Genomic DNA, 288,358 nt, shown 5'->3' on the forward strand with positions numbered 1-288,358 from the left:
ACACTGAATGACCCCTGAAATTTTTCAATATTGACCCAAAATTTTTCCCAGTTTCATGGTAAGACCTCCTTTTTGGGGCCTTCTTACTGAAATACCCCCTTTTTTTGGTGTCTAGGCTCTCACCGAAAGAACCCTAGCTTCGAACTGCTGTCCGCACATCCCTGTCACTTCCAAAGTCGAATGCCCCCCAGGTGTGCACCCCAGGTGTGCATGACCCGTATCTTCAGACAACTTACCTGGGACCGCCGTTCCTATTTTATTTGTTATGCTTAGTATGGAGATGTGTTCAGCTTCACCATGGTGGGACAAACCTTCACCTATCTCATTGGTCCTGATTCAAGTGCTCTCATGTTTAACAGTAAGAATGACCAACTCAATGCAGAGGAAGTGTATGCCAACTTGACAGTGCCTGTTTTTGGTAAAGGAGTGGCTTATGATGTACCCAATCCTGTAAGTCTAAATAATCAGTACATATTTCCTCAGGTGTAAAGGGGAGTAAAGAGGGATTTTAATCAACCATTTGAAGCAAGTATAATTGTCAAAGAATCCAAAATATTGTTTAGAAAGATTTCATATTTTTGTATTCATGGATTTTGAAACATGCATCAATGGTAAGTATCAATATGCAGAAATTTGTTGAATAATGGAATACTGGAACTAAGCATGATTTTGCAACTTGCTATGTTACATGTATGTCTGTTGCAATTTTTTTAGAAAATTCCACTATTACATTAAATTTTGCAATGTAAAGCAAGGATGAAATGTAATCAGTGATGCCATTCAGTGGAATGATGACATCACAATTTCAGCATCTTCATAACTTACTGGACTGTACCAAATTTTGTGAGGGGTGGCTAATTTTCAACAAAACATTTGATAAACAGATTTTAGCCTGCATCAATTTCAAGAGCCTTACACCTTGCCTACAGATCTGATTCTAGAAGTTCACATTCTATAAACTAAATGTATAATGAATGTGATACGTTTGTTCTCAATTATATTTGCTGGCAAGCCTTGGTTGAGGGCCTGTCAAAGATCTGTGTGTTAGGGCCAAATAGACCTTGTTTTGTTATGTTACTGAATCTTTCAGAGCTGCCCAAGGGCCAACCACAATTTGTCAGAGGGCTGGGTCTGGCCTGTGGGCTGCCTATTGAGAATCCCTGTTGTAATGCATTCATTCCACTTTGCTTGTTTCATTGACTGATTAAATTTGAATTTGTTTTGTTGATATCTAGGTGTTTTTAGAGCAGAAGAAGATTTTGAAGATGGGACTAAACATCTCTCAATTTAGGAAGCATGTTCCAATTATCATAGAAGAAACCCAGGAGTATTTCAAGAGATGGGGGGATAAAGGGGAGAGAGGTGAGAACTATACATGATCTGAATAAAGAGTTTGTCCTTAGTAAAATTTAAGTGGGAAGATCAGTGTCTGCTGATAACTGGTTTGTTGGAGTTTCAAAATAATTTTAAATTCTTTTCTGTAGTGTTAAACTGTATTCCTTTATGGGACATAAACATGTTTGCATAATAAATTGAACTTCCATTATCAAAGTTGGCGAGAATCAGTAAATTCATTTTTGCAAAAAGCATGAAATAGTTTTGGATAAATCTAGGTTGATTCTCCTAAAATCTCACACAACATCTAGATGAGAATCATGTGATTGTCATCGATTTACACAAATAACAGTGAATTTGAAAATCCCTATTTGCATCGCTAATAGATCGATAACTTAAAAATATGTGGTTGCTGCGGCTTCCCCCACCCCTTCACCATTTGTGTAGCTTTCAGCTTCAAGCGTTGCAGCCATTCTATACTGGGGGATACTCAAGCTTGGTTTGGGTAGGGGTATACTGCAGAGAATTTGAAAGTGGACCCATCAATATACCAAGTTTTCAAGAAATTTGGACCCATCGATATGTTACCCCAGTTTAGTATTAACGGATGTGTATAGGGTTTTATTGTAGTTGATGACCTGTGTGACAGTAAAACATTGACAGCAAGATTTAGTTGGTTGTACTCTTCATCAGTAGCTAGTATTTAATGATGTTAACCTAATCATATAATAACATGTTCAAATGCTTACTTAAATACAATTATCAAAATATTTATGTTCTTTTAAGGTTTCAAAATATATCTCTAAATAATCGTGATCATGAAACTAAATTAATTAAGTCTAATTAATTCCAAATGATATCATTAAATATGACAATAGTATTAATTATCAACTAATTGTTCAAAACATAACATATGCAAGTCAAGTAATTTAGGATGTTATAGTTAATTATGCATTCCAATTTCTGAATCAAAACAATCACTTGAATATGAAATTTGTATTAATTACTCATATTAATGCTAAATCCAAACATATATAAGCCAAAAGAAATCTTAATCATGATTGATAATTTATCAAAGGAATTTGTAAATTTAAGTATCTTAATCTTTGAAATATAACTACTAAATATTTATGCTTCTTGTTTACTTAATAATACTTAGTTTCTTATTTCTAATTTTATATAAAGTTATATTCACTATCTAGATATAATAATTAATATAATAGCATCAACTACTACTTGTATCTAATTATGGTCTTTCTACATGTATCCTGTTACTATGACATCATCACTGAATTTCTTATTTACAACAACATCACTTCCTTATGAGTTATTACCCTGCCACACTTTACACTAATATATAGAGAAGTTCCAAGCTAAAATCCAAATCTCTTATCATAACATGACAATTTAACAAAGGACTAAATTCCACTTTTTAACCATCTTCAAATAAACTACCTAGCCTTTTATTTGCAAATCTTATTGAATTAAGCATGGCCAAATGAGTTTCAGTAGAAAGTGAAGGTCTAATCACTATGCATAGTTGGGTGTTTTCCTATTGCTTAGATAACACTTATTAAGCCCAAATTGTGACTTTCTTACATAATCTGAACAAAAGTCCTAGATGGATCTCTGACTAGGAAGGACTTTTGGGTGCTAATTATTGCAATACTATTAACCTAATATTTCCTAACATGGCCTATATGTAATATAGGTAGGCCGTATATATACAAAATACATTACACTTATATATTTTGTAAGTGTCTAACATCTAAACTAAACAATACTCTTATCTTATCAAATTAATGATCAATCTACATCTAAACGCAAAACTGATAATATCTTTAAACTGATAACATACCTCTTAGGTGAGCGCAAGATCATCTCAGAACATAATTATATTCCATGTAGGCGGTAACAGAAGATCTTTGTCTTTAAATTTCATCTTTCTTCATAATGCCAAAATACCTTATCTTAAATCTTACCAAGATATGTCATCTAAAAATATAAAGTTACTGTTAACGAATATTAATAAAAGTTTAACAAATTAACATACCTGTGTGACAGTAAAACATTGACAGCAAGATTTAGTTGGTTGTACTCTTCATCAGTAGCTACATGTAGTATTTAATGATGTTAACCACTGATGCAGAGAACAACAAAAGAACTCTTGTGTCGAAGGTCACACAGGCTATACCAAAAAGTTTTATGGGGGTGGCTCTTTTCATGAGCAAATCAGGCTGTTACAGATATACCAAAATTGAAATCTTTTGGCCAAATTTAACACAAATTGTCTAAATGTGTACAACTTTCCCAAAAAATTTGTTGAAATTTCACAAATTTGGTTGCAAAATTGGGCTTTTTTCGAAAAAAAAAATAGAAATTTTTGTAAAAAGGATGCATCCATATACCAAAATTGGCCTAAAAAAAGGGGTCATTGATATACCAGAAATGCTACCCATGTTTGCAGCACATCCTGGTATGATCTGAGTACCCCTCGCCCTCCCCCCCCCCCGGTCTATACTCTCTCTTACATATGTTTGCCTTTCCATCTATGATCTGGCTATGTTGCTGAGATCGACTGAATTAAATGTGTTTTCCCTCATTTTTCTCCAGATCTGTTTGTTGCCCTGTCTGAGCTGATTATTTTAACTGCTAGCAGATGTTTACATGGTAAGTAATAAATATCGTCAGCCTTGCCTAAGTCATTTTTACATGTTTCTCATTTGCAATTTTGATTTTCTGAGCAATAAACCCATAATTAATGAAATTTCCAGCCGCATTTTTCATTTGTGGAATACGTCAAAAGAGATGTATTTTTTGTTTTGTTTTTAATTTTGTTGTTATATGGCTTTGTTCAATGTGCTAGTGGCGTTATTATTCAGCCTTTGCTGATTCACAAGTTGAAATTAAACTTGTATGTTAGACATCTAAGAATTGTAGATACAATATTTATCTTTGATTCACAAGAAAGACTCCTGCTTTTTATGTGCCATCTAGGTAAAGAGATTCGATCAATGTTGGATGAAAGAGTGGCACAGCTGTATGCTGATCTAGATGGTGGATTCACCCCTCTGGCATGGCTCTTCCCATCTTGGATCCCTTTCCCCAGTTTCCTTAAGCGAGACAGAGCTCATCTTGAAGTAAAGAAAATATTTTATAAGGTAAGATTTTTAAAGAATATTTAATCGCAGTATCAGCTTGATTTTAGATCATGATCTTGTGTGCTGTGGATGAACCTTTGAGCAAAAGCTTACATTGTGTCTTGCATCTAAAAACAATGATGATATGTTTTGCTTTTGTAATTGTAATTAAGCCATTGGAATCCATTGATCTCTGTTATTTCGATTATCAATCGTATGCTGAGAGGGACTAATTGCCCCCCTATCAGCTAGAAATACTGGGACAAAATTCACCAATATCTGTCATAAGATAGTGTGGCCTAATACTTAGGGTACTCACCATGAGGCCCCGGGTTCAATGTTATTTTCTGGGGTAGTGACTTGGGGAAAAATCTAGAATCTAATTGGCAACATATGTAGATTAAATTCAGTCTTCTGCTCTCCTCCATAATCCAATTTGCATTGGGTAAATGAGAGTAATCTGTCCTTCAGATGGGGACATTAAGCCAACAATCTCATGTACAGAGGGTCTTATACCTATACATGCATATCACAGTCAGTTTTGAAAAGAGTAGAGTGTTCATCCCTGGTTGTCCCAATCCATCCTGGCATGTTAATGGTGAGCACTTTTGCATTGCTATATGTGCACCCTTCTGTTGTTGCAGTAAAATATAAATAAAAGATGTGCATCTTTCCTTTGTTCTGTTTTAGACTAAAATTAACATTCATTAAAAGTGCAAATTAATGTTAACACGCTTCACATGCATTTGTTCTGACCTGGAAAAAGCATTCCGGGAGTGGGTCAGTGGGATGACTTTGTAATTTCCCCCTGGAAATTTTATCCAGTACAACACTAGTAGTCATTCTTTTTTCTTTTCTGTAGGTCATAAAACAAAGAAGAGATTCTCAAGAAGAAGCGGATGATATGCTGCAAATTCTGATTGATTCTAAGTATAAGTAAGCATGTTGCTCATATACTTAACCTATTGGATAAAATGTCATGCTACCAAAGCTAAATAAAACACAAATAGATCCATTCCAGAATCATGATTTGTGAAATGTGGTCAACCAAGGCAAAAAACATTGTTTATTTTGTCCATCTAGAGCTTCTACAGGAATTACCCGGCGCGAGTATTAGTGTTTACTTCTGAGCGGAACGTGGAGAATTGAAGAAAAGCTTGTTTTACTTAAATTATATTTACCTTCATTTAAATATTTATGACACTTTCATCAAAACAAATATTCAAACGATGATAATGTGTAATATAATAAACGTGAAATTTTAGTATTTTAAGAGTTTTTGTATATTTTAGACGTTCTATGACTTTTGTTTGCTGTGTAGAGGCTGAATTGCACATGCGTACTCTGACCATTGAGGCCAGTGACCCGTTAGTGATAGTCATGGGCAAATTGATATCGACATTTTTCTTACTGCTGATTGGTTATACACATTTTGGACTCTTCGATTAATTTAGGTAAAAGGGGTGTTTGAGGTTAATACGGTGTACCATTAGGGACATGCACACTTAAACATTAACCAATGATCCCAGAGAGCCGTGTGTACTTTTCCTCTGGTTTTTAGGAACAAAAAAAGTCAGCGGGCGCATATCTGTAGGATCGTTGGTTAATGAGATGTAGTCACTTTTTTGCACTTTACAACCTCTATCTTTTTAATCAAATACCCTAGAGAGTTGTGCGATGTCGAACTTTTCCTCTAGGCATTTCAGCGGCCGCGTACGATCATTGGTTAATGAGATATAGTCACTTATTGTACTTTGTGCACTTAACCCTCTATCTTTTTAGCCAAATATACCACAGAGTCGTATGATATGTCAAACTTTTCCTCTGGTCATAAGGAACAAAAAAGTCAGTGGTCGCATATCTGTAGGATCATTGGTTAATGAGATATAGTCACTTTTTTCTACTTTGTGCATTTAACCCTGTATCTTGTTAACCAAATATACCACAGAGTCGTGTGATATGTCAAACTTTTCCTCTGGTCAAAAGGAGCAAAAAAGTCAGTGGTCGCATATCTGTAGGATCATTGGTTAATGAGATATAGTCACTTTTTTCTACTTTGTGCATTTAACCCTCTATTTTGTTAATCAAATATACCACAGAGTCGTGCGATATGTCAAACTTTTCCTCTGGTCATAAGGAACAAAAAAGTCAGTGGTCGCGCATCTGTACGACCATTGGTTAATGAGATATAGTCACTTTTTTCTACTTTGTGCATTTAACCCTCTATCTTTTTAACCAAATATACCACAGAGTCGTGCGATATGTCAAACTTTTCCTCTGGTCATAAGGAACAAAAAAGTCAGTGGTCACATCTCTGTACGATCATTGGTTAATGAGATATAGTCACTTTTTTTCTACTTTGTGCATTTAACCCTCTATCTCGTTAACCAAATATACCACAGAGTCGTGCGATATGTCAAACTTTTCCTCTGGTCATAAGGAGCAAAAAAGTCAGTGGTCGCATATCTGTAGGATCATTGGTTTAATGAGATATAGTCACTTTTTTCTACTTTGTGCATTTAACCCTCTATCTTGTTAACCAAATATATCACAGAGTTGTGCGATATGTCAAACTTTTCCTCTGGTGATAAGGAACAAAAAAGTCAGTGGTCGCGCATCTGTACGATCATTGGTTAATGAGATATAGTTACTTTTTTGTACTTTGTGCACTTAACCCTCTATCTTTTTAACCAAATATCCCCGAGTCGTGCGATATGTCAAACTTTACCTCTGGTACGTGAAGACGGCCCGATTGGCGCGAGGTTCATATTGGTGCGTATGCACCAAGTATGTATCTTGTGCTTGTTACAATCCTTGCGCCCTTTATCCCATGCATTCAGGTATTCAAAGGCTTTTGTTTTCAGCGATGTTGATGGTAATTGTTCACTGATTGGTTCAAAGTGGAAAATACAAATTGGATGGTATCTTTGTCAAGTGACCGAATCAGCAAGAAAGGTTATGCACATTACCATTATGTAGTCCTACAATACTGGCCATAAGTGTTGGGACGGTTTGATAGGGTAATGTAAATAAGCCCCCCACTCCCCCGATCAATGTTGAATCCTACTTTTTTGGTCACACGCACCTAGTGGCACCCAACATTGATTGGTGGGGAAGGGGGAGGGTTGGGTGTTAGGAAAGGGTTTAAGCTTGACACCAAAGAAACCTCCACTTTATCATGTTAATAATAAGGCCATAATATAGTGTACGTTTTTCATAAGTGTCCCAACACATTTTGGCCATGGTTGCAGGTTTCTGATGGTATACAAATGTTAACATGTTTGGAGTAAGTGGGGGGATGAGGCTGTTGATCACGAAGCACTCCTATAACTGGGCATTATGTTATTCCAACATGAAAAGATAAAATAAAAGAAACATTCCAATGTTTGCTTAAATTTTATGATAATTTTGCATAAATTTCTCCTAGAAATGGTAAGCACCTTACTGATGAGGAGATAGCTGGTATGTGTATAGGACTACTACTAGCAGGACAACATACATCATCTACTACTAGTGCCTGGTTAGGATTCTTTCTAGCACAAAATAAACAATTACAGGTGAGAGTCAGTTATAAGTATCAAGAGGTCTGAATGAATTCTGATTTGTAATATTGCTATTCTTTATTATAAGTTGAACAAAGGTTTCTCTCTTTTTTCTCTTTTTTTTTCTTGCTTTGATATAGGTTGAGGTAAACTGTTTGATTGTTTTGTGAGTTTCACATTTCACCAGAGTCAGATTTACCTCAAGGCCAGATGGGCCCAGGCCCAAGGTCCAGGGTGCCCCAAAACAAGAAAAGGAAAGGGGGAAAATGTAGTGAAGCATTATTTTGAAATGAGAAATAAGTTACAATTAAGGGTGGGTGGGGTGATCACATGGGTACGGATAACAAGAGGGTCCTAAATATCAACCTGGCCTTGGCTCTGAAAACGGTAAACCCACCACTGCTTTTCATCTCAAATTGAATGAAAGTCAGAATAATTGGGAGGTAAATAAGTGCATATCAGTTTGCAGGGTATAGGCATGATGCAAATTTATGAATCAATTAATAGCCTTTTTTTCAACTCTAACATTGTATTTGCTTCAACTTGTAAAAATTCCAACTTGAGAAAATGGAATAGACAAAATTGGAATTACTGCTTGCGGTATCAGCACAAAATAACATTATTTGCCCATATAGTCTATGGTGGGTGTGCATTCATTAATTAATCTATTCTCCACTATGTTACATACGGAGGTCATTGATGAATATTGACATCCTGTGCCTCTTGTTTTAATCATCAATGAGCATTTTGATTTGGACACACATATACAGGGTTACGTTCAGATTTTTGACACATTCTTATTTTCTTTGGCAATTCTTCAAGTTTAGATGAAAATGTTGTGATTTCTGGTGTGTTTTATATTTTAACCACTTTGCTGTGTTTTATATTTCAGGAAAGCTGTTATGGAGAGCAACAGTGCATCTGTGGGGAAGACCCAGAACACATTATAGATTATGATGAGGTAACAATCTAATAATTATTGTGTGTACTTTCTTGTGATCTGTTATTTACCTATAATACGCCGTACTTAGGTAATATAATAGATCCCATAACAATGTTAAAATGCATATATTGGAAATGCCCATTGAAAAGATGCTGCCCTGAAGCCCGCCCTGAAGTCCCCTGTCTATATCTTCAGCAGAGTTGGGTGCCTGAGCTAGCGGTGTTTGTGCTCAAAATTAATAATATTGAGAAAAATGAAGCCCACATTCATATACGTGAGATCCCAAGGCTCAATGTAATGGGTTTTATATTCCCCGTGCTTTTCACTGGCAGGGAGGAAATAGTGAAAACCTTTGTTTTGACCTATTATTTGTCATTACTCAATAACTGCAATACACCTTGGTTCATTTCCTATAAGATCAGTGAATTGCTGTGCAGAAATAAATTGTATTATTTAATCAAAATAAAATAAACTGGAAAAATATGACCTGAAGGCTCCAACTTGCTTTAAGAGGTCACATATTTGTCATCCCTGGGGGGATGGTGATCTTGCTAGGGGGATGGTCCATACAATCATCCCTTCCAATGTTGACGCCAGTATGTGGGTTTCTGAACAAATTAACCTCATATTTGTCTATTTTAGCCCAATAGTGCCAATTTTTGTGTGCTTCACACAAATTTATTTCCCTTTTGCACCATATTTAATCAGCTTAGCTTCAATATGGCTTTGCGCGTATTTGTACCTTAGACTTATTCTGTCGCCAGAAGGTGCTGGATTCACTATACTTCAAGAAATTTTTTCCAACCCCATCCCCCAATGTCAAAAAGAAATCTATGCCACTGATTGTTGTAAAGATTTTGCTCCCATTTACAGAATCCTACATAATTGACCTGAAGCACAAACATTTAATGTTCATTACAGACTAAAGAGATGACTGTGTTAGACCGTTGTCTGAAGGAAACCCTACGCCTCCGTCCACCTATCATGACTATGATGAGAATGGCTAAAGTGCCACTGGTAAGTTTGCATTCAAACTAAACAATTTATGGCTGCTGTAGAGTTGTTAAGGTTATTAATTATTTTAAACTGTTGTGATTTGGTAGTTCACAGCATCTTACGAATGGTAGTGAGCTTTGGCAAAAATTGCATTGCTCAATTCATAGCGGCGTGTAGAAGAATTAAAATATCACAGATATACTTTTATAGGTGCTGCGGTTCTTGAGTTACGTTGTGAAGAGGGCTGAAACAACAACACTTTTGTAAAACGTACATAACTAATTAACAACAATAAATTAAGCAAGTTTGCAGAGTATACGATTTGTAGAATGAACTTTTGCAAAACATTCAAGGTGTTAATTTTCAATAATATATTGATCTAGATAATGAAAATTGATTTTTAGGTTGCTTCGACCAACAATACCTCGTCTACCCTTAATGGATGTAGGTATTTGATGTAACATTTACTAACATGTCTTCATTATTTATTATATTTCTATTATAAAATTTCCAGTGAATGTTTGATGATGTCAAATCATAACATGTTATCGATTTTAAACATCAAACATTCGTTAGAAGTTAAACATAAAGTTTTTCTACTGAAAATAGAATGTGAATAGATTAAATAACAAAGACAGGTTACATCAAATATTCTACATCGAATGCTTGCAGTCTGTAGCGGCCCTTATATAGAGTCACATACTATATTGTATTGCCAGTCATGGGGACCAAATGGTTCACCTCTGGCATTTTTCACAGCAGTATGATAGCACATATCTTGTTATCAGTAAAGTCCCATTTCACACAAAAAGATGACCAAGTATCCACTAAAAAACAAATGGAAAGATTTTAAAATAAAAAAGAGCTTTAGTCTGAAAGTATGTCAATCAGGAGAGATAAATGATGCCCTACACAATTCTGACTATCAATATTACAGTACAATGTACATGAACAATCTCAATTTGGACCAATATATGACCAGCTCTAACAAAACCTGGAACAAGTCACCAGACATGTTTTTGAGTAAGATGACATTCCCATAAAACAATCAAATTTTGGAATTTTTAATTTCATAGTATTTGACTGTAGGACTAAGTGGACTTTATTAAAAAGAGGTTTATTTAATCAATAAATAACAGTTGAAGTATTATAATCTCTATTTAATCCTATGTAAGGCAAGAAACTAACTGGCCCATTACTCAGAATAGCAATTTGGCAAAATATCTAGGTATCATTTACAAAATTATCCATATCTTGAAAAGTATTGATACTATTTATACAATTTTGGTATCATTTTAAAGCTTATTGTCTAGTGCTCACATTTTTATTCAAATCATGAAATGTCAAAAATACAACTTGTTTTGTTCCTGGTTTCGTCGGAGCGGGTCACATATGCATGTTTGACCAGGAAGCCCCACCCAACTTAGTATCTGTGTAAGGCCGAGTGGACAGTAGCTTGATTGACAGCATGGCCTGATCCAGTCGATACAAGTGTGACAACACACTCATCTTCGTCTTTTCCAGTTATTATAGGCATCTGATAGAGCTTGCTATAATCTTGATATCTCTACATGTAGCCATTAGAAAAATAGATAATCTCATGTATGGCAACATAGTGATTTTTGTCATAAAGCATATGCTAAGAAAGAGCTGTACATGTTCAATTACCTTTCTTTCATGTTTGTTTTAGAGCTACAAAGGCTACACCATTCCACCAGGACATCAAGTATGTGTGTCACCAACTGTTAACCAGTGCCTTGATGAGAAATGGTCACCAGACCCAAAGGCCTTCAATCCAGATAGGTAAGTGTGTGTGTCACCAACTGTTAACCAGTGCCTTGATGAGAAATGGTCACCAGACCCAAAGGCCTTCAATCCAGATAGGTAAGTGTGTGTGTCACCAACTGTTAACCAGTGCCTTGATGAGAAATGGTCACCAGACCCTAAGGCATTCAATCCAGATAGGTAAGATGGTCTTGGTGTGTCTGTGTGGGGAAGGCGGGTACATGTCATCACTTCTAAATGAGGGCAACCCTTTGTTCTCACACCACCAATCAAGACAAGACGTGGCATGCAGTGTGGGCATTTCTTTTTGCAGGCACCTTATATTCTTATATGAACTACAAGGCACCCTGTAAAAAGAAATACACTGCACTACATGCCTTATCTGGTGACTATCATATCGTAACAGCATATGGTTCAATCAAGATGAATGAATGTGTGCAAAGAGTAGGGCTAGTAAAATATCAAATTATAGTTGAAATTTCAATTGAATGAACACAGCCTGACATCGTGTGACGATTTTTTGTGTACACTGTGGAACTCGGAAGTGAATCCATCTATGCCAACGCACTGTGATTGGTTAGTATTGTATCCAAGATCATATGTTCGTGTTGTGGTTTGAAATATGCAATATACCATCGCGGTTGGATCGAGTACAGGTGTTGAAAGCTGTGTTCCTGCAATCGAAATTCCTACTATAGGCAAATGGATTTGTAAGTAGACTTGCCCTACAGGCAAGTGGAAATGTTAAAATACTGGGGGCATGGACGCAAGTAACAGTTTAGGGTACATCAATTTAAAATGATAAGCATTAGTGATGAAATATAGTAGAGTAATCTCAGCAAGGTTGCAACATATTTCTAATTTATGTTTGTCTTCGTCATTTGCAGGTTTCTAGATGAAAATGCTCACAACAGTGAAAAGTTCTCCTACATTCCATTTGGTGCAGGGCGCCACCGCTGTATTGGTGAAAATTTTGCTTACGTTCAAATCAAGACCATCTGGTCAGTATTACTAAGGACATTTGAATTTGACCTTGTGGATGGTCATTTTCCACCGGTCAACTATGCAACCATGATCCACACACCAACCAATCCCATCATAAGGTATCGACTGCGCCAAAAATCACAGTAACTTTTGACTACATTGTCAGGGAATAGATCACCTGTGATATTGTGTGTGTTGTGCAAATTGAATGTGATATAAATTATACTACACAATCATCTGTTTGTGTAGGAAATTACCAAAGAAATGTTATAATAAGTGCTCTTTGAAATGCAGTATTATTATATTCTGGAAAGACAGTAATGCAAATTATATCTTGTTTTCATTACATTTGGTTGTCATGTATTGTATAACTTAAATCCGCATCTATTGTGGAGTTTGATGTGCTGTGCCTGAATTAAATGAGCTGTAATTAAATCAAAAATATTAAATTTGAAACACTAGTAAAGATTAAAGATATCTTGATTATTTGTTTATGTGTTTCTTTGTATGTTTGTTGTAAATGTACAGTGTTTTGTTTATAATTGCAGAATATCGTCCACCCCTAACCTGAAACACTCTGATCTAATCCTAACATGATTTTGGGCTGACTACATTCTGCCATATGTAGATACCCAAATTAGTCTTGTAAATATAAGGAAGAAAGTAAGAATTGTTATCACCAGTATTAATGTAATGTTCATTTGAAACTATTCTGTTATAAATTGTACTGATAATTGTAACAAATTAGTGAAAGAGAATTTATATGTGAATTGAAATGCATATAAATTCAAGTAAGAAGTCAACCTACATGTATATAGTGCTTTTAGCCAGGAGTAATCAGTGATGTCCATAAATGGGTCTGCTTCAAACTGAACATTCACTCAAAGTGCACATGTACACATATAAGGATTTAAGGATGTACATAGCAGGGATACAGGCAAGTAACAGCTGCCTTGTAATGTCAAAAGCACTATTGTGTGCGGATACTTTAACGGGGTTATCATTTTCTTCAGGAGGGGGTCCCAAATATACTGGGGTCATAAATTTTTGGAAAGAAAAATAGGGGGGTCATAAAATGTTTGATGACCAAAATATAGGGAGTCACAAGATGACCACAGATAGTATGTTTATTTTATTCAAACAGACTGATTTCAATATAATTTTAGCCTGTTTAGAGGGTAAGGTGAAATAGGGGGGTCGCAATTTTATTGACGCCAACTTTTTGTAAATTTGGGACCCCCCTTCTGAAGAAAATGATCTTGATGTAGGCAATACTCACAGCACTGGTACACCTAAGACTAAGAGGCACACAAAGCAATTGCGGGGTAAGTTACGGCGTGCATACTTTCCTTGTATTCATACTTCATGTAAAATGTTTTTGCCACAAATGTGAGTACATTCCAACAATTTTGCCGAAAATATGCAAATTAATCAAATATTTTGCCTCAAATGATATTTCCGATCTATATTGTACATAACATAGCCCCTTCTTTGCAATGTACAGAGTGTAGTATTAGCACTTCATAAGGTAATTTGCTAAATATTGAACTGTATTACAAATTTCAGGGATGCCACAATATTTGTTTTCAGCCAAATGACCAAATTACAAACTTTCAAGGCTTTCATTCTTATGTATAGAATAAAATTAGCAAATTGTAACCTGACTCTCTGTATCCTTTTCTTATTCCTACCCTAATACCCTTCTACTCCAAGCTGTAAAAACATACTATGAAAACTAGGACATCTTCCATTTACGCGTGACAGTACACACACACAGGCTGCTCAACCACGTGTACCGAACACATGGCATGAAACATTCAACAATAAAGGCGCTTTATAAATGTTATACGATCTGGTCCATGGGGCCAAAGGAGGCATTTTTGAAAATTGAGTTACTGTCATTATAACATACATACAATAGGCCATCATTTACTAAAAACACCAAAGGTCTAGCATATGCCTATTTTCTTATGTATTTTATTGTTTTTTTACTCCATATTTTTACCTTTATCTTAGTTTCAAATTTGCAGCCTTTGGCCCCCATGAACCAGATCGTGTCGCAATAACAAATACTATGCTTTGTTGATTTAGGGATTCAATCATGTTTCACTGTTGTTCATCACCGATTAACAACGATGCGTCTGCGTGATTTACTTTGCGAGGGCTAATTTTGAGTCGGGTCTCTGGTAAAGTTTCTACTTGGATTCTATCAAGCAGGTGCAAACTTCATTTTTGTGAAGTATTTTTAAATAAAAAAACTTCTGACTGGACAACGAAATAAAACACTGTACACGTGTATTTGGGTACTATAATAATAATTTATAATACCAGGGACAAAAAATACAAAATTTATACAGTAAAACAATGGAATATGTCTATAAACCATTCAAGTTGAAAGATGTTTTACACAAAATATTTTGAATCATGATTTTACATAGCAGACTGGGAAGAAAAGCTTGGTTCTTTTTATCAAACAGTTCTTCAAATCAAACCTTAACAAAATGGCATACTCATCACTTGAATGGAAGGTCGTAAGTGTGTAGTAATAATCATTCAATCTGTAACATTGTTTTGAACCAACCAATGTTTTGCAGAGATATCCTACATCTCCACATCTTGCAAAATATTAAGATATCAAAAGAGAGACTGATTATTGATTGTGATACTTGAAAATAAATTATCAGTGAAGAAAAAAAGTACCGTAATAGTTTGAGTATAGTCCCAACCCCCATTTTTAGAAAAATTCCAGAAATGGTTAAAAAAATTTGGAAATATTTTGCCTAAAAAAGGGATGGGACTATACTCAGACGTCATTGCCAGCAGTAGACGAATGAAAACTGTATGGTTAGCACAAAGAAATATTCTTTTTTGAATAATTATTATAGAATTTTCCTTTGTAATGGCAGTTTAATTCAGTCTCCTCGGAGTGCAATCATCCACAACACTTGGACAAATTTAATTTCCAAACATACATTTCTACAAATAAAATCAAGATTCAAGTAATAACTAGAATTAAACAAAAGAACATTAATACAATTCCATCAACATATTAATTTACGTGTGGATGGAATACCAATTGTGGCACTTCGTCCACACTATTGAAACCAGCTAAATGAAACCCACACATCACCATTGTTGAAAACAGAATATAATTATGACTAAGGTCGTGTTCTCACTACAGACATGGGGTCTCGTACCTAGGTCCGAGTCCACATACAAGTGGACTCAGTCCACATTGATTTGGCATTCTCACTAACACCAAAATGCTGATGTAGGATCGACTCCACTTACCCGGATGTTATAATATCAATGCATGACGTCACAAATTCTGTTGCAATGCATGTTTTGAGCCGAACTCACAGCACAAAACTATCAATTTTGAAAGATCATTTTTTATTTCCAGGCCCCCTGATATATTTCTGCAATCTATGGATATGTTATTTTGTGATATGTATAATTTGGAAAGATCTGAAATAAAACGCTCTAAAAACTATTATTTTATATTAGGCCTATAGGTGTAAAATGAGAGAAATACATCGGGTTGTTATTTCTGATTTTGGTCAAGCACGCCGATTTACACACAACACAACCTCTAAATCACCATCAAAAATACTATTTTTAATTGGTAATTTTGACTCAGTCTAGCAAAATGTACACCTCAAAAACGAATATATTACACCTGAATAATATTCCTTTTGAAGTTCAAAGTCGTTTTGTTTAATTCTGAAACTGGATAAAATCTGTATCTTGCCGCGATGCCGTTGTTTTCACACTGCACGAGAACTGAAGCATGCTGCTCATCAAACTACGGCAAGCATCTCAAACGAACTTACGTGTATAGCCACTTTCCCCGAGCTTTTTCCACATAAAAATAAATTTTGTAAATTACTACATGAAATAAAGCCTGTAGAAATTTGTTCTATAATACCAGCTATGAATTTTTAAAGTTGAAAATGCATATGTTTAAATTTTATAATGGAAATTTTAAAATGTAGACTGTATATTGTATAGGCCTATAGTACAACGCCGGCCATCAAGGTCGTGCATAAAGCATTTCCGGTATAAGTGGATCGAGTCCACTTGTAAACACGTTCTCACTATGCTGTTTGCTACCACGTCCTTGGTACGAGACTACCTCAATGAGGTGGTCTCGATGCTATCCTGGATGTAGGATCGAGACCACTTATTTCGCGTTCTCACTATGCTTGGAAGTGGACTCGCTGTAGGATCGAGTCCACGTCCTGGTATCAAACAGGCATAGTGAGAACGCGCCCTAAGCTGAATATATTTTGACAGCTCACTCTTGTGGATTTGAAATTTGCTTGATAGCCTTTGTAAACCAACTAAAATGATGGAAAGCTTTGTTATTTAATGTTGCGTTATTACCAAATGAACTGAGCCCACCCTGATTATTAATGTGAAAATGGGAGGGGTGTATTTCCTATATATTATTTAAATTTTTGATTACTATTTACTACACATCTTTAGTTACAGGGATCTACGAGGACCAAAAAGTACACAATATGCGAGCCAAGAAGTATGCAATAAGGGCTAAAAAGTACACAATGAGGCCAAGAAGGACTGTACTTCTTGGCCTCATTATGTAACACAATGTGGGCTAAGAAGTACACAATGAGGGCTGCTTTTTGTAGACCTTATTGTAAATAGTTTTTGCAATCAACGTATTTGAGCCCATTAAACCTAGTTGTAATATATATTCTTTTTCCAACAATAGTGATGTTTCCCGCATCCCAGCACTTAAGGGGGTACTACATCCCTGCCCAATTTTGTGCGTATTTTTGCATTTTTCTCAAAAATTATAGCGCATTGGGGACAAGATATGCAAATTATAGGGGCAAGGACTACAACTACTGCACTGGAAATTTTATTTCAGCACAGACAACAGTTGTGGAGTTACAGTCAAAAATGAGGGAAACCAATATTTGATCAATAAATCAATAACTACTTGCCTTGAGTTGCTGAATTTTCAGTACAGTAGTTGTAGCCCTTGCCCCTATAATATACATATCTTACTTGTCACCAATATGCTATAATTTTTGAGAAAAATGCAAAAATAAGCACAAAATTGGCTAGGGGTGTAGTACCCCCTTAAATAGGGCATATATGCAAATCTGGAACTAAGTCAAGAGTTACAAAATTTGTTACATAAACCTCTGTTATGCAATACTAAAGATTTGAGCCAAGCCCCTGTATCCAGTAGAACTAGTCTATTTTAGTTATAAACATACATAAGAACTGAGAGATGAATCATTTAGGCTGTATAAAATTAATGTTTTGGTCCTCGTCCAGAGAATTTTCATGAATTGATGAGGTGTTTTTTAATTTTGTTTTATCGATGTAAAATTAGCATTGTTAATAGTGTTCGGTCCTTTCCAATTTGTTTTTCTTTTTTTGTGAGATTCTAAGGAATAAACACCCTAAAGTACCAAAAAATGACTTAGCAGTGATTCTTGTTCTATAACATTAATCTTATTTATCTATATTAAGTTTTTCTACAAGCATTCAAAAGTCTTGTTTTGAGGTGGGAGGGGATGAGAACTAAAACATTAATTTTATACGGCCTTATATCAAATGTTCATATATTTCTAGTCATTCTATCTGAATCTGTACAAAGCATTGCATCCCATTTACCAGCCTCAATCCAATTAACACTACCATCTACTTTGGCACACATTGAAAGTTGTACAGTTGAAGTAAGAACTTGGCAGGAAACTACAAAATTACTACTGTATACAAAGAATGGGACGGTTAGTCTTTCCCCAAGTCTCATATCCTCTTTAATTACTCCAATTGTGACACAATCAAGGGAAATGAGTTGGATGTCGCTAATATTGATTTTGAGATATTGGCAAAGAATGTGTTATAATTCTTTTGTTTTATATTGTTTTCAGCGATTGATAAATTTACCTAACTTCGCAAGGAAAAGTCATATCAACATGGAGTTTTCAGTTCTGAAAGCTCCAAATGTCCTCTTGGACACATTTTCAAAACTCATATTCGACCAGGGTCGACATGTGACTCGTTCCCCTTGATCATGTCACAATTTAGAACACAGTCAAAAAATTGGAGCAAATTTGCACGTTCTACTGAATTGTTTAAAAAGTGTAAACTCCAAAACAAGTTTTGTATGAATTACATGCAAGGAGAAATATAAATAGGCGAGACCTTCAATATGATTCATTATTGTGGACATTGTGCACCAGTCTAATTACTACTTCTAATATATGCAAAATATCTAATTCTCTTTCATGAGAGCAAACTTGGGTATGCACAGATATTTGCGTCGAGCGTACTACTCAAAGACCACACGCTTACAGCGCAAGCACATCTTTTGAGAATTGACCAATCAGTCTTTGGTAGTGCAATCGCGTTGTTCCACAAAAAATACGCTGACTCAACAGTACGCAGAAGGTACATCTTCTCATGATCGAGAATTGGATATTTTGCATCTGAAATATCTACTAGAAAATCAATATTTGAAAAACTGCTGATGCTAGAATGCATTACCTAGTTGCAGCAGGAGTAAATAAAAATGCAGATTCAGCTTCTTATGAATATGGTAAAATGAATCCTTTTGGGATGCGAACAAAAACTTAACCAGTGACCTGTCCATCCATATTTTTGAATGCGCAATCACAAACTTGGATGGCCTAAAACATGCCTTCGGCACCAGAACCAAACTTGTTAAATTTTTGGCTCGACTGTCGATGCTGCTTCAATGCTTGTAATTAATGAAATATCAGCTGCTGGTAAATTTGTATCGGGCAATATTATTACATGCACAGATTCATATGTAATCACAATTAACGATAGTCAATTAATTGATTTTATAAATTATAAGGTTCAAACAAGCCTCGATAGTCAATCAAAAGACCAAACTAATTTGGTTCTGCCTAAGCCATTCATAACCCTGATGAGATCAATTCATAGAATTTCCTTTAAAAAGTTTATATTTTGGTAAAATATATACTTTTTTTTTATAAGTCTCTAAATGTCTTTAAGAAGGCAATTTGTGATGCACAGTCACAACGTAATGAACAGTCACCATTTTCATTATTGCAAAATTTGCTACATAATTGTGCTTACTTAAATTTCAGATCGGAATGGTGATTGGGTCTGTGGACTGGCAGTTTTTGGATCCTGGCTTATACACTCTTGCATCACAATACTGATATATGTTGATGTCTTAGTATCAAAACTAAACTTTCACTGAAGCCTCTCAAGGGATATCAAACAGGATCTTAAAATCACAGTGAAAGTCACAGAAAGGGATAAAAACAAAAATTCTTCTTGTCATCCTAGGACACAATTTTGAAGTCCCACTGGTCATTTTGGGCACCCCTGTCACAAGCATGGGAACCCAACCATGACCCAAATGTACTTCCCCTGAGGTTGGGAGTACTTTATGCCACATTATTAACATCCCAGTTTTATTATTATTGTTTTCATGGTAGGCCTCAATCTTAGATACAAAACAGAACATGAAAAATCGGACCACACCTCTCTAATGTAAGTGTCAATTTGAAGCTTAAAAGTACCCACCTCAAGCCTTGACATATTATCGACATCAATTTGATGTCGATGATTGAGGTCATGCTTTTGTTGACCTCAATCATTGGAATCGAATCGACCTCGATAATATTCCGAGGCTTGAGGTGGTTAGTTTCAAGCTTCAAATTGACGCTTGCATAAGAATTACATATTGTCAGATACTACCAATGTAAAACAATATACAACTCAATATGAAAGTAACAAATAAAACAGTGTGACTACATAAGAGTTTGGCCCCAATACCAACTAGTGGATTAGTCTACATGTTCAAGAGGCACATATTTATTGAAAAGACTGATGAGGGATTTACTCTGTGCTCCTTTTCCATGTCTGTCCATTCCTAAGGTTCCTTGCTCATGTCTGTGAAACTGCAGAAATCGCAACTTTCTAAACTGGTATAATGACTGCCATGATTAAAATAAGACAACCCTGGTGATTTCAGCTGTGTACAATAAAAACTCACTAGTGCAGTCTTCATCAATACTGTCCTGTAATGCCAAATCTATTGGCTACACATGAGTTTACAACTATAAACCAAATCTCTCGGCTCTCTTCTGCTTCTTTGCCTGCAATGGAAAGGACAAAAAGAATCATTGTAAATCTTTGTAAAATAACACATAATGGTAATGCAAAGGAAGAAAAAGAAATGTCACAAAAGGAACACTATTGTGAACTGAGGTGAAAGACAGTATAATCATGTGTTTAATGCGTTTGAACAATAAAGGGAACTTATGCAAAAAAATAGCCAAGTGTTGATACAGATTTTACCGAGGGCGATTCCAGTTGGAAATTTTTTTCAAGTGTTATTTTAAAAGAGCAAATCACAGTACAGAATAATAGAAATCAATTTTAACAAGTGTGATTAAGAGAAAGTCACTAAAGCTGTATGGTGAGTAAGAGAGAACCTCAGAGAAGGGGCCCCTATGGGGTAGTGATGCCTTTGAAAATTTCATCAAGTGAGGAGGTATATATGCTTCGTTCCATCAGGTATCACTAGCAAACGCCTAGAGAAATTGTGTTCACAAGTTTGATTTATGCAAATGGGTTACCTAAATAAGCACCTCCACTAAGTCACATCACTACTATGCTTTTGTGAAATTCTGAGAAATCATGCTTGAATTAATAATTTTAAACCTGTTGGGAGTGAAATTGTACTAAATAATGCACACATACTGATGCATCTAATGTATAAGCCCCGCAGGGTAGAGTGCATTACATACACTAACATCTCATTACAAGTGCATTATTTTATGTAATATGCAGTTATTAACCTATTTCATACACACGAAAATGAACAAGTCCAAAAACACTACAGCTAGGATGTGGAGTGTGTGCCCGTGCATTATATATACAATCAATACACTCCTGGCATTTTTCTAACATTTGTTTAGATTCCCTATCTCACTCAGGTTTAATGCATTATTTTACTTACATCAGTATCCCCACCAGCTGTAACTGAGGTGGTTGTGGCAACTCCAAATCTTTCCTTTCTCTTTAGTAACCTGGCTTGTTGTTCACTCTGAAACATAATAAACAAGTAGATTAGCAAAATGTACCCAAAACAGACTGAAATTAAATAAAGTTGCAGAAAGAACTAAATTCAGTTTTAAAACTGAAAATTTTCAAATTTTCATGCCTACGGCATACACACACGACAAACAGAGCCCATTTCATAGTCCCTGTTCTGACTTAAAATTTGTTGGCGGTGACAATAATCATCTGAGCGACTGCACAACAAATATTATTTCACAGATACAGGACTTACATGTAGTAACATGGGCTTGTTGTTCTTCCTGTAACAAATAATCATCTGAGTGATCGTACATCAAATATTGTAACAGATCCTTGTTAGGCACACACCAAAAAGATTTCTAACTGCTTTCAGATATAATAAAAGTATGTTTTGAGCAAATACAACACACTGGACCGGCACAACATGAAGTTTTACCTTATCATTGCACCAGTCCAATATGTTGTATTTGCTTACAATTTTGATTGTTGGATCCAAGGGCCACATGACAGATGTCAAGTGTTTTCGAAGGCCACATAACATTTTAATCCCTTGTGTATCTTTTCCTTTCTTATTTGAGGTGGATTCTTGCTATTGCTCGTTTTACAATTATCATTTATTCACAAGCTCTACTCAAATAAATACCTTTTCAACTACTGGTGATACAGTAGCTCCAAATCTTTCAGCTCTCTTCTTTAGTTTATCTACATCACCAGCCTATAATTAATAACAAATACAATATGACCATCACATTTTAGAACAAAATAATGAAGACTCCCAGATGTAAAATCAACAAATTGCCAAACCTGGTTCCTATTCACAGGTGAAATTAACAAAACAACATTTCAAGTAAAACTTTAAGCTTTGTGCAGTGAACCATCGATCTCTACCAGGTTTGTACTGAAACATTGGTCAGCATAATTATAATACTCCAGTTACAGTGACTTGAGCAAGGAACCTTAGGAATGGTCAGACATGACAAAGGAGCACATAGTAAATCCCTCATCAGGGTAGTCGCATGTGACCTTCTGATCCATTGCAAAATTTAGAAAATCCAATAGGAAAATTGCTGAAAAACAGCTTGTGCCCCCAAATACACCAGGTGCCCCACATCATGGTCGGTGCCCCACATCATGGTCGGTGCCCCCCCCCAATATGATGACCTACGCTATAGCCACTGTCCAGTTAGGTTTATTCCCCACACCAAGCCTGTACATCACATTGAAAGATAGTAGGCCAGAGCATTGATGTTTGTGTTACCACTAGCGCCTGTACTCTGCGTCTGACATAGTCCAAACACAGCTTGATTGACGTACGCTGTATACTTGGAATGCCTCTTCCATCTGACAGCTCTGCAGTAAACATTACACTACAGAAGCGATTTGTCTGCCCAGGTTAGAAAATGTTGGTGCAGAAACAAGTCTCCAAGTATTTATACTTTATAGAACTGGGGTCCCAAGTACTGATTATTATGCTGTTGGAGATTTCAGCATTTCTGGATTTAGATATTTTTGCTGACATGGAACTTTCAAGTTGAAGTACTATGTCTGACAGAGCAGAAATATTTTATAGGCAGCACAGTCTTATTTTACAGCGCATCTCTAACACCACATCTCTGTGGGTTTTTTAGGTGCTGTTTATTTGTGTGTGTGTAACTGTTTGGCTCAGATTGTTACCAATTGTTTTGTTTCTTTGCATACTTACTGAGGCTCCTTGTGGTACTTGTGGTATACTTGATACAAGACCACCTGATTTGACTGCTGGTTTTGATGTCACTGTTGTGCCAAACCTAATTCATTAAAATAAATAGATAAAACAATAAAAAGTGAGAGAACGAGAGCACAAAAATAGCAACACATACAATTCATTACTATCACAACATACATGCAGTCAAATAACTTTTACAACAGAAAATTTGCAAATACATTGCAATTATCAGATGAAGTCCATCTATACATACTCCAAGTCCACCCTCCAACAAAATGGTTCTCTCTTTGTGCACATAGCCACATACATGTGATACAATAAAGTGATGTTAGATTTCGCAGTGGCAAATTTGAATCATTGCGTTTATGCGGTTGCATTGCCACCGTACGGACAAATCGCCCTTCTACGCAGGATTAGGTTAGTATGCGCAATTCAAATCTGCCACTGCAAAATCCACCATGAGAGGAGACACACAATACCCATCAAACTTGCACTCACTCACCTCTGTGCCCTGGCAGCTTTCTTTGCATCTTCTGTTAATGATGTTCCACTACTTGAAAACCTTTCTGCTCTTTGTTTCTTTCTCTGTCAAATATAATACCAATAAAACTTATGATCATCACAAGGTTGAAAAATATAGTATAAGATGAGCAATAAATGATCTGCTCTACTGCTTCTCCTGCATGAGTCTCATTGCAGCTTTCATAGATTAATAAATAGATTGGAAAATTGCATGCCTGTACCCTCTGAATATGCTTGATTTGGTTGGTGCTGGTAGTGTTCAAACCTAAAACCTTAATACAGTGTTGTCAGCATGTATGCACTCGCTTACTTTCCTTTATGCTCACACTGCTTTTTGTTTGCTAATGTATTGTACACTTTACCTGCCTTACTGTTGATTCCTGTGTGCAAAGTCCTAGCCATAACTCTTCCACAGTATGCCTGATTTAAACACCCCCCCCCAAGTTGTGATCATTAGAATTTTATCCAACTAATGTTTGCCTCACCTCCTGTTCTGTAAGTGGTTGTGTTACTGGTACGATAGCAGGTTTCTCTGTGTCCTGAGATTGTATTACTGGGGTAAGTTCGGGTGGACCTAAATCTGTAGATGACTTCTCTTCAACAGGTTCTTCCTCCTGTACATTGAGACAATACAATATATGTGAATGTAATACATTTAAATTGCAATGAAATTTTGTTCAATATTTACACAAGACATTGGTATAACCACCACCACATAGAGAGATGAGGGTTACATTTTGAGACCAGCATTGTAGTTAGGAGCTAGAATGAAGAGATCAGATATTGAGATTAGCATTCATGGCTGTTAGGTGGGTTAGGGAGCTTGAGAGAAGCGATTATTAGACCTAAAGAGTACCGACTAAAATTGTCGCATGTACAATACGCTATGGTAAATCTGTATTAATTTGTCGCTCATGAAGGAAAATATATTACATGCAATGTTTATCAGCTAAAGCCCAAAGGAACAGTAACTGACATCATTTAGCTTAAGTTACAAAGGTTTATGTATGTAGCATTTGAATGTATTTTTTGGCACATATTTCACTTTGAATAACACTGTGTATACTTTCACTTTGAACATCAACAACCAAACATTTGAACTGAAGTACGCTGGCAACATAGCAAGATAAACCGGAGGTACACTATTTTTCCCTCCATGAGCAACACACAAACATGGCAGAATATGTACTGTTTGGTTAACTACATTTATTGGATTCACCAAAAATGGTATCAGTCTTTTACCAATACATTAGCATGCACTGGCATTAGTGTCTCACAAAATGGCAATAGCTTATGAAATTTTCATTCCAGAAAACTAATAGAGCCACCAACATGGACTGTCCCATGGACTATTGATACTGGTATATATGTGATATGATCTGATCCAATCAAACCAAAGTTGGCAATATTAAATTGATATACATGTAGGCAATATAAGAAGCACAGAATAATAACAAAAAGTTCACAACTATGCAAGCAATTACACCAGGGACTACAACATCAGTAAGCTTGGGTACTGTGCAAGCAAATTAAAGTAAAAAAAAAAAAAAAAAGGTTTGTCTCAAAGCTCACAAGAAATTTAAAAAATTGAGCGATTTTTTTTTTTAATTTTTTTATTCCGACTTTTTTCATGGTATTTTGAGAAAAAGTCTGATTTTCGCCGATTTTTTCTGGAAAAACTAAAAAAAAAAAATTTTTGAAATAAAAAAAAATTTCGCATTTGTTTTTTGTCAAATCGTGGGATTTTACAAATGCGCGCGCAAGCTTTGAAACGAACCTTTTTTTTTTTGGCCTAATAGCTAGATGGTCAAAATGTCTGACTTTGGCCTGAGTAGATCAGATCTTGTAACATATACAGTAAATATTAATGTTTATCAGATTTTCTCCCATGCAAGATTGATCCAATTATGATGCAGGAATTCATGCAAGTTAGTAAAATATGGCATTCAATAAGTGTGACACATTTAATGCGCACCATGTCAAAATGTTACACAGGTAAATGCAATTGATTATCATTTGACAGTAGATTTAGAGGCAGTCATTTTTATCATAATTCCTGATTTTGGAACACACTCATACATGTGTAATCCAAAATGGGACAAAATATAGTAATAATAAAACAAAAACACAGATTGGAATTTTTAAGGTGGTACTACACCCCTTGATAAATTTTTGACTATTTTTGCATTTTTCTCAAAAACTAATAAAACACCGGTAACAAAAGTTATGTATCTTATAGGAGCAAGGAATCCAGTTACTACACTGGAATTTCAGTGACTCAAGGCAAGTAGTTATTGATTTATTGATCAAATATTGGTTTTCCCTCATTTTTTACTGTAACTCCACAACTGTTGTCTGTGCTGAAATATAATTTTCAGTGCAGTAGTTGTAGTCCTTGCCCCTATAATATACGTATCTTACTTGTTACCAATGCGCTGTAACTTTTGAGAAAAATGCAAAAATAGGCACAAAATTGGTCAGGGGTGTAGTACCACCTTAAAGTATATTTGTATATTTATTTCCCCATTTGCATGGTATTATATCAAGAACCAATGCTCAACATGTGAATGGATTGGAAGGAGTCATTTTCAGTTTTGTATGAGTTAAGCATGAGCTATTACTATCAAACTAACCTGCTAATACATTTGTAAAACAGGTAGATTTTGTACAAAAATACTGAATGCCACTTCAACTCATGCCATCTTCATTGAGCTGGTTGGCCCTATACTTTACCTTTAACTCTGGGCCTAGCAAGTCTGTGTCATCCTCAGCAGTAGTAACAATTGCCTCAAAGAATAAAATAACAACATCATCACCTATGGTATCTTCAATTTAATTAACAGAGGATTGGAATCAAGCCTTATATGGAAGCATAACATGGAGCAAATTAGCTGCTTTTTTGAGAAATCTAATCCATACATTCATTGTTTGCAGTACCACCACTGACAAATTGATCAATTGTATTGGCACTGTGACACACCTGGTTCAATACTGTTGTGAGCATAGCAATGGTGTAGATTTCTTTTTGACATTGGGGGATGACGTTGGAAAAAATTCTTGAAGTATAGTGAATCAAGCACCTTTTGGCGACAGAATAAGTTAATGGTACAAATCTTAATTTTGCCATATTGAAGCTAAATTGATGAAATAAGGTGCAACAGTTGAATAAATTCACGCAAAGCGCGCACAAATTTGCACTTTTGGGGCTAAAATGGCAAAATATGAGGTTAATTTGGTCAGAAACCCACATACAGGCGTCAACATTAGGGGGGTGATTGTATGGACCATCCCCATGGCAAAATATTAGGGGATTTATCATTGTAATATCTCACAATAGTTGATAGTGATATTAGTCAGGGCGCGCGCCGCCACGCAACGGCGGCACGCTTGTTGCTCCTCAATGATCGCGCGATAATGCGTTCGTGTAATACATGTGCGAGAACTAAGAACGCGATTAGGCGGCTTAGATGTTCGTGATGGTTTTGTTCATTTAAAACAACGGGGATGTCCTCACAAAAGTAACTTTATTTTTTTCTGAAAAAAGGCAGTTTTTCTCGCAAAAATTACATTAAAACTGAATAAGAATGAGAATAAAAGATAGGATTTTGTCTTTTGCCTATCCAATATCGTGTCATAATGGATGGGCTGGTCAATATTTTGAGTAGTGGATGCCGGCGCACTACGATCCAGCTATATAAGATGAGCCAGCTATATAAGATAAAATCCTATCTTTTATTCTCTAATTAATTAACTAATGAAATGTTGTTATTCATGTCTACTGAATAATTTTACATCACACAACAATTACGCTACATTTAAACAAAGGACTACGTACAATGTTAACTTTACATCACTCTGTCACAGGGCTTTCAACTTTATCAATATTGTTAATGATTTATGATTTATGTACTGACAGCTTGTAGTGATGTTGAATGGGTTAGTAATGAGGGGAACAAATTACAAACTTTAACAATGGTGAAATCAAACTATAGGTGGTTATCAAACCACAAGTCTTGCTTGCTTTTGTGATTAATGTGATTGGGTAACAATAAAAAGTAAAACAAGGGTGCTTCTCAAACCACAAAGCTGGACCCTGGAACTTTTTCAGTTTGTACTTTTTTTACTGACTAGAATCAGCTATGAAAGAGCCAGCTATATGAGAATTAGAGAGAGTTGTGCGTAAATTAATGCAAATTACTAACATAATTAGCATATTTTGCCCTGAAATATAATCAGGTGTGCAACCAGTAGATTTCCCTCCTTCCATTTGGTTTCACTACCATGTTATACTTCAATCAGATCTGGAGATTTGTCAACAAGGTTAAAATTATGAGCACTCAAACTAGTGACGAATTTCTTTTTGATGAATTTACATTTACGTGGGCAAGCTATAGTCCGTCTTGTCTCAAGTTGAGAGTAACGCCGTTGAATTTTGCAATGGCAGATTCGAATCCTGTGTGCTAGCCTAATCCCACAGGCATACACATTAAGTAGGATTATTTGTCCATACGTTGGCGACTCAACTGCGCACGAAAATACAATGATTTGAATCTGCCAGAGCAAAATCCAAGATGGCGTTAGGGCCTACTCTCAACTTGAGATGAGACACACAATCACACATAGCCTATTTACCTCTTCTTCTTGTTCTAGCAGACTATCCTCATCTTCTTTTGTTATTGGTACATTGGGTGCTCTGTTTTCTGATTCTGCTCCATCATCTCCTATTGATTACAAATTAGAAAATACACACTCATCCTTGTATCCTTGTCATGTAATACATTAAGATATAAAAGTACCACCCAATAGCCATCGCTCGGGAGTTGAATTTGTTAAAGGCTAGAGACATAGCTTATCAATCCATCGACTCTACACTCTGAAAATGGAAATAAAGAGCATGCTTGCTATTCGCTTTACTGCAATTTAAGCGCTTTAGAAAAAAAATACAACTTTTTAGTCTTCAATAACTAATTCATACAAAAGTTTTTCTTACCACTTTGCTCTATGTGCTCAGTGAGTCTATCTATCAACTCTTGTTTGTTGCCTTTGCTATTTAGTCCTCTTGTTGTCAACTCTTCTCTCAATTCAGTCACCTTCAAAAACAAAATTGTATTTATATTATACATTATATAGTATATACATCATTATAGATTCCTGTCATCTGATTGGTTAAATCACCGGTCATGGGGGGTTGTGTGAATGGGCATTGTACATGATTCCTTGTGCCCCCACCACTTCGGTATCTAAGGCCGACAATATCGTCCTCTCATCAGAAAGGGGGTAGTTTCGGGGGGTTTCGTGCCCAACTTATCAATAAATGGTTTTTGTTCTTTTTGCTCCATAGTTTTCGACATATGATGCACCAGCTGAAAGACAGTAACCAATCAGCAGGGTTGTACTTGCAGTGGGTGGCAGAGCCCACCACTCAGTTTTGGGAGCCCACGGCAACCACTCAGCTGCAATTTTAGCACTGGGGCCCACCACCCAGTACTAAAAATATCCTAGCTACATTAACTGCTACAACCTAGCCCGACACATAGATCATGGCCCTAGTTGTTCCTTCCTCACAATAGGGTCATGACCTCCGAGGTCCTCCGTACTATTGCACAACCGGGGCACATGGAGGAAGCTGCACTGAACTCAAGTCGCAGTTTCAAAGTTCACCCTGCATTCATAAAAGTACTCACATGTTCAGTTTTGTGATATAATCGTTAAAATATAACACTATGAAGACTTCCTGCATCTCTTTTCTTCATTAAATCTGCATTTCACAGCAAAAAAAATGAAATTTCTTTGCCACCATGTTATCGAGACATCAATTTTTGTTTCGGTGATGATCGCTACGGTCACAAATTTGGTCATTTTACAGTCTTCAAATGTACTCAAAATTTACACACATGCACAAATATGTTTTATTCAAGTCTTATCTTCACGTGAGGAACGGTAGGAAGTGATATTTTGTTAATAAAATTCGATAGGCCCAGGTCCAGGAGCTTCATCTTCGTACCGAGAAGGCCAGTGGAAATCGTATAGTGACGGAGGTGTGAGTACCTCGGGTTAGCTACAACCCTACCCATCAGATACCGACTAAAATAAGATGCTTATCTGATATTTTTATTTTTCTTATCTGATCAAGCCAGCCTAGGCTTGGGACATGGGCCGACATGTTATTTTCCGCTGTGCTCAGAAATTTCAATCATCACAACAAATTGTAAACAATTTGAATTTAACAAACCGTTTCCGAGTTTGATTGCATGATAGGTAACGCAATCCACAAACTGTATTTTAATTCTGACTTTTTAGGTCTGCGCTTCCATCCTGAGAAATGAAGGTCGAATTGAAGCCGTTTTGGTGCTTCATTTTTACACTATTTATATTATTGCTTTCAACAAAAGAAAGGGCCCGAACTCAATTTCCCCTGGATACGTGCCTGTTGATATTCTGCTCTCAGCTTCCATCATCCAAATCAAACTGAAGATACAATCAACATAATGCAACACAAGGCTGACATTAGTTATCAACACTGCACAGGTTTCCAGGCCATCATGCGCATGGACGGTGACAAAGCTTGCCTCAAAACGAATCAATTAAGTCCATATACATGCATGGCCCGATGGCTGACGCACCAGTAAAAAGGAAAAGAAGATTCAGTTGCCTCTGTACTGCTCTCTCTGTATTTGTGGCACAAATCTTCCAACATAAAAATTGCACGGAGCCCAATCAATCGGAATGTCAGCCTTGCGTTTAACCGTGTAATTCAATGGGAATCGCTCTTCGGTAAACTTAGTAGCTAATTTAATGCACAATTTCTTGCAAACGTTCAGCGTTGAAGTCGTCGATCTTTCTTGTGGGGTTAGAAAATATTCTCATATACCTAGACGTGCACCGGTAATGTCACCAACGTAGAGTACAAAATAAAATTTCATGATTATTTCTACTTGCCTTCAATTTCTTTACTGCCGCTACGTCCGCCATGTTTGCTTCACTTTTCTTGTAATGAGCATGCGCCGTGCAATCATTATAACATCATCCCCCATAGCCTCATCTCTAGAGAGCGGAGAATATATTTTGTAGGCTGTATGTATGTAGGCCCTATACAATTTTGGGGGAATGCCAGTTAAGGTTACACGAAGAAACGTATAAAAAACGTATAAAAGACGTATAAAGTTGTTCTCTAAAACCGCGTTTTCTCAGCAATCAAATATCGCAGTGAGTCAAATGTTGGTGCATGGATGTATCTTAAAGCCATATTATAACATTTGCTGTTGAGGACGCCCTCACTGATTTTTAAAATTCATTTTTTACACGATTATATTGTACTTTATTAAACCAATATACCCTGCAAAAATCAAGACTCTAGGTGCTGTAGTTTTGTCAAAATCCGAGATTTTGAATAAAACGCCGGAACCGGCGTCTTATTATTACGATGGAATTATTAGTCGAACGCATACACGATGTTCACAACACACAGTACGCACACGGCGTATGTGACGGTGATCTACACAACAAAGGGTCGTACCATAACATGACCGAAGGAGTGGTACGTATTGGCGACATACGCGCTGGTAGTAAATTCCAAATTTCTTTGCTTTGCCGTAGTTGTTAGGATCAAAAATAAAAGGGGATATATATCTGACAGTAAAACTAACATTTTATGTCAAAGAATTGCTAATCTATTTTGTTTGAAAATGTTATAATATTGCTTTAACATTATTTTTGTGTGTTTATACAAATTTTTAGAATCCGTTTGAAAATCCTTCGTTTAAATCATTTTTACGCACCATATTCACAAGATCAAAAACACGTTCCATGCAGTTTTTTTTCAAATATTCGCTCCGTATAAAACTACGCCGAGTGATTGTTTTCTCCTTTTTTGTATTGTACTACATTCATTCATTCATTCATTCATTCATTCATATTTTATTTCCATAAAAATCAAAGACATTACAAAAAAATATATAAAAACACGGTACATATGGAGGAAAAGGCTGGAAGACCAAAAAGGTCTGAAAGTTAGCCTTTCCCTGAAATCAAATGAAATTAACAAAATAAATCAACACTACATAACATAACCAAAAGACAACGGAAGGGGAGAGGGGGGTGCTCACGAAAAAGATTAATTATATTTAGAGATCAGTTTTGTTTTGAATTGATTACGGAAATGTTTAACAGATTTTGAAGCTTTCAGATTTTTATCTAAAGAATTCCAAAGAATGGGACCTCTTGTACGTATAGCATGATCAGAAAAGACTTTCTTATTTTTGGTTAGATTTAGGTCATTTACATATCGTGTCTTGTAGTTATGTATGTCAGAACGTTTGGTAAAATAATTATCAAATGAACAGGGCAGCTCATTTATAGAGTGCCTGTACATGAATGTACCTAATTCCAGTGTGTACATATCTTCAACTTTAATATGTTATAATTAGCCAACAATGGCACTGTGTGGTCTCTATAGTGAACGTTTGCCACAGTTCTAATAGCCCATTTTTGAATTTTTACAATTTTATTTAAGTAAGTTTTACATGTATTTCCCCATAAAAGTACTCCATAATTCAAATAAGGCAATATTAACGTACAATAAAGTGTAAATAAAATACGACTTGGAACAAAATGTTTCAATTTATTCATGACACCGACATTTCTTGAAATTGTTCTAGATACGCAATCTATGTGACATTTCCAAGTGAGACATTCGTCTATTAGTACACCAAGGAATTTAGTTTGATGCACTCTTTCTAAAGCCGTGTGATCTAGTGTGATTTGCAGGTCTTTATTCATCGATGTCATTTTGGGTGTGCCAAGTATCATGTAATTTGTTTTGGTAGCATTAATTGACAATTTATTAGCTTTAAACCAATTGCTTACTTCCTTTAACTCTTCATTAACAAGGTTTGTCTGGCGTTCTACGTTTTTATGGGAGTATAAAATGGTGGTATCGTCTGCAAAAGGACGAATTCAGTACTTTAGATGCATTAGTTATATCATTAACATAGAGTATAAATAGAAGTGGCCCCAGGATTGATCCTTGTGGAACACCACATATAATATCGTGTGATTCTGATTCATAAGAATTATAATAAACATATTGTTTTCTGTTACTTAGATAATTTCTGAACCATTCTAACACAATACCACGAAAGCCATAGTGTTCTAATTTATGTAAGAGTATGTTATGATCGATTGTATCAAAGGCTTTTGATAAGTCCAGAAATATTCCAATAGTTGTTTCGTTTCTTTCAACTGCTGCAGTAACTTTGTCTACCATTTGCTCTATAGCCATAAAGGTGGAATGTTTTGACCGAAAGCCAAATTGTTTGGGGTTAAGGATTTGCTTATTGTCAATGTAATCCGTACATCTGTTAAAAACCAACCTTTCAAGAATTTTTGAAAAACACGGTAGGAGAGAAACTGGACGATAGTTTGAGAATGCCTCGGCATCATCTTTTTTGTATAATGGTATGACTTTTGCTATTTTTAATTTATCAGGAACAATCCCAGTAGATATAGACAAATTAAATATCATATTAAGAGGTTTGGCAATTTCATTACACACTTTTTTAATGATTAGATTGCCAATATTGTCATGGCCTCCACCTTTGTTTATGTCGAATTTATCAATTATTTTTACAATATCGGATTCAACAATAGGCTTCATATACATATTACTGGTCTTGTTTTCATTGAGATAAGCGAAATATTGCTTTCCTGTGTTTTGGATATTTGATGCAAGCTTAGGGCCTACGTTTACGAAAAAGTCATTGAACTGATTTGATATTTCTTTAGGATTGGTAATAGAACTGCCATCTTCAGCTTTAAATTTGCTCTGTGCAGATTGTTTCTTTCCTCGTCCAATAATATTATTAATTGTTTTCCATGTTTGCTTCATATTATTTTTAGCATGCTCAAACTTGGTAAAGAAGTATTTGCGTTTTGATTTTCGAATAAGCATTTGCAACTTATTTTTATATGTTTTGAATATTTGAAATTGTTTGTCGTTTGGAGATTGAATGTATTGTTTATATAACATATTCTTTTTGTTAATACTTTTTAACAATCCCTTCGTAATCCATGGCGATATTGGTTCTTTTCTTCTATTACCAGTACATTTCTTTAACGGAATACATTCGTCGTAAAGCGTATTAAAGGTGTCAATGAATTTATTATAGTCATCATTTGCATCAATATTATCAAGAATTTCACCCCATTTAACGTCGGATAGTTTTGTTTTAAATTGATCAATATTCTTATTATTATGATTTCTTTTATATATAACGTCTTTCGTTTTACACTTTTGATTTTCTACTTCGAGGTTGGTTGATAAAGTAGTTGGAAAGTGGTCACTTATGTCAGTAATCATAATTGTTGATTTGATAATATTGTCATTATTTGTAAGGATATTATCAATAATTGTAGCAGTTGATTCTGTGATTCTTGTTGGTTTATAAATAGTAGGTATTAATGAATAGGAGTAAAGAAGTTCAAGGTAATCATGAGTAGGTCTGTCACTGTCTACTTTAAGTAAATCGATGTTAAAATCACCCATAATATAAATATGTTTTTTATCCAAAGTTAACTTCTTTAAAATAGGGTCAATGTCCGTAATGAAATTATCGATTGAAGTGTGTGCTCTGTATAATACTCCCACTAACACATTCTGACCAAAGAAATAATGTTGCCATGGGGAAGAACGAAAAACAGTACCGATTAAATTTTATTAGCCCGTTTTTGGGAACAATTTTCGAGAATCTTGTACCACAAAACACTGTTATGTTACATTATCGATATCTGGATTGTGGAACATTAATTTTGATTTCTAACTGCCTACATTATTTCTCAAAAGTATGTCGATTCCTTTACCATTTGAATTTCACTCCAAATTTAAGCTACTTTTGCAAAATTGAGGTTTTTCGCCATCGATACCTCCGACATTTACAGCGGTGATGAGATTGTTTATCATAAGAGCCTGGTATGAACTATTCCATAATAGTCAGTTTGAGATCAATCGATTTCACAGATCGCTCAGTAGCTCAATCGGTTAGCGCGCTGGACTCATGTTCGACTATATAATACTATAGTTTTGAGCTGGAAAACTTTGGTACGTGTTCGAGTCCCTATGTGGTCCATTACATCTATTTTATTTTATTTTTCTCTCACTTCTCACTTCTTTCTTTTTTCTTGTTCGTTTCTTTCTTTCTGACTGCAGCGATTGATTGTTTTTGCCCGGGTTTTTTCATTATATAATTCAGGATTTTTTAGGCTATTTTATTACTAGTCTAATAGGCGCGGCCTATGAATATATTTTTACAAATTAGATTAAGGGCTGGGGTATGAACGTTTGGACAGTATTTATTTTGGGACATTAGAGCACATCAGACATATCGAATTGCATTCTGAATACGAAGAATGTCATTCTGATATCAAATAATTTTGATTTTTGAAATTCGCAATTTAATACAAATTTTATGGCAAATCATTAAAAATTGATATTTTTGATATTTAACAGTACTTGAAGTAAACTTTATAAATCTGATGATTTATACTTAAAGTGTATGTAGGTGGGATGAAAAGCCGACGATCAATTGAAAATTTTGACCTTTCGTATTGAAGATATGGATTTTGTTTCCCAAAACACCCAAAAAAATTAGGTCTTTTTGGGAAAAAAATCCATATCTTCAATATGAAAGGTCAAAATTTTCAATTGACCGTCGGCTTTTCCTCCCTGCTACGTACACTTTAAGAATATATCATTAGATTTATATAATTTACTTCGAGGACTGTTATATATCAAAAATTTGAAAAATATCAAATTTTTATAATTTGTCATAAAATTTGTATTATATTGTGATTTTTAAAAATGAAAATTATTTGATATCAGAAAGACATGCTTCGTATTCAGAATGCAATTCGATAGGTCTGAGGTGCTCTCATGTCCCACAAAAAATACTGCCGAAACGCAATAAACGCTCATTTTGGATCCCTTAACAAAATATTGCTTGTTGGTTTTGTTACTGTTGTTGTAGTTATTGTTGTAGGCCTATTGCATAATCAGGGTATAAATAGGCATACTAGGCCAGGCCTAGTAGGCCTATTATAGCCTATAGAAGCATTGATTTATTTCACGACAGATATCATCCAGGATAATTTTAAAAATTGAAAATTTAGAAAATCCAAAGGAAAATTGCCGAAAACGGCTGCCCACAATAATAATAATAATCTTTCTTTATTGAGGGTAATTCCACTTCAGTGTCAAGCACTGCTTTCCAAGCAGGCCCTCATACAATTATAAATAATGTTAAGTACATAAATTGATAAACGGTAAATACACATGATAAATCAAAAGCATAATATTGGTTACATATGGCAAAGATTATACAAAATACAAACTTAAGTTAAGATGTCCTTATAAAAGTACAATTTATAAGGGAATAGAAATACAAGTTATTTAGCAGAAATATTTGTTTGCACTTTAAATTGATACAAAGACATATTATTAAATTCTTTGCGGATTTGAGGTGCAATTCCATTCCAAGTATTAACAGCTCTGACATGGAATGTACGCTGGCCTGAATTTGAGTTACATTTTGGTACAACCAAGGTGTTTGATGTATGATTTCTGGTAATATGCATATGACTATCATGAACAAATTCAAATTGGGATGATAGATAAGATGGCCCTATATTTCTTAAACACTTAAAAACTAAAATGAGAAGTTGATTTTGCCATCTATCATTTAGTTTTATCCACTTTAGTGCACTCATTAAGTTGCTTATTGGTGTTCTAATATCTGCAGATAAAATTGTCCTGGCTAGCTGATTTTGTAACACTTGCAGCCTTGTTTGAAATTCACTAGAAAAATTACTCCATACAGAACTTCCATAATCAAATTGAGGCATAACAAGTGCATTTGATAACATAACAATGGTTTGACGAGGCAGGAAGTATTTAACACGCCTAATGACACCAATTTTTTTAGAAACATTTTTACATAAATAATCTACATGAGCTGACCAAGAAAGTTTAGAATCAAGTTTTACTCCAAGATATTTAAACTCATGAACTCGTTCAATAATAAAACTACCCTCATATGTTAGATTAATATCATTAAACTTTTCAAGCATGTGGTTGGTACCAAAGATCATAAACTTGGTTTTATCAACATTTAAAGTAAGTTTGTTTGCATGAAACCAATTTGCTACACTGTGAAGACTTGACTCTAGTTTAGCTTGCAATTCCAAAACATTCTTTCCTTTACACATTAAACTTGTATCATCTGCATACATAATGGTTTTACAGTTAACAGCATTAGGCATACAATTTACAAAAACAATAAATAACAAAGGACCCAAGATTGATCCTTGCGGAATTCCAATATTTACATTTTCAAAATCAGATAAAGAAGAATTTACACTAACTGTTTGAGATCTTTCATACAAATATGATTTAAACCACAGAAGCTCTCTGCCTTGAACACCATATTTTTCAAGTTTTTTAAGTATTTCATGGTTGACCGTGTCAAAAGCTTTCTTTAAATCAATAAATATAACACCAGTAGCAAATCCACTATCCATGTTCTTAAGAATAAAATCTTCAACATTAAGTAAAGTTGTGGTAGTTGAATGGTTGGCACGGAAACCAGATTGATCTTCAGAGAGAAGACCTGCATTAGTCATAAACTTATACAATTGATCATGAATGGCCCTCTCAATAATTTTGGAAACAATTGGAAGAACAGAAATGGGCCTATAATTTCCAACATCAGTTTGTCACCTGATTTATAGATTGGTGTTACTTTTGCTTTTTTTTATTGATCATTCAAAATAGACTTACTTAAAGATATATTACAAATATATGCAAGACAATTTGAAATGTAAGGTCCAGCTAATTTGAGCAGCTTGACATTAAATTCATCTAGACCAGTTGATTTATCAATCTTCATATTGCGTATCTGATCAAAAACAAACTCAGGACTAGTTTCCTGGAATTTAAATGTAGATGATGAATTTCATTGTTGAGAGCAAATAGAATTACATGTACAATTTACATTTGCATTTGTATCAAATTTTTTTCCAAGTTCATTACCAATTGATGTAAAATACTTGTTAAATGTGTCTGCTGTATACTTAGCATTTGGAACATCATTATTAGAATTAATGTTAGGCACAGTGGATGATTTACTGCTTGGAATAATTTTCTTAATACTTTTCCACAGTTTTTTACTATCATTCATATTATTAACAACAGCTTCATTACAATAATTCTTTTTAAGATAATATCTCATATTGTTAACTTTATTCCTTAAAGTTTTTGCCATATCCCAATCAGCTGGATTGTTTGTTTTGTGTGCTTTATCAAAATAGAAGTCTCTATCTTTACTTAATCTTAGAAAATCACTATTGATCCATTCAGGAAGGTATCCTTTAATCCTTTTTTTCTCTAATAGGTGCAATCCCCCCCCCCCCCCCATCAGCCCATATGGTCCTATCATGGTCGCCCCTTCCCTACCCCTGCAACATATAGGATGACTCACGAGCCGCGGTTTGTCCGTGGCCCTAGTTCAGATTGATATACTATTGTACGCGTGAGTTCATTCTTTTCTGCACACAGTGTATTTTACCATGATTTTACCGGCTTTTATCTAACACACGCGTCGCGTCACGTCACGTCACGTCACGTCACGTCGCGTCACGTCGCGTCACGTCACGTCGCGTCACGTTGAAATGTTATCAAAAGTTCATAATAAATTATTAACTCCACAATTACCCTTATCTCCCTACGTGATAAATAGTCCGTGAAATAGTCCATGGAATTCCAGCTTTTCATCAATGCCGCAAAGCACAGCAAAGCTTCAAGGGCGCACACCACTAAATAATTGCCCCATTGAAATACGTGTAAAAACACCAGTTTTATTTGCTCGTTTTGAGGCCTTTTCGGCATCTTCTGAGAAATTTAAGGATAACCAGTCGATTGCAAATCGATGAAAGTTTAACATATGTTTCAATGTATGGGTAGTCTTCCGTCTCGTTTTCCCGGTAGGAGCCGCTAAACAGCGCCCTCACTGTTTTTGACATGCTCTCATGACTGTAAACCCGTTTCTGCCCATTTTTTAATACGCGGACCTATTTTCTCGATAATTATAAAAATGCGACTTTTTAGTGATTCAAATTCATGCACAGGCTTTACACTTTTATTTAAGCTATAATACGCTACTCTTTCTGATTATTAGTCCAAAGAGCAGCCCATTATACCTCAAAAACTTTCTGTATTTTACCGGAACTCAGTAGGGTTGCACAAATGGCGCATTGATTAGTGGTGTGCTCCCTCAAGGGTTTCTGATGTTCATAAAATTTAATTCTTTTATCTTTTTCTTGAAATATAAAATGTTTTAAGTAAAACGCTCGAAACAGAATTGCTCTGTGACATTCACTTCAAGAGAAATTCCCTTTCAAAGTTACATGGTGGATTCCGAAAATAGGCAAATTTCCAACATTTTGACCATTCATGCTTACTCTTCTATATTTGCATTAAATTCCAATTCTCTAGATAGTTTTTGACCTTCCATCTGATGAAATTCGGTTTTAAATGAGAGTAAATCACGTTTCACAATTGCATGGGTCTACTGTTAATGATTTATAACAATCACCCCCCCCCCATATAAAACCAGGATTTGGCAGCTTTAAAAGGCACGCACCGATTTGTCACCTTAAGCCCAAATTGCTTAAAATCCAAGAAATCTTGTTTTCACACAATTTGTGGCAATTTCTTGAACTTTGAAGGCCTCTGGGGAATAATCTTAGCGCGACTTGCATCTAAAACGCATTAAATATATTCACTAACATATAAACTATCTATTTAAATCGAAAAACTGCAATTTAATCAAAAGCCATTTCAATTTTGGCTGAATCTCTGAAAAGCACGGTTTTACTCCTAGGCCCTTCGAAGGGCGCACACCACTAAATAATTGCCCCATTGAAATACGTGTAAAAACACCAGTTTTATTTGCTCGTTTTGAGGCCTTTTCGGCATCTTCTGAGAAATTTAAGGATAACCAGTCGATTGCAAATCGATGAAAGTTTAACATATGTTTCAATGTATGGGTAGTCTTCCGTCTCGTTTTCCCGGTAGGAGCCGCTAAACAGCGCCCTCACTGTTTTTGACATGCTCTCATGACTGTAAACCCGTTTCTGCCCATTTTTTAATACGCGGACCTATTTTCTCGATAATTATAAAAATGCGACTTTTTTAGTGATTCAAATTCATGCACAGGCTTTACACTTTTATTTAAGCTATAATACGCTACTCTTTCTGATTATTAGTCCAAAGAGCAGCCCATTATACCTCAAAAACTTTCTGTATTTTACCGGAACTCAGTAGGGTTGCACAAATGGCGCATTGATTTAGTGGTGTGCTCCCTTCAAGGGTTTCTGATGTTCATAAAATTTAATTCTTTTATCTTTTTCTTGAAATATAAAATGTTTTAAGTAAAACGCTCGAAACAGAATTGCTCTGTGACATTCACTTCAAGAGAAATTCCCTTTCAAAGTTACATGGTGGATTCCGAAAATAGGCAAATTTCCAACATTTTGACCATTCATGCTTACTCTTCTATATTTGCATTAAATTCCAATTCTCTAGATAGTTTTTGTCTTTCTATCTGATGAAATTCGGTTTTAAATGAGAGTAAATCACGTTTCACAATTGCATGGGTCTACTGTTAATGATTTATAACAATCACCCCCCCGCCCATATAAAACCAAGATTTGGCAGCTTTAAAAGGCACGCACCGATTTGTCACCTTAAGCCCAAATTGCTTTAAATCCAAGAAATCTTGTTTTCACACAATTTGTGGCAATTTCTTGAACTTTGAAGGCCTCTGGGGGAATAATCTTAGCGCGACTTGCATCTAAAACGCATTAAATATATTCACTAACATATAAACTATCTATTTAAATCGAAAAAACTGCAATTTAATCAAAAGCCATTTCAATTTTGGCTGAATCTCTGAAAAGCACGGTTTTACTCCTAGGCCCTTCGAAGGGCGCACACCACTAAATAATTGCCCCATTGAAATACGTGTAAAAACACCAGTTTTATTTGCTCGTTTTGAGGCCTTTTCGGCATCTTCTGAGAAATTTAAGGATAACCAGTCGATTGCAAATCGATGAAAGTTTAACATATGTTTCAATGTATGGGTAGTCTTCCGTCTCGTTTTCCCGGTAGGAGCCGCTAAACAGCGCCCTCACTGTTTTTGACATGCTCTCATGACTGTAAACCCGTTTCTGCCCATTTTTTAATACGCGGACCTATTTTCTCGATAATTATAAAAATGCGACTTTTTAGTGATTCAAATTCATGCACAGGCTTTACACTTTTATTTAAGCTATAATACGCTACTCTTTCTGATTATTAGTCCAAAGAGCAGCCCATTATACCTCAAAAACTTTCTGTATTTTACCGGAACTCAGTAGGGTTGCACAAATGGCGCATTGATTTAGTGGTGTGCTCCCTCAATGAATAAAATAATCGGGATTGCTGGAACTACTTTTAAACCACAGCCCGTATCCTAGTTTAGTATAGCCTCTTTTGCAGGCGGTGCGTTTTCGCTTTTCTCAAACTATGAGTGTGATAAAAACACGAGTAGCCTGCGACGGAGGCTACGTACAGTGCGCACACCACTAAATAATGCTCCCACTGAAACACACGTGAAAATGGCCTATCAAAACAAAATAAGCTACCTCATTCGCGTGTTTCAGACTTATAAAACACGTTAGCCATTTTGCAGAATCTGTGAGGTATATGATGCGGTATTATTTGGTCTTCTTTGATGGCGGTGTAAATAGCTGGTCATATAATTCGCAGTAGGGGATATTTGCTCTCGTCTCGGTTGTCTTTTTGCTCCCTTTTTGCATTTGGCAACAAATGTTGCCAAATGCTTTCTTTCACCCGCATTTCTTTCTTCTGGCAACATTTCAAATCGCTATAACATCCACATACTAAGTTGGATTTTAACCAAACTTGGTCAGAATGACCACTGACCACTCCCATTTATGGTTTGTACCCCAATTTGACCTTTGACCTTGATTATATAGTTGAAAATGTGATTTAATACACAAAAAAATACTAAGGCTTCTAGACGATTAAGCCGATTTCCACCAAAATATTTTAGAAGAATCCCTACTCATGCTTCATATAGGATGTACACAAATAAGGGGTCAAAGGTCATTTTTTCTTCTTTCTGGCAACATTTCAAAATGAGTCTAGCACCCGTATACTACATCGGATTTTGACCAGGCTTGGTCACAATAATCACTGACCACCCCCATTAATGTTGTGTGACCATGACCCTAATTTGACCTTTGACCTACTCATCGTGGTTTAAAGCTGGTAGGACCTACATTTGTATAGGCCAAGTAAAATTAATAAGGAATATTTTTTCATACAAATACAAGTAAATATTTTGCCATAGAAAAAAGTCGTTTTTTAAATAAATGATCGTGTCTGGAAATTCATGGAAGGTAAAATCGCGAATCTGTTTGCCCTTTTACGTGCATTTCGATGGGGCTTATTTGGTGGTGTGCGGCCGTCAGCAATCGCCACGCCGATAATAGGTCTGTCACACTACGACGGACTGGATCAACGTACATCACCGAATACAAAAATATTTTATTCGGTGGAAAAATCACCAGTCCGGCAGAAGATTCGGTGGGATTTTGGGTCCGATTCCCGTTCGTCTCTCTATGCGTTGTGGCCGCTAATAATCCTGCAGGCGTCTTATATCCGATCGTTCAACGTCCGACAAATGACCGGATTTGGGGGTCCGATTCCCGTTCGTTTCTCTATGCGTTGTGGCCGCTAATAATCCTGCAGGCGTTTTATATTCGATCGTTCAACGTCCGACAAATGACCGGATTTGGGGGCCAACGTCCGACAAATGTCCGGATTTGGGGGTGCGATTCCCGTTCGTCCCTCTATGCGTTGTGGCCGTTAATAATCCTGCAGGCATTTTATATTCAATCGTTCAACGTCCGACAAATGACCGGCGAATCTGTGGCATGTGGCACCAACAGGGACGTCCACCCTATCAGAAAAGTGGGGGAGGAGAGTGTATTTGAGAGGGTTTTTAACCCCTTAGATGCAGTGACGTAGCAAGCACTTTTTCAGAGGGTGAACAAAATGGGGAAAGACAACTTTTAAGTGGAAAACTTTGACGAAAATGGTCAAATATTGGCTAATAAGTACAAAAGGGCTACAAATCTGATATATCAGGGCAACCAGCGTCCGGGGGCAATAGAGGTGAGAAACCTTTGGACAATGAAGGCCCAATTGAAGCCATTTGTCATTTTGGATCAATTTTAGCACTATTATTGGGTACTATTTTAGTTTGAAACAGCCGCAAATTGGTGAAACGAAAGCCTAATTGAAGCCATTGAAAAGTTTTCACCATTATTGTATAATATAAACACGTGGATGTCCATAGCAGAAGCAAAAAGGAAGACTTGTCCATTTTGTTCACCCTCTGAAAAAGTGCTTGCTACGTCACTGCATCTAAGGGGTTAAAAACCCTCTCAAACACCCTCTACTCCCCCACTTTTCTGATAGTGTGGACGTCCCTGTTGGTGCCACATGCCACGGATTCGCCGGTCATTTGTCGGACGTTGAACGATTGAATATAAAATGCCTGCATGAAGGTCCAATTGAAGCCATTTGCATGGGGACTGTAGGGCCTATTTACATTATTAGGCCTGGGCCTATTGTGTAAAAATTTAGTTTTAAAAATGGAAAATTTGGAAAATTGTTTTTGGTGCATCATTTTTACACTGTTATTGCCTTAAACAAAAACAAAGAAGGCCCGAACTGAATTTGCAAAATTTAAAATGTTACACTGATCCACTGACACTTAGATACAAGACTTCAGACTCGTAATTTCAGGTAAAGCATGCATGGATTGATATGTTAAAGTCAGTAATAGACCTAAGTCCTTCTTATATACTGATTTTGGTGACAAAATGTCACGGGCCCTACATATCGACGGGCCGGCAGTAATTTTCACAGGCTTTTGGGCCAAGGAACGACATTTAAGCACTGCCTATAATAATCACAGGCCTATACTTAGGCTTACTATATACTATCCTGGGCCTACTCAATAACATACAATTTAACCTTTTCCATGTTTTCTCTTCTTTTTTCTTTCTTGTCAATCACTAAAACTGATAGGAATTTGATATTGCGTCCTCTACCCTTCAGAAAGTGCCCCTCCCTCAATACTACTTACATGCATATTATAGGCCTACTAAATTACGTGCAATTTCACTTTTTCTCTTCTCTTCTCTCTTCAATTTTTTTCACTTTCTTTTCTTTTTTCTCTCCTTTCCCCATTTTTTCTACTTGTCAGTCGCTAAAGTACTGGGGGAAATATGATATTGCGTCACACACCCTTCAGAAAATCCCCCCCCCCATGATTGATGCACATGTTCGCCATAGGCCTACATCCGGCACAAGCGCCTGCGAAACCTTGCAAACACCTGCGGTATATAAACGAAAGAATAACGAACAACCCCTGCAGGGTATATATACAGAACTGTACGAACACACATCGGTTAACTTCCGAACATGTGTATTCGGCACACTCCGTTTCAAGTTTTGTGCATGCACAAAACTTGAAACGTATTGTCGACGGACTAAACAAACATCACCTAACACGAAACGCATTTGGCGGATAATAGCAGGACATATGAAGAACATAAAACGAACATTGACGAACACTAACGGATTTGCTAAAATACCATCCGTTTCTTATACGGAAGACCGATCCGGTGTAGTGTGACACTAACACGGTCTGGGTCAACGTACATCACCGAATGCAAAAATATGCTATCCGGTGGTGAAGGCCTCACAGGAACGTATTTGCAACGAACACGGGCCGAGTGCAACGAACAAAGAACGAACATGAACGAAAGGAGAGCGAACAAACTCCGGCAATATGCAGCACCATACAAACACACATCGGATAAATACCGAACATGTATATTCGGTACACTCCGTTTCAAGTTTTGTGCATGCCGACGGACTTAACGAACATCACCTAACACGAAACGCATTTGGCGGATGATAGCAGGACATAAAAAGAACATAAAACGATCATTGACGAACAACAACGGATTTACTAAAATACCATCCGTTTCTTGTACGGAAGACCTATTCGGTGTAGTGTGACAGAAGCATAACCATTTCACTGTGGGCCTGGGATAATGACGGGTTCGATGCGGAAACACCCCGGGAAAAACTAAACGAAATCGTGAACTGAATCCGTATGACTTGTTTGTAACTTTTAAGAAGATATCAACGTGACGTGACGTGACGCGACGCGACGTGACGTGACGTGACGTGACGTGACGCGACGCGTGTGTTAGACAAAAGCCATTTTACCCATACAAAAAATCATTCCGTACGGACCGTACCGTGCATGCACAGATCACAGACAGTGACGCAATCAACCGATCAGCAGTTGGAAAATCGTTAACCCAATGACGTCATCGCTGCATTTTCATTGATAAAATTCAGAATCGTTCAAAAACACGAGTTTTTAATTGCAAATATTTAATTTTTGTATTTATGAATGTCACTGTCTATCTCAAATTAACATCGTGTATTATCGTAGCGTTGAATGCGCTGAAGCTTGTGAGGCGGATCTTGTGCAAATTTGGCGGATCTTTTGTTTTTGTGACATTAAAAATCCATCTTTCGCATGGCCGCTGTGTGTGGGTGTGTGTGTGTGTGGGAACGGGGTTCAGCTATGCACGCGCTGCATGCATAAACACTACTGTCTGTTCAATTGGCTTAGATTCTTGTATTTTTAAGATATTTGAAAAAATAACAAATTTTGGTCAAAGTCATCAAAGAAAAGTGTTAGCACAGCCTTAGACCCAATGTGATTTTAACTTTTCAAATTCCAAAGTTCAATTTAAAACCCCATTTCTTTTCAATTTTGCCTCATTTTAGGCAGTTACTTGGGTCCACCAAAAGGGTTCGCGACCTTTTCACAAATCGAGTGGGACGGTCCATTCTCAACTTAGGGCATAGACCCTATCCAATTCAGCAATACAATATGTCCACCAATCTGTCCTGCCATTTCAATTGTTATACCGTTCCGGTTATTGGATAGGGTCTATAGGTGATGATGCATGGTCAACCTGTTTTTGTTGCACGAAATTATATGCGCGATTACGTTTTACGCATAACATTATGCTGAGCATTATCTTTTTCCTAAACAATGACATTAAAATTATGGATTTCATTCATATTTCAACTACTTTACAATGTAAATTGAGATTTGTTTAATACCATCATTTCTTTCCAAGAATATATATAAATACGCAAGGAATGTATTTATATAAGCTGGGCCTATTCTGGAAAACCTTTTTCGCCAGCCCATAGGGCTGGTACCTAATTCTGAGATGGGGTTTGTGTACACTAAAGATTAGCTAAGATTATAGCCTTCTTCTATTGGTATGAATTATTTTTTTAAATTCTCGTGGTGGAAATGTTTTTGATGTCTGCTAATTCGATTTGCAAGGAAAATAAAGTATGTTTTGCCGTTTCAACGAACGAAAACGATTGAGTATTGCCAAAGTTATGTTTGAATTAATTATGACTTAAAAAGTTATCATAGGTTAGGCCTACACATATAAACATAAACTTGTTCAGCAATCAGTATATCAAAACAATGACATGGTCAAAGCGGGGGAATGATCACGAGGTCATATCAGTGGACTACTGAGCATAGCATGATGTTTGGTTGCCTGGGAGTGCATAATTGATATGTTGATAACAGATCTAATAATGTTGTAGAATCAAATTCTTCATTATATGGACCACATTGAAGTCAAAGTAATTATCTATCCTATCCTGTATCGTTTTATGGATAAAATTGACTCAAAATGTTATTGATGATATTATTGCTATCTTTAATATCAGTTTTGTCTTTTCAACGGGAAAAATCCGATTGAAAATAAAGTTTTTAGGGGCTAGCTATAATATTGAACAATATATCCCATATTTTGACATGCACTTATAGAAAATAAATAAATTATTGTCTTACTTTATAAATTATAAATACTGTAAAATGACACATAACTAAAGTGAGGCCAATTTCTATCTTTTTTATTTGATTCATAAAATTACATTCAACAAAATGATTGAAGACTGAGAAAACATACAATGCAGACTATTACAGAATGGAGTAGGTTAGATGCCATGTCCATAGCTTTGCAGGAGTTTCGGACTAACAATCAACACATTCAAAAAATACAGTTTAAAAGTGAAGATTGTAGTGAATGATCAGTCCTTTATCATGTGCTTGCCACTATCTACTTTATAGTAAACTATACATTGCGAAATAATATAAAATTATTTTAAAATAAAAATGTGCATGTAAGTTTAGTTAACATAGCGAATTAACTAACAACTGCAGTGTATTTCTTGATTTTAATAATAAGCATGGGTAAAAAGCAGTAAAGACAAAAATACAGAACAATTTGGAGTAATGAATTAAAGAGTTGACAGGAGTTATAGGAGTTAATGTTTTTTGCTGTTTCAGTGTGCATGTTCTCACCATTGATGGTTTGGTGAACTGTCATGTAACATGGATGTAAGCGTGATCCTAAAAATGCCTTTCACGGTGACCCAAACTATTTACAAGACCTCTTCTGCATTGAGGCTGGCCTTCCCTTTAAAAGGGAATTTTTATCAGTTCATATTCACATTTTCATAACAACGTAATGTTTAAACAGTGGGGTTTCAACACAAATTAGAGCTACTGGCAAATGAGCTATTTAGCTGGACAATACTTATTGATGCGGATGGTGGAATAAATACTATCTCAGCGCATCTAATTATTATGACATTCGTCCCCATTGCACTAAATGGATTGATTCAAAAAAGTTTATGGTTCCCGACGTTCTACGGCTTTTTATAAAAAATATCGCGGGAAAAGACCAAAATTGAAAAGAAATGGGGTTTCAAATTGAATTTTGGAATTTGAAAAGTATAAATCACGTTGGGTCTAAGGCTGTGCTAACACTTTTCTTTGATGACTTTGACCACAGTGTTTTATTTTTTCAAATATCTTAAAAATACAAGAATCTAAGCTAATTGAACAGACAGTAGTAGTACTGCTGACTGTGTGTACCAATCGTAGCAGGGTGTAAAATATACAACAAAGTCAATGTTTAATCTCAAATACGTTATTGGGTAAATATAAGCATTTGAATAATTTAACAATAATTTTAATCTGAAAAATAAATGAACATGAAAGTTAATGAGTGATTTTACAACACATTTGACTGTTGGATAAATATGGGTGCTGCAGCTTTGGAGCTAAGGCAATATGGCGCATTACTTTGAAGTTGGTAATGGGTAAATTACACTGTGCTACATGGCTGTTTCCATTATTAACTTACGCCCCTCTGGAATCAAGCCTTGAAAATCAATTGTATTTAACCTTAAAGGAGTATTTCGTGATCCTATAATTAAAGACAGAGATAAAAACAATTTATCGCGTCTGATGTCACTGTCAATTACGATCCTTGATTGGTTTACACAGGTTAATCAGCGCGTAAAAGGAAGACCGATCTATCTGGTGCTGATCGGAGAAAAGGAATAGCAGCAAATGGCGAAAAAGTTCGTACTTTTCATACTGCAGTTACTGTCCGTTTTCCTATACACAATACACAGTGCTCTTTCCCATTGACGCGTGACCCTACAAATAGCCCTACGTTAACAGTATGGGGATATGACTAGTTAACGTCGCTGTGTGAAAAATAACCGGCCAATATTAAAAGTACTCTTCTAAAGTTCTAGAAAATATAGTTTTTAACATGTCCTAAATTTTTAGCTAATTTAGATGTTTGGAAATATTCGTACTTTGGTGTTTTAGTTAATGTTATAGGTAATAGTACATTGCCTAGTTAACGTCGCTGTGTGAAAAATAACCGGCCAATATTAAAAGTACTCTTCTAAAATTCTAGACAATATAGTTTTGTAACATGTCCTAAATTTTTAGCTAATTTAGGTCGGTTTGGAGAGGGTCGTACTTTTGTGTTTTAGGAAGGACATGTAAACGACAGATAACACCAAAAATATGACGAAATTATTTACAAACCGTGTTAAGTCAACAATCATTATGTTGCTCATTTTCAAGAATGCTGGTTTACAAAAAGCACGCCATTATCTGATTTCGTGAACAAAGCCACACATACCATTGTTTCCTTTCGTTTCCTTTATAATCGGTTACCCAACTGAAGCTATGAATACCAGCTTTATTGCGATATCGCACATGAAAACAGACACTTGTAGGCTACTTGTGCACAACCAGAGAAGATCCGATTTAATCAGTTGAGCTGTTTCAATGAGTGTTATCTTGGTTTAATAGCTTTTAATGGGGTTAAGTCCTGCAAAGGTCGAGATGAATTCTACTGTAGACATGACTGCATCATGTACAAGGCAAAAAGCCGCTTTTCTAGGCATTGTGGACATGGTGCCTTCACCAAAGAAAGTTTCCTACTATAAAGACCTAACTTTTGAGATGGTTTGCATATCGAAAGGTGCAAAATTAACAATAAGGCGCCCGGTTATAAATCCGCGTTCAGCAAGTCATCATTGTAAACAAACCGTGCTCGAGTTTGATTGACAGGTGACGTCAGACGCGATAAATTGTCTTTATCTTTGTCTTTCATTATAGCATCCTCTATTTATGTCATTTTCATTAGATATCCACGAAAAAACCTATTCCCAAAATTTCAGTTGATTCCGATTTTGCGTTCGCGAGTTATGCATGATTATGTGTATTACACTGCACCATAGACAATGCGTTGTAATTTCGTTCTGGTGCACCAGAACGAAATTCAAATTTCACGATATCTTTGCTAAACGAATTAATCTGCAAGAAATATTTTGTACATAAACATTACGTAGCCAGAGGTTTCCAGTGATATAAAAATCTCAACTTTTTTTGAGAAAAGTGGGGGGATGAGGCTGTGGATCACGAAATGCCCTTTTAAACATAACCTCCTGAATTTAGTTGGAACTAAACTAGCAATAAAAGTCAACTTTTAATATTTTAATATCAATCAATCAATCAAGCAGTCAACATGGTCGATCAACAAATGGGAGCCTGGGTGTTTTTGTTAAAGCAATATACCTTTTTTGACAATTTCGAGGACATCATCCACGTAGCGCTTCCAAAGCTTCGGCCTACAGCTGGGTGGTGCAGTAGCTATGGCCTGGACTTCCAACCATTCCATGAACAAATCGACAGCAATCGGGCTGAGGGGACTGCCCATGGCGGCGCCTTTTTTCTGCTGGTAGATGATGCCTTTGGAGGTGAAATATGTGGTTGTTAAAATAAATTCAACCAATTCCATGATGTTGTCAACTGTCAATCTTGTTCTAAGGTGAAGAGTACGATCTTGAGCCAATTTCTTCCTGATTATGTCCAGGGTCAATTCTATGGGTGTATTGGTGAAAAGCGAGACTACATCATGAGATATCAGAACTTCGTCATCATCAATTGTTATGTCCCGTAGATCCTCGGCCAACTGTTTGGAATTCAACACATGGTGGCTTGTGGTTCCAACCAGGGGACTAATAATGTCGGCAAGGGAACGAGACACGTTATAGCCGATGGAGCCTGTATAATCAATAAACACTATGAACAAGGACGAGGGGGCATACAAATTGGACAGAATCTATGACCAGATCATCTCACAACAGCAACCAACAAAAGTGGCGACGTCATCACAGCCACTTGGGTCTGCTGACATCTAGAAACACTTTTTACAGTCATTGCAGAGTGAACAAGGTTCCTGATAGGAACTGAAATATATCGAGTGAGTACTTCATTTTCTTGGATCTGTTACAATCTTAATAATTTAACTTGACTTTGAACGATCCTGATGAATCTCATCAATAATAAACAATTCTAGTCCTGCTTGCTGGAAGAACATTCCACTTTACTATGTCAACAAGTTTGGTTTGGGTATGAATGTGTTTAATTGTAATTGTAGCTTCAACCAAATCAACACTGTATGCAAGAATGTTATTGACACCTTTCCTGTTTTTTATAAAGCAGTATACAGACTTTTTATTGTACGTACAGTATTGTATGTACAATATGTACGTTATTTAATCTATTGCCATTCTATTTCCAGTAATGTTTAAGTTCTAACGAATGTTTGATGACGTAAAATCGATAATATATTTCTGCCAGATATTGTATGTAACATATTATCGATTTTTCGTCATCAAACATTCGTTAGAACTTAAACATTACTGAAATAGAATAATAGATAAATAACGTACATATCGTACATACAATATTGTACGTACAATACTCGGAGTCTGTATACGACTTAACAACATGTTTAAAGTCTGGTTCAATACTAAATGTACTTCAAATAAAGCTGACATATCTGATTACTACAATCAAATCATTTGGAAAAATGATGCTGTATATATAACTGCTAACAAGAAAACACTTTTCTATAGAGACTGCATTGAAGCTGGCTTTATTTTTATAAAAGATCTTTTTGATGATGATGGTTCAATCTACTCACTTGAGTATTTTAGGCAACGCATTCAGCGCACTGGCAACATTCTTTTTCAGTACTTCGCTCTTTGCAATGCTCTGCCGAATGATTGGAAGAATGCACCAATTCTAGACCAAATTAGGACTGAATCAATTGTCTTTAATGCAGTCCCTATAGAAGCCTGTTCTTCAAAGTTTTTTAGATATGCCATGGTTAATAAGACTTATGTTCCACCAATTTGTATGAACTATTGGTGTAGAAGATTCCCCAATTACAATTTTGATTGGGAAAAGATTTGGGGTTCAATACCATGTTGTACCAGTGAGGCCAGACTTATTTCACTTAATTGGAAAATTATTCATAACATTAATCCTACACAAGTTTTATTATGTAAAATGGGGAAAGAAGATACAAATTTGTGCAATTCCTGTAATGCTGTTGATCATCCAGAGCACTTCTTTTTTCATTGTAATAAGACCACTCCTATTTGGGAATTTGCTAACAGGGTTATTACACAAAGGCTTGGTAAGAACTTTAGGCTTTCTGTTGAAAATGTTTTATTTAGTTATCATAATGACATTACCAGTGATCGGTCAAAATATATCAATTATGTTATATGTGTTGGCAAAATGTGCATTGGCAAATTCAGATACGGGGATCATCCTTGTCTTCTGTTCCTCTTTAGGCAGGAACTTCGTATGAGAGGTTTGGTCTGCGATGACTTTAGCTATTTGATCGCAGATGAACAGTTACTTGGATGACTTCCGTGTCTGTTCTTGGCTCTGTCATTTTGCTTAAATTATTTGTTTGATTTTCTTATTATATACATGTATGTAAATTTGTTTTATAACATCTACTATTATATATGGATTATGTGCAGTGCAATAACTTTTGTTGTTATAATATTTATAGTGTATTTCATGTGAATAAAAGGCACTTTGCCTGACATACTATATGTCAAAAGAAAAAAAAAATTATATTTCTAATTAACTCTTTTTTATGACATTAGGGTTCCCCACTACACTTTGAAGTTGAAAAAGATTTTTTAAATAATTTTGTAAGGGTGTCCTAAGGGTTAGAAATAGCCCCGGGAAATAGCATGACCAAAGTTACCCCGCATTTGGGGCAACTTTGGTCGAGTATTACATTCCATGAAGAAAAAAAACCAGAAAAATTGATTTTCGCTGTATATGGGCAAGTTGTTGTTTTTTGTGACATTTGACCCCTTGTAAAATTAATCAAGCACACAACCTGGTTCACAAATATCGATTTTTATTTTTTCTGAAAAAATGTAAAAAAATGCTCATTTTTGGTCAAAAATCCTGATTTTTTCATAAATTTTGGGGAAATTGGACATGATCGACTATTATTTCTTCCAAATATATTTCTCAACAAATTAACACCAAATATGACTAAAAACAATATTGCTGTACGAAAATATGACCATTTCAAAAAATATATTTGACCGACCAAAGTTACCCCGCTGACCGAAGTTACCCCATTTTACGGTAATCCCTCCTTTATGAGGAGCACCATCCGAGTTAAGGATGTATAAAGACATTAAGTCTCTATATAAGTGTGAGTTACAAGTTAGTCTCATAGTCATAGATAGGCGTTTTTTTAGTCACAGATAAACACAGATAGGTGATAAAGCCAAATTCACACACTGAAGAGTGCAGTCAGCCAGTCAGCAATAATAATTGCAATCTCACTGCAATTTGTGGCACCAGTTCCGAATTCCTGGTGATAATGTTAAATGCAGAAACGTTTGTTATCTGCATTGAAGAATCGATTATACAATTTGGGCGAGATGCGAAGAATTATCCTTCAGTTTTGCCCAATTCTCCATGATCTTCTGTGATGACTCTTTACGGTGCCCATGACGGTGCCCTTTGGCATCTAGTGCATGCACTGAGTACACGTTGTGAGAAAGTGCTCCCTGTTTTCGACACCATTCACACAGTCTGCCAGGCCTGCCCCGCCCCCCCTCTAAAAAAAAAAAAAAAAAAAAGAGGAAAAGAGAGAAGAAAGAGAAAGGGAAAAAAAGAAGAAAAAGGGAAGAGAAAACGTACGGTACTTGACTAGACCCATGCGTAAATAGGCCTGTGATTATTTTAGGCATTGTTGAAGGCGGGTCCTCCTTTTTTCATGTTTGCAATTGGATTGAGCCATCACATGATTATAATAGGCTTTAATGATTGGTAAGGTCAATACAATTGTAGTGATGAGGCTGACCATATAGAAAAAATACAATGGGTATTTTCAAAGAGCCAATTCACTGCCAACTGATGAAACTTGGATGTTCTTCTTGAGCATGATAAAGAAATCAGTAACCTCCATGCTTCATAGAATTTGAATTTGAATACATGATATAGTAATGCTTGCGCATCTTTTCTGTCAATAAGGGAAACCCTAATAATGGCATCTTATCAAGGCCTTATCTGCATCATCAGGAATAATTGATATGATAGTGATATTGATTTGAAACCTTTCTTGTTGGTGAGTTATTATAAGTTTCATTAAATACACCATGGGTGTGATAGGCCTAGACTTCTGCACACCTTTAATAAAGGTCCAGTAGGCCTATAGAAGCTTATAGATATCATTATTTTGTGCCTGAAATCACTTATTTATTGCAAGATCAGTTTAGACATGGCATAGTAGGTTAGATCAGGGTCTATGATATGGTTAGATATGAAAATTGAAAGTTAGAACAAATTCCTTGTTGGATAATATTTTTGCCTAAAGATCAACAGACAATAAGTCTGTTTGATGTTAAACACTACTGTTTATTATCTGATATAATACATAGTAAATAAGTTAAAGTTGATTCAGTTAAAGCCATATTATAACATTTGCTGAGGAAGACGCCCTCACTGAATTTTTCAAATTCCTTTTTTTTCACACGATTAAATTGTACTTTATTAAACCAATATACCCTGCAAAAATCAAGACTCTAGGTGCTGTCAAAATCCGAGATTTTGAATAAAACGCCGGATTCGGCGCTTTATTATTACAATGGAATTATTAGTCGAACGCATACACGATGTTCATAACACACAGTACGTACACGGCGTGCGGGACGGTGATATACACAACAAAGGGTCGTACCACAACATGACCGAAGGAGTGGTACGTATTGGCGACATGTGCGCCGGTAGTAAATTCCAATTTTCTTTGCTTTGCCGTAGTTGTTCGGCTCAACATACTGCAGTTACTGTCCGTTTTCCTATACACAATACACAGTGCTCTCACCATTGACGCGTGACCTCTACAAATGATGTATGTTGGAAGAATGGGCACTTGCCTAGTTAACATCACTGTGTGAAAAATAACCAGCCAATATTTAACTTATTCTCAAACTTCTAGCAAATATATTTCTCTAACATGACCTAAAATTACAGCTAGGTTAGATGTTCAGAAATAGTCGCACTTTTGTAAAATATGAGTGAGGGCAAGGCATAGCTAGCCAACTCCCCGTGTTAATTGAATGGAGATTTGACCGAAAATATTGGTATCGGACCGCTCACTTCTGAAGGATGCCACAAAAAAACGGTACAAGCTACATTTAAACTATTCTCTGGCAATCATCATGATGAGTTTCTTATATAGTATGCCGAAATTGGGTACTGTAGGTGATTGACAAAGGGTCGCACTTTTGTGTTTTAGGAAGGATATGTAAACGACAGATAACACCAAAAATATGAAGAAATTATTTCCAAACCGTGTTAAGTCAAAAATCATTATGTTGCTCATTTTCAAGAATGCTGGTTAACAAAAAGCAGGCCATTGTCTCATTTCGTGAACAAAGGTCCACTACCATTGTTTCCTTGCGTTTCCTTTATAATCGGTTACCCAACTGAAGCTGTATTATATCAGCTCATTGCTATATCGCACATATAAAACAGACACATGTGCACAGCCAGAGGAGATCCGATTTAATCAGTTGAGCTGTTTCAATGAGTGTTATCTTGGTTTAATAGCTTTTAATGGGGTTTAAGTCCTGCAAAGGTCGACGTGAATTCTACTGTAGACATGACTGCATCATGAAAATAAAAGGGGATATATCTGACAGTAAAAGCTAACATTTTATGGCAAAGAAATGCTAATCTATTTTGTTTGAAAATGTTATAATATGGCTTTAAGGTTAAGGTAGACTCGGTATTGTTGGTCGAAGCTTGCAAAAAATATTGATTTTATTATCTAAATCAATATATTATTGAAATTTGTAAAAGTTGTGGAGAGTTTGTTTGTTTGTTTGTTTGTTTGTTTAAACGGTCGCTCCGTGTGGAGACACACTTGGGTTCTGATGGGACCAGGCTCAAACAAAATGAAAACAAAAACAAAGTATGCTGGCCTGTATGGAAAGAGAAGTGAGAAACAGATTTGAAGACAAAGAACAAGGAAAAGAAGGCCACTCCCAACAATCAAGTTAACAATTTTAATGTCATGCAGCCTTTGGGTCAAGAGAAAGGAAGTGGATATAAACTATTCATTTTGATAACATTGTCGATTCAAAGTGATAATATCTCATCAAAACGAATAGCTACCATGGTTACGGGATCAAAAATGAGCAGTGATTCTTTTCAAACTAGAGCGGTTATCGCACCAAAGCTGAACCATGAGGATCTGCAGCCCGATCTGCAGTAGGCATACTATAGCTGTCACCCATTAGGTCATACCTTCTTGGGATTTTGAGATATAGATAATTATGAAAAGGACCCAAATATGAATATTGACCAGCTGCAGCGGCGTAGCGTGGCCGCTCCTACCCGCGGGGGGGGGGCTACAGAAAGGGTAAATTTTGCCGCCCTTGCAGAAATAGCCCGAAAAGGTTGACGGTCCAATTTTTCCCCAGCCAGGATGGCGCTCGAGAATCTAAAAAGTGGGTGGTGGGGATGGGGGTATACAACTAGAAGTGCATGTCTCACCCCACCCCCATATCACACCCCTCCTCAAGCGATGGCCCTGCATGCCGGCGACCAAAAGGTATAGTTTCACTCGTTGCACAACTTTTTTAAACCTTTTTATTGTACTTTAAATATTGTATGTACAATATGTACGTTATTTAATCTATTGCCATTCTATTTCCAGCAATGTTTAAGTTCTAACGAATGTTTGATGACGTAAAATCGATAATATATTTCTACTAGATATTACATGTAACATATTATCGATTTTTCGTCATCAAACATTCGTTAGAACTTAAACATTACTGGAAATGGAATGGCAATAGATTAAATAACGTACATATTGTACATACAATATTGTACGTACAATACTCGGAGTCTGTGGAGCGCTTAAGTAACTAAATTATAAGCTAGTACCATTTCATGGTTGAGCAAACATTTGGTAAAGGCGGTTAATTTCAAGTTGATTTGAAGTGTCGGATATCAAAAGAGTAAATTATTATGTTTTAAGTTACATAATGGTTAGACTCGACTACAAAATTTTCTGATTTTCTATCAGGCCTACTCTTTTACAAGTAGACTGATTTATTAATCGACACAAAAAGTATCGAATTTTGACTTTGTCATACAGTAGCAATCAACCCCGCACAGTGTCTTCGACCCTATATCTTCATGGCAGGAATCGCCATGGTAGGTTAAATCCACAGCCACGATTAGCCATTTGGTTCAAACCTTTAAAGCTCTTTTAAACTAATAATTAGTCGAGGGACATAACTAAGGCTACTCACAATAGCCGGGTAATCGATCTTGGTTGTGCGTGATTAAGCTTGTATACCCCATTGAGGTCAATGGTCATCGACTTTTATACTGCCTACAGTGAGTGCAGCTGTACTACACGCTGCACGCTGTAGTCCATAACAGGACCAACGCAATATAAAATGGTCAAATTTTGAGTTCAAAGCGCACGGCCAATTTTCAAAGCGCATTCTAGCGACTATCATATCTGTTCAACACGTATTTCCAAGTTTATGAGACCAAATCTGGTTTCTTGAGAAAAAAATCATGACGGGAGATATTCATCATTTTCTAACCCGGTATCAGAAGATTTTCGTCTGATATCAAAATCGTGCATAGCAATTCACGTGTATCGATCCCGTGTATTCATTTTAGTGTCCCTTCTGCACCAAATAATTATTAGCCAGGCGGTGTCGGTGTGCCCCGCCCCAGAAAAACCCCAGAAAATTGGATAAAATAATGTTTTACGTGACCTTTGGCCTCAAAATAATTATGTAGGGGTCACTTGATATTGTTCCCCCTCCCCTCCCTTTTGAAAAAGTGTCACTGGGTCATGAGCACGATGAATGCGTTTGTAACGGTTATGGAGGGGTCACTTTGAGCACGATGAATGCGTTTGTAACATGTGTGTAGAACTGGGATGCACGCCGACCATGGGAGGAGGGGGGGAATTTCGGGGGGGTCAACAAATTTGCTCGTGCTGCAAAAAATGGATTGAAATGTTCATAATTTGGAGTTTTTACCAGGTGGGGGGGACTCAGGGGGGGGGGCAAGAGTTCTGAGTTTTGAATAAAGCGCAGGAACCGTCATTTTGTTATTATGATGATGGAAATATTAGTCAAACGTGTACCCAATATTCACAATACGTACATGGCGTGCGGGACCAGTATACACATCGTTCCGTTGAAGGAGGGACACACATAGGCCTACTAGGCAACATCAGCGCTGGCAAATTTTTCTTTGTTTTACCTCATCAGCTGTTAGCTGTTGTTCGGCTCACAATTAAAGGGGGGGGGGGGATATCTGACAGTAAAAGCTAACATTTTATGGAAAAGAAATACTACCGGTATAATCTATTTTTCATGGAATTACAATAAGGCTTTAGCCTTATGTTTCATTTCTAAAATACCGGTACACAACTTCTTCTTCTTCTTCCTTGCCCGGGGGGCACTCAACTTTAGAAGTGATGGGTATGTGCCCCGGGGTATGTGCCTACCGGGTGTCGCGAAGTAGGGGCCTATCGGGTACAAAACGTTATTTAAAAAAAAAAAAAGGGGTCATTGTACAGGCAAAATAAAAAAGGGGGTCATTGGGTATAATATTTTGACAAAAAGGGGGTCATTGGGTATAAGATTTCAAAAAGGGGTTATCGGATAGAATATTTTGAAAAAATGGAGCAAAATGCTTGTTCTTGTTCCGAATTTTCCAACTTGAAATAAGAGAATTATTTTGAAAGTTTCTGCATTATTTTGTGGCATTTTGATGATGCTATTCCAGAAAATAAAGGGGGTCACTGGGTAGCCGCAACCAAAAAAAGGGGTCATTGGGTAGCCGCAACCAAAAAATGGGGGTCATTGGGTACTGGGTAGCTTCACCTAAACAAAGTGGGGTCATCGGGTATGAATTTAAAGGGGGTCGGGTATCAGTGGCGTACCGTGGCCGCCCCAACCCCGGGGGGCTGAAGAAAATTCAATTTTGCTGCCCCTTCCCCAACAGCCCGAAAAGGTTGACCCAAATTTTTTTTTCGGTTTTTGAAAAAGTGAAGAGCAAAAAAAAAAGAAGATTTTAGGCACTAGCGCCCTAAAGCAACACATTTTGAGGTAGGCCTACCATTTTTTTCTTTACTAATTCTTTTTGCCGCCCCTTCGTTTTTGCCACCCCTGTTTTTGCCGCCCCTTCTTCTTCCGCCGCCCCTTTGTTTTGGCCGCCCCTACTTTAACCCCGGGGCTCATCCCCCAAAGCCCCCCCCAACTTGATATGCGCATGGGTATAGTCGACTTCAAAAGAGGGGGCCTATTGACAGGCACATACCGTCACTTCCAAAGTATTTTTTACTCTGGAACTTACAATTTTAATATCTTTTTGACCAATTATTTAAAAATCAAATGAATTATTTCATGGAAGTAGCTGGAAGTGTTTGTAGCCAAAAATTATCCCGGAAAATTATGCAATGGATGGGGGATTTTAACAACCCTGTTTTTATGGAAATGATGAGCCAATTGGTAAATAAACTGGCAACCTAACTTAGGCAGACGACGTCCGATGATTCAAGGGAGGACACCACGGTGCAGAGAAATCGAGGAAATTATTACCAATTTTGGACCTTTTTAATCGTAAGGAAAGTGCAGTGAAGAAAGCAGAAGAGACTCAAGATGTAAGTATTTTCATTAAAAGTGAATGACATATGTGTAAACCCCATAGATTGGTGACATGCTATGTAGAACTGATGGACCCATTCAGGATAATTCGGCTGCCGGATGGATGGTACGGTTGTTCTGCAGCTTCCTGTTTACATTTCAATAACATTTGCATTGCTCATAGTACACATACATTGTACAATTTACCCACTCTTTCTATAGTGATGCACGTTTTCATAATACAATTGTTAGCCTATGTTCAAAACCTGATAATCAGGTTTAAACTTTGGGCTGGCCTTGGGTCAGTTGGGTGGCCGGGATTTATGCACAGTTTCCCACCACGCGTTTGAATGGGAATTGGATCGCGTATACGTGCGCGACGTCAAGCGTGTGCATTGGACCATGTGCAAAATAATACGCGCTGGACGGCTAGCAGTACGCTTAATTTGTAAAAAGGAAATCTCAATCTGAATACCCCGGTAATACTAATACTTTTACGAGTTTCCCAAATTGGGACCCATGGCCATGGGCATGGCATGCTTGCTGAGCATATTTCTCCAATATTTTGAGAAGTTGACATCGAGTGTTCTAATTCTATATTTTTTGGCAGTATTGTCTCTTGCCAATAGTATGTTTAAAGAACGTTATTTTGTGTTTTTGATCGCAAAGATCGGCTATATTCCCGATTCGAATTCTGAACCCTTCGCAAGGGTGCAGAATTCGGCAGAACTTTGATGATGGGGCTGTGGATTTACCCGATGTTCACGTAATATAAGTTACAAAAACGAAAACTGTCGCATTCTCCTGTGAGATTCGATGAAAGTGCAAAATGTGACCACTTTAAACTTCAACGCCATTATTTCAATGTTCATTTTCTCGGTAAAATGACGATTTAGGTACACGATAACTCAATAAATACATCATCTATAGGTAAGCAAATATGATCATCGTAAAAAGCATGATCAACTCAAGAAACGGTTTTCTCATTTTTTTATATTTTGGTCTATTTCCGATTTTGGGCATCATTTTGTGCAAATAGGCGTTTTTGAATTTTAAAAAGTTCATTTTGATGCCTTATATGGTCAATATCTCAAAAAATAAGGCCAATATCAAAAAAATAAAAAAAACGGTTTTGGAATGGAGCCTCAAGATTGAGCTAAAAACAAAATAAAATATTTTGGAAAGAGTGTTTTTTGTTATGATGTACCTAACAAATATTGCCAAAAACTCACTTTTTGTGATTTCCTTCAAAATTGTTGTTTTTTACCCCAAATCTGTATTTATATTAAGATTTATTGATGTCTTGCCTTCATAAAATGTATACTTTTATATGTTTTTGCTTGAATAATTACAAAGTTATTGCACTTTTACTACATGCATGTCTGAGAGTACACAGCCACCTTAAATGTGAACAATGCAAATTATATCTGAAAAACTACTGTTGTACTTTTGTAGGTGTACCGTATAATAAACAATTCAATTCCTAACTGTACTTTTTTGGCGTACAAATGTTGTTTTTGTCATGAAACTGATTCTCATCTGTGTTCAGCGAAACACTAAGGGGCTGTGCAATAATTATGAGCACCGGGGGTAAAATTCAAATGGCTCGCCAAAAATGGCTTGGCCCCCCCCTCTCTTCTTGCCAAAAATCTTTGCCCCCCCCCCTTGAACATGCCAAATTTTTGGATCCCAATTTGCAAACCTTAAATGTGTGTTGCGAGCGCAGCGAGCAGGAAAATTTGCATATATGTTTAAGCGTTTCCGTACTGTTCCTAAGCCTTTTAGAGCGTTTTATTAAAAGGTGCCCCATGAATGCGTGCAAAAATCGCTTGCCCCCTCTCGGCTTGCCAAAATTGCTTGCACCCCTTTCGCTCGCCAAAAACTTTCTTGCCCCCCAATTTTACCCTCCCCAGGGCTCATAATTATTGCACATCCCCTAAAGCCTACTCTTCTTTGCTCAATTATTATGCATGATTAATGACGTCACTCATTAATATGTAATCGATGTAAAGAATAAACTACCATACATCACAACATGTCATCAGACATTTTCATTATATCTATGAGTTTTGGCAGGGGTTTGGCGGGGATATTGTGTACATTGCGCTGGATCACATGCATCAAATGGAATTTTATCTTGCGATATGGTTTATGGGTTTGGCGATTTTTTTTTAAACTGCAATTATTATTTCATCCAATAAAAATATAATGTAAGTTGAAATAAGCTTTTTATTTTTAAAATCCCATGCTTTATATCATTCCACGCTTTTTACCAACAAAGTTTAAACCCCCACACTTTTATAGATTTACCCAATTTCAAAGCAGCACGCTTTAAAAAGTGTGGACTGCACACTATGAATATGGTTTGCTATATGTATCATACATGTATGTATGTACTGTACTTCTTTTATCGTGGTATGAAAAAAAGTTCCACACCTGGATCATAAAATTACAGATAAAACACATAATTTCTCTGTTTTGATTTTTGAGACAAGAACTAACTCATTTTAGGCTGAAAACTGTTTTCTTTTGAGTACGGTATTGATTATTCCTTGTAAATCATCAGTTTTATTGAGGTTTGTTGTAATTTTTTGTTTCCATGAAAGTGGTACCGGTAGTCGGTACCAGATAAAGGTAAAAAAATCACATTTTGGGCCAGTTATTAAAAGTTATTAATTAAGGTAATCATTACCAGTGAAAAAACAACCAATCAAAAATCCATCATGGAGGACCAGGATTTCTCCCCCCCCCCCCACCCATAATTAAATCGGCCAAGCCAGTGCTGCTTAGATACACGTGCACGCATCACGCAGTAATATGCAAACCCGAATTTGTGTCCGTGCACTGAATCAATTCATGAAACTCAGATCAAAGTTGAAAATACACGTCCTGTATTCCAGAAGATGTCATTATTGATGAAGGGCGTACAATGTAACTCCAAAGAAAACATCTTTAGATATCTGGTACTGCAGTTAGTGTAAGTTGTGTACACATTTTGGTATGTTTTGGCCCATCTGGCTGTGACAAAACAAAAGTGTAAATTAAGTTTTGTATTACAATTTGCTAACATAGAGTAGAAAAATGAAAACATACATAATGAACTATACTACTTTAATTTATACCTATTCCATGCAAAGTACCATTTTAGTAAGTTAAAATCTTTAATTTAAAGTGCATCACCATTCATTGGAAGGACACACATTTTGTCACAGACGAACTCTTTCATTTCGGGGGTCTATTTTAAATATGACAATCTCTTTATGCTCAATCTTTGCAAGCAACAAACATTGAACTTATACATAAAATAAAAGATGCCTTCAATTCTTTTTCATTGTTTGATCTTGATTCACTTCTGATAATGGTACTTTTTTGGAATATTGGTCCTCAACCATTTTGGGACAATTTCAGGGGGGGGGGGGTCTATTTTAAATGCTCAATCTTTGCAAAGCTACTACCTACTACCGTGTCTCTAGCACTAGCAGTTCACTTTAATTGTTGCTTGATTCACATACGGTACTGAAAATGATACTGTGATAGGCTACTATTGGTGGGCATGTCTACCCCCCTTATACAAATCAAATGACTGACAAGAGGACCATGGGGGCAATGTTATCTACCGTATTAATTCCATTTTAAACTGCTCATGCCCTATAAGCACCCACCCACCCAGCGACTTTATAAGCAAATGTGATAATTAAATGCTCATCTAATTCTGTCAAAAATTAAAGTGTGCACTAAAAGTTATATGACGCTATTTCATAAATGCTGTAAACCAATAACCACCAGCAAATGCCTTTGAAAGAACAAGTTTGATGTGATTCTGACTTTAAAATTGTATTTTATTTGCTGGCAGCCGCCATTGGTAAACAAACCTGTTAACCTGGACATATTTTGACACCATTTTTTGTGAGGGCACTAATTTTGAGTACCTGGTACCTAAATACTATGTTGATGGATGAATTTAACAATGTAAAAAATAAGCACCCACCCAAAATGACTTCATTAAGGGTCCATGGCAGTTAATGGAACAAATACTGTCCATGCAATACAGGTACAGTGTAATTATTTTTTTTACAGAATACCTGCTGTACATTTTGTGATCACTTAAACATTCCTTAAATTTGTGACATGTTCACTTCAAATCTAACTTTAATTTTTAAATACCTGAAGGGTGTCTGCCACTGTCTGGTAATCAAAATTTATGAAGGGCCCTCTAATTTCCACCTGTAAGATTCTCCGCTCGCTCCCGCTCCACTGACGGTGACCTCCATCCCTCCATTGTCATGATTGTCAGTAAGTGCCACTGGATTTATTAGTTTATTACATGTATGTATGATCATGGAAGTAAGAGTAGATGTAGATGTAGGTTGCATTTTATAAGAGAATTGAAAAAAAAAAAAGTGCAACAATTTGCATAGTTGGGCAGGCAATTGAAATTGATGTATAGATTTAGCCTTTTCATCATCAGCTGGAAATCTGTTGTTTTCATTCTGAAATTGATTATCATTTTGACAATGACAGAGTAACTGAGGCATGCTTCAAATTGAAGGTTCTATTTATAAGAGCATACTGTTTGAAATGGGGAAAAGGGTTGTCATTATTTACTTACATTCCACTTTTACATAACATTACTAGAAGACATCAAGTAATTCAAGATAAATCATATTGACTGACATGACAACAAAATGGCTGGAACCACTGACGACTCCTTTTAAAAGCCACGTCAAGCCAAAGGCGTTTATTTATCTAACCATCTCTTTGACCCAAAGATCACTTGAACTGATGTGTCAAAAAAGAAAACAAATCAACAACAACAGACCCTGCTGTGCATTGGCTACTTGGGAAATGCAATTTAAGTCCGATACATGTATCCCTAAAAAAACAAAATATAGCAGTCAGTCAGGTAGGCAGGCAGGCAGGCAGACACTTGAGCTGTTTGTAATAATTCAAGCCAAGATGAGCGATATCTAGCGAGAGAGATCTCATCTTACTCATTTAACACTGTCATGAGGTGGGCTAAATAATTATGGAGGTAGAGAATGGTGAGTTTCAGTGACAATCATTGAGTGATATTACATGTATTTGATATGAGTGAGTTTATTTGACATGTCGGCGTGGAACTGCATTTGGAAAAATCACTCACATTGTACATTTGTACACAATTTGGCAAAATTACTTGCATATATTTGTACACAATCACTAAATCGGTCACTTTGCATTTTAAATGGTGTAGGCCTACATGTATGTGGTGTGTATGCTTTGTGGGGTTGGCATGAGGCTTGGATAACCCATGGGCAAATTTAACACATTGTATCAAACCACAGACCCTGTGATAAAACCCAGAATATTAGTAGTAATAAGCAAGCAATTCATTTTCAAAACAAATCATTTATTTCTTCAAATAGTATTAAGCAAACCATTCATTTCTTCAAATACATAGTGTAGCCTACATACATGTATCACATTATCTCAGTGTTGAACACCTTATCCATCACCCGTTGCTTTCCAAGCCCCAATTCTAATTACACTGGGTATGAATCACAACTCATTTCTTAACACAACCCATTTTTCCCTAAACCATTCCAATTCTTTACTCTATGCATCTTCCCCATCCATCCTGTGTGCTCCTCCTCAGCCCTATCTGGCCTGAAGAAGTAAGAGGACATGCTTGGCATATTGATCATGAACCAGCCATCCTTCACAACTATCTGCCCGAGGGAAACCAGCTCACAGTAACTCCAGATATGGTGACCTTTGCCTCCCCCTACAGCTAGGTGAATATACACACAGCATTTATTGTACTGAAGCTATGCATGGGGTAGCATCTGCTGATATTAATGCCAAAATATTCAGAAATATTTGATTTGCAAATATTGTCATCAAAATACAGCTCAGTAGAGCGGGACCTTTTGTGCATACATTTCTGATAGCTACTTGCATTGAGCCATTTTATGTTGGCCAAATAGTTTTTATGCATAGAAAGAATTGTATTTTTTACATAGATGCCATGGAAATCAGCAGATCATGTCCTTGAATTTCCATGCAAATCGTTTGTTTGGCATTTAAAAATATATGCAGAATTGCACCCCTTTGCAAAAAATTAATGAACAATTGAATGCATTTTATAAAGCTACTTGATAAAGATACAATTGATGAAATAAATTTAGAAATAATTACAATCTTTGAATTTGATTAGCTATCAGAAATTCATCTGCTAAATCAAAACAAACAGGTCATATATTTCAGAAATCCAAATGTTGATATTTTTCATCAATATTTTATCCAATTACGCATCCTGACACCATACGCTTGTGAGCACAGTAATTAACTTCATCCAATTTTTGTCTCTTCAATGAGCACATTAGTCTTATTCAATTTTTGAATTAACCTGTGCATTGTTGTATGCTACAAGTACCTGATCCATTATTCAAGGTTCAAGGAGCTTCAAGGTACTGGTAAATTATTTAGCATGCCATGTTTTCGTCTAAATTTAATGATATTTACTTGGAAAATAGCAAGTTTTTGCATATGTATTGTGAAAAGGGTTTGTCATTAAATTTGTGCAGAAGATTTTCATCCTTGTCTCTCCCTCTCTGTTTTGTTTGTTTATTTTTAAGTGTTTGCTCTCCCTTTTCTTTCTCTCATCTTTCTCTTGTTCATATTATCATTGTAGCTTTATTTGTTTGTTATTGCGCAAGCTTTCCGAATTCCGAGTTACAGTAAAGATGTGGGTTTAATAATAAATTGGAGATTAATTAAATTGAATATTATTTCAAACATATTGAAGCCAATTGACAGTTGGTGCTGTATATAGCATCATGCCCAAGATTGCAGAGAGATGAGAGGATGATTTCAATGCATGAATAAGCATTCCAATAGTTCAATGTGATTCCATGCTTCACCACTGATGACAACATTGACTGATCAGTGCATGCCAGGATAAACCGGCAAAGCAAGACATAGCTTCCGGACATTTCGCCCTTTTGATAATTGCTATGCTTATGTCAAAGATATTGGAAGGGTTTACTGTATGATGGTAGGGCAAGGCATCCATTGGTTCAACAATCATTGGTGATCAATTCTCATATGGTTGTAGGGAATTGGTGCGACCCAGACAATGTACATGCTATCGATTCTTAAAGCAGGCATCAAATTTTAAATAAAATTTCCAACATGATGTAGGATTCAAGCAATGTTAGAAAAATAATGTTAGTTTTATAATAAATTTGCAACCTGTATATGTGAAACGGAAAACATCTTATATGAATTCACCACAGTGGTTTAGCCAGGTTTTTTGAACGGGGTGGGAGGGGGGCAGGGTTTTCTTTATAATGCTTTTTTAAAAAAAAGTGTTTTTTTTTTATCCCTTTAGCTACCCACTTTACCCCTCAAATACTCTATGTATGATAAACATCATGAAAGATCATTTTGATAAAAAAATTTTAGAAATGGTGTTTTTTTATCCCTTCAGGAAAAAGCTTTAAAAAGAAAATCATGATTGGGGCACAAACTTGTTAATGTGTTGACAGAAATATTTTTGCCGACGTAAGTTGTGAAATTGCTAACCCAATTTTTTTTGGCTTGTGCGCCTAAAGAATCTAAAAAGTGGGGGTGCGGGCCAAAAATTTCAAACAAATTTCAATGTACGTTTTATACAATTTTATACATTTTATACAATTACTATCCTTCTAAGTTCTAACATATTCAGGTAGATTCAGGGGGCAACATAATATATACTTTGTTTCTTCACATGCACATATGCAGTCCACATGCAATTATTGTATTGTCAATGTTAACCCAAATTTGTTTTCGCTTTGCCAACGCCGATCGTGTACCGATGGCCTATGTACTGATGGCTATGATGTGGGGGACACCGCCCCCTGGCTTTGCCACTGATTCACCATGGATATTATGAATCCTTGTTGTAAGGATTTATCATTTGTAATAAATACATGCCATTATATTAAGTTATGTATCAGGATAATGCGACTGGGGGTGGTGTTGTTTGTGTACGTGTTTGCCATCAGTCGCAGTATGAAAACACACCTCCCAAATAGACAGTCCTTGGTTCCAAACTCATGCAATATAATGTTCATTTGTCACCTTTTACAAGTGGGTCCATGGTTGCCACCATTGCATGTAAATGAACGTTTGCTATAAAAGTGTAAAAAATGACCTAAAATATCCTTGATTCCTGGGTACAGCGATTGAAAACCGAGGCACTCAGTCGGGTCAGTCCTTATTTATGCAATTCGAAGATATGAATTTATTATGACTGGCCTTGTTGTTTGTTTTGTATCAGGTTCATTATCCTGAGCGATGCAGAAAGATAGCATTTCCATACATTGTACATGTAATATAGCTTGTTAGCTGACTTGAATACTTAATAGCTGTCATATTGTTTACATATGTGAGGATGACACCATGTATAAAGTACTATAACAAATAAAATGGTGGGGGAACATGCATTTGTCTTTAAAACGGAATGTTTAAATACTGAACACTAGTGTTCACTCTGAGGTGTTGAGGCACTATGTTGCTAATCATGCTAATAGTGCAAGAGAACTTGCCATGCAATTGGGGGAAAATGACCTACAATGTATTTTTGGGACATTTATAATTATTACACAGCCCCTGAGTGAATGTGTCTTTAAAGCTTATGTGAATTCTTTGCAACTTTTCTTTTTTGAATTGACAAAATATGGGAATATATAAAAACAGGGAAAATCTGTTCCAACTGACCAGCGGGGAACCAAGAGGATAGATCCAAAAGGATACAGTGTCACACTAGCAATGGATAAAATTAAAAACAGTGAAATATGACACAACATCCAATTGGGGAGTAACACAAAACATATTCAAACAAAGTTAAAAACCTGACATTTCGAAATGACAATACGTTTCTTTTTCAAGGGATAAAATAAGAGACCTGCTCTCAATATAATGGAGGCCAGTGAGAGCAGGTCTTTTTTGCACCCCTTTTGCAACAGTGGAGAGCTGGTCTCCACTATATTGAAACAGGTCTCTTATTTTATCTCTAAAAGTTTTGTCTTTTCAAAACGTCAGGTTTTTAACTTTGTTTATGTTTTGTGTTTCTCCCCCATTGGATGTGGTTTCATATTTTCCCTGTTTTTAAAAATATGGGAATAGTCATCACCATTCCTCAAAAATGAAGTAATAACAAAAATATGTGCACATATTGTGTTATTGGAAAAATAATTTAAAGTAAACCTGCTAGTTGAGATATATGTGGAGTGAAGTTTATGAAAGTACCAGGTTTGATATTGTTCTATACCATCCACATGCAGATTTTAGGAAAAGGAAAGAGGAAGGAAGTACAGGTTCCCATTGCGCTCTGTTTAATCTCTGCACTCGTATATCAATATTGGTCATCAGGTATCAAGAAGCTGACAAAATCTGTTCATTGGGCTACCAATATCACCTCCAAAATATTTGGCACTAACTCGGTAATGTAACCAAAATGGGAGTACATAATGTGTGAAAAAATGAATAAAATATCCATCCAAAATTAACATTAAGGCCTGTATTTTGAATGAATGGCTCTGAAAGTCTAAAGCAAAACTTTGAGCGAAAAGTAACAAGTACTTGTCAGTTGGAATGTGGTATTTTCACAAAAGCATTCTTTGATTAGGATTTTTTTTGCAGGTCTTCTATTTCAAATAGCACATGTGACATGATCAAGAGAAATGAGTCACATGTCGGCAATTTTCAATTAGAAGTTTTTTACATCATTTTCTGGTAGTTTTCGAATGCTATATTTTGATGCAATTGCAAACCCCATCAAAACCAGACAACTGGTTACTGAGTGAGCAATTTATCAATGGCTGAAAACAGCATAAAACAAAAGAATTTGAACACTGTTTTTGCCAATATCTCAAAAACAAAAAGCAACATCTAACTCATTCCCCTTGATCATGTCACACATCTTTTGTATCTGAACAGAATTGTGAAAATAGTGGATGGTACATTATTAGGATAGAAAGCAAAGGTTTATAGAATTTATAGACAGTGCAAGTTTTTAGAGGCCTGTTCTGTAACACCATGCATACATGATACTACATAGTTTCATACATGGATGTAGTAATGTTGAACTACATTTGTACATGCTTCAGCACCCTCTACATACAGACCCTAGAAACTAGGGTCTGTGCTCTAAATGTATGCAGGCAACAAATGAAAAAGTGATTCAGTTCAAAAATATACACTCTTGTTTGTATCTAGATACAATTTTGTAAATATTTTGAATTTCTGAATTTAACTTTAAGGTGGTACTACACCCCTGGCCAATTTTGTGCTTATTTTTTGCATTTTTCTCAAAAATCATAGAGTGTTGGTGACAAGTAAGATATATGTAGGCCTACATTATAGGGGCAAGGACTACAACTACTGCACTGAAAATTCAGCAAGTCAAGGCAAGTAGTTATTGATTTATTGCTCAATTATTGGTTTTCCCTCATTTTTGACTGTAACTCCACAACTGTTGTCTGTGCTGAAATAAAATTGCCAGTGCAGTAGTTGTAGTCCTTGCCCCTATAATCTTTTTCTAGGGTCTGTGAATATACATATCTTACTTGTCACCAATACGCTATAATTTTTGAGAAAATTGCAAAAATAAGCATAAAATTTGCCAGGGGTGTAGTACCACCTTGAGAATAACAATTTTACACCCTTTCTATTCTATTACCACAAAATAGTGCAATTTAAAGAGAAAATATCACTTTTTTGCCCAAATAATTTAGGTTGTTTACTTCAAGGTGGACCGTGTATGATGTGTAAGTGACAGTGCGTATCGCGGAAATATTGTGTGTGTAACTAAGCATATGCTATGCATAGAATGTGTTATGACGCTTGACCCATTATTGCGACCCATCATTTTGAACAATGGGTCATGGTGGGTAATAGAATAAAACATGAGACTCCTCGACTCTAAAACAACAAGAAACTGTAAGAACTACATTTGCCCTTTTGGGAAACCCTGATGGAGGGAATTGAATGTAACAGGAATGTATTTGTTTTATGGTAAAACTGTCCATTATCGTGCTCAATTTCAGGCTTTGAATGTGTGCACGTATTCTGGGCTGATAATAGCTGTGAATGCAGTATAAATAGTACACCCGCAGGAGAGGCTTAGAAATGAGATGATTTGTGTGGGATTAAAGTACATGTGAGATGAATGGTTTAGTTTTATCTGCAGATGGTAGTGAATAGGGATTCCCACTGTTTTTCTTTCACAATTGTGGATAATAATAGGTACAATTGATTATGTTTCATGTTTACTCGAGAGGGGGAAAGGAAGAAAAAAAAGTGTACCATATATTGTGGTGATAATACATGTAGTTGAGACGAAGATGAAATGTTGTAAAGCTGCCCATAAAAGGAACACATCTTCTACAATGCAGGTAATCCTGTTATATTTCATGTTATTTTATCTGAGCGCACAAGTGCTCTTTGTAAAACCTTCAAAATTTTCCATTTATTCTGTACATCATTTCAAAATACTGGATTTCTATCTGTAGATCTATAGATCCATGCCGAACAGGTCCCAAAAGGCATTAAATTGAAGATAGCAGTATAGCATGTCACAGTGGTCAATGATTTGTGAAGAATTGCTTTTATTTCACACTTTACTGTTAGTCGGAAATATGGATGGTAAATCGTGGTATAACTATAAGTGGTTGTTTACACACATATTGATGGATTTGAAGGAAGAAAACCTTGAAAAAACTAACAGTTCCTTTAGTTGCTGTAATGCATTGGATGGATAGCAATGCTGTTTTCATGTATAAATTTGTCTGTATTTGAATGAAATAAAAATATGATCCATATGTTTACTTCAGTCTGTGTTAGAAGGTCAAAATGATGAGTTTTTTGTTTATCAAGGCGGAAGGCCAACACTACATGTGATGCATCATGTTGCACAAATATTTTAGTATATAATTATAAATTTGTAAAAGAAATAATTTGTAGAGTAGATACTCCAGAGGTGTATTCAACATGTAGCTATCTTCAGTAGATAACAACTCTGACTTATTAAACTCCATCTTTCATGGTGCAGCTCTACTTGTCATCTCATAATCCAATTTCATCTTCATCTTGTGATTCATTTTGAGGAGAGTTGAATCAATAGCAGGTTTAAGAACATGTTGATGTTATTATATTGTGCATGCACAATTTGTAAACTCTGAGATGTAAAGTTTCACTGTTACGCATTTGGCAAAACAGGGCATATTATTAAAAATCAGTCAATTTATTCTCATAGAAATACAAATAATGATACATAATTAAATATGATGCAACAATAAAATACATATAAAGTAGATTTAGTAGAACAAACTGGCAGTATAAAATCTAGGACACAGAGCTACCGAGATATCTGTCAATATAAAATAAAATATAATAAAAAAAGGTTAAGTAATTATAGCAATTGTAATCATCTTATATTGACAGGGTCAGTCAGTATCACTCATCTCACTAAGGAAAAAAGAGATGATGTTGAATGACAAGTTATTGAATTGGTATTGGCATCTACCATGTTGTTTACATCAGCACTCAGCTGAACTAAACTTGCCACCTTGTGATACACACAATTCTAATATATAATTGTGGTAATTCTTTGATAATTATGACATCTATTCTACTTTACATGCATACATAAGACCCAAAGTGACACTAAATAATATTGTTAATGTTGACTTCATCTTTGTATTCTGCAGTTTACTTGCGTAATTACCACACATTATAGAAAGAGAGCATTCATGTGCATGAGATGTAACCAATGGCTCCTCATCACCAGTCTGTAGTGCATGCTTGATTGGCTTTCTCTTGATCGTATTTCCATCTGTGATCTTTGAAAACCAAGCAAGCAAACCGTGAATTTATGTTGCAAGTCTTGTCTGGCTGGTGGTAATCTCAATTTAGCTTTGATAGTCATTGGATCTTTCTTAGCTTTTCTGATGAAAATTTAATTTATTTATCGCAAAGTTGAATTAGGATTTGGCCCAAGCTTATGAGTATGCCACAAATTGTCAGGTTTGGCACATAGAGCATTAAATACAGACAATGCTGTAAGCCCATACATGCAATAAGCCTGCTCAGTGACATTTTGACACACGTCACATGGAGCAAGAAAGTGGAGGGCTACTAATTTTAAAAGAATAATTAAGGGATCTAAAATGAGCGTTTATTGCGTTTCGACAGTATTTTTTGTGCGACATGAGAGCACCTCAGACCTAGATCGAATTGCATTCTGAATACTGAAGCATGTCTTTCTGATATCAAATAATTTTCATTTTTGAAAATCACAATATAATACAAATTTTATGACAAATTATAAAAATTTGATATTTTTCAAATTTTGATATATAACAGTCCTCGAAGTTAATTACATAAATCTAATGATATATTCTTAAAGTGTATGTAGCAGGGAGGAAAAGCCAACGGTCAATTGAAAATTTTGACCTTTCATGTTGAAGATATGGATTTTTTCCCCGAAACCCCTTAAAATATTTTGTCTTTCTGTGGGGGAAAAACATATCTTCAATACGAAAGGTCAAAATTTTCAAATGATGGTCGGCTTTTCATCCCACCTACATACACTTTAAGTATAAATCATCAGATTTATTAAGTTTACTTCAAGTACTGTTAAATATCAAAAATATCAATTTTTAATGATTTGCCATAAAATGTGTATTAAATTGTGAATTTCAAAAAATCAAAATTATTTGATATCAGAATGACATTCTTCGTATTCAGAATGCAATTCGATATGTCTGATGTGCTCTAATGTCCCAAAATAAATACCGTCCAAACGTTCATACCCCAGCCCTTAAGTTTGGACTATTATATGGGTGTACAGTAACATGTTAACCCCGGCACATTAACTTCCAATGATCAAGTAACCCTAACGCCCTCGCTGCTTTTTGGCGAGGGGGAAGGAAAGAAGGAAGGAAGAAAAGAAGAAGAGAAAACTTTTTTCTCAGAAAACTTTTTTTCTCAGGTGCGGTTTTGAACCACCGACCCCTCGGGTGTGAGACACATGCACATGCCTACCATGCCACAGGGGTGTAGCCAGGGTCTTAGCTAGAAATTGAGAGTTGCCTGTCATTTGAATAAAATTGCCTGTCCTAATTTGACCTTTAAAATATTTACCAGATGTCTATAGCCCATTGTGGGTTCAAAGAGTTCAAATATGTGTTGATATGGCCTTGTTCTACAAATTGGGTCTACTAAAATAGTCAATTAGCTTCTCAAAACATACAATTTATAATATAGCATCTGTCAAAGGCATTAATTTTGCCCGTCCCAGGAGCAAACTCCCCGTCTAAAATGACGGCCAGACGGGTGGCTAGCTAAGACCCTGGGTGTAGCTTGTGGTGTAGCTTGCCCTGCCAAGCTTTCCGCAACCATATTGTTCGGCGAGGGTTCACATCATTATGCAATCACATCACATGGGAAACCTGCCTGTGCCTATGTTTTGTGAACTGTGGTTTTGTGATGCTTAGTACGGTTAGGGTGGGATGAAAGGAAGGTTGTGAGGGGAGTATTAGAATAAGATATATATTTTTATGTAGCCTATGAGCTCTACTATTTGTCACAAAAATATCTGTTGCAGATTTGGATGAAAGAAGTGTTGAATGAACCTCCTTTCTATTTCACTGTTGTGTACTGTGATACATGTATGGTAATATCTCAAGGAATAGATTGAGCTAACTTGACTGCTTGACCATTCACTTCATGGATTTAATCTGACTTCACAAACTTGAACATTTTCAAGGTAAAATCTTTCCCTCAGTGTTTTCCCTGCACATTTAAATTAATTCCATCGATATAAAATCATTATAAAACCAGACTTTTGTATTCGGATCTGAATTGAATTGATAATATTTTTTATTGTCAATGTAACCTGCATTGCATAGTGATTACTGCTTGCATGAATTTAACAATGTTTTGTTCTTTCCATAATAACTAAAATAAGGCAATATTTTTGCAGTCTGTTTTCTTCTCTTATATTAAATGAAAGATGCTCATTTGTAATGTCTTTTTGCTGCAGGTCTTGTGACTGTATGCCCCGAAGTAATCTGCCAAATGTTTGATTTGAGTAGAAAATTAATTCCAGACAAATATTTTGGAGAAGAGCTTTGTAGAAATTTTGAACAAATGTGAAAATATGCAACTAATGTGATAGCAAAATCACAGCAGTGTAAGCAGGTGCAATGTATTATTTAGTGCCAGGAAATTAACTAGAGTGCTTTGGCTAAACTTAGGTTTTAGATGCCTGGAGAATTCAAGACATTGCTAACATTTAAATAGAGCCATCATCTATAATTGATTCATCACAAATAGTGACACTTATGGTGTTCTCAACAGAGATGTGTGGCATATATGGGTCTATCTATGATCAGTGTTGTTGAATTTTGGTAAACAGGTAAATGTGACTCATCTATCCTTCAATCAGTGTGTTTCTCACTGGTAAATAATGTTCTCAAGACAGATCCAAATAAGTAAAATTAGGTACTCACTAGAAATATTTCGATTCCTATCAGGAATCTTGTTCACTCTGGTAGTGGTGAGTGGTAGTGTTTCTAGATCTTATCGGCAAACTTTGTGACTGGTCTTGATGACGTCACATGGGTTGCTTGCCGATTGATGATCTGATCGTAGATCCGATCGAGTCTGTACGCCCCCTCGTCCTTGTTCATGGTGGTGTTGCCTCTGCTTCGTATCCAAATTGCCTCTTTGAGCCAGCGAGTTGTTTTGTTGGCTTCTTGGTCGATGACTTTGGCCTCCTCCCACCCAATTACGTGATTGTTTGTGGCTGTATGTTCTGCTATGGCCGATTTGTAAGAAGCATGGTTTTGCAACATCCCTGAAACCACATGCCACCATCCGCAAAGCACTCGTGCACCCTAAAGATAAACGAGACCCCCTCCAGACAGCCGAAGCAGTCTACGAAATACCATGCAAGAGCTGTCCAAAAACTTACATAGGGGAAACTGGCCGCTTATTGTCAACCAGGTTGAAAGAACACAAGACCGAATCTGAAAAAGCCGGTGAAAAAACATTCACCAGAGCACAGAGAAAAGCGTCCGCCACAGAAACTTACAAATCGGCCATAGCAGAACATACAGCCACAAACAATCACGTAATTGGGTGGGAGGAGGCCAAAGTCATCGACCAAGAAGCCAACAAAACAAAACGACTCGATCGGATCTACGATCAGATCATCAATCGGCAAGCAACCCATGTGACGTCATCAAGACCAGTCACAAAGTTTGCCGATAAGATCTAGAAACACTACCACTCACCACTACCAGAGTGAACAAGATTCCTGATAGGAATCGAAATATTTCTAGTGAGTACCTAATTTTACTTATTTGGATCTGTCTTGAGAACATTATTTACCAGTGACTTTTATGAACGATCCTGATGAATTTGTTCACAGTGTGTTTCTTCTAATTAATTTGGGGGTAATGTGAGGAATATACGGTAACAGCCTCAGTAGAAACAGACCGGGTGAAGGTGAATGCAGGGTGATGCGAGTGAATCTCACCATCAAACCATCAAGCAGTTTTTGAGGTGGTGAATACGCGGTAACATTCTCAGCAGAAACTGTTCGGATGAAAATTTAGTGGGTGACACAGGCAGTTAGCTTCACTAAAATACTGCTAAAATCCGACTTTGAAAGTCATGAAATATATTTCTGGCCTTCCGCATTCCCCACTAAATACAAGAGTAGTGAATCTTTACCCTGCATTTACAGCCCAGTATAAACTACCTGATGAAGGTGAGAGGATTTAAATGCGGGTGAAGGTGAAAGCGTGGTAATGCGAGGTGCTCAGTAACACACTCAATGTTTATGTTGAACACCTCGCATCGCCACACTTTTATTCCCCCATATTCTGGATGTGTGTCGCTATCAACTGGTTGTTTCTACTGCTCTGCAAATGGCAGGTAACAATTTACTCCCTTCGCATTTAGTGGGGGCCTGAAAGATGCGTTAGGTCAGGTTTGAGACACATCATGATTATACATGCACTGTACCGTAGTTAAGTGACTTTCAGTGTACCAATACCATACCCAGTTGTCGCCTTGTACTGTTGTACTACAAATGTTGCCCTGTATCGCCCAGTCACCCACTATTGGTGGTTGGTGGAAAGATTACCCCAGAGATTACCCAGCATCACCATCTTCATCTGTTTCTTCTGGGACCCTTTGGTGTATTTGTTTCTTTGTTTAAAACACGGTTTGGACCTTAAGGGCTAGCTAAATAACTTGCTACACCTCAGCAATAGCATCACTAGTTAATCCCGTGATCAATAAGCATGGGCATCGCCAGTGTTTTCCATATCGCGCATCGTGGTCAAAAACATAACGACATCGGCTGTATCGCGATATTGTTGAAGCTTCCTTGGGTTTCAAAACAAGTTGAGCACGCAAAATTGACTGTCGAAAATTGCTAAATATTGAGACTATTGCAATGAAATTACTTACGGTAGGGCATGAAAGTATGCTTTTACACATTATTTCAGATTCTAACAAATTTACTTAGATATACAGTCAAATTAATTTATTTTTTGCTTCAAAACTTGCGATCACCAGGGATGTAAGTTTTCAGACTTTTGCCTGAATTCAGGGTTTTTTTGTTGTCCAGATTTAAAACGCATCTTTTTTTAATTTTCAGACCATTGTAGGTACATTTTCACACAGTTTTTCAGGCTTATTCAGGCTTTTTGCCCAAAGTGGACTTGCATCCCTGAATCACACCGTATGTAAGTCGACATGTTGAATTTGTCGCGCAATTAAAATGTATTACTGGGAGATAATTTCAGTCACCATGTTGAATGTAGGCATGTAGGCGATATTGAAAATTATATCCGATATCATCGTAAGGTGCGATAACGACCCATTCTTAATTGGTCAATACAAACTACAAATACACAATCATATTTGCTTCTGCCTTCTGTCAGTGTTAAGGAAAAATTTAAGACATGTGGATAGGTTTCCAACTTTAGTGAATGCCAGCACAGACCTTGGGCACAGACCCTAGATGTGGATACAAGTTACAGTTGATGTAAAGTCAAGGGACACCGGGCACAATTTCCTGAATTTCCGTAAGTGGCAATGGCTTTACCAGCCCCCTAAAGTATTTGACCAGGACAAGAAATGTGCAAAAATGTACAATGTCTGAGTCCTAAAAAAAGGCAAAATTATGCAACTTAGGGATGAAAATATCATGAAATAATCCTGTACAAACAAGTATGAACAGCAAAATTACACAATAAATAAAAATATTGTGCACTACTAAAACTGACTTTAATACTGGTCATCTATTTTCTTAAAGATCTGCACTTCATCGTGTTTATTCTCAGGCCATGATAAATGACATATAATACTTGATTATAATGGAAGGCCCTGGCCAGCAGCTTTCCTTTCACATTATTAAATCTATAAGCAGAAGTGAACTTCACATTATCATCAAACTGTAACCGATAGATACCACACTAAGTATGGAGTCATGTTTGAGAATGATAACATGAATTAGGAATATGCTCATAAAAGTAAAAACTGACAATCCAAAAGAACAGATTATTTTAAAATAAAAAACTGAAAACTGAAATTCAATGTTTAAGTGCAATCCTAACTGTTTGTATCATCTTAAAATCATAACATCTCTTTTAAAATTTAAACATTTGACAATTATTAAAAGGATAAAATGAGTGTACTGTGAAAATTTGACAATTATTAAAATTAATTTTGCATGGCACTCTCACAACATGTTTGACAATTTAGCATTAATTTTGTCTATTTCATCTAGCACATATTATAAATGCATGGAAAACCAATGCATGTATAATAATGTGATAGATGAAGAGGTAAACATTAGTTAGTGGTTTCCATATTAAAGATAACAAACTGTAATTTTTTGGTAATTTTTTCCCAATTTTTTCAAATTAACTGTGAATGATCCTAAGCACTTCAAAATACGTCTAGTGGTTCTCCAAAGTCAACAAAAACTTTGACATGTTTTTTTTTTAAATGTTTTTTTTTCTTCTGAATTTTTAACTTTGTATTGTGCATCATATCTGTGTCCTATCAGTCACGTAGGCCTTGTTATAAAGCCAAAAAATCGCTTCAACGAATGATCGTTATGTACAAACGTATAGGAAACTGCATTTTTAAAAGCACATTTTCTATGTGAAGGAAGCATATTTTTCAAACTTGTAAAAACAGGTCCCAGAATGTTTTTTTGCACATTTTTTCAAAGGTTGCAGTCATCAAATATGTGTTGAAATTGTTGCCAGATATGGAGTATAAATCCCTCCTCAAATGCAAACCTTCAGAATAGGTCTAGAGGTTCTCTAAAGTTGCCAAAAACTTTGAAAAAAGTAAGAAAAAATTGATTTAAAAAAAAAAAAATTTCACCTTTGTATTGTGCATCATATCAATGTCCTATCAGTCACGTAGGCCTTGTTATAAAGCCAAAAAATTGCTTCAACGAATGATCGTTATGTACAAAAGTATAGGAAACTGCATTTTTAAAAGCACATTTTCTGTGTGAAGGAAGCATATTTTTCAAACTTAAAAAAACAGGTCCCAGAATGTTTTTTCACATTTTTTTCAAAGGTTGTAGTCATCAAATATGTGTTGAAATTGTTGCTAGATATGGAGAATCTGTGAAAGAGCTTATTATGGGGGCCCCTGCCCCGTCAGAGGCGATACTACGGGCACTTCGCACCCTACGTTCGCCATGTACTCTGTTTTCTAGGTTTTCAATGTTGGCAGGTATGCAATCTAGTATAGTTTAATTGCGACTGATACAAAAAAAATGGTAGGGCTTCCATAATTACACTTAATTAACATTCCAAAATGATAGGCCCCTTTCATCAATTATTAGGACACATATGTGCCAGAACAAATCTTTGACTTTCATCATTATATCCTGCTTCAGCTAATTTTTTTTTGCACCCCATCTTTGTTATAAATCATTAAAAATACAGGTGTTTTTTCCTGAATTGATTGAATATTGCAATTTAAAATTAATTTTGAATGAGGTATAAAATAATGTTGTGCTCAAACAAAGGCCCTTTTAAAATATTTTTTAGAATCAACTTGTGCCATAAGGTCTTAAAATCTTATAATCAAGAAAAATAGTTTGAATTATTATTGATAAATTCATCAAAAGACAGATCTTGCCAGCTTAAAATTTGAAGATAGGTCCCCGGGATAGGTCAGAAGTGTTGTCTTATGACCATAGAAAGAGGTTACTAGTTTGCTGATTGCTGATACATATCACTGTGTGTGCCATACAGACACGCTGTATGTGGGTTATATTGAAAGATCTACAGAAGTAGAGCTAATCTTGCCATCACAGAAATTGAAAATCCTCAATTTGTGTGTATTTTTAGGGATTTATTATGTCATCACGGAGCACGATAAAACCTACTTGAGGTCCTTAAATTGATTGCAAGAGTGATATGCCGTGTAGAGTAGTTGTGTGACAGCAATAATAGTGCTGAATTATGCATAATGTTTCCTCACTTGTTACGGTGTGACTTTACAAGGCGCTTATCCTGTTCAATGATACCGTGCGCACATTCATTATAAAAATTACGGAAGCTAAAGAAAGATACATAAAATTGTGTTACGAGTAGTCTATTGAATTATTAGTGTTAGGTGGGTTTGTGATCAATGGGCATTTGTACAAGAGTGATAAAGGAGACTAAAGCTGCAAGTTCAATGCTGGTCAAGTTTCCAAATCTACATAATACTAGTACCTTTCTACGTACATGTACATAGTCATTCAAAAAGATAGGATGTGTAATAGAGTACCATATGATATTGAATTACTGTAGGTAATTTCACTAAGTGTAATTTTTTGCACCGTGCCACTGCCCCAGTGTTGAACTACTTCGCTTGTTTTTAAATTTTAGTTTTCTTACATAGACCTAATAATAATATTACATAACAGAACTTTTTATTTATTAACATTTTATTTATTAGCATTCAGCCCAAAAATCATTACAATAAATGTTCTGTAAAAATTTCCACTTTGACAACTCAGTGTTAGGTCAGTTTCTGATCAATGAACAAAATATTTCAGAAGAAAGGGGACAACAGTTTCAAGTTCATATCTGGTCAAGATGCTAAATAGTAGGGGGCTTGGGGGATTTGATCCATTCATGCTTATTGTGTTATTGGTATGTAGCACAGCATCTGCTAATGAAATGAAATTGTGTCAAATAAAATGGCATAAATTGACTGATTGTCCTCTAGCATGCATTCATCTACCAGATCTATTATTATTATTATATCATTTATATCAGCTCCAAAGGGGATTTCTCTATATACTAGCTCAGCATATAAAATTACACAAGGTGCTATCTATTGTGATGATGTATGTAGATCTCAGTGTCAGTGTTTTATTTGGCAAGTGAAGTTGGCACAAGGTGAAAATTTGACCCTTATTGAAGAATGAATTCCCAACTATGCAGAAGGTCTAAACATCATCTACATGGAGGAATGTCTTCTGTTTTCTCACAACTCAATTTCTCAAATATTTTGTGGCATTGAATATTCCTTGTATTTAATTTATAAAGATCTATCTAAATTTCGTAGTTTAGAAGAGATACAGTAAAACCTCATTATAACGAAATCTGATACAAGAAAAACCCTGTTATAAAGAAGTATTTTTCCAGAACCAAGATACAAAATTCTTTTGTTATTTATTGTTTTTACAACCCTGATATAACGAAATTTGGATATAAGGCCAAGGAAAGTCGATTTTAAGTTTCCCGTCACCTGCCCTCACTTCATTTTCTGACCCTCACTTGAATTCATTATTGTGATTTTCCAAAAAATACCAATGAAAACTGGTTATATTTGCACAAAAAAATATGAATATCCCTTTATTTTTTGTGGAAATATCAAAATCAAAACATACAATTTGCTGTCAACCTTGCAGACTGTTTGTAATATACTTTTGAATCTCATTTGGGCTAAACATCCATCTTCAAGTGAGTGAGCGGCAAAATAACAACACATTTTACATGCATGTTGGTCATATAATGAAAGGCAGACAAACAATGAATAATGAATAATGAAAAAGTTACCGCACTTGTTTTCAGAAATTATGTGACGGGAAACTCAAAATTGACTGTTAGGGGCCTAAAGAACTAATTTCTCTGTCCCTGACAACTTGGTTATAATGAGTTTCCACTGTATAAAAATAAGTTAAGGTTAAATACAATTGATTTTCAAGGCTTGATTCCAGAGGGGCGTAAGTTAATAATGGAAACAGCCATGCAGAAAAGAATGAACTCACGCGTGAACTCACGAATGAACTCACGCTCACGCGTACAATAGTGCATCAATCTGAACTAGGGCCACGGACAAACCGCGGGTCGTGAGTCATCCTATATGTTGCAGGGATAGGGAGGGGCGACCATGATAGGACCATATGGGCTGATTGGGGGGTGATTGTGGGCAGCTGTTTTCAGCAATTTTCCTTTGGATTTTCTAAATGTTCAATTTTTAAAATCATCCTGGATGAAATCTGTCGTGAAATAAATCAATGCTTTTATAGGCTATAGGCCTATTAGGCCTATTTATACCCTGATTATGCAATATATAGGCCTACAACAATAACTACAATAACAAAAACAACAACCAATATTTTGTTATCACTAATTTGTAAAAATAGGGCCTATATTCATAGGCCGTGCCTATTAGACTAGTATAGGCCTAAAAATTCCTACACGTACCAAAGTTTCCCAGCTCAAAACTATAGCATTATATAGTCCAGCGTGAGTCCAACGCGCTAACCGATTGAGCTACTGAGAGACATATAGAAATGATTGATCTCAAACTGACTATTATGGAATAGTGTATAACAGGCACTTATGATAAACAAGCTCAATACCGCTGTAAATGTCGGAGGTATCGATGGCGAAAAACCTCGCTTTTTGCAAAAGTAGCTTAAATTTGGAGTGAAATTCAAATGGTAAAGTAAGCGACAGACATTTGAGAAATAATGTAGGCAGTTAGAAATCCAAATTAAGGTTCCACAATCCAGATATCGATAATGTAACATAACAGTGTTTTGTGGTACAAGATTCTCGAAAATTGTTCCCAAAAACGGGCTAATAAAATTTAATCGGTACTGGATTTGGTTCTTCCCCATGGCAACATTATATCTTTGGTCGATTTGTAGTACAATACATAAAAGGAGAAAACAATCACTCGACGTGGTTTTATACGGAGCGAACATTTGAAAAATACTGCATGGAACACGTTTTTGATCTTGTGAACATGGTGCGTAAAAATGATTTAAACGAAGGATTTTCAAACAGATTCTAAAAATTTGTATAAACACACAAAAATAATGTAAAGATACATCCATGCACCAACATTTGACTCACTGCGATATTTGATTGCTGAGAAAACGCGGTTTTAGAGAACAACTTTATACGCTTTTATACGTTTTTTATCGTTTCTTCGTGTAACCTTAATTTTAAACAACACCTTAACCAAGCTTAAAAGCTTAAAAGCTTGACAGCCTTTTGGTATGAATGGCTTACTAAAAGAAAGAACAATATTAATCCATGATCAGTATACATAATTTATTTGTTATCGATGAATATTTTTGTTTCAAATTCATGTGTGACACATTGCTACATTCATTTAGATCAAATTTAAATCTCCCTTTTCTTTAATATTAAGTTCAGTCACCCTGTTCAATTCAATGCAAAGTAAATTTGCTTTGCTGATTAGTTTTGGAAATGTTTTAATATTTGAAAGTGTTGAATTTATTTTAGATATTAGGTATGAGTAGTGAGTATTATAATGTCAAGGAAGTGTTTACACAAGAGTTGATAAATGAATCTCTCTCTTGAGTCTCTTTCACTTTTGATGTGATATAATGCAGTGATTTTTGACCCTCGTATACATTATGTGTATGGTACATGGTGTGCCTATGGCAGCAAATGCAAAATGGTGATCCAAAAATTCCAACAAGAAATTTTATTCCCTCGCTCTCTTTTAGTTGTACAACTTAAATTTATGTCTGGACTTACAATTGTTGTAAAACATCTAGGCCTATGTATTTCAGTATTTGGCTCAAAATGTCCCCAGTAAGGTAGTCAAAAATCAGTCCAGGACAAGCGTGTGTGGTGTCAAATGCATGTTGGGGGATGGGGGTGCAGTGTATGGGGTTGCATTTGTAAAACACCGGCAAACAAGGACAGGACACACAAATGTGAAATATCTTTAATTGTGGAGGAAATGTGGACATGTGTATTCTTGAGGTTCTTTTCGGAGGTATAAACTTAATATATGAGTTGAGATATGTTTGCTAGCTGTGTCTTGTGTGTAATGGGGGCAAAGTATACTTACAGTACTACATCACAGTTTGATTTATATTGCCAACAAGATTAAGCCCAAGTATTCTAAAAACGAATCAATGCAAATGCAGCTGCATTTATCTAAATTTGAATATGTTTGAGAAAAATTATAATTCTGATTTTCGAAAGAATATAATAAATTATCTAGTATGAACCATTTGCATAAATATTCATGAGATTTTCAGCACAGTCTTATCCCCAGTGCTTCATAATATAATCATGATTATTTGATTGCTTTCAATAAAAAGTTTTATTTTCATAATTTCATAAAACACTTGATCAATATTTTATAAACATTAATGTGCATATTTAACAAAATAAATTAACCCCCTTCCTCCAAAAGTGGCATTTGAATGTATGAAATAGGTTGACAAACTTGATTGGATTTGTACAAATTATGCAAGCTTCCTGTGATTTATGCACATGTATGTTTTTATAAAATGTAAAATCCTACTCATGTAAATATAAAACCAGGCTTAATGGCTTACAATATTGCATTAAGTGTTTCACTGAAATCATTGAGTTTCATGCCAGATATCTTTACCTTTCCTGTCTGTAATAAATTATCCAATGATCTCAGCATTGCTTGTTAACTGGGACATTTCAGTACAAATTAAGGAAATATAGTAATTGAATTTGCCAAGGAGCTATAAGCTTAATACCGGGATATATTTCAAGTGTCCCATTGCGCTAAAATTTCAGCTTCAAGTTCCCAATATTAAAGTATAGATGTACGTGCTATAACGTGCATCCGTGTTCACATTTTGTTCTGCTGAAGGAGATGAAAAATATTGAGTTGAGGAAAAGATTCCTGCAGGTATTCTTACTTGAATTTATGGCAAATTTCTCCAAAATCTTGTTTAAAGCATTTTAATTATTGTTCATAGGTAACAGATTTTTATGTTTGACTGTCTTAGTTATTGTCAAACTATTAACTATTAAGTATTTTTGCCATATATTTATCTTTTTGTATATTTGCTTTCAATATTTGTGCATGCATATCATTAATCATGTTGTGGTGCCACTTAGTTTGACCAAATGATGTGAATGAAAACATTGATCAACGTTTGGATGCAATAATTGAAGAGCTTTGTTGCAAAACTCCTTACATTATCCACTTCAGCAATTTGAGAACACATCAAAAAATCATCAAAAAAGCCACGGATAAAAGGGAGTTTTCAACAAAAGCAGTTTTGGTGGGATGCTCTTCCTACCCAAGCATCCCAAAAAAACTGCTTTTGTTGCAAACCCCCATATATCAGTACTTTTTTGATGTGTTCTCAAAGTTGTTCAATTGGATGGAAGCTACAACTCAAGAGCTGTAAGAAACTCCAATCAACTATGTATGCTTATGAATTTCTCAATTTTTTAAATTGTTGGCCCCTCACATAATTATGTGGGGATTATGTTATCAACCAAATAGATGCCTCTATTTTGTTTGCCTGCCTGTTAGCCTGGTTGTTTGGCTGTCTGGGCACTAGCAAAACCATTAATACACTCTCCAGCTTAAACACATGGCTGAAGTAGAGAAATTACATATATTTATGTAAAATGTCTTATTTTGTCTTTAACCCTAACACCCATAAATACCACAAAATACCACAAGGATAACCACTGTGCATGCATCGCACATGATGCCATGACGCTATCACCGTAAGTCCTATATGCCCACGGAATCGCTGGACAAGGGAAACCCCATGGCTACCGGTCGGTGAAGGCACACGTGGAGTCTAAGGTTTCTCGGGGCACCAAGTGACTTTATATAAATTATATTCTGTCCTTTTCCGTTACTTCTTTAACTTCTGATAGCAAAGAACAGTGTTCAGTGTTAGGGTCAGCTAACATGTATTTTCTTAGATTGAGGCCTATGTTAACCCTAGGTAACACCCATAAATACCACAAAATACTAGGATAACCACTGCACATGCATGCATCGCACTAGATGCCATGAAGCAACAATCACCATAAGTCCTATATGACCATGGAATAGCTGGCCGGGTCAGCGAAACTCCCGGGGGCACCAAATGACTACTGTTAATCTTCTGTCCTTTTTTGTTTTTCTTTAACGTCTGATAGCAAAAAATGGTGTACAGTGTTAGGGTTAATACACAGCTTTCGGCTTAACCACTAGCAGGCTATGATAGCACATATTTATGACACCAACGAAGGGACCAACAATGAATTTTAATGGTTTTTAACTTTACCCTCAGCTGAATGAGTAAATCCAGATACACAGACAAGAAGAAATTTAATAAGGCCAAAAAAAAAATTGTTTGTTTGTCCTCCACAGCTTTGAAAGAGGACGTCTGGGTAGGCTTTTTTTTTTTTTTTTTTTTTCGGTTTGGCATATTTCTGGACCTTGCTAGAGCTAAATGCTACAATCATTCATGGTGACTTAAAAACATTTTGTTTCTTTAATATGCAGTTAAAGTTATAATTTGTGTTCATGTCATAGTCTTTTAATGATTTGGTGGCCTTTTTATTTTCAACCATGAAAGATCTTAGCATTTAGCTCTAGCTAGGTCCAGAGATACTCCAAATCTGGAAAAAACAAATTGAATTTTACTTATTTTTTATTTTAAAAAAAAATTGAAAAAAAAAATATTGGTCAGGCCTTCATCTGAGGAGCGGGCGGTGGAGGACAAACATACAACTTTTTTTTTTGGCCTAATGAGCAAAACATAACCTCTACAAGATTTTTATTTGAATTTTATTTAAAAAACACAAATCTTCATCCCTATAATTGCAAGTTAGGTTTTGAAGGGGTTGAGTCATCTAACATGAAGTGCATGGGCAGCATGTTTAAGTACAAATTCAGATTGTCCATACCGTTGTGGAATGCGTGAGGTGCAAGAAATTACACCAATTGTTCACTTCAGTTGCAACATTCATTAAATCGCTAACTGTAATTTTTTCTGGATGATCCACTTGAACTTTTCAAGGTCTCTTCAACACTTCCTCCAAGGCATATTGTATAAAGTCATCAAGAGCATGGAATCCTTACTCAAGAGTATTGTTTGCCACTCACTACATTTAATTTTCTCTCATCGTTGGTTTTCACCCCAAAGGATTCTTACTATATATAGGGCCCCATGTGTACCATGCATTCAGGTTAAGACAATATTAGTGTATGGTTAGTTTTGAAATTGTGTTTGACAGATTTTATTGTGATGTTATTTTCATGATAAATGGCAATTGTAAACGGTGTTTCGTGTGCACTGTGCAGGACATGGTTTGTTTGTTTTTGTCAATTTAGAAGGAAATGAGAATAAGTTATCCTTAATCTGCCTGATTAGGATATAAAACAGTAATGTAAGGAATAAACATGCCAATTAGAGTTGTAATTTTATGAAATTAACCATCAGTGCTGGGAAATAACAAGTAATGTCAAATAAACAAACAAACATGCCAAAAACACCTTCAGTGAACATTTATGCATTTGTGGGTTGGAAAAGATGGATAATTTTCAGTTTTTGTGTGGAATTCTTTAAATGGCTCAAATGGTGATCCTTATGCTGGGTCAGTATCAATCATAGATTACTGTATTTATAATATGGCACATTTGATGAATTCTTGCAAATAATATACAATATACAGGTGTGAAGCACATCATACTTTTGTGACAATTCTCTGTTTTTACATACATTGTGATAGAATTTTGTTTCCCTTTCCAAAATGTCCCTTTATTAACTTATTGTTTAGCGTGCTCAAAAATATGTGAGAATCTCTTTATTTTCTTGCAAATCGGTTTACGAGAATCTCTGCGAGAATAGATTCTCGGATTATCCTCCAATGTCTGAACCTGCTTGATGCAAACAACTTATGATTACTGGTCTCACTTATAGTATATTTGTTTGTTTGTATGTTTGTTTTATTTTATTTATTATACTAGCACATATTAATATGGAAGTGATATATATTGCAGTTCAGATAAAATACATCAAAATTAAAAAAAAATATTAAGGGAAACACAATTAAAGGTCCAGTGATTGGCTGGAGCAAATAGGTGCATAGAACCTCTAAAACTGCCCAACCAGCAAAAGGGAAGGGGAAATTAATTTGAAAAAAAAACCCAACAATATATTGTAGAATGTTGGAAGATTTCCTCAAATTTATTGAGCAAATTTCTTCATTTTTTGACAAACCACCTGTTCTGGTAATTCTTGTACTGCAAAAATATCTCCCACATTGGATTTGTGACTTCCCCACACTACACAAAACGTGTAGCACAATATTCAGTATTGATCAGTTTTAGTAAATTGTTTTCTCATGAGTACCGACTGTTGCATAGTGGCAGCAGCGGCAAACAACAAAATGTTTTTTTATGAAGTTTGACATTTGAGATGCAATCAAGCAAAATGGGCCATTTTTTCAAGCAAAATTAATTTTCATTTTTCTTGCCCATTAATAACAGGCTACAATACAATGTGTTCAAAATAAGAGCAGTGACTTATGGCTGGTTTACAAGATGAGATACAGGTTTAATTAATTTCAATGAAATAGGAAAACAATAAAATCTTACAGCCATATCTCATAGTCAATTTTAGCGGCAAACTACTCGCATCCCATTTTGTCTCAGCCTAAATCCATCTCATTAGTTATTCATAGATTCTGCAATGCATGGAGGGATCTTATGCAAGTCTGCATTTATTCAAGATTTAGTGCGGCAATAGCCAAGAAGCTAGCAAGGCTGTCTGCAAGTGATGATACAGTGGCGGGCGGGAGGCAAGTGTGAGAGATAGATTCATCTAATTACCATCAGCGCTAGCTGCTCAAGCTACTGCATAGACGGCTCTGCTTCTGTGATGAGTCAATGAGTGAGCCCTCAAGCTAACATTCAGCTTGCAGATACACATAGAGATGAATGAGGGTGGTAGTGGTAAGGGAGGAACTTCTGCCTTAATTAATTGATATTTTTCCTGATAAAAATTACCCATAATTCTTTTCATTTTGCTATCATTTGTATGGTACATTATAGAGTATGGTACACAATTGTTACAATTTGGGAATCCGGTGGGCAAGTAAATAACTGTTTCCTTGTATATATCTGTTGAAATCGCATAGGCTATTTATTTTGGTTTTTTTGAATACAATAATTTGAAAATAAATTGTCAAAATTATTTTAAGAAAAATAAATGGTTCTATAAGGTGAAAAATCTTCAGAGAAACAAAAACATGAAAATGACGAACAAGCAAAAAAGCAATTAATTCTGTGAATCTGGAAAAGCTTGGCAAAAAAGATGGGTTTTATGCTGGCATTTAAATTGAGTTACAAACAGTGGAGTAGCAAAAGCATTCATTTTTGAGTAATATTTCAGAGGATGATCGAAGGGAAGGGATCAGGAAGGTTGAATAGTACAAAGCATAGATGACCATTGACCGGTATGGTGATAATTTACATTTTTTTTGCCAGATTAACTTTCTACACCAAATTTCACTTCTGAAAAAGTTCTTTTGATGCTGTATGGTATAACATTTGAAAGAGATGAATTACCACTGAGCTGTATACATATTGCATATTAAAAACAAAGGAGATAGATTAACCTCCAAGCTATATCTATTGTTATGCAATACGCCTATTACCTCATGGAAAGGAATTGCATTTAAATTGACTTACAACAGCAGAGAAACCCAGGATCCACGTATTGTTATGTGACTGGTATTAAATGAACAAATTTTAATCTTTACCCAGAGCAGCCAGCGCACATAAACGTTGAAAAAAAGTGCATATGGCCGGATCGAACCAGTGACCTTCGTATTACAGTATTACAAGCATGATGCTCTGCCAATCGAGCCACAGAGGCACCCGGGGTACTCAAGTTTGGTTTTGGTAGGGACGTGTCGCTGAGAATTTGAAAGTGGACCCATAAATATACCAATTTTTCAAGAAATTTGGACCCATTGATATACCAAAAGTCAAAATTTTCGGCCGAATTGAACCCAAATTGTCTTAGTTTTTACAAATTTTACCCAAATTTTCCCAAAATTTTGGGAAAATTTTGAAAATTTTGGCTAGATTAGGGAAAAATTGGGCTATTGATTGGGTCATTGATATACCAAGAGGCTGAAAATGCTACCCATATTTGCGGCACGTCCCCGTATGGTCATTTGTACTGAGTACCCCCCCGGAGAGGCACACTGGAGAAGAGCGGAAGATTTAAAAATCTATCAGGTCCAAATGGTGTTCAAAGGTATATGTGACTGGTATTGTAAATAAAACAATATATATTTGTCTGCATTTTGTTTAGGAGTGAGCCATCTATTGACAAGCATGAAACTAACATTGTGATATGCTGTGAGCCATCTTGTGACCAACATTCACACATCAGTGGTAGTTAAAGTGAGAGACAGGAGAGGGTGTTTCTCATTTGCATCAATGTGTTTGTCATTTAGGTGTGTCTCACCTGGTTATTGTTTTAGAATGATTTTGTTAAATACAATTTTGAGAATGCTTCTAACATTCTTTAGGATATAAGAAACATCATACTCAATAATGTGTTACAATCATCACCCTAACCACACTTTTTTCCTGTTATCAATTACCGTTGAGGTAAGGTGAAGGCTCTACTGTCTTTATGGTTAACTATATTGACAAATTTTCTGAATAGCAACTGATTTTCATTAGGCATTGAAGCAGGCCTTGTGTTTTAGATTTTTCCAGGTGAGCTGTCAATCGCTCCCCTTAAAGGTATTATGGAGAGCCATTCAAACCACTCGCCTGAAATTTTTAAGGAGAGTGATGGAGCTGTTATTGGGAGTTGTGGGCGAGCTAGGAGAGTTGATCTACATTTAAAATGCCTGATAAAGGACACCTATTGCAAAAAGTGTAATTTTGAATTGGATCTATCACTAGACTACTACTACTAAACTTCTAATATGTTTTAATGATATTTAGTCACAATTTATGAATAAACTTCTACAAAACTATTGGGTGAAGTCATAAAAACAGCTCCCCTGATTGCATTTAAGGGGAGTGATGGCCCTAAAATGAGCAAATGGAACGAAAAAAAAAAATTAACAAATCTGTTAAAATGTTAAAAAATTTGTTTCCCAAAATGCAAAATCTGTAAAAAAAATGTGCAAAAAGAAAATCTGTATCCCTGTATGATGATTTTATCCCAAAAACTCGCTGCTCACTTCACTTGCTATTCGGAGGGGCATCATGGTTTACGAAAGGGGCTAAGTTCTATCATGGATGAACTTTTGATTTTTTTCATTTTGCTAGTGCTGAGACAGACATTTTTATTGAACACACTGTATTCAGGTGTCTCATTTGTTGTGATTTCCACCAAAACCATCTAGTTCAAAATATGCAACTTCCTCGGAACCAACCAGTTGGATGCACAATAACAAGTGTATACAAATGTGACTTTGCATTGACAAGATAGTACAGAAGTTACTATTAAAACAAAATGATGACCCACTTAGCATAACCTTATAAATTCTAACAATTAACTTTACGGATACCAAAAGTCTTCCGGGTGAAAGCTACTGGAATACCAACATGCAACATAGTGATATTTCTATGAAATGAATGAGGTATTCATGTGGTTAATCTAATGGTTGAGATCGTCAGTTAATTGCAGGACTATCATCACTAACAAGTATTTACCTAAAGGTGCTCTTGCTATAAATAGGGTTGTTTGGTTGTAATTTGTCTGGGTCATTGGGCCATATGATGGGTCTCATGTCAAAATCAATACCTGATGACGACCCACATTTAAAGGTAAGTAATCAGATTTATTTGTATTGTGTTTTGTACCTCACATTGAGGCCAAAACCAAAATAAGCAAATTCCCAGGTCGTGCGCGTATATGTGATGGTTAATGCATAAAAGGAACCGATTATAGTTTGACATTATTATTTTTACTTTCTATTAATTGAAAGTTTATAATAACTGAAGGGTCAACGTGTCTTTCTTGTTGAACCTGTGGACAATTGTCACATTTCAAATTTCTGAAGGAGGAACATTGAACAGTATTATACTTCACATTTGAGGTGTAGAGAATTGATCAAATAAAATGCATCCCATTGGAACATCTTGAACACATCATGCAAACATGTTTGAAATGCACAATGTAAACTGTGCTACATGAACATTGAGTTGTCAGTTCCTGTACAATATTAAATGTCAATAGGTAAAAGATCATAATGATAGTACAAGTTCATAATTAATGTACACCAGTTACCTGTGACATGTATGTTATGAGGAGGATGTACTGTGCTCATGGACAGGTATGTGCACTGTCTGTCAATTAGCATTTTACATAATAATAGTTCAATTAATCCATAGACCATTCTATGATTAATCAGACTCAACACATAGATGGATTTATGATTAATTGTACTATCTAATTTGTGTGCATTAAACTGCTTTGTTGGAGGGTGTGGGTGTGGGTGTGTAAAGTGAAGTGGTGAGAAACACTTATTTTCTAATTATTGCTGAACCATGAAATGGTATCAGCCTATATGAGTGAATGTTACTAGCTTACTTACTAGCTTACTTACTAGCTTACTGACTAACCATTTGGTCTGAAATGGACATATCTCTAAATGCCACGAAGGTATGACCCCATGAGTGGTGTCATATGAAAGAGGAAAACATAAAGAATATAAAAAAATATTTCCAAACGTCAGAGGTCATCCAGGGGTCACAGGGGTCAAAAAAGGTCATTTTAACCGAAAATGCTCCGATTGAGCTTAAATTTAAATGCAATGATCCTTATGACATTCTAAACATGTTTAAAACATTTAACAATTTATTTAAGGTCATTAAGGGGTCATAAAGGGGTCAAAGGTCAAGGTTTCCAAAATGCTCCAATTGAGCTGAAATTTAAATGCAATGATCCTTAGGACATTGTAAACATTTAAAAAATATTTTAAAATTCATTTAAGGTCATTAAGGGGCAATAAAGGGGTCAAAGGTCAAGTTTTTCAAAATGCTCCAATTGAGCTGAAATTTATATGCAATGATCCTTAGGACATTGTAAACATTTAAAAAATATTTTAAAATTCATTTAAGGTCATTAAGGGGCAATAAAGGGGTCAAAGGTCAAGTTTTTCAAAATGCTCCAATTGAGCTGAAATTTATATGCAATGATCCTTATGACATTCTAAACATGTTTAAAATATTTTAAAATTCATTTAAGGTCATTAAGGGGCAATAAAGGGGTCAAATGTCAAGTTTTCAAAATGCTTCAATTCAGCTGCAATTTAAATGCAATACTGCCGAAGCCACATGGTTCAGCTATGGTGCGGTTATCGCTCTAGTTTTGTTCATGTTTTAAATATCACTCTATGGGTACTATGATTCTTCAAAGATATTGTTTAAAAATAACAATCAAATATTTTTTCATAATGCAATAAGCTTGAGATAATTAATTTGAAATAATATGAATACTGCAAATTATCATTTCCTAATATGTATCATATCCAACATCTCTAGCAACAGATTTCATATTATTTACCAGGCAAGAAACTGTCATTCTGTACACACACAAATTATTCTATAAATATTGCATTATGTAAGGGTCTTGCTTGATGTAGAACCGGTAATTGACCAGACAGAGAGTACACATTTTAAATCCGATGTGATATTCATGATATTCGTTTGTAAATTATTCTGTCACATTTAATTCATGTACTCTCACATCTGCTCATCCAAATGCAATAGTTATAAAGTATTGTAAGTCATATTGAGAATGAAATCAATCATAGGGGATCCATAGGGAAGGGTGCTTGCTGTAGTCAGTAGTGCTCAGTCTTATCAGTGGAGGGGCCTACAGAGATTGAAGTGGGTAGTGGTACTCAAGCCTTGAAATAAGCAGACTGGAACCAGGAGCAATTTGTTTTGAACATTGCTCCTGGTTCACTGGGATTTTACAAGAACCAGGAGCAATTTCTGAAGAAACAGGAACAATTTTCAATATTACCGTAACCACTCGGGTATAAGCCCACTCCCCTAGATGGCGGATTTCACTTCAAAAATGGGGGTGGGCTTATAACCGGGGAAGGGCGAGTGCTTGAATTTAATAATAAGAACAATCACCCCCATTTGTATATGCCTAATGTACTAGTAATTTCTATCATCTATGTCAATTTCTTAAAATTATAAGTGTGAAATGTTGATTATCAAGTGATTTTTTTTATATTTGTTCTTAAATATAAGAGCAAAGCATTGATTTGATTTAAGAACTTGGCCAAAATTTAGTACTGGGCTTATACCTGAGTGCACCCTTGTTCCCAGAATGTTTTGAAAAATAGGGGGCGGGCTTATAGCCGAAGGTGGGCTTATACCCGGGTGGTTACGGTAAATCCTTTTCTGCTTATATACAATACAGCATACCAGCACAACTGCATCAAGTGTAAAACTGTAAGCAGGAGCAATTTATTTTAGAAAATTGCTCCTGGTTCATGTGAATTTTACAAGGACCAGGAGCAATTGGTGGCTTTACGAGGGTAAATTTGCTCCCCGCGCCCGCTTATTTCAAGGCTTGGTGGCACTTGAGTGGATTAAAAGAGTAATAATATTAAGAAGGGGAGTAAAGAAACTTTGGCTGAAGCAGGACTTGAACCAACGACCTGGATTCCGAGTCCAGTGCTCAATCGTCAGCTCTCCAGCCATACAACATATGATGGTTAGCAGTCAAGTTAGCTCAATCGTTACGCCGTTCGACTATGGTGCGGGTTCGAACCCTGACGGTGCCTAGTATGCTCTTGTGGAAAATTGAAACTCCCCTGGACAAGGAACTTACTGCTAATTGTCTCGTTGTAACCCGTACAAAACTCGGGGAGCTGATCCTGGTTGCGATGGTTATTTGTGGAATGTATAGGGTGTGCGCTCTTGAAGCATCAAAGTCCCTGATTTGTTGTTAAATGGTTTATGGAATGATGTGGGGCTGTAGTGGTCAGCAACAACCTGTAAAGTGTGCTGAGGCTTGTGGATCAACATCTAGGCGCACTATAAATCACTGCGCTAAATTAAATGGTCATCTCATTTACCAAAATCTTTGCTTGGCTGCTTTAGAATCCATCTGTTTAAGCAGGGATATGAGACATATCCCTGGTTCAACTTCATGTTTATTATATTTTTTTATGTACTGGTTTCTATTTTAAAATAGGGAAATGTTCTCCAGTATTAAAAGTTAACAAACATTGGTTGTGATTATTTTTAGATACAACTTCATGTTTAGAATAGGAAGTGAGAGTTGTTTGAAAGAGTTGTGATGTACATGAAGTATGAAATAGTATTTGTCAAAGACTATGATCGAGGGGTGAACGAGGAAGTTGCGAATGGAGCACCGAAGGCACAACATTTTAAAGTTGGAATTCACATAGAAATGTGTGCGGGTGTCTGAGACACTTTTTTTTTTGGCCTTAGTTATTCCCTGTTTTTTCATGCTATACGAAAAAATATCACTGGTTTGCGGCCGTATCATATGAGGCTGTATGCTTTTACAGTTTTCACAGTCATGTGACTACTACGAAGGCCATGTAAATTAGCATGCCATTGCCAATGCCCGACGTACAGTTAGCACATGACACAATTAGTAATTACTGTCTCTTTCGCGATCAACACAATTTACAACAATGCGAGTATGCAGACCAGCTGATTGCTGATGCTGATAATAAGCTGATTAAAATTAATGATACCATAAAATTATATTAATATATAAAACCGATGAAATGTTGATATTCATATATCTACTGAAAGATAAGGATCTATGTTTTGGGCTTGAATCACTGTCAAATTGACAAGTTTAGGCGTTTCCATAAAGTGTGTCATATTTGTGCAGCAAGCATAGGTAATGCAATATCATCTTTGGTGACCAAAACTATGGAATAAATTGTGTCATATAATAAATATCATTGTATAGGAATTTGGACTCTACTCAGACTAGCTCCGTAATCATATCATTGGTATGCATTACATGAAATAAGTTGAATAGAGTTGAGATACTAATATTAAATAGTAAGTTGAAACTGGTGTGAAATGACCACTAAATAGTAATTGTTTGTAATCCATAACTTCATACATATTTGCATATTTACTCATAGGCATAAAACAGGAAGGTCTTGCCGAAATTATGTATGTTTTAAAGAATAAATGAAAACAATTATGAATGTCCTATTCAGAATAGGACATTGATAATTGTTTTCATTTCAGACATTGATTTAAATTGATTAGGTATGTTATTATTATTATCATTAAATGCTTAATAGAAGCACTTTGCATAAAATTGATTTCGAAGTAGAACATACAATTATGAATAAGTGCACTTGTCGCAAATTATTCAGTCAACAATTATTGTGGTCAGTGGCTCAGTTACACATGAGTACTTATGACCTTATTTTCCTGTGGTTTAGCCACTTTACAAGAGGACAATACATGTCTGATTCAAGCCAGTGATTCCCTTTACATTATTTGTACTAGAAATGAATACAACTGAAATATGGAATGCCTGGAATTTATGTGATTTTTGTATTGATAAGTATGCACCCGTGCATATAGACAGAACTGCCATGATTTTAGATCATAGATGGATCTGTAAAATGTTCAGCAATACCTTTCCTGAATTTTATTTTAGCCCTACTTTCCTTCCACATTGATGGATGATTGGACATGTCTAATTTTATTTTAATTTTCATATTTTTAGCCAATACAACAGGATCCAACTGGGGGGTTTCCTTGCTACAGTGATTTATGATTCCATTTTAATTTTCACTCTACCAAAAATTTCACAAGGAAAACATATCTTGTGGCTTGAGGCAGGATGTTGTCAAATAACAATGTTTTTATGTACAAATGTGATTATGTAAATTGATATTTCACATGATACCGGGCATGACACCAATTGTTCTTAAGTTCATTTTAAAGACCTTTTATTAGTCTAACCTATATTTATTAAAGGTCATTAGCATGGCTTCCAATGTTTAATAGGTGATCTGTGTGAGTAGGTGAATACATAAATAAATTGTATTCAAGAGGAAAAAAGATTTAGATCAATATAAACAAAAGGATTCATTCAAAAATTACTGATACGATAGTAATTTTTCTGGTACAGTGAAGGATGCATGTCAGTACATATTTTTTTAATTTTATTACAATTTTATGATATCTATGCATCCTGTTACAAAATTGATTAAAAATGCATTGTGGTATTGAATAACAATATCAAACATGTTCAGTGATGAGACATTCAGTTTATTTGTGATGATTTCTTGTGCAGGTATTTGTGTGTCAACACAAAAAATAAACACAGTAAAATATGTTTCCCCAAGCCAGCATTAGTCACCAATACAGATCCTGTAATCACCCCCAACTAGCATACACCAGGACACAGATGACCAAGCATGCGAAAAGACTAGTCTTAGCCATAGTATCACATGTAATAACAAACCATTCAGCCTTTATTGTAGCCAAGTATGCATGGAGACTAAGCAGAAAGCATTTGCCAGCTGAGAGTGAAAGCCTGTCATGATGATTGGCGAACCAAAACTGTGGGTCATTTGCTGTTATTACTAGTGAGCTACCGCCACCATTCAGGAGTAGTAGCACACTCAACGAACACACAAACACAAGCAGCGTGCATGGAATATTACTATAAGACATGATGCTAGCTGATACTGCTATGATCCTACACAGATATTCATCTTCTTACTAATCTGAAGCAACCATCAGTACATGGATTTGTAACTATACACTAGTCAGGAAGATAATATTAATCTTGGAATTATCATATTGTGGACATTATCATTGCATTAATTCATCTGTATAATCAGCATTGTTTGTACACCACCTGGGGTTGTGTCTTGCCGCATCCATCCATCTACCCATCTATTGGCTGATGCTGGTACTCATAATATGACAAGCTACTGAAGCGGGAATGATATTTATGAAGCAGATTATTATGTAATTATAGACCATTTTACTGAGCTGACAATACTGGATTTATAATATTACTGTTATACTTGCAAGCTGGAGCATTTGTGATATTCATTATAAACGTGATATTGGTGAGTGATTAATATACCTTTCTCCTGTTTCATTATTTATATGAACAAAATATATGCATTCTTGTTATAGAGTGGTAAATTAATAACGTTATAATTATGTTCTCTGTATAGGCTGATACTGTGGTCTGGTAGACTGTTGTTGACTTAACATGAAAGACAGTCATTCATCGCATCTCACTATGGAACCTTATTACAATAGCATTGTGTATTTAAGCAGCCTTTTACAGATGCTAGATTGAGGTGGTAAACCACAAAAAACACCCTGGCATTTTGCTTTTGAACAAAACATGCATTCAGTCAGTCTACCATCTACAAGAGCTGCTGCTATTGCTAATTTGTTAAATCACCAAAACAGAAAATCACTTCATGTTATCCAAATAAGCATGATATTTAATTGGCAAGATTCAAATGATTGAGGAGTCATTAGTAATCAGCACTTTCTGCATAAAATTTGTCACAGCCCCCTTTTTTAGGGTCAGGATATTCGAATCTGAAGAACTGTAAGTTTCCTGTAAATTTATGTTTCAGGGGGGCAAGTACCTCTGAACAGTGAAGGATGTATCAAACTTGACAAACTGCTTGATGAATTTTAAATCTTTTAAAAGGCTATTCCTTCATGGTGAAATGCTATATTGATTATATTCTGCGGAAGATTGTGATTTTGCATACAAGACTACCTTTATACGAATTGTTCCAAAACATTAGATAGAATTATTATTTATACCAATTTACAAAGCATATTAGGGACCTAACCAGCCTGTTCTGTTGACATATTTCATTATTTGAGGGGCAAAGCTTAGTTAAGGTAATTTTGTCTGTAAAGCTTGCATCCCAATAAATATTTTGCATGATACAATGGCAATAATATATGCCCCTTTTCTGCTTTTCTGACTTAGTGTGAATCCATAATTTGATCTCAGCAGAAACTTAATTTGAGCATCCAGTCAGGCTAGTTGTCTACCTAAGATAGCCACCATGCATTCTAGGCAAAGCAATGTCCATTAGTTGTCTTGGACAGAGGAAGCAGATAGGTTTATTAAATATAGGCTAGGTGAGTGCTTGTCAATATCATGGCACATGAGCTCACATGTTAGACATTATTTTGTGTTCATTTATTTCAGTTATAGACAACTTGGTTAGGTTATCAGGGTTAAATAGTTTGAGGAAACTGTAGCACTTTCAGGCAGTCTGATGATATAGAACACAATAAGGTGATTAAAAACCTTAATACATTGATAAACGCAAATTATTGATATTGAACATTGATACAAATATTATGAGTAGACCCAGGTACATACATGCGCTGATTGCTCACCAATAAGTGGATACAATAAAAAAAGTAGTTTGCCATTCAATGACAATCAGGTCGTATATTGTTCCTTTATTTGCAGTCTTGTAAATGAATAAATTTGGTTTATTTTTATGTTAATGTTTTACGTAGGAGGTTTGCAGCTAGAAGAAAAAAAATAGCCTAGTGCACTCAGTAATTACACAAAGGCCTTACAATTACATGCAGTAATTTTAGAAAGGTTTTTTTATATTTTAATTAACGCTCAGTACATAACTTTGCCATGATAGAATGTATCACAAGCAACTCTGGTTTTACCCTTTGTGTGTATGAAAGTGTTCAGCAAAGTACATAGGATCAAAAGAACAAGTTAGTAATGCAAAGTGGCAAGTCTTACTATTTTGCAATTTGCAAAGTTGATATTTTGAATCAAAACTTGGACAGACAGATTGTTGCAGACATGCACCCTGACTTTAGAAACTAGTTGGAAGAAAAGTTCAATTTGTTGAACAAATTGTTCTTGCTTACAACATCCATCACTGTATGGATAAATTATGCACTCCTGGTGTATATAAGGTGACTCTAGACAAGAAGCAAATAATTGAAAGTTGTTGATGGATCTTAGTGTTGTAAGCAACTAAGAATCATTGGTAAAAGTTCTAAATTTGACTGTGACTGATTGTAATGAAATGCAGAAATGAAAACTTTTAAATCACATTGGAGTGAATATACTTTTAATAGCATGAACCATTTTGTCACAGGTGATTGACAGATTGCAACAAAGTTGTGAACATTTTATTCAAAAACTGTTATTAAAGTGCCCTTGTTTAATTTCAAGATCGGCATCTCCGGACCAATGGTATCAAAACCTCTGGACTTTGTGATATTTTGATAACCTAAGCAGGAAAACCTTCCACCCCTTTAAATAATGACATACAGTAAGACATAGTTTTGTTTCTTTTACAACCTTTCAGACCAGGATTTACTGCAACCCAAACACTTCAAACAACAGCATAATTTGGTTGAATGCCTTTTCTCCCTGGATATATTCATAAGCTTACAGGCATTTAGCTGACTTTCTTTTATTGGTTTGAGTATCAAAAGTAGGAATGTAAAACAGGAGAAAAGGTAGCCAAAGTGGTAAAATCCTATGAAATAATAAAATTGCATTATGTATCAGAGTGTGTATGGATGAAAGCACACAAACAGCAATTATAATGATATGAAAGCAGTGCAGAATCAAGAGTGATATAGTAAAGAAATTTATATGCATAATGCCAGTTGTGTCACAAAATGGAACTGTATGAATTGGCATTTGTTACAATACAATTGAAGAAAATGATTATTTGCATATTGATATTCAGAGCTAGTCCGATGGCCAATGTTTCATAATGTGAGATATTTTAATGATTTTGAACAGAACGGAGGACGGAGGTGCACTTCAATATGAATTAATATATGTAAAGCTGAAATTTAAAAGGGCTTTTATTAATATTAATATTAAAGTGAGATAAATATGAGGGCTTTGGGTGAGAGTGAGACATGGACCTTTGGACCTGATTTATGGGAATATCAGGCACACAAGTCAATAACAGCACCACAGTCCACAGAAGCCCAGAGTTTATGCTTTGTGTATCTGCATTGAAGTACCACCCTTGAAAATGATTATACTTTTGCAGTTAACATTTAAATTTACAACTTTATCCTATTTTAAATAACCAGCATTTTGATGTTTTTGTACTAAGTTAAAAACATACAGTACAAAACACAAGTATCATATATACCAGAAAGCAATGCAATAGATGGGGAGTTATTTTTATATCATAGTAGTAGTATTTTGACATAGCCCAGGTGTGGAGTTGTCTGCAAACATTGCAGCTGTGAAATTGCTGCAGGAACACAGACATACTACAGGAGGCAGGAAAATGCCTAGTCTCCGCTAGTCATGATTGTAAGATATGTCAGGATGCGGCCTGCTAGCGGAGTAGCTTCATGCTAGGGCCTGCTGCATGGTTTACTATGGTTTCACTTGTGCAATAAATCTGATCTGAACTAGTATTATAATTCAAACCTATTTAAAATTGATTATTATAAAGTCAACATTTGCAGATGTAAAAAAAATTACGTTGAGGTGAGCACTCTGTTGACCAAACCGTGATGATGGAGTTTGCCATTTGGTTTAAATGTATATCATTTGATTCAGATTGTCAAAATCAAATCCACTATGATCTGAATTGACAGCATTCTGTGGATAGGCTGTAGTTATCATATTATTCCATGACCATGTTTGTTTGCCTTGTATGTATGTATGTATGTGTTGTAGCAGATACAGTATAGAGTAGTACAAAAAACGGCAAATCTTTTCCTAATATAGCCTTATCATTCAAGACCAGACTAAATATTGTCAAGCATAGTACTTATTTTAATACCATTTAATTAGACTTCATACAAATGAAATGTTAAATTTTACATAATTTATTAAACATTGGACCTATCGTAATATGTAACAGCATGGATGAGGTTAAGTAAGTTCCATCAACTGACAGCTTTTACTTTTAAAAATTGAATGGCATGTTCTGCCTCTGGTTGATGGAAATTAATGGCTCAGTCAATGTTGAGAAGAAAACAAATTAAGCATACGCATATCAAATCATGGATGAAAGGGAGGAGTGGTGGAAACAAGCCCGTCCAAGCTCTCGAGTGTCAACATTGTGAATTTTGATACTACAACATTGTGTGAATGAATATTCAGTATAAAATTATCTGAATTATGTAAATGTACACAAAAATTGAAAATTAAATCATATGCAATAAAAATTGCATCTTCTTGAATGTCACAATATCTACTAATATCAAAAATGCTAAATAAGCAGTACTTAAAGTAAGTTGAATGTAGCTAAATTTAATTTCAAGACCAAAATAATGTTATCTTGGAGCTCCATTTTGAACAATACTAATTTACAAGATACTTTTACATTTCAAATATAAGGGCATTGTGTTCTTCTTAATTAATTAAAGCTTAATAATGACTTTCAAAAGATGGATATGGTCGCGTGTCATGAATTGGTCATCTTTTGTGTAACATAATGTAAAATGAGGAAAATATCACCAATTGTGATTCACTTCAACACAACTTTTAATAAATACATTTTAGACCATTATAAGTATATATTTCTGGAAAGCTTATATTACAAGGATGCCAAATCAACAAAATATAACATCATAATACAGGGTGGGTAAGAAATATACAGGGTGGAACATCAACAAAATTAGTATCTTTCTTGTCACAGTGAACCCCATATTTTTCTTTTCTGAAAGCTATGTAGCTCAAAATAAATATGGATTCAGAAAGACATTTCATGGGCCCATCAAACAAATTAGGAAGAAAGAGTTTGGTATCCCTTGTGTTAAACATACAGGGTGGTCAAAAATTGTAAAATAATTTTACAATTTTTATGACATTTATCAATCAAAACTTTTTTCCTCCATTTCTGGCACTAAAACTAATAGCATAATTGAATTCCTCATCAAATTTCCTTAAAAATATGTGTACTTTTGAATAAGCAGGATGATTCGGGCCAAAGATAGGCCATTCAGAAATGTCAGAGCATTACGTGTACACTTTGTACAGTAACATATAGGAAAAACTGTCTTAATTAGCATTTAATTAGGCAATTAATTAGTTACATCTTTTGTTAAAGTTGATCTACTATGAGGTAGATCTACAATCCAGGATGATATATGTGCAATTTGTGGTCCATGCTAGTTGTACTTTTTAAGATACAAAGGTTTGAAGTTTGCCATATTTTCACAATTTTGTGTACAACTCTATGGGGCTCCCCGCCCCAGCTCCCCGCCTGCTCCCCATTGACAAATCTTACATATTGAAGTATAAATCTCAAAGTAGTTGTCCAATTGACTTGGGGTTTTTTGTATTTGATAAAGAACATAATTAGCTACAAAATGACACCAAACTTTCCACAATAGGTACTATACTTTTAGAATAAACCAAACTTGAAGTGTGAAGAAAGCATTTTCATGTTACGGCTCCTCCATTTTTGGGTGACCTATTTGTGACATGCGACCATATATATTATCTAATGTTGGTTAGAGGGCTTGTCATAATTAACAAAAATTCAATTAACCAGAAAACATTCACTAGAATAATGAGATTGCTAAACAATCTTTTTGTTAAAAATACGGAGGGCAATGCATGAATGTATGTAAGGTCATGCTTAAGCTTACATTGATTGAGATTCAATTTTGAATGAAGACACATAATACTGTTGAGGCAGTACTTCATCTTCAGTATGAATCTGATCTTATATAGCTTGTCAAAACATGTCAAATTTGTTTTAGCTCCAGGAAGAATAGATACACTGAACAAAATAGCATCATAATGACTTGCTTTGACTGAAGTCAATGCCGTGATCGCATTTGATTAAAAATCCCAAATTTATTGATTGATGTATTGTGGCGTTCAATACGACAGCCAGTAATGTTAGCGCACAAAGTCAGGTACTGTAACACATGTAGGTAGGTACCACAGAGAGCGTGATCGCTGAATGCTAACTTTCTTAGGGATAATGTGCCCGTGATAATGTGTTGCATGATTAATGACATTACATGTACTTGTTAACCTATTTACATATGACAAAAACATGAACAATTTATTAATTTTTCTATTTTCAGTTATATACCTTGCAGCATCGCACTTTAATTCATTAATCAGTATGTTGTTAATATTCTACATTTAAATGCTAAAAGTGCCAGTACTTTGCTGTTTGAACCTTTCTCAGATTTGAGGCTGTAGAGCGCAGATTTAAAGTCAAAAGTTAATCTGATTAGTAGCAAAATAACTCAAAATTATATAAAAATCATGTTTGTGGTTAGCCCTAAGGGGCAGGTAGATGAAAGTTTGTGATAACCTGTGTTATGAATAGCTATTTGTACCTCAGTCACCGTGAAAGAATGCGCATAGTTGTGATTATTAGCAACCAGTTTATGCAGAATTAAAAGGCAGGTTTTTATGTTTTTTGTTTATTTGAGATATTTATGCTTGAATGGCAATGAATGCATATGCTATGTATTGCGGCAACATGCACAGCAAAACATTTTCATGACGCCTCATAACGAGGTTCACCCTACCAGCAAAAATATGGAAAAAATACCACCAAACAAGAACATTTTTACATGAAAAAATACCATATTTGAGAAAAAAGCATGATCTGTGATTTGAAATCCTTTTTCATCTTTCGATCTACTGTCAGACATTGCAGAAATATCATGAATTTTCATGCGATTTATATCTTTCAGTACATTATTGATATTTAAATTGATGCATTATTTATGTTAGTGCATGGTATTTACATGTAATTTTCCATTATTAATTTTTTATTTGATAATCTTTATCAAAAATGAGAAGATTGGTCTAGAATAAAAGTAGATTTGTTTTTATACTAGAGTGAAGAAACATGTTGAATCTTTTGCAATTGAAATGCAAAATTTCTCTTCAGCTATTAGTGGGAGTTTTATGTTGATATTTCTCCGGAATAAGATATTTGCAAATCTGCAGTGACCCAGTTTTTATCCACTGCTGGTAAATTTGTGAATTCTATCCAAATTGATTATCAAATTTAAATATAGAGGTCAAAATCCCCATGTTTGAAAAGAATTGATATTAGCACAGCCCAGGTAGGAATGGCATCAATATCAAATTCTTTTCCATTACCATAAAATATCTATTACAAGGATGTGTTTGATTGGTACATAGCACCGCCTGTGTAGTATCAGGTATTCCACAATAAATAAAACCTAGAGTAGAATAAATTAATTTTTACATAACCAGGGAAATAACTCAATACATACATGTATGTATAATGTATTGTAATTTGTAGGCGGCAATATTTCTGAGGAGCTCAGGAGGCTTGGGGCATAACATAACCAAAATGGACTAATTTTGCAGTAATTTTTCTTTGTTTTGCAGCCTTAATATGACCCTTGCCGCATGAATGCAGATTTTGTTTTACCTGGTTAGGAAACAGACCTGTCTGATGATGATCATCATTTCTTGCACCAAAGTCATGGTTGCTATTTCCCGCTTTCAAGGATGGATTAAATATCCATGTAGTGATATCAAAATTCATTTTAATCTTTTGATCATAAGATAATGGTTGTTGAAAATAGATGTAAAGTAAGAGGTTTCCATAGACTTTGTTGATGGTCTGTGACCTAAGTGCATCATCTGATATCATCATTGTATACCTTGGAGTGGTCATTTTGTGGTCTCTGATGATATATATATTGCTGATCATTTGCTCAGATACAGAATATTATAAAATTATATCATGCAGTCAGTGGATGTTATGTATTTATTTTGCGATCTCAATGAGATTATAACGTGAGTACAATTCCTCTTCGCCAAAACTTGGAAATTTAAAGTAATCAGAGCAGATATTGTTTTTATGGAATAATCATGATAATTCTTGCTGTAGTTGATCCTAAACATAACTGTGAGCTAAGCTTGATTCTTCATCACAAAAGAAAAACCAGAGCATTGTCTTCCACATGGAGGACATAACCGCGGAGGAAACATATGAAACAGAGAAACAGAATTTGAAATTGTACAGTGTGGGCCAAAAACAACTTTACCCAATTTCAGAGGGTGGTTGCTCGAATTGTAGAAATACCAATTCATGGTATTGTTACATATTCTAAATATATATCTTTCTAAAAGTATGTGATGAAGAAATGAAAGCAAAAGAAGCTAAATTAACAAAATGGTGCTAGTTTTACGTCCGAGGGTCAAAAATCACTTTGTCCACACGTAATTCAATGGGATGTGTCCGATTGCTAAGAATAAGGCATACATATGCGTTAGGCATACATGTAATTGGTAAACACGTTTGGCTTGTCTTTGAAAAGTGATGATTGTTTTACAAGCATGAAAGAAATACAATCGATTTAAATCCCCATTTACTTGTCATGTACTCGAACTTCACTCCTGTCATCGACCAACAATTAGCATAAAAATTACACAATTACAAAGGTTTCATCTGGCGCAATTTTTGAATTTTAAAAAGGCCTTCGTGCATTTGGTTACTGCGTGGCTTACTTTTAAATAGGTTTGCAAGGTGTCAGTCAAGATAAGGCAATTCACAACACAAGAGAGGACTTTTATGGCAGAGGTATACTTAAGAACAGAAAGCTTTTTGGAAGTGCAGCGTCAATTTCGGATGCGTGTCCCGAACGTAAAAGTCCCGCCGAAACCTACCCCTACATACGAACAACTTTCACAACCTCGGTGGTGAATAGATGTAAAGCACAGAGCGGACGTCCAAGAACTGACCGTTCAGCTGCAAATATTGCAGCGGTTCAAAGGGAACTTGCAGCTAATCCCAGAGTCAGTTGTCGACGCAACAATTTGTCGAACATACCACGAACGCAATGTGCAATAACTTCAAACTTACTGGTAGATAACATTTCGTAATGACAAAAAATGATGTCTGAGGTTACAATTGCTTTGCGCATATTTAAAGAGCATTGTTTTTATATCTTTGCAGCATGAAAGCTGCATATCATGACGAAATATCGTAGCTTGACATTTAAATTATTTATGTTTGATTTATTTGCTTGTGTTATATAAAATTGCTGAAAAATTTGCTTATACTGAGTGGTTCTCATTCTCTATCGGACTCGCAAGTGATGCGACGCGCAGCTAGTAGACCTTCGCGTGGACAAAGTTAATTTTGACCCTTTGATTTAAAACTAGCGTCACGCTTTTAATTTAATACATTTTGCATAGTTTTTTCACCAAATACTTTTAAGAAGATGTTCTTTACGAATATGTGAAAACAATTTAAAGCAGACTTTTCAATTTTGAGATATGAACCTTTTAAATTGGGTAAAGTTGTTTTTGGCCCACCCTGTATAACATAAGTATTGATGTCATCTGACAGCTCAGATATACTCATGAATCTTGTTTGTATATTTCTCACTAGTATAATGTGCATAGATCTACATATACCTTGGAAAACAAAACGTTAATATCAAATAATGTTGGCTCCATTTGATGATCAATGATTCCCAGTCAGTGTTTGCATTTTCAATAACGCATGCATAAAACACAGTGATATGAAGCCCTGGATATTTAAATTTCCCATTTATCTGTCCTGTCACGCTCAGGTACGTGTACAACTGACCATAAGGAAAATGGCCAAAGCTGTTTGATGCTGGACTCGTGTGGGACCAAGCATAATTAAGCCATCTAATGTCCATTTTGTATTCAACGCTATTGTATAATCTTTTCAGGTTAATATTAGAAGTCAAGTGTAAGCTTAATTAATCATACAGTGACCATGTGGAAGGTGACTGTGGGGTTGACTCGTACTTTTCAGTATTGGCTCTGTGATGATTGTATTCTAAGTAAGTGATTTGTCAAAAGCTTTGCAATTTCCTCAGGATATGGATTTGTACTTGGCAAAATATTGTAACCCCCAATTGACTTCTTAATGGCAGAATACAAGTAGCTTGTGCCTAAAGTTATATAGATGTTATTGAATGCAAATCATGGACGTTTTTTACTTCCAAGTGATTGGCAGTGTAGTTTGTTATTCAGTAATTTTTGGAAATTATGTTTTCAAAGCATGGTAGTTAAGAAATTTATTGTGACTGATATTGAAAATATACAATATAAAATAAGTAAGTAAATAAACATATAAATAAAATCAATAAACGTATATGTTCAAAATTTAAAGAATTATATGGAACCTTTTTATCAATAGTTGGTGAGTCAAGATTTAATTTGAAGATACAAATTTCAATTAATGCAGAGGGGCTAAGGAGTCATTACTTGGTAATTAAATTCAAGTTTGCAGTTAAGATCGAATGATGTTCAGGTCTGGCTCATGTCTGAGAGGAGTGTCATTACCAGAGAATTTATTTACAAGCCATATAAACCACAGGGGAAACCCACAATATTGGTGAGTCACTCACAGGTGAATTAACCAATGATGCCTAGAAAACTGGTCTGATACACACCATTTAACTCAGACCACTCAATACAATCATGTGTTCCCTGATCAATCACTTAGAACTCAGTCATAGACTGATAAAAGTTAAAAACTGATTTTTACAGTCTCTAATAATTATCAGAGACAAAAAGCTTTATAATTTTATATCCTACTAGTCCAGTAAGTAAATGTCTATATAATTGATCCTAGCGGCCGATGACATGATTTCACAATTTGCATAAATGTTTGGTGTGACTTCATTATTTGACACACAGCTGATGCAAATGTGCATCATGTGTGTGAGTAATATTTTTCTGAATTGAATGTATCTCAATAAAATGCTAACTAAATTTGCATGAATGCTACTTATGCTAGCTAGTGTATTAGCATAGCTGGGCAAAACAGACTTGGAAAAAAGCTTTGCAAGCTCAAAAATCATTTAAAACATGAACTAGTTTTGTGCAATTTATATTTTAGTTCAATTAATTTTGTTTTTAGAATAACAGTTTTACGCCTGTACTTGTAGTTGAAAAAATATGCATACAAAGGAAGAAAACATAGCACACTCTCAGAATGTACACTTTATTCTATACACCCACAATATCCATGCGCGGTTTTATGATAATAGTCGGTTAAAAATACTAATAAGTTAAAAAATTGTCAAAAGTGTGGTTTGTGAACTTGTATCATAGATACTAAAGGTTCTGGGTGTCAATATTATTGACACCCAGAACCTTTAGTATCTATGATACAAGTTCACAAACCACACTTTTGACAATTTTTTAACTTATTAGTATTTGACTCAATATATAGTTGCCCATACCAAAGTATTGTTGCACCAGTTATTGAAAGGTAAACAACTATGACAGCATATTGTTTGCTGCTAGCTGTGGTTTAGTTTTTCACTTTCTCAAGTTCAATCATCATGATTCGATAGATCCCGGAAATGGTAAAATAAACTGTTACTCACTCCGAGTCTTAATTAATATAATTAGTGGTGAATATGTTTGATTTCAAAGATTCTTCTGTTATCAACATAAGAAAATAATTATGTACAAAGTATCTTGTTCAGTTTTAAATCAGATAATTGTGTTTATGCTTATTGCTATTCATAGAAAATTGGGGGTGCCATTTCAATGAAGTGAGGTGCATGGCGACTAAGATATATTAAATTTTGATGTCACCATTAAATTGCTTCATAAATGACATAATGCAAATTTAAAATTTTGTCAAATAATTCAACATGTGTAATGTGTTACCAAACAATATTTTCTCATTCTAAATCCGTTAGAGTGAGAGAAAAAACTCTCCCAGTGCAAGAACTGTTTTTGATTTTATGATTAACATTTGAAATACACCATACAGTGTCGTGGGCATGACCTGGGCTGTAGGCTGTAGCCACATTGACTAATATTGCAAAGATGGCCTATGTTGTCTGTGAAATATTACAATTTAAGTGTTTTGGGGCCAACTGATCAGCCATTGGATTGCGTTATTTTCAGCATGTATCACCAATGCTTAATGTTATCATTTCTTACCCTGCTATCACTGCCAGACTTACACATTCTTGTGTACTCAAACTCTGACATTGCACTTTTCAAATGCTCTAAAAACAACATCCCTCATATGCCATATTGCTATATTTGCTCTAACATGCTCTTCACCAGTTTAAAATAACATGACATTTATAAGCTCAATTATTAGGTGGTTAAATATGGGCTGGTGTGGGTGGATGCTAATCTTACAATTGCTGAAATTGACACCAATTATAGCAAAAATCACTGCACTCAGTCATTCAAAGTGGTTGCTTCGTTACACCTGCCCCCTATGGGTGACTCATATTTTTAGAGTAATTATTTCGGTAAATTTAACCCATTTTTTGAAGTGTTTACAGACAGAGATAGAACAGGAAAGTGTCTGGGTGAATATTGGATGAATATTTTAACCAATGGGAAAAAATGGGGTGTTTACGTAAAAAGAATGACGTGTATGTGACTGAAGACTTGTGATTTTCATCTTAATCTGATTGAAGAAATGCCCTATGTGAATATAAAACTAGTGACTTCAGTGAGATAATGTTAGAATTCAATTCAAATATCCATAAATCATAGATATATCTTTTTAACTCTAGGTGTGGTTTAACCTTTTGATAAAAGAAAGCTTCACCCATGTAGGATAAAAGCTTTCTATATCAGGAAGCAAAGTTTGCACACAATCTGCATGGCAAAGATTGAGTCAATTTCAGGAAATGTAGTTTTTGTCGTCATTGTTTAGTGAATAACACAAATTGAATTAAATTTTAAAATGTTTTTCCCATATGGGTTTATAACCACATGGTATTAAATATAAAAGCAAGGAAAGTTTTGCTTGGGGCTGTACCTGCCAGATTGCTATGTTACTCATACAAAAAGCTAGGAGAGTAGAAAATTGTCTGAATATAAAAATATGATATTTATGTTGTATACAATTTTTCTTACGATCAATGTTAAAACTGCAGTTTTTGTTCATACATAATGTACTGGATATATTTTTCTATTTATCCTATGCATGTAGGAAGCAAATATAATTTGATTTGAATTTTTCCTATGCTGTGTATGTGCTTTATGTGTATGTGCAGGCAAGATCACATTTTGATTGTGGCAGCATTTTTTATGAGCCGAAAATGGCATTTATTTATGGTTTTATTTGGTTTATTTATATTTTTATATGATAATACAATAAAAGTAAGCATATAACCGTTACTCTAATCTGCAATATGATCTACATGCAAGCAAGAGCAAATGCACACAAACCTAATCGGGGTGTAATGTAGCAGAAATAATGCCCGCAAATGTGCCATAAATTGCAAATGGGATGCAGCACCATATCAGATGCTCATGTATGGTATTGGTATATTCCAATTATCAAAAGCAGCAATTTTTAATTTTTGGTCATTCATGTATGAAAAGGAGGGCAAATCTTGATCATGACCTGGGAACTTTAGCTAGCATGCTGGCCTCGGGAGACTTTGAGGGGATGGGAGTCATCCAAATATCCTATGACTTAGTATTGATTTTTGGAGCTTCATATTATATGAATTTTCATCAATGTTAGCATGAAGTAATTTAGTTCTATCATTCTGGTGTAAACTATTTATAATAAAAAAAACCCAAATGCAGATTTTGGTAATTATCAAATATTGGTTGTCAGCTCAGTCAGAATTGTCATAAAAATGGTTAAACCTTGATGTGTATTTGATGTGCACCTGTACGTGTGCTGAGGCTTGTGGATCAACGTCTAGGCGTTGTGCCTGTGTGTAGCACACTTATAAATCACTGTGCTTTTTTTTTACATTTCTGATACAAATATTTCCTCAACAGTAGGTTTTTTTAATATTTGTGAACCACAAAATTTGGTTTCAAGTAACATTATGTTCATACTAACAGTGTTGTACAATAGACAAGATGTTAAATAGTGTTCTACTACTCCAGTTCTATGGATGACATTTATCTAAAGATTGTAAATGAAATGGCATTTACGTACACTGGCTTGCCAAGGATACTTCAATCAGGGAATTGTGGCAACAAAATTGCTCTCAAATCACATGCAACATGTTTTCTTTCAGTGTCATAGAAGACTTTTGTATACATATTCAAAACATGTAGACACAATTGAAATTGTGCTACAGGCAGCTGCCAATACTATACACTGCACATATAAATTAATATCATACACATCATGTAATCGGGATGGTATATTTATGTTTAAATTTGTGAAGAGAACATATGTTTACTTTGCAAGTGTATGGGCCTGATAATACTAGTGTTTTAAATGTCAAATTGGAGTGTTTGACAATGAGTGACAATGGGACTAGCTCTCCATGCAGACAATCACTCATAAAGCTAGTAAATCTTGTTTTCATACAACACTCTTCTTTTTTTCTAAAAATGTGAGAAAGCTAACAGAGAAAAGCGAGCAAAACACACATTTCATTAAGATTCCTATGTGGGCGTTATTTTCATTTGAAATCTACTGTAGTTATTCTATTTGAAGGAAATTATTAGTCCCTGCAACCCAAAAGAAAGCTTTAAATAGTAGTTCATATTCTTAAATTCTTCCCTGTAGCCTCAAGGAAGAACAGACGATTAATTGTGTTTTCAATTGATTGAGTGTCCCAGATTAAATATGAAATAAAACAAAATAACAAGCAAACAAGCAAGAAAACAAACAAACAAAATGAGAATTTGTTGTCATCATGCAAGTAAGATTCTATTTGGTATTTCATCTCATTGCTGTTGAAATTTTGTTATTTGAGGTCAATGTCACTTCAAAATGAAACAGTTAACCCTTGTATGATTTGCAAAACCACATTTGGTCAAATTGCAATAATGATACTTTATTTGAAATAATCATCTGTTGAGTTTTGCATTAATGCTATCTTCAGTAGACAGCAATATTTCAAAAAGGTTATATATTTAATCATAATGTAGTTGATCAGGCCATGAATTAAAAAAGAAATCCCAAATGTGTGCTATTTGTTGAACCTAATACCTGCTTGCTTGTAAATGAATCTAAATGGATAATATTCAAGGTGCACTATCTTGATGATTGATATCCCAGATAGAAGATTGCAATAAAACATGTTACAGGGTATCATTTCAAGCGGTGGTCAATTCTCTTTATGTCAGTCTGCTTTTTCAAATGTAGACAATCGGACAGCAAGCGATGTATAATAGGGCTTAAATTTCAAACATAAACATATTTAAAGGTAGAAGAGTTATTTTTAAATTTATCTTATCATTGGCCTACATATAATTTTATGTTAACTACCGACTTATCGGTCTATAGCAGAAAGAATAAACAAGATTACTTGAAATCTTTTATTTTTACAACTTTTCCTTCAAGTTAACACCTTATTTTTGCTTTCTAGGTTATCATGATGAGTAGTTGAATGAGGCAAATACTTTATTCTCACATGCCTGTATCTACTTCAATTCCAAGTCATGTTAGAAGTGAGAGGAGTGTTTAAACATTGGTGACATTTACAAAGCCACATCAGAATTGGAAATAATTTATTCTTGAGGAAAAGACATGATGGCTTTTATCGAGTTACCTTTCAAATATTTGAAAGCACCTGCTAGATATGTGAGCAATAAGGAATAATTCCTCCCCCAAATTTCAAACAAAAGAGCCCCTCCCCCAGTGAAAAATATTTTGCTAATGGCAAACTACACAAGAGGGCTGCAAACTACACAAGAGGGCTACTTTGGTAGAATCTGTTCATAGTCTTCTAAATCAAAAAGTATTTTTAGCCCTGTTTGACAGTACATACCAAGGAGGAGCCACATCTTCCTTTTTTTTTACTGTGGGTGGATAGCATTGTAATTTGGTATCCTCAGACCTGCCTGTCAAAGGTATAAATAGTTAGCAGAGATGGTCAAAGTGATGGTATTATACTGATGGACAATGGTCAAGTGTCACTGACCGCTCTACTGCTTGACCTCATCAGACCTTGCCAGAGGTTTGATGTCCAATTTGTCTCAGGACAAATTGGATTTGAAATCTGCCTTGTAACTACAATGAAATATTGCTGAAGTTATCTACAAACCTGTCATGATGGTAGTTTGTTTTGCTAAAAAAAACTTGGCTTTGAAAAGGGCAGGTCATTTGGTTCTTCAAGTGAATTCCTCTGTTGTTTACATTAACAAAATATTTCATGAATTTTGTGGAATTTATTCAGATTTTTAGCAGTAGGTCACAAAATGTCTCATCTTATATAAGTGCTTTTGGAAGCAATTTACATTGATGCCTTTTGCGTTTTATATTTCTTTTCATTCCATCAGTACAAGCTGGTGGAAAGGGCATCCTGGCCGCTGACTGACTCTTCATATTTCATATGTTCAATATGATGGGGATGATGATACCCTAGGATTATAAATCTTACCAACTTTGTGTCACTTATATTTGTCTATAAATTACTTTGTCATATCTGGGAAGGCATCTACAGAATGCCATACATGTAATTCCTTTTATCCAATGGTGCCAACAAGCCAAATACAATGATTCAATGATAAAATTTCAGGAAAACTGTACTTTCCAAGATTATGTGTAGTAAAATGTTTTCAGCAATTGTTATGGTCTTTGATGTACAGTATATGTAATGCTTACAGGGTATATTAGAAGCTAAATTTAATAGCTAACCTTTGCAACTTTTGTTTATTTTTGTGTACCTTTATAGGAGTGACCAAGGAGATAACAGCAGCGAGCACTCAGGAGATATGGATGCTGAATTAGACAGTGATCAAGAGCAAGATTTGGACAAGATACTGGGATCATGGCTAGGAGAATTAGAAAATATGACACAGGTAAATATATGCAATTCAAAAAGAGGGAAAATTAGATTTAAAAATGTTTTGAACCCAGGACCAGGAGATCTCTAGACCTGCACTCTAACAAACCAAGCTTTCAAGTAATCTAGAGAAGCCTCATACTAAGGCCCATGGTTCAAAATTGAGGCACATGAGTGTTCCTCCTTTTGGCATATTGTTTCTTTTTCACCTTAATTTGCTCCTGTTTTTTGCACTTTATCTCTACAAACGATTTATGAGCTTTTGAAATTTAAGCCTTGTTTAGCTTTTTGTGGGCAGAACTTTTTATTATGCGTGGGCATTCATCCCTGGAAATTATATTTTTTCTACTTCTTTATTGACAAGGAGAAATGAGTGGTTCAAGTTTCAAGTCTCACAAGAAAGCTTCCTATTGTCAATAACTCCTGTGTGACTGACTGACCATAGATGTTTTATTGCATGCAAATTTTTTTCCTATGTCATCTTGCTGTTTTAAAAGCAGTCAGTCAAAGTGTTCTGTATAAAGCATGAAAAGTTCCCAGTCACATTTGGAATGACGTAGTCCAATGTTGTTGTTGGTTATTATGAAAGAGAACATAAGGACCGTAAATTGGAAGTTGTTGAATGACTTGGATTGGTAATTCTTTGACACCAAGATCGAAAGATGCAATGATGATAAACGTAGCAGGAAACTTGGTTTCACCTGATGAGTGAAATAAAGAAAATGCACTGATATATACATGTTTTGGTTTGACAGCAAGATATACTACTGCACTCACATCATTTGAAGTTAAATGTGTCAATACTGAACAAGTAAAGTGCCTAAAACGACAGATGCAGGTGAATTTTTCGAGTCATTTAATCCGGAAAGGGGAAACCAAGATTGATCTGGGTGCTTATTGTTTGACACCTTTTCAATAGAGTTTGTCAAATTTTGATTTTGATGAAGTGTGTGAGTATGACTTCCACCTCCGTGCCTCCATGTTGCTATGTCAGTGACTATACCTGAGAATATGCTTCCTTTTAGATGAAAAACGATTTTGATAACCGTTAAAGACAACTCTTAGTTAGTTCATGTTAATTGTTGACTATGTTTCTGTTTATAAGCAATATAAAGCACTGTTTAATAGGCTCTTCTTAAGTTGCTATCTATAAAGTGTTAAACGATCAAGCAATATAATGCGCACTTACAGAGAAGTGTACAAGAGTCGTGGGCGTGTGTTGAATTAATAATATTGTCAAATAACGTAGCTTTTCTAGTGGGTTGTCATGGGATAGTCAGAGTGCTTCATGGTCATCACAAATCAGCAAATCCACTTGACCCCTTACAAGTGATGCGAGCGAAGTATGTTGCTTGCTGTCATCTAAAGTTGGTCAACCAGTTACCTTGTTGATAGGACTTCCTTCCTTTACTCTAGTTTACATATTTGTAACATGGATATTTATGTTGAGCTAATGTATCAAACAAAGCAACAGGGGCTAGTACAGCTTTCATTAGCGATGTAACCTTTGCTTTCTGGCGAAAGTTCTCTGCGACAGTTGCACTGTATTTTTAATTGAAAGAGTGGTATCTAGTGTTTCTTTGTAAGCAGGAGCCAACATTCTTTACCTGGTACGTGTAGGAATGACATCTGCACAACTTGATTAGCTTACAATTGGTCTAGCATTCATTCTGTTACTCATTAAGCATGTTATTATTGTAATTTATCCATCACATATTCAGAGTGGTAGCATACAGAATGTTTTCATGCACATTATTTGAGGTTTTAGTTTGAGGCAGAAGATGCTGTGCTATGTGCCAGTCATAACATTACCAATAGTGAGTGACAAATTATTGTTAAGTTCATTATCCAGAATGGTTCCAGAGTTAACATACATGTATTTCAAGTTGTGATATATTATTATTAACCTCTGTTTATCCATTGTTTTTGTTTTTATATAGAATTTAGACAGTGGAAGTGGCATGGAGGGTTTGTCGGTAACATCACCCCCACCTATGCCATCATATAACAACCTTGACAACTTCAGGTTTACACTCAATACTTTAGAAGGTAAGATGATAGGAGCATGCCAATGAGTGCTAAATGTCCTGTAATTCCCAAGTCAAATGCATGTGACATTATAACTATGAACACCAATGACAGTGACTCGGAGGCATCCGTGAGACATCAAGGGAAATGTAGCCGGTGAGATTCTTTCCGGAAGATGGTTTTGTGATCAGGTTTGTAGAAAGTTGTGGATTGTGCACACAGCACCTCTGAATCTATGTATACTACACTTGCAACAATTAGCATGTTTCTACCAAGGCATATTTTCTGGAAAAAATAAGAATTGTTTAGTAAAGAAACCACTGCTTGCTTAGTAAAAGCCAGTATTTAGTCCTGCTTTTTGTGAGCATTTTTATGGCTAATTTTCTGCTGGCATCTTCTGTAGCAGCTAAAAAGGAAGAGTAAAAGTTGTGAATAAAGTTTATCACTTGAGTGGAAAATTCAAGACCAAGAACCGAGTATGGCTGGGAACAACCAAAAACATGATGTCTGCTGCCGCAGGAAAATGCCCAGGAAAGATGTGGGACTTTATATTGGACTTATCTTCTTAGAAACATGCTGAATTTGAGTAGTTTGTGATTCTCACACACATCCAGATCTGACTGAGCCTACTATATTAATCTTGATGCAGAGGTGTTGTGTGGATAGTCTGCATCATCTAAGTACTTTAAGTGAAAGATCTCAGGACATATCTCAGGTGTGTAAACCAAGAGTGAACCAGCAACTAAGGCATATGGTATTCACTAGGGCAGCGAAGACATCCAGAGATCATTTACTTCCAGGTATAAGTCTTGTTATACTTTGTTTCTCCTTGAGTTTGGTAATGACATAGGTGTGTATTTGGCGCTGGATGCAAAATCAAATCGTCTGCTAAGCTAGTTTCGCAGAACGTGCATACATGTACGTACAAGGTTTCTTGTTGGCACGCTTGCAGCACAACCATGTAAAAGCACTGATGTCACTACCACACTCAAAGTTAAGAGAAGTGTAGATTTGTGGCTTCAGCAAAAAGCTTAAAAGAATCTTTATGCAAGCTTTTGAAGAAAGTTCCTCAATTATGGTTTTATTTCTTCAAATTGCCTGTAAGCACTTCTTCTTGGCAGTAGGTGCATGCAGAATCTTGCCCATCATCAGAAGGAACTGTTCCGGTTATGTGTGCATTTTACCATGCATATGAAATGGGAAATGCTGATAGCAGGTGAGTGTTGGTGTTCAAGTATATGTAGGTACCTTAATCAAATTGATCCGTTTCTTCTGAAATAGGAAGTTGGTTTCCATCATCCTGCTAATCACCACTCCAAATAATGCCCCAAGTATTATGCAAATTTCATATGAAAACAAAATGAAAATCATTTGTTTCACAGCAATATGTAATCCAATCTGATCCAAACAAGCCAAAGTCGGCAAGTTTGAAATTATAGATAGTGTCATCATCAAAGTTAAATCCTACCAACTTTACAAAACTTGGTTGTAAAGTTATGAGGTAAATGCCAAGTTTCAAAATATTTTCATTGCTTTATGGCACCTTATATTTGGCTGTATCGCAATTTCACTTGCCACTTTTGTACTGATTGGATCAGTTTGCATCCATTTTAAACGTTAGATGTAATTGTTGAGATGGCAAATATTATTGCACCCCTAATCCAAATCATAGTTTACACACACCATGTGGAGCACACTCTACATTTCATGACAAAAGTTGCTCAATACTACTTACCTGAGTTAATTTCTTGTCAGTTTGTCGAAATGAAAACTGACTAGTAGCTTTTACCATCACAAGTATGTATACTCAGAGGAAACGACTCCCAAACTACCTGCTACTAAAACATCTTATCTCTTTAACAAAATCTGTAGATTTCTTGTCCCTCAAGAAATGAATACTTGTAAACTATTATATTCATGACAAGGACACAGGAATAGAGCTAAAGATGCTGGTGGGTTTCCAGGTTTTGTGAGATTGTGAAAATCAATTTTCAAATGAAGAATAACATTTGTAACAGGGGATTTGTGTCCCGTTTGCTTGCAGCATTGTAACAATATTGGTGGCTATTGAAATGTAACCATATTGTTTGATATTGGTAAAAATGTGTATCAATCTTTCATCACATTCCCAAACACATGTGGCATCAATATTGAAATAGGAAAACAAGATACACAACTTCAATTAAAAAACAAGAATTAATTTCGATTTTAATGAAAACAATCAAATTTAGTTACCAAATTTAAACTGTGATACAAACATTTGTGAAATGTGATTTATTTGGTGGGAATTTCCTGTGAAATTTTCAAGAACATTGACTACTTATAAACTGTTTGAAGCTGCCATTTAAGTCAACAAAATTGAAGCCATTACAAAAATAAATTGATATAGACAAGATAATAGCCGATAAGATGAATAAAATCACAGTGAGGATTCATGCATTAGCAGGAGATTCCTTCATGCAAGGACAGAATGTCATATAATGTAGCTCCTTTTTAAACATTTAGGTAGGTAGCACTGTAAAGATGTCAAGATTGGAGGTAGTGGTCATTGAGATGGGCCATTCCAATTGAAATCCATACACCCCATATGGAAGATATGATGTTAATCTCCATCACAGGGAGTGTGAATTTCAAATGAAGTTACTAAAGGGGTAACTCCATTTGAAATCTGCACCCCTGTGTGGGAAATTAAGGTCATGTCTTCCATAAGGGGTGATGGATTTAAATTGGAATAGCCTAATGATATAGATCACCTAACAAATTATTACAGAAGTCAAAGTATGATTTGAAATATCCAATATGTTTTGGATTCTATAACCTCAGCAATCTCAAAAATCATTCAGTGCAGTCATTGCACATACAGCTTTGTTGAACTAGCATGTCAATATGTTATGTAGGTGACCCGAAGTGTGACTCCCCAGCAATCTTCAGCTAAGATTACCCTCTTGAGAATTGGTTCCGCCGCATCTTTTGTCACTAAAGGAAGGATTTGCGTCGGGTTTTCGATTACAAAATCTGATTCGTGAGAAGCACAAGCCATAATCAAGTGTTTGCTGCAATGTTCAGGAGGCCTGTGTGTTTGTATAAAAGGAAATACAAAGTCAGTGAAAGCTGTATGTTTCTATATATTTTCATTGAAAAAGTATTATTATTTGATTGAAGAGATTTTGTAAATGGTATCGAAAGAAATTTAGCTTCATATGCATTTTTTAAATACTTGAGTCCCTGAAAAATATTGCTAAAGAATTTATGTGAAAGTAATGTTTAATGTACAATGTAAGAGATTTGTTGTAAATTATTACTTGGAATCAAATAAATCCATATCTAGTTTTACGACAAATTATGTCAGTTTCATCAGCCATATTTGATACAAGTAGGAATAGCAGCATACATATTGCAAGTAGGGCTGCAAGGATACCAATTACAGCATATGAAATAGTTTATCAAGTACCCTATAGATGACAGGCATTAACCAGCATTAGCCATACATAACTAGAGGCAATGCATTGCCATACATTTATTAGTAATATAGACATATTCAAGTATTACTATATAGGCTGTACTAAATATAGCTATGAGATTTTTAAGTTTCCCACTCAGTCGGCTAACTATAAACATAAAACCAATTTTTGACAGAGAAGACAGTGTTCCTCATTACTTAAAAATCAATGAGACTTTGAAATCAGATGTGTAGGGTGTACTTTAAAATCATAGTGTATTTCCTTAACTTCCTTTTCAATTAAGAACTTCTATATGTGGATTGCATAAATCCTTCATATGTAAATAACTAGGCTTTGCTATTGGGGCATGTTAGCCAAGTTAGGTATTCAACCCATTTATTCTTTAAAAATATATGTCGATAAAAATAGCCAAATGATCAGATTTATCTATTGAACTAGTCTGCAGTCATTTTTATTATGACATTATGGTTTTTTGTGTGTCTTGTCACTTTGGATTCAGATGTGTGTGTCTCCATATTTGTAGGTCAACGGTATGTTTCATACACTTTTCTCTCAGTATGGGAAAATTGTATAATGTGATATAGAACTCAAATGTATGAATATAAAGTGTTGGTCCCCAACCAAGTAGCCAGGCTGTACTAGAGTTTTAGAATACTCACAAAGTCACAACAATAGTGTCCTCGTTTCAGGGTTTTTTTTTAATGTCTAAATTAATGAGCAGCAACTTTCACAAAGTTGGATGGAAAAACGCTGCGGTAAAAATATCTGAAAGGGCTCACCAAAGTCTAGATTTAAGAGGTACCAATCCACTTGTTACTTGAAAGCTGTGTTTTCCTACATGGAGACCCAAGACTTATTTACATAGATGAATCCAAAACTAGGACATCCATTGACCATACTGTATGAATACTGATGCTCCATATTGTTGATGCATTGTCTAGGATGTCATAGGATTGACCAAAGGCCACATTACTATATGATTAAATAAATGCTGTGGGCAGGCCAGGCTGATTCAATCTAAACTAGGTCACTCCATCCCTCATACTATTTACAAGTGTTTCACATTAATGTCGTCTTTTAAGGGATGCTTACATTGCAACTGAGCCATGTAAGCTTTCCTTGCAAGTTTTGCATCAGGAATGTAGATTGTGTATTTATTTAGCAAAGCAAGATGTCTTTTTTCTTTCAATGATAGAAACTAGAACAGATTCTTGTTTTATTGCCCATTGACAAGTGTACATGTCTATTTCTGTGTATCAAGGAGATTCTGTTTTGCATTATTCAGCAATACAGATTACAAAGTTCACATTGAATGTCACATGACATCACTCAGTGAAATGCCAGCCAGTAATGTATTATGGGAAATCTGGTGACATCATCAACATATCAATTCCTTCAATCTGGACCAAGGCAGTGGATACTTTTTAATAATTCAACCAATCATCTTGATTGTCAATTTTGGTTGTCTATAATATACTGAACATAAAGCCAGTAATCTCTTGTACATAGACACATGGTATTGTAATATTAGCAGTAGAAGGCATTAACGGTTGCTATGTGAATGCTATATTACTTAAGCTGCCTGGTTTCTTTGCTAATTAAAGTGAATTAAATTGGATTTGATTGGAAACAGTTGAGGTGTTCTATAAATTGCAAATTAGGTCAGGACTAAATATAATGACTTGAGGCTTATATGAAGTGGTTTCATGATACAAGGTACTAGAGTACTAGACTGTACGTTGCGTTGCTTTGAGTTTGGACGTAACATCAAAATGGGTCTCTAATGTGAGAGAGCATTCCAATTATGGCACCTCTACACACGTTCAAGCGTATTATGCGGTAATTCTGAGAACGGTGCGTCCATTTCAAGGCTACTCTAACCTAAAACACACAGTGACATAACGTCCAAACTCGAAGCTACATGAGGTATTCATATATCTAGAGTTACAGTACTTGATACAGAACTCTGCTTAAGATTACTTATAGTTAACATTTATTTGAAATGGAGGTTAGTTCATTAATCATTCTTGTTGTTTGAAAATGGATTATCTTCTGAATGTGGGTTAATCCGAAAGATGTATGGGTAAACGGCATGTGCATACATTTTTTAAAGCAATCAGAGCCTTTGTTGAAGCATTCCAATCAATGTTTGCACAAATTGTTTTGAAAATTAAGCCTACAGTAAAACCTGCATTTGCAGTTTTTCCTGATAAAATGCGTGCCTCTAAACTCAGGTTCATACTACTTTCTAAAAAACAAACGAAAACAACATTCCATAGCATAAAAAGTGGCTAATGGAGAATCAAACAGATGAGGACACAAAACATGTCATATATCAATAAATGATACAAGAGGATACCTTGAATATACGAACAACTGGACAGAAAAAGAGCAAGGTATATCAACCTGATGTGGGGAAACAAGTTAAATACAGTATTTAACAGTATGCAGAGGGAACAAAAAACAACAAATGTAGCCACAGAAGTAGGTTAAGTTTGATAGCCAAAAATAACCAATTTCAAGGCCAACGACAAAATATAAAATCAAACAGCGAAAACTACATAGTGTAGTTAAAAAACGAATTCAAGTCTAAAACTGAAAGCAAGTTTTTTTGATATCAAACCTTTTATCAGAAAGCAATTACTGATTTATATTACATTCTCCTTCAACATACTCATTGTTTATCAAGTGACTTGTGAAATAAAATTCCAACCATATTCTTTCCAAAGTTGGTTTGGTTTATGTTTTTCTGCATGTATGCCATCAACAGTGTTAGTGCCACTCAACTTGCGCTTTGTAATCAGCCATAGCTCAAACATTCATGTGGAAGAAGATATAAATGGAAAGAAGAAAAACAAGAAATGGGCTTATGTTGGGATAGCAGCAAAACCTCATCTTGGGAAATTAGACCAGGAATGGATCAATGACAGACAGGTGATGGATAAGACTGGAGACTTGACTTTCTTATGGGTTCACAGGCAATTTGTTGCCTGTTAAATGAGGTATGGATGGTGCACATCTTTAGGGAAATTATTGGTCTGTATTGGAATGATGAGGCTAACAAGGTGCATGTGTTGCAGCTAGGGAATCATGTAGAATGTAACCATGTAACAGGTTCTTCGCAAGTGCCTTGTAAGATAAGAATTCAGAAATGTTACATCGTCACCCATTTATGCAGTGCAGTATAAGGAATAGCTGCACATGCAAAGCTTGTGAAAAGTAGGAGTATAATAAGAAAAATATTCTTGCCTTGATAAAGATCCTGCTAGGATCGAAAGCTCAGGCCCCTAAACTTTGAAATTTTACTTAAACAGGCTATTTTTGTGGATAAGCAGTTTACAACAGCTCACCTTTTAACGAAGAAAAATATTTAGTTTGAAAGTTACGTAAAAAATGTTAAAAGGTCAGACAGACAGAAGTATGTTTCTTTAATGTGGTGTTGATTTCCCTTTTATTTAACCAAATAGGATTGAATAGTAGAGCATTTACTCATCATCTTAGCGAATAGTGGAGCATTTACTTATCATCTTAGTGCATCTTTTATGAAGGAGAAAAAATGATACCTCTAGATTTGGTTATGCATCCATCAAACTTCCATTTTAAGTTAGTGCTGTATAACCTCTTTGCTCAATGTTTTCATGAAAAAGTCCTGTTAATACCAAAGCCATATGCTCAACTGTTTTGCTGTTAATAGGCGTGTTCAGGTGGTCACAGAATTCTTGAGGATCGGCGTACTCGAGAATCCAGATTCCAAAGTCAATCCCCAATCCCTGCGTGTCCACAGGACTCTATTGAAGAATATGATTAAACCAAGTCATAGGTTAAGCTCAGCATTCAAGAATCGCAAAATGGCTTGTTCACATGGTAGTTGCACTGGAGGACCACTTTGAGAATCACTCAGGGAATTGTGAAATCCCCTAAATTTCTTGGGGATAAATTTTGGGCACAAATTTAGGGATTGGAATCCTTGTGAGAGTTCACACAACTGATTTTCAATTTTTACTTGAGAACTACATTGCTCAAGCAAAAAGCCCTTTGTAGATGTGTTTTGTATGGTAAAAATCAAGGGGAAAATCTGTCTGCAAACATTAGGTTTGCTTAGAATCACAAAATCAGATAATTGTTAAATAATCCATGGTGGAACGTTGCATCTATTAAATTATTTTCTCAGGATTCACTATATGAACAGCATCTACCAACATATCATAAATAGCGATAAATGATGCCCAGTAGCGTGTTAAAACCATACTCTCCTACATATTCCTATGTGGGTCACTGACATGAGTGTTGAGATATGAGAGTGTGTATTATATGCGTCTGGTGCATCTCATATGGTTCACTTACTCCCAACATCTGTCTGATGTAGTCTGATGTAGCGAACATGACAATGTTACATGCAGTGGTTGATGTGTGGGATGAAAAGTAGATTGAGGTTCTTTGAGGTTTTTTGGGTTAAGCACATCAAGATGTACTTGTTCCATATGATTTCTAGAACAGCGTTATATTTTACATTTGAAACAAACTCGCATCCTACATGCATGGAAAAATGTTCAACATATTATAAAATGATAAACGATTCATTATTTAAAGGGGGGTAACCCTATTGGTTTTGGATATGGATTGTCTTTAAAATTACATAATAATATCAAATATCGCCCCTTTATGCTGCTTTGTGAAAAACGAGAGCATTTTCGGCGTAAATGTGAATAAATAGCCAAATTTGCAATCCAATACCTTGGTATACGTGAATTGCATTCTGGGTAGGCAAGCAACAACAACCATTTCCGTTCGTATGACGAATTTAATGCTGACATGCTGTACAATCAATGCCCGGCCCGTATTGAACGAAACATATTTGTTTTTTTCGTACCGTTTCAGAAAAAAAGGAAACAAAATATATTTCCCCTTGCAATATGTACATTTCAAATGAATATAAAAAAGTTTGGGTTAAAATGGAGAGGAAAAAACATTCCGACACGGATTTTGAACCGGTTACCTCTTAGGTAGAAACATGAAGCGCGCTAACCGACTGAGCTAATCGCCCACTGCCTCCATCATGGAAATTTTATAATTAAATACGGCACACCGTCTAGACGCGTCTCCTCAGCAGTTAGTGTGGTTCACTTTTTTCACAGAATGTGTATGACGCGAAAGCAAAGTAGCTGTTGAGGCGACTGATATTACGAGCTATTTCGTTCATAATTCCCGGCCCAGAAATCAAAGTATTTACCATTGTTTACAAACTGGTATACCTGTAAAAGCCGCTGTGTTTCATGATTTCTCCGGAAATACATCGACTTGGAGCGCCAAATTTCAGGATAGTAATGAGAAAAATAGTATCTATTATGTGATACCAAAACCTCATCAACAATGAAAAAATCGGGGATGATGCTGTCGATCGGGTTACGGACCTTTAAACTGAAATCAGAAATGCATATGCTTTAATGTGGCTAATGTTTTGACATCTGTATTATGATGCACATGGCATTAAGTTGCCAAATAACCTTTTTGCAGAACCTCTATGCAAGGATTTAAAATGTAAAAGTGAGCTAATGACACTCCTCGTATTTATGAAAGAAAGAAATGGAACAATTTGAAGAGCTACCAAAAGTCAAGACTTCTGGATTTGGGTGCTACACTATGTGAAAAAAGAGATGAATTTTCTGGATATTGCTGAAGTAATTATATTTTATTTTGTGTATGGTAGTATTGACTGGCATGTTAGAAATATAGTGAGCTACATAAAAAGGTTTGCCATGAATTCAATTTTCAAATGGAACTCGCCTCTTACACAAACAATAAGTTGAATTTTGAAAGGTTTTTGGTTATCTCAACATGGTTACAGAGACTTGTTTCGCAGGAAAAATGTGTTTGTCACTTAAATTGATACATTAGCTATTACAGGAAAGAAACAATGCGTCCTTGAACAAGAACTCATTACGCCTTGTACGTGAGTGAAGTTATTTTGGTAAAACAGGTAGATTTGATCAAATGTCTGCATTGATGCATGGACAAATTACGAAAGGGTGGTTGAACATGTCCACAGATTTGATTGCGATTGCACTTATTGCAGTTAATTTGTAAGTCTGTGAAATACAGATATGTAATGACATTTTGTGTGATATTGTGTTTCAGTCGTGAAATTATTATATTCATTAGAGTCACTTATGTCAGAGCAAAATATGTGTCTTTAAATTCAAAATCTTATGATTTATCTTTGTATTAACTCTGACAGAAAGACAATTTGACTAAATTGATCATGCCGAATGAGTCGTGTGTTGCTAAAATGAATTTTTGAGATCATTAATTGCCCCAAAAAGTGTTCCAATTTCTTTTGTGTATATGTAATTCATATTGTGTAATTCATATGATTGTTTCTACACCACACTTATCTTCTTTCAGAACCAGAAGTTATTTTCAATGGAATTTTTAGCATCATGTCACCTGTTTGGGCAATAATATTAAAAACATGAAAAATTATTTTGTTTGACAAATGGTTCGCTTTGCTTACCCATGTCACCTTTTACTGTTCATGAGTATAGTGTAATTACAATTATCACAACCCATGCAAGTAATTTGTAAACTAGGTCCTTGTTCATCTATGCAGCTAATGAAAACTTGAAAGGGCTAAAAGAAGAGGCTCAATCTTTGATTTTTTTTGCGATTTGAAAATTCACATTCACCCAGAATTATATTTAAATGCTGAATATATAGTAAAATGCTAAAATTGATATCATTTAAATCTTACAAACTATTGAAGCAAAGCAGTGATCAAAATTAATGCCCACATAAGATAGATGGTGTGAATATTTATAAATATAAATTATTGCAGTGTTCATATCTTCTAATTACAGAGCGTAATAATTTTGCTTGTGTTGGATAAGGGGCCCTTGAGGAATAACTTCAAATGGACCATCTAGTCAAGTTGCGCCTGATTATAATTTTGTATTGACAAAACAAACAAGGTGTGCAGTTTTCGTTTTATATTATATCGCAAAACTTGTTTATGATTTTATAACTATTATTATTGCAGGCTAAAGCTGACCCTCTCTGGTGGAGGTGTGAATTGGAAGAAATTGTTAAATTTGGTTCTTATGTAAAAAAAGGTTTTTAAAAATGGCCATATTACGATTAAGAAATGTAAAAAAATTTTAGTTTAGTTTTTGAGAACTCTTAGAAGAGGCATATAAAGCATGAAATAGTCATGTGAATGAAGAAAATAAGAAGGCATATAGATTTTGTGAAAATTTCATGCCACAAAACGGGACCATGCAAATCAAAACCTGGAACAAGTCACCAGATTTACTGGGAACTAGGATAATCCATATTCAATCTTGTAGGTATCATTTACAAAATTATTCATATCTTGAAACAATCATGAAACACTCATGAAATATCAAAAATCCAACTTGTTTATGGTTTTTTCAGAGTGGATCACAAATGTGCTTCCCATTGAAATTGCAAACATATTGCTGAGACAATAATTATTGTGTTTTATAGTGTGCCATATGATGCAACAATTTACAACAATCATTTTCAAATTGATGTATTTGATGCAAACTGACATTTACATTTATGTGCATTTATCTTTTTCATCTATATATGACTGAGAAACATCATTTCTTCTTTGTGATTGCAGTTTTATCATTTAATTTTTGTGATCTGTCATCCAGTGAATTCTGAATTACATTTAATCCTTTCTTGACAGATTCCATCTTTAAAAAAATAAGTGCTCTTTCATTTTATTTTGATCACAATTTTTGCACAAAAGAAGTAAAATGCTGGTGATCAATCAATTTCAATTTCTCAAAAAAGCAATTTGAAGTCTTATTTTGATATCCAAATTAATGTACGGTATTACACTGAAGAGAATTAAATCTGTGCTTAAATATCGCATCATGGGGATGTTATCTGATAGTAATGCAATCTTAAATTAAATAGATGAATGTGATGTGTAAAAATAAATCACGATATTGTGAAACGTATTGCTCAATCTATCTTTTTGATTTGAAATCACAAGGGTTTTGGTTATGATGGAGTGTAAACAATTCATAAGCTAGATTGAGAAGAGAACCGAGGGAACAACATCTAGCTATACTCCTGCTCCTCCTCATCAAGTTTATGTACTATTGTCTTCAGGGATAGCATCCCCAACGTAGGGATTTCAAGAACCTGTCTTTGCATGAACAGAGGAGTTGAATTAAGAAGAAAGCTTAAATGTCCCTAGGTATATGGATGGGAGCTATACAACATATGGTGAAGTCTTTGGCGGAGTGTTTCTTTGTTGTTGACAAGGTAGACGTAATGAGATTGTGTGTGCATCAAGAAATAGTTTCTTGGTCAGAGATGTTACAATATTAGCTTAGTCAAAACAACCTCATAATTTGGGATGGATTTTGAAGTAAGGTAGAATAAACAGTGTCTACACTACTAAAAACAGGTTTCTTTACCTATGTCAAAATTGTGTTTTACAATTTGTCCTGATAGCAAGGATTACATCATTTCATTTAACCAGGGGTGTTTTATTTGAATTCTTGCTAGGGCATTGCAAATTGAGCCAAAATATATTTCCATATGGAGACAGCTTTTGACAAATTCATGGACGGTGATGCAGAAGGATTTATTCTGGTGGTACCTTCATTGTAAATGTATCAAAAATGCATTTGTCTATTAAACACCAGTGAAAATGATTAATTACCAACTACTACAAAGATATATACCACATCAATTTCTGAACAGACATGTTTGCATTCTAAACACCAGGAGAGAACTAAGTCCAGAAGACTGAGGAAAGTTATCTTGGGGAAAACAAAGAGGAGTACATACGGAATATTGTGGTAGACAGAGGCCAATAATCTCCTCCCTCAGATAAAACATACAGTAATCATGAAGTGTGCAGAAGACTTTGATTTGTTCATGTATTCTTCTTTCATGTTTTCTTGTTTCTTTGGGACATAACTGTAGGTATTCAGTGGAAACTTTATCCACCTGCCAGTTTGCTTATGGCTGTGACTTCTTGAATGTTTGAAGGGATTTCCTATATCAACTGCACTGTATAATGTTGTCAATTTAGTTGTCATTGCCTATGGTGGTATCAGTGCATGAACACTGTGAAAACAGTGCAGGTGATTCTAAACAAACCGAATCTGTTGTGAACCATCAAGCACCTCACAGTCAAGTTTGGAAGCATTGCCTTATAGCATAGGAAGCTATCTTTCAGATATCAATTACTGAGTAGTGTTGCTAGGTACATAACCTCATATGCTGACTAACATAGCATTACCTATACAACATTGTACAGGTTATTGTACAAATTATTATAAAATGAAAGATATTTATTATATCTGTTCTAAATGCCTGATTGAACAGAATCATCTGATCATAATTTATCCTGATCATAATTGCCTCATAAAAGCAAAATTTCCGCAAGTTCCTATAAAAATTAATATGGTTTCTGGCACTGACTGCAACTTAGGTATAACATGCTACTTTAATGTTAGATGCAGTTTATTCCTAAATGTAGTTCACACCTTTTTAACATTCGAGACATGGCAATTCATTTATTCATTAGAATATATCATATTAGAATCATCTTATCAATGATCATAATTTATCCTGATCATAAATTGCCTCATAAAAGCAAAATTTCCGCATGTTCCTATAAAAATTAATATGGTTTCTGGCACTGACTGCAACTTGGGTATAACATGCTACTTTAATGTTAGATGTAGTTCATTCCTTAATGTAGTTCACACCTTTTTAACATTCGAGACATGGCAATTCATTTATTCATTACAATATATCATGTTAGAATCATCTTATCAATGATCATAGTTTATCCTGATCATAAATTTCTCATAAAACTAGCAAAATTTCTGCATGTTCCTATAAAAATTAATATGGTTTCTGGCACTGACTGCAACTTAGTAAAACATGCTACTTTAATGTTAGATGCAGTTTATTCCTTAATGTAGTTCACACCTTTTTAACATTCGAGACATGGCAATTCATTTATTCATTAGAATATAGAATACTATCGGGCACTGCAATCTTATAACACTGTTAACAGATCTGAGGTACATTCAGCAGAATATTGCAGCTACTTTTTCAATGCATGTGTTCAATTAATACACAGCCAATTACATTGAATGTGAACATGACAATCTGTAACAGCTGGATGATATCAGTTAATGCAGTCATTGTGTATCATTAATATTAGATAACTTGTAATGGATTTAACTAATCAAAATTTCTTTCCATTGCTCATCTAGACAGTGATTTTATGCCCGGATTCATGTAGCTTTTGTTCATTGTCTTATAGTTGATAGTGTAGCCATTTGTAATTTCTGACACAATGCATGAATACCAACTATGTAGTATTACTTAATTAAATTGATATCTAACATTAATTACTGTACACTATTCAGACAAAAGGGATATTATATAAGTATGAGCTTCTTTTATGCCAGGGCTATATGAGCAACTCATATTTTAGTTTACTTATTTCATTTTGGAATGGAAGTTGCTTTTTTCTTGACGTTACTCATCCTAATTAGTATTACACCCTGATGAGCAATTATGAAGATAATGCCCAAAAAATAAAATAAAAAGTACAACATAAGGCCAGCCAGCCTTTGGATATTGCATTTTGTATCTGAAGTCTTCATTGTTGAAAGCTCAATTGAGCAAAATGAAATGGGGTCAAGAGGAATACCTGAGGGCTCTTGAGTGGATTCCAGTACATCTATGGGTATGACAATGATCCCAACACAATGCAGAGATGCTATCCCTCCCTGATTCTCAGGGAGGCTCCCTGAAATAAATGATTTTTTTGTGCATTCCTACAAACAAATTCAATAACCTCTCTGATTCCCTGATTGCTGAATGTAAATGTTGGCATCTCTGACAAGATAGATTTCAATTACACATAATAATTTTAAGATATCAGGGCCAGGATAATGGTTCTGGTTTATACAATCCTAAAATTGAAAGCAGAAAATTAATGAAATAGCAATTTTAATTTCATCCATTTTATTATCTTAAAATTTACCTATAGGTAGAGATTTTGAATGCTAACACTTGATTTTTATTAAAGACAAAATGACTCAAGACTAAGACGTGCTCATCAGCCCATAGAAGATGTCCGTGCCAGCACAACACTGACCGTTCGTGATTGTTCATTTTGTTTTATAATCGCTGAATGGCTCAAGTTCCTTGATGTTCCTTGCCAGTTCTTGCTTATTATTCACGGGTTTTAGGCTGGCTACTGGTCTTACACTTCAAAGACCACAGAGGCAATTGCCCTCTAGCTTTTAAGATATGACTTAATTCTAAGAATATTATGCTTCCAAAGTCTACTTGTTATTGATGCTATGAAAAACTATTAAAAATTAAATGTTCATTACCTGTCAGTGTGAAAATGTGTGCTATTTTTGGTACAAAATTACAATATTGGTTATCGGGGATATAGTAAGCTATGCTCCGGTTTTAAAATCTGCATGAAAAAAAGTGTTAGGTAAACACAAAATTTGATTAAAATGCAATCATGTGAATCAAATATGTGGCGTCACTTTTGAAAGGGTATGTTTAAAAATGTGAGTAATCAATTAGTCCGACAATAATGTCTGTTATCTGAAAAAAATTGCTCTAAATTTTTAAGTAGATTTCAAAGTCACAAGCCTGCAGTTACGTGTATTCACAGTGGAAATATTTATTGAATGTATTGAAGATGGTGTTTTTACAGGCATTTATTAGAAAATGTTTGAGAGGGGTTGGACATGCCTATGGTCAAGGTAAAGTACAGCTGTTTTGCAGAAATCTAATTTGAAGCTTAGCCAGAGTGAACAAATTGCATAATTTGTGCCTCATAATTTTGACTCAGATCGAGCAAGTCTTCAAGCAAAATAATTTTATTTTTTAAATTTTTCTCATGAATTCTTGCACATCTAGCAGGTTTTAGTATGCTGAACTTCACTCATTCAGAACATATACGTAAAGAGTTAGCGACCCTCATGAATCCTCCATTCCTTATGACTCACCTCTTATACCAATTGACCCACCTTGCTATACCTCTTGAGGGTGTATGTCATTGAGTGGTATCTTCTCTCAGGAGATACCACCAGAGCCAGGTCACATGTTGAGGCATCAAGAGATGGAGAATCAATAACCATATAGGATATAGGTATGAAAAAGTCTCATATGACAAGATATATAAGACACAAATCAATATATGGAAGGAATCAGTGTGGTTGTGTAAATTGAGATGATGAGATGGTAGCACAGGTAAATATCAGAGATCAGGGGTTTCAATTACGAGTGATGTTATGTAATAATCAAAGGTAGACAGATGTAGTGTGCATCTCTCTTTCAAATACCTTTGGGACTAGTCTCCTTATATTTGGTATGGTTTGTGCTTTTTGTATAGCAAATCTGTTATCATCGCAGTGTAAACTGCTACACCAGGTAGAGAGAGAGAGGCAAACCAGAGCATCCATCCCATCTTTTTTGGGGGAAACACCCCTGATATTTAGTATACCCTATGTAACCCACTACATCCCTACACAGTAAGCCTGTTATCATCCCACTGATCCAAGTACCTATTCAGGGATAAAAATCTTCAGGAAATTTTGCTTCTATCTTCCCTGTACAAAGTATAGGGAAATACACATTTTCAGAAAATGTTAAAGCAGTTTCAGGAAATTACATCAGTGCTTGTTATTGAAAGAGACCAATTTTAATGATGCCATCAAAATATGCACAACAAAGTGGTATAAATTTACAGTAATAAAAATTAGAACGTCATCGGGAACGTCATACTATCCTTTAATAGTGAAATGGCAGAAACCAGGTGCAGCGTAGGATCTTAATGATCTTACTTAACTCTATATTTAGCTAATAGATGGTCACTTATTCATTATTGATAATATGTTATAGCTGTCTCTCCTACACATACAATACATCAGTGTGTGGGAGTGTGGGGATCAGGTGTAGTGTATCTCTCTGCTAGTTTACTTATACATTATATTAATGCAAGAAACATGAGCCATAATCATTGATATTTCATTAACTGGAAACTGATATGTTTTCATCATACATTGAAGAAGATTTAATTTGATAAACAAAAATAGTTTACTCTTCCTTTTTAATAATCCAACCTCGATACCATATTTTCCATCCCAATTCCCATATAATAAATACTCCACCATTTTTCCAACCAAAATGTTTCATAAATGCTGTCTTAACACCACAGAGTACCAGTATTTTCAAGTATGCGACCGCTGATTTTACGATATGCAACTGGGCATTAATTAGAGAGAATACGGAATATAGATATGTCTAAATGTAGTAAAATAGTCTTATAATGTGATCTTTGTGAGTAAACTAGACCAATGTCAGACATTGGAAAATGTTTGGGCATTACAGCAATATCCATAGCAAAAGGAGTAAAATTACTTGTCAGTTAGATAGATATTGTTAACATTTACAACATGATAACATGTTACATAGGCTGCATAGTATGGAAAAACATGCAAGGTAAGTAATGTGGGAGCACACTGCACATTACCAGAACTCAATTCAAAACACCATATTAAATGTAGGCCTACACTGTACATGTATCTACATGTGATGTACTCTTCCAGACACTGTACCGCTCTTATCAAAATAAATAAATAAATAAATTTTGGATTTATAAAGCGCCTTTCTCCAGATCTTAGAGGACTCAAAGCGCTGTAATTTCGCTGCAATGGTGAATCATCACAATCAGGTTGCTGCCGAACTGCGCACACCTATCCGCATTTAGATTGTAACATCCACATAAACTAGAACAGTTTTATTTGTCACAAAATTGAAAATTCACCAAAACATTCTGTTGTCAAGCAAATTTATAGCACATGAAAGAAGATACCAAGAATGTGTTCTCGAAAAAATCTGTATTTCACACCCATATTGTGGCCTCTACAATTTCCCGGAATAATGACAAGTGGAGTGCTGTATATTTATTTATATCAAGTAATTAGTTTTTCTATTGGCAGGTTTTGCAATTATTAAACTTATCAAGTAATTTGTAAATTGAAAACAGATATCATGCATACAGTCGTAGATAGCCACTGATGCATACATATCCCTAACGACAACCATCTATACAGGAAGTATATCTGCCTGCATGCCCAGAGTAGGTTTTGCCATCTAATGTACAAGGGATGGTCTTTTCTTTGTACATGTGATTGTTGATGATGGTCTATCATACACTATATGTTTTAGAGGGGGGTTCAAATACATGGCATTGCTATACATATTTTTCACATCAATTTTGTCCATGCCAAGAAGTAATTTTTAAGTCCAGCGTAAATCCTCATCATCAATCCAAACAAACCCAATCTTCTGAGTCAATATATTATTTATCCCTCTTGAATACAGTGTATTTGTATTAAAGGTCATCTCATATGATGCATCACTATGGTAGCATACCTTCACACTCTAGGTGGTATTAAACCAGTAAATAAAATGACTTGGTTATTATCAATCAACATTAAATCACGCCACTTTTCATCCGTTTTAGAAATGTTTGTAATATTTTGCTTATGAATAATATATTTTGTTTGCTTGTTTTTGATGGCAATAAAGGCAGTTTGTACAGATCTTGATTTCTGGATGCAGCAAACAATTAACGCCCACAAAAAATTGTGGCATTGGTTGTTACCCGTCTAGAAGGCATTGGTTGTTACCAGCGTGGAAGCGACAGTTTCCCGCAGCTGGACGAGAAATTATGATGGTTAGATTAAGTTGATTGATGTCATTTATATCGATGTGTTTTGTGTCGGGTCAATGCGTGTCCTATACCGTCAACTCATTTGCAACAGTGTTACATACTGCATACCAGTCTAACAACTTTGTCACTTTTCATTTTACAGAAATACACATACACACACCCACTCTACATACCCGCATGAACACCCCCACAGGCACCCCCACATTTAATGTACTTGAGCATACACATTTGTATAGCTTTTAGGTGATGACTATTAGCAAACAGTAATGCCCTTACATTGTCTTTGGCTATAACACAATACGTTCTTGATATTGAAATTCTGTAAACACATCGCCATCTACAGAGAATATCACTGGGAGCAAATTAAGCCCAAATTCTCTGAAGCAAGTTCTCTGAAGAGTTATTGTTAAATGGGAAAGCCAACACATTCCCTTTCTTAGCGTTGCAAATTATGTGGACAAATTCAATTTACACATACTTTGATTGGCCTGTTGAGAAATGGTAGTGGAGGTAGCCTTATGCCATGTTGTAACAATTCAACTAATATTATCCTGGAGAAATTAGAGCAGATGAATATTGATGCCATGTGGGTTTAGTTATCCATACAGTGCTGAACTTTGACATTTTATAAGTATTGAAAGTCAAGACTATAGGTTCAAAGTTTAGATGTCATGTAAATGTTCATAATACTCATCTTATATAAGAATTGTATCTTGTGCACATGAGTATTGTGTGTTTCCTTATGAAAATGAAGTACCTAATTACATAACAAAAAACAGACACTAATTACTGGAAATATTCATTTGATAGTGAATGGCTTAGAATGTGATACAAAAATGTTTATCGAGAGCAATATATTCTAAGCTAAGCCATACTTTTTATTTCATTTTTATCATACAGACAATGTGGTAAAATTTAGTAAAATGAATTAAACTTAACTGATTATGCGAGTACAAAGCCGATGAGCACAGACTCGCACATCATGCGAATCTGTTATATTTTATCACTCAGCAGGCTTATAATTATGAATAATAATAAAGGAGATTATAGATCAACTAAATAAAACAAACAAAAAACAAACCAGAAGTTTTTGAAGCACAATCTGAGCAGAAAGAAGTTTTATGCTCCATCATAATGAAGTATATTATTAGTATGCATTATTATCATTTATATTAGGCCAAGTAAAATAAAATACAAGTTTCTCGTCCCGCCTCGCCTCCTTTTTGGCAGCCGCCTTTTTGTTTACTATTTACTATTAAAAAAAATTCAAAAAAAAAAAAAAAAAAAAAAAAAAAATAGATTTTTTTTTTTTTTTTTTTAAATTTAAAAAAAAAGTTTTTAACTGTTATTGCTACCCTTGCACAAACTCTAACCCACCCCAAACCTTACTACATGTATACAAACCCACCCAAGCCCAACTAGCCAAACACCCTTGCCCCAACCCCCAAAAGGGAATTATGGGTGAAATTGATTTCACCCCAAAATCGGACCTATATTTAGCTTTTAAACTTAGTAAATGCATGAATATATTAATAGTTTCAAATACTTTATTTAGCCTCATCTCATCAAAATGGCTATTTTTATGGCTAATTTATAGGAAGGAGAAACCTTTCACATAATTTTGGAAATTAAAAAAAAAATTCTAAAATTCTAAAAATACCCAAAAAATACAAAAAAGTGCAAAAGCTTTTTTCTTCTGGGTAAGAATTTTTTTTCTTACGTGCAACAGCTTTTTTTCTTGCAGGTTAGAAATTTGATAAATAGGCCCATGCATGCATTTTGTATATGATGACCTATTTATCAAACGTGCAATTTCCAAAATAATGTGAAAGGTTTCTCTTTTATTTTGTTAGCGATAAAAATAACAATTTCGATGAATTGAGGCAAAATAAAGTAATTAAAACGTTAACACATTCATGCATTTTAAAACATTAAATATAGGTCTGATTTTCAGGTGAAATCAATTTCTCCCCTAATTCCATTTTTGGGGTAAGGACGAGGGTTTTGCATTAGGTTAAAGGTTAGTTTGGCGTGGGTGGGTCACCGTGGGTGGGTGTATATTTGGGAGTGGGTTAGAGTTTGTGGGAAATCATTAAAAATTTTTTTTTTTAATGTTCGGTATCGGTTTCGGTATTGATTTCAAACCGATATAAACCAGGAAATTGGTTATATTGAATATGCCTATTGTCAAGCTGAACAAATGTACATTTTCACTGTTTCTGAATAATTTTGAAACATGCTTAGCAAGTGGACTAAAAATGATACAAATCATTTGTTTTGTCATACATTGCATCAGTATACTCAAAAAGCACAATATCGATGATTAAATATACATTGAACAGCTATATTTAGCATGGCGGCCATCTTAGAAAAAATAGCAAAAAATTGAAAAATAGTAAATAGTAAAGCCCTGCCTCCTCCTTTTTTGAAAAAGTCCGGACGAGAAACTTGTTTCTTTTTTTACTTGGCCTTATGCAACAGCAACAACACTTTTGTCTGTCGGCTTTGTCGCACCAATTGAAGTCAAAGGCAACAAAGATGCTACGGTAATATGATACACTGTAGCATTAGAATCAATACCTAGCATTGATAACTGCAAGCCGATATTGCATGCCATGTAGCGATTATCTATAAACTCATTCCCTATATGGCTAAAATGTTGAACAGAATAAATTAGTTTGGATTATGTCATTCCTTCATCCTGGTTTCATGACATATTATTTCATCATAAAGACAAATGCTATCAAAAAACAGCAGTATTTTTATTAAAAAATTAAAAAAAAAGGAATTAATTAAATTTAAAGATATGTAGCTTGGTTCGCAACATTTACACTTTTGGTGAGTTATTATAAGAAGACTGTTTCAAAAGGAATGCATTTGTTTCCCCTTCTTGCCCCCCATCATTGACACTGTTCAAATTTGTGTGTCTCAGCACACATTCCTGGAAAATGAATCTGTGATGAACACTTGTGGACAGCTAGATGCTACAACTTATTACTCCACATGTAGATAGCTAGATTGTATACCTGCATTAAAGGTCTGTAGATTGCAAGTATGTAACTTGGGGGAAGTGTATCAATTAGGCTTACAGATTTACTTTACTTGTCAGATTATTCTACTTTCGTTGAATAGATTTATTTAAGGTTTTCTGCTTACAGTATACATATTTCCATTTCGCTTGACAAAACCAAGTGAATTTTTACTCACTACAATATTTTGTCATTCACATCGGAGGACTTCATCAGGTATGACTGATGATCATCTGATCCACTTTCCTGGGAAACTGGTTTCCGGTACTGTTTAGTCTCTTTTCCAGTCTTTAAAAGAGGATTGTAAATGTGGCTTAGAAAATATGTTCCCTCTTCTCTGTTTATGGACTTGTTCCCTCTTCATATTTCCTTAAAAAAAGGACTAAGAAGCACTGGAAACTAGTTTCCTGGGAAAGTGGATCAGATGACCATATCAGTCATATCTGATGAAGTCCTCCAATGTGAAGGACAAAATATTGTAGTGAATAGAATTCACTTGTTAAGCAAAATGGAAATATATTATTATTCTAGTTTGTTTTAACATGCAGTTTGAGTTGCTTTAAAAAACATAAAAGATGAAGAGTGACAGGCTATAAACGTGATTTTCTTTCGAATTTGTCTTCTTCCTGAGTTGATTCAAGTGTTGATCAGCCTTGTTAGTGTATTCACTCTAACATAATATAAACCTTAACTACAGACTGTTCCAACTTAATCATAGAACGTCAAATTTTGTTGTACGGTAATTGTGCCGCAGTTATCACATGGATACTTTACGCAAAAGGATGAGAAACATGCTTGTCTGTACTGTTTAGTAAGATATTGTGAGACTACACCCACTTACTTTATGTGAGCATAAACAAGACTAGTGACGTCGTCGTCGTCGGTAAAGTGAAGCATTAACTAAAGTAGGTTTATGTGTTTGACAACTTTAAGCTTTTATGGATCCGAGACACATTTTGAAGATACTATGTTCTAATTCAGGGGATTTATCTATCATGAACACTGCATTTCATAAAATATTGAACATGGAGCAATAAGTTTTATTTTGAGCATGGCAGACATTTCAGTGTGAAGTGTAGTCTAAAATGTGAAAGTTGCATCAATTTTTTATGCAATGTTCACTTCTTCAGATACAACTCATTATATAAAAATGAACAAGATATGGAAAGTATCATCGAGATAGGTTTGACATTTGTGTAGAGTGTTCAAGTCCTAAGTTTAAAAGAAAATTTAGATTTTGCCAACTTGTAGCCTAACCATGTGTGATGCTTACAAGGAAGTAGCTAGCAGTGAGCATTTGCCGCTGGGCACAGATGGCACATTTAATAGTCTACTTGTGTTTAGACTATATTGACTGAGGGAGCGACTGCGATGGGATATTTCAAGTTGGAATGATTTTAGATGCCTACCTGTCTTCCTCTGTATAGTATGATACCTCTCACATGTACAAGGGAGCAAGAACATATGCCAAACTGCTCATTGAGGACACACATGTAAACAAAGGTGTGTGCATTCCATTTGCATTTGAAGGTGTGTGGGTGAACACATCCACCACACACCCACCCCACACACAAAATACACAAACTGATGACAGTGAGGGAAGTCATACAAGAAGAAAGAAATGTCAGAAATAAGTGATCTACAAACTAAATCATTTGATATTTCACATATTTAATTGTCAAAATCACTGCAAAATATCAACAATTTTTATAAAAAATTTCAAGAAGTAAATTGCTTGTTCCTGTGAATTACCTCTGGCTGCAATTTTTGTGGCAATTTAATTTTGGCGAATCTAAAAATGTATCTTAAATTCTAAATTTACTAGCAATGTACAATGCAAACCAAGATCCAATATTTTTAGGTTTTTCCAGGAATTCAAGCCTAATTTTTCCATTTGCTCAAAAATCTAATGTTATTTTGCTATGTATTTTTCATTTGACTTGAGATGTGTAGAATGATGATCTTATTATTACACTACATCCGATTGCCTTACATTGCTGCAGGACCAATATCTTCCTTCTGTCTTCCAGTCACTGAACAAACATCAATTACAGCTCCAAGAAAATTTCCAACAGAAAATTGCAATTTATTTTTAAACCAAGCAAGCCACACAGTGTACACGGTAAACAAAATTGTCCAATGCAATTGCAGTCATTGTAATTACTTTAAAAAGTTTACCAATTTGAGCTTATAGCATGTCAGTCACTTCATTTGCAAATGTATTAGGAAGATAAATTCATTTGTTTGTTGTATTTCAAGATTTCTGAGGAACAGTGTTGCCACAATGCATTTTTCCCACCCAATTGGGCTGCTTTCTTAAAATTAGGCAATTTTGCTTAAGGAAAGGTTACTGAATGTTGTCATAGCTACCGTATGAGGGGTTTGTGGCTAGTTTGATTAGTTAGGAAACACAAATTTGCAAGATAATTTGTTGTTGCTGGCAGAGTTTTGTCCTATCTGCTGGTGTATTGAGCATTGCTTGTGGTTTACTTGCCTCAGCTCCAGTGCGTAATTTGTTGTTGCTGGCAGAGTTTTGTCCTATCTGCTGGTGTATTGAGCATTGCTTGTGGTTTACTTGCCTCAGCTCCAGTGCGTGAAGTCCTGTGTTCAATCCTTGGTGGTGTGTATTGCTTGATTTATACTTATTTACCCCACAAAGCAAAGAATTTATCACAGGATTTTGTTCAAACCAAAGTATTCCATGAAGAAATCATTCTCTTCATCAAAAACTTACCTTGCCAGTGAATTATTGCTGTGGTGAATGTATGGAATGATGGATGTTTGTGTGTGTTTTGTCTTGATCACAGAGGACAATTCTAGCACAAGGTCTTGCAGCAAGAGTGGATTGAGCATTATGATGCAGTTTGCACAGCAACTTTCCCAATTAAAAATATGCAAAACTGTCAAAAATTGTGGATATTAATAATTAAAAGATGGTTGCACTGTTTTCCAAAGCCGGAGAGGCACTAAATATAGAATGCAAATTTGCGGCATGTCTTAATAATAAAATTTAGTCACGACATCCTTAGCCTTGACATCAATTTGTTGTTGAAAATTACCTGTTGTCCTTATTGATCTAAATAAGATTGCTCTCAATGCATTTTGTGCCCCTTTAATTTTGTAGGACAGTGTTGTTATAAAACTGAGGAGTATTAGCAACTTATTTTGGTTGTATTATGGGATGCATGTAGCAAATGAAAAGAGAAAATGTCAGGGTTCTCAAGTTCCATCAAATATCAGTTGTATTCTATATCTTTTGGCAACTGCTTTAGGGTCTGTTATACAAGAAAATAAAACAATATGAAATTGCTCGGCTAGGTGGAAAATGTGATATTGGCAGTGGATGGAGACGCTGATGAGATTGATACACAATTTAAAACCTCTGAACATGAATTTTGTATTTCTTGTGAAATGTGAAACTGTTTGCAGGGAAAAAACCTTGCATCTGAGGGAATATTGTATTCAGCTATAGATAATAGAAATGATTGAATGTCTGATAAGATTACGTCTGTATAATGCCAGATAAAGTTTTGTATGCGACATATTTTGCTTAGCAACCAGTCCTGTGCAGAAACGGTCTTGGGTCCTGTTGGCACTTGAAATATAAATATATATATTACCCTAAATAGGCTTACAATCCCTGGAAGCCTTTCAAAGAAAAGAAAGAAATGAAGATAATTAAGGGAAAATATCCACTTGCAAGAAAATAATCAAAGGAATAATGTTGTCTCGTTCTTTTGGAGAGAACATTTGTATATATATGCATTGTTATTATCATTTAAAACAAAAATTGGAAATTTCTTTCACAAATTTACCAATTCCAATTTTATTTAGCAAAGAACAAAAAGGTTCACAAACTGGGGCCCTTTTTTCACACATCAACTTAAAAATAAGTTTAACAGTCCCAACAGAGAATATTTGCTGAAATTGACATAGCTTGTACATTTCCTTATGTATTATTTGAATCAATTTCCCAGAACCAAGCCTATCTTTTCACTGTCATTGTTTTTGTAAACTTATAAATTGTGTGGATGAACTGTGCACAAAGCAGGAGAATTTACTGTGATATAATAGCTGGTACTGAATTCATTAGTGGAAGCTTTTGTTTTGTAATTCATTTATAGTAAGACAGGTGAATTAATAGGTGCATTAAGTCAATTCCTTCTAGTCAAATTGGTTACATGAATGAATTTGTGGAGACAAATTATACCGACTATAGCATTAAACATTGAAATGGAATTTGTTTTGAAGCCGTTACTTGCCAAAATTTATTTTGTTCTATCCTATTAGAGTGCATATTGATTATCAAACAGCTTATAATACTATAGTTTAGGCGTACTTTTTAAAAACAAAAAAAGATAAAGACAAAATGATCTATACAGAAAGTATAACCTCTAAGAGGAAACATAGCAACATTTGTAGGAAAAAGAGGAACATTAATGCTTCCATTTAGATTTAAATGTTGACATTCAAATCTAGATCCACAAATATTATTAACAAATTTGGTCTAAATTTGCCATATTAATAAAAAAACAAATTAAAGTTTTTGTCAAAGTCCGAGTATCTGATTTAAAAGCAGTAAAATATTATTAAATATATGATAGATAATTTGGCAGCTGTACTATGGCTCGCTATTCCCCTCCAGAAATAAGCACATTATGTGATGAAGTTAGCAGGCATCACAGAGCAATGCTTCCTATAGAAGAAGAAAATTTGCACACTTAGTGTGAGCAAAGTGACCCCTAGTCAGGCTGCAACACAAAAGTGCTTTTTAGATGCAGATACATGGCACGTTCCTTGAAGGTATCAGAACCATTAGGAGAATTTTCATTGCAACTTTAAATGCCAGTGAAATAAAGCTACCTTTGAAAGCATTGTAGGTTTGTGTCATTGGTAACAATAGATCCATAATAGAAATCTGTCCATGAAGATGAATTGTACCAATTTGACATTAAATTTGGATGATGATGAAGATGACAATGTCAGTGCTCCTCAGTAGCGTAGCCAGGATTTTAGTTTGAAGGGGAAAAGCCAAATTTTCGTCCCCGTTTGTCAAGTTTTTGTCTCCTCTTTAGTCATTTTAAGACCATTTTACTCTTCACCATCCCCATTTTATCCCTGAAAATTTTCTGTGGAGGGGGAGTTTGCCCCCTGGCTACGCCACTGGTGCTCCTCCTCCTCCTCCTCCTCCTCCTCCTCCTCCTCCTCCTCCTCCTCCTCCTCTCCAATTTTAAAAATAATATTATGATACAGACAATTATGATGTCTTGTAGACAATTCTCCTCAGTATCCTGGACACATTTCTCCTTTTCCCGCTCCTGAGATAAGATGTAAAGGCAAGATGTACACAGATACATAAAAACAAATCAGATAGGATCTAGTCATTCAGAAACAGGTAAGTACCACAAGTCAATTCTATTTAAGCTGAAATATACAACTTTATCCAGGTAAGTGAAAGCATTGAGCCAATACATCAGAGGGGGTAAGCAACATTCTTGCATGTTAGAAGAGAACCACTGTAAATCATCATGTTTGTAATGTTAACCTTTCTCTTTCAGCTTTTTGACATAATTGAATTGTTTTTTGGTGAAAACCAATAAGATCAACATTTGCTTAATAAATGTTAATATTGACATGCAGCTGCCATTGACCTTCACACAGGATTTTGTTTTCACTGAGCAGTGCTTTTCATCTTTGTTTAAATATTTAATTAACATTTCATTCTTTAAATTTAGTTTTAATTTAATTTTATTATTTGCCACATTTGTTTTACAGCAATATTGCTTGTACAGTTTGTTTTGTTATACCTATTTTCATCTTTTACAAACCTTTTAATTGAAATTAATTATCACATTGAAAATGTTTTAGTTGAAATTAAGTTACAAACTATGTAAAATATCTTGCCTATCATGCATTACTAATTTGAAATCAACATTTTAACATTTATTGATTTCTGTATTTTTGTTTTTGTTTTAAATGCATTCATTCTAACACATCATATTTTTGTTTTCTTCCTTTTGTTTTTTAGATCCATCCAATTCAAGCCTTGTTGACGGTACGGTAAACTATGTGTTGACATGTTGTGTTTATGTATCTTGTCTTGTTTTTGTCTTGTGCATAGTGCAGGGGGTGGATCCTGGATAGTCAGTTCGGGGCAAAGAGACTATAATTGGCTAAAATGGGCTGATATTACATGATTTTAGGGGTGTCCTGTGTGCCCATTCTGGATCTGCTCCTGTAGTGTGTATTCTATCAAGGACACAAGCGGAGGGGTGGTGGGGACCAGCTCTTTGATATAGAGGAAAGCATCCTAAATCAGCTCTTATTGGATCATGTCCCCCCTTCAACAAGGGCTATTTTGTCCTGGGAAAAGGCCAATTCAAAGGACCACATGCCCCTTTCTACTTCATCTTTCAAGGACAAATACTCCTAGAGCATTTTGATCTTGACTTTTAAAGAGAGAAAAGAGAAACGAGGGCTTACTATTTACCATTTCCAAATGTTACCTGATCTATATGTCATATTTCTTTCAAAGAGTCATAATACTTTCTGTATCAGTGGAGGGGCCTTACTTTCTAAAAGATGTCTACAATTAAAGCTACTTCAAATGAAATAAAAAAAGCAAATCAGCTAACATCATTTCCCCAAAAGAGATGAGATATAAGAAGCATTTAATATATTAAATTTGGCTTAAATGGATTTGCTTTTGGGCTGATTAAAAAGAGCAGAAAATGTCTTTATTCTCGCAAAAGACTTGAAAAGGTTATTGTGTGTTTTTATATTGCCTTTGGTCAAGATGAGAGAAAGAGTTTGTGAAGAGGATATTCATAATGCCAGACAGGGTCAGATACTTAGCTAGGTATCCAGTTACTGTCTCATTGCAAAATTAAAGGTAACCAGTCCCGAGTCAGACACACACATAAGGCAACAGGCAATTATTGTTGTGTGAAGGTAATCATATTAATTTAGGTGCTCATTAGCACTTCACACTTCAGAATGATACAATGAATGAACTTTGCCTATTAGTGAATAATGAAAAGCGACTGCCTCTTGTGAGGTTTCACACTAAATCAAAAGTCATTACAGATGAGGCCTTTGTATTCAATGTGTCCTCATTGTGCCGGCCTTTGTATTCAATGTGTCCTCATTGTGCCGGCCTTTGTATTCAATGTGTCCTCATTGTGCCGGCCTTTGTATTCAATGTGTCCTCATTGTGCCGGCCTTTGTATTCAATGTGTCCTCATTGTGCCGGCCTTTGTATTCAATGTGTCCTCATTGTGCCGGCCTTTGTATTCAATGTGTCCTCATTGTGCTGTTCATAATTATTGCTTTTCATGATATCTTTGTGTAGATTAATATACAATATTTTATTTTTATGTCACTTTTCCTCTTACAATTTTAGGTTTCAATAATGCACTTTGTAATATCTATTTACACATTGCACGGTTCCGCCATTTGTGAGGAGAGCCTCAATCTGGCAGCACATGAATGGAAATGAAACCAGTCATAAAACATTGTGTAAAGTTATAAAATTCTCCCTTTCATGTCTATTGCCAGTTGAGGCTCTTTTAGCATATGGCGGAAACATGCAATGGAACGATAGAGGAACTATTGCTTTGATACCAAAAATGGTCCGAAGTAGTTAACCTTTTCCATCAAAGAATGTTGCATAAACTGGATGTTGATGCAATTCCTATATTAACACCTACATTGAACTGAGAAAAAGTTACTGGGGACATATTTACTGAATCTCATTATTACTAATTAGTCATGAATCTCACTGCTGCATGTAGCTGTTGAATATCATGATATGTTACTTACTTGCTGTACTTGTTGTGCTGTGTTTCAACTTAACCCAGAGAAAGTGCTCATAAATGTATTAATTGCAATGAAATGGGATGATTAATAACATCACATATGCACAGAGCTGGCATCTGTACACTTTCTTCTTCAACATAACTATTGAAAATAGACTTGAAAATAACAGACATGTTGTTACTAATTTAAATGCAAATCCACACAAAACACATATTGTACAGCTTTCTTTCTTATTTCAAGTATGGGGATATTGATATAGTGAGAATGCGATCAACTAAATTGACAAAAGTATAATTCTTGGCCTCCTAACCCAATATTTTGACCTTGATCTATTGTTTCCTTGAAAATAATAATCAAGTGATCTTATTGATTTTCATTGCACTTTAATTTTACCCAAGCATTTTTTAATCATACAATGTAGACTACACCGTATACCAGAGAAGTTCGGCGCTTTAATACCAATGTGTGTGCCTTTTTATCACATAAAAAACCCAGTACAAACCAGGGTCAAACAATCATATTGGCTTCTTCAGCGAATGAGTTGCCTAAATTTTATGACATGATTTGGTCAGTCAATCAGAACCTTCAGTGTTTACTCAGTATGTACTACGATAGTAAACAAAGTGTCAAAATTCTGTGATTTCCAAAGAGCCTGTAAAGGACTTGAAACTGACTTTATAATTATGTAATGAAAACTTATAAAGCAAAAACGGAATAAAATAAGCCATTTTAAAATACACACAAAACTAATTGGTATCCAAAAATAGAAAACATTATTATTGATTTGAATGCAAGTGAGAATGTTGTTGTGTTTACATTATTATAAAAGGAGGATCATTATATACCATTTGCTTGTTATAAAGGTAAAGCTTACCTTTATCATTGTTATGTCTTTATGTCTAATCATACCTACTGCAGCATCATATGATCCGTATGGTGGATCAGCCAGTGGCAGTGATCTTTGGTGTGATCCATTCATATTTGGTGGTGATCTTGTTTTACAAGGTATTTGATGATTGCCAAATGTATATGGGGTTGCCACATGGGACCTGTTTTCCTCAGAATTTGGGCTGCTTTATAGTTATCCTTCATGTACTGTGCTAAAATGGGCTACATATGATAATGCAAGTGCTTCTAAGGTTGAACAGTTGGAGAGTCCCTATTAAAAGTCTGATCTAATTAAATAGAAAATGTTTTAGTGAGCTCACAATAATTAATTTGCTACTCTGTCCAACAGCATGAAGTGGAAATTTTTCAATTCCATGCTCTTTCACCCATTAGGTGATTTTGTTACCAGCTTGAATTATTAAAGTGCCCAAGTTTTAGGACTTTTGCTATTCTATTTTCTTTTTTCCTTTTCTGGAAGATAGATACCCTTGATTTGGGGCTCCCTTTCAACTTTGGCATGAAAAATCTGTGGCAACCCTTAACGTACATAGCCAGGTCTGTGGAATGCTGATGTACTGTACTAGACATTTATAGTACTGATTATATAGATGCATTTAGTGCATTATGTTCTATCTTTTATGTTCTTTGTGCATGTAGCTTATAATTATTACAATAATGGGACTGCATGATAAAGAAATTTGATTAATGTCTTTTGTATGATAATGAATCGGTTATTGAATATCGGTATGTAGAATTCATGTTTAGGTGGTGGTATTGTGAAGGGTACTGTACAAATGCAAATTTTGTAGCTTTGTTTAATTTTATGTCTTTCTACACATCTTTTTAGCTAATGCAGATATGTGCAAAGTTTAATTTTGTCCATGACATGAAGCCAGAAAATGAAATTCAGACACTATTTCAGCATCTCTGCACACTAGTAATAGGCAATTATTTATCATCAACTTGTAGTTTTAGAATTACAAGAAACAGTGTAAATTGGGTTTTCTTTGTGGAATTTAACTGATGAGACTCTTTTAGGGGAAAACTGTTGGAATGATTGCCAAGTCAGTATGATAAATATATAGTGTCACACCAGATAACAAGGAGATTCAGTGTGAGTAGTATGTGCTTTGTAAATCTTCCATGAGATATTTGGATCCATCTTGTTTTCTACTTCCAGTTGCTAAGTAAATCAACATCATAGGCCTACACCCTAAAATTTCTAATTTTTTTGACACATCCAAGTTAGTTCACAAAATGGAAACTATGAAACTATTGTGGATATGCAAGTCAACATTGAACCATTGCTCCACTGAAGTACATGGTGTAACTTTTGATGTATTAATTGTCAGCCAATCTTGCTGAATGCTTGAAAAAAGTCAATATCCTTGCTTCAATGTCACCACAAAGAAAGCACATAATATTGGGAGGAAAGAAACCAACTAGAAAACATAACTACAAAACAAATTCAGTCGTCATTCGTCACTCAGAAACATTGTCATGTATGTTGTTGTGATTGCCAATGAAATACTTGTACCCCCTTCATTGCTCCCTTGATATCACATCATAGGTGAGGGGTAAGAGAGGTAGGTACCCTTATACAGGTGCAGGTGTGTAATGGATCACTTGGAAGGCCCAAATGTATTATACATTACCTCATCATGTACTTGTACAATGATTGTATATGATGCGTGTCACTTTGCTGTGGGTCTGAAATACTGATGTAGTGAGTTAATCAGTGAGTTGATGTGAATTTGGGGATTGTTGTCAGATGTAGGCTGAAATGCTTGTCTTTCTCTGCAAAATGTCTGGTAAAGCTTCCCACTACGTAATAAATATACCACTAGAAAGATCTTTTTTTAAAGAAAGCCTTTTGTTTCCATTTCAACATCAAGCAATGACAATGACCGAATAACAAGCTATAACACACCATTTCTAAAAAAAGAACAATTCTATTTTCACAATAAAACCCATTTAATTTCATGATACAGTATACTGTATAAGTGGACATTTTCACACACATAATTTATCGAGATTTGTTGATTTTTGAACCATTGTGTTTGTTTTAAATCATTATTATGAACTTCCACAAAATAAACATTTTTGCTAGCAAAGAAGTGCACAAAAATTAATATAGCGCAGACATTTCCACTTCAACAGTATGTAAAGCTCAAATCAAAAAGTAATATCAAAGCAATGTATCTTTAACAACTTATCTCAAAAGCCTCTTAAATACAACTGACTTTATATCGGGAACTCATGGATTATTTAATTTATAATGCTGCTAGAATTTGGCAGCCTCAAATCTAGAAGTATGAAGGCTAAAATGAAATGAAATGATCTAATATGAAACCTAATTCCGATGCCGATCCAAGTTGAAAACAATGCACATTCCTAGCTATGATTCACATCTCTCATGTTTACATGCCGCAACTTTTTACCTCCAGCAAGTACATTTCCTCAAATTGCAATAAATTGTGAAAGAGGACGGTTTTGGCTCGTCTCCAAGCCGGCCGTGAACATCTCGGATTAGACAGCAGGAAATTAACCATATGTATGGCTCTTGAATGCGTAATCCACGAGTAGAATCGTTGTCCCGGTTTTTATTTACAAGATTAATGTGCACTCACCCCAGAGACAATGACCCCAATTAAGACATTTTTGATGTGTGATAGTAATGAGCAATTTGATTCGTGTTGGTAATCACAGGGTCTAGTGATGTGATAACATATGTGATATTTACTCTCTGAGTCGCACCAACGTAATAAACCAAAAAACAAGTCTTGTTTCATGCGCCTATAAAATAACAAGTGATGCAAGCTTTTCTTGTTTACAACAATTTTGATCATGCTTGATTTTACTTTCCTTGCCCTGAAGGTAACTTGAATTATTTTTCTAGCAAATTTTTCATAAAACCAATTATATGAAAGATGTTTGCCCTGCATACAGAGTCTTTTCATAAACGTATATGGAAGATGTTACGATGAAGCTGTGATCAATATCCTCATGTATAGAGGTCCAAGTTATAGCACCTATGAACCTCCAACACCAAAGAATTGACTATAGAATACTTTGCCAATATTTTTTACGCATGTCCATATCGGGTATCAGTCAAATCAAAATCGTGAAAGTAAAGTTCAACATAATAGTTACAATCAAGTTGTTTTGATATTGAGTTCAGAGGGATATCGCTTGCCAATGCCATATTATAATCAATATCTTGCAATATTATATATTGATTGGTGCGTAGATGCAGATATGAAAACTTGTTTGGAAATTTCATTTTATAAGCATCACAAAGTCATATTATATTGAGGGATTGGTAGTATAGGATGTGTGGAGAGTTGATATTATGAAGTGGCATTAGGGAAGGAGAGGAAATGAGTTAGGATTGGGGAGAGATATTCTGCCATATTGTGAGTCCTATTTGTGTGTTTATGTGAGCCTTTCTAGATTTAGTTGGAGTTATTTGGTGTACTCGGAAGATTTGAAAGTTGCTGTTGGAAGAGAAATCACTTTGTGGCACATTTTCTTCTATTTTTCCTACAGCTCGACACACTCAGTTTTTATCAAGTTTACTCATAATTATAGGTATCTTTCAGGCATGAGAATTTTCAGTTTAAAAACTGAATTCAGTTTTTTTTATAGTTAAAATTTCCGTAAATTTTATTTAATTTCAGCCCGCTTTTGGTACTTTTTGCCCAATTTCACGCACATTTTCAGTTTTTTCAGTTATTTTTAGGAAGGTGCAGTCTCATGCCTGATCTTTTGGTCATGGATTCAAACCCTCGATTTGTGAATCATTACTTTTTTGTATATATGCACTACTTCTCAAACAAAATCAATTATTAATTATGTATGTAGCAAGCCTTTAAAAAAGGGGGATGCCCCCCACTCAGAATTCTTGCCACCTAAGATGTTCCCAGTCAAGACCCCAAATCACGACTTTTCGCAGCAATTTTGTGCAAAATTTTTTGTATTTTGCTCCCTCCCTTGAAATTCGATTTGCTCACCTGGTGCCCCTCTCCCCAAATATTTCTGGTGCAGCTACTGTTTTCATGTAATTTTGATGATTTTGACCCTTGTATGTCTCATGTAGTCAAATGTTATATTTAGAATGTAAAATGAGGAGATCTGTATTTTCGTTAATTTTTGGTGGGACATAGTCGAGTGCAGCTGTGACTCAGCTGTTATATGGAAACAGGTTCCATGTAAGCTTTACACATTATAATACAATCATAACATTAATCTGCATACTTGATAGCTAGATATGCGCAGCCATGCATACATACAGACTCAGGCATTTATTCATATATGAATTACCCACTGGTTATCTAATTAATGATAGGCCATTATCTTACCCCTCCCCATAATTAAAGATGGTTGGAATGCTGCAATGTCATTTGGCTTTCTGCGATGTGTGTGCTATAATACAGTATGTTGTCGTAAATGTTGAGCAGATGGAACCGTTGTAGCAGCCCAGTGTAGCAATATTTATACATGGGTTTAATTCAGGTTTAATTTGCATTTATAATGTAGAACTGGGGTTGATTTCAGGGGTTATCTCCGTCTACTTTAAATGATGAACATACATGCAATATATGCATTATGTTCAAAACTGTGTTTATTTGGGGTTGTTCATGTAGAACTGAATCAAAAGACCAAAATACAATATCCAAACCTTACAAATCATGATCATTTGGACTGGCTATAACCCTGAACACAAAGAAGTTGTTTGTTTTGGTCGGGATTTGAACCCGAAACTCCTCACATGCCAAGCACTAGGTCGGTGACCGGTAGCCATGGGTGTTTCGCATGCCTGGCCAATAAAATTGCGCAGTGCGTATATTTTGTAGTACCTGGGAGTGTTAGGGTTAATGAGTAACAATCTCTGATTAATATGTACATTTGTGTAGATCGTTACATAAGAGAAAGTACATTAGACCTTTCAAAGATTAGTTACTAATTGTATTTGTTTACTCCTTTTGTTTAAGACTAGAAAATGTTTCCTTTGAGAAATAACCCATTAACACAGAGAAAATGTTGAAATGGGGTATGATTCTCAAGAGGTACTTAATTGGGCAAATAGTCATATTGATTAAAATAGCATGCGAAAGCAGAAGACAATCAGAGAAATTAGAAAAAAGGCAATTGAAACAAAGGAAGTTGGCTTGTGTTTCTGGTTTGGGGACCATGCTGTTAAGGGTGATTTCATTTTCAATTCCATGTTCTTGTGGGTGTAATTCCATGTGAATAGTTGTAAATAGTGTGGTGTTTTTTCCTGGCTTGTCAGTTTTTATTAGTGTTCAGGATATATGTAGTTTTCTACACTTCCCCTTTCATAATATATACACCATTCTCTCATTAGTCTTTGGAACACTTGTATATAATAATTGTTGTCAAGCTCAAGTCTGCGGTGACACACAACTTTTGTATGTTTCATCTATTTAAGAAAGAGGAAATCTTTTGCGGTTTCAGAATGACAAATGAAAAAGGATGAAAGTAATTTGGGGATTTTTTTAATTTCTTGAATCACTCCTTGAGCCATACAGTCTTCTCTTATAACATACCAGAAACTTTTGATTTATTTTTTGTGAAGTTTATGAAGCTAAATATAGTTAAGAATAATAGATAAACAAAGCAGTATAGAGAGATATATGGAAATGAAGCATTACCTTTGTTAATTTTACAACGCCCCATATGGCTTTACTTATCAGTCTTCATTGCATGCTTACACTTCACAACATGGGTGTGGTTGTCTTGTATAGAAAGAGTACGCCTCGCAGATGTTTTTTGTAACTCTTTGTGGTTATATATAGAATTGGTATGTTTGTTGTATTTAATGACTTTTATATTTTGCCGACATCAAGAATATCCTTTTCGGAAATATTCTTGTTTGGGCAAGAATATAAACCATCTTGATAGACTTGATAATGTGGTACAGATTGTGATGTGGCTAATAGTATATGACAACTTACAGGTGCTTGCTAATTATATTCCATCTTGCCTGAGATTTCTCAAGATGCAAGGGTAAGAAAGGGGAACAATTCAGCGGGAAATCAGTAAGGGCAGTAAACTGTAAAGGTGAAAAGTTATTAGTCATACTGGGGAAGGGAGCAGCATGGCACACTGGTTAAGGTCTTTGCCTTTGGTGCGAGAGGTCCTGGGTTCAATTCCCCATAGGACCCCCCCCCCCCCCCAAAAAATTTTCCACCCTCCCCGTGGTTCATCTGGTAATGGCGTGGCAGGTGATCCATAATAAAAAAAAAGACCTTGTTACAATCGGTTCTGATCTGGGTAATGCCGTATTGTCGGCTACACTTGCCTGTCCTATAAAAATACCCCGACCAGCTATTACTGCGACCCCCTTCACCAGGTCACTTGTGTCTGGCCAAAGTTTCGGCAGTGTTATCTCCTAGATTAAATTTTTAATAGCATTTTAGTAACTTGCTTAAATTTACAAATATTAGTCCTCAGTGTCAAAATCTGTCCAATTATATATTTCTTGGGACTTTCTTGTCGTCCCAGATGATACTATTGAACAATAAATAAGCAACATCAGTATAATTATGGCACAGTGAAGAATTTGAAGTTTCTAAATTAAAAAATGCTTGAGCAATTTGCAAGCTATCAACAATAAATTTTGCATTACGTATTGCTCAAATCAAGTGTGACTGTATGGTGTATACAGGAACTGCAGAGGAGTAGGTGAAGAATTCAATTTAATAAATGACAACAACATAGATATATTGCATTCATTTGTCACACTGCTTTGCTGCATGAAGCAAATGGAATCCATTCCATAAGCAGATACAGGCTTATTTTGACCCAATTATGGTGTTCTTCTTCTTTAGAGCCTGCATAGAGAGTATCCTCTTATATGGAAGTGAGACCTGGACAATGAAGAAAGATCTTCAGGACCGTCTTGATGGTACCTACACCCGGCTGTTGATGAGGGTTCGAAATATATCCTGGCGTGAACATAAAACCAAAGCAGAGATCTATGATGGTGTTCCACATGTGTCCTCCATCGTTGCTCAACGGCCAGCCAGATTTGCAGGCCACTGCTACCGTGCAAAAGACCAAATAATTTCAGATGTCATCTGTATGAGGCTTCCACGAACATGTAGAGGAAGAAGACCATTCAACTACATCGACTGTGTGGCAAGGGACGTCAATCAAGAAATTAATGACCTCCCAAATCTGATGGCTGATAGAGATTCCTGGAAAAGAATTGTAAACTCTTTCTCGGATGCGTCCGCAAGATAGATAGATGTTGTGCCTGACAACTTGGTAATAACTTAATGGACATACAATTTTCATGGTCACTCAGTCCAATTGCTACATCCCATTTGAAGAAAGGCATTAAATAGACGAGAGCTGATGAGGTTGTTTGTGAAGATAAATGACAACACAAGTCAATAACAATTATTCATTTTGTGATGTTTTTGCTGCCGGCGTCATAGTTGTTCATCTTTTATGTGAGGCACTCAGAGAATCTGTGTTGTTTTACTTGCCTATCAGCTTTGATTTCCAGAGTTGTTTCATTCTTCTTTGTCTTCATTAATACTTAAAATTAATATTTTGCATCACATTTTGAATTCTCTTTCTGGTTTGATTCAAAACTTATCAAAGATTTAAATACAGAAAACAAGTAGGGCCAAAGGGCTCATTTGTAGTACCCAGGATACTACGAGGTTACCTTTGAATTTACCATTTTGATACATCCCAAAATTATTTTCAGACAAAACAGAAACATCCTTATTAATGCCAGCGCTTTCAAAACATTAGAATGCATGTTTAAAACAATTCATCTACTTGGCATTGTGCATGCATTCATTATGTGACATAGTTTAGAGAATATGCAAACTTGAACATGAGCACCAGTGTTGATGACATAGCTTCATTTCATTTGCAAAGAATTAGGAGAATAACCCAAAATGCTGTATTGAAAAGATGGCAATGTCAGCTAGCCAATTTCTACCCAGCCAGGAGGCAATGTAGAATGACATGATAGACTGGATCCATGTATAATCACACCCTGGCACCTTCCTACCTCCATTTAGCAAATGAGTTGATCTACTCAAACATTTGGGGATGGGGAAAATTCTTGAGGTGTTGACATAGTTGAGATTTTATAACCAAAATTTCAATGAATATGTTACATATTCTGTCCTGTTAAGTTAAAAGATACGATTTTGAAATTAAGCTACTTATCGATGGACTGAAAGGAACAGGGTTTTTAGAAAGCAGGATTTGAACTGGTGTCCTTGAACATTGAACATGAGTCTTATTTGTAACAATGATCTGTTTGACAAGCTTTTTAATGAAGTCAAAATTAAGACCAAAAAGTCCATTCAAAAACGCACAAATATTTGTCAATCCTGTAGTATCTAACTAAATCACTAATACAAAAGTTGGATATTGATATGTAGACATTATGTTTGTTGTTCTAAATCATGATTATAGCAAAATATTGACTACAAGGTACAATAATCGCATCGAGTCTCCTCCAGACATTCATACAAAATGCTTAATTGAAGTTTTGCCGAAGCGGGCACGCTATATCAATTTTGTGTCTTTATATTGAGGCACAATTTCCTCCAAGTTTTCCCTTTTCAACCCCTTGACTAATCAATGAATAAGAATAAGTAGTGAGAAATAGCATGGCCTTATGGTTAGCATTGATTGTGTGGAGGCAAAAATGGGGTTCACAGAGATGCAGTTTATAATTGTAAGAGGACTGAAACCAGGGGAAAATGTGCCTCATTAGTTTTTGATGAAAAAAATTACCACATGTATTTCACAAGATTGCAAATGCTAAAAACTATTTTAATCCAGGCAGGAAAGATTAAATTTCAATAATGAACAACAATATATTTTATTCTCTGTTAATACGATAAAGTTCATTTAACTGGAATAATGTGATGCAGTAGGCAGTGTTTTATTCATCTTGGCGAGCATGGTAAAGACAATATTTATGTTTGCGCATGGCTCCAAACATGAATTTTGATTTTGATGATGAACCTAAGCGGTAAACTGTGTCAAATATGTAAAGGAATGTTTCAAAATTGATCAATCTCTGCCAAACTGCATTTAGTTCTTGATTAATATGTGTAAAAATAACTTTGTACTTCTGGGAAAAGATATGAATCCATGCTAATAATATGCGAAACCTGTATCACCCCAACCCCTTATTGGCTCCTGAAGCAATGCCGGGGCAGTACTCGTATACAGGGTTAATATAGAAAAAGGAGATCAAGATTTTCAAGACAAATTGTTTCTACTAGCTATGTTGCAATTTGTTATGGTTCTTCCCTATTACAGCAAATGTAGTTTTAAACATTACCAGGGGATCAATAGGAGCAGGGATATTAGGCACTTTATTTGCTTGCTGCAATCCTATAATCGTAATGTTCTTGTGGTGAAGCTACTGGTTACTAGCTTGATACGAATATTTTGGGGGCCATATGGGTTGGTGGTAATTGGATGGCACATAGTAGGTACAGTGGTTGATATTTGCTTGGGAATTGGATGAGATGAAAGGATGGCATGCGACATGATGAAGTCAAATGAGTTGCTTGTTGAGCCAGATCTAATTTCAGTTTTTGTCTCGCCTGAACTTTGTTCAGGATGGGACTTAGTAATCACTATTTCTGTCTGTCCGTCCGTCCGTCCGTCCGTCCGTGTGGATGTGTGTACGTGTGTGTGTGTGGATGTATGTGTGTCCGTCCGGAGCTGTATCTGGGGAACCGTAAGACTTACGGCGACGCTACTTGGTGGGAGGAAGGGTATCCAAGTTTGCTCCGTAACCGTATGTTTTCGGTGAAAAATATGCAAATTAACATAGCTAATTTGCATAATTTATGCAAAAATCAGCGCAAATTGATAGCGGAGTTTGTGGACAGACTATCTCAAGATCCGTCGGGCGCATGGTAACGAAACCTGGTGGCAGCTATGATACACATCTGCTGATCACCTGATTAGTTTTTCGGCGAAAAGTATGCGCATTTAGTTGTTAATTTGCATAATTTATGCGGAACGATTCTACAAATATGGTTGGAAATCTGAAGAAATCCGCCTTATGGAGCTGTATCTGGGGATTCGTAAGATCCTAAGCCCTATGATGATGAAACGTGGTAGGGGTAGTATGACCAGAGGATCTCAACCCGATTCGATTTTCAGCGCAAAATATGGTAATTAAGTACCTAATTTGCATAATTTATGCATAAAATGCAAAAACCTATTTTCTCGGAGACTAGGGGTCGCACGTTCTCCAAACTTGGTGGGTGGGTGCATCTTCACCTCAGACAGAACAAGTTTGTATTGGTTAGTGCGTCAAGGTCACCCGAGGTCATCCAGGGGTCATCTGAGGTCAAATGACTAAAAACTGTAGTATGGGCACGAAACTTGGTGGGTACGGTCAACATAACGTGGTAGGGGTAGTATGACCAGAGGATCTCAACCCGATTTGATTTTCAGCGCAAAATATGGTAATTAAGTACCTCGGTTGCATAATTTATGCGTATTTGATGCGTATCAAGCAAAAAACCCTTGTGAACAGCTTATCTGGAGATCCGTATGGGGTACAGTGACGTAACTTAGTGAGGAGTAGTGGGGCCAGAGGTTCTTGACCTGATTAGATTTTGAGCGTAAAATATGGTAATTAAGTACCTAATTTGCATAATATATGCGTAATAAGCAAAATACCTTATGAACAGATTATCTGGAGATCCGTATGGGGTACAGTGGCGTTACTTGGTGGGGAGTTATGGCCAGTGGTACTCGACCTGATTAGATTTTCAGCGCAACATACTTTATCCAATTTCGTGAGGTCAAAGGTCACATACAAGGTCAAAGGTCAACTGAGGTCACCAAATCTTTTAATAACTAATTTTCAACTGTGCATCACATATCCAACTAACAGCTTGATCGATCATGTAATTAAGGAAATATGACGACTTTAAGATAGTCGCTTTCCATGTAAAGTATAGCAAAGTAGCACTTTCAATGAGTGATAACTCGTAAAGGAAGCATCTTTCTGTTTTGATTTATTTCATGAAATAGTTCTTTGGTATTGCCAAATTTGATTTTTCAGTGCAACATACTTTATCCAATTTCGTGAGGTCAAAGGTCACATACAAGGTCAAAGGTCAACTGAGGTCACCAAATCTTTTAATAACTAACTTTCAACTGTGCATCACATATCCAAATAACAGCTTGATCGGTCATGTAATTAACGAAATATGACGACTTTAAGATAGTCGCTTTCCATGTAAAGTATAGCAAAGTAGCACTTTCAATGAGTGATAACTCGTAAAGGAAGCATCTTTTTGTTTTGATTTATTACTTTGATGAAATAGTTGTTTGGTTTTGCCAAATTTTTGGAAGGTCATTACGGGGTCATCCGGGGTCATCTGAGGTCAAGTTATTAAAAACTGTCGTATGGGCATGAAACTTGATGGGTACAGTCAACATTTCAAGCCAAATTTTGGAAGTTCATTTTGGGGTCACCAGGGGTCATCTGAGGTCAAATTATTAAAACTGTCGTCTGGGCATGAAACTTGGTGGGTACAGTCAACATTTAAAGCCACATTTTTGGAAGGTCATTTTGGGGTCACCAGGGGTCATCTGAGGTCAAATTAGTGAAAACTGTCGTATGGGCATGAAACTTGGTGGGTACAGTCAACATTTAAAGCCAAATTTTTGAAGGTCATTTTGAGGTTACCAGGGGTCATCTGAGGTCAAATTAGTAAAAACTGTCGGATGGGCATTAAACTTAGTGGGTACACAGTCAACATTTAAAGTCAAATTTTTGGAAGGTCATTTTGGGGTCACCAGGGGTCATCTGAGGTCAAATTAGTAAAAACTGTCGTATGGGCATGAAACTTGGTGGGTACAGTCAATATTTAAAACCAAATATTTGGAAGGTGATTTCGAGTCACCAGGGGTCAACTGAGGTGAAATTAGTGAAAACTGTCGTATGGGCATGAAACTTGGTGGGTACAGTCAACATTTATAGCCAAATTTTTGGAAGGTCATTTCGAGGCCACCAGTGGTCATCTGAGGTCAAATTAGTAAAAACTTCATTATGGGCATGAAACTTAGCACGAGGGGTACAGTCAACATTTAGAGCCAAAATTTTAGAAGGTCATTTCAGGGCCACCTGGGGTCATCTGAGGTCATATTAGTAAAAACTGTTGCATGGGCATGAAACTTGGTGGGTACAGTACAGTTACCATCAGCCAGATAATCGTGCCCAGCCAATAACCGCCAAATTCATTTACCTCTCTACCAACAGTTATCGCAAAAGCAGGCGGTCACAAAAGCAGGCGGTCACAAAAGCAGGCGGTCACAAAAGCAGGCGGTCACAAAAGCAGGCGGTCACAAAAGCAGGCGGTCACAAAAGCAGGCGGTCACAAAAGCAGGCGAGACTCGTGGTTCGAGAACCGCCTTGTTTACTTGACAATGTTGAAAATCCAATCCAAATTGAAGTGATTGTTCACAAGATATGTATGACTATGCTCATATTGCAGCACACACAATAGAATATAACTGATTTGAACACTTCCATTAGCTTCAACTCTGAATTAATTTGAGCAACAAATGACTATTTGATTAATTTGATTAATAAAGGCTCATATTTCAAAGTTTCAACAGTTTGTGCTGGTCTTCTAAGTACTTGTTTCATAATTTACTATATGAAATATGTGGAATTGTGAAGAAGAACATTTTCACATTAATTGAAATCTACTACCAAGTTTAATTGTGTCTTTGTTTAACAAAATGAGTGATTATACTGATAGAAGTAAGTTAGATATTTCACAAAGCAGAACATTTATTACATAAATTTTGTCTGGATGTCTGTGCCTCACTAATCTGAATGTTACAGAGTTACACTGTGAGGAAATGCTTTTATCTTGTCAATAAAGCATTGTATTGTACCTATGCTGTATGTTAAAAGATACTATGATTTGATTTGTTTTAGGGAGAGCTTTTGAGTTGACTTCTTGATGTCCTCATGTCTGACTTAAGCTTACAGGGTATTCTTAACGTTTTAAAGTGACACTATCTTTACTTGATTCTCTCTGCATGTTACAGAATTGCTGCATGTACCCTTCACCTTGAATTGTTAATACATGCAAGCAGAAAGCATGTTACAAGTACTTGTACAAATTACCTTTGAAATTCAAAGCTTCTATGCTGGGCATCCAACCATCCTTAATTAGTATCTTTAGTTAGTACTGAAGCATTGCTGATGTCTTATAGCGTGTTTCTACTGAGCAAACGGTTGCGGGTAAATTCGGGGTGATGCAAGGAATACACAGTAACGGCCCCAGCAGAAACAGATTGGGTGAAGGTGAATACGCAGTGATGCAAGTGAATCTGTCAACCACCTTTTGAAGTGGTTAATACTGTTGAATACGCGGTAATGTTCACAGTAGAAACAGTTCGGGTGATGATTTTGCGGGTGACACCGGAAGTTAGCCTACTACAATACAGTGCGAGCATTCAAAATCTGACCTTAAAGATCACAAAACTATTTTCTGGACATCCGCTTTCCCCACTAAATGCGTGGGTAGTGAATTGTTACCTTGTATTTACAGGGCAGTAGAAACGACCCGATGAAGGCGAGAGGATTAAAATGCGGGTGAAGGTGAAAGCGAGGTAATGCAAGGTGCTCAGTATAAACACGCTGTTAGTCTCATGAGGACTTGGGATGAGCAAGCTCTATTTGGAGAGTATATTAAAGGCATGGGATAATTGTATTCCGGGTTTCATAGAACGATTCAATTAACAGAAGTGTCAATAGATCATAAAATATTAAATATGATATAAAATTAGGTCTCCAGGATTTGATAGATGTTTTCAATGTCATGTAACTTATATTAGGACTTGATTCTTGACCCCAAAAAAATTTGAGATTAATTGATTTATTGATATCGTTTTTTACCCCCAGAAATCTGTCATCATATCAATATGGATCAGATTACTGTGTGGAAATAGGAATTAAAGTTGATCAAGAAATCTTAATATGGTGTTCAGTGATGACCGCAACAAGGATATTGATCGCAAAGGCTTCCTGATGGTCAGCCATGGGATTGCCGCCAACACTTTCCTTTAGCCTAAAATGCCATTCAGGCTAATTGTCATGACAACTTATTACATGTTCATAGTCGTCCCAAATAATTGAAATACTGGAGCTATATGTATGGAAAGGAAATTTTACTGAAGTTTCAATCATGCAAGAACTTTTTAAGAAGGCTAGTCCTATTGTGTGATGCATTGTGTTTTCTACCTTACATTGAGGCCCATACCCAAATATTCTTATTCCAAGTTTTGAGTTAAATTGTTTTTTGTGGTTTGGATTCTAGAGTGTATTGAACTGGCCCAATGAACAGCGGACAACTTCTAGATGCAACCACTGAACTAGCATGTTTTTGTTCATACCACCTTCAAGCCTAAAATTTCACTGGGATTATGAGAAAATCATGAGCTTTCACATGATACCTAAATTTCTATTTAAGCTCAGTGAAAATTAGATTTGCTGCTCAAGAATTTGCAGTTATGTATTACAATTAATCAATTGGGGGAATTTTTAGCCAAAATTGGACCAATTTGGCACACCCAGTTTCCAGAGAGTGTAAACACTTGGGGAGGGGGGCAAGGGTTTGCAATCTTGGTAAGTGGAAGCTTTTATGTGGCCAATATGCCATCAAATCATCTTCCAAATGGCTATCCAGACAACAGTGAGCAAGCAAATGAATTTTTGAATAATGGGGAGCAAAAGGTGTTTTTATGTAACATGCCTTCACTTCTACTTTTTACTTCTTAAGTTATACATTGATACTCGGTATATTCATCCAGAGGATGTAGAGCCAAGGGGTGGTGCAACATATTGTTGGCACCTTAATAAAATAATTACATCATCACCTTAATGAAATAATTGCCAAAGTCTACAAATTGGTCAACTGTCTACCTATTTTTTGTAAAACCCCAAAATATTTGTGATGATATTTCAATTTATTTTAAATATTATTGACTAATCACTGTGTCATTGTAGGTTTGTTTTAGGAGCTCAACAGAACAATTAAATAAACTGACAATGTTGATGAACAGGTGATGTGTTAGGTTACGAAGAAATTGGAATAAGTCACAAAGGTAAAAAAAAACCTGCAGTAGTTTACCAAATGTCCTTCTCGAAATAGGCCACAAAGTCATGATAGTGCAGTAGTTTGCCAAATGACCTAATTGAAGGCAAATGAATTATGTGATAGGAAATGTACAAATTTGTGATGGTCATCTTGACTTGGCCGCAATTAGCATTGGGCAGCCTACATGCTTCCTATTTATCAGCATTCTAACTGACCTCAATCTTGGCTATGATTGTAGTTTGCTGAATTGATTCATTTTGACAAATGATTGTTGTGCACTTATCAAGTCAACTAATTAGGACAATTAGTTTTCAAGGCAGTTTAGATAATTTGGTTAGCTAATTAAGATTCTTCAATGTTTGAGATGTACATCTTGAAGGTTGCCGTACTAGGACTATAGATAATAAACTAGGGATTCTCAGTAAGCAGGCATAACCTTCCACGTTAAAAGAGAGGAATGGAGAGATTCTGAGATTCTCAACCAATATAAAGTGGTTAATTCTCTTTTATTTTGAAAAAACAATTGTTCAAATTTGGCCTTTTACATGCATGCTTGGAACTGAAACTATATATTATATCCACATTGCACATTCATGTACATCAGGTATGAGGATGTCCGAATGTGTGTATGTATACACCCCCTTTTACATACAAACTACAATGTCATCAAACTAATAAGAATTTGAAATTTCTTGGAGAAGAGTTCAAATTAAATACAATTACTGTATATCACTCATCAAGATTGCATCGCTGAAACAAAGGAAGCATTCAATTAACAGCATAGCCATGGTTAGCTCAATTTTTTCCGGTTAGCTTTCAAAGGGACTGCTTTAAGGCATACTGATTACTCTTTCCGCATACTCAATTCTTTCTACGGATATCTTGCGTTTGTTTGTTTTAAAAGCACAAAAGCATGTCTGTGCATCCCGCTTGTTTGTTATCATTGGGCAATTTTCTCTAAATTGTGAAATGTACAATCTTAGAATGAAAGTACAAATTCAAAAATGTTGAGGCTATTTTTGAGGAATAAATAATGAGTATTACAGTTTGTAGAATTTTTTAGCTAAAATAAGTGATATGTCGACACAGCCATAATGTATAGCTGATGCAATGAAGATAGAGTTAGTACTGCAACTTGCATGTATCCGTGTTTAATTCCCATCCCGATATACCAGTTTGACATTTTATCATATTCTCTTTGATTTCCTGTCTCTTCCTTACTCATCCATCACACATTCTAAATGCTCATAAAATTTTAATTTTGTTCTTTATGTGGTTTATATAACACATATATACAGTGTATCACATAAAATTACCTAATCTGAATCCATTCCATTTATGTTTGTGCACAGGATATCAGTTTATGAATATGAGAATGGGTACAAGTTTTCAACTGTGGGCAAAATTTTACTGATTTACTCATTTTTTGAGTGGAAACATTTTAATTAGACTTGTCAGGTAATTCAAACCCTCTCCAAAATGCTGCTCTTAATCAGCAGCCTATTTAAACATGAAAACTAAATCTATTTGGTATTGTAAAACTCAGCAATTAAGTATTGTTTTTAACTTCTCAATCATAGCCAGACTAATGTGAAAAGGTGTTTCTTGTCTGTTTCACTTCATTTTTGTTTTCACTAATATGCTTTGACTCACGCTATTGAAATCTTAATAGCAAAGAGAAGCCACGTCTGGCCAGAGTCATTGCTCAGTTTTGCTATTCATTAAGAGAACACGATACATGCAGATGAAACAGTAGCGGCCATCAGCTGTAATCGTTGGTGTACCGATCACATTTCATAGAAGATAATTAATCTGGAGCTAGCTAGGTGTTGTGAGAGTCCAACCAAATCTAAATAGAGAGGAGAGTCTATGCCTGTAGCTAATGCGTATACATACCTGCAGTGTTGTAATGCTCTGTCATTGTATACACACGTATGTTACAAACTGTCTCATAGAAAATTGTAGCAAGTCGAAATTGATGCAGGAATTGAAAGCTTGGACTGCTATTGAAATCTTACATATTTTCTGTGTATAGACAGTTGTTGTTTTGGGAATCGCAACATCTCTTTTGAAGTTGAACAAACAAGAGGGCCAAAAACAGCGATACATAGTAGTACTGGAAGTTTACTGAATAGGCTATGTTGGTCAAACCATCTATAAAAAGAAGATAAGACTGAACCCCTTTAAATGTGGATGCCTATTTATACTTTCTTGCTATGCTATGAAGATGTTAGTGTATATATTTGGTTACTTTCACATAGACTTAAAAAATTCATCTCAAAAAAATCACAGACTTTTGTTTAAAGTGCCCACAAGTATTGCACTGATGTATATCCATCTCAACAGATGCTTAAAGTACTACAAAATGTAATGTGGAGTCCATTTATAGCAGCTACAATCCAAAGGAGTATGCAAAGAGTCCGAATCCCATATAGGTCTGTGAGAAATCTGCCATATGGGATTGTTGTGTTGGGGACAAAAATAGTGTATACCTGACATTTGCTGGGCTTGAGTGTCACTGTTTGTGCAGGTAGCATCTCACACAGTGCATTGCACCAGAGACTGTGTAATACGGTTCCTGATTGCACAAAGATCGCAAACAAGTACTCTTGAAATTAAAGTTTGCCAGTCACATAAGCAAATTAAACAGAAGTGTTATATTCCCCTCCATAAGCAACATTCAATATGGGGAAGTCCTGGTTTAACAGCTATGGTAATTCCAGAACTATGAGGACATGGATACAGGGAAGGTAACATTTCAGATATAAGAGGAGTAAACAATGTTTAAGATAGGGTGTGGACTGAGAGTGGAAATCAAACCGGGCCGCAGTCAGTATCAACCATACCATGTTCCATTTATTGAGCAGTGATAACATTGAGATCTTGTCAGTACATCTCTGTCATTACAAAGCAATTCCTTTTCATGAGACGGCATAGTAAAATGGCTGGGAGTGTTTTCTTTCCTACATTGATTTGCACTCTCCTGTATGCCTCATTCATGACAGTTTCCTCATGTAACTCTTGAGTAGGGAGGCAAGTACCATAGAGAAGGGTTTTTCATGCTAGTTTATTTACTACAGGGTGTCCCAGAATGATCTGTACCGGGAAAGATGGAATTTTTTAGGTATGAAGGGCATGTTGAATGGTCATATTGTCTTGCATTTTTAGTTCTACATATATTTAGCTTTCTCAGATTTTTTAGATTTTAAAAATTTGACGTTTCTAGTAGAAGTTATAGAAGATTGCGTAAAAATGGTGAATTCTAAGTTTTGACAACGCAACCTATTTTGAAAATCTGTAACATTACTAACCGTTCAGCACAAAGTTATTTGGAAAAAGTTATGCAGGTATTGTAGTTGTGCCCTGTTCATATTTCCACTAAATAGCCGATATCTATCTATTATTTATGACGTTACGAAGCAATCATCATATGGAATTAAGGATTTGTGGCCTAATCCCATTCTCTCTTTAGCGGTAGTTTTAAATATAGTTAATGTGGTGTGAGGTCCATGTCATTTGAAATGCTTGCAGAGATCAAACTGGTTGTGGTACAGAAAAGACGGCTCCTCAATTTACTGTACAGTAGCGTGGATTTCTTTCAAAAACTTACTGGCAAACCGGCAGCTATGTTGAGACGCAAAGAAGATTCATTAGACGATAGTGTATAAGGTAAAGAAGTTTGACGAGCACGGAATTGTCAGGAATCGGCAGAGTGAAGCTTCAGGTGCTCGTAAGACTGTAAGAACTAGAGCGAACATTGCAGCTGTCCGGCAAGCTTTAAGGCGTGACCCCAACAGTAGTTGTCGTCGTCGAAATGCTGTGCCAAACATCCCACGTTCTTCATTTAATCGTATCGTGCCATTTTTCAAAGGTATGCGAGTCGTTTTTCATCGATTTTACATTATTGCATGGCACGCCAAAACAAATAAAGGTAGCGTGCTGAAATTAACAGAATAAGTAGGAGACATGTCCAACATTATAATGCTGGTATCAAAAATAGATACACTGCCCGTCTTCTATTTTTAGTTATTTTTGCAAACACGGTACAAATCATTCTGGGACACCCTGTATATGAAATGGGGATAAGCATTTCTGTGAGGTCCACTTTATATTTATGCTGTACAAAACACAATTCACAGCAACTTTCTTTAAAAAAAATTTGGTGACAAGAAAAATGCTTTTATATTATAGATCATAACACAATCTTTTTGCCATAGTTTAATTTTGCCAATCGTTACGAAAATAAACAAAATATAAGCGCTTGTGAAAATAAATAGCTTACCTGTACATGATCTTGTTCATGTAAATGTCATTCTCTCTGTATACACCGTCCCATAGCTAAAAGGTAAAGCTTACTGAAAGCAGTAAGTATATGCACAAAGATATTATCCTATTCTTTTGAAATATGAAAAGGTTGACCTTTTGTTGGATTTTCTATATAAAGAATGGCATAATGGGCCACATTTTGTGACATTTTACAAATGACTAAAACAGGCTTATCAGTTGAGTTTGACTGTTGACTCATGTAAACAAGTAGTGATGTTATGCTGTGTTATTTTTACTGTTAACATTGAATGGTTCTCCTAACCATACCCAAACATGAAAATTATGTCAAGAATTCACCTAGAACTAGAAATGTGCTCTAATCATGCTAATGTGCATGATATTCTTATGGTTTTAAAGATGGAAGTCTGGGACTTTTTGAAAGTCAATAATTAAGATGAAGAAAAACACTGAACATCTGTAAAACAGGAATCATGATGATGACCATAAAATATCAATTTGTGGAATCAAAATCTGCAGTATTTTGAAGGATTTCTTTGAAACAAGCAATGCTCTGCATGGGAAAGACATCATTTGTGCTTTGTATTGTAGGTGATTTAGTCCTTTCCCATTAGCAGTTAGCCTATTCTTATCATAAATTTGCTAGATTAGTTTAGTCAACAGAAAAGAAATGTGTGCCAGATGCCACACACCTTTCCTGCAGAATTTCTTTTCGCCAGCCCATTCGGGGCTGGTACCTGTTTCAGGTTTGGGGTCAGTTTACTCAAGAGATTATATTTTAGTGGTATTGGAATGATTTTTTTTTTTACTTTTTGTGGTTAAATTTTTTTAAAATATTTTAATTCGATTTGTTAGGAAAAGTAAGTATGTTTTGCCGTTTCAACGTACTAAAACGAGTGAGTATTACCAAAGTTATGTTTGAACTAATTAATTATGACTTTAAAAGTTTAAAGGCCTAAATGTAACAATAATAGTTAATATATATAGCATCATATGGTCAGCAGAAGAAAATCTGACATCACCTATGATGTCATATCAGTGTCCTTGACCGGGGTCCTTACTCCTTGACCACTGAACAGCGTGATATCATGTTGATAACAGATCTATAGAATCAAAATCTTCATCATATCCCTGGATCATATCACAGATTCTCAACAATCTGTGATCATATGGACCAATTGATGTGAAAGTAGTTATCTATCATATCCTGTGTCGTTTTATGGATAAAAATGACTCAAAATGTTATTGATGAAATGGTTGCTATCATACACATCAGTTTTGTCTTTTCAACGGAAAAAATCCGATGCAAAATAAAGTTTTTAGGGCCTAGCTATAATATGGGCATAATTTATGCATATAGTATTGAACAATGTACCCCATTTGACATGCACTTATAGATAAATAAATTGTCTTACTTTATTAATTTAATAACTTCTTTATTATAAATAAAATGACACATAACTATTTGATTCATAAAATTACATTCAACAAAATGATTGAAGAGAAAACACACAAGGCACTAGGCAGACTGTTATAGAACGGAGTATGTAAGATGCCATGTCCATAGCTTCATGAGGAGTTTCCGACTAGCAATCAACATGATCAGCACATTCAGAAAAACACAGTTTAAGAGTGAAGATTGTAGTGAGTAACCAGTCCTTTATAAATGTGCTGGCCACTATCTATTATAATATAGTAGGCTTAAACTATACATTGCGAATTAATTAAGTTATTTTAAAATAAAATGTACATGTAAGTTAACTCAAACCGGCAGTGTATATATCGAAAGCAGTGAAATCGGACATTCCTAAGCGAAGATATTGAGTTAAAGTAAGTTCTGGTATTACAAAATTGGAAATTGAGATATCGTGGGTAAAAAGCTGAAAAGACTAAAACAACAACAACAACAACAACAACAACAACAAAAAACAAACAGACCAGAACAATTTGGAGTACATGTAATGAATTAAAAGAGTTGACATGAGATTAGGAATTAATGTTTTCTGCTGTTTCAGTGTGCATGTTCTCATCGTTGATGGTTTGGTGGACTGTCATGTAGATGTAAGCGTGATCCTAAAAATGCCTTTCACATTGACCAAAACTAATTACAAGACCTCTTCTACATTGAGGCTGGCTTTCCCTTTTAAAGGGAATTTTTATTCATTCTTCAACAATTTACTCCATAAGCTGTATTCAGTATGCTGCTGCCTTAGATTTTTCTATCTAAATGCCAATTAGTAAAATAAAAAATAAGATAGTATTAATATATATGTAGCTTGAATGACCCCAGTCGAAAGTAGTGCATAACATTTTGTTGTTGCAAACCAACCTAGTTCATCTCCATAGTTCATCTTCTGCCATCAGCAAACTAAAAATCCATATGATAAAAGTATGTACCCCGGTAATGTAAATTGCCGCTAGGTTCACTAGCGACCTGCTTATTGCCACAAGGATTTCAATTTTACCATGTAATGTTGCCCATATTCTATATCATGTATATTTAGATTCCTTAACTTGTAGTCCATCTAGCTTAGAATGTATGTATCATTTCCTGGATCAGTGGTTTAGGCATTATCTAGGTTTCTTAAGAGAAGGATGAAACAAGGAAACTGTTTTCACATAGAGTCAACATAACATGAACTGATCTACATTATGCTGAAGAGTACTTCAAGTCATCAGTAGACAAGTAGGTCTAACCACTTGGATGTGATTTAGCAATACAATTTTGTTTGCCTCCCAAATTAATGTATATTCTCTATTTCTTTTTTTGAAAACCGTATGAAAATGAGGCTAATGGTCCTTGTGATATAGATACTGACATAGTTAAAACATATTGTATTTGATTAAATATTTGAACATTCCAGATGGATGAGAGTATACACAGTGTTACTTCTATATTTATACATTGAATAGAATGAAATGTAAATGCCTCAAGAGTGGCCCACTAGTGTGATTGATAATAATTGAGCAATAAAATGATATATAATATGAAAGTGTGTATAATTTGTTAACATGCGGTACAAATTTGTCCCCAATTAAAAAGACTGCAGTTGGCTGGTTCTTACCGATTAGTGACACACGCTGACCTCCACTCATTTCAGGTGAGGGGAACAGGTTAGACTCTACAATCTGTTTGAATTCCCACCATTTCAAATCACAGCAAATATCATTTAAGCATAAACTTTTTTTATGTTTTACAAAAGTGTGTTATCATTCTGCAGCTAACCAATATCTCCCGCTTTCATACAAGTTGTGCTTAAAGTTCAAAGTTAAGACCACTTTTAAAATGAGTGGGAGCTTTCTTTTTTGAGGGGTTTACGTAAAATCATACACTTCCTATACATTTATATCTTAAAATCAAATTTACCTGTAAGTGTCTCATTTGCTTTATTTCAAATACAAAGTGGGCCACTAATAAATGTATGGCATGCTAGATAACATGAATTATGTGATATATACACCTGGAGAAGATCTTGAAAATCAATAGGAAAAGTAGAATTTGAAAAATAAAATATGATAAAAGTTACACCCACTCATATTTGTTGATTATATAGGTTTAATTCATTTCTTATAGTCACAGGATATGGAAAATTTTCAAAATTAAACAAGAATACTCTTAATTATTGCTGCTTGCAAAAGTGTTGCCATGGTAATATTGACAATTTTGTGTGTGTTCAAATGTCACATGGAAATGAAATATTACCTTCAAATGTGTTTCTTTATGTGGCAGATACAAGCTTATTGAACCTGTTTTATTCATTTTTAATATCATTTTACTGTTTATGAAAAATATTATGATAATTTATTGACTGGGGATATTAAAGTAGGAAGAGAGTGGGCAAGGGAGAGAAATAAATTGTATGTACATAAGTGCCGCCCAGACTTACCAAAATGTGGGCTTGGAACTGTGTTTTTAGGACATAAGATGGGATCTCCAGAACTGTTGGGACTTTCTGTTTTCTTTTCTTTTCCTTTTTCTTTGCCTCTTTTTTGCAAACAGTTCCAAACATATCTTGAAAATATTGTGCTTTTGGCTCAAATTTTAAGCTAATGTGGAGGTTAATGTAGCTTAAAGTCTCTGGGCTTCAAATGGTGGATGTCTGGAACAGCGAAAAAGTTCCAGAATGGACCAAGAGCTTGAAAAGGTCGGCCTTGAGGGTGGTACTTACCTGTAGTATAAGTTATACAGAGTACACCACCCTCCACCTGAGGGATAGGACAGAAGAAACGCAAGTGGTGGCATGCTATCCTATTTCAATTCACTAGACTATCCACAAAAAAGATGTCCTAGAAATGAATCTAATACGGTTACCAAATAATTCATGTGATTGTGCTGCCGAGTTATGTAAACCTTGTGGCTTACTCTTATATTCAGCTTTACTTTAACTATTGAGAAATTGTCATACAATGGTATCGTTCTAATTAAACTCTGCCTGGATTTGGATTGTCTGGTTTCAGTGTAATAAATGGTAAATGATGAATAGCAAGAGAGGAGATATAGAAATGATCCAGAAGGGTGTTTGCAGCACACCCGCTTGTTACAATTGCCTATCTATGAGTAATGCAGTTTCTATGACAAATTTCATAGAAATAAGGATTCAGTTACACTTTCTTTGTATGCTAGTATTTTAATACGAAATGTGTAAAAATTTACCTGCAGTGAGCAACTTGACTTGAAAAAAGAATTGGTACAAATAGGTTTGAAATTGTAGAATCAAATTTGTTTTTGTAACTTTTTGGTGCAAGTAAAGGAAGTGATAAAAATACATTTCAAGATATTCTACAGGGATAACACTTAAAAGCACTTTAAGCAAATAAAATTGTGGTCTGTTGAATTCATTTTTACTTTTCAACCATGACAAATTTAACCATACCATTACTATTTATACATTTATATGAATCGAACAAAGTCATAAATGCATAGTCACAATTCAATTTGGTGATCTTCAGAGAGAAAGTCACAGCCCACAGCACTATTTCATAAAACAAAAAAAGAATTGTCAAAAATGCCATATTATCTGTTAGCAAGTAATATCCTATATCTAAGACATATGAATGACACTAAGCAAGTAAAATGCTTTATTAAAGCTTAGCAATGCCAAGTGGGACATGTGTAATGTCAATGATAGGGCACTTTTCCATCCTAAATTAAATAGAGCGGATCAGAGATAGTGAATGGCACACAGCAGTCACTGAGGTGCATACATCACTTCTCTCCTTTGATCTGTAATATTAATAGTTCATACACAAAATGTCACTGTAATATGCTACTGATGAATGTCATATCCTCACTCCCTAGCTGTCTGTCAAAAAGGTTCTGACTAGAAGTTGTATAACTTAGGGTTACAATGTATTTCGGCTTCAGTTGCTTGAATTTGTCCAGACAACTTAGAGGAAATATATCAGGATTGGATGGGAGCAGTATTTTTTCAGGATGTGAGGGTGGTAGAGGGTTAGATGAGTGGAGTGGGGAGCAAGGAACAAACTTTTTGTAGAAAACAAATGTCCTTGTAGGCCATAATTAAACAAATTGTGCTCCGAGATGTTTTGGAGTAATATAGAAAGGCTTTCATGACGAGAATCCATGCAAAGTATTTTAAGCAACTGGCTGGGTTATAACACTTTCAGACATGTAAGTTGTCAGGATTTTGTTAGAAATGACTCCGACTTCATCAGCATTACAGCTACTTCCTTGATGATAAAAGCTTAACAACTTTGTGATGGTAAACCAGAAATAAGGATGGAATCATATAATATGGCATCCACTCACAACAAAACTCCTGTTAAAGGTTAACCCTCTTGGACTGATGTTGTTTACGGGTGGATGCAATCCATGCTATTAGATTTAATGTGCATAAAGCATTTTAGCTGTAGGGCATTTTGATGTTCACTCATTTATGATGTATTTGTCAACCAAAGGAAGTGTCCATTAGATACTCACGTAATCTGTTATAATGGAACACCATAGACGCATTACAGAAAATGAAGAGTCAACAAACAGATGATGGTTCCTGCTTCATATGTTCAGTGTATTTATCAAATAACAGTGTCCCTGTTTGTATGATATGTATGTATGGTTAATTTGGACTGACTTTTTAAATCATTTGATTATAGTAAAAATATAATCATCCATATAGATGTATTATACATTTTGAAAGAATTTGTTAAATTTTCTGTTTGAAATTTAAAAAAAAGTGTCTTTTTCAAAAACACTAAACACTGACTATCGGCAAAGCACAATAATAATGGCAGGCACAACAACAACTACTACTGCAGAGGATATCTGGAGCTTCTTAGAAGGCCATTTATTAGTGTTTCTTTATGTGAAATTGAAGCTAAATGCACTTCCAAGCCAGTGGCGTTTTGCTTTCAATTCTATCCGTCTATTGAGCTTGGTTGTATAGAAAGGCTACTATTCAGGTGATATCAATGCATTCATGAATCTTGCCAACAAGATACATTATGTACGTACATGAATGAATGATATGTGCAATCACACACACCCATACATGAAGCCTTGGTTTTGTATTAGCCAGCCATAGCCAGTCAACTTGTCAGTATTCCTGACTACATCGCTTACTTATCAGTTAAAGGCACAAGAAACGTCAAGTAAAATTGATAAAATCTATGGTCAAGGCTGTCCATTTGCAATAGGATAAAGTCAGGAACATCCGGAAAACAGCTTCCTTGATGATTATATGTCAAAGTGCTGTGAGTGGTATTCATTAGTCGAAAGGCATTATTAAAAGGACATGATATTTCATACAAATATGCCTTACCTACCTCCATATTTGTAAAGTGTATATATTCTCAGTACCAAGAAAAATAATTACAATTTTGTACCAAACATGAGTATAAAATTTCATGAAACTCCTCTACCCACGGGATATTTGCTACATATCAAATCTGTGTCTAATATTTCTTTCCACATGATAATAATATGATACACAAATTATTGAAATTTTAAAGATACACAATGTCCAACAACTGACAATGTCCAACAACTGCAACAAAAATAGAGATGTTTGACTTTGTAGAAATGTATGATTTACAACTGTTTAAAAGTTGCCTGGATGTTGCTATGACAAAACTGTTAACTTGTCTCAGACAATATGATTTAATGGATGGATACAAATAGCATTCATGCCATGATTTCACCATCAATAATGTGCACTAGGTTTGTCGGCACTTTCACATTTTATCTTGCTTGAGTGAAATACTGTGACAGTTGGTTCATTCTAGATTCAATTTACTCATAAGTTCAATATGTGAGACGAATGTATGATGAATTTATTCTGTATCATATGAGTTATAAGTTGTGTTAGTGATGATGTTGTCCAAATGTGACAATTTGAACATATTACTGTCTACTGTAGATAGCACATAACTTGTCTAGTATGGTAGATTTAACAACCCATGCAAACTTTGTCATGAAATAAAGACAATATTGTTCAAATTCAAGCAAAGATGATTGATAGTGCTTTGAATCTCATAAAGGAGAAGTCAGCAAAATTTGAATATATTGCTATCTACTGTAGATAGTATATTTATAGTACATTCTTAAACACTTGAGAACATTCCTGCAATCTTATTGGTTCTTACCCGTGTGATATGACACGATATCACACGGGTCAGCGTGTGTGCATCAACGCGATACGCGTGCTCGCTATTTGAACCAATCGGAGACGCATAGCAACAACGGGACTGATCAATTTTAAGCCCTAGGTAAAATGTAGGATTTAATTTGATTAAAATTTGTAATACTTATGATATTTCTATTTGAATTGAAGTGTTTAAGAATGAGAAAAAAGGGTGACATCATTATTTTTGACGTAAAACAACTCGGCTTCGCCTTGTTGTTTTACTTAAAATAATGATGTCGCCCGTGTTATATGAGACGATAGATGCACTCCAGTGGCTAAAACCAATACCTTTATTCTCTAAGTATAGTGGTGTCTAAATTTTGTTAACAACTGATGCAAACCGATGTCATGAAATAAAGTCAAATTATTGTTCAACTTCAAGCAAAGATGATTGACAGTGATTTAAATCTCCTAGAGGAGAATTCAGCACAATCTTGTATATCAGTTGTATGCTATCTACTGTAGATAGCACATAATTTGTCTTGTAGCACGGTAGATTTAAAGTGATGTCTAATTTTGTTAACAACTGATGCAAACCTTGTCATGAAATAAGACAAATTATTGTTCAAATTCAAGTTAAGATGATTGACAGTGCTTTGAATCTTCTTGAGGAGAAGTCATCTACTGTAGACATGGTAGATAGCACATTACTTGTCTAGTATGGTTTATAGATGTAATACCCGCTCACCCAGCACATACGGATGAGGAACGGGTGGGTTCGTTGTCTCAATACCTGAATGTTTTGATTTATGAACAATTGACAACAATAGGCACAATACACATGATTTAGGTCTCTAAATAATATTATTCAACATAGACATGACAATCAACATTATATTAATGGTAAACAAAATACAAAAAAAACATTATTCTGATGATCAGAAAATACATGATGAAAACACAGTGTCAATAATAGTATCCGCGAATTGATAACTTAGATCACAACTCCCTCTCAGACTATTTCTGGATAGTCATGTGTCGACGCTGTTAGTAACTGGATGCAGGAGCCACAGTTCCCAAACGCGAAATGACTGGGATTGCAATTCATTCGTGCCAACGCGAAGATAATCATTGAGAATAGAACATGTGGAAGACGAAGACAAAAAAAACAAGTCACGCGAGTGTCCGTCACTGATTCCATGGATGTCAGGAAGACAACTGCGGACGATGCTACAAACACAATATGTTGCAAAGAAATGATGTTCCATACAAATAGGTTAGGGTGGTCTGGGGGACCACTCACAAAATAAACAGGGGGATCTCAACATGGTCGCTGCACTTCAGAGACATCCATCATGGGCTCCGGGCCCTCATGGCCATGGCAAGACACACACATGTTGATACCGGCACAACTGTAAATAATACCCAAACTGCATGTAGATTCATCACCTCGGCCATACCTGTGTGTAGCAAGCACACAATATACAAATAAACAAACTAAGTAGCCATCTTCATGTACTTGGTGCCAGGGATGTTACTCAAATTAGTACAAGTACATACAACTAAAACAATTTAGAAACCAATTTTATATACATACTAACAACATTGAATTTCCTACTTCTAAGTTCTAACTAACTACAACGGTTTCGCTTCGATACAATATAAACCTATCATGATATTTATCTACCAAAGACTAAATTGTTTATTTATCACATGCTCAATCATTGAGTCAATGGTACAGTGACAATTAATTATCAAGTTCGTAGGTAATTGCTAAATCATTTAATTATCGGTTCCAGATCCTAGCTCTGAAAATGCTATAAAGAGATCAGGAAAGTAGATCAACTTCTTCATTACTAAAGTTACAGTGTTAAAGTCAACATGTTTTAGAGCATCATTAAATTAATTAAATCATAATGATCGAACATACAATCCGAATCTACAATCCATACATTTACAGTTATCGTAGTCAACATAAAAGTAAATAATATCAAAGCTTACCTGTGTGTAGCAAGCACACAATATACAAATAAACAAACTAAGTAGCCATCTTCATGTACTTGGTGCCAGGGATGTTACTGAAGATTTTGCAGTTATCTCCCCTATTTATGTGGTCCTCAAGTACAATGACTTGCATGTAGGTTTACTTGGAATTGTGACATCATCAACAACACAAGCAAGCTATTATACACCCTTTTAATACAATTTACTACATGACGTAGATATAAGAAACAGTAGACCTTGAAGGGTCACTGGTTAAGAAAGAGTTCAAATGGATTATGCTCATATTTGGCAAGACCTTAATTCATATTTAAACACATCATCATGGTTAATGATTTTACACAATAATTATTTACCATGATGGAATGTGTGACATCATTACATGTCTCAGAAATCGTGGAGGACATAAGGTGGGCTATACCAAGAAGTGTATTCTTCTGAAACAATAACATCATCTGAGGGATGATGAATCAACAGGTTACTACATCTAAAAAGTGCAAACTCATCTGTGCAACTCTTATGTATCTCAATATACATATTTTTAGGTAGTAATATTCTCAAATCAGAAGAAACACAAAATCCTATGTTTTTGAAAGTCTTTTGTGACTTTCAAGAAAAATCGAAAATTTAACCCAAAATTGGGGTGGGTTACATAGATTTCAAGTACTGTTTAATTTTGATAACAACGGATGCAACCTTTGTCATGAAATAAAATACAATTGTTCAAATTCAAGCAATCTCCAAGATCAGAATTCAACACAATTTGAACAGATTGCTATCTACTGTAGATAGCACATAACTTGTCTAGTAATTTTGATAACAACCGATGCAACCGTTGTCATGAAATAAAGAATCTCCTAAGGAAACATAGGCACAATCTTGTATTTTAATTGTATGCTATCTACTGTAGATAGCAATTGTCAATTTCTGAAAGTACTTCTTTTCTGCAATTATACATTTGACACTCACTGTCTACAGTAGATAGCAAATAGTATTTAACTTGCTGAGAAGGCATTGGTTCATATGTGACACTGTTTTGCCCGCATACAAACACATCTGATAGTAATAATGTGCTATTTATATCAACTGTAAATGGCGTTTTATTTCATAACTTACCTGACAGGAAGTTGTATGTCATAAAATGTCAGCAGTATAGAGGTGACAGTTCCATGGTCAAATTAATACACCTGTTGAAGTAATTACATGCTATTTTCTGTAGATAGCAATTTAGTGGCATAGCTAATGTGCATACAGGTAGAACAATGGTTCATCAATCTCAATGTACAGATGGTATTGTTGATCACCTGCATCTCTCCAGGGGGTTGCATCCTGGATGTTTAGACTTTTATATAATTCTATGTGAGGAATGGATATATTAATTGCTTCACAATACAAACCAAATTCATAAAACGAGAGAGACGTGGTGAATGTATATTATTGAGGGAAAAGTGTGGTGATGCATTTCAGACGGTCTTTTTTAGTTGACAGGCTGAGCAAGGCCTATGATAGCGACATGTTGATAAACACAAACACACAACTACACACCATCACCCCATATGCACATCCACACCATCTCAATTTTGTTTCTTATTGCATTATTGTATTTTTCATATTGTTGTATGCTGCGCTGTGGTCTAAATGAAATGGTGCATTATAAATGCCTAATGTATGTAATACACATATACACACCCAGTGAATCAAACATTAATAATGAGGCCGGTCGAGTGCAGATCCGTCGGAATACGGAATAAATGCTAACCTCATCGTGACATCATCCAAGCAGCAAAGTTCATTTCCCATTAAAAAAGCGTTATCCGACGGATCTACAGTCGACTATTCTGTAATAATATATTATTCTGATTTTGTTCTGCTATAGAAATTAGATTCCAAAGAGTTATAAAACAATGTTGTATACATCAGCATTAATATGTTCCTTGATCTACATCTAGGAGGCTTTCACTTTTCAAATAATTCCTTCAATTTGATTCCTATTTTAATTGTCCCACAAGTTCAGAAAAATTATTGATCATAGTAGCTTGCCAATATAAGACAAGACATGGAACAAGGATAAAACTACTCGGGGAATAAGCACCTTCAAATTTGGCCATAGAGAATATGGGTTATTCCTTCAATATGGCCATTCATATCAACCAAGGATCAACACAGTCCACTCAAATATCTAAGGGTTATAGTGAATTGTCTTAGCTGGTGACAAGTAATGTCTTGTTTCATGTAAACATGTCCTACTTGTGAAATTCAATACATATTTGACACATGTAATCCATATCAAATCACAGACTGGTACAATAATTACATTTCTACTTGCTGGGACATGTGGCGTGTCAGCTCACTCACATTCTGCATGTTTTTGAGGTGTTTTTCTTATTTATTTATTTATTTTTAAGAAGCTGTTATCCAGGTTAGTTAGTTCTCTAAGCTAAATTCCTCAGGCTCTCCACAGCTGTCAAAATCTCTCGTTTAGCCTGTGATTTGGCACAATAACCTAAATATCATACAAAATGTAGCAACATGATGGGAAAGGAGAGGTGAATGGAGTCTCAAAAGTAGACTATTTAATGATTGCAAAGCCTTAACCAGGCATTTAGGCTCGTTGTTTGAAAACCCCTCTTAGCCAAACTATTTGCTTGTAAACGACAAAACTGTAGAAAATAATCATTACTTGTAAAGGGAAAGTAGTATTTATGGAGATTTTATTCTAACTTTGATAACATGAGCTGTAGCAAGATGGATAAGAAGCATAAACAAATACATACTAGATATAGCATTTTGAGTTGCTCAATACATACTTGATTCGTGAGAAGCATGCATTGCCTGTACTTATACCATTTTCATATATCGATCACATTATGATAACTAGTTTGAAGGCATGGCATATCTAGCATGGGATCACTGAGTACTAATGATCATGTCATGTTTGCATACTCATGAGACTTAAGATTTGACATAAGAGCATGAACTGGATTGATTTGAAAATCCAAATGTTTGCATAAAAGTAAACCATATTTTCGTAGCATAATTTGTTGATACTGAGCACGCATGCTGTGATGCAGTGCTGTACTATATCCAATCCATCCATATCCATACTGCTTGTTTTCATTTTGTCTCCTCAGATGACAGCTTTGCAACTCAGAATACTTGTGCTATTCCTAGTAGTAGTTGTGCTAAAGAAGAAGGTAAATAAAAAGCCATATGCATGCTACGGTTACTAGCAGCTTGCAGGGGATCAACCATAGGAGATTAGAAAGTCAACCAACGCTTGGCAGGCAAAAAATAGATTTCATTGATTTTTGCAAATTTCTAGATGTTCAATGTCAATATAATATTAACTACTTACCTACCAGAGAAAAATACTGTGCATTAACAAGTTACAAGTTTACCCAACCAGTTGTTAACGTAAGAACACAGAATGACTAAGAAAAGACACTTTAGCTTCAGGCATCAAAAATCTAGTGAATTCTTGACTTAGTTTTGAAGGGATTTCGTCTGATTAATGATTGACAAAACTTGACATGGAATGAATCGCCCCCAGAAAACTGTACCGAACAAGCTTTGGATGTTCAGTTTAATTAAAGTCATTCAACAACTATGCGAAAGCTAGTTTGAAATAAGGGTAAACTTGTAGACTTACAATGATAGATCCCTACCAAGGCTCCTTAATCATTCATCAAATACCTCAAGATCATGTTCAATTTTGTTCCCATCCTACTTGTGTTCATTTAATACCTCCCCAATTTCTTTCCCCACTATATTTGATATCTTTTAACCTTTTCTACCATTTTTTTAAACCTCAACAGATGCATTTGTATTTCATATTTTTATTCTCATGCTCCATGCTGTGCATTCGTATTCATTTTCCTTTTTAATTAATTACTAATATTTCTTTATTTCACAGGTCTACATGTTAAATTTCATCCTGCAGAAAATATCCGAACCCATTGTTTCTAGAAATGTTAGGAAATCCCTGTCACCTTATGTGTGAAGTATGATGTAAAAAAACCCCATAGATCCACATGTATTGTAGTGTGTGCAAATGTACAGTCATAATGATTATTGCACACATATCAAAGAATCATAGATAGAGCTCAACAACTGCAGGCCGCAACAAATGAATGACATCCTATTTCCAGCTGGACTTTGGGCTGGTTTGGTGCCAATTAGACCATACTTGTTGTGTACACACTGCCAACTTTGTGGGCACTTGCACTTTGCTTTTTGGAACAACTAGGGAACTGTGCCAGTTCTAGAAAGATTCATTAAGCTCAGATCAAGATTCATTTTTTGATGCAAACTGTCTGTATCGCCCTTTTCACTATAATTATCCATACCATTGCAAGGGAACACATTTGAGATCAAGACATTCCATTTTGGACATGAAAAGCAAAGATTAAAGAATCTAGATTGGATTATCCTGTGCATGCCTAGCGTGCGTTGATGCCAGTACAGTGTTCGAACATTGCAATCTGGCTCACCTAGACCGTACAACTTGTTAGCATGCACATGCTTGCTTACTTTCAGTTTGCTAACGTATTACCACACTTATGCTTGAAAAATATGGGCCAGGTGTATGGGAAATAGAGCAAACCTATTCTATGCGACCTCAATAGACAGTAGGTGTAAAAGTGGTTAGATCTTTAAGACATTAACATCTGAGCCGTATGATCCAACAAACCAACATGGAACCCTGTACTTCAAATTTACAGAGTACATGAGAATATGTATACATGATATTCTAGTATGCACCTGTTGTCCAAAAGAGCTATGCATCATCAATGAACTTACTATTCTTGGAAATAAGGATACACAAATTGTGATAAATTGTTGTGGATAATATTGTTTTAAAGAAAACAGCATAAAGAAAGGATGTATACCAATTGAAAGACCCATAAAAACAATTTACTGTAGGCAATTTAGTCTTGAACATGGCTTATTGTCAGGAAGTATAATCTTGCATACAATGGTCCAACATAATTTCATCACGCATGCCCAATCATATATTCCCAATTGTGTTCACAGATAAGATGTGAAGATGGTACTGCTGCTACATAATGCATGACCTCACCTCTTTCCATGTTTAACATTAACTTACCACCACAAACCCAGGGTTTCAATGATCATTAACATAATGCATTTTAAATATTCTAATTAACCGTTACTTACATATTTGTTTTATGTTAATTTGATGTTTATTGTTTTAATCAACCATTGGTTTACTCATGCAGTTATCAGGTTTATAATTGTCAAAGGTTAACCAAAGTATGCTTACATTCATGTTTTCAGAACTCGATTTTTAACACAAATTTAACACAATAGATATTTTCCAAGAACATTTTCATACCTGTAAGCGCATGTCAATGTCCCATTTAAACATGTAACTAATATGAGTAATTTAGGATGAATTCGAGACATTCTAATTTCATATTCACATTCTCATCATATATCTATATTCTAGTCAATATGGCTTTCTGTGGTTTAGTATAATCAAAACAATGCAATCTGTCTTAAGAAACATGGTCTTCTTTTGGTACACCCTACCATGTCCATTTCTCAGTGAATCACATTCACTCACGTTGTGTAAATCAAATGTCAGGGTAGGGCGCAAACGTATATGATGTTAAGTTGTATATTAGTTCTCAGTGGTAGTGTCAGGGATGAGTTTTGGGGAGGGAGAACTTTCTTTGTTGGCTTACTTTGTTTTGGTAAAAAAATGCAAAATTTGACACAGATTTCTACATTTGTATTGTTTCTGAAATTATGTTTGCACATACAACAATTTTGTTCTGCCACTGCAATTTTGAAATAACAATGTGTAATACATGTCTTTGTTTTCTACTGATTTCTATCACTCCCTTCAACATGTAGAAATAGGTTTTTTTCTGCAAGTTTTGAAGCAACATGGTAATTATATCTTAGAGTGGAGCTTAAAGTTGCCCTACAAAAATCTAGGCCATGGCATGTGTGACGTTACTCTTAGTTTAAGCAGTATTAGCACTTGGAACAATTCCACAATTATTCAAAGAACCATTTACCACTGGTTAACACAAGAGCTTATTACTTGATTAATTTGTTCATGTAATTAAGCTAATTACCAAGAAATTGGGGTGAATAAACGACGACTCAGAAATCTCAGTATAACCAATACGGGAAAAGCAATCACAGAAGTTTTAATTGGGGTCTTACTTTTTGCACCTGCAATTTCATATTTTCATCTCGACAACTGTCTTGTTCAGGTGGTGCAGCTATACACCCAGAAGAAATTATAACTTGTTTGGCTTATTGGCAAAAAAAATGAGACTCAACATCGTGTGTACTGATATAGAATGGCATGTACGCAGTTGAGCGCAGGACTTCGGTAGGCCCTCGTTGAGTAATTCATGACTGACATGAACTTACATGAATTTATGCTCGGTTGTGACTTTATTGATGCATGCATGTATTAAGTTTGTTGTACTCCTTAATTTCTACTGGTTTTTTTTCTGTTTTTGTTTCAAAGCAGAAAGAGGCAATGCTAATAGGAACTTAATCGAAAAAAATAAAAATAAACATAAAACCTAAGTTTACTTGGCTTTATGACGGTTTTGTTTAAAAAATGAACTAGAGATTGTTTAGGGCTCATATTGAAATACCCTACCACGCTTTCACACAGAAAGAAGGCAGGATTCCCCTCGCTAAGCACGCGCCTCAGGAAAGCTCGGTCATAAAACGGATGGATTATATGCATCAGTGATACACCCTGCCTTTTGAAGTGGTCTGGTGACAAGGATTATAATAAAAGTTTATCAAAGACTGGCAATTTTATTGATTGTTGAACTAATTGAACTAATCGGCTCATCGCACAACCCAGGAAAGCGCGCTCCTAATTTAAGTGGCTAATTGCAGTGTTATAATCACACAGGATTTTAACAAAAGAAGGCTAGCACAGGAAAGCTGCAGGATGGCGCACACCTTCCTGTGTAAGGGAATTTCAATATGAGCCCTTACTGAGCAGACTTATTAGATGAGAATGAAACTACAATATGTGATGCGATCAAGCAAAATCAGGATTCTTATAGGATAGTAAAGAACATTTAAAACACTGCATTTTGCAGAAAACTAAAGAGTTTCCAAAACAGGAGGAAACAAAAGGAAATATTTCCTTTGTTTGGCTATATCTCAAAATCAATATTTCCGAGTTCGGACTGATTTTGCTTGATCACATCACATCACATATATACATATCACATAGAATTGTTCACAAAGAGATGGGTGACCTATCAAACATATTATGATACAAATACTCCATTGAGAAGTGCTGCAAGCCTTTGTGAATATTTAGTTATATTGTAGATATCTAGGCTCTGTGTATCACGACAAGTCTGTTTCCTCTAATTTGGAGATGTTCAAAATTTTGATCACGGTAGATTGCTCGTAGCATGCTGGGTAGAGCAATGCTGAAACTGTTGAAATGGAGAGTAAGTTTGCATTTATATGGTTGCTTTAGACAGTTTTGCAATTCTTACGTTTTGAAGTGTCGGTGATGTGTTAGTTTTAAAACAAGCTGGGAGCTCTATCAACTAAAAGTAAAACCTGTTTGCACTCTTTCTCGCTATAGCAGAATTTAACATTCATTCTGTGATATAGCTTGTTTGTGTACTGTAGTTTGAACATTTAAAAATAGCAGCATTGAACATACATTGAAAAGGACTTTTTAGGGAAAGTGTGAGAGCAACTGTACTCACTACAGAAGGAAAGTATTGCAAAGGACAAAATGGAAGGTAGTGGTAAAAGAGTCCAGTAGGATCAGATCAAGCTGTTTTATCTCAAAGATATGTGTGTGATGTGTGGTTATTTACCTATGTATTATGTTAATTACATCAACAATATTTGCTTGCATCAACAACCTATATTCTTATAATATCAACCTTCGGAGTGGGACAAATAGATCTGCATATCCATGTGACTTCAATATTTAAAATGTGCGGTGATTGACTATGCACTCGCATTGAGTTGGGTCACACCAGTTAAATGTTATTTATTTTTACCAAGTCAGTGTGATTATATTAATATTGAATGGCTCATTTGCTTGTGATAGAGGAATATATTACCCTCAATTTTGATTTTGAATTTGATTTGATCAATCCATTCAATATGGTTATTTTATCACATACTGGCTAGCTCTGGTTATTTATCATGTAAACAAATTCTTTATTCTCATCAATTCTAAACATAGCTGACAACTCTATGAATGTTAGCATGAATTATGTGTGAAGTCCATGGAGGTAAATTTATTTAGAAGTTCACATGGTAAGTTGAATAGGAAAAACAGAATAGAACATTGGCAAGACAAATCTAACTAGAGGTAGAATCAAATTGGGGCAGGCAGTACGTGATTTCATAGATATCCGCTTCTCCTCATGAGTTCTCTCAAACTTAACTTCCTATAAATTCAAAGCCGGAATATGAAGACCAAAAAGCTGTTATGACCATATTAAATAATTCCTATAATATGCATGTTTTGTATCTAAAAAGCAAATTACACCTTCAAAAATTGGTCATATTGTACCATACATTATTTTAGGAATATTGATGTTTTGTGGATAAAGTTAAACATTTTGCGCCACAAAATTTTTTATGTTGTTAGCATTCCCATTTACACAAAATTACAACACTGCAGACATAATTTGTTTATATCGGCTCCCTATGGTCGCACCATGTTACACCATTGGAGGAAATTCCAATCATTAAAATTTTGACATATGACAGCATGCCAAGAAATTCAAGTAATATGTGCAGTATGCATATCTGATGTTTGGCATGCTGACCTAAATCCTAGAAAGCATTTTCTTTCTTTTAAAAAAATTTTCATTGAAAAAGAAAAAGTTCAGTCAAACCTCAAAATACAGTTGTCCTATCTGGTAGAAAATTGCTGGGCATGGCATCATGTGCAATCAAAAATGCCTGTCTATAATGTTTTTAATGGCCTATTTAAGCATTAGTCCTTGTGTTTACGTATCAAGCGTGTGCATAGGACCTTGTGCAAAATAATTCACGCTGGATGGTTAGCAGTACGCTTAATTTGTGAACGGAACTCTGCAAATTTGTTTAAATGTATGGTGTTATCCTGATCTGTCATCCTTAAGTTTGGGTTAGAACTATATGCAAGTCTGTGGATTTGGCGCTGTTTATTATAGCATAACAAGGAAGTGGGGTCTTGATTGACACATTCGCTCGATCGAGCTGCGTAGCATCGCATGACCCAGGCGTCATGAATACTACAGTGCTCCTTGGTATTGGAACTCATTTCTAGGGGTGCTTATTAATGTACACTTTGTCATTTCCATACAGAAACAATGTTGTTATTCGGGATATAGGAAGTGTGTGGAGCAAATGTCTCAGTCATTGCAGTTCAGATGATTTCCCTGTAATTTAAGTCATTATTTTTGCCCAATTTCATGCTAAAAGTGTAAGACAGAGCCCTTAGAAGTTGGAAAAATTCACAGTGGGTGCTATAACTAGGTTGAAATCGAATATGGTAATTATTTTCGATGTACACAAATTTCCACCAATGATATTGGATTAACAGTTCCTGAGATATGAGTATACCTTTGTTGCGGAAAACAATGAAATGCAAAAGATACCACAAATGCAATATAAATTTGAACAGGTTTTTTTTGCCTTTTCTTCAAAACTTACTGATGTGTAACCCAATTGACAGCCTTGTCCCCATTTTCCTGCTTCAAAACTGAGATTTTGGTATCAGAAGAAAGCTCACATTGTCTTATTTCTCCAGTAAAATTTAATGCCTGCGATATGTTTTGGTTAGATGATATGAACAAAAATGTGGTGAATTGTGGTAACCACACTGGAAGTGCATGTACTATCCTATGGGGCATTACTATACACATCTTTGCTTGTCATATTAAAATCGCAAACTAAAAATTTGGAAACATTATTGTTTTAAGGGTAGAGCTACAGAACATAAAAAGATTGGACCATGCCCCTTTACAATAGTGTGAAGATTTTGAACATATGTTACATTTTTATTGTAAAACAACTGATCATACAGTAAACATGTGTTACTATGTTTAATTTCCTATACCAGACAAGCTGATTTATTATTATTTATGTATTATTTTGATTATTTTTCAACATATGATTGCATTCTTAGTAAACAACATGCCACTCCAATGTAAAGCTTGTGTTATCATGACAGATTTGAATTGAATTGGAAGCAGCTAGGATTTGATTGAGATATATGGCTGAGGTTTTAATTCATCACCCATGTGATTTGCTATGACAGTCTCAAAATATGGCAGGATTTCACTGGATTGTTAAAGATTTCTTATGAGGTGAATGGCCTGATGGACTTCCGTGGAGGGAGATGTGGTAATTCACACAGAGGAAGTAGATCTGCATTGGTGCACATCAATGTACTACATGCCTATTTGGAGTGGTGCATTTGTGCATGGTGCATTTAGTAACAGCATACTTCAGTAGACAGTCTCAATGTGTATTCGCCAGCGAAGTGTTACATGTAATCCAATTATCACTATGTCAACTGGATCACACTTTCGATTTCTGCACCACGATCGAAAGGATCACAACGCAAAGTCTATGGCATGTATTATCAATTCCAAAAGGTGCGAGATCCAGTTACCAAGGAGTTATACAACCACTTCACTGGCGAATTGCATTGATCTAGAATTAATATGTTAAGTACCATACTGATTCGGATTCAGTGTGCTGTATAGCTTGCCCCATCCATGCAGTAGATGCTGAGTGTTTTCTAATGTATTTCATAGTTTTCTCAACTTGCAAGTTGACATTTCAAATGTTTAATTTCAAGCATTTCATCCTCAAAGGGATAGTATCACAAACTCATGGGATATCTTTCAAATTATACAAATATTTCATTAAGCCAAAACAAACTAGTGAAGTAATATCAAATTAAATCATCCGATAATGTGCAAAGTTAGGATGGAGATTGTGGAAATTGAATTATTTCCCAGTGAAATTTATGAGACAAAATTGAAAATGCTATGAGACTAGATATACTGAGACTGGTGACAGGGCATCTGAATTTGTGGGGAAATTACATTTTTGAATAAATAATTACACAATGCTTTACTGATGAGTGCACAGGGAAACAAGTCTTTGGTGATGAAAATTGGCAGGTAAGGTAGGAATACATGGTGACCAATATTAAGTTTCAGAAACATTTTACATAAATTGAATAATGGCTGTGATTTGGATTCAGGAGTTCAGTAATGAATTATTTTGTCTTGATTAGCTGAATTCAGTTTTATGGACTTGTATAATTCCTACTCCTGATCAACGAAAATAACAGACACTGGTTTTTTTTTTTCAAATAGAAAGTTCATAAAGATGTACACATTTTGGCCTTTTATTAATATTAGTCTTGTAAGGAATATGCAGCCACTTTAAATATGGGGGTGTATCGGGTCTGATAGGTGTCGTACAGGGGAGAAATTGGGGGCCTGTTTTTGGATATTTATATCATGATATCAAGTCACAAGTGAGAAATTTGGAAAAGTGGATCTTTCTTTTGGAAATTTATACTAAAAAATAGTGTAAAATTTTGTGGATGGGTCTTTCGATTTTGTTTTAAAAAGGTAGTCTTGGCTTTGGGGTGCAAATAGTACCTACTATGGGGTCTTTATGGTGATGGATAAAAAATAGGGGTCTTAAGGACCGCACAGGATGTAAATCTCAATATTGACCCCACCCCGGTCTGGGAGTGTAACAAAAATGGGGAGTCATGCGCACTTCTGAAATTAATGTTTAATATCAAATAGGTCTCTTTATACTGATTTGCCTATACAAAGCCACAAGTAAATGTAGACAACATTAAAGTCCAAGATTTGATGCTATAAGTGTGGCATTGTAACCAAAACAGTGCCCATAATTATTTTCATAGGACAATCTTTGTGTCTTATAAAAACAACAGTGTTGTCAAGTGTTGAATCTGTTCAGTGGTTGAAATAGTGCAGCGCGCTTAATTTCTTTCTGCAACCATAATGGGCCGCAATGTATCACTAACCGCATAGTCCGAGGCAAGGTTCATTATTGTCAGGGTTAGGGTCTTAGGGTTAGGGTCTTATGGTTAGGGTTAGGGGTTAGGGTTAGGGTTTAGGGTTAGGGTTAGGATTATATTCGTATTTATTAGTACTAATATACTAGTAATAGTATATTGTGTGTATGCACTTTATTCCGTAATCAATAAGTATCATAAACAAACACCTTTCTGGCACAACGAATCATAGCACAGTCGTGTAGGCATTAGACTATGGGTACATAGATTGTGGGTTCGAACCCCAGGTAAACCGTTGTAGAATTTTAATTCTATCGAGTTCTTTTTATTTTATTAAGTAAGAGGAAATAATAATGGTAATAAACTCGTGTTATATCTAGCCTCATAGGCCTATAATTACATGTATGTACTATGTGTTATCGCATTGCGGCCCATTATGGTTGCAGAAAGAAATTACGCGTGCAGCGCCATCATGGTCAACACCAAGTCTTGTACATCTGTACCACAGATGTTGTTACAATTAATATCACTCTTTGTAAGTAAAACCCAAACAAAGCTTCCATCATTATATATACTGAAGAAGTACTACATTAGTAGGTAGATAGTAATTAGACTTCTTCTGTCTACCAGGTTTTGGCTTGAGATAATCATGGACGATGACGGCTAGCCGCTGTCTTGTGAGTCTGACAGTAAGGGCTAATAGGTGGTGCTATAGGTAGAGTGGGGGGGGGTTGCCTGTTTGCAACGCAACCATGAGCTTTTGTATGAATTTCAGCTCATAAAAGGGGGACACATAAACACTGTGCTGATGTCCACGGTTACAACACCTATTCCAGAGGATCCCCTAATCGAGGTATAATGTCAGGTCCATGGTTTGGGGATAAATCATCAGATTTGTGAATGAAAATCCACAGTTTCAGGGAGTAAATGCATGTCTGATGGGTCTACGGTTGCTGGTGAATATGAGTAAGTTTGTGGGTAGGGGATGTCTCTTTTTCTCCCTCCCTGGTTGGACGTATGCATGCATGTATACAAGCATTTTCATTCACATGCACCTATGATACAGAAAATTTGTTTGACATTTAATAAAAAATGAAATTGAGTGCTGCAAATTAAGGTGGTTATGGAGGCATTATAAAAGTGTTCTAAACATGTTTTAAACAGATTAATTGAGTAGAGCAAAGTACACTGATCAATATGCCTTTTGTTTGAGTCAATCGGACATACGGTTATCAAAATATATCAATTTATATTTTCTTTGTATCTTATTGTTTTTATCAATAATCGATCAAGTTAATGAGCTAAAATGACTGGAGAAGCTCATTTACATATAATTTTTGCCAATATTTTGCTAAAAATCCATGCATAAATGTTCAGGGTTCTTTTATTTTGCATAATTTTGCCCTGAAACTTGGTCAAAGTGTTTCTAATATGTTCTAATGTATTATATAGTGAAGCCGCCCTAATTTGCATATTTACATAATTAAGAAGCATTTATGCAAATTAGCTCATTAATTATGCAAATATGCAAATTAGAGGGCGGCTTCAGTATATAATACATTAGAACATATTAGAAACACTTTGACCAAGCTTCAGGGCAAAAGTATGCAAAATAAAAGTACCCTGAACATTTATGCATTGGTTTTAGCAAAATATTGGCAAACATTACATATTAATGAGCCTTTCCAGTCCTTTTAGCTCATTAACTATATTGATTATTGACAAAAACAATAGGATACAAAGAAAATATAAATTGATGTATTTTGGAAACCGTGTGTCCGATTTGCTCCAAACAAAAGGCATATTAATCAGTGTCCTTTACCCTACTCAATTAATCTGTTTAAAACATGCTCAAAGCATTTTCTAATTTCTAGAAAATGCATCCAATACCACCTTAAACACCTTTCACTTATATTTGATTTAGAACACAAATGCACTTTATAAAGCAAACACTCTTGTATGCTAAAGGTTTGTACCAGATTTCTTCGCTCACATTGTCATGTTTGTCTGTTTAATGTCATATAGAAAGCAGACACTCCCAGTTATTGTGAATTTGTCTGCCGCTGTGGATCACAAGGATTACTGCAAAATATCACTATTCCATAGACTCCTCATTGGTTTTATAGATTGTATCCTGAGGAAATAGGTACAAGATATCCCACCAGATAAACTGTGTATAGAAACCAAAGGTTAACTACGTCCAAATCTCAACAGACTGGATACAATGTAGCTCCTAGCTCATATTATGTCCAGGGTTGCCAACAATTTTCAGCCCATAACACCGGTCAAGTCATCAAAAAGTCGCCCCATTTTTCTGTTAACCGTTGGTTGCAATGAGGTAGAAAACTACCAGAAGCCACAGGAGCAAATGTTGAAAAGTCGCCCAATTTTTCTTTTAACCATTGGTTTTTATGAGACGGGGAAATGTTCAAAAATCTTGGAGGAAAAACTTTAAAAGTCGCCCAATTGGGCTACCAAATTGCGGCTTTGCGTAACCCTGCCTAAGTATATCAAGCCCTAAGTATATCATGTCCAAAAATCAAATGTTAAGCTTTGATATCTGTAGGAACCATCTTCAAAAGTCACCCAATTGGGCTACAAACTTGCGGCTTTGGCAGCCCTAAGTATATCATGTCCTAAAATAAAACGTTAAGCTTTGATATCTGTAGGAACCATCTTCAAAAGTCGCCCAATTGGGCTACCAAATTGCGACTCTGGCAATCCTAAGTATATCATGTCCTAAAATCAAAGTTAAGCTTTGATATCTGTAGGAACCATCTAAGATGAAACACACTGTTTATATCATGGATATGACTGGGACTGGGAACCATCGAAGACCAGACACACTAGATCCAATCAATTACTCTTCATTTCACTTGAATCAATTGGATTAGAACACAACCTACACTTGTCTTAGGCTGTATTAGGTATCTAAACCTATTATTCAATTTAAGAGTTTGTTGCATGGCCACATGGTGCACAAGAGAAAACTTTGTTTTCACCTGACTCGGATTAAGTAAGGGTTATATTTAGCTGCGGGTAGAGTGGTATATTTCTAGTTATTTTTAGAAGTGATGCAAGGGTGTCATATGTTGTCAAGTACTGTGTTGTGTATGGTAATCCTCTGGTTTGTCAAGAAATGAGACAATATTTTGAAATATTACAGATTCTTTCAATTTAGTTTTGTCTGTAACTACTAACTTCATAGTATAAATTTGTGTTTTGTTTTTACTCATTTATGTTTTAGAGTTTACTTATTGCACCTGTAATTGTTATTGTACGATACAGTCATTAACATGTTTAACAAACTTGATACTAACATTAATCTTATCCATCAAAGATATGGCTTAGAACACTCTGATTTCCAAGAGCGTTGCTGTTCAATACCCAAGCATGTTAAAATCAATTTATATTGAAGATTCCAACTTTTTACAAACAATATGTGCTAAAAGTTGTGATGTTTAACGGCCGTTCAATGTATTGGATTGCTTATACTGACTACTTATTTTTGATCTCTTTCTTTCTTTCTGCTACAGAAACACAAGATGTCGACCTTGATGCATTATTGGGTGACCTATGCAAGATGGAGCAGAGTCTTAATGTCAAAACAGATTCAACAGACTTTGATGCACAGAACTCAAACTCTGTCCCCATGTTTCCTAGCTATTCAGACTTGGGCAAACCAGCACCTCCAGCAGTTAAACCCAAACCAAAAGCAGCTTCACCCACATCACAGCAAATGTCACCTCCTCCTCCTCCTTATCCTCCACCAGCACCGGTAGAGGGTGAGGAGGACCAGGACTTGCCACCACCACCTCCCCCAACTGATGCTGTAGATGGTAGCAGTGAACCTCTACCACCTCCACCTCCACCATCACAAGATGCTAGTATGGCTGATGATGGGCCATGGGTTCCAAATGTAGGACCACCTCCAAATTTTGAGCCACGGCCACCGCCACAAGAATCAAAACAAGCACCACCCCCACCAGTGAAACCCAAACCAGCTGTATCTCCTCCGCCACCAGTGGCACCAAAGCCATCATCAGATGAGAAAGGTACACCGACAAGATCAGGACCACCTTTGACGTTGACGATAAACCCTCCGTCAAGTCCTCCTCCAGCAGAAGCACCTGGCAAATTGGTATCATCACCGACTGGTACACATTTAGGGCAAGAAAGTGGTGGCGCCACATCACCTGTAAGTTAAAACATCAGGAAATCATTGAACAATGTGTTTATTTGAAAGTCTTTTCATAAATCATACCCAGTATACTGAACATGTCAATCCAGGGGTGTGATTCTTTAGGATTTTTCCCGATTTCAAAATTTACGCAACTGTAACGATTTTCAGCCCGTTTTAGGGTATTTTGGCCCAATTTCACACAGTTTTTCAAGATTTTCTACTACTTTCAGGATATTTCACAAGCTTTGAATCACACCCAGCCAATCTTTATCTTCTGGACCTAGTTTGTGGGCTGCTATATGTGTAGAATATCATGAACTGTATTTTATTTATTTTAATTTTGGTACAGGTATCATTTTAAAAGCGAGTTTTTTTATTATTAAAGAATGGGTTCATATCAGAATCAGATCACTTGACCTAGCCTGTCTGGCACAGGTCATGTCTGCACTTATATTATGAGCACTCAACCAGCACTGGCATATTGATTGAATCAGTCACGGCCATCCACCTTACTCTTTTTTTAGAAACTGACTTTAAGTTGAATATTGATGTGCTTTATACCTGTCAAGTATAAGAGTAGTAAATAATATCATTGTATGCCAAACCTTTTACATTAGCAGATAGGCGAGGTCTGCTTGTTCTCTGTTGACAAGGGGCAGTCTTCAGTCAGTAGTCATGTCTCATTCTTAGGTACTTTGTCCTGAAGAAGTCAGAGCTTGGCAGTTCTAAACTTGTCTGACGGCGTACCCGCTAAAAACTTAACCAATTGTTATGAACTGCCGTTGTAAAAGCCTATCCCACAACTTATTCATGTTGCTTTCTTTTACAGTTATCACAAAGTGTGAGGGTGAAACTAAAGGATTTTGAAACTCAATTGATGAACGACACAACATTAACAGAGGATGAGAAACAGGCCAAACTTAAAGCAGAAAAGATCAAGATTGCGTTAGAAAAACTTAAAAAAGCACGGGTACAAAAGGTAAGCAGAATGTGATCCTCTTGCGCAACTAAAATGGTATACAAGTTTTGTTCATTTCAGAAAAGGGGAGTTTTCATGATGGTAGCTTAATTTTTGTTAAATAAAACTGTTTAAGTTATTAAAATAATATTTAACTGACTAAGAATGAGAATGAACGATAGGCATTTTTTGTTTTTACTATCCTCTACCTTGTGATAGACAACAGGCAGGTCCAATATACTTTATTTGATATATTTGATATTCCTATCGTGTATTCTCCGACTCCAAGTCATTATTAGGGACTTCAACTGTTAACAGTGCTGAGACTGGTGCATTTGTGACTGCTAATAAGTTATAAAAATGTTCCTTTGATAAAAATATTTTCAAATTATTAATAAAGTTAGCCTAACCTTGAATATGATATTTGATTCCATTCAGTTAATAGTGAAAGTGTTCACAGAAGACAACAGCGCCAAGACAATCTTTGTGGATGAGACGATGTCAACAAGGGCTGTAGTACACACATTGGTTGAGAAGAACCATTTTGATGAGAAGCCAGATTATTCTGTTGTAGAGCAAATACCAGATCTCTATATGGGTAGGATATATGGCACATAGTAATATCATATCTATGTGATATCCACGTACTGACAATTACTTCAGTACTATAAACCATCTCTATTCGCCGAAGTCATCTCAAGTTTCTACCTGTAAAGTGCGTATTGCGAGTGCGTACGCCTGTCAAACATGTGATTCACTTGCTGCGTACGCTTTGCAAAAGCCTTCTGGTGCGTTGCTAGAAAAGCAAGAGAAACAAAAATACACTTTTTGCGCATCCATTTGCAGGGACAACCTCGTTTTGGTAACAAGATGGCGGATCAGTACAAAGGGCGAATATAATCCAATGAAGTGCCCTATGAAATTCACCAAGTATGTGTATGTGTAGTGACCATGGCGCAATGATCTTTGCACTGCTAATCATTTGATGATGCATCCTCTATAGTCGTTATATACAAAGGGATGGTCTGTAGTTATCTAAGGGTTGTCAATATGCAGGAATTGCAAAGATATCAGTAGTTACAGCATTGGAGGGACAAATTACTATACTGTGGTTCACCTCAATGTTTGGTAGTGATGTCAACGCTTTACGTTTTCACGGCAAGTCAAGTGATTACTTTATGTGCGCAGTTAGATGCTGTAACCAACAAAATACTCGTCTACATCACCACCAAACTTGTGGTAAACAAGAGTTTAGGCAATCAAATGTACTCTTATAGCAGCAGTGTTTAATTACTGCCAACAAATTTTTTAATCATGTAAATAAAAGTGAATAAATTCAGGCATGACCAAAATCAAGATGCTTATGCTGGTTTCATACTTTCCTGCCTTTTGCTGCTTTGCCGCTCTGAAGATGATTTTACTTCACTGCGCAGTCGCACCAGAAACACTAGCGTAGCGGTGACCAGCGGAAAGCCAATATATCAATCACTCCACAGCTTTGCCGAGGTGGCAGCACGGCTGGAAGTTGAATTCAAATCAACTCGGAGCGGTGCCGCTCTGACGAACAAAATATGATTTTGGAGCGGTGCTTAGTGGCAAGAGTGGCTTTCAGACTCATGCCGCTGTCGCTCAGCGATGTGCCGCTCCGCTTGCAGACAAGGAGGCAATATTTAAAATCAACTTACAAATCAAACAAGACTCTGAAAAAGATTTTAATTATCATCAACAGACTCAGTAAAATCCTTACAATAAGCATACCGTAAACGTTCGCCTAATGGCGCTATGGGCTCCCTTGTCAGAAATGGAATTTTAGACACAAACTAAAGTGCCCTCCCATAAAAATCCCAGCAGCAAATAAGGGCACATGCCCTTAATTCTTGTTGCAATTTTTAGAGGAGGGAGCTCTCTATTTGTACATGAAATTTACCCCAAGGCCAAAGAGTCCAGGTGTGCCATTAAGCGAACGTTTACTGTATTGCAAAGTTATTCTGAACCTTTGTAATGCCCATTTTCTGATGCTTCCTATTTTTGCCTGTATCTCAATTTTATAATTGCTGCCTTTAGGGTGGTTAGATCTGATTGCATCACAAATAGTTTCAGGGAATTATAATATTTTGCAGATTACCTTTTACAAATTAAGCATAGTGTTAACTGTCCAGCACATATTATTTTCCACAAGGTCCTATGCACATGCTTGACTTTGCGCATATATGCGATGGTTAATGCATAATAGAAACCTTGCAACAGATAATAACTGTGTATGTTGAATTGTCATATTGTATTTGCAGAGAGAGTAGTAGAAGACCATGAGCATCTTGTGACAGATGTGATGGCAAATTGGACCAGGGATACCAACAACAGGCTGCTATTTGCAGAAAGGAGGGAGAAATATGCACTATTTAAAAATCCACAGGTCAGTAAGATATAAAGACCTTGCTAATCACTGATGTTCAAAGGAAGGTGCCATTTGGTGACAAGTCTTACAAGAAACAAGAGATGGCTTGATAAATGTATTAATTGCCCATAAGTTACTTTGTAATTATTAAGTTCAGAACATGTGACAATTTAATCCTATGGTAAGTTTAAGCAGAGCAGGAAGCTTGGGATCAAATCAAAACCAGTTGGAATGGAACCATTGCACTCCAGATTTATGGTGTCTTTCTTTGTTATGATTAGATGTTAGCCTCATCATCTTATATCTCTTTCTAATGTCAGGCTCAAGTGTCCTCCCACAGGTTGTTCTTTACTGTGCACCTCAAGTACGTGTGTGTACACTCTGCACAAGTAACCTTTTGCATGTGATTTACTACTATGATGAGCAAAATGCACACTTACATCACTTCCGAAGTTGAGGCGAATTACAATATATAGGCCTATTAATTAATGAGGACAATAGGATTCAAAACCAGTGAAAACAAGTGAAATTTCATTCTGCAAGTAGGCAATGTATTTGAAATTGATGAACATGCTTATGGTACTGCAATTGTGAAGCATACCTTTGGCATGCTTTTGATGGGTGGTATATTATCAATGTCATTTCTAACCTAAGGATGAAGTTTAAAGCTTAATAGTAGCAGCAGACAAATTAATGTCCCAATGTGATGATATATTCACTTCATGATCTGACGGTACTTACTTATCCTTACCAATCATATAGTGCTTTACAGCATCCTCAACTGTAATAAAAAAATGTTCACACAGCATATTCAATTAAAGCGAGACCCAGCGACATTCTGTTCAATGTTCATAGCTGTTGGGTGAGTGAAGGACACATATTGCCAATAGGAACTGAATGAGGCCCATGTTAACAACATGGCAATTTACAAGTCACTTGGTGTGTCATAGGTTTATTGACACAAGAAACAATCAATGATTCACAATTGAATAGGTTTGTGAGGCCCATGCAGTAGAATCTGATTTCAGTTTCGTCTTCTGTGGCTATGGTTGTAAAGCAGAGAAGATGTCTGACCATTCCCAGAATCCTTTGCAACATGATATATCACCTCATTTCATCAAATAACACTCCCATTATATTACACAGGCTCCCTTTGTTTTCATTTTGAGAATAGATGGTCAAACATCGGTTGATAATCAAGAAATAAACATAATTTGCAAGATCTGGATGTGCCCTGTTCATTGAGGTACATTTCATCACTATCGACCCATGTTGCACTAGATAGCAAATCAGTTCAGCAAATTGAAATGGGAGCAATACATTATGGGAAGTGTACGATATCTCTGGTTGTAAAGCAAAGCAATCAAACTGTTTTCAACAGCATTGGTTAACAAGAATATAAATGTTGCACATGAAATAATCTATAAGCAAGCTCTACTCTTGGAAATAAGAAGACCTTACAACTGAGTAGTCGATCAGAAACGATGTTAAAAAACTAGGCAAAGTGTCTTGTTGCACTCTGTTCACTGCTCACAGTACTCTCAAACATGTGTACCTCATGTAAGATTAATTCATTTAGGGGGAGTGGATGCATCAAACAGTTTAAAGTACAAGTTTGATATAAAATAGCAAAATTTATGTTCTTTGATGCATAAATTATTAAAAGCTCCATATTACTAATTCCTTGAGAATTGAAAACAAATCAATGCACTATTGCTGGAAAATAATGTTGTCAAAAGCAATCATCCCTGTGGGGGATTCATGCATTAGACACATTACCATCTCAGCAGACATAACTTGATGCCTAATTTCTCGTAATATTCTGTTATTAACCGTAAATATGATATGCGTATTTGATTTTCAAGACAATTTAAAATGCAAACAGAAACCTTGAACTTCCAGGATGTATTTTTAACTGTAAATTAGGAGTAACAGGCTGTAACCCTTTGAAGTGAAACATGGTTCCAAGCATGTAAGATCATTATGTTTCACAGTGCTTATAAAAAACTTGTTGAGACTTGGTTTGATGGTTCCGATTTCATTTCAGACCTGGCAGAGCATATAGGTAGAGAGGCTTTAGGGCTGATAGAGAGAGCATGTTCTCCATTCCTATTTACAAGAGCCTTACATGTTTATAAGTCATCAATCAGTTGTGGGATATAATTAAAACTGGTGTTTATACTAAGGAGAAAGAGTCAACACAATGTGTGTTTGAGTTGACACAGGCAGTATGTGACTACATACTGAGATTTGTCCAGGTTGGTTATGTTGGTAAATGTCATTGCAGGTGTACTGAGAGGCAACAGACCTTAAAGTGAGCTATTCCAGTTGACATCCATACACCCTCTATGGACGACATGACGTTAATCTCCCACACAGGGAGTGAAGATTTCAAATGGAGTCACCCATTCAGATGGGTTTCCAATAGAATAGCCCAATAAGAGCTCAAGAACATGGAACAACTTTGTTTAAAAAAATATAACTTAAGATGATTCAGATGGCATATTTTTTTGTTTTGTATTAGGACTAGATTGGATTAGTTTTATATCAACTGAGCTAATGAATGGCGAAAATAATGTTGATACGGAATATTGGATGTTTTTCTTGTCAACAAACAAACAAAACCTAATTTGAACATATGTTGTATGAATCGGTCTTCAATCAATTAACATCATTCGGATTATGTTTTGCTTTATTTTCTTCATGATGCAAATATTATGAAGCCTACTTTGAAGAAAATGGTGAAGATTTTAATTGTTGCAAGCTGAAACCAAGTTTAATCAGACTAAATCACCTCCTTATTTAATTCAAGATCATGGGGAGGGCTGTATTTCAAATTGTATATCACCTACGTCCAAAAAAATATGGAAAAGGGTATTTTTCCATGGATAGGCATGTATCTCGTTTAGGATATCAAAAATAGAGAAAAAAGGGTAGGCCTACCATAGTCGCACAGATGTTACTCGAAAAGGATTACTAACTAACTCTGCATCTAGATGCCGAAATTGTCAGGTGAAATTAGCGTGAAATTCAACTAAAAAACTGGTTTGCCTTCAGGTGTCTTGATTGATCGCTAACAGCCTCCATTCGTTATGGATACCCTTAAGAAAACAACCGTGTAATACTTGTTTTGGTCCATTTTACACTAAGTAAAAATACTTGCTTTGGGTACTTTGTGAAATTCCTTATAATACCTGAAATACAAGTCCTCCCTCCCCTTGCCAAGTTCATCCCAAGGTAGTCTTTAGATTTAGTCAAATCAAGCTCATCATTTTCCGTGTAACAATGTACCAATTATATTAGGATGAGAATGAGGCAAGCAATTACCTTGTCCATGACACACTAGACTAACTAAGTTAACCTAGACATTGGATCTTAGCCTTGTTTCCTTCATGTTCCTGAGTGTAATTAAATGTTCCTGTACTTGACACCTTAAGAGATTGACATGAACAATTTAACACTTGACACCTGTCTTGATAGTACACAGCTTTTAATAAGCCATTGTCAGTAATCAAGACTAAAGCTATGAAGAACTGTATTGAGGCAAGCCATTTATGGAGTGAAAAAAGATAGAATAAAGAATCTGATAAGCCGTTCTTTGTACCTAAAAAACTGATCATTGCCAGAGGTTAAAATGTCAATTTAGGAGTTTATAGGGTCAGGCACTACTTTTTGATATTACGATTCAGATCAAAATTGCAACCATGTTCTCAGCACGACTTCATAGTTAAGTTTAGTTTATTTTATTTCATCCTAATTTCTCAGGTTTGACCATTAGTATCTCACTACTTTTTACCTAAATCTAGTTTTGCTAATATTTCCACTCTTTCCTTTGCTTTGATTTGATTATGAATGAGGGGATATAAAGTTGAAATCATAAATTATGATATATTCTATAATAGGGCAATAAGCATATTTATCTGGTGATTTGTGACAGCTCTTAAAGAAAGTCAAGAGTAATTGGGGACATTATATATGACACATAATTCCCTAATTACAGTGTCAAGAAAATAGTTCAGTGCAGGTTGGAAAAGGCAATTAGTACAAGGACAATTGCTCAATCTGTTTAGTGACTTTCAAGGCTAATTCATTGCAATTTGCAGAATTAGGGGCACGGTATGAATAGTCACCAAATGACAAATACTTATGCAATTATTGCCAAAGCTAATTGCTATACATTATTATCTATTGGTGAAATCCTGGCATCTCTAGCATACTTAGTTTTTCAAATTCCTGTGTATTTTAAATTTTGAGGAGTTGCTCCCTATTTTTGCATGTATCTAAATTTCACTTGTTTGGCCTGATTGGAATAGATTGCACCTATGTGATGTTATAAAGAAATGAAACTCAGAAAAACAGCAATTAACCAAATAGAACACAAAATAGAACATAATGATTATAGCAGTCAACCAGTTTTACAAAATAACCTCAATATAAAATTACCTCAATATTGTCCATAGGCATAGTGTCTAAACAAAAAGGTAAATCTTTTAACAATGTGAAATTCTTGACTTTTAACAATAATGTGTCTTATTTGTTACTCTCTTCCACAGCACTTTTTATTGTCAAGTAACACATCTCAGGCTGCTACAGAGTTTGCAGAGAAATCCAAGCAAGCTTTAATTGATGAATTCTTTTCCTCCTTCAATCATGTTCCTGAGTTAGAAGGGCCTCTTTTCTTGAAGACTGAAGGCAAGAAATCATGGAAGAAATATTATTGTTTGCTGAGAGCATCAGGGTTGTACTACTCACCAAAAGGAAAATCCAAGGTACAGTAGATTTTTGTCCATATCATTGCAATCCAATTTATCCAGCAAGGTAGTGCATATTATTTTTGATATCAGTCACTCATCCAGCATCCCTTAAAAGTGACATTTACATTGACTAGATTAGCCTCTCACATCAAATTTCCTACAGATGAAAATTAGCACATCAAAATTGACTTGCACCTTAAATATGTAGGGAAAATATCCATTGAGACCCTGCAGGATGATTTTGGCATTTATGCAGATGAATTTGTGCAAGCTCCTTTAGGCTAGCGTGAGCGAGTAAGGAGCTTATCAGACGTCTTAATTCACTATGATGTTTGCCACTATACCATGTAGTACAACTCTACTACCACTCCAACAAATTCCATAAGGATAAATATGTTTGGTGTTATCGCTGTATTTTTGGTTTGCTGATATGTTGGTATGATGACTGATGTGTATGTTGTGTTAATTACAGTTATCCAAGGATCTGGTTTGTCTGGTACAATTTGAGCATTATAGTGTATACAATGGTGTAGGTTGGAAGAAGAAGTATAAATCACCCACAGATCACTGCTTTGCACTCAAGGTAAGTGCCATAACACATTGGAATATTCATATATGTTATGCAGGTTGATGTGTCTTTTTCATTATTGTGTTGCTCGCTTTTATCTAACACTGTTCATCACACATGGTATAGGACAGTGTATGTCTTTATAACAAACAGCCAGATTTACACCTACAAATAGATATGTGTCTATGCGATGCAATCAAGGTAAATTACTTGTTTGTTGCTCAAATTGGTTATGAGATGAGGCCAAAGAATATCTTATAATGGTGTATTGTTTCTGTGACATGATAATAATCAGAACTTTAGAACCATAATGTATGATTTTATGATATGAAATTTATAAATGGAATCAGCTAAGTTTGTTGTGTTTGTCAGGTCAACAGCAGTTTTGACGAAATATCATATGCAGACTTTTAAGTCTCTCATAGAATTCCACATTTTAAAATTGTCAAAATAGCCAGTGGTCTTTCTTTCGCTTTTAATAATGATAATAATAATAATTCAATCTTATGTAGCATATTACATCAAAGACCACAAGGCGCTTCACAATTAAAAAACATAAGTACATAAAAACAAAATGCCAATTTATACATCATTAAGAAATATCAAAAGATATAGGCATGCGATGGACATTGCACAAAAGGGATTGCACGGAAATGACATGCAAATTGAGCAAAGAACTACCAAGTGAAATGTTCAAAGTGTCAACCTGAGTAACAAAGCAAAATAATTTTAACCAGACTAACAAGTTTTGTTTATCTAGTTATTTTACTTTAGCTTAAAATGGACAAAAAACCTTTCTTGACGTTTACTATTTTAGCATTTTGAGTAAAGAATAAAAAAATCAAATTTGATGGAAATCATACATTATATAGCTTTGAGCATACTAAAAGGGAAAGGTTCATGCCTGGTTTCCCCGGCTGGTTTCACATTCCAGAGTGTCAATCTCTCTTTTTTACATTACATTGTATAATTTCCAATAAATATAGAGGATACCCCTCATTTATTCACAAGATTACCTTCATTCCATCACATCAGACAACAAAGAGGGGCTTTATCTTATACATATATGCCAGAATATTGATGAAAAAATTAAACATAATATCAAGCACATCAATCCATAGAATAGAAACCCATGTTAAAAATTGTGATCATTTAGTGAGGTGCTGTGGTTTAGTATAGGAATGGGCATGAAGCCACACCTTTAATGAAAGCAAGCATTGATGTCTGAATAATGTGATTTTATGTGCGACTGATAATGTCAAGGATTAACCAAGGTCATTCATAGTGTTATATCTTTAGTGTATGGTGTATACACATATTTGTGCATCAACATAAGCTGACCTGGGAATACTAATTGATGGTCATTTATTAGTGATTTCTGGACCATTATTATAAAGTGCTTTGTAATGTATACATAGATTATAGTATTATACATGCACTTGTAGTCATAGGGCTTGTGTCTCTTCAGTAACGGCGGTTAAAGTTACTCCTCCTTTAGAAAATATTTGATGAAATTTCTACAAAATGACCAAATGTGTTTGAAAATACACTTTATTGGCACCAGGCGTAAGATAGTCATATCAATAGAATACACACATATTGATCTGGAGGCTAATATGCCAATTACTTGTACGATGCCAGCAGCAATTTATTTTGAATTTAAATGAACATATATAGTATCAGTATGCATTAAAGGAAAGTACACTTTATGAAGGGTAAGGTCGTGTACACTGGGTCCAGCAAGTCACTAGTACACAATTAGGTGATGATGGAGACAAAGTTAATTAAGGCCATAAAATGCCAAGGTATGGTTTTTATATTTCAACACATTTTAAGAGGAGCCGTTCACATTCTACTTGACAATATGTGCTTCAAAATAAGAAGGAAAAATCAGTTCTACCCAAAGCAATTATCAATGTCAATATAGCTTGACACCTTGGCAGATCATGTAAAGTGCATTGCTGAGTTGAAAGGTCAATAAAAGTACAGAGCCACAAATTTGAGATGTTAATGAAGAGAGAGGGTTGTGATATTCTATGAATTGATTATCATTTCAGCAGCTTGCACTCATATATTGTGCATCTGTTTAGTTATGTACATAGATATTATCTGAATTCTATGTATTCAGCTTTTTTGCAGCTGGCTAATAAAAAAAATAATTTATCAAATTTATACCATCCTCTAGTGAATTTGATAATAATTATGGGAATAATAATTTGCATAATTCATACAAAATTGAAGAGTCCCGAACTACTGAGGAAAGAAAATCATACTCACTCACTCATACACATCTCCCTACCTAGGTGTCCCTAACTATAGACATGTATATAACATGTTTTTGAGCTTTTTTTTTAATTGCATGTGTATGATGCTATAGTTATAGGTTAATAAATGTGTGTTGGAAGTGAAATTGTGCAAAATAATGCAAGCGTATTGAGTTGTTGATGCGTCTACTGCAGGAGCCCTGAAGGGGGAGTGCATTAGACGCATCAACATCTCAGTGCAAGAGCATTTTTGTACAATTTCTCAAGCAAGCAGGGATACGCATTTATTAACCTATTTCATACACGGGAAAAAGATTTAATGATTTTGATATTTTTATAACAAAATTATCACTAAAGTGTTGGAAAATACAAGCAAATATAAATGCATCAACCCGTAAGAAAAATGAATGCGTCTGTGCATATACACAATCAGTGCACGGTTTGCATTTTTCTAACACTTGCTCTGATTGGTTCTCGTGATCTAAGAGTGAATAAATGTGTCTTGTCTGAATTCGAGTAACGAAATGTCAGATTTTGCAATGGTAGATTCAAAACAGTGCGTTTATGCAGTTGCGTCACCAGGGTACGGAACAAATCGCCCTTCTACGCATGTGTATATGTGCCCATCCACGACAAGCTTCCAGATGTCAGATGAAGCTGGTTGAGGTGTCATTCTAAAGCTGAAAGTACATTGTTACAAAATCTGCAATAAACAGAAAATGGTCCAGAGCCGACTTTGTGGTGGATGGTCACATATGCTGTTCGGGATTAGATTAGAATGCACTGTTCAAATCTGCCACTGCAAATTACATGGCGTTATTCTCAACTTGATACAGATTATAGCCCTATACTAAACGCGCAGCAAAAGAAATGACATACATGCTCTTTATAATAATAATAAGAGAGATTCTTTATTCAAGAGTACTATATTTTACTTAAAAGAATATCACAAAGAAGATGGTTTCAAGTTGAATTCAGCAACAGGGTCAGGGTTTTAATCACAGCTAAAATATGCAGTCAAAATAAGTTGGTATAATGTTTTGACGGTTTTGGGTGTTGACATTAAATGACTGTATCCGTTTCATTTTTGTAAATAATGTAACTGTTTGAGAGTTGTTTTTTAACTCTACATATATACTTTAATGTCCACAAATATACTCATGCACCTATTTACTTATTGTATTTGTCTGTATTTCTGCTACAGCATCCACAAATCCAGCAGAAATCTAAATATATCAAGTATATGTGTGCTGAGGACTACAGGTCGTGTCAGAGGTGGATCACAGGTATCAGAATCGCCAAGGTAAGGTCTAGGCAACCATTCAGTAGTTCATATTCATGTATATCATGTTGGTAATTATAGGACAAGATGTAAACATATAGGCTATAGTCTATATATCTACCTCGAGTCACCGGCACTAGCTTTGAAGTTCAGCGTATTCTGCGTTAGCTTAGCGTTACTTGGTGTGTGTACATACTTTTACGCGCGTGGTCAACATGCCGCATATGTACACGCAAGAAACTACGCTTAGCCAACGCAGCACACAATGAACTTCAAAGCTAGTGCCGGTGACTCAAGGTAGATATACAGACTATAGATGGTAAATAATTTTGATCAGTGTAGATTGCCGAGTCCAAATATTTTGTTGCTTGTAATGGATTACTTTACAGAAATAATTTCATGACCAACTGATGATGGCTATATAATAGATTTAAATTGATTTTTAGTTTACATTTACAGATATTTGTGTAGTCTATTCTTTCCCTCCAGTAGGCCAAAGTATAATTTTAATTCTTGACCAGGATTTTAACCTGTGTCCTCTGGGTATTAAGACCAGTCAAGCTTTCAAGGACGCCAATGGCATCAGGGCCATTATAGTATACTAGGCCCAGCTAAGGTTCCAAATCATACCTGCTCTCTATCAACAAGCATTAAGGATAAATAAAGCTTTGATGCAATTGGCTTCCTGCATAGCTCGGTTGGTGACCTCTTGTGCTGTATAATTTTGTGTCAGGGTAATTGCATATTTATGAATATTAATTAGCTTATTTGCATATTATTTCAAACCTGTGTTGTGAGAGCCATCTTAGCTACAAACCGCATTTTTTTTTTTTTTTTTAATATACTTATTTTCAGTTTGCATTCTTGGCTCACTTATATTGTTGTAGTGCTGCCTTTGTTTGCCTAGAGAAACATTACTTTTAATGAGACAATGTCTGTGAACCATGTGAATTAATCATACACTGCGTTATTATTTTGTTGACAGTATGGCAAGGCACTTCTTGACAACTACAATGATACCCAGCGTGAGATGAGTGAATATGCATCCAGTATTGAGAGCATGTCACAAAGCAGTCTGGGAGATTCTTCCTCGATATCTAGCATGCATTCCAGTGCTAGCACTCAGAGTACCCACAGTTCACAAGGTAAGCACCTCTTGACAACTACAATGATCCTTAGCATTAGATGAATAAATGCATCCGGTAGAGATGTCAATTTTTAGGGAATTTTCAGATTTCAGGGAATTTTCAGATTTCAGGAAACAGGATCTTGTTTCAGGAAATGTATAGATATGGGAAAGATGTGTAAATCTTTTTTCACACAATTTTTAGGATGCAATTGTTTTGTTACTTACGCCTTTGATCTGGTATAGATATCTAGCATGCATTCCAGTGCTAACAGTTGACAAGGTTAATACCTATTTATAGTATTTTCATGTCTTATTGCATTGCAAAGGTCATTTTAGACCTTTATACCTATAAATCCTGATCATTTGACCTGTTGTTGTCACCTATTAGCTTTCATGATTCCAACTTGTATAATACAGTATTTCTAATTTGTATTGATAAAAAAGGTCTGCCTGCTCAATTTTCATCTCAGTTCACGGTTGGAGGTTACTGACCCAATTTGCATATTTTTGAGTTGGTATTTATGTGATGTCATCATATATAAGACTGCAATAATTTCTCAACTAAAAATAGCAATATAATGATACTAAACTTATGACAGATGATGTAGGAATTGATTACACAAGGCCAATATATTTTGCTTTATAAGATATTACATACATAAACAACATTTGATAAGGTGCCTTTCCAACTTGACAGTCAGTGTGCAGCAATCGTGCTCACAGCGCTGACCTCGCATTTTCTAAACCGCGATCGTAGGATGTCAACCCTGTGAAATACGTCATAGGAAAGGTCTGCCCTATGTCAAATATCTTTCGAGGCTATTTCCGGGTTGGTATGCAGAGCTGCGACAAAATGGCGAGGTAAGTTGAAATGTCCAGATTCTTACAGTATTTTAAGTCCAAATTTGATGAGTTTCGTGATCGTAAAGTGATGAAATATTGGTTGGAAGTTTCGGTGGGTTTGAAGAATTGTGTGACATGAGTAGTTTGTAACTATCCGTTTGACCGGGTCAAGAAATTGACGTTAATTTCGTGTGTTTTTGTTGTAGTTGAGAGATGAAGCTTTTGTTTGATACCAAAATCATTGGGGACCGACAAGTTCCAATAATAAAAATCCGCCCGACGAAAATTACCATTTTTCCGGGCCATTTTATACAATTCAATCGGCACTTAAATGCATTTATTTTACATGGTATTCCCAGATTATATGACGTGTTTTATAAATTTAATTCAGCTCTGGTATGGTCTGGACAGTAATGACAGCTCAGGTCAAGAAACTGGTTAAAATTTTGAATTCATCAACTTTTATTTATGGAATCCGAATCTCAAAGTATCATGAAGAAGTGTTTATACTGAAATCATGAAGAACTATAGCCTATAATGGATGGATAAATGCATTCATCGCTCCAACATTGCAACAACAATGACAACAAACGTAACTAGACATGCTAGATCTCTCTTACAATTCATGAATATTGATTGCGGTATCGGTCTCTGATGTATAAATGTCGATCTCGGTCTCGGACCTCAAAAATCGGTGGTCCCAAGTGTTTTTTAAGTTTGAAACCTGTAGAGACGTCGATACGATTTTGTTGGACATTGCATAACTCACAATAATGTATATGCACCCAACTTAATGTGTACTGTACTGCCAACTATCATGATAACAGTGGCAGCAAGGGATTTTTTTTTCTGAGGGGGGGGGTAAAGTGATTTTTGGGGGGTCAAATAAAAAAAATTTGCAAAAAATTGCCGCAAAATTGGAAATTTTTGTAAAATCCTCGCCGAAAAAGTCTTCTAAGAATGATGAATCCGATTTTGTTTTTTGTTTTTATGGGGCTCTAGTATTAATACCTGATATCTTCATTTTTTATTACAGGTGCTCGCCAGATTAGGGGGCTCTGCAAGTTGTTATCGTTGGGGACTCGCTCACCAAATACTTAGATTATGGACATGTTTGATATTTACAAAGACGCAGTTGACTGGTCGTACATGTCACTCCATTCTACATGTACAAGCAAGGAGAAATGGTTCAAGCAGATGGCTATTGAATATGATGTCGAAATAGGAATAGGAATTTAGCCAGATATTATTTCTTCATGTCGGATCAAACGCATTAAATTCTGAATTTGTTTCTCGAACTGTCGCAGAATTTACAGAGTTGTGTTCCACAATTAAGACAATATACAAGTACCCTGATACTCTTAAAGCTTCTCATTAACAATGTCATCCACAGACATGCAGTTCTACTGTTCTGACTTGGACAATTAATGCATCCATAAAATTACTTGACATTCAAATGCAGAATGTTTGTGCAGGCCTGGGCACAAATTATTACTTCACGTTTGCAAGTGAAACACTTTGAAATCCAGACTGTTCCGAACATGATCTGCTTCATCTGAACAGAGATGAGGGGAACTATAATTTACAGAACAAGTTGCTGATGAAATCCTGCGGTGTTGCAGCATCAGGGATTACCGTGTATACCCCTCGGTTTATGTGTCCTCCTTTGACAAGGCAGAAATGTGCAACAAAAAAAGCCAGAAAAAATTAAGACGGTGTTATTTGCAGCTAATAATTATTTAATCATTATTATTTATAATAAAAATTAGGCCTAAAAATTGTTTGATTGGCGTAGCCCAACCTACCCTAAAAGTAGGCCTTGCCCTATTTTTTTATGTTACGCCAATCAAACAATTTTTAGGCCTGATGCCCTTTTTTTTTTTCTATTTAATAAAAAAGAAAAATATAACAAACTTGGAATTTTCATGTGTATAATTTTTGTTGTATGATTCATCCATCCGTATTGACTAGTAGTATACTTAATAGAATTACTGAATCCCACAAAAATATTATTCCCACAAAAAAATATATATATTCTCACAGAAAAATAACTTAAACCAGAAAAATATTCTGGGATTAATGGTTTTTTCTGGAAAATATTTTCCTGGATAAATACTTTTTCGAGCAAAATGTTTTATCCAGGATAAATATTTTTTTTGGGATAAATATTTTTTCTGGGAAAAATATTTTGTTCTGGGAAAACTTTTTTTGTAAGAAAACCAATTTTTTCTGGGAGTAACATTTTTTCTGGGAAAAATATTGGCCCCGGCTGACGAAAAAGAAAACCCTGTTCTACGAAAAAATTCTTGTACAAATGAATGCCGACCCAAATTTCGGAAATTTCAGGATTTTTTTTTTGTATTTTCTCAAATTGCAATTTATTTACAGATTTTAGTCATTTTTTGGGTCATTAAAAAAACCCGAAAAAAAAAACAAACCCCAAAACGACCGACCCTACTTGAAAGGTCCGTCTGCCCGTAGAACAGGGTTTCTTTTTTCGTTGCCTCATGTTAATTTTGGTCCAAAGTATATAATGGATTTTCTGTTTTTGTTTGTGTTTTTATTTTTTTGCTGATGGGGGGGGGGAATAAAACAAATGAACCCAGCCCTCTTGCCCTCCCCCACCATAGGCTGTTCCTTTTGACCTTTCAAAAATTTATCTGGAAAAAATATTTTTCCTGGATAAATACTTTTTCAGAGCAAAGTGTTTTTTCTGTGATAAATATTTTTTTGGAATAAATATTTTTTCTGAGAAAATATTTTGTTCTGGGAAAAAAAATTTTTTCTGGGAAAAATATTTTTCTGGGATTATATTTTTTCTGGGAAAAATATTGACCCTCATGGTAATTTTGGCCCAAAGTAATGGATTTTCTGTTGTTTTTTTTTTTTTTTTTTTTTGGCTGAAGGGGGGGGGGGATAAAAAAATTTGACCAAGCCCTCTTGCCCTCCCCCACCATAGGCTACCCCTTTTGACCTTTCAAAAAATGCCCCTTCTAACCCCCCCCCCCCAGCTCTTAGTATTGTCACACATGTTATTATAAGTTTTAAAAAATTATTTATTTTATTTATCCCTTTTTAAAGGGATTTTTATTATTTTACGTGCCACGTGATTATAACCAGCCAATCACTGCGCGTGATTTAGCCCAGTCAAGGTCATGATTTCTGATCAAAACAAACGCGATGATCGGCGGTCTGACAGTCCGGTCTCAAAATGAAAAGTACAAATTATATCTATCCGTTTGACCAGGTAAAATATCCTCATGATATCGGAGTTGAATTTTTCAATGCAAAAGATTACAAATTATGTATTTTGTCAAGTGATATCAAGGACCGGCATTCTGAAAATCAGATATTTGCGTTAAATTTCGTGAGAAAATATCCAAAACCATACTAAATTTTTTACCAAAAAACATTGCTTGTATTTCCAACAATGCAATATATTTTGCATGAATCTATGCATATGGATAGATAATATCATCCCTATCCTGGCATATAATGAGCAAATTTCCATCGATTTATGATTCTAAACATTAAAAAACGAAGTTTTCCCGGGCCAACTTTTCAGGGTCAAACTCTGCTTCGTAACAGCATGAGTACTTCCGGGTCAATGGTGTGGGTTAGAAAAGCAACGTAATTGCGTGTGCCTGCATACTGACTGTTGATCAAAGCACCATAAAAACTAAGCAAAAACAAAAACAGAGACAATATGATGGATAAAAATGAGACTTCAAAAACCTTCTTGAAACTAGGCAGTGTGCATGCCTCCCCAATGGTTCTTGGGAGGCTGCTCCAGAGTGCGGGTGCCAACATAAAACGATTTATCCCCAATGCGATTTTTCCTGACATGAGCGGTGAGAAGAGTAGTATCAGAAGATGAACGTGTCATGGGGTCCTTTGGCAGGTTTGAGCTTATGAGTGAGATAAGTTTTGAGATAATCTGGTGCATTACCTTGAAGACATTTAAAAACATATATGCATATCTTGAATTTGATGTGCTCCCGTATGGGCAGCCAGAGTAGAGTGTCCAGGAGAGCTAGGTGATGGGATATCACACAGAAAATAATTTTAGCGGCTGTGTTTAGGAGAGATTGTAAACAGTCCAGGGCCTTTGATTTGGCTTTATACAGGAGAGCATTGCCGTATTCATATATTAAGTGGTTAATTCAGATTTTCTGAATTTTTTTTAATTCATTCTTCTAGTCGTCGTAAAGTTTAGAGCATCTGTTTATGTTATGAAATATTGTTTTACTATTTTAAAGCACTGAACAGTCGCATATTAGTACCTTTCACCTGATTGTTAAGGGGGTTCGAAACGATGTTTCTGGAAAACAGAAACTGAATTTAGAACCATTTGAATAGATTGAATAAGTTAAGCTAAATACACTGAGCAAAATAGTTTTTGTTTGAAGGAAATCGGACATACGGTTGTCAAGATATGCATGTTTTTAGTTTCTTTGTATTCTATTGTTTTTTGCCAATATATTGATGAAGTTAATGAGGAAAATTGGCAAAATGTGCTCATGAATATTCATGTTTGCCAATATTATACCAATATCTTATGAATAAACCTTCATACTACTTTAATTTATTTTAAATGATTTTGACATGAAACTTTGCCAATGTGTTTCTATGGCCTAAAACATTACCATGTGATTTTCCCGCCCATCCAATTTGCATATTTGCATAATTAATTACCATTATACTTAAGGCTAATTAATTATGCAAATATGCTAATTAGATTTATGGAAAATCACATGTTAAAGGTTTAGGTCATAGAGACACATTGGCAAAGTTTCAGGTCAAAATTTAAAAGGTAAAAGTAGTATGAAGGTTTATTCATAAAATATTGGGAAAATATTGGCAAAATTAATATTAATGAGCACATTTTGCCAATTTTCTTCATTAACTTCATCAATATATTGGCAAAAACAATAGAATACAAAGAATCTTTCAACAGCAATATCTCAAAAACCGTTTGTCCGATTAACTCAAATTTTAGAATTAAGATTATTTTGCATATCTCTCTGCAACAAGTCTATTTTAATCTCAATCAGAGCAACTTGATTTTGCCTTTCGTACCACCTTTTAACCCTGAGACCCTAAAATACCACAAGATAGCGCACTCATAGGTGCCGCCCTGGAAAGGAGCAGGCAATATATAGAGCACCCTTACCCAAAACACCCCCTAGGGTTAAGTCAAATCATACATCAGATTAGATCTAAATCTGTACCAGGTAAAATATTATAGTGTAGCCAGAATATGTTTCTATAAAAGATTGATGACCAACTTTCTATTTTAAATTGTTAAAAGGATTACTGTAATTAGGGTTTTAATTAATAATAAAATAAAATAATAATAAAATGCATTTATAAAGCGCATAAAACTAAAAGGTCACTATGCGCTGAACAACTTAATTACACATAACTTACACTACAAAAAGCATGAAAGAGCAAAATATAAAACAGCAATCAAAATAAACGATAATGATTTTAAAACCAACAGCCTCAGGAAACGAGCAAATGACACAAGAGGAATGAAACAGTGGATTAAAAGCATTAACAGCAAGGCAAGAATTAAAAAACAGCAACAATAATTTTAAAAACAGCAATTTTTGATTTAAAAAATTGGTAAGCAATATATACAACCAATATAATAATATACACAATTTGATAATTGATATTATTAGAGTTGAGTTACAGTTTATACAGTGGTTGAAAGGTTATTTCTTACTGAAACCAAACAAGTCTTGTTCCATGTCTGATATAGCTTAGTTTAATCTTGATTTAAGTCACACTTATTAATTAATAATTATTTGCCAAATTAACCCACACACAGTTTACAGAAATAGATATTACAAATATACTTTATGCCCACCTGACATAGATAACATTGACCTGATATGGACCTTTCATCCCCTTGACGTATATTGGCTGCAAATATCAAATTGCTCTTAATCCTGTGGTGATTACATAATTGAGCAGATGTAATCATTATAAATCTGGGTTTATGAATGTTGCATGTATTCCAACACTATATGGTATACAGTATTCCACATTTGGCTGATAATTTTATTATTTTGTAACCTTCCATGTGAGAATCTTGAGTAGGGCACTATTCACAAAATATTAATGAAAACTCAAGAATTTTAAATATCAATGACCATAGTAGAAAATATTATCATTAAAACTTGAGACAGATAGGAACATGCCCAGTATTGGGTCAGTAGTTCTTGATCATTATAAGCCGTAGTATTTTAAACAGTCAAGTTGTTGACAATTGTATTCAAAGCTGAATAGTACGATGGTATGCATAGGATAACATTGTCGCTGGAGGCAATTTGAACACAGGATAGAAAGAAAAACTGAAATCTGTAAAAGGATTGATTAATTACATTGAGCTAAAAAGGTATTCGGTTTGTCAGCCTGGATAAATGCTTTTGCACTTTTGGTTTTGTTAATGTGATTATTATTTCTAAGTGCCTGTAGCAGTAAAACATTAGTAAGTGCTATTCTTTACATGATGACTGGAGCTCATAGGTCCATCCATAAAGATGCGTGTATTGTCAGGAATATTCATTGATATATCCTGAGCATTCACCCTAGTGCTAGTAGAGTTTCATTATTTTGATATACATTTTTACTTGACGGGCTAAAATTTTTGTTCATTTTTTATTGAGTATTTCTTAAATAGTAACATGATGCAGCAGGAAGAAACAAAGTTTGTTTATTTCCTCCTCTATGAAAATGTTGCATTCAAGTTATGAAGAATATAATTAAGATAAATTCAGAAAAACATTCACCATTGCTTATGAAATAAAATCCTAATAATTTTTCTTAGGATATATATTTTATTTTTCCTCTTGATGGACATTGCTCCCTATTACCAAATTTCCTTTCATGATTCTACCCAAACTTACAGCATGTTTTGTAACCTACTTGTTCCTTGTAATGCCCTTAAGATGATTCAGCAGATGCTCCTTCAGACCTTCACCTCAAGATAAATCTTCATTCAAAGAAGTTGAATTGAACAGTAGTTATGTTCCATTCAACCCTGAAGCCACAAGAGATATCCCAACTTGATACATCTAACCTTACCACACTGCGCTATTCAACAAAATGTCACCCAGTGTAACTTGACTGTACCGCGTAATGAATACTACCCAGTTAGCCAAAACTACCAGCGTCAAATGTATAGGAAATCTTTCTTTTTTACCTTCAAGCAACATCTGTGTGCTTTAATGTCATGGAGTAATTGAGTATATGTAGTCTATTGAGTGCAAGTGAAACTGTTAATAGCTGCTTTTGGAAAAGTGTTTTACACTTGTAGTGGAAATGGGCTGTGACTCTTGTTGAAGGAACTTGATTGAAATCAATGGCATATCACAAATTTTGAGTGGTAGTTATGTTATTTTTCTCTGGAGCAATTTATATCCAAGTGATGAGCATTCGGCATTAAACAGTTATTGACTGAAATATTAAGACCAGAGTCCTAATATAAATGCCCCAAGTTAGAGGTTAACCAAACTAGAAGACCAAATAGGTAAATAAAGATTTACTGTACTTATTTTTCTTCTACTTCTTTGTAAATACTAGCCAACGTTCCAGTGGAATCAAGCAGTCAGTGTGTATTTTACAAATTGGTTGCTTTATTTATCGGATGGGATTCCAGGTCTGTTTTAAATAAGTTGGGTCTGTCATTGAAACAAAAGATTCTAGGAAGATGTTGCAGTCTTTGAAGTGGTTATTGGTGTAAAGCTCTGGGAAGTTCCATGAGGATCATTAGGAATTTTCCTGTTTTCGATAGAGAAGATGCCCATAATTCAAACAGATGTAAATGGATTTTCAAAATTGTCAAATTCTTCTCACATTTGGGTATCTGGAAATAACTATTTAAGTTTCCATTCAAATGAAGAATTGAACCCAATTGAATACCTGAGTGGAAGAAGGGCCCAACTCCAATTTTTTACAAAAATGAGTTAGACCCAGCATTTTATTGCCAGCAGACTATTCTTCCTTGTGTGTGAACGATGAGCCAAAATCCACTCTCTAAATAGTCTTCCACGTACGCTTAATCATGGTTTTTATGGAAGAAAGGCCCAACTCCATGGAGTTGGGCCCTTCTTCCACAGATATTGGGTTAAAGTGGAAAATTTTGTTCATTCATGAAATCTGCTTTTCACTGCAATAAATTTTTTTGCTAACATATTACATGCTTCTACTTGTGCAATCAATGGATAATTACCAAATTTCTGTAGCTATTTATAACACATTTGCTTTACGGAACTGGCACTTGCAGTATGAAGGATAATGACTGAATCTCCAAACATTATAGCAAATACACCCAAACAAGCAATCTCATACCTATATATATGTTGCAGAAAGGGTTTATTTTGGATAAACTACATGTGGCAGCTATGTTGCATCTTTGGGTATACGCCTTTCTTGCTCTGTCCTTATGATATGTGTGTGTTATTGGTGTGATCCGATCAAAGCTAATGTTATGAGGATGCATTCAATGAGGGGATTGAAATAGCAAGGTTACTAATTACAATCATACAGGGCCCAATTGGGCTCTTTCTGTGCTAGTCATCATCACTTTCTGCCTGAAGCCCTGTAGGATTAGAATATGGTGATGAAGTATATGATAATAGTGATCTCATTATGGAGCAAACACCACATGGGTTATACGGAGGGGAATTGGAAATGGAGTAATTGGCATATGTTGGTGACGAAGGTTGGGTAAAACGGCACACATAGGCAACACCGCAAAGGCTAGACGATATTAATCAGATGAAGTATTTATGTTGTGCATATGAGCAGGGTCTTATCAGTCTTGTGTGCAGCAACATATTTGAGATTTATCTTCTGGTTTCATATTTGGAGATGTACCATATTTTGAGTGTTGTGAACAGTTTTGAAGGATGAGCTAGTTTGGTGACAAGTAACTGTTACAGTTATGTCACAACTGTTACAGTTATGCCACTCTGCAAGTTAGTCAAGCTGAATTGAATAGGATGGATATTACCATAGTGAAGGATTAACATACATATTTGCTGTGCTGAATGGATTGAACTAATGAACCGTTTTGAATGTATGGGAAAGGATCTGGAGTAAAGTTCAACTTTTGATAAAACAACGCTCTGCATTTTAACACAGGTAGATAAGTAACACGGGTTGAACAAGAGTAGTAGAAAAATTATCAAGGAGTCTATCAATGTATCACAGAAACAAGTTTTAACAAAATCGTGGTTGTAAGCAAATTTGTTTCAGAAAAATTTTTGTGTAAGAAAAAAATGGACATAATTAAACTGTAATTTGTTTTTGACCAGGAACCCATATACTTCTGCACTTCCACATGTGTGCTCCAGTAGTAGCCATGGATTATGTTTGAATATACCGTAAACACTCGATAGTTAGCTTATGTGCTTACTATTGAGCGCTTTTGAAAACATGAAATTGTACCAAAACCTGGTGCTTTATCAACTGAGCTAATGGGGTTGAGACACACATTTGTATGTTTACTTGTTTGTATATAACTATGTGTATCGATGATTTGCTCAAAACCCTTTACACTTTTGTGGATGGAGCTCTTCATGTTTGCATGTTTTAAAAGCGCTTGATGGTAAGCACATATACGAACTATCAAGTTTTTATGGTATACAGCATGTAACATGTTAGCATGTTGTTTCTACAGCGCCATATTTGAAGTTACTATTTATTGTTTAACTTTTGTATGATTTAGCATTATGTTGCTGTAAGTCCTCTTAGATGACATAACAATACTAATTATCTATCAATTGTTTCCTCCTCCTCCTCCTGCAGGTTCTACAGGCATCAGTCCAAGCGGCAGTTCATTAGCTGTACCACAGTTACAACAGATGCAACAGTTATCAATCCAACGAAATGTTAGTAACAGAACCAGTAGTGTAGGCAATATGTTTGCTTCTGCATGGAAGAAAGGAGTAGAAGCAGAACAAACAAATACTAAGGTAAGTCACTTTGGAATATCTCACATCTTATGATGCAATCAGGCCAAAAGAAGCAAATATGAAAAAGGGCCATTTACATGATTCTAGCATCCTTTTTTATGGTATAGTTTGATATATATCCTTGAAAAAAGTTTATTTCCAAAATATCAGTTGATTTGAACATTGAATTTGTGAGACCTGTATTACCCAGTGTGAGAGTTCAGGTTAAAATTTGAATTCAGATTTTTTTTGATTTTGATTTTTATCTCTTTTCCTGCACTTCCTCTGTAAAAAAGTATAGAGGATTTCCAAATTTCAGACTTTTTCAGACTTCTTTTTATCTGTGGTCACTCACACCCCATGATTACCATACACCATAGGCCACTGTGATCTGTCTATTGATATCTAATGATCCTTATCCTAAAACGATGATGCTAGACACACAAAATGCTCCCTGAATCATGTAGAAATGTTCCATAGAATACTACACCTGTTTTTGTAATTGTTGTTAATTACAAGAAGTGGGGAAAATTATATTAGTTGTTGGCCTCTTTCAGAATCCTGAAAATGTGCCATACTTCTTCACAATGTTATTATTATGTAACCCCAAGTAAAGAATATTTGTATTTTTTGTGTCTTTATCAATGGGTTATTCACAACATTTCACCAGTCACATCTATATACATGCACAGTGTTGCACCTATTTAAGCTTACGTGTTCGGTACTTTAGTCATGAATATTTGCACTTTGCATTCATATTTCATCTTTTGCACTTACAAAGACAACAGTATTATGCCCAAAGTATGATTTGGTGTGTGTGTGTATTTGTTTGTTTGTATTTTTTTTGCCACAACAATTTTGATTCCTTTACTTAACTACTATTACTTAACTTAGACTATGAATATGGCATCCCAGCAAATCATAAGTCAAAAGGTATTTCAAAATAACGGATTTCTATCACGACAAAATATATATTTTATTTTCACAAGTATTAAGTATTCTTGAAATGTAATCAAGTGTAACTTTGAGTGATATAAAAACAAATATTGACTATCTTCACATAATGTAATGGCAGAAATATAATTGCTTTAAGAACTTGTCCCTTTTGTCATACTGGCTCATGAAATGAAACAATCCATCTTTCAATTTGTGATTATATTTCAACCATCACACTAGATAGTTAGCATTTGTATACTGAAGGAACAGATTTCAATTAAATTGATAAATCAAGCATCTGCTCCCAGAATTTTTTGTCTTAATGATAAGATAAATTGACATAGTATATTGATGACACTTGCTCTAGAATTAAAACATGCAGATAGGGATGTAAGTTGTCAGGAATTCTCCAGATTTGAGGAAAATTTTGATATTATTAGGATTTTAGTATGCAGGCTATTTAACATTTATGTGTAATGTTTGCAACAGTAGTCTGAATATTTGTCCATAAGAGGTGAAATAAAAACTTGACAGCCTGTTACGGGCCGCCATCCGGTTGGAGCCAGTTTCTATTGTTCTAAACAATGGAACGCGGTTCATCTGCCAGTAACCAGTCATCCGGCAGTCAAGTTTTGATTTCATCCCTAAGACTATAAAAAATACACTTGCTTATACATGCCATGTATTAAAGCATTGTATACCACATCACACCACCACTGATATACATGCATATATACCTTTGGATCAGTCATATCTGACTCAGACTGAGATTATGTTGTCAGTTTCTTGTTAGTACTGTAGGCATTGCAAAAAAATCTTTAATTTGTTGGGGAATGCTAAAAGCATCATTATTATATCAGCCTTATTTGCCACATGTTTCAAGTAGAATTTATGTTCAACAGAAGTCATCTATATCACATTTATCATAAAATTTTTGTTCAAATTCACTACAACCCTTATGATGATAATATACATCATAATCACCTCAGTTGTTCATACTGCACTGCTAGTCACATTTGAAAGCCTTCACATTTTCTATGATTTCACCATTCTATATAAGTTGGTACATTGTATGTGTGTGCTTTTCTTTTGCTTTGCTAGGATAAAGTGTTATCACCAACAGGCTCAGACTCACAGGAAGAGGTATGTATGTGTGTGTGCTTACTGCTGCTGCTACTCTTGTGCAGGCTTTATCACTTGATTTCTTATCACATGCATTTTACCATATTGTCTGTAGTAAATGCCTTGGGGCATGCACTTGTTTCAGAGGGGTGTTTTTTAGAGGCAAATTTTTCAGTGAAAAAATGGATGTGTAACCCATTGGGGTGAAATACGACTCACTTCCAGATTTTTTTTATCTTGATGGTTTCAAATTCAAAATTGGGGTAGATATAAACAGCATTCACATCGATTGTGATAACATCATCACTACAAAAGTCATTTTCATTAAAAAATGTAATTAGTTCTGTAATTGAAAATTCTACTTCTCTAAATGAAAATTCTACTTTAATATAGCGTTGAACTGAATGGAAGTTGAAATTTTACAATAGGTTTTGTCCATGCAATTGTGTATTGTGACATCCAGTAGATAAAAAATCCAATTTAAGCTTACGCACATGATTTTGCACGAATATCTGTGTTTTGGAAACTTTCAACCAAAATTAGGTGGGTGCATATAAATGTATTAGAGGGGGCGTTTGCTACTGACAATATGGTATGTTGGATATTTTCAAGTATTATAGTTTCATTGTGTGTGGGAAAATCTTGGACCTTGCTTACAAGCTCCTACAAAGGTGTGCCAAAAGTGATCATAAATTGAACAACAATGGTTACAAAGAACCTCAAAACTGCAAAATACTTTTGCAAATTGTAGTAATTATGATTCTTGATAACCTTAATGGGACTTTCAACAATTGCGATGAACTTCCCAGTACTTTGGTAATTGTGATTTTGATACCCTATGCCATACATGTATGCTCTTTTGTATTTAGGAGCAATCACTTCCAATAAAATATGTATTGGAAGTTTGCTGTGGAATTTATCAAAGATTGAGTTGCAATTGTAAACTTGGTAGAGTGATAGAAAATGATGACCTCTTGTACTGAGTAGTTTTGTTTCATGTTACTTGCACATTTGTAAATATTAATTAAGCCTTTGTTGTGGGAGCCACATTAATTATGAATCAAATAATTCTAGTTGGGTTATTAAGGTGGCATGCAGAATCACTCAAAGTGGGACATTTTAGACATTCTTTTATATTGTATCAAGTAATGATGATAAGTACTTAAAATCACACATTTTTAGAAAGGAACTGATGCAAGGAATCCAACTAGCAAGGCAGATTTCTGCAAAAAAAAGCAGTTTTTGAGAAGAGTGCCAAATTTGATTTTACATGCCAAATTTGTTCAGTCCACCATAACAACTTACCCTAAATATCCAAATTGACAAAAATTGCATATCTGTGTTACAGACACAAAACCGGTAACGGTTTTCTCTGCAAAGTCTGTTTTTAAGTAGTATATTTTGAACTCTCTTCACCCTTAAACCCCTCTCAATGTCAGATTCCTAGTACACTTTTAAGTGTGTATATCAATCGGATCCATGATCAGGACCAACAACTTTTTCAGTTTTACCATTTTTAAGTAAAAATCAAAATTATTATGGTTTTCGTAGCATTGTACCATTATTTAATTCCTCTTCTTGTCATCATTTCAGGGTACTTTCAAATCATCAGTAGTAACTCCAACAATGGCAAAAGGCAATAATCCACAGACATTTGACAATATTGATGTTCAACAGTCATTACTGGAACTTGAACTAGAGATGGACAGAGACCAGTCTGCAGCAGATAACCAGAGAAAGACATCAATCAACAATGCCAATAATCTCAACAATTCCAATGCGGTATGTGTCCATGTAACAGCTAATAATAAAGACCCAGTAGCGGTCACTGTAATCACTCAAAGTGGCCCTCAAGTTAAAGGGTTACCACCCCCAAATTTGAATAAAAAATCATCTTCTAGCCCAACAGGTGGTACACAACTGGCAGGTGTTTCTAATAAGAAAACCACATCTATTATTAGCACAAGTAAACAAAGAGGAGTGAGTCCATCAAGAGGGGAGAATGGCAAACGTGTGCAATTTAAGGAGGATTTAGAGGAAAACATCCCAGTACATAGTTCTGATACGCCTCCTCCATCACCGCATACCCCAGCCAAACCTATATTGAGTAATAGCAATACATCACAGGGCTACCAGCCTTCCTATACGCCACGTTATAGCTACTCCTATGCCCAGTCTCATCCTACTTCACGTCCGGTGTCTTTCCCTAATACAGAGCAAACGCATTATGCGTTACCGCAGCACACACGGTCCCATTCTATATCCGGTGTACAGCCCATGTCACCACCAATAGCAAGATCAAGTCCTAGTCCACATAATATTCAGCTTATTGATGCACATCCTATCCCCCATGCTATTTCTCATCAGGTGGCATTAGGTCATAGTAAACCTCATCATGGCAAACCACAAGGCCCTGGCAGTCCTGTTATGCGCATTAATGCTAATGCTATGAGTTCTAGTGCAATGTCGCGTAACCAGCAGCAGCAGCAACAACAACATAGTCCTGTTACCCTTATAAATGCAAATACAACAAGTCAGAGAGTGGGAAGTCCTAAAGCAACACATGACAACTCACCACCTGTGTATCATGTGTTGTCACCATCATTAATGCCAAAATCACATAAACCACAAGCTATTGTGCAACCCCAAACCCAAGCCTCATCACCGCATGGATACAGAGAAACTGGCTCAAATATATATGCACCAACCCCAAAGCAACAGCAGCAGCCGCAATCTCCCAGCGCACACCAGCAACAATCCCATCACATATACTCTCCACCACAGCAGTCAAGTCCACGCTCAAGCCCATATCCGTCACACCCATCGCGTAGCTCTCCTGTCGATATCATCAGTCCTCGTTCCCCACAGCAAATCCAGCAAATGCCCAATGGAAGTCCTATGTCACCCCCTACTCACTCCAGGCAAACAAGTTCATCTTTTCTGCATGAGCTTAACAGTGCTTTAAAACCAAGACCAGGCGTTACAATTAATAACAATAACTTGATTAGTAAACCGCCACCATCTCCTAGAAATAGAATGACACGTCAGGATATTCCATTTAGCCAGGCAGGACAGAACCCCTACAACCCATCAGGGTCACAATCACCTAGACAAGGGCACCCCCCTAGAGTTATGTATCCTGTTGATGGTCCACCTGTCAAGCAAGGCATCCAAAGCCCTCCTCAATCTCCAGGGGGTGTCAATGCCATCCGTGTCCTACCTCAATCTCCAGGAGTAACACTCCGGTCAACAGGTCATCCCAATGCTCAGTTAACCAGACAAACCTCCAACAAAGGACCCAAACCTCCACCTCCTCCAAGGAGGACAGATTCCGGGTCGTTAGGTGGGAAGAAGGTACCTCCTCCACCACCTCAGAGAACAACTTGAATATAACCTTTCCAATTAAAGCTATCTTTCTTATGCTCTTAAGCCTCAGTTAACCAGCCAAACCTCCAACAACAAAGGAGCCAAACCTCCCCCTCCTCCAAGGAGGACAGATTCTGGGTCGTTGACTGGGAAGAAGGCACCTCCTCCACCACCTCAGAGAACAACTTGAAAATCAACTGCATGGAGCACAAAAAGGTCATGTGCATTTTGTGGGATTTTGTGGTATAATATCATTGTGGGAATTGGTCATTTCATTGTGGGACATGGTCATTGTGGGATTTCGGTATTGTATCATATTATTATATAATAGTGACATTTTTTAACAGGTGCACATATCATGTAATACTAATAGAGACTAATAAAATAATTTTTAATGGTAAATGACATGGATACTAAATGCTTAACTGACATTTAAAAACATTTGAGCACAAACCTGTTGAAGGCTTTTATATCATGCATTCACATACAGATCCAGTATTATTTGGTGCACAAAAGTGTTAAGCACATATGTTAGTACATTTAAGTACATTTTTGCCCAAAATGATGCATTTTTGGGTCAAATTACCGACGTTATCATGCTCAATAGTTACATGACGAAAAAAAAATACACTTGATGCAAACCTGCTTTTTCACATGTGATCAAAACTGAATCGCATTGTTTTTTCAAAAGTAAACAAATGCAGTGGATCTTTTGTGCTCAAAGAAGTCAATGTAACCTTTTCAATTGAAGCCAACTTCTTCTGTTCGATCTTGAGACTCAGTGCCGGTTGCTGAGTTATGTATGCGACTCATAGAAAACTGAATTCTACTTTATAAACTTCTCCAGTACTTATTAATGTGTTGATTCACACTAATTAATATTATAGTTCAAATGAGATCGCCAAGCTGAGAATATGAAAGGTTACATTCAAGTATTTCTGTACAGTTTTATGTTTTTTAGTGCAGATTGATTATTCTTTTAATCACTGCATTGAATTGTACATAATGTAAATAATATACAAACTATTATGCTGGAAAGCTGCAATATAATAACTGTAAGTAAGATTAACAACTAACAATTGTGACCCGAACAGGGCTTTCGACTATTATTGCAAACTGATGTTTTAATAAGTATATTGTATGTCAGCCCTCATTGGCGATTGGCTAATGTACTCACACTGTATTAGGCTGAAAGATATATTGGTATTGATACATAACCTTGAGCGAAATTAATTGTATGCAGTTGCCTTGATCAAGGCATGTTCCAAGTCAAGATGTCTCTTTATCTTGATCAATAAATCCATTTGTGCAACATGTCAATCTATTCAAAATTTGCTCATTGTCATCAGAGCCTGATATTCATAGTATTCTTTTATTATATCACACAAACACAGGTAACAGGTTTGTGTTCCTTACACACCAATTAAATTGACCATTTGGGTATATGCAAATAAAACCTAAGCTATGTCATCATTGGTGCACATGCTACACCAGTTCAGCATGCGAAGTGATGATCTGAGCATTGATGATGTCATAGTGTCAGTTTATGTGCAAAGGATTCTGGGTATTACCATTAAGATGAATCTTGAATCAGCAAAGTTATTCATTGTACAGTCCAGACGAATCATTGCCAAAATAATGTGTTTGAATGCAGCTAATTTGTCATCTGGTTTAATCAGGTGTATCTGGTATAGTATAGCAGCATCAGTTGCAATCAAAAAGGTTAGGTTAGGAGAGCACGGATTCCACCATGTTGCTGTGTGGCTCATGGAAGGAAAAATAGTAGATGGGTTTTGATTATTAATTATATATCTCTATATGCTTTCCATGCTTCTAATTGTATGCATTTTTTGTAAATACAACAAGCATGTAATGTGTTTTGCCAATTTATTATCAGCACCCAACACTACATGGGTAAATCTTTGTAACTCTCATGCTTTAAGATGAAGATACTCATTTGAATCCATACACAATACACAGGGACCGGTCCCTGTGTGTGCCAATCCAATATGGGGCATTTCGTTAAGTGCAGGGCTATTAAAGGGAGATCGAACTTTCCTTGCCTAACCTCTTTGCTTGCAATGGGCTATTCCAGTTGAAATCAATACACTCTGTATGGAAGATCTGACACACAGTGAGTGTGAATTTCAAATGGGGTTACCTGAATGGGTGACTCCATTTGAAATTAACACCCTGTGTGTGGAAGTTTAAGGTCATGTCTTCCATAGAGGTGTATGGATTTCAACTTGAATAGCCCAATACAGCTCTTTACTACATGCAAGTAAAATAAAAGAAAGATACTATCAACCTCAAGATATTTTATCAGCTATATAAAAGAAAGAATCACATATATGGATGGATTAGGGTAATTGTGTGCCAATAAAAGGTTAATGTCATCTGTCTCTATATCATACAGATTCTAGGAAAATGGTGGGTGGTTGATAAATGACTAAATTAGTTAGAAGAAACATCTGTCAGCCTGACTGACCTACATGTGATTTAATTTTCACACTACTCAGAAATTGGCAACATTGATGGATTAATTTATTATGGTTTACTCGAAATAGACATAATAATTTTAAAGAGATAATTTACAGTTTTAGCAGCAAGTAAATTTATGTGATATTTTTAAATATCACATAAATTAATTATGTGAATTCTTGAAGAATTCACATAAGAACAAGAAGTGATTCTTGTTAAAACAACAAGAATCACTTCATATTATTTCCTCTGTTAGTTGTTGCCGGGATTAATTTAACTGTAAACCAATTTTAAACCATGAATTATTATGCAGAATATGATACAGTGACATTACTTAATATTGTGCACCACACTATAATATATTAATACTAACTTCACTTGTTGAAACTCAAATTGTAAATGTACATCATACCAGTATTATCTTGCATTCTAAACTAACCAGCAATTGACTAACCAGTTTTTTGATACTATGTATTATAGACAAGAGATGTTTACTTAAGTAAGTCTACTCTCTATTTTGTCTCATCATTTGATTTCACTTAGAAAAAGAACATATTTTTGTATATTGAAATGGAAAACTATATAGGCTTATTGTACTAGCTTATTGCGACCTTAGTGTTTTGTCATATACATGGTTTTGATATAATGTATGATTTCAATTATATCCAGCAAGTAAAATGCTTATTTCATTTCATATCACTTGGGATTGCGGAGTACATAATATGAAATAATAATTTGTGAGAATAAGGCAAGAATGTTGTTAGTGCCTAGCTTTGCTGCTATTTTATTGTCTCTGGCAACCGTCTTGCATTATACCACCAATATGATGTGATATATGATACGAGACAAGTATATGTTGAAAGGCCAGTCACTCATTTTCTAATTATACAGCTTGATCTCCATTTGCTTAACAGTATTATATGTTTTAGGATTGAATTCCTTGAATCAAGACAACAAATAGATGCACATGCAACGAAAAAAGGTTTCATACTTTATATTTTTATGTCAGCCATACTTGACCATTAATTACTTGTGTTTTATAGTGCAATATTTTGTTTTATTTTATAATTTTGCGCATGCCTGGTGCTATTTTTGTTCATAATTTGCCATATTGTTTTGATAGTTTGATTATTGTTTTATACTTCATTTTAAATCATTTGAGAATCTCTCAATCTAATTGGGATTGAACATTAGGTTATTCCATTAAAAATACTTACACCCTATGGAAGACCTGACCTTAATCTACCACACAGGGGGTGTAGATTTCAAATGGAGTCATCCATTCAGGTAACCCCAAATGAAATTCACACTTCCTGTGTGGAGGATTAAGGACATGTCTTCCATAGGGTGTATGGATTTTAACTGGAATAGCCCAATTATCCCATCATTATTTGACGGTGGACCTTATTGAAACCAATTTGAATCAAAAATTTACTTCTTGTACAAGACCACATGTTACAACTCATTAGTGATGTACAACTTCAATATTCCAAGACAAAGAAATAAACACTGCCCTCTCAAAAAAGAATGGAAACAGTTTGATACCTGTGATTTTGGAAAGTGAATTTGACTTTTTTGTGGCTTGAGTAAGGTCTTCTTGTTATTGTATCCAACTTCCTCTTCTTATATATCTTCTATTCTTACATTTAGTTGTATGTATCCATCATAATCAATGCATTCAGCATTCTAACTTGTTATGTCTTGTTTTTGTTTTCTAAACAGGCTACTCAGTGATAGACGTGAATTCATATACAGTAGTTGTGTGCACTCACTGCATGCACTATTTCGCCTAGTGGCATGATTCCTGGTAGCACCGCTCTCTCGCTGTGATGATAGATATTGCCACCCTCAGCATTAGTCCTTCCCAAAGCATCCACTCATCCACTACCACCAGTTCAGTGTTTCTGCTTGCTGTGTGTTGCCGTGTGGACACATAACAGATAAAACAAATTCCTTTCCATTTCTTACATTGCAATATCACAAAACCTGATTAAGGGTATGTTTGCTGGTATTGTTTTTATACATATTAATAGAGTATGTTTTCATATATTATTCTTCAGTTTGAAAATGTGTAGGGAGGCTCTTTCGGATAATTTATCATATTCTTTTTCATGCATGGTTTATTTTGACATGACTGATTTTGTTCATTTGTCTGGTTCATTTCATTATCTACTCACAGTTTGGGTCATAGATCTTTTTAAAACTATAAATTTCATGTAATTTTGATGTAACAATGCATGCACCTTTGCACAGATAAGTGATTGACTAATTATTCAATAAATCATCATGGTTGGAGCTGGGGAGAATTTCAGGGCATAAATACAGACTTAGTCAACCCAAATATGCAACTCTTCTGTTGGAAAAGTGCATTGCATTTTTGAAACACTTTCTTCAAATATTTGAATAGAATTCAGTCAAAGTCTTTTTTTCAAAGTACAAAAGTTCTATCTTTAGCTGTTATCAAATATTAAAACCATGTACCAAAAAGTACAAGTGATTTCTTATAAAACCAAAGAATAATATCATGTCAATGAAGTATAATATTTTGAATCCTTGGTACTGAATTCTAATACCATAATACAGTGTATCATATCAATCAATCTTGCTTATTGTATGAATTGTAGTAGTTAGACAGCTTTATTAGTCAAATGAAATGTTTAGCCATCTATGATGTCCCAATGCACCTGTCTTTAAGCTACATTGTACACCATTGCAATTTTATCAGCAGGTTGAACGCACCAATGTTGAGCCGTTGCAAGAACGCCACTTTTCCACAAAATATGTTTTGTTGACTGTGTAGACTATTTCATTCATCTGTGAAAAGCTTAAACTAACTAATTAAACTTCTTTAAGTCAACCGGACATGCCTATTAATTGGAAAAAATATGAGTGAATGCTTCAGGGTTATGTTGAATTTGACCCTTGATTATACCGAAGATCTCACTGACAAAATCCAATTGGTAAGTATGTATGGTAGTGATACATATGCACATTTGGTCAATGGTCAAAGTAAATTAGATGCAATGAGGAGTATTCATTATAAGAAACATCTGACTTCAGTGAAAGCTTTTCAATTTTAAACACATGTTGTAAATGAAAAAGGCAGACCATTATTTCATTTTTAGAATATAATTTGCATTATATAGTATTGACATTGCAGTGAATTAGTTTTTATATGAAATCAACGACTAGCTTGGTGACAGGTGCATTGCGTTCATGTGGTGGCTACTATCTCCTGTTAATGGTATTGTTGACATAATGCTGTATATTAACAGTTACATAGTATAGTATTGTATGCCCAGTACGCAGCAGTGTGTAGTTATTGTTCCCTGTGTGCTCCATAGTTGTGGAAAACTTATTCCTCTTGCTCTGTAACCCTTTAAATACCATCGTTCAATCCCTATGCAATTATGTGTAACATAAGCTGTGTATATGTTTGTGCATAGAACTATGTGCTATAGTTACATGTCAGGAAACCTAGACAACAAAATGAAGTCTCTAATGATGACTCTCCCATAGGCAGCACAGTAGTGGATGCTATTTGATCTTTGGAAATATGCTACCCATAGTAACATTTTCCATTAATCTTTCTTCCAAATTGATCAATATTCCACTTTTCTTAATCTATTTTCTTGGATTTTGAATACTATTCTTAATATTGTGCATATTACATGATTTGGGTATGTGGCACAATGCATGATTTCAATGTCCGCCATCCACTTGTTTTAAGTGTTCCATCCACCTGTTTCAAATTGATTTGTTTCTTGTTTGTATATTTTTTGTTTTGCTATATTATTAACTACAAAATTGTGATAACTTGCACTTTTTAATGATTAACTTAATTTGAAGTGGTTTTCATAAAACCTCTGCTGCAAGTGTTTGGAATCATAAAGTATGTATATTATTTCTTATGTTTTGTATATGGCTTACATAAATGTTAATAATCTTGGGCTTGTCAAGGCAAATTCATAATTCCTCCTTGTTAACCAGATGTGAGATTTTCAAAGTTTGTTTTAAGCAAATGGAGCAGGTAGTTTATGACAGAAATGGAAATATAAGTTTTTACACCAGGAAAAGTGACATTGCATCATTTGCTATTCCTGGCATCAAAAAGTGTGTGTCAAATGGTGTCGGATACAGAATGACACCACAGGCTGCATTTTAGCATCAATGATGCCAAAAGGTAGACTAAGGCTCCCATATCACTTTATTCATATGAGTTTATCTATATGCATTATGCAGACAGGGAATAGCTTGTTCAAAATATCACCTCAGGTGATATCAAGCTTAGGGTTTGGGTTACAGTGTAGAGTTAATCTAACCGTAAACCTAACCCTAACTCAGATATCACCTGAGCCTGAGGTGAATTGAATCAGCAATTCCCCATCTGCAACTACAGCTATGTCAAGTCAGAACAGTCCCTAAACTCCATTTGACATCACATATTTCTTTTCAAGAACAAAAGTAGGAAATGATACTCTGTCACTTTTCTTCATGTTGATAAGTAGCAGGGATGAGGATGTATAGTTCTTCGGGACTTCCAGCCAGAAAACAAGCTGAGCATCGAAGCCCAAAGGTTCCTTCCTCAACCCTACCAGTACATGCATGGTCATGCACATACAAGTTGATAAGCTATCAAAATCTGATGGGGGAAATCATATTATTTTCTGATACTATGCATTCAGGAAAGTGTAAGGTGTTTTTAAGAGTTGTGAAATATTACGAATTTGAATACAATATAAAAATGGCTGAAAATGCCCTATGTTAAGATATCTATGAATTCTGTATATATATGTTCATAAATAGTTTACCTATCTCTTTAACTATGTTAACCACTTAACTCTGTATTTTTTCTCTCTCAGATGTTTAAGGTTTTGTTTGCCTAATACCCTTTTTGGATAAATCAGGGTTTCCTATTTATAAGGCTGTTACTAAGAAAATATAGGTGTGATTGTCTAATACCAGAGTCACCTTTGACATTGAGATTACCCCCTGGTGGGGTTTTGATCTTGTTCAAGATCAATCTGTAATCATGTGTAGAATGTGATTCAAAGCTTGGGTAGTCCATTACACAAGCTTCCAGAGAACAACAGCACTCTTTTTCTCTGATTGATGCAAGAACCCTGTTAATGAGCAACATAGACAGGGTTTTGTGTTCCCTTCATGAGCGCTACTCTGCGCAAATCAGATTATCGTTCTGTTGTAACTAATCAGAACCACACTTATTTATTTACAATGTGCAAGCCCACCACTACTAGAGAGTGCTGTAATTCTGTGGAAGCTAGTGTAGCATTTCCAATAGGGACTTGTTGCAATGAAGTGTGTGCCAAAATGGGCTACTGAAATGATGGGCATGTGAAAGTGGGATCATAATTGTGGAGAGTTAAGGCATGCATTGTTATCATGAATGAGTGCATAACACAGCCGTACATGCAAAAAAGATATGCCTAAAGGCGTGCATGAAAATAAAACTGAACTGTGTGTCACCCTCGACGTATGCAAATAATTCTGTACAATTATGTTATTGGCTGTAGATAAAATGACTTTAACAGACTTGTGCTATATGCAGAGTTGGTAACACACAATCATCCCTATATGTCAGTCTAAGAGGTTTTTGCTCATTGTTGAGTTACATTTACTCATACTTAATTTGGTTATTTATATAAATTAGTTCCTATTTCTTGATAGAATTACCAGTCTCTAAATAGGTTTATGAACTTCCAAGATTAACATTGGAAGGATTATCCAACTGAATTGTTTGATGTCCTTGGTGAGAGGTTGGTTTATAGAAGAATTATATTTATCCATAATAAATAGCTTTAAAATTATTTGAAAATATAATGGAATAAAAAAAGTTTGTGGGAAGATAATGGTGCTAAATTTCTTGCCAGTAAAATATAAAAGGAGTAGTGTTGTATATGTTACTGATATAACTACAGTCAATATATGTATGGTGCAGGAAACTGCAGTGGAGTAGTGCTACCAACGTCTTTTCACCCAAATTGGCTTAAACATCAGGAAAACTGTGACAAATTGTATAAGTTGTGTGTGGATCACAGGGAGCCTTCACAAGTAACAGGCAACAGCTTGCATTGGTGTCCCCTGCAGATTCCTCACCTGGGGTTGAATTTCACTTAATTTATAACCCTTCGTAACTCAAGTAACCGTTCACAAATTACGAATGCCACAAAGATCCAAATTATGATAGACCTGTCATGCAGAGTGTTTGTTACATAATCATATTCTTGGGATTCCTGCATCATAAGTCATGACAACAATACCTACATAATTGCTAGTTAGGAACAAATACACATCTTATTATTGGCTGTATTTTACATGTGTGTACGTGTTGGTGAGCCACATGTCCTACAATAAGTAGCCAATTTTGTAACATTGATAAGAAAGATTTGAGCCAGGTATACCAACTTGATGTGGGGAACAAGTCAAAGAAAGATTTAAACTTAATTTAATATTGATGAATGTAATATGAACTTACAAGTATGAGTACAAGTATCAGTAGCATATGCAACCTGTTTCTTTCAAAATTGTGATTCAAGTGACAGGTGAGTTTCTTGATCAATGAAGTATACATTAAGGTGGCTATATCCAGTAAATATAATTAGAAATAGTGGTTGGATTCCTTTTATTGTCCTTATAAAATACTAATTATTTTCTATACCAATTTTGTTTGATTTTGAAATTTTGATATGGTTTTATAAAGTGACTGTTATTATTGTTTATAATTGTGTAGGTGATGAGATATTTATTATCATATTTGTTTCATGTATTTTTCTGTAAAAAATCTTCTAATGAAAGTTGACCGCAGCTATTTAAAAATGAATTTATAGGAGATGGCTGTATATAAGGAATTTAATGGCTATATGAAAATCAACAGTATTTATTTTCTCAAATTTAATATCTTGAAGTAAATTACTCCAATAGGGCAGTTCTGAATGATGGATCATTATAATTGTCCTGTAACTGGCCTTTGAAAAGAAACAATATAAACCCAAAACACAATCATCTCCAAAAATATATTGTTGGTGAATCAGTTTTATTGCATTAGATGTAAAAGTTGTTTCAAACTTTACTTCAAAATGAAACTTTTATTCTTTCAACAGCACCTTGTATGACTCAAATGCATTTCATGTATGAATTTACAAAAGTGAGGGTTGGTCTATTGACATACACATGATCCAAAACTGGATAGTTTTAGCCTGTTACTAGTTAACAAAATGTAATAGTTGGTCTTCCCGTTATGCCTATGTGATTGACTACAGAATGGTATTGGGATATCAAAATCAGCATAAGAAAGATCATTGCATTGTCTTGATGCACAACCAGATTTCACTTTTATTCAGTCAAACTCTTGATTGACTGATTTGTTATGTTGATTTAAGATTCTTGTGTTCACACAATTTCAATGGGTTATTCCAGCTGAAATCCATACACCCCCTATGGAAAACATGACCTTAATCTTCCATACAGGGGGTATTGATATCAAATGGAGTCACCCGTTACTGTAACCCGATTTGAAATTCTCATTCCCTGTGTGGGAGATTAAGTTCTTCTCTTCCATAGTGGTGTAAGGATTTCAACTGGAATAGCCTGATAAAAGCTAGTTCAGTATTTTGAAACCAGCTAATTCTGCAATACCCATACATGTGTACAAGAGATCATTTTATTGGTAATGTACAACTTTACAAGAGATCATTTTATTGGTAATGTACAACTTAATTTCATCTTACTTTGGCAGTTCTTATTTGATATCTGGGAATTATAATTGGGAATGTTTCTTATAAAGGTGTTTGTAGTATGGGACTGGGTCATATTCATGAAAATTTAAAAAAAAGGGATGAAAAACATTTAAGCATAGTAAAGAGTTTGATCATTTTGAATTAAATGTAATATTGAACTTAGAAATATGGTGTTCTTGTTGTATCCTATTTGACCTCCAATTTGCCTTTAAATCTTAAAATATATCTGCTTTTTATCGGTATAGTTTTATATAAGATATATAGCAAACGCTTGTCAAATAGCAATTTTTGATGTTCAAATTTAATGCTAATATTTTCATTTGTTAAAAATTGTTCAAAAATATGGTCATTTTTTGTAACCTTAACCTTGTAAATGGTCCCTAATGAAGTCTGATGAATTATACCTCATTTTCATCATTATTCTTGAATTATCCAGCCTGATTTGAGTTGGCTGATGATATAGCTATTGTGTAATAATATGTTTCTAAGGTCATATGTACATTACTTGTCAGAATGCTTGTATTGTGATCAATTTGATTCATAGTTCCAAACCCAGTGCAAGTGTAACCTTTAATGGGTTCCAGTTTACATCCAGCTGATATTATTTATAGTTATAATGCTCAATTTCAGATTGAGCGCAGTGGTTATAGGTGTGTAGGTTATGTGAACCATTGCAATTACATTATGCTACGTACTTTTGTATCAACATTTTAAACATTTAGAAAATCATGAAATCAATCAATTTCAAAGGTCATGATAATCAATATCCTTGCTTTCTCTGTATTTTATATGCCCATTTTATTTTATTTACCAAACCCTATATAATTGTTATCATTATTATGATTATATATAAATAAACTGTGACCTTGACATGAGTATGTGATAATGTGTATGATAAGAATTTAAATGTTGTATTTTGATATGAACTATGCTATTTAAAAGATAACAATTAACCAGACACCATGGATTAGGATATCAAACAATGATAAACACCTTTGTGTTACAAACCATTTTTATTTGTAAAGGTCGTAATTATGTTGTACAAAACATCAATATTTATGCATCATTCATCTGATATTGATATTATTCAATATTCCAAGTTAATAGAATCAATTGGGATATTTCAACTGCTGGTTCAGGAGGATGGAAAGTTGATTATGGTCCAACATTTTGTAGTAAAGAATATCAACCAGATTGTATAGTGCAAGGAAGTAATGGGTTATGGACCCAAATTTAAACAGGTTTTCTTGGCACTGCACAGAAACAGGTAAATAGCCCTATTGTTGCAAAGTGAATTTTTGTTAGAACAAACTGGTTGATTCCAGGTTAGCTATTTTGCCAATTGCTAAATGTAGGCTAACCGTTGATTCTTTATTGTTTGTAGTACAAGTTTTTTGTGGGTTTATTTTTGAACTAGCAATTTACACTCATAATTGCCAATCACCATATCTATATCTAATATGTGGATTTGGGATTTCCCTACCGAAAGTTAATTTGTGTTGAAATTCCTTCCCACAATGCTATATGCATATTGCATATAGCATAACAATACAATTTGGATGTTCATCCATCTGCTTTGTTTGCACATATTGCGTTTGAATGAATTTCAGCACAAATTGATTTGCGGTAGGGAAACCTAAAATGTCTCCCACAACAGACTATTCCAGTTGAAATATATACACCCACTATGGAAAACATGACCTTAATCTTCCACACAGGGAGTGTGAATTTCAAATAGGGTTTCCTAAATGGATGATTCCATTTGAAATCTACACCCTCTGTTGGAGATTAAGGTCATGTCTTCCACTGGGGGTGTATAGATTTCAATTTGAATAGCTCAATATTTTCAGGATGTTTCTTCACATGCCAAATGCAAAGTTTTATATCCATTGCTTACCTTTTGTATCTCTGGTCTATTCAGTTGACTGGCAGGTCTTTAGCCCATAAATGTCAAACAATAGAGAAATCAATGGTCAGTTGGTACAGTAGCATATTACAGTGAATACGTAACAAACCAGTTTGAAATATGGACCATTGTAAGCAATTTACATTGGTTAGATACAGTTGATAGAAAAAAAGATGAAATGTTATTGTAAGATGGTTGTGGAGTGCAAAATCTTCTGACAACACAATACAGAATAAAGCAGGATGGAACATTGCCTAAGCGGCACAATTCATGTCCTATTGAAAACCGTTGTCACATGATTTTGCAGTCCTTAAATGAAATGTGGACAGCTTTATATAAACATTTTAAGTGATGAAATGCAATTGAGAGGATTATAGATTAACTATGTACATTATGAAGAGAAATAAATAGTCTTACCTATTATTGTATTGGTAAGATTTACAATGTATAGAAATTAACAATTATGTTTTGTCTAATGTGCTTTTGTTGCTTCATGAATTTGTAGCCAATATAAAACTAAAATTGTTATGTTCAGTAGTCGAGTCCATGGCACTCTGTACGAACTGCCAATACCGACAAGTTATGAAATAGGATGACCATGTTCTGTACCCCCGTACATCCCTGTTCACGTAACGAGCAGTGAACTGTATTATACAGGACACCATCAAGGTAATCATTCCTGGAAGTCACCTTTTTGTACAGGGTGATTTCTCATATAAAACCAAAGACTTGTTGGATTAAAACTGAGAAAGAGGAAGATCATTGACATATACAAATAAACAAAGTGGCCCAGGACAGAGCCCTGGGGCACGCTGGAAAGAACCGGGACATGGTCTGACTCTACACCATGGATGGAAACCAACTAGGTAGGATCAGATCCAGGAGAACATTGGACCTGTTAATCCCACCACCATAGTTTCTGAATGAGGGAGGGGCTGTGGGGAACACAGTCAAAGGCCTTAGAAAGATCAAAAGGGTCATAACAATGCTCTTTTCTATGAGAGGCTGTGGGGAACACAGTCAAAGGCCTTAGAAAGATCGAAAAGGGTCATAACAATGCTCTTTCTATGAGAGGCTGTGGGGAACACAGTCAAAGGCCTTAGAAAGATCGAAAAGGGTCATAACAATGCTCTTTCTATGAGAGGCTGTGGAGAACACAGTCAAAGGCCTTAAAAAGATCGAAAAGGGTAATAACAATGCTCTTTCTATCTTCAAATAAACTGCCAATCATGGAAGGCTGTGAAGAGGTATCAGATGTGGAGTATATGGGAAGGAACCTAAACTAACATTTAGTGAGGATTTCATTGCTAACAAGGTGATCCAAGTAAAATGAAGCACTTCAACGTGAATAATTTCATCATGGTATACAAGGTTGCTAAAAAAAGCTGGCCATTTTCAATTTGGTGTTTGTGTAGTATCTCTACATCTTTCATATCTTTGTAGATCAAATTTTTTAGAAATTGAACTATAGAAAGACTGGATATCATTGATGAGGTCAAAGGCCATTTAGACCTACTTACATGTGTGGCCCTCATTTATCATCTGTATGGTAGTTGGAATATCTAATAAATTTGACTCTTCTGATACGACCAATTCGAAAAAGTCACAGACAACAGTTCACCAATCATAGTCCGGGATGGCGGTTCTCGGGGAGCAGTTTTCGGAGTGAGCCCTCAACTTGAAGATTTAGCTGTTGGCTCAGAACAGCATAGATGGCGCTTCCATGGTCAGAGGGGGAAGGTCAAATAACAGTGATTATTAAATAAAAAGGGTCTACACAGTAGACTACACCAATCAATGATTAAAATGCATAAAATACAGAGGCAATAAAATAGACAATATAGCAAGTAATATGGACCATTATTAATATCCCGCCCAATAAACTTCAAGACCTATTCTCTATTCTGTTCATGGAAGCGGCCATTAATTTGAAACAAATACTAGTCAGATTACCAATCAAGTGATCTCAATCGGTAAGGTGTTTGACTCTGATGCATTTAAACTCCTCAACAAAAGTTTGGAAAGTTTTTTCCAGCATATATATATCTCAGATTATTTGTGACATGTTCATATCGTGTTGCCTATCATTGGAGAGTTAATTTATTCTCCTTTACAATGGCACCAATCACATTTTTTCACAAGTGAGTACACATCTTGTGAATGTAGTGGGGCCTCAAACAGAATGTACCAAATTGACCATATGCTGTGCTCAAACAACACTAGTTGCTAGCCTCCATAGCGGATGGAAAAACCATATCCAGCCACAACAGCCTCATGCTGCTCACCAGCCTAGTCACACGTTGCTATGGGATGGCATTCCATTCTTCAACCAGGATTCGTCGTAGGTCATTCAATGTGTTGTCTACTCTGGCATGCACAGCACGACCAAGCTGGTCCCACAAGTGTTCAATCGTGTTGACGTCTAGGCTGATGGCAGGCCATTCCATTCTCTTTACTCCCATATTCTGTAGGTAGTCGTTGCCTAGATCTGTGGGGGCGAGCGTTGTCATCTTGGAGGATTCCATTTGAGGTACCAGATTGCGAAGATATGGGATTGCAGCATGATGCGCAAAATCATGGTCAACCTTGGCAAATTCTGATTGAGACTCCACTACATTCATACGGCGTGCACTCAGCCGTGAAATAGGTGATTGTTTCAAATAATTATGGTGTCATTGTAAAGGAGAATAAAGTAGCTGTCCATTGATATACAACATTATTACATATAAACATGCCACAAATAATCAAAGATATATTTTGTTGAGGAGTTTAGTTGGCGTGTTGTGATTATCGTTTGCTGTAATGGAAGAAATGGGCTTCCTAGTACATCTTGTGTTTCTGCTAAATCAGAGGAAAGATCAGGTGGAATGGTGAAAATACGGATGAGTTAAGGTGTGAGACAGGGCTGCATTGCGTCACCATATCTTTTTGTGACATACACAGAGAGTGAGATGAGCGATGCTGATGTGGATACTTATGGTATCTAAGTAGGAACCATACCGATCTCAAATCTCCGATATGCAGACGACGCAGCACTCCTTAAAACATCAGTAGAGGACATAGAAAGATTGGCAACAGCAATAGATGTAACTGGCAAAGACATGAATCTCAAACTCAATGTGAAGAAAACAAAACTTCTGGTTGCAGAGGCAGAAGGAAAAGAGTAAAACATCACAATAGATGGAGAAGAAGTTGAACAGGTCAACCACTTCAAGTATCTGGGCCCGGTGAAAACATCCAATAACATTAAATTCTTTCAAATTGGACTTTATTTTGTCCACTATATATTTCAAACTTCAAATAATTTTACTTTGTGTAGCAAATATGATTTTGAATTTCCAATTCATTATCCAAATAAATACAATGTTTTAGGACAGACTTGTTGCAGTCTAAAAGTTTTTTTATTGAATTATCAGTATTGTAACATGGTAGACTTGGAACAAATCTTAATTTATTTTTATTCTAAGAAAAAAACATAGATTCTAAAAGTAAGCATTAAAATTTGCATAATTTTGGCTAAATTTGGATTGGTAATGATTAGTAATATTAAATCCTGCAAGTGTATCACAGATGGCAGATATCAAAAATTGTTTAAATGATTTTAATTAGCATTTTTATAGAGAAAAACTGGCATCATTTTCAGTGATGTGCGCCCTTATGGTAATTTCCTCATACGATATCTGGCGATTTGCACGATGGTCGAATTCAGCACCTTTGAAGAGCTAGCGTTTGAACTTGAAAATCAGTGTACTGTGAAAGCCGAATAGATTTCATGATGGAATTTGAATGTCTGTGATACTAGTGATGTGAGTAATTATGATTGTGTGTTTGTGGGGGGGTATAGACCTGTATGTTAAGCTTATAGATTTCATGCACGTGAAAATGCAATGCTGTTGATAATGCACTTGTCAATAGAAACCCTGACCCTGTGATACTAGTGATGTGAGTAATTATGATTGTGTGTGTGTGCTGAGGGGGGGGGGTACATAGGCCTGTATATTCAGTATTTAAGCTTATAGATTTCATGCACGTGAAAATGCAAGGCTGTTGATAATGCACTTGTCAATTGAAAGCCTGACCCTGTGATACTAGTGATGTGAGTAATTATGATTGTGGGGGGGTGCATAGGCCCGTATGTTCAGTAGTTAAGCTTATAGATTTCATGCACGTGAAAATGAAGACTGTTGATAATGCACTTGTCAATTGAAACCCTGAGTCCCTGACCCACTCCAACCCCTGGCTGCAGTGCAGAGTACCCGGAAAAAATAGCCGGGCAGTTTATTATAACAGACGGGCATTGACACAAAATTTGTCCCTGTAGGGCCGGCCATGTGTTGTTTCCCGTCGGTCCAGGACTTGGCCGGGAGTTTTAACATTTTTGAAATTTAGCCCTGGTATAAGTCCCAGCCACCCATCCCCGTGGTACCCTGGCCATAAGGGGGGGGGCTGGAAATTCACAGCTGCATATAGCCATATCTTTGATAACATGGACAAGTATAGTGATGATGTACATTATACAAATGATGAGATATCCTCTAAATAGGCACAATTTCACGGCTTTACCAGACGCGTAATGTTGCGAGTAAATTAAACGCCATTTTGTGTGTAGGAAGTTGCAATTACAAAAACTGCGATAATTTAAAATGACTGCAATTTGCAATGAAAAGCAAACCACCAAAAATTTCTCATTTGTAGATGTACACACATTGGTATGCATATAGCCTCTGGCATTGGCCAATTTGTCCTTGTACTATAAAAAGACCATGCACATTCTTCATATGAATCACAGGCCTATATTCACATAGCCATACATGTACCTGTACAGATGTACACACACCCACACAAACAACTGTATTTTATCCAAGGTAATTGCAGACCCCCCCTACATACGGTACCCTATCACCCTAAACATGGGCCATAACACTAACCGTAATTCTAATCCTAACCCTAATCCTAACCCTAATCCTAATCCTAACCCTAACCTAACCCTAATCCCAACCTTAACCCTAACATACCCTTAACAGGCAAACCCTAATCCTATATCAATTCCTAACCTTAGTCCAAATCCTAATCATATAGCCTTTGAAGGGGGGTGCTCCTTTTGGAATGGATAATAAATTGGACATTCAAAATCATACTTGTTACACAAAGTGAATTTAATTTCAAGTTTAAAATAAATCTGGACTTAGTAAAGTCCAAAATGAAAATCATCTCTGTTCAATGCAAATTGCACGGCAGGCGCCAAAGCCAAGATTAGAATGGCCAAAGGAAGAATAATTGAACTTCAGGATCTGCGGAGTGATCGGAACCTTGCAACAGAACTAACTGAAAATTAAACTGATCAAGATACTGGTATGGAGTGTACTCCTTCATGGCTTGGAGGGCTGGACTAAGACAGACTAAAGCAGATGAGAACCGGGTGCATGCTGCTGAAATGTGGTTTTGGAGAAGAATGCTAATCATCTGTTGGAAGGAGAAAAGAACAAACAGTGGCATCCTTGAGGAACTTGGTGTGAATAGTCAGCTGCTTGGAGATGTGGTGACAAGAAAGTTAACATATCTTTGTCACATCCTCAGATGAAGTAGCAGTGCATTAACGCTCCAGATAATATTTAGAAGGAAAGGTTGAAGGGAAAAGGAAGAAAGGACGACAGAAGAAGCAATGGTGTGACAACATCAAAGAATGGACAGGAATGAGCCTAGTGCAAGCCAAGCGTCTAGCTCAGAACAGAACAGTTTGGAAGAAGGAGATAAGGAGATGCAGAAGATGAATATGATATTACTAAATGCTTAATGTCTCGGTGACCTGTATGAGAACTACTCCTGGCTGTGATGAAGAATCAAGGCAATACTGCATTTGCATTTGATATCATTTTTATTTTATTGATTTCTAGCGCACATAATTTTCTGATACATATCGGATTTCTGCACAACAATTACTACAATAGTTACATATTGGCAACTTTTATTTTAGACCCGGTTTTAGACTGATTCATGAAACAAGTGAAAGTGATGTAATAATGTGTCCTCATTTCAATACAGGATGCACAGTGATGTTCCTCCAACAAATTTGTCATTTCTATTGTGAAAATTTGGCCTTACAATGAAAGGGCCAACTATTATTGAAAGTTTATTTATTGTAGAGGCAATCCACTCGCATAGAATATTAGAGCCATGAAATTCATTCATGTATGACTCCCAAGTTTCAGAGTAGGAAGAGATCAGATACAAAAACCGATAAACACCATTTTCAGACTTTTTGTGGTAAGGCCACCAACAACTGCCCTAATAGTAATGATAATGCTAGCTTTTAATTGACATCCTATCCGGTGTATATTTTTGAAACTATGATCAAATTAAAACAGCACATATTTTCTTATTATGTTCTTTATATTTGACGATTTATATTTGCCTGTATCTCTCGAACCAAGGAAATGGATATCGGTTTTTACACCTGAACTCTTCCTACTCTTGGGTCAAGAAAAGAAAACAATGATTAAAGACTGCCCTCATATATATAACGGCAACATCACCTATTGGTTCACAATCATTGATCATATTAGGAAGGTTCTGAAAGTCTGCTGTGTCAGGCCATATGGCACAATAGTAAGTGAAATATTATATTAGCGTATTGAGGTACAAGAATAAGGCACATACTAGAATCCCGAAAACTCAAATAGCAGTGACAAGTTTGTAATTCGGCCTCTTCCGCTGATTGAAATGCGAAATTTAAACATTTCTTTTGTACACTTATATCAGATAATTCCAAAATTATTCGGATGGAACGCAGAAATACCAATTTATTGGGTCTACATAATTATATCTTCCAGCGCGGAGATCTACTTCAAGTTCAACTTCAAATTCAATGTAAAAAGTTCATTGCCAAAATCAAAAGTTGCAATTTTAACGACGGTGCCTGTTACAGTGTGTGCTTTATTGATTGGCCCGTGGTATTTGTGTGCAATACAATGACGCGTTCCCATTGAAAACTGTTGAAATTGAAACTTTTGATTTTGGGGTTTGAGGTTTTGGAGACATATCTTGGTCAATTCTTGTTTAATATCCACGAACAGGGTGTCAAATGAGAAAGCAAAGTCCAATTAAAAAATGTATATTTCAGAATAATTCAAAATCATCAGGTTGTTGAACAGCAAGGATGACTGTAACTGACGAGTTTCCTTTTGTGCCTGGTGTAGTTCAGAACAGAACAGCTTGGAAGAAGGAGATAAGTAGATGCAGCCAGATGGTAGCCAATCGTCAGTAGTGACGGCGGCCAAAGAAAAAGATGAATATGAAATTACTAAATCGGTTACCTGTATGAGAACTACTCCTGGCTGTGATGGTGAAGAATCAAGGCGATACTGCATTTGATATCATTTTTATTTTATTGATTTCTAATTTTCTGATACATATCCGATTTCTGTACAACAATTACCACAAAAGTTACATATTGTCAACTTTTATTTTAAACCCCGGTTTTAGACTGATTCATGGAACAAGTCGAAATGGTGTAATAATGTCGTCATTTCAATACAGGATGCACAGTGAAGTCATTATTTAAAAAAAAAAAAAAGTGAAGTTACCCATTCCCTCCAACAATTTTGCCATTTATGTTGTGAAAATGTGGCCTTATAATGAAATGGCCAACTATTATTGAAAGTTTATTTTATTGTAGTGGTATCCACTCGCATAGAACATTAGAGCATTGAAGATCATTTATGTATGACTCCCAGAGTAGGAAGAGTTCATTGCAGAAGCCGATAAACACCATTTTCAGACTTTTTGTGGTAAGGCCACCAACATCTGCCCTAATAGTAATGATAATGCTAGCTTTTAATTGACACCCTATCCGGTGTATATTTTTGAAACTATGATCAAATTAAAACAGCACATATTTTCTTATTATGTTCTTTATATTTGACGATTTATATTTGCCTGTATCTCTCGAACCAAGGAAATGGATATCGGTTTTTACATCTGAACATCACCTATTGGTTCACAATCATTGATCATATTAGGAAGGTTCTGAAAGTCTGCTGTGTCAGGCCATATGACACAATAGTAAGTGAAATATTATATTAGCGTATTGAGGTACAAGAATAAGGCACATACTATATAGAATCCCGAAAACTCAAATAGCAGTGACAAGTTTGTAATTCGGCCTCTTCCGCTGATTGAACTGCGAAATTTAAACATTTCTTTTGTACACTTATATCAGGTAACTTCAAACCAAGTGATTATCTTCTTCATAGCCTATTATATAACAAACTGAAATGAAAACCGAATCTCCTTTAAATTTCTAAAGTCGTTCGTGTTCGCACGGTCGGACTTAATTCACTTATTATCGGTAATAAGTCTCTATTACCGTTTATAAGTCGCTTATTACCGATAATAACTCACTTATGTCCGACCGTGTGAACACGACTTTAACAAAGGGTAGAAACAAAGATATCGATAATCATGTCAGTCAAGAGCTTAGGCAGGATAATAGGAAACCACGTTACCAAAACCAAAACTAAAACCTCAATATTTGAAATGAGGGATTGATGCGTGTTTTTTTACAGACAGCAAAATAGCGTTCTATCGAAATATTATTAGTCCAAAAGATACAAAATACCATCCGTGTGTTAATCCTGAAAAAACCGGAGCATTCCAGTGACGAATTCAATGACCATTTTGTGCTTGTTCTTGCCACATTATTGCTATTATTTGCACATTTATATAGCGCATCTTCAATAGATCGAGGCGCTTTACAAGATAAATACAAAACCATACAATTTAAACAGAATATACAGAATGATATGTACAAAAATACAAGAATGCCATATTAGTTACTACATTTAAACATAAATTAATATACCAATTCAAAAATACCGAACCCATCCATTATTACAACAATGCAAAAATATTTTAAAACACGAAAAGAAAGCTACTCTTTGGGGAAAGATGAATTTTTCAACACCTTAACGCTGGGAGCCCGACGGATCTTCATAGGAAGCTTTATTCTAAAGCTTGGGGCCAACACAGAAAGCGCTATTGCCAATGGCGCGATTATATATGAGATGATCTAAGCCCAGCTCGACCAGGCGTATACCTACGAAGAAGAAGGTCTTGGAGATACATATGAGCCTAATTTATACACACAGTTGTACACATGTAGTAGGAGATCTTTGCTGGACTGGCAATCCGTGAAGTTCGCGCAATAACGGCGAAGTGCTTATGCGCCTACAAACACAGAAAAGCAAGCGTACTACATGTGCATTGTAAACATGTATTTTGGTATATGAAACAACGAAAACAGGAGATATTAGTTGTTACGCAAATGAAAATTAACAGTATGACAAAGTGAATGTGGTGATATCTGATTTAGGCTATTACGTTAGGCAACTGACTCACGTCGTTCGGGCTGGCAACCCGTTCCAAGATGGCAGCGCCCTGTGTCAATAAATGTTGATTATTGCTACGTAGATTGCAAGTGTTTATGAATCACTTATTTGCCTCCGAACCCCAGCATAAGAATAAGACATGGTGTCTTAGTGGTGTAGCAATTACAGGGAAAGCCACAGTCTTATCGGGAGCCGTGTTTTGCAGAAAACAGCCGATGAAGATAGCATTGTGAGCCCGTGTCATGTGTGTGGCAGCGAATGACTGCAGAATTTGGCACACGAGTGTAAACAGGGTATACATGTACAGTAACAATAAAACAAAAGTAAAAACAGATTCATACTAAACTTAGTTTTATGGTGCATGATAAGCACGAATTGTAAGCTTTACAACTTACTTACTTTAGCAAGTGAAGTGGCAGTTACAGCCTAGCTAGTCACAGTCTCCAGATCTAGTAGTAAGTGTATACAATGCATTGTACATAGGAACATGATCAGCAGCATGACATGTTCAGTCTTGATTTAAAGTGAAATCATGGTGGCAGCAAATTAACTCCATGGTGAAATCAAGAATTTTGGCAAATCAAGTGTGTATTATATGCAAGGTTATTTAAATATCTGCATAGCACGACGCAAATTTGCGCGTAAAAAGGCATACATACAGGCAGTTACATACAATTTCTTTGCCAACATATATACATGCATAACAGACGCTTTCTTGATTTTGAGCATAAATCAAGGCTTTTTGGACAATAAAACGTGCTTCGCGATAATAATAACGTATCCATCAATTAATCTTGAGGTTCAACGAACTCAAGGCGCAACAGCGATACTAACACTTAACAGCGTATTCGGCGATTAATCTTGAGGTTCAACGAACTCAAGGCGCTTCGGCGATACTAATTACTAATAGCGTATTCGGCAATTAATCTTGAGGTTCAACGAACTCAAGGCGCTTCGGCGATACTAATTACTAATAGCGTATTCGCAATTAATCTTGAGGTTCAACGAACTCAAGGCGCTCGGCATTACTAATAGCGTGTTCGGCGATTATCTTGAGGTTCAACGAACTCAAGGCGCTCGCGACAAGTGCACATAAATCATGGCTGAGTTCCAGTTGCCATGTCCGCCGCATATGATATGCAAAGGCAACACTGAGGAAAACTGGAAAACATTTAAAGATGCCTATAATGATTATGCTATTGCTACAGAATTAGACAAAAAGAATACAACCGCATAAGCAGCTACACTAAAAACGCTGATGGGACCGGCTTGTAAGAGAATCCTTCTTGGGCTGAAATTGTCCGATGACAAGATGGCAGATGCCAAAGAAATCTTGAAAGCTTTGGAAGAGAATTTTGTTGTCAAACACAATGTGCTTTATGATAGATACTGTTTTTATAGAGCAGTACAGCAACAGCATGAAAATACAGAGCAATTTGTGGATCGGCTACGCATCTGGCCATTAACTGTAAGTTTAAAGATGAAGAGGATATGATCAGAGACATTCTGATACTGGGATGTAAAGATGATTCAGCCAGAGCCAGACTGTTCCGAAAAGAAGAAGAGTGCTCACTTAAGATAGCCATAGATGCACTTAAGATAAGTGAGGCAACAACCCAGCAGTTAAAAAGCATGGCGAGCAGTAGTGAACAGCAAATACATTATGCAAGAAGGAGTAACAAGGCCAGATATACAAAACAGGACCAGCAGAATCCTAGATACCACAAAGACAAAAGGCAAGAGCATCAGAATTGCATGTACTGTGGAAAAGAGCACAAAGCAAGTAAAGAAGCATGTCCAGCTTATGGAAAAACCTGTACCAAATGCAAGAAGAAGCACCATTTCAGTAATGTGTGTTTATCACAGAAAACAGTTAACAGGATCGACCAAGGTGAAGACACAGATGAGTCTACCACAAGTTATGACGAAGTTAACAAGATAACAGTTAGCATGAAAGTTCATCTGTGTTGGTAGACTTCATAATTGTAAATTTAAACTTATGATCTCAACACAAAATTAAGACGTACCTCAAATTTTGTGTTGAGATCATAAGTTTAAATTTACAATTAAGATAACAGTTGTGGAAGTAAATAAGTTGGAAAAGAGCATCATAGCAACAATGATGATAGAAAAGCAGAAAGAAATTCAGTTTGAAATAGACACTGGAGCTTCATGCAATGTTCTCAGCAAGAGCCATTTGAAGAACATTAAATACAAATTGGAGAAGACAGAAACCATCCTGAGGATGTATGATGGAAATCTTGTACGCCCGATTGGCAAAGCAAAGCTGAAGGTGATAAACCCGAAGAACCAGAGAAAATATCTCGTAGTGTTTGAAATGGTGAGCTCTGACAAATATGTACCAATTTTGGGACGCAAAGCTTCAGAAGCCATGGGCCTGATAGAAATTATATATGACAACATTGCACAAGTGCAGACTGCAGCAGCACAAATACGGCCTCTGACAATACAGCAACTAGAAGCAGAATATCCAGATGTATTTGATGGTACTGGAAAATTACCTGGCAAGTATCATATAGAGATTGATAAAACAGTCACACCAGTAGTCCATGCAGCACGGCGGGTACCAGTTGCAGTCAAAGAACAACTCAAGACAGATCTTGATGACATGGTACAGCGCAAGATAATCATTGAAGAAACTGAGCCTACAGATTGGGTTTCAAGCATGGTAGCAGTCAGGAAACCATCAGGAAAATTATGCATCTGCATAGACCCGAAAGACTTGAATCGGGCCATAAAGAGAAGCCATCATCACATGACTACAATAGAAGAAATTCTTCCTGAACTCCATCAAGCAAAAGTATTCAGCGTACTTGACACAAGAAATGGGTTTTGGCATGTTGAACTAGATGAAGCTAGTTCAAAGTTAACATGTTTCAATACTCCTTATGGCAGATATCGCTGGCTGCGCATGCCATTTGGGCTGAAAAGCGCACCAGAAGAGTACACAAGACGCCAACAGCAAGCACTTGCAGGGCTGAAAGGAGTAGAGTCCATAGCAGATGATATGTTGATATTTGGAGTTGGAGAGACAAAAGAAGAAGCAGTACAAAATCACAATGAGAATCTCAGGAACTCATGAAGCGATGCCAAGAAGTTGGCTTGAAGATCAACAAAGATAAGGCCAAGCTTGGAATGGAAGAAGTGCCATTCATTGGCCATATAATATCCAAAGATGGATTGAAACCTGATCCTGAGAAGATTAGAGCAGTTGGAGAGATGCCTCTACCAACTGATGTTAAAGGAATACAGCGTCTACTGGGATTTGTAAACTATCTCAGTAAGTTCCTGCCACACTTGAGTGATCTCTGTGAGCCATTAAGAAAACTCACTGTGAAGAATGTACTATGGGAGTGGACAGATCACCACACCAAAGCTGTAGACCAGATCAAGAAAGCTGTGACAGCCCATCCAGTTCTACGCTACTTTGACAGTAAGAAAGACGTAACTTTGCAAGTTGACGCCTCGGAGACAGGTCTAGGTGCAGCCTTGCTTCAAGAAGGCCAGCCAATAGCATATGCTAGCAGAGCTCTGACTGACACTGAGACAAGATACGCTCAAATTGAAAAGGAGCTTCTAGCAGCATGGTATGGATTGAAAAGATTTCATGCTTACACCTATGGCAGAAAGGTATGGATCCAGAGTGACCACAAACCTCTCGAGATCATACAGAAGAAACTGCTTCACAAAGCACCTAAACGTCAACAGTGTATGTTTTTGAAGATGGGAACCTATGACTATGAAATTCAATACACACCTGGAAGCAAACTAGTATTAGCAGACACCTTAAGCAGAGCATACCTTCCAGAGTATGATACCAATATACAGCAAGAACTGGAATTGGAAGCAGTTAATCTACTTGAAGAGGTAGACCTTGAAGAGAGTCTGATAGATGTTATCCAAAGAGAGACAATAGCAGACCAAATCATGCAGCAGTTACACAACATGATAGTTCGTGGGTGGCCAGAAGACAAGCAACATGTTCCACAGCAATTAAAGACTTACTGGGGCATCCGAGAAGAACTAACTGTGCAGAAAGATCTAATCTACAAGGGAGAAAGACTTGTAGTACCTCCAGCAGCACGCAGGAGAATGGTTGAGAATATTCATGCTTCCCATCAAGGCATACAAGCATGCCTGTCAAGAGCACGTGAAAGCATGTATTGGCCAGGGATGACAGCACAAATCAAAGACTATGTTGAAAAATGTGATGTGTGTAGAAGATACTCTGATCAGCAACAGAAGGAAACACTACATCCACATGATGTCCCAGGCAGACCATGGGCAAAAGTCGGAATGGACATTTTCCACCTTGATGATCGCAACTATTTGATCACAGTAAACTATTTTTCCAACTACTGGGAGATAGATTATCTACCTGACATGAGATCAGAGACAGTAATTTCCAAAGTCAAGATGCACTTCTCAAGACAAGGGATACCTGATACTGTAATATCTGATAATGGCACACAATTTACCAGTGAACAATTCCAAGAATTTGCCAGGAAATGGAAGTTTCAGCATACAACGTCATCTCCAGGATATCCCCAGAGCAATGGGAAGTCAGAAAATGCAGTCAGGACAGCAAAAAGACTGTTGAAGAAAGCAAAAGCGGATAATAAAGATCCGTATCTAGCCATGTTGGACTTCAGAAACACACCAGGCCAAGATGGATTTAGTCCAGTGCAGAAACTAATGAGTAGGAGAACAAAGACTCGCCTACCAACTACTAAAAAGCTACTATCTCCAAGAGTGGCAAAAGGAGTCTCAAGAAAGATCAATGAAAACAAGCAGAAGCAAGCTGATTACTACAATCAAAACGCTAAAGATCTCAAACCACTTCAGTTAGGAGATCACGTTCTCATTTATGACTTTCAAAACAAGCAGTGGTCAACTAAGGGTATGATTGTCAAAAGATTACCTTACCGATCGTATGTGGTAAAGCTGTCAAATGGCAGAAATCTGAAAAGAAACAGAAAGCATTTGAAGAAGACTTACCAGCATGTTGATCCAATTGATGATGATGATGAACCACTAGGTCAACCACCAGCAGCAGCACCAGCACCAGTGAACCAACCAGTTCAACCAGCTACAGGTCAACAAGACAGCACCAGAGCAGCAGCACCACCGGTGAGAACCAGATCTGGCAGGATGGTGAAACCACCCGCATATTTGCAGGACTACCAACAATAATATGTGTTTCACATGCCTATACTGTGCACAGAGTCAAATTTAGTGAAAACAATTTGCCTGCTTAAACAGACTCATGTGGTGTCTGAACTGACTTTATGAACTTTCACAAACTTTCAGTGAATTTATGTAAATATGTTTTCACAAGTTGCAAGTTTTGGAATTTGTGTTTATTCAAAGAATCAACATCCAGGTTAACCTACATGCAATACAGTAACAAATCCTCATATATAAACACAGCCAAAAAAGAAAGTCTCCAGTAGTTCCATCCCCATTTAATCAGAGTCCGATGAGTTTATGGCAAAATGATTTAAATAATAGTTTTCTATACACTTTCCTTCAAAGGTTGATACCAAATTTGATATCAAAAGTTTAATCATCTTGAGCATAGAAACCGTTGTTTGGAAATTCGCGCAATTTTAAAAATGACATAGGGAATTGTATCACGTAGCAGAGCTAGCGTGAGTGCCAAGAATTATGTCACCTGAATAGGCCGGCAGGTTAAAGGTTTACCCATGCATGTCAAAATGCAAATCAAATACCCCGCTCTTTTAATTGTGCGCAGGCAAGTGTGCAATGATTCCTGTACGGGTTGCTTCAGGCCACATAATAAGCTGATACCATGCATTGGATTTTTGCGTGGTCAATTCGTAATTTGTCATTTTTAAAATTGCATGAATTTCCAAACAACGGCTCCTATGCTCATGATGATTAAAGTTTTTATATCAAATTTGGTATCAACGTTTGAAGGACAGTGTATAGAAAACTATTATATAAATTATTTTGCCATAAACTCATCAGACTCTGATTAAATGGGAATGGAACTACTGGAGACTTTCTTTTTTGGCTGTGTTTACAACATGTGATCTCGGTTCTAGCGTTCCATGGAAGAAAGAAGAGGAACTCTTGATAATTGTTCAAATGAAAGTGCCTTCAGTGTTGGAGTTCAAGCAATAGGGAAAAATAACACCCTGTAACCCAGCACAGAGTTTTGGATAATCCATCCAGCTCTCTTTGTTTAAAATCTAATTTCTTTGTTTGAAAGTTAAAAAATAAAAAGGCACTGAAACTTGATTAAAGAGAAAAAGACTCTCATAGAATAACAAAACTCTAATGAATGGACATATTGCTGCCAATACAACTTGATCAATATTAGTTGCAGCAACAAGATTGTTCAATCTTCCCAAAAGGGGAAAGATGTGGTGATATCTGATTTAGGCTATTACGTTAGGCAACTGACTCACGTCGTTCGGGCTGGCAACCTGTTCCAAGATGGCAGCGCCCTGTGTCAATAAATGTTGATTATTGCTACGTAGATTGCAAGTGTTTATGAATCACTTATTTGCCTCCGAACCCCAGCATAAGAATAAGACAGTGAAGACACCTGTAAATCCATTTTGAGACAAAGATCAAATGTGCCACCTAAGTTCTTAATAGAAGACACAGGAACTCTCACAGATTCACCAATCTTTGGGTCAATGCGCTGAATGGAATTTATTTATTTTTAGACAAAATAACCATTGATTACTAGTACTGGGTCCGTAAGATCACGGATGCGACTGTCTGGTTGATTACAAATCCAGTGAGCACTGTCAAATTCCAGATCAGTGCTTGTAATTGTTTGTTAAGAGTACTACGCGACAACAGATTGCTTCATCGAAGTTGCCCACCCCTGATTTAGGGTTTAGACAACATTCACCTTTTCTGGTTCCGTCGTGGAAATTCCAGTAGACCCACTCATTTGTATGCTCTTACTTACATTTTGCACCCTACGTTCTTGGCTTGGAACAGAACTTCGCCGGTTCCCACAAAAAGCCTCCACCAAAGCACATCTGTAATGCTCACAGCTAAATACATACAGATATGGATTGATAATGGAATTCAATAGGGTACATGCACGTCCTACAGTTATTACAAGCGTTTCATGTTCTAACGATTGAAGTATGTCTTTATTCTCAAATACACGATCGACAAGATCATCCAGAGTCCAGAGCCGGTATGGCAATTGACAGATAAAGAATATGATACCGTTAGCAATGAGTGTACGCGTAATTTGGTAGCGAATGATATCGGCTTTGGGCGTCACTGAGCTGCTTGGTCTATTGTGAAGAGCCACAATAATCCTGACGTACATAACTATGTTTACAATCATAGTAAGCACCATTGATACAATGGATAGAAGACTGCCCCATATAACGGCAACATTACCTACTGGTTCACAATCATTGATCATGTTAGGAAGGTCCTGAAAGTCTGCAGTGTCAGGCCATATGACACAATAGTAGGTGAAATTAGCATATTGGGGTACAAGAATGAGGCACAAACCAAACCCCAAAACCCACACAGCAGTGACAAGTTTTGTAATTCGGCCTCTTCCGCTAACATTGATGCGTTTTAAAGGATGGCAGACAGCAAAATAGCGTTCTACCGAAATCAGAGTTATTAGTCCAAGAGATACAAAATACCATCCGTGTGTGAATATTGAAAAAACGGAGCATTCCAGTGACGAATTCATTGGCCATTTTGCGCTTATTCTTGACCTAATAGCCAATGTATACCCCACATTAGCAGATACGAGGAATGCAATATCGCAGATGGCTAAACTAAATAAATACGCCGTAATTGGAGCACTACGCAGTGCCTTAACACGAATACACATATATAAGAAAGTTCCGTTGCCGAAGATTCCTAAAAATGAAACAACTGGTACAACTACTTTGATAATAAACTTGTCGGCAGTGCTATATAACCATCGAGTGGCTAACTCCGGGTCCGTAAGATCACGAATCTGAATGTCTGGTTGACTACAGAATCCAGTGAACTCCGTCAAATTCCATATCATTGCCATTGTAAGTTTTCGTATTATACGCGACGACAGGCTGTTTCACTAGAAGAAGGTCTAATCATTCACAAATTGAGTGAATAGACTTGTCGTGAGCTTGGCGCAGCTATAAACTGTGCCAATGTGCTAGTGAGAGGCTACAAAATACTCCAATACATTCCCGTTATCAAGTGCTTTTAAAGACTTTTTAGAGCCTGATATTAAGTAATAAATCACGTTGTTTTATTCAAATATGAGATTCGCGAAATACGTCTTTGAATAGATTTGTTCCAGGCCATTAAGTAGAAATTAAAATGTTATTCGCAGTCGCGTGCATCATGCCAAGCCAAATAGATCACTTAATGTTAACTAAATGTAAGCAGGATGTTTTTTGTTTTGTTTTTTAATGTCATGCGTACGAACATTTTGTTGCAAGTATTGGCGGTGTATAAAGGCTAACATAAAGTGCGTGATTAATGGAATCACTAATTGCCGAGACAGTTCGAAGTGTAATGTCTCTAGGTTACTCTGGGTATTTACGTCAGGTATAGTAGGACGGTTTGATGATCAGTTATAAATTTCAGCTCGATAGCTCTTAACTAATTAATTTTCATTAAGGTTTCTTGGTATTAATTAACACATTTCTTCAATCAGACTCTAAGAGGTCTTTTTGTTTGTGTGCTTGTGTGGTCGAAAGGATCACAGGAAGGATCATACTATGGTTTCATATAGCCATTGTGTTTAATCAGTCCTGAGAGAGTCATTGAATGATAAGGTATAAATTTCTTTTTCAGTTCCAATTATTCTAATTATTAGCATTTTTAAGTTAACGCCGACATTTGGTGCGTGCACGTGCTGACTTTCAAGCTATGACATCGCGCGGCCCTTGGTGAAACTCTAACGCTATTCACAAAATTATTCGGATGGAACACAGAAATACCAAGTTATATGGTCTACATAAATCTTCCAGCGCGGAGATCTACTTCAAGTTCAACTTCAAAATCATTGTCTTCAAGTTAAACGTGGCTTCAAATGTATTTTCGTTGTATCATTATATGTTTGTTTGTTGCATCATGTTAAAATGACTTCCATCTTAAATATATGACTTCCATCTTGATATTATGTGTCAATGATGCATGGTCTATAAATAAACAACTTTTAAAAAAAATCGTTTTGTTATCAATTATTATATGTTCTTTAAATTGCCAGTAGTCAATTATTTAAGGGGGATCGTATTTTGTGCCGATAATTCATTTGCATATAGAATATGGATCATGGTGCCTTAAGCCGACTCCCGTTCATCGAACGGCGTATTATCCGTGCATCTATTGAACGCCGTGGAGAGAAGTATTATCTGTGCTTTAATAAATACTTCACTCTATGTTGACTCTCCAATCTTTACGGTCGTAACCAGGCTCTTCTCCTGATGTTTAGTTTAGTATATTCAATTATACTTATGCTGCAATGTGACTCTGGTAAGACTTATTAAGATATACATTAAACCCGTTTGTCTGAAGATGTAAATTCACAATAAATTTTTTACACATTCTATATATTTCATCTGGTTCATTTCGTATTGGTCATTCCCTTTCCCGTTCATTATCCCTCATCCTTTAGGACTCCACATTTGGTACCTTGCACTGCTTTTTTCTTTGACTAATTCCCCAGTTTGGCGTCATAATATTACTCAGAATTATTTCAATTCCTATCAGGAATCTTTATCAATATGTTGTGGTGTTTCCGATGTTTGATGAAACGGCAACACTGTTTGGTCTTGACGATGTTTCCAAACTTTCTGGTTGCCGTTTATTGAACAAATTTATCTTAACCACAAAAATGACAATATACTTCACTTCGAAGGGCAACATATACCAACAGAAGAAATGCTTGGCAATGGGCAGTCCTCTAAGTCCCTTTGCAGTAGATCTCTTTATGGAATGACAGGAAGAGGAAGCTATTGCAACAGCATCGCTCAATAAGCCGACTCTCTGCAAAAGGTATGAAGACGACGTACTAGAGATCTTCAAGCGTGGAGAAGCGGATAGCTTAACTGAACATCTTAACTAAGTGGATCCGACAGAAAGTATTAAATTCACGTATACGACGAGGAATCTAAAGGCTGCATACCATTCCTAGATACTCTCATCAAGAAACCCGAATACCCGATGACACGACCAAGCTCTGCATATACAGGAAACTCATACAGACCAATTTACAGTTCTAATCCCGCCATCAGAATTAAGTTAGGAGTAGTGAGAACCTTGCTCGACAGGAAGGAGTTACATCAAATAAGCACACTGTGGATATCCAGCATGGACCACCAACAAGGTGAAAGAAGAGAAAGAGAATCCTAAACCAAAGGAAAAACCATCCAATGACAGTAAAGAAAAGAACAAAGGTTTTGTGGTCATTCCCTGAAGGCCCGGTCACACTATGATGGCAAATAACCAACGAAAGGTGACGAACGTGAAAATCCCAAAATGTTGACGGCAAATCGACGGCAAAAGAGAAAAAACAAGATTCGCTGACGAGTAGGAACGACCCTCGGCGACAGCACGACGGCAAGGGACGAAAGGCTGCGGAAGGAAACAGAGACTAGCGACCAAAACCGGGCGTTGTCTGGGCGGCGAGTGACGATGTCTCGACGTAGCCCGACAACAAGCATCGAGGTCAGACGGCTGGCAGCGGATTTGCTCAGTACGGCAAGGAACGGCAGCTGACGGTGGATTGCGGCGATGATCACGTGACTCAGTGGTCGATATCAAAGCCTGTGTGTGCGGGTCGTATAGTCCACTTTGGCGTTCCTCCTGTTCACAACGTTCTGGTCATCCACTCAAAATATCAATATCAATAATAATCAAAAATATTAACATCAATGTTTGTAGAAAACTTGACTATAAATGTTTTTGCTATATTCCACTGCGTAAAATGGCTGATATTGAGAAGATAATATGTACTGTCTGGCTAAATGCTCATATCTCTACAGTATGGTGCTAGAGATACACTAACTAGGTCAGACTTGACAAAGATGTTTACAACAATAAGCAACGAAAGTCTCAGCAGATTATTTCTGGCTAAAAATTGGCTTCTGCTAACCCCCGACAAATTTGAAAATAATGAATATTGCACACATTTCAGATGACATGTTTAAATAAAATATATTAGTGCATCACTTTATTTTTTCTGTCATGTAATATTACATACTTTCAGAATATAAAAATGCATATCAAGCTTTATATTGGTAACATAGGCTGCTAGCATTACTCAATCGCCCCCATTATCCAAGTATTTAATTCAATATGTTGGGCCTCTGCGTAACAAAATAATACCGAATACCCCCAAGGAAATGTTTCTTCATTGTGAATTAAGACATTTAAAAGAAGATGACCTGATATATTTGGAAAATCAAATTATTTAAAACTTACGTACAAAAAAGAACAAAAAGAAAATGTTTTTTGTAAATGTGACTAATTCCTAATGGAATTACCGACATTTATACAGTGTGATATTGGTAGTCTACAGTGTTTTTATTAATGCTAATCATCGTGATCATGTAATATATTGATTTCAAGTGAAAGGCTCTATAATTCTCATAAATATATTGAAATTAGAAGTTCCAACTCAGTGTATTTCCAAAGATATCATCAAAAAACTGCCTAATTAGTCTCATTATGTGGTACACCATATTTGAGAATAATTCGGCAGTTTTTTGATGATTTCTTCGGAAATATACCGATTTGGAAGGCCAAATTTCAATATGTTTATGAGAATCTGATACCGTACCAAAATCAGTATTTTTCATGAGGTAAAGTGGGGGATGAGATTGTCAATCAGGTTATCCACCTTAATGCAGAGGTAGCGTGACCTTGATTAACCCCTCCCCGGAAGTTTCAGGAGGTGAGCCCAAGCTCAATTTATTCAGAATAAATCAAAGATCCCAAAATAACTCTCCAACTTTTGTTCTATGCTTCATCGGGGTTCTATGTAAAACAGTGGCAGCACCAGGGTTTTTTCCGGGGGGCATGGGGGGGGGGGGGAATTTCAGTGGGGTGCTCTTTCATTTAAAGAGTCTTTGAAAAGACTCTTTGGTACGAGAATGAAAGAGCATAAATCTGAATCACACATAGCTTCGGAAAAACCCTACACCAGGGCACAAAGAAAAACATCTGTAGAAAGCGTCCCTAGGAAATCCGCTCTTACGGGCCATGTCGCCGAATAAGAGACATTGAAACCAACAAGAAAAGAAGGTATAAAGGAATCAATTTGGTTACGAAAGAGGGGGCAGGCTAATACACTCAACAGGGATTGTGGAAACTACTTCCTTCCGCACATCTATGCAGGTGGCGGCGTATGCGATATCGCCATTTTTGAAGTCACCATTGGATTAACACATAATCATGAAATTTTCTAAACAATTCTAAATTTGTTATGTGGTGTCAAAGCAAAATTATCTTACTCTTAAACCGTTGGGGTTTGACAAAGTACCCCACTGTAAGTATGTTGTTTTTCAATTTATAACAGCTATCCGTCTATTTTTTATGGGGCTGTCAGCCTTGTATTTTCGCCAGCCTCGAACCTCACGTGATGCGTGTCATATACCGCCTGCATCTATGACCAGTAGATAACAGCGCCACCTACGTCAGCTACCAACAGGAAGCAACAGACGTCTAAAGGTCCGTTCATACTACCACCGCATTTGCGATGCGTTGCTTTGCGATGCGGTGCGTTGCGCCACTGCATCGTACTGCGAACTACTGCATTGCGATATCGCAATGAAGTTAAATACATTTTAACCTGGAAATGCGACGAGTTGCGTTGAGTTGCGGCAGAAAGTAATCGATATATCGGTATCGCAAAGCAACGCATCGCAAATGCGGTGGTAGTATGAACGGACCTTAAGGTCAAAGCATGCTTTGACTAAATTATAATTCTATTCAACTGGACTTGAACCGGGTGCATGCTGCTGAAATGTGGTTCTGGAGAAGAATGCTAAACATCAGTTGGAAGGAGAAAAGAACAAACTGGAGCATCCTCGAGGAACTTGGTGTGAATAGACAGCTGCTTGGACATTTGGTGACAAGAAAGTTAACCTATCTTTGTCACATCCTCAGATGAAGTGGCAGTGCATTAACGCTCCGGATAATATATAGAAGGAAAATTTGAAGGGAAAAGAAAGAAAGAAAGGACGATAGAATGAACAATGGTGTGACAACATCAAAGAATGGACAGGAATGAGCCTAGTGCAAGCCAAGCGTCTAGCTCAGAGCAGAACAGTTTTAAAAAAGGCGATAAGGAGATGCAGAAGAAGAATATGAAATTACTAAATGCTTAATGTCTCGGTGACCTGTATGAGAACTACTCCTGGCTGTGATGGTTATGGTGAAAAATCAAGGCGATACTGCATTTGCATTTGATATCATTGATATTTTATTGATTTCTAACGCACATAAATATCTGATACATATCGGATTTCTGCACAACAATTACTACAATAGTTACATTATTGACAACTTTTATTTTAGACCCGGTTTTATGCTGGTTTCATACTACCCTGCCGCTTGCCGCTGAGCGGCGTGGCGCACGTGCATCGCAGACAAACAGACACAATAAAGGCTTGTCATTGGTTGAAACGCCCTGCCGCTTGCCGCAGCGGCAAGCGGCAGGAAAGTATGCTGGAGGCTTTAGACTGATTCATGAAACAAGTGAAAGTGATGTAATAATGTGTTCTCATTTCAATACAGGATGCACAGTGATGTTCCCCCAACAAATTTGTCATTTCTGTTGTGAAAATTTGGCCTTACAATGAAAGGGCCAACTATTATTGAAAGTTTATTTTATTGTAGAGGCAATCCACTCGCATAGAATATTAGAGCCATGAAGTTCATTCATGTATGACTCCCAAGTTTCAGAGTAGGAAGAGATCAGATACAAAAACCGATAAACACCATTTTCAGACTTTTTGTGGTAAGACCACCAACAACTGCCTTAATAGTAATGATAATGCTAGCTTTAAAATGACATCCCACTTTTAAAAATCAAATGTATATTTTTGAAACTATGATCAAATTAAAACAGCACATATTTTCTTATTATGTTCTTTACATTTGACGATTTATATTTGCCTGTATCTCTCAAACCAAGAAAATGGATATCGGTTTTTACATCTGAACTCTTCCTACTCTTGGGAAACTTGGTAGTGTAGTCAAGAAAAGAAATAAATGTATATAAGACTGCCCCCCCATAAAAGGCAACATCACCTACTGGTTCAAACTTATTGGTGGTGTTTAGGAAGGTCCTGAAAGTCTGCAGTGTCAGGCCATATGACACAATAGTAGGTGAAATTAGCATTGAGGTTCAAGAATAAGGCACACACCAAAACCCAAAACCCAAACAGCAGTGACAAGTTTTGTAATTCGGCCTCTCCCGCTAACATTGATGCGTTTTAAAGGATGGCAGACAGCAAAATAGCGTTCTACCGAAATCAAAGTTATTAGTCCAAGAGATACGAAATACCATCCGTGTGTGAATACTGAAAAAACGGAGCATTCCAGTGACGAATTCATTGGCCATTTTGCGCTTATTCTTGACTCAACAGCCAATTATACCACATTATTATTATTATTGTTATTATTTGCACATTTACATAACGCATCTTCAGAAGTTTGAGGCGTTTTACAAGATAAATACACAATAAGAGGCAAGAATGCCATATTAGTCACTACATTTAAACATAAATTAATATACCAATTCAAAAATACCGAATCCACCCATTATTACAACAATGCAAAAGTATTTTAAAGTACACGAAAACACGCAAAGAAAGCTACTCTATGGGGAAAGATGACTCTTGAAATAACTTTTTGAACACCTTTAAGCTGCACGTGCATTAGACACATCAACATCTCAGTACGCGTGCATTATTTTGTACAATTTCACTCTCAACAAGTGATACGCATTTATTAACCTATAATACATATACATTTCTCCAATCAGACTCAGAGGTATGTTTGGTTGTTGTGAATCTTGTTGTTTGTGTGCTTGTGTGGTCGAAAGGAACATACTATGGTTTCATAGCCATTGTGTTTATCAGTCCTGAGAGAGTCAATGAATAATAACGTATAAAAGGTTCATTTTCGGATCCAATTATTATCATTTTTAACGGCGACATTTGGTGCGTGCACGTGATGAGTTTCAAGCTAGGACATCGCGCGGTCCATGATGAAACTCTAACGCTAAAATTCCAAAATTATTTGGATGGAACGCAGAAATACCAAGTTATTGGGTCTACATAAATCTTCCAACGCGGAGATCTACTTCAAGTTCAACTTCAAATTCAATGTCAAAAGTTCATTGCCAAAATCAAAAGTTGCAATTTTAACGACGGTGTCTGTTACAGTGTGTGCTTTATTGATTGGCCCGTGGTACTTGTGTGCAATACAATGATGCGTTCCCATTGAAAACTGTTTAAATTGCAACTTTTGATTTTGTGGTTTGAGGTTTTGGAGACATATCTTGGTCAATTCTTGTTTAATATCCACGAACAGGGTGTCAAATGAGAAAGCAAAGTCCAATTAAAAAATGTATATTTCAGAATAATTCAAAATCATCAGGTTGTTGAACAGCAAGGATGACTGTAACTGACGAGTTTCCTTTTGTGCCTGGTGTAGTTCAGAACAGAACAGCTTGGAAGAAGGAGATAAGTAGATGCAGCCAGATGGTAGCCAATCGTCAGTAGTGACGGCGGCCAAAGAAAAAGATGAATATGAAATTACTAAATCGGTTACCTGTATGAGAACTACTCCTGGCTGTGATGGTGAAGAATTAAGACGATACTGCATTTGATATCATTTTTATTTTATTGATTTCTAATTTTCTGATACATATCCGATTTCTGTACAACAATTACCACAATAGTTACATATTGTCAACTTTTATTTTAAACCCCGGTTTTAGACTGATTCATGGAACAAGTCGAAATGGTGTAATAATGTCGTCATTTCAATACAGGATGCACAGTGAAGTCATTATTTAAAAAAAAAAAAAAGTGAAGTTACCCATTCCCTCCAACAATTTTGCCATTTATGTTGTGAAAATGTGGCCTTATAATGAAAGGGCCAAGTATTATTGAAAGTTTATTTTATTGTAGTGGTATCCACTCGCATAGAACATTAGAGTCTTGAAGATCATTCATGTATGACTCCCAGAGTAGGAAGAGTTCAAATGCAGAAGGCGATAAACACCATTTTCAGACTTTTTGTGGTAAGGCCACCAACATCTGTCCTAATAGTAATGATAATGCTAGCTTTTAATTGTCATCCTATCCGGTGTATATTTTTGAAACTATGATCAAATTAAAACAGCACATATTTTCTTATTATGTTCTTTACATTTGACGATTTATATTTGCCTGTATCTCTCAAACCAAGGAAATGGATATCGGTTTTTACACCTGAACTCTTCCTACTCTTGGGTCAAGAAAAGAAAACAATGATTAAAGACTGCCCCCGTATATATAACGGCAACATAACCTACTGGTTCACAATCATTGACCATATTAGGAAGGTTCTGAAAGTCTGCTGTGTCAGGCCATATGTGAAATATTATATTAGCATATTGAGGTACAGACTCAGAGGTATGTTTGGTTGTTGTGAATCTTGTTGTTTGTGTGCTTGTGTGGTCGAAAGGAACATACTATGGTTTCATAGCCATTGTGTTTATCAGTCCTGAGAGAGTCAATGAATAATAACGTATAAAAGGTTCATTTTCGGATCCAATTATTATCATTTTTAACGGCGACATTTGGTGCGTGCACGTGATGAGTTTCAAGCTAGGACATCGCGCGGTCCATGATGAAATTCTAACGCTAAAATTCCAAAATTATTTGGATGGAACGCAGAAATACCAAGTTATTGGGTCTACATAAATCTTCCAACGCGGAGATCTACTTCAAGTTCAACTTCAAATTCAATGTCAAAAGTTCATTGCCAAAATCAAAAGTTGCAATTTTAACGACGGTGTCTGTTACAGTGTGTGCTTTATTGATTGGCCCGTGGTACTTGTGTGCAATACAATGATGCGTTCCCATTGAAAACTGTTTAAATTGCAACTTTTGATTTTGTGGTTTGAGGTTTTGGAGACATATCTTGGTCAATTCTTGTTTAATATCCACGAACAGGGTGTCAAATGAGAAAGCAAAGTCCAATTAAAAAATGTATATTTCAGAATAATTCAAAATCATCAGGTTGTTGAACAGCAAGGATGACTGTAACTGACGAGTTTCCTTTTGTGCCTGGTGTAGTTCAGAACAGAACAGCTTGGAAGAAGGAGATAAGTAGATGCAGCCAGATGGTAGCCAATCGTCAGTAGTGACGGCGGCCAAAGAAAAAGATGAATATGAAATTACTATGCACATACTAGAGGCACATACTAGAATCCCGAAAACCCAAACAGCAGTGACAAGTTTTGTAATTCGGCCTCTTCCGCTGATTGAACTGCGAAATTTAAACATTTCTTTTGTACACTTAGATCAGGTAACTTCAAACCAATTGATTATCTTTTTCACACGATTATATAACAAACTGAAATGAAAACCGAATCTCCTTGCTACAAATTTTAAGTTTCTGAAGTCGTGTTCGCACGGTCGGACTTAATTTCACTTATTACCGGTAATAAGTCACTATTACCGTTTATAAGTCGCTTATTACCGATAATAACTCACTAATGTCCGACAGTGTGAACACGACTTAACAAAGGGTAGAAACAAAGATATCGATAATCATGTCAGTCAAGAGCTTAGGCAGGATAATAGGAAACCACGTTACCAAAACCAAAACTAAAACCTCAATATTTGAAATGAGGGATTGATGCGTGTTTTTTTACAGACAGCAAAATAGCGTTCTATCGAAATATTATTAGTCCAAAGATACAAAATACCGTCCGTGTGTTAATCCTGAAAAAAACCGGAGCATTCCAGTGACGAATTGAATGACCATTTTGCGCTTGTTCTTGCCACATTATTGTTATTATTTGCACATTTATATAGCGCATCTTCAATAGATCGAGGCGCTTTACAAGATAAATACAAAACCATATAATTTAAACATAGAATATTCTGTCGGTCCGTGCCACGTCACTTCCGGTTGATGATGCGACTCACGGTCGAGTGAAAACAAGTCCCTGATTCGATTTTTGTTGATGATTTCTGTCATTGGTGTTACGTAAATTTCGATCGCAAATAGTCAGTGGAATCAAACAACCGTTTCTAAGTCTTCAGAGTGGAAGAAACTTACTTGATTTACCGTTTATATACTGACAAACTTAAAATTAAATTCCATGGTCGAGTGTCGTTTTTTCCGAAATTGAATGCCACTCCAGCAACATCGCTATGTAGCCTCCTTCACAGCCGGTTTCTGTTGCTCATAACAAACCGTGAGCCACATGCAGTTTGGGCCCGAGACTAGAGATAGCCCGGATGTCGGACCGACAGAATGATATGTACAAAAATACAAGAATGCCATATTTGTTACTACATTTAAACATAAATTAATATACCAATTCAAAAATACCGAACCCATCCATTATTACAACAATGCAACACGAAAAGAAAGCTACTCTTTGGGGAAAGATGAATTTTTCAACACCTTAACGCTGGGAGCCCGACGGATCTTCATAGGAAGCTTTATTCTAAAGCTTGGGGCCAAGAACACAGAAAGCGCTATTGCCAATGGCGCGATTATATATGAGATGATCTAAGCCCAGCTCGACCAGGCGTATACCTACGAAGAAGAAGGTCTTGGAGATACATAGGAGCCTAATTTATACACGCAGTTGTACACATGTAGTAGGAGATCTTTGCTGGACTGGTAATCCGTGAAGTTCGCGCAATAACGGCGAAGTGCTTATGCGCCTACAAACACAGAAAATCAAGCGTGCGGTGCGATTTTGAAGCCTTTGCAGCCTAACAACAAGTTGCCATAATCCAGCCCAGAGAGAACTATTTAAATCGTACTGCATGTGCATTGTACACATGTATTTTGGTATATGAAACAACGAAAACAGGAGATATATTATTAGTTGTTACGCAAATGAAAATTAACAGTATGACAAAGTGAAGACACCTGTAAATCCATTTTGAGACAAAGATCAAATGTGCCACCTAAGTTCTTAATAGAAGACACAGGAACTCTCACAGATTCACCAATCTTTGGGTCAATGCACTGAATGGAATTTATTTATTTTTACGTAAGATCACGGATGCGACTGTCTGGTTGATTACAAATCCAGTGAGAACTGTCCAGATCAGTGCTTGTAATTGTTTCTTAAGAGTACTACGCGACAACAGATTGCTTCATCGAAGTTGCCCACCCCTGCTTTAGGTTTTAGACAACATTCACCTTTTCTAGTTCCGTCGTGGAAATTCCAGTAGACCCACTCATTTGTATGCTCTTACTTACATTTTGCACCCTACGTTCTTGGCTTGGAACAGAACTTCGCCGGTTCCCACAAAAAGCCTCCACCAAAGCACATCTGTAATGCTCACAGCTAAATACATACAGATATGGATTGATAATGGAATTCAATAGGGCAGATGCACGTCCTACAGTTATCACAAGCGTTTCATGTTCTAACGATTCAAGTATGTCTTTATTCTCAAATACGCGATCGACAAGATCATCCAGAGTCCAGAGCCGGTATGGCAATTGACAGATAAAGAATATGATACCGTTAGCAATGAGTGTACGCGTAATTTGGTAGCGAATGATGTCGGCTTTGGGCGTCACTGAGCTGCTTGGTCGATTGCGAAGAGCCACAATAATCCTGACGTACATAACTATGTTTACAATCATAGTAAGCACCATTGAAACAATGGATAGAAGACTGCCCCATATAACGGCAACATTACCTACTGGTTCACAATCATTGATCATGTTAGGAAGGTCCTGAAAGTCTGCAGTGTCAGGCCATATGACACAATAGTAGGTGAAATTAGCATATTGGGGTACAAGAATAAGGCACAAACCAAAACCTAAAACCCAAACAGAAGTGACAAGTTTTGTAATTCGACCTCTTCCGCTAACATTGATGCGTTTTAAAGGATGGCAGACAGCAAAATAGCGTTCCACCGAAATCAGAGTTATTAGTCCAAGAGATACAAAATACCATCCGTGTGTGAATACTGAAAAAACGGAGCATTCCAGTGACGAATTCATTGGCCATTTTGCGCTTATTCTTGACCTAATAGCCAATGTATACCCCACATTAGCAGATACGAGGAATGCAATATCGCAGATGGCTAAACTAAATAAATACGCCGTAATTGGAGCACTACGCAGTGCCTTAACACGAATACACATATATAAGAAAGTTCCGTTGCCGAAGATTCCTAAAAATGAAACAATTGGTACCACTACTTTGATAATAAACTTGTCGGCAGTGCTATATAACCATCGAGTGGCTAGCTCCGGGTCCGTAAGATCACGAATCTCAATGTCTGGTTGACTACAGAATCCAGTGAACTCCGTCAAATTCCATACCATTACCATTGTAAGTTTTCGTATTATACGCGACGTCTCACTAGAAGAAGGTCTAATCATTCACAAATTGAATTGACTTGTCGTGAGCTTGGCGCAGCTATAAACGGTGCCAATGTGCTAGTGAGAGGCTACAAAATACTCCAATACATTCCAGTAATCAAGTGCTTTTAAAGACTTTTTAGAGCCTGATATTAAGTAATAAATCACGTTGTTTTATTAAAATATGAGATTCGCGAAATACGTCTTTGAATAGATTTGTTCCAGGCCATTAAGTAGAAATTAAAATGTTATTCGCAGTGGCGTGCATCATGCCAAGCCAAATAGATCACTTAATTATAACTAAATGTAAGCAGGATGTTTTTTGTTTTGTATTTTAATGACATGCGTACGAACATTTTGCAAGTATTGGCGGTGTATAAAGACTAACATAATATATATAGTGCGTGAGTGATTAATGGAATCACTAATTGCCGAGGCAGTTTGTAATGTCTCTTACTCTGGGTATTTACGTCATATATAATAACGGTTTGGTGATCAGTTACAAATTTCAGCTAGATAGATCTTAATTAATTAATGTTTTATTAGGGTTTCTTGGTATTAATTAATACATTTCTCCAATCAGACTCTAAGAGGTGTTTCTGTTGTTGTGAATCTTACTGTTTGTGTGCGTGTGTGGTGGAAAGGATCACGGGAAGGCTCATACTATGGTTTCATATAGCCATTGTGTTTAATCAGGAGAGAGTTAATGAATGCATCTTTATTTCCATAAACAAAAACAAGTCAAATACATATCAAACATAAAATAATACAAAAACAATTATGGAGGAGATGGTCGAAAGGCCAATAAGGCCAGCATTAACTATCCCTTACAGAATCAAAGAAGTAGATCAAGTATGCCTAGATCATTGGAGACTACCACCAGCGTCGGCAACTTTTAGAGCTTATAACCCTTTTTGATTGGTTATCAAGTCCAGCGGTTCATGTGCTTCGGATCAGGCTTTGGTGGATTACAACGATTTTATACAGCCACCTCACATCCCCTGAAAACCTTTGCAATCTTTGCGATTACGTAGCTTTCTCTAGGGCTGTCTTTACTGCATGGTCCATTATATTTTTCCGTTTCCCTATACCAACTCGCAAGTTCTGCCAGGCATTTGGGCAAGGATGTGTGCTTCCTATGTCTATTCGGAAGTAGTAAGTGGCCCATACGTATTTCTCACATTCGGCAACAAGTTCACTGTACTTAAAATTTCTTTCTCGTGTTGGCATTACTAAGTTTCTGCTCAATAGGCATTATCAGTTCAAGTAGTATCCATACCTTGTCCAATTCTGAGTACCGGTAAATAATGACGTCATAACGTTTTGCAGTATCTATGATCTGTAGAGAGAACACGATTAGGCTGTGTTCAGCATCCCTGACTGGTTTGGCTAAGAACTTGGGAAAGCATACACTGGGTAGCGATACTGGTATATTCTTGTATGATTTACCCTTCTTAGGCTGGACTCTTATCCTTGCTGGCGACACTTGGTCCGGAAACTTGGCATCTTAGGTTTCGTCTGTTCGCTTCTGTTAGTTGGCAGACGTCTCCAGTATAATCTCCCATTGCCAGAGGAGTGCCATTTAAGATGTGGAATAAAGTGCAGTGCTGATTGCAGAGACCTCGTTTGGTCCCCAAAGCTGTCCGTTAGAGATGGGAGAGATTTGTGGATGAAGAGTATGGCCCCTTTCGTCACCATCTTTGAAAAGGCTGGAATTCGGCTTTTCTGTGTTCTAGCCGTCTCGTCTCATTGATTAGCTTTTGGTTTGTTTTATATCCCAATTCAGTTCTGTCCATCTGTCCTCTACACATTTCATTGATGATTATAAGTGCCGTTTTTTCTTTTCTGTTCTGTTCTGTTCTGTTTTTTTGTGATACCATTCAAGCGAGTAACATCTTCGTCTTCTATAGGACTTCCAGATACAGAGTCTGCGTGGTTCTATATCGAGGGTATTGATAACATTTTATATATTTTGTAAGCTGGATGCATTGATTTTTCAGGCCATACGGCACAGCACCGGTATTCAATCTTCGGTCTTCTACTTCTAGAAAGCGTTGCTTATACTGGTAGTGTTATAACAGGTCCATTTCTTGAGGTGTTTTGTGAATGTAGTTTCTAGTTTGTCTACGAAGCTGAAGTAGTGGATAGTTAATTCCCATGTAAGTATGATTGCATTATTACACCAGCTTACATCATGCACAGTTTCATGATAACATTTATCTGAGTCTGTTATCTGTTATATCTAACAGACTTTCCAGCTTCTCGGCACGAGGGGTGAGACTATTTTCTTGTATTTTTAAAATGTTGAAAATACCCAATTTTTCCATATCTTTTGTTGTTTTTTATTTTCTTATCATAAATTACCCCACTTACAAAAATGCATTTTTCTCAAAATTATAGCGCATTGGGGACACGTAAGATATGTATATTATAGGGGCAAGGACTACAACTACTGCACTGAAAATTTTATTTCAGCACAGACAACAGTTGTGGAGTTACAGTCAAAAATGAGGGAGACCAATATTTGATCAATAAATCAATAACTACTTACTTTGAGTTGCTGAATTTTCAGTACAGTAGTTGTAGTCCTTGCCCCTATAATATACATATCTTACTTGTTACCAATGTGCTATAATTTTTGAGAAAAATGCAAAAATAGACACAAAATTGGGCAGGGGTGTAGTACCCCCTCAAAGAAATGTACTCGTTTGTCTCTCTGTTTACAGAGGATGTTTGGCTACTTCAAAGATTGAAAAGGTGTACACGTGCCATGCATGAATATCAAACATAATGATAAATTTATAAAATAACAACTTTATTTAGGGAATGAGCTTTACCGGTGGGCTTATGGGCTATGGATTTATTTGTCATTAAATTCACGGCAAAATGGATGTGGGATAAGACTTCTCTTGCAATACTTGCATTTACTTATTTTTTATTGGCTATTATATTTCTTTTTGTTTTATTATGTTTCTAACTTTTTTTCTTTGTTGTTTCTTACATTTTTAATTTACAACGCAAGTCATTTCTCTTTTTGGGATAAAAGGTAGCCCTGAAAACGTCGGTTTAGTTTGTCTTTGGTTCTTCTGAAGTGAGTTTATAGTGCTGCTCTGCCCTCTACCTGGTTGCCTCCACGACTAATACAGATTTCAGCCCTGGTCTTCATTGCATCAATTGAGTTGCGTACCATCCCTGTGCGCCGGATACTTGCGAATACTTCAGTAACACTGTTGCGAAGATCTTGGAAGCTAGCTGGTTATCCTCGCTCATAGTGAATGCGTTCCTATTATCTTTCCATGTCATTAACCGGGTGTTCCATTTTAATCTTTGATGTAGCCAAACCTCATCCGAGTAAAAAGGGCTTCAAAAAAACTTCAAAAATTGTGAACCGATTGAAATAGTTGTTTTGGTTTATTAAAACTAACAGTTAAAGGTTTCTTTACATATCAAAATATATTTAATCAACGTTTCAGAAATAGGAGAAAAAGAGGGCGCTATGAGGGTTCTGTTTTTGGGACAACCTGTACTTCCATTTCAATGCGTATGGTGATGATTTCAACTCAAACCACTCAAAAAGTCTCACAAAAGATTATTTTGTGGCTAAACTAAAAATTGGCTTCTGCTAACACCTGACAAATTTGAAAATAATGAATTTTTCACACATTTCAGATGACATGTTTAAATAAAACACATTAGTGTATCCCTATTTGTTCTGGTATGTAATATTACATACTTTCAAAACATAAACTGCATAGCAAGCAAACATTGTCTGTAGCATTACTCAATCTACCCATTTATCCAAGCATTTAATTCAATATGTTGGGTGGGGCCTCTGTATAATAAAGCAACACCGAATACTCTCGAGGAAGTGTTTCTTCATTGTGAAAAACAAAGACATTTTATAATAAAAGGAAATGAACTGACTTAATACAATTGTGGCATTGCCTTTGTCCATGAAATGCGACGTCAATTACATTAGATCTTACTTTGCAATAATGTTCTCCAGGAAAATATCGCTCTTGGTCAAATAATAATTGATTACCGAAGAGAATATTTGAAAATTATGACACATTATTTGACTTGGCCGCCTTTTCGTGGTAAGACTGATAAGCCTGCATACGATCGCTGAATTTGTTATCGTGTTATGGCAATGAATTAAAATCAAGTAGTTCGCTTGAATTCAATTCTTTGGCGTTGCATATTACCACACACGCGAGTTTTAAGCTGTTTGGGCGAAACTCATTCCCCGTCTTATCTCCATAGATATCATAATGACCGATTTTTGCGTGATTACACGCACAAGTATAATACCACACGCACAAGTATACCTGGTACCTTTGGGCAACACTGATTAGTATATTTCGATGCTGAGCTATTTTCGCGAGCAAGTCACGCCTAGGCGTAAGTACACACAAGTAAATGAAGTCGTGCAATTTCTCGTGAATTTTGAGCTGTAAAATTGAGACACTTCTTTCGTGTAAATGAGCACGTACCCACTTACCTGGAGTTTTGAAGTCAGACATTTACATAACTTACGAAAACGAATACGAATATTCACCCGGGATATTCACTTGCTTCAACTTATTAGTAAGTGACAAAAGGCTAGAATAAAAAGATTGGTCACACCAAGGAGGTTAAAACTTCAGAATAACAATGACATACGAAAACAAAAACAGAAACTGAAAAGATAAAAAGACCCGAAGTATCCCTCATTTCAAATACTGAGTTTCAGTTTTGGTTTTGGTCACATGGTTTCCTATTATCCTGCCTAAGCTCTTGACTGACATGAATATCGATATCTTTGTTTCTGCCCTTTGTTAGAAACTTAAAATTTGTAGCAAGGAGATTCGGTTTTCATTTCAGTTTGTTATATAATCGTGTGAAGAAGATAATCACTTGGTTTGAAGTTACCTGATATAAGTATACAAAAGAAATGTTTAAATTTCGCAGTGCAATATTCACGAGCAGAGAAATCGAGCACGTCAATCTACATTTAAAAACGTGGTTTAGAAAATCCAATCAGCCTTTGCTATTTTCGCTGTGAAAAATATAGACCATCGAAATATTTGCATTAGTCATTACAAAAGTGAGAGAGAGGGAGAGGAGAGTGAGAGAGAGAGAGAATAGGGGGAAGAGTGTGTGTGTGGCAGGGGGGTAAGGGGACGGAGAAAGAGAAACAGATGGGAGAGAGTAAGTGGAAAGGCCAGTGGCGGCGCTACATGGGGGGGGGGGGCTCCCAGTTGGCCCCCTCCACTTTTGAGGAAAAAACCAAAAAATAACGTAAATTTCCTCTTTTTGCGGCAATTTTGCGCAAAGTTGTCGATTCCCCCGCCTGAAATTCACTTTGCGCCCCCCCGAAACAAATTCCTGGTGCCGCCACTGGGAAAGTCATTATTGAATGACTAATTAAATTACTAAATATTTATCGAATATTAAATTTGTTGATTATTAAAGTCATTTAATTGTTGTTATAAATTTGTTACCTCTAAAGCACATGGGTATAGTCATCCACCAGGGATATTTAATAAATAGAAATGCACTGATACAGCAGCCGATTGCAGTCGTAAATAGCGCCATCACAAGGAATGGAAGGTGAGCATTACGATGATTAAGATGGGGCAAGCCAATGAATGTGGTCTGAACAAAGCATTACATTCCAAGCTATCGCAGTATAAAAAGTATAGTAAACATGATATGAATTCATTTAAATTTAGTTTGGGGTTAACCATCAATGACTGTTAATATTTCATGAACTTTCGTATAAGATGTGTATAAGATGCCCCTTGTTATAACTACCGACAAATGCCTTTTTATTTATTTGTTTGAACGCGTTTGAATTAAAATCAAAGCAAATACGGCATTAAGCAAATCTAAATATATCATGGGACCTCTTGATTGCAATATTTAATTTAAGTGGAACTTTGTTTGTAAAGTGAATTTGTTAAAACAATCAAATATTCATCTTTATTTACCAGGCATTTGCAGTTTATCGTGCAACATGTAGTTTTATACTACGGTTCTTACATTATGCAGACTGGCAGACTGGGGCAGACTGGCAGACTGTGGCAGACTGGCAGACTGGATTGTTGCAAGTTCATGAAATACTTTCCATCATTATAAAACTGTAATTTTTTACAACAGTTGCTATGTAAACAGGTCATACTTAATAATTGTATGTATTCAATTCAATTCAATTGTTTAACAAAATGCCCCTATTGTATTGAGCAATATATTTGGGTTGACCCTCATGCTAGGAATTCATCCTCTTGTGTTCCTAGTATTATAATGGATAATACACGTAGTGTCACTAGGATCCGCAACATGCTCATCTATCAGGGGCACAGTTCTTTTTAATCCCAATACATTTGTACATTCATTGAATGACCTTTCAAAATATGGGGATAAAAACTCATACTCTGCAACTTCAGGTCAAATATTGCACTATGATTGTTTAATTCAGGTTATTGGGCTATGCCATTGGGATGCGGTCATTGTGGTCCATAGTGTGTGGTGGCCTAGATTTATGATAAATAGGATGGAAAGTGGTTGTCAAATCTTAATAGTGTTAGTGACCCTATCACCCTACAGACTTTTTATTCGATGTAAAATATTTGATGTAACATATCTACCGTATGTTTTTAAATCTATTCCCATTCTATTTTCAGTATTTAAATGTTTAGGGGCTGTGCAATAATTATGAGCCCCCAGTGTGTGTGTGTTGGGGGGGGGGGGTAAATTTCGAAACGGCTCGCCAAAAAATTGCTTGCCCCCCACTCGGCCCGCCAAAAATTCTTTGCCTCCCCCCTTGCACATCCCAATTTACAAACCTTAAATGGTCTTGATAAATGTTGCGAGCGCAGCGAGCAGGAAAATTTGCATATTAAAGCGTTTCAGTACCGTACCGTTTTCCTAAGCCTTTTTAGCACGTTTTATTCAAAAGACGCCCCATGAATGTGTGCCAAAATCGCTTGCCCCCCCTCTCGGCTTGCCAAAATTGCTCCCCCTCTCGGCTTGCCAAAATTGCCCCCCTTTCGGCTCGCCAAAAATTTCCCCCTGAATTTTACCCTCACCCAGGGCTCATAATTATTGCACAGCCCCTTAAGTTCTAACGTATGTTTGATGACATAAAAACGATAATATATTTTTACCAGATATTATACGTATTCATATATCGATTTTACGTCAGACATTTGTTGTAGCTTGTTGTCTCGCTTTCCTTCACACCAATTTTTAAGAACCTGCAACAATCTGTGGCAATTTGAGCCTGTATGACCCTGACATGACCTTGATAATTTTTGTCCACCATTAGGGGTAGTTCTAGCCTGACATTACTACCACTAGTATACCAAATGGTATATTTTGATACTAGTCTCATATTCTAACCCAGTCTGCCAGTCTGCCCCAGTCTGCCAGTCTGCCCCAGTCTGCCAGTCTGCATAATGTAAGAACCGTTTATACTATCAGTAATGTAACAGAATTAAGGTCCGAGCGGTCTCTGGCAGGCGGGGTACGGGTCAGGGGCAGAAACCTGGCCGATGTCTGGCGTGTGAAATCGCATGCGTAAAACACAACAAGGCGCTTAATTTGAATAATTTGACACATGCAACATGGGACGCGCCAAAAGCAAACGCGATAAGAAGGGCGCTTACTTAAATACAAGAAAATCACACAGGACACAATTTTTGCTTACACCTGGGAAAAACATCTTATATTACCAAATACATGGCACTGATTGATCTCAAGACCCTGGTTTCATGTTAAATATACCACTGAAAAGTTCACGGTTGGCTTGACTCATAATTTATGACTTACATGCATAAAACATACTGAATATCACGCATCACGTACCAGCAGGGGAGCAAATATTTGGTTCCAGAACACAATTTAGTCAATAAAATAAAGTCTCTGAGTCACATAATAAAACATAAAAAAACATAATAAATATCACACAACTGTCAACATGTTATTTGCTGATAATCACAATAGAGAGCCAAGCCTTAGATCAAACTCACCAGGGCACATAAATATATACACAGTAAAATGGAACCAAAACACAGTCATGAAATGCAAATTGGTAAACAGAAATGTGTGTGTAAACCCGGGTATATTAATTTATGGCCATTTGTTTATGTCTGAAAAGTGCACAATATTTTTCATGTCAGCGCTGAACAATATGAATGAGTCATTTCCATACACAATCTTCGAACCTGTATCATACAGTCTATATAATGCTGCACACAAGATCACGATCGTCGATTTCGATGACCCATCCAATGCAAATGTCCATGCGCATCGTCGCTTGCAGACTGAGATATAAAATAACGAAGCACCCAAATCTCCATTGCAGCTGTAGCTCTGTCAATCAGGTTTCCGATATCAAAACAACACAGAAGCATTCACATTCTGCAGCGAAAATCTCCATAAATCACCATGTATTCATTCAGCACTGGATCCCATTTGCAGCAGCAGTTCTTGTATTAATCATAGCTGCAGCTTATATTTCAAATCATCCTCCATAATCAGCACAAATCAGTCAAAATTAGTGAAATAATCATCCGAAATTACGTTACCCAATGATTGTTTTTGATTGTCCCTCGATTGTGCTCAAGCAACAGAAAATGTCACGTTTTAGCACAATCCTCCGGGAGCAAAGTTCAGCGGTATACGACAACACACGGCCAGCGCTTCACTGGTGCACACAAATGCTGAGTGAGTCTGATTTCTCAGAAAATCACGCAATTTCACAGCCAAAAATGAGGGCGCTATGACGGTCTGCTGATTGATGACAATTCCAGACGGTGCATTATCATGATTATGCGAGGGGTTGATTTAGCACAGGAAAATTCCGTTACACAACCCCCTCCTCCATCGAAGCGCTGTCCCAGCGCTGACAAACCACCAGGCATAAAGGGAGTGTACATGTATTATTGTTCCACAGTACTCTTTGGTATGTGTCCATAGCAGTAGCATATTTAAGTATCAGTTCAGCATCTCAATGTTCACTGCCAGCACAAAAAGTGACATGTGTTTAGATGTAAATGGATTAATACTATATCACAGTGCTCCTTTGTATGTGTCCATAACAGTGGCATTTTTATAAACTCAGTTCAACTTTAAATGTTCACTGCTAGCACAAAAAGTGACTCTTTAGTTTCTCAATATACTTTACCCGTCACTGTCAATTGCCTGCTAAATTACAGCACAGATTTGTTTACATGAAATATGTAGATTGATTCACACCTTTACTTTGCATAAACAATATACTATGACACAATTTACAGTTATAATTTTTTTCATTACTTGGCATTAAGTTAAAGCTTCATGTCATTGTCAAACAAAATGATGTGAATGAATTAATGATGTATTAGTGAAATGGAGGAATGAATGAACATGACATGGAATGCACAATCTATAATCAACATTTTGCATAGATCAAAACACACATTTTCCAAGGTGTAAACTTAGTAAAAAAACACAGCGCTGAACCAAACGCTGCCAAGACTGAAAATTACGCTAGCATATGTAAATGCCGAGCATCGCCAATCGCAGGACAAGCGCCATATTCTGAAAATAGCCAAGTCAGACGTTAGCCACCACAATGATAATTTACAAACTTGCACATGAAAATACAACAGCGAACGTGAACTCCTTCCTTTGAACAATCATCTCGTAGATGTCTATACATGCATCTAACAGCTAGTCTATACACCCCACAGACTGGTAAAAGTCGGTGCAACCAATTTACTCCTTCCTGGCAATACTCGTAGTAGATGTCTATAAATGCATCGATCAAATCTTCTTCACAATGTTCGCTTCAGTCTATTTAATGACACACAACAACAGCATTGAAACACGATCCTCCTCTTCTACTAGAACATACACTGATTGGTCCCTCCACAATTAACTGCGCTTGCATGGCCATAACTCCGATAATCAAATCACTGTCGAGCACTCTACCAGCCTCAGGTACATAATTGAAATCACTGCGCAAACACATCATTAAAACAGTCTCTGAATCGCCACCTCTGATTGAAATCCTGATAACACACAAATAATTAACATGATTTACTGCACACACGCGTCCTTGAATCACTACCATGAACTACTACCAGGGTCGTCCCGGGACTACCGGAGCCAGGGGGTCAACGTGGTCCTCCTGGTCGGCACGAGCCTGTCATCGCTCAAAAATTACTTCCGCTGACTTCAGCATATCAACCTCGAATTACTCCTGTATGACTAGTCTCTCCAACTCAGTGTTTCGTCAACTTCACTTCTCCATTTAATAAGTGTCTTCACTCTTGGCACGACAACACTCCCTTGTGGTACACAGTAGCAACGGCCCGGAAAGACACCAGTCTACAAGAAGACAGAATCTACCTACAAATTCAGCAGACCTGTCTCCCGATCCAACCGAGATTGGCACCACACAGGAGGCTACCAGGATGATCTCATGTACAATGCATTGGCTGGCTTTACTCGTCCTCATTGGCTTGCTCGTCTTGTCATTAATTGGTTCAGTTACGCTACATATGTACAAATCAGTGCAGCTGGGTAGTTACAAATCCTGTCCAGAACGCACATATCCATACTCAGAGTCTTCAGGGGCTAAATTAATCATAAGTCCATCTGCATCCATCATTGAGTCTCCATCGCAACCTCTTGAAGGGATCACGTCTCAACTTCAGGCATTCCGCAGACAAAACACTTTGACTCTCCCATCGACACCCGGATTATGCTCTGGTTGCAACTCATACTCTGCTGACACAAGATGATTTTAATTAGTTTAAACACAAAACATGACATGAAATTTTAAGAGTCATCTAGTCCCAAGAGAAAGCATTTGTAGTCATTCACCTGATAACATATTTACAAGATAAACATCACATTATTGTTTCTGCTGGAACTATTATCACCTGAGTCGATGTGTCGGATCAGTGCTTGTCTAACAACCGAGATTTCCCTACATGGCCAGGCAAGAAAATCCATTAAACAAGGTCAGCCATAAATCTCCTTCACAATCACTCTAAAAGTCCTGCAGTTATCATGATGTCAAAAAGTACTACAGATGCTCTTTTAATTACTCCTTGATTGGTAAAAAATTACTCATATTTACATCTGATTAGGCTTGAGTGGGTAACACCTGCAAAATTCAGTCACTCCAAAACAACAATATGTAACAGAAAAATAGCGAGCACAAACAAAAATCCCACTCCTGACACCAATGTAACAGAATTAAGGTCCGAGCGGTCTCTGGCAGGCGGGGTACGGGTCAGGGGCAGAAACCTGGCCGATGTCTGGCGTGTGAAATCGCATGCGTAAAACACAACAAGGCGCTTAATTTGAATAATTTGACACATGCAACATGGGACGCGCCAAAAGCAAACGCGATAAGAAGGGCGCTTACTTAAATACAAGAAAATCACACAGGACACAATTTTTGCTTACACCTGGGAAAAACATCTTATATTACCAAATACATGGCACTGATTGATCTCAAGACCCTGGTTTCATGTTAAATATACCACTGAAAAGTTCACGGTTGGCTTGACTCATAATTTATGACTTACATGCATAAAACATACTGAATATCACGCATCACGTACCAGCAGGGGAGCAAATATTTGGTTCCAGAACACAATTTAGTCAATAAAATAAAGTCTCTGAGTCACATAATAAAACATAAAAAAACATAATAAATATCACACAACTGTCAACATGTTATTTGCTGATAATCACATTAGAGGGCCAAGCCTTAGATCAAACTCACCAGGGCACATAAATATATACACAGTAAAATGGAACCAAAACACAGTCATGAAATGCAAATTGGTAAACAGAAATGTGTGTGTAAACCCGGGTATATTAATTTATGGCCATTTGTTTATGTCTGAAAAGTGCACAATATTTTTCGTGTCAGCGCTGAACAATATGAATGAGTCATTTCCATACACAATCTTCGAACCTGTATCATACAGTCTATATAATGCTGCACACAAGATCACGATCGTCGATTTCGATGACCCATCCAATGCAAATGTCCATGCGCATCGTCGCTTGCAGACTGAGATATAAAATAACGAAGCACCCAAATCTCCATTGCAGCTGTAGCTCTGTCAATCAGGTTTCCGATATCAAAACAACACAGAAGCATTCACATTCTGCAGCGAAAATCTCCATAAATCACCATGTATTCATTCAGCACTGGATCCCATTTGCAGCAGCAGTTCTTGTATTAATCATAGCTGCAGCTTATATTTCAAATCATCCTCCATAATCAGCACAAATCAGTCAAAATTAGTGAAATAATCATCCGAAATTACGTTACCCAATGATTGTTTTTGATTGTCCCTCGATTGTGCTCAAGCAACAGAAAATGTCACGTTTTAGCACAATCCTCCGGGAGCAAAGTTCTGCGGTATACGACAACACACGGCCAGCGCTTCACTGGTGCACACAAATGCTGAGTGAGTCTGATTTCTCAGAAAATCACGCAATTTCACAGCCAAAAATGAGGGCGCTATGACGGTCTGCTGATTGATGACAATTCCAGACGGTGCATTATCATGATTATGCGAGGGGTTGATTTAGCACAGGAAAATTCCGTTACAGTAATATAAGACCATTTTTATGCCAAAACTGGGGCCAAAACATTACGCATTACCAGTAATTGAGTTAAAACAATATTGACATTCATTTATTAAATGACGACATATTAATTTTATTTGCCTAAACATTGTATGTACCAGCAATCAAATGCTTTGGTCACTCCAAATAGCGATTGAGAGCCAGGTAATCGCCAAATAAATGATTCCGTAACAAAAACTCACCAAAACCCTTTAAATGTCTCTAAAATAATAACACTCCCTCGATTGGTTCAAGTTACGCTGAAGCGCACAAAAATACAAACATTATAAAGTAGTTGTCGCCAGCCTCGAAGCAGAACCACCACCACCAGGTTTGTGGTAGATAAACTCTCATTTATAAGGCTACTTTTGTAGGGACTTTGGCAATTCATCATCCTATGCGACCAAAACCAAACCTAAAAGCACGACCTTGTGAATGCCCAATGTCAATCAAGCACGTGCATTGGGAGAAAAGTTAGCCCCATCATTGCCAATTTCTTCATGGAATTCTTGGAGTAAGTAAGTAACACGGCATTCATAATGCGCCTAATGCCAGAGGATACAAAGCGCAGAAACACAGAAAACAAAACAAAACAAACAAAAGCAACATCATGAGAAAAGGTATGTTTTGAGAAGGGATTTGAACCCGGTGACAGTTTGGGCACTGCGGATATTTAGGGGGATTGAGTTCCATTTGTAAGGAGCAACCACTGAAAAGGCCCTGTCCCCGGCACCCTTGTTCGTCCTTGGTACACGAAGATTAAGACCATGGTCCGAACGTGTGGTGACTGAGCCCTCATGAGGACGTTTAACAGTTAGGCACTCATCGATATACCGGGGACACAGCCCATTCAGTGACTTGTATATATAAAGCAGAGTTTTGAAAGTAATGCGTTCCTTTATACGAAGCCAATGGAGTTCTTTCAACAGGGGACTGATGGAAGTGCGTCTCGGCGACAAGAAGACTAAGCGGGCACATTTATTCTGGAGCCGTTGTAATCGATCAATATCCTTTTGCGCAATATTGTTGAACAAAACATTACAATAGTCCAGGCGGGATAAGATCATGGCTCTGACAATATTGGCGCAGGTGTCTTGATCGATATACTTCCGGATTCTGTATAAATTGCGTATTTGCCAGTTGATGGTTTGGCTCAGGTTAGTTATATGTTTGTCCATATTCAGTTGTTGGTCGAAAACAAAACCCAAGTTTCGCACATTGGATGATTGAGGAATGATATCATCACCAATACTGAAGTCAATATCCTGTAACCGGGATTTATGATGAGAAGATGACATAGCAAAAAACTTGTTGCAGCCTAACAACAAGTTGCCATAATCCAGCCCAGAGAGAACTATAAATCGTACTGCATGTGCATTGTACACATGTATTTTGGTATATGAAACAACGAAAACAGGAGATATATTATTAGTTGTTACGCAAATGAAAATTAACAGTATGACAAAGTGAAGACACCTGTAAATCCATTTTGAGACAAAGATCAAATGTGCCACCTAAGTTCTAAATAGAAGACACAAGAACTCTCACAGATTCACCAATCTTTGGGTCAATGCGCTGAATGGAATTTATTTATTTTTAGACAACATAACCATTGATTACTAGTACTGGGTCCGTAAGATCACGGATGTGACTGTCTGGTTGATTACAAATCCAGTGAGAACTGTCCAGATCAGTGCTTGTAATTGTTTGTTAAGAGTACTACGCGACAACAGATTGCTTCATCGAAGTTGCCCACCCCTGCTTTAGGTTTTAGACAACATTCACCTTTTCTAGTTCCGTCGTGGAAATTCCGATAGACCCACTCATTTGTATGCTCTTACTTACATTTTGCACCCTACGTTCTTGGCTTGGAACAGAACTTCGCCGGTTCCCACAAAAAGCCTCCACCAAAGCACATCTGTAATGCTCACAGCTAAATACATACAGATATGGATTGATAATGGAATTCAACAAGGCAGATGCACGTCCTACAGTTATCACAAGCGTTTCATGTTCTAATGATTCAAGTATATCTTTATTCTCAAATACGCGATCGACAAGATCATCCAGAGTCCAAAGCCGGTATGGCAATTGACAGATAAAGAATATGATACCGTTAGCAATGAGTGTACGCGTAATTTGGTAGCGAATGATGTCGGCTTTGGGCGTCACTGAGCTGCTTGGTCGATTGCGAAGAGCCACAATAATCCTGGCGTACATAACTATGTTTACAATCATAGTAAGCACCATTGATAAAATGGATAGAAGACTGCCCCATATAACGGCAACATCACCTACTGGTTCACAATCATTGATCATGTTAGGAAGGTCCTGAAAGTCTGCAGTGTCAGGCCATATGACACAATAGTAGGTGAAATTAGCATATTGAGGTACAAGAATGAGGCATAAACCAAACCCCAAAACCCAAACAGAAGTGACAAGTTTTGTAATTCGGCCTCTTCCGCTAACATTGATGCGTTTTAAAGGATGGCAGACAGCAAAATAGCGTTCTACCGAAATCAGAGTTATTAGTCCAAGAGATACAAAATACCATCCGTGTGTGAATACTGAAAAAACGGAGCATTCCAGAGACGAATTCATTGGCCATTTTGCGCTTATTCTTGACCTAATAGCCAATGTATACCCCACATTAGCAGATACGAGGAATGCAATATCGCAGATGGCTAAACTAAAAAAATACGCCGTAATTGGAGCACTACGCAGTGCCTTAACACGAATACACATATATAAGAAAGTTCCGTTGCCGAAGATTCCTAAAAATGAAACAATTGGTACCACTACTTTGATAATAAACTTGTCGGCAGTGCTATATAACCATCAGTGGCTAGCTCCGGGTCCGTAAGATCACGAAGCTCAATGTCTGGTTGACTACAGAATCCAGTGAACTCCGTCAAATTCCATACCATTGCCATTGTAACTTTTCGTATTATACGCGACGTTTCACTAGAAGAAGGTCTAATCATTCACAAATTGAATAGACTTGTCGTGAGCTTGGCGCAGCTACAAACGGTGCCAATGTGCTAGTGAGAGGCTACAAAATACTCCAATACATTCCAGTAATCAAGTGCTTTTAAAGACTTTTTAGAGCCTGATATTAAGTAATAAATCACGTTGTTTTATTAAAATATGAGATTCGCAAAATACTTCTTTGAATAGATTTGTTCCAGGCCATTAAGTAGAAATTAAAATGTTATTGGCAGTCGCGTGCATCATGCCAAGCCAAATAGATCACTTAATGTTAACTAAATGTAAGCAGGATGTTTTTTGTTTTGTATTTTAATGACATGCGTACGAACATTTTGCAAGTATTGGCGGTGTATAAAGGCTAACATAATATATATAGTGCGTGAGTGATTAATGGAATCACTAATTGCCGAGGCAGTTTGTAATGTCTCTTACTCTGGGTATTTACGTCATATATAATAACGGTTTGGTGATCAGTTTCTTGGTATTAATTAATACATTTCTCCAATCAGACTCTAAGAGGTGTTTCTGTTGTTGTGAATCTTGTTGTTTGTGTGGTGCGTGTATGGTGCAAAGGATCACGGGAAGGCTCATACTATGGTTTCATATAGCCATTGTGTTTAATCAGGAGAGAGTTCCATAAACAAAAACAAGTCAAATACATTGAAATAACGCATCAAACATAAAATAATACAAAAACAATAATTGAGGAGATGGTTGAAAGGGCGATAAGGCCAGCATTGACTATCCCTGACAGAATTAATACAATAGCGAAGTAGATCAGGTATGCCGAGAGACTACCACCAGCATCGGCACCTTTCAGAGCTCATCACCCGTTTTCGGATGTGTACTCTTTGTGTATTGCTCTTGGAAGGCAACAGCTTGGTGCTTGGTAACCAACTTCCGCTCCAGACATGCAGAGGTTCATGTGCTTCGGATCAGGCTTTGTTGGATTACACAGATTTTATATGGCCACAACCACCTCACATCCCCTGAAAACCTTTGGAATCTTTACTATATAGCCAGATTACGCAGCTTCCTCCAGGGCTGTCTTTACTGCATGGTCCATTATATTTTTTCCGTTTCCCTATATCAACTCCCAAGTTCTGCCAGGCATTTGGGCAAGGATGTTCTTCCTATTTCTATTGGGAAGTAGTAAGGGATCCATGCGTATTTGTCACATTCGTAACAAGTTCACTGTACTTAAAATTTCTTTCTCATGTTGGCATTACTAAGTTTCTGCTCAATAGGCATTATCAGTTCAAGTAGTATCCCTATCTTGGCCAATTCTGAGTACCGGTAAATAATGACGTCATAACGTTTTGCAGTATCTATGATCTGTAGAGAGAACACGATTAGGCTGTGTTCAGCATCCCTGACTGGTTTGACTAAGAATTTGGGAAGGCATACACTGGGTAGCGATAGTGGTATATTCTTGTATCATTTGCCCTCCTTAGGATGGACTCTTATAGTTGGAACTATCTCCTTGCTGGCGACACTTGGTATCTTAGGTTTCGTCTGCTCGCTTCTGTTAGTTGGCAGACCATCAGCTAATGTTCGTGTCTCCGGTATAATCTCCCATTGTCAGAGGAGTGCCATTTAAGATGTGGAATAACGTGCAGTGCTGATTGCAGAGACCTAGATTGGTCCCCCAAAGCTTCATGTCGGTTGGAGATGGGAGAGTGTCGTGGATGAAGAGTATGGCCTCTTTCGTCACCATCTTTGACAAGGCTGGAATTCGGCTTTTCTGTGTTCTTGCCGTCTCGTCTCATTCATTGATTAGCTTTTGGTTTGTATTATCCCAATTCAGTTCTGTCCATCTGTCCTCTGCACATTTCATTGATGCTTATAGGTGCCGATTTTTTTTTCTGTTCTGTTCTGTTCTGGATTTTCGTTTTTGATACCATTCAAGCTTGCAACTTCTTCGTCTTCTATAAGGACTTCCCGATACAGAGCTTGCGTGGTTCTATATCGAGGGTATTGTTAGGATTGTATATATTTTGTAAGCTGGATGCATTTCACTGAATTTTCAGGCCATACGTTGATTCTGTATACTGCATGCACAGCACCGGTATTCAATCTTCGGTCTTCTACTTCTAGAAAGCGATGCTTGTACTCTTAATGTTATATTGGCAGAGCAGGTCCATTTCTTGAGGTGCCGTGAAGCTGAAGCTGAAATAGTAGATAGTTAATTCCCATGATAACATTGATCTGAGTCTGTTATATCTAACATACTTTCCATTTTCTCGGCACGAGGGGTGAGACCATTTTCTTGTATTTTTAAAATGTTGTAAATACCTAATTTTTCATATCTTTTGTTGTTTTTTTATTTTCTTATTATAAATTACCCCACTATTGATGTTTACAAAAATGCATTCAAAATTATGGAGACTTCTTTAATATTGTACTTACATGTCCACCAATTCGGGGGACTTTTAACAATTAGTCAAATCAGGCATTTGTGCTTCTTACACTTACTACAGGGTGTCCCAAAAAACGGAACCCTCATTGCGCCCCCCTTTTCTCCTATTTTTTCCTAAGTTGATCAAATATGTTTGGTATATAAAGAAACCTTTATTCGTTAGCTTTAATAAACCAAAAATGTTTCAATCGGCTCACAACTTTTGAAGATATGCTCTTTTAAAGATATTTTATCGTTTTTCACTCTGTCCACGGAGGATGTTTGGCTACTTCAAAGATTGGAAAGGAGTACACGTACCATGCATGACTATCAAACATTTATCAATGATAAATTTGTAAAATAAATATACCGGTGGGCTTATAGGGTATGGATTCATTTGTCATTAACTTGACGGCAAAATGGATGTGGGATAAGACTTCTCTTGCAATACTTGCACTTTTTTCCTTGACTATTATATGTCTTTTTGTTTTATTATGTTTCTAACTTTCTTTCTTTGTTGTTTCTTACATTTTTCATTTACAACGCAAGTCATTTCTCTTTTTGGGATAAAAGGTAGCCCTGAAAAGAGCGGTTTAGTTTGTCTTTGGTTCTTCTGAAGTGAGTTTACTGTGCTGCTTTGCCCTCTACCTGATTGCCTCCAATACAGATTTCAGCCCTGGCATTCATTGCATCGATTGAGTTACGTACATCCTTGTGCACCGGATACTTGCGAATACTTCAGTAACACTGTTGCGAAGATCTTGGAAGCTAGCTGGTTATCCTCGCTCATAGTGAATGCGTTACTATTATCTTTCCATGTCATTAACCGGGTGTTCCATTTTAATCTTTGATGTAGCCAAACCTCATCCGAGTAAAAAGGGCATAACTTCAAAAATTGTGAACCGATTGAAATAGTTGTTTTGGTTTATTAAAACTAACAGTGAAAGGTTTCTTTACGTATCAAAATATATTTAATCAATGTTTTAGAAATAGGAGAAAAAGAGGGCGCTATGAGGGTTCTGTTTTTTGGACAACCTGTACTTCCATATCAATGCTTATGGTGATGATTTCAACTCAAACCACTCAAAAAGTCTCAAAAGATTATTTTGTGGCTAAACTAAAAATTGGCTTCTGCTAACTCCTGACAAATTTGAAAATAATGAATTTTTCACACATTTCAGATGACATGTTTAAATAAAACACATTAGTGTATCCCTATTTGTTCTGGCATGTAATATTACATACTTTCAAAACATAAACTGCATAGCAAGCAAACATTGTCTGTAGCATTACTCAATCTACCCATTTATCCAAGCATTTAATTCAATATGTTGGGTGGGGCCTCTATATAATAAAGTAACACCGAATACTCTCGAGGAAGTGTTTCTTCATTGTGAAAAACAAAGACATTTTATAATAAAAGGAAATGAACTGACTTAATACAATTGTGGCATTGCCTTTGTCCATGAAATGCGACGTCAATTACATTAGATCTTACTTTGCAATAATGTTCTCCAGGAAAATATCGCTCTTGGTCAAATAATAATTGATAAACGAAGAGAATATTTGAAAATTATGACACATTATTTGACTTGGCCGCCTTTTCGTGGTAAGACTGATAAGCCTGCATACGATCGCTGAATTTGTTATCGTGTTATGGCAATGAATTAAAATCAAGTAGTTCGCTTGAATGCAATTCTTTGGCGTTGCATATTACCACACACGCGAGTTTTAAGCTGTTTTGGGCGAAACTCATTCCCCGTCTTATCTCCATAGATATCATAATGACCGATTTTTGCGTGATTACACGCACAAGTATAATACCACACGCACAAGTATACCTGATACCTTTGGGCAACACTGATTAGTATATTTCGATGCTGAGCTATTTTCGCGAGCAAGTCACGCCTAGGCGTAAGTACACACAAGTAAATGAAGTCGTGCAATTTCTCGTGAATTTTGAGCTGTAAAATTTAGACACTTCTTTCGTGTAAATGAGCACGTACCCACTTACCTGGAGTTTTGAAGTCAGACATTTACATAACTTACGAAAACGAATACGAATATTCACCCGGGATATTAACTTGCTTCAACTTATTAGTAAGTGACAAAAGGCTAGAATAAAAAGATTGGTGACACCAAGGAGGTTAAAACTTCAGAATAACAATGACATACGAAAACAAAAACAGAAACTGAAAAGATAAAAAGACCCGAAGTATCCCTCATTTCAAATATTGAGTTTCAGTTTTGGTTTTGTTCACATGGTTTCCTATTATCCTGCCTAAGCTCTTGACTGACATGAATATCGATATCTTTGTTTCTGCCCTTTGTTAGAAACTTAAAATTTGTAGCAAGGAGATTCGGTTTTCATTTCAGTTTGTTATATAATCGTGTGAAGAAGATAATCACTTGGTTTGAAGTTACCTGATATAAGTATACAAAAGAAATGTTTAAATTTCGCAGTGCAATATTCACGAGCAGAGAAATCGAGCACGTCAATCTACATTTAAAAACGTGGTTTAGAAAATCCAATCAGCCTTTGCTATTTTCGCTGTGAAAAAATATAGACCATCGAAATATTTGCATTAGTCATTACAAAAGTGAGAGAGAGGGAGAGGAGAGTGAGAGAGAGAGAAGAATAGGGGAAGAGTGTGTGTGTGTGGCAGGGGGTAAGGGACGGAGAAAGAGAAACAGATGGGAGAGAGTAAGTGGAAAGGCCAGTGGCGGCGCTACATGGGGGGGGCAAAGGGGGCAAATATTTTTCTTGCCCCCTCCCAGTTGGCCCCCTCCACTTTTGAGGAAAAACCCAAAAATAACGTAAACTTCCTCTTTTTTTGCGGCAATTTTGCGCAAAGTTGTCGATTTTGCCCCCCTGAAATTCACTTTGCGCCCCCCAAACAAATTCCTGGTGCCACCACTGGGAAAGTCATTATTGAATGACTAATTAAATTACTAAATATTTATCGAAAATTAAATTTGTTGATTAATAATTAGTCATTTAATTGTTGTTATAAATTTGTTACCTCTAAAGCACATGGGTATAGTCATCCACCAGGGATATTTAATAAATAGAAATGCACTGATATCCAGCAGCCGATTGCAGTCGTAAATATCGCCATCACAAGGAATGGAAGGTGAGCATTACGATGATTAAGATGGGGCAAGCCAATGAATGTGGTCTGAACAAAGCATTACATTCCAAGCTATCACAGTATAAAAAGTATAGTAAACATGATATGAATTCATTTAAATTTAGTTTGGGGTTAACCATCAATGACTGTTAATATTTCATGAACTTTCGTGTAAGATGTGTATAAGATGCCCCTTGTTATAACTACCGACATATGCCTTTTTATTTATTTTTTTTGAACGCGTTTGAATTAAAATCAAAGCAAATACGGCATTAAGCAAATCTAAATATATCATGGGACCTCTTGATTGCAATATTTAATTTAAGTGGAACTTTGTTTGTAAAGTGAATTTGTTAAAACAATCAAATATTCATCTTTATTTACCAGGCATTTGCAGTTTATCGTGCAACATGTAGTTTTATACTATCAGTAATATAAGACCATTTTTATGACAAAACTGGGGCCAAAACATTACGCATTACCAGTAATTGAGTTAAAACAATATTGACATTCATTTATTAAATGACGACATATTAATTTTATTTGCCTAAACCTTGTATGTACCACCAATCAAATGCTTTGGTCACTCCAAATAGCGATTGAGAGCCAGGTAATCGCCAAATAAATGATTCCGTAACAAAAACTCACCAAAACCCTTTAAATGTCTCTAAAATAATAACACTCCTCGATTGGTTCAAGTTACGCTGAAAAAAAAGCGCACAAAAATACAAACATTATAAAGTAGTTGTCGCCAGCCTCGAAGCAGAACCACCACCACCAGGTTTGTGGTAGATAAACTCTCATTTATAAGGCTACTTTTGTAGGGACTTTGGCAATTCATCATCCTATGCGACCAAAACCAAACCTAAAAGCACGACCTTGTGAATGCCCAATGTCAATCAAGCACGTGCATTGGGAGAAAAGTTAGCCCCATCATTGCCAATTTCTTCATGGAATTCTTGGAGTAAGTAAGTAACACGGCATTTATAATGCGCCTAATGCCAGAGGATACAAAGCGCAGAAACACAGAAAACAAAACAAAACAAACAAAAGCAACATCATGAGAAAAGGTATGTTTTGAGAAGGGATTTGAACCCGGTGACAGTTTGGGCACTGCGGATATTTAGGGGGATTGAGTTCCATTTGTAAAGGAGCAACCACTGAAAAGGCCCTGTCCCCGGCACCCTTGTTCGTCCTTGGTACACGAAGATTAAGACCATGGTCCGAACGTGTGGTGACTGAGCCCTCATGAGGACGTTTAACAGTTAGGCACTCATCGATATACCGGGGACACAGCCCATTCAGTGACTTGTATATATAAAGCAGAGTTTTGAAAGTAATGCGTTCCTTTATACGAAGCCAATGGAGTTCTTTCAACAGGGGACTGATGGAAGTGCGTCTCGGCGACAAGAAGACTAAGCGGGCACATTTATTCTGGAGCCGTTGTAATCGATCAATATCCTTTTGCGCAATATTGTTGAACAAAACATTACAATAGTCCAGGCGGGATAAGATCATGGCTCTGACAATATTGGCGCAGGTGTCTTGATCGATATACTTCCGGATTCTGTATAAATTGCGTATTTGCCAGTTGATGGTTTGGCTCAGGTTAGTTATATGTTTGTCCATATTCAGTTGTTGGTCGAAAAAAACACCCAAGTTTCGCACATTGGATGATTGAGGAATGATATCATCACCAATACTGAAGTCAATATCCTGTAACCGGGATTTATGATGAGAAGATGACATAACAAAAAACTCTGTTTTATCGGGATTTAACTTAAGTTTGTTTGTTATCATCCATGCGTTAATATCCCTAACACAATGAGAAATCTTGAAAATAGCACATGAAATATCACCAGGAATTGTAGGATCAACGGGTAAATATATTTGTATATCGTCAGCATATACATGGTACATCAGATGGTGATGGCGAATGATGCGACCAACATTGTGAGTGTATAGAACAAACCCAAGTGGTCCGATAACCGACCCTTGAGGTAGGCCATGCTGAAGCAAGATGTCATTTGAATATGCACCGCTTACAGCAACACGGCAAGATCTCTTCTCGAGATAGGATGAGAGCCACTGTTGTGCAACACCAGTGATACCAAACTCATCAGCAACCCTCTGCAGCAGAATTTTACGATCGACAGTGTCGAACGCTGCAGAGAGGTCAAGCATAATGAGGAGAACAGCCTGTTGACTGTCCAGGGCATGGGAAAAATCATTGTGAACACGGGCAAGAGCAGTCTCAGTGCTGTGATGGGTCCTGTATGCCGATTGCATTGGCTCAGCAAGATCATGTTCATCAATATGATTTTTAAGTTGGGAAACAGCACATTTTTCAATGATCTTAGATGTTAACTGGAGATTGGCAACGGGGCGGTAATTCTTAAGTTCATTTTTATTGAGCGATGGCTTTTTCAATACAGGAGTAATGACCGCTCTGTGCAGATCTTCTGGAGCAACAGGCCATCGCGACGGCCCCTTAAGAGTTTAAGCCACGGTATTGCCGGCGTGCTCGAGATAATTCAAGAAGGCAAGTACAAAACCTAACTGACCATCTGAATTCTGTCGACGAAACAGAGAGCATCAAATTTACAAAAAAATGGCTAATCCCATTTTTAGATACTTTGATTGTCAGAAACCAGATGGATCTATCAAGCTCTTAGTATATCGAAAAGACCAGTATCTGAATTTCAAATCAAAACACCCCCTCCACCAGAAAATGGGTGTAATAAGAACTCTATTTGACCGCATGAACTCTGTTGTAACGGAAACGGAAGATAAAATCAAAGAAGAAGAGCGAGTGCGTGCAGCCTTGAAAAATTGTGGCTATCCGGATTGGGCCATGGACAAAGTAAAAAATCAAATGCATAATAAAACCAAAGATGCTGAAAAACTGAGATCAAAGAAAAGCAAGACCGCCGAGGAAAAAAGCAAAGGCGTGGTGGTCATTCCTTATGTCAGCGGCCTTTCGGAACGTATCCAAAGAGTATTTAAAAAACGCAAAGTTGACACGGCAATGAAACCCCACCGCACTCTCAGGCAAATACTAGTGCACCCAAAAGACAAACGTGAAAAGGTGAAAACCGGCAATTACATTTATGAAATTGGCTCTCCTATGTCGGCGAAACCTCACGGATGTTCGGCACTAGACTTGCTGAACATAAAGCGGAAGTCAAAAGGTCAATGAGAAACATTTCACTCGCTCAGAACGCAGGACATCGGAAATGGAACAGACCAAATCAGCCATATCAGATCACGTAGCAATTAAGGGCTAACCAGATTGGGAAGAATCCAAGATCTTTGGACGGGAGCATGACAAAAGATCCAGAGAAGTCCGGGAAACAATGGAGATTAGAAGACGGGGCACCAACACCCTAAACAGGGAGGAGGGCACCTACCTCTTGAGTCATGTCTACGATCCACTCTGAAGTCTGCAAAAGAGACTAAGGAATATCGGAAACCACTCAAATTTGTTTGTTGGGAAAGTGGATCAGA

The 288,358-nt window shown here is 36.0% G+C and overlaps 4 protein-coding genes and 1 long non-coding RNA gene across 12 annotated transcripts; 3 read left to right on the plus strand and 2 right to left on the minus strand.

Annotated features, from left to right (window-relative positions):
- The first annotated feature begins 269 nt into the window (after positions 1–269).
- LOC140151437 (lanosterol 14-alpha demethylase-like) lies at positions 270–14,426 on the plus strand. Its single transcript, XM_072173779.1, has 10 exons — positions 270–450; positions 1,236–1,362; positions 3,949–4,005; positions 4,333–4,496; positions 5,338–5,411; positions 7,903–8,032; positions 8,910–8,978; positions 9,882–9,977; positions 11,647–11,759; positions 12,629–14,426. Exons 1-10 carry the CDS (start codon positions 298–300, stop codon positions 12,870–12,872), a joined length of 1,227 nt encoding a protein of 408 aa, XP_072029880.1. The 5' UTR covers positions 270–297; the 3' UTR covers positions 12,873–14,426.
- Positions 14,427–15,485: 1,059 nt separating this feature from the next.
- On the minus strand, positions 15,486–29,174 carry LOC140151438 (SAP domain-containing ribonucleoprotein-like). Of its 2 annotated transcripts, XM_072173780.1 has the most exons (9): positions 29,027–29,174; positions 28,669–28,757; positions 26,770–26,823; positions 24,522–24,650; positions 24,017–24,099; positions 23,512–23,596; positions 22,453–22,524; positions 21,730–21,816; positions 15,486–20,863 (listed from the first exon to the last, which is right to left on the minus strand). In XM_072173780.1, the coding sequence occupies exons 1-9, from the start codon at positions 29,157–29,159 to the stop codon at positions 20,825–20,827; spliced, it is 771 nt and encodes a 256-aa protein (XP_072029881.1). In that variant the 5' UTR covers positions 29,160–29,174; the 3' UTR covers positions 15,486–20,824. The 2 variants fall into 2 exon arrangements, with proteins under 2 accessions (XP_072029881.1, XP_072029883.1); XM_072173782.1 differs by lacking the exon at positions 26,770–26,823.
- A 30,386-nt stretch (positions 29,175–59,560) lies between these two features.
- LOC140151439 (uncharacterized) lies at positions 59,561–234,181 on the plus strand. Of its 7 annotated transcripts, XM_072173788.1 has the most exons (18): positions 59,561–59,697; positions 114,632–114,758; positions 116,683–116,791; positions 144,059–144,085; positions 178,891–178,953; positions 191,345–192,006; positions 192,821–192,970; positions 193,388–193,547; positions 195,238–195,362; positions 199,898–200,113; positions 200,571–200,681; positions 204,135–204,233; positions 205,198–205,357; positions 216,007–216,173; positions 218,190–218,231; positions 219,804–219,992; positions 221,641–221,792; positions 225,780–234,181. In XM_072173788.1, coding segments are annotated over exons 1-17 (2,535 nt in total). In that variant the 5' UTR covers positions 59,561–59,695; the 3' UTR covers positions 221,767–221,792; positions 225,780–234,181. The 7 variants fall into 7 exon arrangements, with proteins under 7 accessions (XP_072029889.1, XP_072029890.1, XP_072029884.1 ...); XM_072173789.1 differs by lacking the exon at positions 221,641–221,792; XM_072173783.1 differs by lacking the exon at positions 225,780–234,181 and having other exon boundaries at positions 219,804–222,883.
- On the plus strand, positions 206,037–207,849 carry LOC140151440 (uncharacterized). Its single transcript, XR_011858937.1, has 2 exons — positions 206,037–206,202; positions 207,221–207,849. It is a non-coding gene; the product is annotated as an uncharacterized lncRNA (long non-coding RNA).
- A 15,820-nt stretch (positions 234,182–250,001) lies between the features above and the next one.
- LOC140150388 (neuropeptides capa receptor-like) lies at positions 250,002–251,165 on the minus strand. The gene has a single exon (XM_072172399.1). It carries the CDS (start codon positions 251,163–251,165, stop codon positions 250,002–250,004), a length of 1,164 nt encoding a protein of 387 aa, XP_072028500.1.
- Between the last annotated feature and the right edge of the window lie 37,193 nt (positions 251,166–288,358).

Source organism: Amphiura filiformis, chromosome 4 (assembly GCF_039555335.1).
Source record: "Amphiura filiformis chromosome 4, Afil_fr2py, whole genome shotgun sequence".
Classification (NCBI taxonomy): Eukaryota; Metazoa; Echinodermata; class Ophiuroidea; order Amphilepidida; family Amphiuridae; genus Amphiura; species Amphiura filiformis.

What these genes read in the sequence shown, in the direction of transcription:
- LOC140151437 (XM_072173779.1), top strand. Translation starts at nt 298, where the DNA reads ATGGTGGGACAAACCTTCACCTATCTCATTGGTCCTGATTCAAGTGCT. An exon ending in GGGGGATAAAGGGGAGAGAG is followed by an intron (nt 1,363 to 3,948) that starts GTGAGAACTATA and finishes ATTTTTCTCCAG; the next exon opens with ATCTGTTTGTTGCCCTGTCT. An exon ending in ACATTATAGATTATGATGAG is followed by an intron (nt 8,979 to 9,881) that starts GTAACAATCTAA and finishes TGTTCATTACAG; the next exon opens with ACTAAAGAGATGACTGTGTT.
- LOC140151438 (XM_072173780.1), bottom strand. Translation starts at nt 29,159, where the DNA reads ATGTATAATATAAATACAATTTTGTTTTTGAAGGTGACTGAATTGAGA. An exon ending in AACCACTTACAGAACAGGAG is followed by an intron (nt 24,100 to 24,521) that starts GTGAGGCAAACA and finishes TATATTTGACAG; the next exon opens with AGAAAGAAACAAAGAGCAGA. An exon ending in TATCACCAGTAGTTGAAAAG is followed by an intron (nt 21,817 to 22,452) that starts GTATTTATTTGA and finishes ATTATGTTTCAG; the next exon opens with AGTGAACAACAAGCCAGGTT.
- LOC140151439 (XM_072173783.1), top strand. An exon ending in CACCAAAAGGAAAATCCAAG is followed by an intron (nt 200,114 to 200,570) that starts GTACAGTAGATT and finishes TGTTAATTACAG; the next exon opens with TTATCCAAGGATCTGGTTTG. An exon ending in GCTCAGACTCACAGGAAGAG is followed by an intron (nt 218,232 to 219,803) that starts GTATGTATGTGT and finishes TCATCATTTCAG; the next exon opens with GGTACTTTCAAATCATCAGT.
- LOC140150388 (XM_072172399.1), bottom strand. Translation starts at nt 251,165, where the DNA reads ATGGCAATGATATGGAATTTGACGGAGTTCACTGGATTCTGTAGTCAA.